Raw genomic sequence first — 288,358 nt, forward strand, 5'->3', positions numbered from 1 at the left:
GACTGTGAGGGACCCACCCATTGAGGAGAATAAACTGAAATGGCATACTCAAAGTTTAAAGAGTTAGTGTTTGATGAAAAAGTCTTCATTGCCTATTTGCTGTGATACTGTTGGTGAATCATCGGAGACTGGTACAGATAGAAACAGGATCCGATGAAAACAGTTACCCACAAAATGATATGGCTCTGCATGATGGCTCCCGGAAGAGGCCTCCGTTCTCTTATCATATTTCTCCATTTTCATTACCCTCTGTTAGCAAAGCCTTCAAACGCCCCCACTCTTCAATGTTTTATTAAAACCCGTTCAATCAGTAGGACCAAATCAGATGCTTCCTCTTCCGGTCAGAATCAGTACCTTATCTCCCCACAATCCTACGGCTTATCTCTCTATTTCACTCTGCCTGGGGTTACAGTTAGCAGTTCCACACAGTGTGGAAAACCTTTTTTTTAGCCATGTCGTGGCATGTGGATGTTCCCGGGCCAGGGATAGAACCTGCGCCACAGCAGGAATCCAAGCTGCTGCAGTGAAAACCCTGGATGCTTAACCTGCTGCATCCCAGGAAAACTCCTGGGTGGAAAACTAACTTTCTTTCTTTCTTTCTTTTTTTTTTTTTTTTTTTTTTTTGTCTTTCTAGGGCCACACTAGTGGCATACGGAAGTTCCCAGGCTAGGGGTTGAATCAGAGCCTTAGCTGCCAGCCAGCCTACACCACAGCCACAGCAACCCCAGATTTGAGCTGCATCTGTGACCTGCACCACAGCTCACAGCAATGCTGGATACTAACCCACCGATCGAGAGGCCAGGGATCAAACCTTGCATGCTAGTTGGGTTTGTTACTGCTGAGCCACGATGGGAACTCCTAAATCCTACGACATTCTAAATCCACTGATGAAATGTACATATGTGCTTGCCAACACAGTTTGCCAAGGGCGAGGACAGAGCTGATAGTCAGGAGGGCTTCCATTTACTATTCACACACTAGATCAGGGGTTGGCAAACTACATCCCTTGGGTCCAACCTAGTACTTCTTTCAGTTAATAAAATTTTATTGAAACATAGCCATGCCCATTTGTTTAAAAATTGTCTATGGCTGCTTTCGTGCTGCAAGAGTTGAATATTTGTGACAAAGACCATACGGTCCACAGAGCCTAAAATCTTTCCTATTTGGCCTTTTACGGAAAAAACTTCTAGACCCTTGAATTTGATGTGTTTCTTCATCTGGGATTTGTAACTCCGAAAGGATCTCTAGACAGACTTCTGGAAATCCACCAGAACTTTTAATTGTTGTGTTTCATGTCTACGACCTTCTGGAGTTAAAACGAACCTGTGTGTGCCCTGTGTCTTCCACGAGGCTCCTCCAGAAGCTGATCACAGGGCTTTGTGTTTTCGAGTCTGCATTTAGATTTGGGTTTGCTCTTTCCACGGGAAGGTGGAAAGGCTTCACGGCAGGATGGACACTTTAAGAGTGTCCAGGGCTGTTCTGACCACTTTGCTTAGGATGTGGAGGTGTCTGCCCATGAGTCAGGTAAACTCAGAACCAGAGAAAATACACAAGCTTTCTCTACCTGCCAGACTCATCCTGGCATAGACCAAAACACTTTTCCTGCCCCAAGGGAAAAGGAGGGGAGTTAATTTTGCTATAGGGAAGAGTAAGTAGGGCCTACATAAAACTTTGCCCGGGGTAGATTTTTCTTCGTTACTTGACCAATTCCTGTTCTGGGTATTCTGAAGGGATCAGTAGGTTTCCAAGGACCTCGCCTTTTGCCCGAGGGAACCGGGGTTACTCCATCTGGATAGAGTGATTGTGTCTCTTTGCCCCCAGGCTAGAAATGTGCCTCTTGCAGGAGGTATGAAGTTGGACTTGGGTATCCAATTAAAATGGGGTTCTTGAGCCATTTAGGCGTTCTTGGGGGTCTCTGGCATGAATCCAATCAGATTCATAAAGAGAGACAGGGAGATAAAGGCAGATAGACTTTTAAAAGTGTATGGCCTGTGATTGGTTTGGGGGGGAAATTTCAAAGCAAGAAAGCAGAACTAGGTGTAAAGACCTTGAAAGTGTGGCAAGGCAATCAGAACCCTGATTTCCCCAAAGTAAAAGACTTCTGTGCTATCGAAAACCAAGTAGGACTCACTTTCAGTCTTGGCTAGTTACGGTAATATTTACAATTGCAAACGTGAACCATACTTTGGGAAAGAGTTATATAGTAGGAGACATAAAGATAAAACATATAGAAAAAGAATGTATACATGTATATGTGACTGGGTCACCTTGCTGTTCAGTAGAAAATCGACAGAACACTGTAAACCAGCTATGATGGAAAAAATAAAAATCAGTAAAAAAAAGTTAATACATATATCTAGACTCAGTTTTCTTACCCCTAGGCATTTTTCTTGAGGAAATAATGCACAGAGACCAAAGAATGTATAAACAAAAATGTTCACTGCTGCATTGTCTTTAAGATAAAAAATAAACATTTGTGTAAAAAATAGGAGACTATTCAGTCAATTACGCTATACCAATACCATAAAACAATTCAAATGATTAATTATGAAGAACATGTAGAAATATGGAGAAATCTTCTATAGTTCAGTAAAGATAACAGTGAACACACTAGAATGTTCACTATTATTGTGGGTATGTAAGTATTACATGCAAGAGGTAATATCAAAGAATGAAAAGTGTGATACTAAGGGTAATATTTAAAGTAGTTTTTTTAATGATGTTTTTTCAAAAAAGAACGAGGATAGTCATTAATTACAAAGCCAAAAGCTTGGATAGGGGCAAACATTAAAGAAACACCATAGTTTAATTTTGACATAGGTTTGATATGCTGAGAGAAAATAAAATCACTTTGTTCAAAATATCATAAGGATTCTGAAAAGAATCTATAGGAGTTCCTGTGGTGGCACAGTGGAAATGAATCTGACTAGGAACCATGAGGTTGCAGGTTCGATCCCTGGCCTTGCTCAGTGGGTTAAGGATCCAGCATTGCTGTGAGCTGTGGTGAAGTTCTCAGGCATGCTTTGGATCTGATGTTGCTGTGGCTGTGGCTGTGGCTGTGGCCGGCAGCTTCAGCTCTGATCTGACCCCTAGCCTGGGAACCTCCGTAGGCCACAGGTGCAGCCCTAAAACAACAAAAGACAAAAAAAAACAAAACAAAACAAAAAAAAAAAAACTAAGCACTAAGAGTCATGTGACTCTCCCGAGGGATCCAATGGGAACTGTCCACTTTGGTCTGCAAACATCCTTTGCTGCACGCACTAAATACTATTTCCATGTTTTGGAGGAGGTAATGGGCATAAAGAAGGGAAGTGAGTTGATGTGATCACAGAAATCAGTGGCATAGCTGGGACTGAATTCAGGTCTGACTCCAGGGCCAGTGCAGCTGTTGAACTGGAAACGCTTCAAGATTTTATGCCCAGAGAGACAGCCTCTCAGACTAGAAAACTCTTGGAATGAGTAGGTACTTGCTCATCAGACAGACCTGAGTTTGGATTCCCCTTTTTGCATCAGGCAGGATGCTTTTGATGAAAGGGAAATAGAATCTGACTCATACTGGTATAGACCCTTAGGAAATGTATTATCTCATGTAGCATGGAGTCCAGAGGTTGGACTGGCTGCGGGGCTGATGGGGGGGTTCATGGCACAGTGACACCAGGCAGGAGCCCTGCTATCTTTCCCTTTTGCCTCTCTGCCATCCTTGAGTGATCTTTGGTGGGAAAGGATGCATCGCATCCTTGTCTGAAGAAGAAGAGAGAGCTCCCCTGCCTGGGATGCTGTCTCAGCAGACGGAAGCTCTCCTCAGAGGACCTCTGGCAAAAAAGTGCCCCAGGATTACTCCAGAACTAGTTCCTGCGTGGGGACCAAGTTGGCTTGATTGTTTCATGCCACTGCCGAGGCGTGGACCTCAGGGAGTCAACCACACGGTTCACTGCACTGGCCTCTTAGTTACCTAACTTGTTTGCATTTCCGTTGCTCTGCGAGAGGGTGGAGTTTAGGATTTAATGGGATGAGGGTTGCCTGTGCCTCCATCAGCGAGGACATTCCATTTTAGTTGAGTTTGCTGGTTTGGGGAGGGAGGGGATGGTGCGTACTGGTACTGGTTGTGTAAGCCTGAGCTGGGAGATATGCAGTGTCCCCCAGCCCCGTCCCCACCCCCGATTTCTCCCCTCCCCCCCCCCCCGCCCCCGCCAACTTTTAGGGCTACACCCATGACATATGGAAGTTCCCAGACTAGGAGTCCAATCAGAACTGTAGCTGCTGGCGTACATCCCAGCCACAGCAACACCAGACCTGAGCTGCATCTATGACCTACACCACAGCTCACGGCAACGCTGGATCTTTAACCCACTGAGCCCACTGGGCGAGGCCAGGGATCAAATCTGCATCCTCATGGATACTAGTCAGATTCATTTCTGCTGAGCCACCATGAGAACACCCAATATGCAGTTTTAATAAGTGTACTGAATTCTTTTTCTTTGCCAGCCTTCTCTCCAGCAGCGGTAGAGTGATAGTTTGCTAAAGAATGAGAAGATTGAGGTGCTAATAGTCCTAAAAAAAAAATTATTTTCTCCTTTTTTCTTTTCTTCTTTTTTTTAAAATTTATTTTTATGGCCACATCTGTGGCACATGGAAGTCCCCAGATTAGGGGTTGAATCCGAGCTGCAGCTGTGGGCCTATGCCACAGCTGTGGCAACACTGTATCTGAGCTGCCTCTGTGACCTATGTGGCAGCTTAGGACAGTGCTGGATCCTTAACCCACTGAGTGAGGCTGAAACTGACAGCACTAACGGCCTGGACCTAGCCGGAACCCAGATTGGGACTTGCACACACGTGCTGGGACTCGAACCCAGCCTAAACCCAGACTGGGACTTGAACCCAAGGTTTTAAATTAGAATCACTCACCCTGCGTCTGGACTCACTGAGGTTCAGGTTCTTCATGTCTCCTCGTAGAAGGAATTCAGCCTGAGATGAAATGATGGGCAAGAAATAGATTTATTAGGATAGGACGCTTGTGAGAGATGCAAGTGGGCAGGCAAGGCGCCTCTGCCCCGAGGATCCAGTGGGCTACGGTTTTATCCTCCAAGGGGAGTGGGGGTTGAGGGTGGGAAAAGCCCGCCTCTTCCTTTCTGGGAGGAGCAGCCCCTCCTGGTATCTGGTGAGGTGTGTATTCAAATCAGCAGAAGGGTGGTCCTCAAACGCTCACCCTGGTCTGAATCTGAATGCAGGCCTCATCCCATTTCCCTCCCCTCAATGACCTGAGGCAATTCTTGTGCCTGCCTTGTTCTGATGGCTTTTTGGAGCAATTTATTTGCTTACAGTGATCTCCCAATATCCTCTAAGTTTCCTCTAAGTTTCCTTATCTTTGGCCCTTTATTGGGACTTCTAAAACTACCTGCCAAGGCCAAGGATCCAACCCACATCCTCATGGATACCATGTCGGTCCTTAACCTGCTGAGCCACAGTGGGAACTCCCTTCCTTTTTTTTTTTTTAAAGCAGCTTTATTGACATGTAAAAATTGTATATATTTAAGACAATGGTTTTATATACTTATACATTGTAAAATGATCATCACAATCAAGATAGTTACCATGTATCACCACTACTTTTTGTGTGTGTGCGTGTGCGTGCTCTTTCCTGCCTGAGCTTCTGTGTTGAGAATATTTAATTTAAGACCTATCCTCTCAGCAAATTTCAAATATATGATATGGTATTGTCAGCCGTCCTCACTTGCTGTATATTAGATCTCCATAATTTACTAGTCTTGCATAACTGAATGTTCTCCTCTTATTTTGTCCGGGGCTTTAATCTCTCTTCTCTATTGAATTTCTACAGTTGATGAGAAACATGCATAAACTCAGAGTTTTAAGATGTTATGAAGCTCCATTATTTAAACAGTGGAGATCAGATTTCATAGAAAATGCACAATTTTCAAGATCCAGGCTAAACTGTAATTTCTGCTGCTGCCCCCACCTCCCCACATCTCCAGTCTTTGTTGCCCGTGTTTCTCTTAGGGTATTTCAGTTTATCCTTTAACAACAGAATTCCTTTTTTCTTTTTCTTTTTCTTTTTTTCTTTTTTTGTCTTTTTAGGGCTGCACTAGAGGCATATGGAAGTTCCCAGGCTAGGGGTCACATCAGAGCTACAGCTGCCGGCCTACACCACAGCCACAGCAATACCTGATTCCTTAACCCACTGAGCAAGGCCAGGGATCAAACCCGCATCCTCATGGATGCTAGTCAGATTCATTTCCACTAAGCCACGACAGGAACTCCCTTTAACAGTAGAATTTCTTTTTTTCTTTTTTTGTCTTTTTGTCTTTCTTAGGGTCATGCCCGCGGCACATGGAGATTCCCAGGCTGCGGGTCTAATTGGAGCTGTAGCCGCCAGCCTACACCAGAGCCACAGCAACGTGGGATCCGAGCCGTGTCTGTGAACTGCACCACAGCTCACGGCAACACTGGATCCTTAACCCACTGAGGGAAGCCAGGGATCAACCTGCAACCTCATGGTTACTACTAGTCGTTAACCACTGAGCTACGATGGGAACTCCAAAGGGATTTCTATCTCTGCATTGTTACTCCATTTTTATTCATGCTGAATGAGAAGACAATGAAGTTTTTACAAATTGCAAATTTCGGACCTAAATATTTGTGGCTCTTCCCTCGCTGGTCCCTACCTGCAAAAGCAGAGAGCATCCACTTTCTGGGTTAAATGTTCCTGGTTGGCTGAAACCCCTAGAGAAGCATCAGGCCTGGTTCATATACTGGTATAGGCTGAGCTGCTCTCACCTGGTCCATCTGCCCCCGCCCCTACCCGCATCTTTGGTGACCTGCCTGTGACAGAGAGAATGACCCCAGGAGATCAACGCAGGAGCTATGAGAAAACTGATTAGCTGTGCTTGTTTGTGCGAATACCAATAATTCCCTCTTTCTGTCCTTCCTTCCTCCCTTCCTGCCTCCCCCTCTCCCCATGTCACATGGCTTGAGTCCCTGAATGGAAGTTGTAGTTCCTGTCAAATCAATCAGTGGGATTTTACAGGATTCAGAGGCATGTTTCTTGATCTGAGTGAATGAGTGTCAGCCCCGCTTTGAAGCACAAGTCCTGGGTATGGTTTAAAATTTTGCATTAAAAACTGTAAAATCCATGGGTTAAAGGCAATCAAGTTCAGCCTATAAGAATGTGGCTGTAGAGTCGTCTCTTGTTCCCGTGAATGTTATTTACTACAAAATAACTATATAAAACTTAATAAATATTTTAAAAGAAATATTACTCAGGATTCTTTCACCCAGACACTACAGCCTTTATTTTATTTATTTAAAAAATATTTTTAAAATGTTCTGTCAATTTCTTCTGCAGAAAGAAGACAAAGAGTTTGGGTTAGCAGATGCAAACAAGTCCATTTCGAATGGAGAAGCAATGGGGTCCTACTATACACATCAGAGAGCTATATCTGATCTCTTGGGAGACCATACTGGAAGATAATACGAGAAAAAGAATGTATATATAGGAGGTCCCATGGTGGCGCAGCAGAAACAATACCACTAGTATCTATGAGGATGTGGGTTCAATCCCTGGCCTTGCTCAGTGGGCCAGGGACCTGGTGTTGCTGTGAGCTGTGGTGCAGGTTGCAGACATAGCTTGGGTCCCGCTTGCTCTGGCTGTGGTGTAGGCCTGCAGCTGCAGCCCCAACTTGACCCCTAGCCTGGGAACTTCCATATGCCATGGATGTTGCCATAAAAAGATTAAAAAGAAAAAAATCAGGCTTCTTTTATTATACAAAAAGGGGAGAGGGTGTGGCTGGTTGTTGCAAATGTCTTTTTTTGGCTTTTTAGGGCCACTCCTGCAGCATATGGAGGTTCCCAGGCTAGGGGTTGAATTGGAGCTACAGCTGCCAGCCTACACCACAGCTCACAGCAATGCCAGATCCTTAACCCACTGAGCGAGGCCAGGGATCGAACCTGCATCCTGATGGATCCTAGTTGGGTTTGTAACTGCTGAGCCAGGAAGGGAACTCCCACGGATTTCTTTGTTCTTATAGCTGTCCACCTAGTCTGGTCACAAGGTTCCTATGAACCTCCAAGAAAAATGTTATTCTCTGTTCTGCAACTTTTAATGGCAAAGCGTAATACCTATAAAGGTCAGAGCCTTGAGAAGGGACTATTCTGTATATTTCAGGCTACAGGCCACAGTCTTTTACAAAAGATGCAGAGCCAGCATGACTACGCACAGGCCACAGAGCACAAAGGTTAGAGCTAAAGGAATAGATGCAATACCCTGTGAGGTTTGCTCTTCTCTGTTACAAATGTGTTAATGTCCATTGAGTGATGCAAGATAGATGGCTTTGCTCATGACTGTTAAATGTGTTCTGCTAGTTAAATGGGTGTAACTTGGTTCAACATTATTGTTGTACTTTCTAATGATCTGATTTGTGCCCAGGTTGAACATTGCAAATATATTTCGAAGTCCAGATTTCTTTTAAAATGATGTCTCTGTTCATATCATTTGCTGGGTTTCTTTTAGGAGGTCCTTTAGGGCTTTAGAGTTGAGAGGTTTTTGTTGTTGCTGTTTGTTTGTCTTTTTGCCATTTCTTGGGCCGCTCCCTCGGCAGATGGAGGTTCCCAGGCTAGGGGTCCAATTGGAGCTGCAGCTGCCAGCCTACGTCAGAGCCACAGCAACTGGGATCTGAGCCTTGTCTGCAACCTACACCACAGGTCATGGCAACGCTGGATCCTTAATCCACTGAGCAAGGCCAGGGATCGAACCCGCAACCTCATGGTTCCTACTCGGATTCGTTAACCACTAAGCCACGATGGGAACTTTAGGAGTTGAGAGTTTGAATTTCAGCTTTACAACTTCCTAGCTGTGTGACCTCAGGCAAGTTACTAAACCTCTCTGATCTCTATTTCCTCATCTGTAAAATGGACATAACAACATGTCTGTCACAGAGTTGTTAGAGAATGAACCAGGCTAGCACATGTGAAGAAGTACGGAGCACACACATTAAAATCATTTCCTGAGTTTTTAGTCACACCCTAGCGTTTTGGTTTGTTGGGTTTTTTTTATCCCAGCTGGAGCTTCCCACTGCTCTGAAGATAAGCCTTGCTAGGCTTCTCAGCAGTCTGAGTGCCTCTCTTGTCTCTGTGTTCAGTCTTCCAACTCACTCTTCACAGGAAGTGTCCGAATGTGTCCTGCTGTTCAGAATTCTACCCATGCCTTCCTACAAGCAGCTCCCCCTCGCCAACTTTCTTCATCCATCAAAGTCTTATTCATTCTTTAAAGCCTCCAGAAGTTTCTCTGACCCTTCAGTCTAACTTTACCCCTCTTCCTTCCATAGATCTCTGCGCCTGTCCCATCATAGCATTTATGACACTTTTATGTTGCTGATTTTCTTGCAACGTTTCCCCTGTGGACTCTAAGCCTCTACTCTAAGCAAAACCAATTTTTATTTGATGTCACAGCCTCACTTGTGGTACCATGCTTGGCGTGTGGAAGGCTCTCAGCAAATATTTGTTGAATGAATGAATCAATACCTACATTACTCATCAGGTATGGATGCAAATGTCTCAAAAAGGAAAGGAAATCACTTTCCCAGGACAAATATTTGGCATCACCAGGACTGGCTGGCTTTAGGGCAGCCTTATGGGAGAAAGGGTTTCATCTTCCAAAGGACTGCACTGGATGCATAAATCATGGAATTACAAAATATATGTACTCTCACTAACCTGCAGTCAATGGCCAGTCATGGTTCTGAATGATTCCTTAAAGCCACAAAGGCTAGAGAATCCCTGTAGGCTATTTATCGTGTTCAATAGTGTATGATACATACTCTGAAGGCAAACCCTAAAGAAGAATTCCCAAATTAGGTTGGGCAGTGGCTGTGTCAAAGGAAGTGATTAACAGCCCAGGATGAGGGCTTTCAAAGTGACAACATCTCTTTGGATGATTAAATTCGGATCTAACTGTCTCAAAAATAGAAACGGGTACCTGTTTTGACGCATCAGTTGAGTACTCTAAAAATACACACATAAGGGGTATAGGAAGTAGAGTTGAGTTGGCAAACCTTGGGGTCTGTAAAACCCGAGTTAAGGTCTTGAAAGAAATGGATAAGTGGAGAGTAAGCTTTCTTAGCAAGAGAAAACACAAGTAAGAAATACGGCGTGGAAAGCAAGAGGGCACACTTCTGGCTGGAGCAGAGGAAGTTAGGAAAGCAGGTAGGACAGATGGCTTCTGGGGAGCAGGAAGGCGACCTTAAGGATTCCTCAGTGGTGCCTCTGAGCAGCCGTATCAGGAAAGCCAGAGGCTTACGGTCATAGGAGATTCTCCCTAGAAGCCAAGGCTAAGGGCGTGATTTGGATGCATGTGATTTACTGAAGATACATTCTCAGGAAAAATACCCTGGCGAGTGAGGAAGCAGGGGAGGAGAGACGGGGTGAACCCAGCCCGAGATAACCTCAGCCTACCCTCTGGGGCAGGAGGTACAGCACTGTCCCCATGCCGAGGCCAGGGGGCTGGACTTTTGTGCCCCTCTGAGCCCCCCTGAGAGGCAGGGTGTGGCTGGGTCTGATGGGCTGCTTGGGTCAGCCAAAGCCGAACCTCAGAGGTGGAGAACAGCTTGGTGCCATGAGCAACCACAGCCTGTGCTGCCCTATCCACAAAGGGGGTCCGGGGGAGAGCTCCCATCCTGTCCATTACATCCCTCGAGGCAGCCAGTGAGTCCTCTGCCTCTCCAGCTCCACATGCCTGAACCATCCCCCTTTGAAAGATTTAGCAGCATGCCGCTCCTCCGTGAAGCTGTGGTCTCTCCAGTGTAGGAGAGTAATTTTCTCTTCACCCACCCAAAATGCTTCATCGGCCCCTCTTTCCACCTAATGGGGGTCACTTCACCCATGGATTTGTGTTCCTATTTCCCCTACTAGGCTGTCAGCCTCCCCAAGTCAGGAGTCACGTCTCATCCAGCTCTGTATTATATTGACCCCAGCACGGTGGCCGGCACCTGAGGTTCCCAAGAAAAGTGTGGAAAACGAGGGTCCAGAGAATGCCGTTGCTGCTCAGGCTGGGAAAGAACTTCAGCTGAAAATCCATTATTTTCTGCATTGGCTGCACGATGCTCTTGGTTTATCATCAGACCATAGCTCTGCAAAGTCCTTTGTAATCCCACCCCTTCCTCCCAAACATTAATATATCTTTTTAAATATCTTTTTGCCTGTGTGCTTTTAGCATGACCGGCACGGTAGTGAAATGACAGTAACTTTGGAATCACAACCTTCGGTGTTTTGAAGGGTGCTTTCGGAGACAGCTTGGGGCTCACCAGTGTTCAAGTTCACAGACACAAATTGGGTCCATGAACTGAGTAGGGACACGCTGTGAGGCTATAACATCTGCTCCACTGTGACCTGTGGCCAGGCTGTGATTCTGAGCCTGCCTTTGGATTTTCTTTGAAGACGCCTCACTAGGACGTTCTGCTGATCACTCATCAGCAGAGCATAGCGGTGAGATGCTGGGGAAGTTGCTCCGTGGAGCCTTCTTACTTTTGTCCTCCAAGCCTGCTGGTGTTGCCTCTGTGCTCACACCACAAGACAACATGGAAGAGGGGGCCTGGGGGTCCCAAGGCAGCACAGGGGTCAGTCAAGGTTGCCTGCATGTTTCAGCTCGTTGGGTGTTTGGACTGAGGGTGGAGAACAGTGTGAGCATGAGGGCAGCCTTTTCTGTGCATGTTCTTTTGGAGGAAGCATCCAAGATGGTGTGTGTTTCATAACATCAAGCAACGTGATACATCCTGGGCAGGGTGGATTCATGGTTTAGGGTGTGTTTTTTAATCAAGCCCAATCTCCTTAAAAATGTTACTGGCAGAGATGGGGAACAGGTATTCAGTGGAGCCTCTGTTGCTAAGCGTGATAGCCCTGAGCTTTTCATAACCCACACTATCCAAAGACTGAACATATTACCTATGTAAATGAAAGGGTAAAAACTAATCCAGAAAAAGAAGAAGAAGAAGAAGAAGAAGAAGAAGAAGAAGAAGAAGAAAAGCAATGAATTCAGCCTTGTTTTCTAGACTCAGGGACCTGCATGCAGTCAGGTTGTTTCCGTGAACAAAACTCCTCACTGGCCAGAGACATCATTAACCCCAGACAATTAGGGTGCCCATTTGGGATGAGTGCTCTTTGTGGTCATGGGAATAATTAACTCTGGAAATGCTGACCAGGTCATGGTTAAGGCCCTTTCTAAATTATTGGTGCCAGGCTCTTCCCAAGCATCACTTCCTGTGTTTCCCAGACCCTTTAGTCCAGCTACTGCCAGATGCAATCAACCAATGGCCAGCGGGACCCAGCTGATGCCACCCAGACGTGATGGAAGCAGGCAGCACCCTAGAGGGTGACAACTTCTTGTCCTTCTTAGGGGCCTCTACTTCTTTCTATTTTCAATCTGGATATGAAAAAAATGTTTTGTTTTGTTTTTTCTTTTGGGGAGGCATATGGAGGTCCCCAGGCTAGGGGTCGAATGGGAATTGCAGCTGTCAGCCTATGCCACAGCCATAGCCACTGCAACGCCAGATCCAGGCAGCATCTTTGACCTATACCACAGCCTGCAGCAACACTGAGGGAGGCCAGGGATTGAACCCACATCCTCACAGATACTAGTCAGGTTCTTAACCCACTGAGCCACAATGGGAACTCCTGGATAAGAACATTTTAAATGACTCCATTTACTGAGATTTAGAAAGTTGGCTCCATCTACATGTCTTGATTGGCACTTGTTAATTTCGCCTGCCTTGGCTCCATTGGATTCCCCTAGACATATGATCCTGATGAATAAAACATCCATGGGCCAAATGCTTTAGTGTGACAACTTGATGAGAACGTTACTGGAGAATGGCTTAAGGTACAGAGCAGGTCCTAGAGTTGCATCTCTCCCAGAGGAAGACTGGGGAGCAGCTGTGCCATAGCAGACCCCATCCATCTGGGGGCTCCAAGCTTTCCTTCAAATGCTGAGTCTGCCACTAACAACATCCTGGGTCAGGCAGTGGCTTCATCACAGTTGCTTGCTCGCTTTTCTTTCTTTTCTTTCTTTCTTCCTTTTCTTTCTTTCGTTCGTTCATTCGTTCTTTCATTCTTTCTTTTTATCTTTCTTTCTTCCCTTCCTTCCTTCTTTTTTTATTTATTTTAAAAACACTTTATTATATTTAATTTTCTTTTTTTTTTAATTGAAGTACACTCGATTTACAGTGTTGCGTTAGATATGCTCATTTTTTTTGTTTGTTTTTGCTTTTTAGGGCCATACCTGGCCTACACCACAGCCACAGCAATGCCAGATCCTTAACCCACTGAGTGAGGCCAGGGATCGAATCTGCAACCTTGTGGTTCCTAGTTGGATTCATTTCCACTGCACCACAAAGGGAACTTCTATTTTTGATTAACAATGTTCTGTCAATTTCTGCTGTACAGCCAAGTGACCCAGTTATACATATATATATATATATATATATATATATATATATTACATTCTTTTTCTCATATTATCTTCTATCACGTTCCATCACAAGTGATTGGATAGAGTTCCATGTGCTATACAGCAGGACCTCCTTGCTCATCCACTCCAAATGCAATAATAGTTTGCATCAGTTTCTTTTTGAAATGGTGTGCTATGTAGTATTACTGTTCATGATTGTACTGGCTCTCTCGGGTGGAGCATTTTGCATCCTTGTCCCATGGTGCCAGGCGTGGCCATGTGATTTTGGGCACCCATCCATCCAATGGAAGAGTATGCTGCCCTGCCCTATTGACGTCAGGCTTGGCTACGACGGGATTTGCTGTGGCTGGCCAAAGTGAGTACGAGTAACTGAGTCACTATCGTATGGACGCCTAAGGGCTGTGGTGTGGTCTGCCTCTTTCTCTCTCTGTTACTGGGGCTGGAAATGAAGAAGACGTAGAGATGGGCTGTAGCTGATCCCTAGTGCATGCGTGACTCTGACATGGGTGAGATTTAAACCTGTGTTGCAGTGAATATTGAGATTTCCAGGTTGTATATTATTGCAGCAGGACCTCACTTAAGCTGATTAATACAACTGAGGAGAGTCTGATCTCTTGGATGGGCTTTTTGTGAGAATCAGAGAGATGTGTGTGTACTTGGAAGGTTCTGGATAGAAGAGTGACGAAGGTGTGAAGGGCATGGAGCCCATCCTCCAAAGAGCTAAGAGTTAGTAGAAGAGACAGAGATTTTGAAAAAAGTATGTTGGGGTTACCATGTGGCTCAGAAGGTTAGGAACCCAACAGAGCATCAGTGAGGATGGGGGTTTGATCCCTGGCCTCGCTCAGTGGGTTAAGGATCTGGCATCACCACAAGCTGCAGTGTAGGTCGCAGATGAGGCTTGGATCCCGTGTTGCTGTGGCTGTGGTGTAGGCTGGTAGCTGCAGCTCTGATTCAACCTCTAGCCTGGGAACCTCCATATGCTGTGAGTTCGGCCCTAAAAAGGAAGAAAGGAAAAGGTTAAAAAAAAGAGAAAAAAGTATGTTAATAACAACGTATAGGAGAACTGTGGCATTTGTAAGGGATTCAGCCTGGCCTGTCACAAATTCCCCAATTCAACAAAACCTCCTAACAGAAGATTTTCCTCAGAAAATGTTTGCGGAACAGGGAGCTGAGAGCAGCAAAACTGCATCGTGATGTGAATGCTGGGTGGCTGTTTGAGATTGCTCACTAGGTGAGTAATTCATTTTTTGCCCCATAGATCAAAGCGCTTTATTCCAACCCAAATTTCATGAAAACATTTGTCAGCTGCATGGGGTTGTTTGCAAGGAGTCAAAACCATGAAAGGAAATAATCCAAGAACCAAGTATATGGGGGGTGTAACTTGATGCCCAATACGGTTTATCCCTTGGTAAAAGGCTGGTCTAGAGTTAGAGAATGGAGCTACCTAGTAAAGTCCACGATGTATTTTGTTATAATCAGGGGTGGTTTCGTTGTCAGACAGAGAAACCTGCTCCAGCCAGATGAGAGAAGGAGGGTCTTGGAAGGAAGCAAGGGGGTGTCTCCCAGGCCCCGTAAAACCTGCATCCTTTATCTCCATTCCTCACTGAGAATCTCCACCTTCCTCTGTTGCAACCCCGGGCTTCCTCATGGCATCTTGCCAGTGTTCAGGTCCCTCTCTATGTAATTATGATGGTTAATTTTATAATTTTAAAACAATGGTTTAGGAGTTTCCTGGTGGCCCAGCAGTTAAGGATCCAGCATTGTTCCTGCCGCAGCGCAGGTTCTATCCTAGCCCAGGAACTTCTGTATGCTACAGGCACAGCCAGAAGAAAAAGGTTTGATTTTATGAAATGGACTGGCACTCAGATGTTGGGTGTTTCTGTGAGGGTAGTTTTGGAGGACATTAACGTTTTTTTTTTATAATGATTTTTATTTTTTCCATTACAGCTGCTTTACAGTGTTCTGTCAATTTTCTGCTGTACAGCAAGGTGACCCCATGACACATACATGTATATATTCTTTACATTGACGTTTTTAAAAATTTATTTTTTGAATATTTTAATACTTTAATATTTATTTTTTAAATTGATTTTATTGGAGTAAAGGTGACTTACAATATTGTATTAGATTCAGGTGTACAGCAAAGTGGATCAGCTATACATATAAATATATCCATTCTTTTTTTTCCCACATAGGTTATTACAAACTACTGAGTAGATTTTCCTGTGCCACACAGCAGGTTCTTGTTCATCATCTATTTTCTACGGTTGCATGTATATATTATTCCCACCTTCCCAATGCTTCCCTCTCCCCCACAGTTTCACTTATGGAAGCCATAAGATTGGTCTTGAAATCTGTGAGTTTGTTTCTGTTTTTTAAATAAGTTCTCGTGTTTCGAGTTTTATTAGATTCCACATATAAGTGATATCATATGACATTTGTCTTTGTCTGACTGACTTCACTCAGATTCACATTTAAACTGGTAGCTTGAGTAGAGGCTCCCCCTGCCCCCGTGTGGGTGGGCCTCATCCAATCAGTTGAAGGCCAGAATGAACCAAAAAACGTTGCGCCTCCCCAGAGTAAGAGAGAATTCCTCCTACCTGATAGCCCTCTGATTGGGACACTGGGGCTTCCTGGGTATCAGGCCTGCCAGATTTAGCCTGGGACTAACCCATCAGCTTTCCTGCGTCTCTAGTTTGCCTCCTCACGCTGCAGATCTTGGGACTTGCTGGCCTCCATAACTGCATGAGCCAATCCCCTACAATAAATCTCTTTTGGAGTCCCTGTCGTGGCACAGTGGAAATGAATCTGACTAGTATCCATGAGGATGCGGGTTTAATCCCTGACCTTGCTCAGTGGATTAAGGATTGGGTGTTGCCATGACCTGTGGTGTAGGTCGCAGACATGGCAGCTGTAGCTCCAATTGGATGCTAGCCAGGGAACTCCCATGTAACCTGGGTGTGGCCCTAAAAAGCAAGACAAAACAAAACAAAAAAAACACCTCTTTCTATACCCATCTCTCCACTGGTTCTGCCTCCCTGGGGCACTCTGCCTAATACAGTGACGGTTCAGTTGCAGGCTCATGGATAATTTAATCCGCCATTCTAGGTGCCAGATCCAGTCTTGGGGAAGGGCACCTCTGACTTACTCTCAGCAGTTACCTCCTCCCCCAATCCACTCAGCTCTGGATGTAGGCTGTGTGGGTCATGGGACCAGTCCTTCGGAGTAGAGACACAGCAGCTTCTGGAGGTGCTGCTGTTCTTGAATGAATAACAGGTCTCTCTGTTTTCCTCTTCTGCAAATGCAACTAACCTCATCTCTGAAGCCTCAGGAGAGGTTTTTATGCCATGATGAGGCCATCCTGGGGTTGACATCTCTCAGTGTTCCACTGCCCAGGAGCCTGGCAGGCTCATGGCTCCCCCTTCCCCAGCCTCGCTTCCCAATAAGAAAAGGAAAAAAGGCACAGCCATGCTTGGAGCTTGTGATGGCAAATGTACTTTTGTCACTTTGGGGACAAGCCCATTGACCCTTCTAGAGCACTGGACCAGGAGATGCAGATGAGGTTTATGATGGGCTCTGCTGTCTACCAGCTGTGTAGCCTGCTAGCTCCCCTCACGCGGCCTCAGTCGACACCTCTGTAGAATGAGTTAACACCCGTCACTAGAGATACAACAAGGTGCTGTTGTAAACCCCCTTGACAGTTTCATCCTGATGGCCAACGTTCAAGCTGTTTAAGAATGCCAGAATAGGAGTTCCCATCGTGGTGCCATGGAAACGAATCCGACTAGGAACCATGAGGTTGTGGGTTCGATCCCTGACCTCGCTCAGTGGGTTAAGGATCCGGCGTTGCCTCGAGCTGTGGGGTAGGTCGCAGACATGGTTTGGATCCAGCCTTACTGTGGCTGTGGTGTAGGCCAGCGGCTACAACTCTGATTCAACCTCTAGCCTGGGAAGCTCCATATGCAGGTTCCCAGGCTAGGGGAGGGTGTGGTCCTCAAAAGACGGAGGGTGTGGCCCCAAAAAGACAGAGACCAAAAAAAAAAAAGAATGCTAGGATATCTGAGGTAGAAGTTCTTTGAAAAAAACACTCAGCCCAACCCCTTAACTGTAAAGAGTATGAAACCGGGGCTCAAAGAGATGTTATGATTACTGTAAACATAAATAACGATCGTCACAATTCTATGGCTGGTTCTGGTCCCACCTTTCCACCCTCCACGAGGCATTTGTTTTCTTAGCTGGGAGGGTCAGGACCTCCAAGCTGCCTCCCCTCTGTCCCCCTTTAAGGACTTTTCTTTGTTTTCTCTGGGGCTGCACACTGGACCCCCTCGGAGGTTAGGTGTGTGATCTTCTTTCCTCATCGGAAAACCTGGGCTGGCCGGTGGACGTGCCAAAGGCGGGCATCCAAACTTCTGTGGCAAGAAGAGTCAAAAGCTATAGATCTGAGCGAGGATTAAGTCACCTGGCAGGAAAGAAATGCACAGCACAGAGGCATGCGGCCCCCGTGGCCAGGTTTCCCGGGATGGGGTTGTGCAGCTTGGCAGAGCCGAGCCTGGGGTGCCCAGCGAAGAGCTTTTGATCTAACGCCATCATGGTTTTTGAACTCCAAGCGCAACGCCTTTAATCACTCTTGGCTCCGATTTCCCAGGTTAATTTCCTGACATCTAAGGAGCTTTGTTTAGCGTATGTAACTTCCTGCCTTTTATGTCAGAGCCTGTGAACTGACGGAATCGGGGAATGAGCCAAGATAACCTGGGGGTGGGGGCGAGCATTTGAGACTCCCTTCCTAGTTTTATTTTCCTTTAGTCACACACTCACCCTGAGTCACTGCTATCCCCCTGATATTAACACAATAGGACGCTCTTATGTAAGACGGCAGGAGGGTAGGGAGGGGCCCCGGAGGGAACGTAGAAGAGGTCATCGCCCCTGGAGTGAAGAGCTGGGGAGGTTTTATTCCAGTTCTGACTTTGCACTCATGTCCTGGAGCCTATGGGGCGCCGTCACCGAGGGCTCTGGTCCTGGATCCTGAGTCCCTAATCCCCGTTCTTGCTACCCTCCTCGCTCCACCATTCAAAGGACCCTGGTAGAGTTCTCTTGGGCTGCAGTGGGTTAAGGATCCCAAGGTGTCACTGCAGCAGCTTGGGCTGCTGCTGTGGCAAGGGTTCAATTCCTGGCTAGGGAACCTCCACATGCTTCAGGCGAAGCCAAAACAAAAACAAAAATAAAAGACCCTGGTGACCCTAGACCAATAAGACACAGCTAGTGACTCCCCAGCCCTGCTGGCCTGTATACCCCTCTCTTCCCAGACTTTCCAAATGGTAACCTCTTCCCAACTCTGCCTTTGCATGCCCGTTGCTTTTTAGTTTTTTTTAGGGCCACATGTTTAAATAATTTATTTTTATTTATTTATTTATTTATTTTCCTTTTAAGGGCCACACCTGCAACACGTGGAAGTTCCCAGGCTAGGGGCTGAATCAGAGCTGCAGCTGCCAGCCTGCACCATAGCCATGGCAGCGCCAGATCTGAGCCACATCTTCAACCTACACCACAGCTCACGGCAAGGCCAGATCCTTAACCCACTGAGCGAGGCCAGGGATCCAACCTGCATCCTCATGGCTGCTAGTCTGGTTCGTAACCTGCTGAGCTACAGCGGGAATTTCTCTAAATAATTTCTTGGTGACGACAGGGTTTCCTCATATCTCCCAAGCTAATGAATTGAGGCCTGGCTAAGTAATGCGAATCATGTTTTGCTCATTTGTTTGTTTACCTCTGGGTTCCCAGACTTAACCACTTGGCACTTGCAGTGTGGGTGTCTGAGACAATCACAGAGCCTCACCACAGCCTCTGGGGAGAGACGAGTGTGGCAACATCTGCCACAATCATAAACACTTATTAGGCTCCTATCCGCTCAGGAGACCATATACTCTAAGTCCAAGAGGCCCATCCCAGCTGTCCAGAAGCTTCTAGAAACCCTGGAACTTGCCCAGAGAAAGGACAAACAAACAACAGAGCAAACTCTGATACAACGGTGCTGTCAGTGCAATGATGGGAATGCAGGGGTTCCCACAGTGGCTCAGCAGTAATGAACCCGACTGCTATCCATGAGGCTGTGGGTTCGATCCCTGGGTTAAGGATATGGTGTTGCTGAAAGCTGTGGTGTAGGTCACAGATGCAGCTTGGATCAGGTGCTGCTGTGGCTGTGGTGTAGGCTGGCAGCTGCAGCTCTGATTCATTCAACCACTACCCTGGAAACCTCCATATGCCGCAGGTACAGCCCTAAAAAGGAAATATAAATAAATAAATAAAAATTATTTAGAGACTTGGACGGGAAAGGCCCTTGGAGGGCATGACCTATCAGCCCGCTGATGGCTGGGTCCACGTGGGCTCTTTTGCTTTTTGATCCTATCACCCAAGGTCATCCTTGACATCCAGCAGGGGCTCCTCAATGATGGTTGAACCAGTGACTGAAACGCCTCGCACCCCGACATCTCAGAGGCGCAAACGAGCTCCTCAGAGGCCGTGACGGAACCAGGAGGATGAAAACCTGGTCTTCCGCCTCCCACGCTAGTGCCGCTTGACTGGACTGACTCGTTTGTGTTGTGTGTCTGGGGGGGCCACCCAAGCTGGGTCTGAGGGTCCTCCTGTCTCAGGACACTTCTCAGAAGCCTCCAGCTTGGTGAGGAGAGCCCAGCAGGGCCCCAGCGGGAGATCCGCTGCCGTCTTTGGAAGCCCTTGCTGGGAATCTGAGGGGGAGAGTTTTTGAGTCTTGAAAAATCCAGGGAGATTTGGTCAGAGACAAAGGCTCTCCAAGACGGTGCCCTCCAGCCAAGGCTCCCCCTCAGCTCTGCCTCCAGAGGAAGTTGTTGAGGGGACACTGTGACGTGTGGTCTGAGGGAGGAGGGGGGCAGGGCTCCCCATCAGGAAGATTTCCCGTAAAAATCTACCCTCCCGCCAGTTACAAACAAACAATGACATTCTGAGTCAGAAACAAAACACCTCCAAAGAAAATAATTTCAGTGTTGAGAATTTCCCATAGCCTCTCTTTCTGTGTTTCTCTTCACCTTTGCCGGTTTGTCTCTCTCTCTCCCTCTCTCTCTTACACACACACACACACATACACACACACACAGAGTCATGCACTTTCGTTCACCTTTCCTCCAGTTTTTATCACCAGCAACATGTACACTCTGCTCGGCGGCACAGAGAAGCGCTGGGCGCCTGTAGACAATACCGGCATTAACCTTATGCTGACTCGTGCTCCGAAGGGCTGATGTGGCATCATCCGGAGCCTCACGGGGGGCACTGAGGAAAGGCAGAGGAGCCCCTGGGATCCCCAGTGGGATGAGGCAGCTGGTGCAGATGGGACAATGGTCTCACTGGAGTCTGGGAATGTTCATCACAGAGGCAGCAAGTCACGTGAGAACAACACTTAACGACAGGTGGCTGCTCAGGGGCTTAGCGCCCATCTCCTGTCCTGCAGTCCTTTGATGAGCTCTTGGGGTTCTAGAACCAGGTGAGCTTGGATTGTAGGCTCCAGTAGGAGGGAGGAGGAGGGAGGACCAAAATAGCAGGAGAATGAGGATGAGAGAAGGGAGAAAGTGGCAGTTTTCTATGGCCATGCTTCTGGAGATTTGCCAGTTGACTGGAATCCACTTCTAGAACCTTCTTCCTTTTTTTTTTTATCTTTTTTATGGCCACACCCATGGCATATGGATATGCCCAGGCTAGGGGTCAAATCGGAGCTGTTGGCTACTCCACAACTCATGGCAACGCCGGATCCTTAACCCATTGAGCGAGGCCAGGGATCGAACCTGCATCTTCATGGATGCTAGTTAGATTTGTTTCTGCTGAGCCATGAAGGGAAATCCCAATTCTAGAACCTTATTAAGCAGGACACTTTCATGTCCTGAAGTCAGGGTTTCCTAATGGGAGAAGAAAGACTGCACCAAGGCTAGGTAGCTAGGTAATGCCCTGATTTCTAATGTAACAGGTTTTTTTTTTTTTTTTTCCTTCATTCCTTCCTATTTCCTCTGCCACCTCGCTACCTCCCTAGGGTGTTCATAGGAGTAATGAGCACATGTGTCATTGCTGTGAGCTCCATAAAAGGAAAGTGCTATATACACACAGTATTTTTATGTGTGCACATAAAATATGTCTTCTCTGGATAGAACGTTCTTATTCATGGAGCCAAATGAAATAGGTTTATTTGCAATAGCGGCAATCCCAGAGGACCTGAGCAGTGCAAAAAGCTTGTGTTTGGGGAAATATCAGTCAATATTAGAAACCGTTTTTAGCATTAATTTCTTCCCCTCTTCTATGGAGTCTTAGTTTCTGCCTCCTTCTCTTTGTTTGACTTGAATGAGGCTCCACGCCCATGGTCACACATAAGCTTTTCTGTATAGATCTTAATATAGCTTCAGGGTGTGCTGGCTCATTGGGGGAGGCATAGTCCTAATTTGTAGTTTTTTCGGGATGTAAATTTTCAGAATGTAAGTACTTCTCCCCTTGGCCAATTTCAAGCTACAGACGTGGCTGATGTTGAGGGAAGGTGGACAGAGATGCACCCAGGGAGGACACCTTTTTATGATGTAAAATAGATGCAGGAGTTCCCATTGTGGTTCAGTGGTAAATGAACCTGACTAGTATCATCAAGACTCGGGTTCGATCCCTCGCCTGGCTCAGTGGGCTAAGGAACCAGTATTGCCATGAGCTGTGGTGTAGGTCACAGACACGGCTCAGATCCTACGTTGCTATGCCTGTGGTGTAGGCTGGCAGCTACAGCTCTGATTCAACCCTTAACCTGGGAACCTCCATATGCCTCAGGTGCAGCCTTTAAAAGACAAAAGACAATCAATCAATCAAACAGATTCAGATAAAACAAATGTAAATCACCTCAAAAGCACAAATAATAGAAAAATGGAGTGAAGTAAATAGGAAGTGGACAGCTTTAAGGATTTATTACACTTTTTGTTTTCCTTCTTTTAGGGCCCCACCTGTGGTATATGGAAGTTCCTGGGCTAGGGGTTGAATCGGAGCTGTAGCCACAGGCCTAGGCCACAGCCATAGCAACACTGGATCTGAGCCACATCTTCAACCTACACTGCAGCTTTCAGCAATGCTGGATCCTTAACCCACCACACAAGGCCAGGGATGGAACCTACATCCTCATGGATCCTAGTCAGGTTCTTAGCCTATTTAGCCACAACAGAAATTCCATATTACAATTGTTTTTAAGATCATTTACTTGTAAGTAATTTTACTTTACTTTTTATTTTTTTGCTTTTTGCTTTTCAGGGACACACCTGAGGCATATGGAGGTTCCCAGGCTAGGGGTTGAACTGGAGCTGCAGCCGCCAGCCTACACCACAGCCACCGCAATGCCAGCTGTGACCTACACCACAGCTCACGGCAATGCCAGATCCCTGAGCCACTGAGCGAGGCCAGGGATCGAACCCGCATCCTCATGGATACCAGTCGGATTTGCTTCTGCTGCACCACAACAGGAACTCTGTTGTATGTTATTATGATTTGACTTTTTTTTTTTCTTGAAGAGAAAACCAGTAAGGGCAAAAAATACTCAACAATCATCTTTTACTATGATTCAACCCCAACTGAAGTAATATTCTGTGAATCATCATCAAGGGAAGAAAATAACTCCAACACTCACACAAGAGATGGGCTCCCTCCTTCTGGAAGAAAATCCTTCCCCTTTAGCCCAGAGCTTTGTGCATCTTCTTGAAAGACTGGACTCGTCCTCAGCCATCATAGAGTCCACACCATGCCCAGTGCCGGGGGCGCACGTGGTCTGGGAAGTGGTTTCACCTGGCTTTTATTTGACATGTTTCCTACACCTCACCCCACCTTGATAAGGCTCAACTAAGAATACTCAGACGAAGGACTTAAAGAGGTCACTTTCCCTCTAAATATTGACCTTTATAATTTTACTCAACACTGGGAGTCCACACAGGGAAATGTGAACATGAGACATGCTGTCCTGTTCGAATTTCTACTCTCAGAACACTTTCATTAACACCCATATGTGATTCGATTTCTAATGATGGCTGCATTCACTGCTGGTTTGCAAAATTTCAGACAATGGAGCCCTTACGTCTCCCACACTGAGATGAGCTGGCTCGGGCTCACCACCGTGCTGGGGCGTGGAGTGTGGAACTCCGTGTGATCTTGACTCTGAAACCTCTGGAGCCTCTGGCTCCCTTTGCAAAAAATCTGTTAGGTGTTTCCACCCGGATGTCACACCTTAAGGGTAAAAGGAAAGGACTCGGAAAATAAATGCTTTTTTTTTTTTAGGGCCACACTGGCAGCATATGGAGATTCCCAGGCTAGGGGTCTAATCGGAGCTACAGCAACGCCAGATCTGAGCCATGTCTGTGACCTACACCACAGCTCACAGCAATACCGGATCCTTAACCCACTGAGTGAGGGATTGAACCTGTAACCTTATGGTTCCTAGTCGGATTTGTTTCCGCTGAGCCAGACAGAAATTCCTTTTTTTTTTTTTTTTTTTTTGGGCCATGCCCAAAATTCCTGTGCCTCCCTTAACACAGTACAGCGGGGCTTGGAAATCCAACTGACTTGGGTGTGAATCATGGCCTTGCCGCCTTCAAGGGCATGCTTCTTAAATCTCTGAGTTTCACTTTCGCCAGATTGTAGAATGGGAATAGGAACTCTGATCACAGATAGATATATAAAAATGTTTTTAGCTCAATGCTTGACTTAATAAAAGTCAGATTCCTACTTTGTTTTCACTAGTCTCCTTAATTGATCTTGTTTCCCACTCCTCCCCAGCCAACATAACTCAGACACTCTGCTAAAGAGATCATTCCTCAAAGTTAAGCCTCTGTTCAGAAATCTTTTTTTTTTTTAATTTTGTACTTATTTATTTATTTTTTGTTTTTTTAGGGCTGCACCTGTGGCATATGGAGCTTCCCAGGCTAGGGGTCAAATTGGAGCTGCAGCACCATCCTACACCACAGCCACAGCAACACGGGATCTGAGCCACGTCTGCAACCTACACCACAGCTCATAGCAACACTGGATCCTTAACCCACTGAGCGAGGTCAAGGATCAAACTCACATCCTCATGGAGATTATGTCAGGTCCTTAACCTGCTGAGCCAAAACAGAAGCTCCCTATTCAGAAATTTTTTTAATTTTTTTTTTTACTCAAATGAATTTATCATATCTGTAGTTGTATAATGATCATAACAATCCGATTTCACAGGATTTCCATCCCATAACCCAAGCACATCCCCCCACCCCCCAAACTGTCTCCTCCAGAGGCCATAGGTTTTTCAGTGTCTGTGAGTCAGCATCTGTTCCGCAAAGAAGTTCCGTCTGTCCTTTTTTCAGATGTCAGTGAAAGCATTTGATGTTGGTGTCTCATTGTATGGCTGACTTCACTTAGCATGATAATTTCTAGGTCCATCCATGTTGCTAAGAATGCCGGTATTTCATTCCATTTAATGGCTGAGTAGTATTCCATTGTGTATATGTACCACGTCTTCTTGATCCACTCTTCTGTCGATGGACATTTAGGTTGTTTCCATGTCTTGGCTATTGAAAATAGTGCTGCAATGAACATCGGAGTACATGTGTCTTTGCGAGTTGTGGTTTTCTCTGGATAGATGCCCAGAAGTGGAATTGCTGGATCAAATGGTGGTTCTATGTTTAATTTTCTGAGGAATCTCCATACTGCTTTCCACAGTGGTTGCACCAATTTACAATCCCACCAACAGTGTAATAGGGTTCCTTTTTCTCCACACCCTCTCCCTCTTATTGTTTGTAGTCGTTAACCTGCTGAGCCAAAACGGGAGCTCTCTGTTTAGAAATTTTGAATGGCTCCCTGTTAGCTCCTCTGCCCCCCTACTCAAGGATCTCACCCCACTGGCCCTTTCCTGCCTCACCTTCCCCAGGAAAGTGGACCATCTCTCCCAGGTCTGCAAGTCCACTGTGTGCTTTCACTGCTGGACAGCCCTCCCTGCTCCTCCCTCAATCCACAGCTCGCAGCCTGCAGGAAGCCTGTCTCTTCAGGAAGCCTGATGGACGTCCTCTCTTCCCAGCCTCCCTCGTCCTCAGCCTCCTCATCTCTAGTTTAAACCTTCCGCACTCTCCTCCCTGAAATTTAGTCACTGACATTCACATTTCACGTCCTCAGACTGCAGCCTCCTGGGTGACAGTGACGTCTCTTTACCTACAGCCAAGGCTGTCCCCGGGATGTGGTTGGTTGGGGTGGCTAGTTACACAGGGTGACAATCAGCCTTATAGGTCAGAGCTGCCGTTTTCTGGAGCTGCTCAGGTGGGAGGGAGCAGGGAGTGGCTGAGGAACTCTGAGGTCCCCTGGCCACTCTGGTAACACCCCTTCCCCACTTCCGCCCTCCCCAGCTGCCCAGTGCAAACACCGCACCTCGTTGCACCTCCGTTCCTCCTGGGCCTTGAGGGTGATGATGTTGGGCCTGAAGTCTCATCCCAGAAGCTTTCTTGGTGCCTTGCAAATCCCCAACACTCAGTAAGCATGGACACGGTGAGGGGGACCAAGGCCCTGCCTGCCAAGCATGTGGTTTTCACTGCCGGTTACCCCTTGGGGCAATTAATAAAGGCTTCGCGCCTGGCTGTCCCCTCCATTTCCACCACCATTAACTTATTTCGGGCTTTCATTTTCTCTTGGTTGGTCCACAGCATGAGCCTCTGACCCTCCCTCTCACATCCTATTTTACTTGCTACCTCCTATGTCTTTCTAAAATCTGATCAATTGTACCCATGCTTAAAACCCTCTGTCATCTCACCCAAAGAATTAAGTCCAGACCCTCTAGTCAGGCACACAGACCTTCACATCTGATCCCAATCTATCCAATCAGCCTCATACCGTCCCTGTCTTCTCTCACTTAACCCTCACCCCAAATACACCACCCTCCGGGGGGCGAAGGCGGGGGTGGGGGGGGCCTCCGGGGCCTCTATGTTTTGCATCTTCTGTTCTCTCCGCCTGGAATGCCTTTCTTTTCCTTTCTCACTTGGACATTCCAACTCACCTGTTAAGGTACAGACTCAGAAGGCACACTTTACTGCCTCTGACAAAATTAACGATTCCTTCTTTTTGTTCCCACGGCCAGTGGCGGTGCAAACCTTATTCAGCACTTGGCTGCATTATTTTAATTGTTTGTTTTCCTGTCCGCCCTCATTTGGCTGCGGCTTAGTCATCGCGATATTCGGAGGAGGGAGGAGCTCTGAAGATGTTTGTGAAATTAACGAGCGCATTTCCTGTCTCATGTTATGCATGCTCTCCCTTACACTTCTCTGCCAGAGATGCGCAGAGAGACCGAGTGGAGAGACACTGGTGCTCACAAGCATCTCAGAAGCTCTATTGCATGCCCAGAAAAAGCTTCCTCCCAGGACCCACGTGGCAAAGCGCCTTGACGCGCGCCCGGCAGAAAGGTGACAAGTCCACCCTTCACCCTCAGAGAGGCTGTGTTTGGAAAACCCGTGTTGATTTTAACTTGAGTATTAGTCACCCATTAAAAAGCTGCCAGAAGTCTCTCTGGGGCTGGCCCACATGGCAAATCGTGTGCAGATTGTTTTCTAAGCTGTGCTTTGTTAAAAGAGCAATTCCCAGTTTGCCTCAGGTGTAGAGTTTAGGTTCATGGTTGACTGGATATTTTAGGAAAACATGAGCAAACATTCCAATCCCTGTGTTCCCTGCCTGACACTATGTGAGGCTGAGGTTGTTTGTTCACATGGCTGAGATTTTTCAGAGAGCAGATTGCTGATAATGGCCATTCCGTCTCCTGGCCCTCTCCCAAAAGAACCATATTTACGCTCTCGGTGGATGTGAATGTCCACAAAACATCACTCTCCAGGGTAAGCCTGGGGGTAGTGTTGAGGATCTTTGGAGTCTGATAAAGCCAGAACCTCGGGCCCACATTGGAGATGAAGCCACGCTTGACCTTTGTCTGACAGATCTAGCCAGATTGAAAGGACGAATGAATGAAGGAAGGAAGGAATCCTTCCTTATAACTTGAAAAGAGAACTTGAAAACCCAGCAATCTTATGTTATGTTATTTCTCCCTCTCATCAACCTTCCTCTGCTCTCCCCTTAGAGGTCCACCACCTTGCTTTTGACCCCTGACTTGATGAAGTCGCTCATGGACCTTTTACCTGGCCAGATTAACCTTTGGTGACCCTCAGTGACCATTGTCCAGGACCGGAGGCTGAATGACTCTCTGATGAAGTCTGGCCAAAACAGAAGGGTTTGGAAACAAACATTGGAAGAAAGAGTCAAGAAACGATGGTGGAATATAAAAGGCCTTCATTCCCTTCCTTCCAGAAAATGATGTCTAGGTTGGCTGTCACTCTTCATCAGTCGGGCATGTGGGCTAGAGGGGGTGCTGACAGGAGGGACTGGGTGCTGGGGAGACCCTGGGGAAGCAGCGAGGTGGTGAAATGGGGGGAGGGTTTGGCAGAGTTTCAGAGCTCTTGTTAGAGCTCTGGCAACGGTGAAGAAAATAAATCACAATCATGGAAAGGAGCTGCTCCAACTCCATGTCATCAAGTCGATGGCCAGAGGGGCTTCTGAGAATGAGGGCAATGCTGCCCTGTGTCTACCTGGGCAGGTATCGGGAACCCCTGCTTGTTAGACCCTTTGGGAATTAAAGAGGGTATGTTAAGCTAACACATGTTCTTAGAAGTGCACCTCTGATTACCTCCCATGAATCAATTATCCATTATTACAGAGAGTAGTGAAAATGTCATAAGAATAAATAGCTGTGGTTTGAGGTGGGCTCAGAGGGAGGGCAGCTTCCACCTGTCACCTCAGCCGGTCACTGGAGTCCAGCTTCTTTTCATGGCTTCTTAAAGAGTTGAGGAGCTCATGTCATTCTGAGAGGTTCGTCTCCCTGATCCCAGCAGAGGAACAGACAGGTTCTCTTAACTGGCTCATCCCTGGGATGGAGGCGGAGGTTCTCAGAAGGCTCATGGGCCAAATCCAATGCCCACGAAATGGAGTAACTCCTCATCCCCCTTGACCCTCACTGGGTCCTTCTGAGAATGGATAGGGCGTTGTTCATTCATTCCTTCATTCATTCATCCATTCTCCATTTACTGGGCAGCATGGGCCAAGTTCTATGTTAGGGATTAAGAAGGTAATAAGACAGACCCTGGCTTTGAGATGCTCAGAGCCCAGTCAAGGAGACAGATAGGAATATCAGCCATGACTCCACAGTGTGCAAACATCAGACTTGAGGTGTGCACGGACACTATGAGAACACATGACAGGTGCTGGACTCAACCTTGGAAAGAAGTTCAGGCAGGCTTGAGTTGATCTTGAGGGATGAATAGGAGAAGCCAAATTATAAGGTGGCAGAGGGGGTGGGGTTTGGATGACAGGAAGTGGGAATAGCATTTATAAAGAGACAGAGGCATGAAAAAATACAGTGACCAGGAAGCAGCAGGAAGTTCCGGCTGACTGGAGTGAAATGGGTAGGATTCTAGCAGGAAATGAAGTTGGAGAAATAGAATGGGTCATATTATCAATGACTTTGGGTATGATACTGATATTTTTTACTGAAGTAACAAGGAGCAATTGAATACTTTTTCTTTTAAAATCAAGTATATATAAAATATACTCAAGTATATTTAAAACACAATAAAATACACCCATTTCATTTTCCCCCAATTTTATTGTGATATAATTGACACAGCACTGTAAATGTTTAAGGTATATAACATAATGATTTGAGTTACACATGTTGTCACAAATGGCAAGATCTCATTCTTTTTGATGGCTGAGTAATTTTCCATTCTATGTATAACACATCTTCTTTATTCATTCATCTATTGATGGGCATTGGCTTAACATGTGATCTTGCCTGGAGCATGGGCCATGTACATTTGGAAGAAGATATACTTTTGGATAGACTATTATATGAGTCCGTATTCTATCTTTATGCTTTTTGCTGCCAAGTGACATTCTGACCGACCAAGGATTAGACCAGACAACAACAGGGTGTATATTACTAGCTAATTTTCACAGATCAAGAAAGAGAATCTCAGATAGCTTATATGACTTGGTTAACAAAATGGAAAATGTACAGTAGTGTTTTGAACCTGTGTCCCTCATCCTTTCCTAGTCGAGGGGCTCCTTATTTTTTTTTTTTAATTTATTTTTTCTTTTGCTATTTCTTGGGCCGCTCCCACGGCATATGGAGGTTCCCAGGCTAGGGGTCGAATCAGAGCTGTAGCCGCCGGCCTACAGCAAACCGCGGGATCTGAGCCGCATCTGCAACTTACACCACAGCTCACGGCAATGCCAGATCCTTAACCCACTGAGCAAGGGCAGGGACTGAACCTGCAACCTCATGGTTCCTAGTCGGATTCGTTAACCTCTGCGCCACGACGGGAACTCCTATTCTTCTATTCACACTTGGGATAACTCAGAACTTTATTTTGGAGAATGCCTACTCTGTCCTGTCGACTCTTTTAGCGTTACGGTTAAAACAATGAAAAAGCATCTGTTCTGCTTCCACAGAGCAGATGGGCTCGTGACCTTCCCACATTCCCTCCACTCTGTCCCAAGAAAATCTCAAGTGAACAGACTGAACTATAAAAGGAAAGAGAGAAAAAGTGTTAAAGTCATATAATGGGTCACAGCTTAGATACTGATTTTTAAAAATCTTTTTTTAATTGACATACAGTTGATTTACAATGTTGTAGTTTCAAGAGTACAGCAAAATGATTCAGTTTTACATACACATATGCATATATATATGTATTCTTTTTCAGATTCTTTTCCCTTACAGGTTATTACAAAAAATTGAATATAGTTCCCTGTGCTATACAGCAGGGCTACACAGTAGGGATTAACACAGGGAACTATATCCCAAACTCTTAATTTATCTCCTTCACCCCAGTATTTTGTAACTGTAAGTTTGTTTTTTTAAGTCTGGGGGTCCATCTCTGTTTTGTAAATAAGTTCATTTATATCATTTTTTAGATTCCACCTGTAAGTGATATTTTATGATATTTGTCTTCATCTGACTTACTTCACTTAATATGATAATCTCTAGGTTCATCCTTGTTGCTGCAAATGGTGTTATTTCATTCTTTTTTTTATGACTAATACTCTATTGTGTATATCTACCACATCTTCTTCTTCTTTTTCCCCTTTTTTCGCTTTTTAGGGCCACACCTGTGGCATATGGAAGTTCCAGGTGAGGGGGTGGCATCAGAGCTGCAGCTGCCAGCCTATGCCACAAGTCACAGCAATGCTGGATCCAAGCCACATTTTCAACCTATGCCACAGCTTGTGGCAATGCTAGACACTCAACCCATTGAACGAGGCCAGGGATCCAACCCACATCCTCATGGATGCTAGTCGGGTTCATTCCACTGAGCTATAATGGAAACTCTCTACCACATCTTCTGTATCCAGTCCCGTGTGATGGACGTGTAGCCTGCTTCCATGTCGTCTTGGCTATTGTCAATAGTGCTGTTATGAAACATGCGTCTTTTTGATTTAGACTTTTCTCTGGATATAAGCCCAGGAGTGGGATTAAGGGATCTTATGGCAACTCTTTTTAGTTTTTTAAGGCACCTCCATACTGTTTTCCATGATGGCTGCATCGGGTTACATGCCCGCCAACAGAGGAGGGTCCCCTCTTTTGCACACCCTCTCCTGCATTTACCCTTTGTAGAGTTCTCAAGGATGGCCATTCTGACTGGCGTGAAGTGATGCTGGATACCGCTTTTTGACCCAGCTTCCAGGGCCGAGTGGGGAGGTGTGAGGGAATTGCATCTTCGGTTGTGCTGTTCCTTGGTTGGGTCAGTCGCGTGGGAGGAGGTCTGACATTAAGAAACCCATCTCAGCGGGGATAGCTATTCAGCGTGAGCTTAAGAAGGAGAGAGTATGCAGAAGTCCTCAGCGGGGAGAATGACAGGTTGGAGCAATAACGGGGGAGGCTGACGGAGGCATCTGAATTGAGTGCATTTTATTGTGAATGACTCACATTTCTTGAGTGCTTTCTGCGTGGTTGGCAAGAGGTGCTGGAAGAAAGTAGAGGGAAAAAAGCTCTGGGGGCTGGAGATCAAGACGTTCCAAGAAACGTCTGGCACATACTAATGCAGGTGAGGCGGGAGGCGGAGCGTGGGTGGCGTTTCATCTGCGCATGCTCCAGATTGTTACTTCCTTTCCTCTCCCTCGGGGCCCCTTTTCTATATCCTCTCCTCACTGCCTGCACCCCCTGGGCCTCCAGACACAAAGCTGGCCCTGTTGTGTGAGTCCAGCCCCCTGCACACCTGCACACCTACTTTGGGATCAAACCACAAATGTCTGCAGATGTCAGCCAGGTTGGCCTAATGAGTGAAGAAGGATGCTGTGAGGAACCAGTGGTAGGGGCTGCAGAGAACTGGACCGTTTCTTGTCCATGTCCACAGAGGCAATTGATGCTAGGGATGCTAATGAAATAGGACATCACAAGATGGTCCCAGGTTCCAGGAGTGTGGGAAAACCAATTTTCTTTTTTTTTTCTTTCTTTCTTTCTTTTTTTTTTTTTTGTCTTTTTTCTATTTCTTGGGCCGCTCCCGCGGCATATGGAGGTTCCCAGGCTAGGGGTCCAATCGGAGCTGTAGCCACCGGCCTATGCCAGAGCCACAGCAACGCGGGATCCGAGCCGCGTCTGCAACTTACACCACAGCTCACGGCAACGCCGGATCATTAACCCACTGAGCAAGGGCAGGGATCGAACCTGCAACCTCATGGTTCCTAGTCGGATTCGTTAACCACTGCGTCACGACAGGAACTCCCCGGAAAACCAATTTTCATCCGAAATTTTATTATGTTTACATACTGGAAATTCAGTTAATTTTTGTTACAGTTTATATTGGCCAAAATAAAACAAGAGCTTGGACTGGATTACTGGTGGAGGGTGGGGGTCTCTCGTCTCTGCTTCTGTTCTAGGCAATGCCACTTTCCTTTTTCTTTCTTTCTCTAAGCCTGCCTCTGAATCCTGGAGGTGACTGCTCAACTAGTTAATTTCCAAGGGGGATAATAATGGCTTACTAGCAATCAATATGCCTTTGTCTTCAAAGGCATGACCTGGAGGTACTGGAACTGATGGAGAAAATTAAGGCTTCACGGGAGACCCAAGTGATCCCTGGATGGGCTGGCCCTTTTTGTCCCAACTCTCATCAAACCATTTGGGTAGCCTCTGGGCTCTGACCATGTCTAAGCTCAACTCATTCTTCAAGGGTTCGGGGGACACTCAAGGATTATTCATGAATAGGTTCACTTGGGTCTGGGATTTGGAATGAAGGATGGCTCTGGGCCTGGTACCTATGGAAAGACAAGGGCAACTTACCTGGAACCCCTCTCGGTGCAGCTTTGGTTTAGCACCAAGGCCCTACCTGCACTGTCCAATATGGTAGCCACTAGTCACATATGCTATTGACAATTAAATTAATAAAATACAATAAAATGAAATAATCTAGGTCCTCAGTTGTACTTGCCAGACTTCATGTGCTCAGTAGTCACTTTTGCTGGCAGCTTGCCCTGTCAGACACTGCAGATATGGAAGATTTGCATCATTACAGAAAGGACTCTGGGACAGAACTTACAAGTTAAGTTCTGCTTCAAGTCTCCACATGGTCCAGGGTGTGTGGAGGAGTGAGACGTCAGAAGGAGGCATGGGGGCCCTTTCTACCAAGGTCCTTCCTGGACTTTTCCTTTTACATTTAACACCTAGATGATGTCTTTCATTCGTGGATGTAGACACATTCCCTCATGTTCCAATGAAGACCAACCTGACCTGGGGGTCTAGTGGTCCTGCACAAGGTCTTCTGGGGATGCGATGCCCCAGAAGGCACCCCAGAAGAAAGAGAAGAGAAGGAAAATAGAAATTAATCAGAGCAATTGATAGTTTCCCCAAGGCAGAGTTCTTCAAAATGTGTTACATGAAACACTAGTCCTATGAGCTGCCCTGTTTTGAAAGGATTCTGGCCCAAAGACTTCATGGATGCTGCATATTCTGTCAGACATGTGGAGCTTCATAATGCAGAGTGGCATAGTAAAGCTTGCAAAAGAAACCCTTCTCTTTCTCTTTCTTCCTTCCTCCCTCCCTCCCTTTCTTTCTTCCTTTCTTTCCTTCCTCCCTCCCTCTCTTTCTTTCTTTTCCTTTTTTTTTTTTTTTTTTTTTTTTTTGCTTTTTAGGGCTGCACCTGTGGCAAATGGAAATTCCCAGGCTAGGGGGCCAGTTGGAGCTGCAGCTACTAGCCACAGCAATGCAAGACCCAAGCTGTATCTGCAACCTACACCACAGCTCACAGCAATGCCAGATCCCTGACCCACTGAGTGAGGTCAGGGATTGAACCCGTATCCTCATGGATACAAGATGAATTCGTTTCCACTGTGCCACCAATAGGAACTCCCAAGAAATCCTTTTTGTTTGATTCAGTGCTTCTAAAATTGACTGGGATGGGGAACCCCATCTCTCCACTGCCTGCGCCCATCACATCTCTTAATATCTCAGGAGAACACTTAGCTTGGAAGGAAGATGAAGATGCAGGGGAAGACTGAGTCCATTGCCTAAAAGAAACTGTGAGTCTTTTTTCCACCATCTGTTGCTCAAGTTTGTAAATCCCAGACTCCATTTAGTAAACCACCAGTGTATCAGGAAGCTCACAAGATGTTATTTAGAGCATGAAAAAGTGCATTTACTTTGACTAGAAGAGCCCCTCCTGCCATATGCAATGTTTAGCAGGAAGAAAAGAGCCATAGGACTATCATTACTGAGTCCTGCTCTTTGAGTCACTTCCTCCGAGAATTCTTGCTGACTCTTCACTAGAGGGTGGTTTCCTCCATTGTCTATTCCCACGAGACCTGCTCTTTCCTTCAGAGCACTCATCTCTTTTGTAATCAGGCATCCATTAGCATTGGTTTATGGCTTCTAAAAACAGCAGGAGGAGTTCCCACTGTGGCTTAGCTGTAACAAACCCAACTAGTATCCATAATGATGCAGGTTTGATTCCTGGCCTTTCTCAGTGGGCCAGGAATCTGGCATTGCTATGAGCTGTGATGTAGGTCACAGACGTGGCCAGGATGTGGCGTTGCCCTGGCTGTAGTGTAGGCTGGCAGCTGCAGCTCTGATTCGTCCTCTCTTCTGGGAACTTCCATATGCCTCAGGTGTGGGCGTGAAAAGAAAAAAAAAACAACAAAAAAAAACCAGCAAGAGAACAGGGACTGGCATATAATGGGTGTTCAATAAGTTTTTGTCATGATTGTTTCTTAAATCCATTAGCGGTCATAATAAATCCACATCCCTTGAACTGCATTAAATCAGACACTCCTTTGCTCCAGGCAAAATTCAGTATTCACTTTTTAGGGCTATAAAAATGAGAACCCACAGACTTGGTGGCTTAAAAAAATAGAAAATGATCCTCTCACAGTTCAGGAGGCCAGAAGTCTGAAGTCAAGGTGGGCTCCTTCTGGAGGCTCTGAGGGAGAAGCTGATCCATGTCCCTCTCCTAGCTTCTGGTGGCTTCTGGCCATCCTTGGTCTTCCCTGACTTACAGCTGCATCACGCCAGTCTCTGCCTCCATCTTCATGTTGTCCTTTCATCTCTGTGAGTCTGATCCGTGATGCCGGTAGGAAATTTTGGAATCCTTTAGACATAACAAAAGCCTAAATAAAACCTATGGTTACACCACCCTGTCCCACTTTCCTGCCAACGATTATACACTCAGCCCACATTCTCCAGCCTTTTCTCATAAACCTTCAGCATCTTCTAAAAGCTGGGGGCTCACACATCTTGCATCATGAATTCTCTCAACACGCATTTGTTGGACATCCATAAAGGGTGGTAAGGTGTCCCCGGACGGGGAAGACAGAGAGCCATTTCTGATGGCAAAACCATAAAGGATAAAATCCGGTCCAGGTGAGGAACGGAGAGTATTTTCCTTCTCTCTTTTGTGTTTTTCATCTTCCTTGTATCCACAAGCCACAGAATTCACAAACCGTGCATTCATTCACCTTGTCCTCAGCTACAAAAGTGCCAGGTTGCTTTGGCTGGAGCTGTAGACAAGCCACTTGCTGTGGAAGAGGTAGTTGGGTTGTGGGCAGAAAACTGGGATGGTTAACAAAAGGAGAACCAGGATTTCTACCTTTGCTCTGGGAAATTGCCTCTCGAATGAACCCTACGAGGACTCTAAAATTTTGGACAAGTGCTGTCCTTGAAAGGTGAGGCTGAATGCAAACTTGATGCTTGGGAACTTTGATTCTGAACTTAGACTTTGCTTCCCGGGGGATAGGTTGATAGCAGAAGTTTTTATCTGGCCAACAGCTACTTTGTACAGGACGTGAGGTTCTTGTAAGGGGACCAGATGCCTTGGTGGTCTAAGATCTCTGGAAAATGGAACTGGAAAAAGTCCTGCCCCTACTTTTCACAAACAGTAGGGTTCATGGATTACTTTAGGAATCAGGTGCATATGTGGATGGAGCTGGGGGTGTGTCCTAGCTTTGAATGATGAAGCAGAGAACTATTTGGAGCCACGCTCGCCTGTTGGGCTAAGGGTCCCCATGAAGGTCCTCCTGCCTGTGACTCTCTTATATGGATATAGCTTCATCTTCCCCCCTCAAAATCCAAAACAGACACAGCTGCAGAATAACACCACCAGGCAGACATACTGGGGAAGTATTACGTCCTCTTAGAATCACGAGTGACTTGAGAAGAGGAACTGAAGGCATAAGGACTTTTCCATCAATATACCAAGAAGAAGAAGGAGGGTAGGGGCAGGATTTGGTCCTTTCTTGGTTATAAGGAAGGAGAGATGTGGTATGTCTGAAATAATCCATTTTCCCCCATCTGCTGCCTTCATAAAAAGCAAAATTTTCACCCACAGGTAAGGAAAAGCTTGAGGAAGAGCCATGAAATGTAAGACAGTATCTTGATGAATGTCAAAAACATGCTCCACATGGAGAAGAAATATTCCCGATTTTTGTGAGGAAAGAGGAAGGGGCAATGCGGTAATGTTAATATCCATGACTGCAGAGGTAGGAAATAGCTTTTGAAAATTTACATTTCAAACGGATAGTGATGATACTGATATTGAGTCACTTGGACAGAAAAAAAACTCTGGATGAATTTCAAAATTTTGTTTTCTGATATTCATGTCCTTTCCTTTTAGGAAGCAAAATTTATGAACTTTAGAAGTGAATTCAAAGGATATACTACGTGATATGCTGGAAATATTCCCTAGCAAATACGTGAGACCCTAATAAAGATGAGTCTGACGTATTTCCGTGGGAAAGACATCTTGTCTTTTTTTTCCTTTCAAATCAGGCATATGAAATGCATGTCATTAATCTTGATACATTGAAGGGCACTCAGCTCACATATTTTCTTTAGCAAAAGGGCACAATATACTTTTCTCTTCTAGTGTCTGCTTGCTTTGAGAAATCTTTTTGTCCTTCTCGCACACCTAAGAAGCACATCTCCAACGGACATAAATTTCCAAACTACATTCTCAGCCAGGTGAATTACAAAATGGATCATTCAATCCTTCCAACCAAGAAGAGGAATTGTCATTGGAAAATTCTATTCTCAAGGCTAGAATGTGCAGTAGAGGGCTGGGAAGGGGGGGTGGGCTTCTGTTGGACAAATGATGGCAGCTTTGCCAGCCTTCTGCTCGCTGGTTGATGAAACCCTCCCATCTGAGATAATACACCTTTGACCAGGTGTGCTGGTTGCCGTTTCCAGCCTCCTTCTGTACTTCCGGATGCAGCCCTGTCATGTGTGCTCTGAGATGCCAGCACCATGGGCAGTGCCCTCTCCTCAGAAGCCTGAGCCGCAGCTCCCAGGGCCCCGTCTCCAAGCTTCTAGGGTCTGAGGACGCAGCCTCCTCTCATTCCTCCTGCCCTAGATGTGTTCCTTAGCTATTAGCTAGGGTCACTAGCTCTGGCTACCTTAGGGATCCCCATTTGCCCTTTCAGTTCCTCAGTCCCTGTTTTATCATTTCTCCATCTTAAATTCCCTCCATGAAAAACCACTGGTAAAGTTTCTGTTTTCCGCCTGTCCCTGGGGCATATGGCACTCTGCGTGGGTTTCTTGTTTTGCTGTGTATATAAGAAACAGGTAGTACAGCCGATCGAGCACTGAATTGAAACCAGAAAGACTGAGTTTTGTATCTTGGCTCCTTTACTTTCCAGCTGAGAAATCTTGGCCAAAATGCTTGGCTTCTTTGAGAGTCCAATTTTCTTATTTGTGAAATGGGATTAATAGTGTTTATCTTGTAGGGTTATGTGTCATTTGCATGAGATAATGTCTAAAAAGTGCCTGGCACTTAACAGATGTTCAGGGACGTTGGCTAGCATTTTTTGTGTGTTAGAAATATATTTTTGCACCTGTATATCTCTTGTAGGTTTCTTTGCTTTTTACTGTCGAGCGTAAGAGATCCTCTGGGCAAGTCTGAACTCTCTTACTTCAGTTTCCTTGGTTCATTTAGAGTGTTTGTTTTACATGAGAAGTCTGTAGCTCTGTTGTACTAATTAGCATGACCCCAGCTGACTTAAGAATGAGGAAGTGAGAGTAGTGAGTGTGAAGAAAGTTGGCTTTAAATTGCACAATGAATTAGGATAAAAAGCAAGCCCCTCATTGGGCAGTACCATGGGGATGCTTTTGATAGTCTGGTGCTCCCCAGGGCTCCTCAGCACTCCTCGCACGTGGACATGCTCCTAACTTTTAGAAGCACATCCAGTAAGAAGCTGTGACCTCCCTGTGGGTGGTGGCATGTCAATTAAAAATTGAATGAATATAATCTGACACAGACTGTTTGCCTAAGACTTAATCAAAACTCATTCGAAGCCACTCCCATGTTTAGAAACTCCTTCAAGGTCAAAGAACTTGGTCTGCAAGCCACCACACATTCTCTGAGCACCTGCTGTAGGTGAGGTAGCATTCTGTAGGTGTTGCCAGAATGAAAGGGATATGAAAACGGTGATCTTAGCTGGTGTGGGGTTTCCAGGAAAATGAGGAGACCAAACTGAGAGGTCCAAGCTGCATGTGTGAGTCCTCTAGATTCTAGAATTTTCTGGAACTCTCAGAAAGATTCCTGAACTGGCAAATGCATGGCCTGGGGCATAGGAACCACCACTCAAAAGAATTTTTCAGAGTCTAGTAGAAATTATCAATACCCTTTTCTTCCCACCCACCTCCAGGTCACGTCAGTGCCCTGCTACTGCTGCTAGTCCCATCACCTAAACTCACAGAAGGATCCATCCACCCACTTGGCTCCCAATTAATTCCCCTTCTCCACCATCGGTCTATCACCCTACTCTCCCAGGACCCTGCTTTCTTTATGTGAGAACATTCCATCCTTTAGCCGCACAAACCACGTACAGCCCCAGACACGGGGCTACGCCTGTGGACACAAAAGCAGGCGAACCATGGATCCTGCCCTCAGGGAGTTTATAGACTCAGTAGGAGAGACAGAGAGGTGAACACAATGTCTATTAAATGCAAAATGATTTGGGGGTCTGGGATGATGAAACTCAAAGAGGACATGGGCCTTCGAACAAAGACATGAGGGGAAAAATTTTCACAGTTCCCCCTGTGGCACAGCAGGTTAGGATCCACCATTGTCTCTGTGGTGGCGCAGGTTCAGTCCCCAGCGTGGTGCAGTGGGTTAAGGATCTGGCATTGCTGCAAGCTGTGGCTGACCCCTGCTGCCTTGGGACCCCCAGGCCCCCTCTTCCATGTTGTCTTGTGGTGTGAGTGCAGAGGCAACACCAGCAGGCTTTGAGGACAAAAGTAAAAAGGCTCCACGGAGCAACTTCCCCAGCATCTCACCACTATGATCAGCAGAACGTCCTAGGGAGACGTCTCCAAAGAAAATTCAAAGGCATAGGCCAGCAGCTGTAGCTCTGATTCGATCCCTGGCCGGGGAACTTCCATATGCCATGGGTGCAGCCAAAATTAAAATTTCATAGATACTACAAAATGGGTAGCAGTGCCATGCTATTAATTGCAGGGAATGTGAATTTGGAGTGTGAGGAAAAGTGGATTACAGGCATTGTGACAGAATAGAGGATGGGCAGATACAATGGTGAAGTCTCAAAATACAGATGCAGGTTCTAGCCTCAGAGGATTGAGAAGGAGAGAGGCCAGGCTGGTAGCAAAGGGGCTGGTTTGGCAGAGAAAGAAGGAGAAAGGGTCCTTGAGGGTTTTTTTTTTTTTTTTTTTAAGGGTTCTTTTTTTTTCTTTCTTTTTAGGGCTGCACCCATAGCATATGGAGGTTCCCAGGCTAGGGGTAGAATTGGAGCTGAGGTCGCCAGCCTACACCACAGCTATAGCAACGCCAGATCCTTAACCCACTGAGTGAGGCTAGGGATCGAACCTGCCTCTTCATGGATACTAGTCAGATTCATTTCTGCTGAGCCATGATGGGAACTCTGCTTTTTAAGGGTTCTTGTTTAACTACCTTTGTTTCACACCTCCCAGCCAGATCCCTGATATTTTGATCAGGTATATCATGCTGCCTCCTCTACTGTCTGTTTACCACAGGCTCATCCACTGTCATGCCACGATTCTTGGAACAGTGCCCCATTTGGAGAACGTGTTCAGAAGAAGCAACCAGGCCTCATATTTCTCTTATCAACTGGGATTCTGATGAAAAAAATCAACTATGCTCTTCCCCACCTTCTATCCCAGGAAACAAGTCCTAAAAACATCCGCTGGGCATCTCTTGCAAGCTGGTTTCATGCTAGTCTCAATGCGGAGGGGAGGAACGTGTACTTTTTACAAAACATGTACTATTTTCCAAGCACCATGCTAGATGCTTGGAGGGAAAAAAATATAAATGGTAGAGTCCTTCCCATGAAGAGCTTGCAATTTTTGTTGGGGCACCAGACTTATTACTTGGGTTTTCAAATAAAACAGTCACGGCCAAGGGAGAGATATGCAGAGGATGCTTTAGGGGTTTAGAGGGAGCGGCGCTGAGCCTGATCTGGAGCTTCTGGGAAGGCTTCAAAAAGTGATGGAGAGACTAAGTTAGGGGTTGAAAGGTGAGTCAAGAGTAGTTAGGTCAAAAAAAGATGGACCCAAATTCCAGGCTGAAGAAAGAGCATGAGCAACAGTGCAGAAACCTGAAACCACAGAATGTATGTCAGAAGCCACAAATGCATTAGCACCATTAGAGCGTAAAGTGCGAGACTGGGAGGGGTGGAAGAAGAAACAGAAGGGGAGAAGCTGGTTCACAGGGGACCCAGTGGGCCAAGCAAAGAGCTTAAGCCCATTCTGTCACTTTGGGAAGCCATAGAGTGTTTTGTTTGTTTGTTTGTTTGTTTGTTGTTTTTTGCTTTTTAGGGCCACACTTGTGGCACTTGGAGGTGCCCGGGCTAGGGGTCGAATCGGAGCTACAGCTGCTGGCCTATGCCACAGCCACAGCAACGCCAGGTCCAAGCTGTGTCTGCTACCTACACCACAGCTCACGGCAATGCCAGATCCTTAACCCCTTGAGCGAGGCCAAGGATTGAACCCCCATCCTCGTGGATACTAGTTGAGTTCATAACCCACTGAGCCATATGGGAACCCCTCATAGAATGGTTTTACATGGAGGGTGACGTGCTTAGATGTTTCACTGCAGAGTAGCGGGTGGATCCGGGCTGGGGCAGGGGGTGTCAAGACATGCAGAGACTCAGTTAGGAGTCTTGTTCAATAGTCCAGGCAAGAGACTGGAGACTGTTTTTTGAGCTCCTGAGTGAGGGTCACCTGGCCCGGGCAGGGGCGCTTTCCTGAGCAAGTGCACATCAACCTGGCTCCAGCACCCTGAGAACGAAGCAGCCTTGGAGCACCTGCAGAGCTCTGCAGCCTGGATGTGACCAGGGTCAGAGGCCCAGAGCAGACACGGGGACAGTGGCTTGCAACAGCTTATCAGGGACTCACAGGAGCCTGGCAAGAGGCTAAGAAGGGGTGTTGGGGGCCAGGCAGAGAGCAGCAGCACCCTTGAAGCTGATGCATCTGTAAAATGGGTGAGGCTCCACTGGGGTTCCAGAAACTTGGGGTTCCAGAAAATTGAGATTGGTGTCCTTCTGAGTGGAGGCTTCTGTTTTGTTGCTACTCTTTCTGACTCCACAGTGGGGTAGAAGCCCAGTTGTCAAGTGAATGTTGGGGCTTTTACCATCTGCAGAGGAGAATTGAATGAGAAATTGGAAGAAACGACTAAGATTTTAGTTTTCCTGAGAGAAAGAGGGACCACTGTGTGGGGGGGTGGGGGTGGAGAAGGGCTGGAAATGTATCAGAATCAGATATCTTTAGGTGAATTTATTTTTAGTAGGATTTTTATCATGAGAGGTCCAGGACAAAACAGGAAAGGCGCACTTGTATTTCCTTCTAGAAGAGAGATTTCCTGTTCCTGAGATTTCCATTCATGGTTTTGAGAAACGTGGGAGGCAAAGAGCACGACCTTCTGGGCCCACCCTGGAGACACCAGATCATCTGTCTGCCTTCCTTCCCCCCAACACCCCGACTTTGTCCCGAGACTGCTGTGCGAGTTCCTTGCTTTGCATGTATGTAGAGAAATAAAAAAGTTCCCAAGCTCGTTTGGAAACCAAGAGGAGGGAATACTTGCTGTTTAGGGGAGCTGGTCCCCTCTAGGAACACCAGAGATTGGTCTCTGGATTGCAGAACCATTTGATCTTGAAGCAACCCTTTGATTCTAGATATAATTCAGGCCTGGGGGGAGTGTAGCTGTTGGTTTGTGTAATCACGTGCTCATTCCTAAGACCAAAGCCTGCCTTGTGGCCATTCAAATGACGAACAAAGCGTTTCAAAGCAGGAAATTATTTTTTGTTAAGTGTGTTTATTTATTTATTTATTTATTTATTTTTGTCTTTTTGTCTTTTTCTAGGGCCACACCCATGGCATATGGAGGTTCCCAGGCTAGGGGTCCAACTGGAGCTGTAGCCAGCGGCCTACACCACAGCCACAGCAATGCCAGATCCTTCACCCACTGAGCAAGGCCAGGGATCGAACCCGCAACCTCATGGTTCCTAGTCAGATTCGTTAACCACTGAGTCACGGCGGGAATTCCTAAGTGTGTTTATTTATTTATTTTGGCCAGTGCCCATGGCATGCAGAAGTTTCAGGGATCGAACCCATAGCAGTAACTCAAGCCACAGCAGTGACAAGGCTGAGTCCTTAACCTCTAGGCTCCCAGGGAACTCCACATTTATTTGTTTTTAAATAAAGCAACGATGACTTCGACTTGTAAAGCTTGTTACTATATTTTTAAGTTTTACTGAAGCATGGTTGATTTACAAGTCTGTGACCATTTCTGCTGTACAACAAAGTGGCTTTGTCATCCATATACACATGTCCATTCTCTTTCAGATTCTTTTGCCACCATGTCGATTATCACAGACTATTGAGTAGAGTTCCCTGTGCTAGACAGCAGGTCCTTGTTGGCCAGTCATTCCATAAACCTCAGTGTGCATATGCCAGTCCCAGCCTCCCACCTGTCTCCTTTGGTCGCCAAAGTTTGTGAGTCTGCTTCTTCTTCTGTTCTGCAAATAAGTTCATTGGTATTCCCCCCCCGCCTTTTTTTTAGATTCCACATATAGGTGATATCACATGATGTTTGTCTTTCACCAGTGTGACTAACTTCACTTAGTCTGATCGTTTCTGGGTCATCCATGTTGCTGCAAATGGTATGATTTTAGTTACCAAATACTTTCACAAGTCATGTGTGGCCTTCAGGTCAGCTTCACAGTGCAGGTAAAAGGAGGGAGCAGCCCGTCCTGGGACCTCTGTCAGGGCTCTCAGCCCAGCACTCAATTCTCTGTCCTCTCAGCACGTGGGTACCATCTAGGATATTTGCTAAGAGAGCCAACTCCTTCCTCCCTTCAGCCTCCTGTGAGCTCTTTCTTCCACCTGCTACCAGGTCTGCATGGAGAGAAGACTGCTCTGCATCGGGGAAAAGCCGGGGTCTCCTTGAGCAGCTGCTGACCGAGAGAGAGGAAGATGCCTCTGATGTTTTCCCCTTTAGCGAAAACATGAATCCTCATGTGAGGTGGAGACAAGCCCTCACCCTGTCTGCTCATGAGACCACTAGGGAGGAATACATATGCCCCATGAGAATCATCTTCTTCCACCAGTAGAACACAGATTCCTGTTAAGATGAGCTTCTGCATGGCCCCCGAGTCTGAGATGATGGATTTCAGAAGGTCAGCAGGCTGCAGACACTACCTGCCAGATTTTGTGGGGTGTGTGTGTGTGTGTCCACTCAGGCAGCTATTAAGGCGGAGCCCTCTAAGTGATCCTCCCTAAGTCACAGTGCATTTCATGGGTCACTCACAGGAAAGATGCCACAATGGGATGGCACATCCTCCTACAAGTTCAGCTAACTTTGGGGTGACTTGCTCATTTATAGGAGCAGTAACTTCCACTGAAGCCTTTGTGAAATCTCTGCCATGGGAGGCTGGTGAGAAGGGACCATGGCTCCATGGTGGGGTCCTTCTGTGCTCACACCAGGCTCTTTCCACACTGACGGGAAGCCCGTGGCGGGTCGCCAAGAATGACACTTTAGGACCCACCCCAGCTAATCCATCTCCTCTAGGAACTGAATCAAATATCATCGTCTATGCACATGTTTACACGTTCCTGCAGGAGGTTCTGGAGGCCAGCCCATTATAATCTGTCATCCACGAGGTTTTGTGTCCGTGCCTGGAGGCAGAAAGCAGATGAAATTGTACACTGGAGGGAAAAAAAGCACCAAATCTCAGAGGCGAGCTCTCCTGAGGCTTAAAAGGAGATTGGGAAATCTAAACAATTCAGAGGTTAGCCTGGTAGAAGCAAAAGAACCAGGCAATGTAGTAAAAAAAGAAAACAAGTTATATCCTTGTTTGTGGTGGTACTATTCGCAGCAGCCAAAAAGTAGAGGCAACTCAACTGCCTACCCACGGATGAATGGCCAAACAAAATATACGTATATAATATATAATAGAACACACTATATAATATATAATAAAACACATTATATATACTATAATACACAATATAGAATGTAATAGATAATATTCATATGTATATGAATATTATTCAACCATGAAAAGGAAGGCTATTCTGACATGTACTACAATGCGGACGAACCTTGAAGACACTGTGCGAAGTGAAACGAGCCTGTCACAAAAGGACAGATGCTGGGTGAGCCCACTTGGATGCGGCACCTCGAGCAGTCAGACTCACAGAAAGAGCCGGGGTTGCCTGAGGCTGGGACACGGGAAGTTGTGGTTTGATGGGTACAGGGTTTAAGTTTTGCAAGACGAGCTGCTGGAGAGCGACTGCACAGCCATGTGAAGATCCTGGACACTTCTGAAGGGCAGACTTAAAAATGTTGAAGACGGTCAATTTTGTTACGTGTTATCTTACCACAAATAAACAACCACAGACAAAAATAAGATAAGCCAGTGGTTGTGTAACAAAAGGGCTTATTGTTGACTGGGTGCTTGAACTTCCTGGAGACGCAGCCACGTGTGGCTGGCGAGGGAGTGGGGTCACCGGAGGTGATCCGGGCTGGGAAGGAAGCTGCCCTAGGGAGGATTTGGTGAGGAAGGAGTTGGAACATTCTCCGCCTTCTGCCTTCCTGGGAGTTCGCCCATCCACGACTTCTGGAGGAAAACTCAGCGTGAAAACAGCCATCTCTGATCTCTGATCTGTTTTACTCTAGACACGGACCCTGTCCTGGGCAGGGAACTGCTGTCTCCTCAAGATTCCTGGAGACGGGGGTGGGTTTGCCTTTTCTTGGACCCACACGGTGATCAGACTGGTCGGACAGATGGGGAAATGCCGCCCGGGTTGGTGGTTTGGATCTAACAGAATGTTTCTCAAACCAGAATTCATGGGTTCTCTATGCAAATTTTACAACTTATAGTAGTGTATGCTATAAATATGATTTCAATTTATACATTTAATTTAAGAGGTGGAGCATCTGATGATCAACTTGTCACTAGTACGCTGGTGGAATGCCAGCACCCACATTTATGACTGGAATCACTCCACTGAAGGGCGAGTGACATCTTGAAGCTTTGCATGAATGGAGATGAAGCACCAGACTGGTCTGAGGAAAGGGGTGGGAGAATTGAGTCCTCCTGAGGCACAGGGTAGCACAGGACCCCACACTCAAAAGTGCCAGCATCGTTCCTCTTCGTGCTGTGAATTATTTCCAGCAGAACATTAGTGGTGTTATTAATGTGATGTGGTTACTTTTAATATTATCGACCTTTGAGGTTTGGTTTCCATTTAATTTCTTCAGTTACCTCTGAGCTATGAGCATCAAGAGTTTATATCTGTGCTTATGTTGGTTTATTTATTTAATTGTCTTTTTAGGGCCGCACCTGTGGTATATGGAGGTTCCCAGGCTAGGGATCCAATCGGAATTGTAGCAGCTGGTCTATGCCACAGCCACAGCCACGCAGGATCTCGGCTGCATCTGGGACCCACACCGCAGCTCATGGCAACGCCAGATCCTTAACCTACTGAGCGAGGCCAGGAATCGAACCTGCATCCTTGTGGATACTACTCAGATTCATTCCCACTGAGCCACAACGGAAACTCCAGTATATTTAAATCGCAGTATAAAAAGGTTGGTTCATTCACGGGGTCCAAGACACCTTCTCTTTAGAAACGCCTACAGCTCCTGGTGCTAGAAGCCCCTTATTTGGGGGGGGGGTGTCCACAGGCTCCAGCTGTCTTTGATCAGACCTCGAGGGAGAGCTTGCTCAGGATTTTATGAGACCAACACAATGACTTACTGAGGATGGCTGAGCTTATGTTTGGTTCTACCCATTATCTCCAACATCAGTACATAAAACCCTACAATATAAATAACAGCTTCTGGTTCATGTCCGTGAAGAATCCGGTGCTCTGCCTGCCTGGCCTTTTCTCTTAGGTTCTGCTGACCGTCTTCTATGTTTCATACCCTTTTCTTGTCCTTTCTTGTCAATAGCCAGAGTTGGCTGCTGCTTTTGTTTAGGATGTTCGTTTTACGTATAAAAACTTCAAGACTTGACACGCGTGCAAGCTCAGATTTCACCCTAAACACTATTCTCATCTAGCAGTTTCTATGGAGTTTGGTTTTCCTTGGACACACTCTGCAAACCGCTGTTCTCTTGCTGTGCTTGTTCCCCCAAGACTTGCTTTGCCTTCCGCCTGTTTTCACGGCTTGCCTCGCCTCTCTCTACCAGATGCTCTGCCTCCCCTTGGCTCTCTCCCTTGAGATACTGACCTTGTCTGAAGCGGGGTGGGGGGTGGAGGTGTCTCTGGACTGGAAGTCACTTCCAGGGCAGGAGCCAAGTAGAAAAGAGATTCCCACTTGGGGTAGGACTTGGGCACCCAGACGCTGTCTTCGAGAAACCATTCATGCTTCTGCTATCAACAGGAGTTAGTGAGCCCTGCTTAACTTTCCAGAGCCTGCATCCTGGAGGCCTCCATGCTATTCTCTCACTTGGCCAACATTTCCCAGTTACCTCCCCTAGGACAGCCACTGTTCCAGGTTTTGTCTCCACCAAGAGGAATCAACAGTACTTGTCCTCCTCAAGCTTGTGGTCCCACTGGGGATGCCACACGCCTCTAAATGGGTGGCAGGGCCCTGTGACTAATGGCCTCGCCATCTAATACAAATGCCACATGAGCCCTCCAGAGACAGGGAGGAGAGGCCCCCATACTCCCAGGGGAGACAGCCTGAGGGCGTGACCCAGAAGATCCCCCTTGAAGGATGAATGCGTTTCCTTTGGTGGGTGATGGGGGTGGGTAGGCATTCAAGGCAGAGCAGAGGCTGTGCAAAAGCTCTAAGGAGTAGAACTTCATGGAGTTTTTGAGTGGAAGGGTCAACAAACTGTTGGAGGTGGCGGGAGTGCATGTTTTGGTGTGTGCATGTGTGCAGTGGGAGGGAGAGGGTGGTGGATGCTCTCGCAGTGGAAGGATGCAAGGTGCAGATGCGGAAGGGGCTTGGCTGGAGGCCAAGCACAGGCAACTGGGTAGCGTTCCTATTCTCTTCCACACTGAGGACGTGCCACAGTGTAACCACTCAAGCCTGGGGCTGCTGACTTTTCCCTCCCTCCCTTCTTCCCTCCTACCTTCCTCGTTTCTTTTCTTTTAGCAGCTTTATAATACACATACTACACAATTCACCTGTGAAAAGCATACAGCTCAGGGGTTTTTAGAACATTCACAGAGTTTCATAACCATCACCACAATTCATTTTCGCTTCTTTCCATCCCTCCAAGAAGAAAACTCAATCCCTTTAGCTGAGGCCCTCCTACCCCCCTCCCCTTCACCTCAGCCCTAATTAATCAATAACCTACTTTCTCTTTCAAAAGATTTGCCTACCCCGGACATTTCACATAGATGGAATTGTACAACATGTGGCCTTTTGTGACTGGCTTCTTTCACTCAGCATGTTTATTTTCCTTAGTGGGGGCAGAAGGGGCAGCAATTCGATTTTCCCTAAACTTGCAAAGGGGCAGTGAGATCACAGGAGAGAAAAAGAAAACAGTGATGGAGGATTTGGAGACTCTCAAAGGGCAAAGCTAAAAGGCATAAAGTTTCATTTAAGACATTTCTTGGAGTTTCTACTGTGACACAGTGGGTTAACAATCTGACTGCAGTGGCCCAGTTCTCTGCAGAGGTACAGGTTCAATCCCTGGCTTGGTGCAGTGAGTTAAAGGATCCGGAGTTGCTGTGGCTACACCACACCTGTGGCTTGGATTCAATCCCTGGCCCAGGAACTTCCATGTGCCATGGGTGCAGCCTTTAGAGAAAAAAAGAGAGAGAGAGAGAGACATTTCTTTCTGGGGCCATGGCTCCCTGGTAAACATTTCTCTTACAAAGTCTTCTTGTTTTGAGTGATGGGTAGCGTATTGGAAACCCACAGCTTACAGGTTATGTCTTTGTGACAGGTTGGTAGAGATAATCCCTCTCTTCCCCACTGCTGCAGTGCCATCGCCTCCATGAAAACACGGCCCAAGGTGGCATCAATGCTCCTTGCTTCAATGAGCCTTCTGCCTGATATTGGGTGGACATAAAATTGCTTCTTCTCCAGGACAACTTGATGAACTGGTAAGTGGCATACACTGTACCCAGCACAGTTTTCCCAAGTGTGGTAAAATTCACATTTGCAAATTCAACAAGACAGCCCTTGTCCGTTTCATGTGTTGCTGTGCAGAACTGCCGAGTGCTATAAAAGGTCTGGTTTCTCTCTCCGTGAGCCTGGCTGGCATGTTCTCAAAGACCACATCAGTCAGCGAGAACAGCCCTGGGTCCTTTCCACGCAGCTGCGTCAGGGTTTTATAAACCCTGAGGTGGAATCTCATAAAGCCTGCTGCCATTCTGAGTTGCAGCCTAGTTGATTCTCCCTCTTTTTGTCTGTGTGAAGACTTGATTTTAAATCCGTTTGGAAAATGCCATGGTTAGCCTGAATCATCTTAAGTTTCAGCGTTAAAATAGAACAGAATATGCAGTAGTTGACACACACTATTGTAGTTAATCTACTTGTCACTGAATATTATATGACTTTAAGGACTGCGTTAATTGATAGTTTTATAAGGTACATAGATGCCAGCAAGCTCCCTCCAGCCTGCTCTCTTCTTGGGCGATGTGCGTCATTATTATACCGAATAGTACATTTTAAGAGCCTGTTGTGTGTAACTCTTCTTCCTCTTTCTGTTTCTGTGTATTTCTCTTTCTCTTTCACTCCTACTTTTATTTACCAAAATATGATTTCAAATATTTCCCTAATATCTCCATTGGGATGATCTGGGCACACAACTTGTGGTTGTCCTTGGATAGTTTTAAAGGTGTGCTCGGTGTGAATGGGAAGGGGGAGAGGCAGGTGGGTAGCAGCAGGGGGAAGGAATACACAGTGCTCTCAAGAATCCCAGTCTAGTGACGTGAAGCGTCTACCTGAGGTTAAAGACCAACTGGCCCCATCATAGCAGCTGTGACCCCGGATCTGATCTGGGAGTTGACGTCTTCTAAGGGCTCATTTGGCATGTGAGCCTGGATCTCCAAAGCCCCGCACTTAACCTCAGCTATCAATGAGCTTACCGCCTCCAAGTGGCCTGGTGTGCCAGCCAAGAACAGGCGTTATAGTCCGTGGACATGGGATGGAGTTTGGGGCTCAGCTATTTAATGGCTGTGTCATGTTGGGCAAGTTGTTCCATAGCTCTGATCTTCTGCTTACTTCTTTTTTTGTGAAAGAGGTACCTCACATCAATAACCATGGAGGTTGTTGTGAAGAAGAAATACGTCTTGAACATTATAGGTTTGGGGGATTTCAGAGTCAAGACTTGTCTCTGCCCCTTGACAGATGTGACCATTTGAGAATACCTGACCAGCAATTTAGCTGGAAGAGTTGCTTTATCCACTTGGGTTCACAAATCAGTTCTTTCACTGATTTCATTTTCTCAGTTAACCGAGCTGGGGAGGGGTCCAGGAAAGCAAAGCCCCCAAGGATGAAAAGGAGGAGCCAGAAGAAGGTGAAGCAAAGAGCAGAGAATGGCACACGGTGGGCAAAGACTGGGGGTACTGGGGCTCCTGTGGATATTTTCGCGTATATGGAGTGTCCAGTGTGAGGGGAAGTAGAGAGATAATTATGGAGTTGTGGCTTGAACACAAGCTTCCTGTGCCCAGGAGTCTTCTCCTTGCCTCCCTGATGGAGATTCATCCTTCTGACTTTGAGACCGTGGATGCTGTCATCACCAAAGATAGGATGGGCCAGGACATACTTGACCTTCAGAGTTAGAACTTGAAATACAATTTCCATAGAAGCAACATTTTATCATGGTTCTATGTAGTTAGGATAGTGTTAAAAATAATACCTTCGGGCAGCTTTTAATGTTTGGTCCTAGGGGGCTCTCTTTACACTGTTTCCATGGTTCCACCCCTCTGGCTGTTTAACACCTGGCCCACTTGCTCACGTGGATGCTACCTCCCTTGATCCCTTGGAGGCACTGGACCTGGGAACCGCATCGCTGGGCAGCCAAGGTGAGAGATGCCCATCATCATTTCCATCTGATTCATCCTCAGCTTGGGTTTGTCCGTACCCAGTGTCAAGCATGAGCGCTGAGATGGTGTCTGGAGGTGCCCTCTCCCTTTCCGCCCAGGGCTACTTTTCCTTTTCCTCCAGTCTCCCTCCCTACCTCTCCTCGTGCCCTGTCAGCATTTTTTGTGACCTAGCTCAATTCAGTTCAGTTCAGCAGACACACACAGGGCCTTGACCACGTGCCTGCCACTTCGGCTGCAGAGGTTAACAAAGCACCATGATTACCTTCAAGGGGTTCAGTCTCACAGGAGGGGGTGGAGGACCGCAAGCAGAGAGGCCAGCTCAGCGTGCTGGGGGCGGGGCCTGCGGGGGCGGAGTCTTCGGGGGCGGAGTCTACGGAGAAGGAACGCGCGCGCCATCTTGGAGATGAGGATGGGGCCGGAAGGACCACGGAAATTGGACAAAGGCAGGTGCCTTACAGCAAAAGATCAACTATAGCTTCCTGAACTTGGGATATTGCAGGGTTGGGCCAAAGGCTGGGGGCAGAGCGGGGAGGGAGCAGAGAGCAGCGAGAGGTGAGGCTGAAGAGGCCAGCTTTCCTTTCCTGTCTCTCCCCAGAGGCTGAGAGCTGTACTTAGCATCTCTTGGGAGCCCTGCAGTGGGCACTGACTCCTGCCCTAGGGGAAGCCTGTATTTTTCAAAAGTTTCCTTAGAGATGAGTCCCCGGAGAGGGGCTGAGCCTGCCCTGGCAGAAAAAGCAGATTAAAAGCAGGCCAAACCCAAAATAGCTCTTGGGGGTTGACCAGATGGAAACGGATTGCTGGTCTGTGTGGGTGTAACTCTGGGGAGGCCAGTAAGAGGGTGAGAAAAAGGGAGTGAGTCCCTTCTAGGGAGTGGGGGAGAAATTGGTGGTGCCTGGGTCCCAGCTCAGCAAATATTACCAAAGAATAATTTCCCCCCAAAGCCAAATCTTTAACAAGACTTCAACCTACAAAGGATTTTTGAGTGCCATAAGAAAAATATTACTTTCTTAATAGGTGAGGACCCAAAAGATTACTGGCCCTCATGTTTGAAATTAATATCAGAGTATGACTGATTCACGAATCAGTCATACTCTGATATTAATATTAATTCGTTTTAGTACACCTAATATTAATATTAATTAGTTTTAGCACATCTGAACCTAATACAACATTGTGAGTCAACTATACTGCAATAAAATTAAATTTTAAAACATATATTAATATCAAGCAGTAATGATCTGGAGGCAGTTTTCTATTTTATGTCATGTAATGTTATTTTATTTTATTTTGCTTTTTAGGGCCACACCCACGGCATATGGAAGTTCCCAGGCTGGGGTGGAATTGGAGCTGCAGCTGCTGGCCTACACCACAGCCACAGCAATGCTGGATTTGAGCCGCATCTGTTATCTACACCACAGCTCACGGCAATGCTGAATCTTAACCCACTGAGCGAGGCCAGGGATCAAACCCGTTGATCAAGCCATCACCTCCCTCATGGATCCTAATCACATTTGTTACCACTGAGCCACTACGGGAACTCCTAGAGGCAGCTTTCTAATCTTTATTCCTGGGCTGAGAATGGTGTAGCCATTCTCCTCTAGTCCCATTTGGCAAAAAGAAACGGGGCTGCTCTGGGACCTTGTCTGCATTTGTCTCTGGTCCTTACATGGGAGGGCACCTGCTGAAGAAGACTCAGGGTCAGGTGCTGTGTAAACATGTAACATCCATGCTGTCTTGCTTTTCTCCTCTGCTCACTGGTTGTTTTGGGAACTCGGTTCAGGGAAAGGATGCTGCCAGCCTTTCAAATTGCTGTGGGCTGCCCAGCATCCCAGAGGGCACCCAGATGCAGGCACGTCTGATTTCCTGCTCTCAAAGCTGCAGGAAGCAGCAGCCATGGGGTTGAGCACACACCTCAGCCTCGTGAGGAAGGCGGGCCTTGGGGAGGAGATTTAGATTTAGAGTAAACAGGAGAGAGGGTTTCATAAGCTTCTGGAAACGCCTGTCATCCGCTACTAAATTTGGCCTTTTCTTTTCCTTTTGCCCAGGATACAATGGCAAGCGTGGCACGAATTCCGGGACGGGTTTAGATAAACAACTTGGTGGTGGAGGATTTTTTTTTACCTGTTACAGGACCAAGGAATGTCAAGAGTTATAAGCACGACTCAGGACGATTTCAGCTGAAGTGTCAGGAGTAGAAAAAATCAGCAATCTAGCTGATCGCTCTCTCTTTCTCTATTTTTTTTTTCCTTTTCTACCCTTGTAATTTTCATTACTGTCAATAAACTGCTGGAGGTAAAACTGTTTTTGTCCTTTCAGCTTTTATGTTGTGTGCAAGCTGCTTCTCTTGTTTGGGTGAGAATACCATAGAGCGTGTCAGCATCACCCTGCCCTCCTCCTGGGCAGGTAGAATGCATCTCCTCAGCTTGAACATGCAGAGACCCATGCCAGCCTCTCTACGGCACCAGTTGCCTGAAGTGGACTATTGGTTCCTGGGTCCATCTCCCCTGCTGGTCCTGGAACCCCCCTGTGGACCATCTCTCATCAACGTTTGTATTCTCAACGTGAGCACAGAGTCAACCCACATTTGATGCTGTGTGGCCATCCCGATTCTGGGGGCTGAGGCTTTCGGCTGCCAGGTGACCAAAGAATAGAGCCAGAATGGAATCTAATACCCAGCACAATGAACATCTCCTCAGAAAAGAAAATCATGGACTTGGAGAAGAGACTTGTGGCTGCCTGATGGGAGGGGGAGGGAGTGGGAGGGATCGGGAGCTTGGGCTTATCAGACACAACTTAGAATAGATTTACAAGGAGATCCTGCTGAATAGCATTGAGAACTATGTCTAGATACTCATGTTGCAACAGAAGAAAGGCTGGGGGAAAAAATGTAATTGTAATGTATACATGTAAGGATAACCTGACCCCCTGCTGTACAGTGGGGGAAAAAAAATATATATATATAAAAAAAAAAAAAAAAAAAGAATAGAGCCAGAGGCTGATGGAAAGACAGTCAAGAGGTTGACGGAGAGGCAAAGGATTTGAAGACCAAAGGTGCTTTTGTTTACTGGCTGTTTCTGTCACCTTGGGCAAATCACTGATTTGCCCTTTTGTAAGCCAGGAAGTGATCCTTCGGTTTTCCTTCTAGGTTTTGGGGGAGAGGTTTAAATGAGGTAATAGATGGGGACCTGCTTTTCCAACTGGGATGCGTTCTCTGCTGGAGAAGCGCATCATCGGGGGAAGAAGCATCCGTACGTAGCTAGGAGCTGAGACAGCCATGCTTCTGGGCAGTTCCCTTACATTCAGTCTGGGTGACCTGGGGCGAGACATCACTCAGCCTCCGGCAGATTCCTTGTCAGTTAGGAAACTGTCCTGCGAACCGGAGCCCTGATACTATTAGATGACGTGGGATGAGCTCGTCCAGGGCTTCCTCTGCTTGAGGTCCCTGCCGTCCTCCTTCCTGCCCTCCTCTCCCCACCACCGACTCTGGACATGCATTCGTGCCTATGTGTGATGTTGGGAGCAGGAGGCAAGCGCCCCTCTGACTCAAGTGCTGGCAGAGTGACCCCTGTCCTTGTTATGCAGTGACCCAGAGGGGCTAGACATTCTTGGCGGTCTGCTATAAGGATGGGGTTGACAGAGGCTGCGCTGCTGAGATTGCACATCTGGGAGAGATGCAGCCAGGTGTACAGACAGACACATACATTTCTGGTGTATCTGCCCTCAGACTGGACGTCGGTGATATCTGTCATCCTTTAACGAACAAGATTGGCTTTTCCCACCAGCCAAACCATATAAGCCATTGGTGTTCTTACCTGTGCACTGCAAGCAAAGCCTGTAAAGCATGATTAGGAAACCCTTAATCACCAGGACCCTCAATTCTCCAGAATTACGTCGCTGCGTTTAGTATTCATGAGAACGATTAGCAAGTGCCACCCAGAGCTGGTGTGTCAGGATAATGTATGAAGATATTAATTTGTGCTTTGTTGGTGTAAGGATGGAAGAATGCAGTTAAGTGAGACATTCTTGTTGTATTTATTTTGCCTCATCCTCCTTGTTCTGAGGAAGCAGGCAGGTTTTTTAGGGTCACTTGATTGTGAATTCCCGGGGCCGGAGAGAGAGGTGGAAGCTGAGAGGGAGGAGGGGCCGTCCCGAGACTGGGGAGCTGGTGGAGATTGGGGGTCTGCTGCATCAGGCACCCTCACCCCTTCTCTGTCTACACCGCAGAACAGCAATGAGATCTTGGACAGAAATGGTTGTGCAGCATTCCCAGGGGGACTAAAGCCCAGGAATTGGGGCTTCCGGCCCCAGCAACAATTGCCTTCCTCTGCCCTAGCCCAGTGGAGGAGATATCAGACACCAGGACTGTTCACTTCTTCGTCTGACCCTAGTAGGTCAGGAGGCCCCAGCAGGTGCTGAGATTACATTTGGAAATTATTGCTCAGAATTGTATTGAAGGAAAACAAATAAACATGATATTTCTTAGGAAGCTGAGTATGTTTACAAACTTACCCTTGGCTCCTTGGTCGGCAGGATTTATTTCAGAAATGTAATTTCCAGGGGTCACTCTGAGGTCAAGTGATATCCAGTCCAGTTTCCAGCATCTTCAGGACCGTAGGGGCTTGCAGAGCTGGAGGTGGAGCAAGAGGAAAGCTGATGGCCAAGCTGCAGAGCTCAGGGTGGAGGGATGTGGCGAAGACTGATTCACTGGAGACACGGTGGAAGTGTTCTTCACTGCCCCCCACCCCACAGGGAAGCCCTGAAACCCTGAGAGGTTGTGAAACTGGAAAACCAGGTAACTAGGTACTGTGCAAAGCATGTTACCTACATCAACTCACTTAACCCCCATAACAGCCTTGGGAGGTGGGTACTACTCTCCCATATTACAGATACAGAAACTGAGGTCAGAGATGGTCATGATCACCTAGCTAGTGAGGGGGTAAAGCAGGGAGTGAACCAAGGTCTCCGGCTTCAGAGTTTAGGCTCTTAGCAACCACACTCTTCTGCCAGTCGACCTTGACTCATAACTGACCAGATGGGATGTTGTTACTGGACAGTGCTCATGGGCACTCAGCATGCTTATCCAAGCAAGACGCTAAGTCATCAAGGGAAGGTCAAATGTGCATATCTTGGTGGTTATTAAGTAATAAAATATTTTATGGAGTTCCTTGGTGGCTCAGTGGGATCTGGTGTTGTCACTGCTATGGCTCAGGTTACAGCTGTGGCGCAGGTTCAATCCATCTTGGCCTGGGAACTTTTGCATGCCACGGGCACAGAAAAAAGACAGAAGGAAGGAAGGAGAGAGAGAAAGAAAGAAAGAAAGAAAGAAAAGAAAGAAAGAAAGATAAAAGGAAAGAAAAAAGAAAAAAGGAAAGAGAGAGGAAGGGAGGAAGGAAGGAAGAAGAAAGGAAGGGAAAGAAGAAAGGAAGAAATGAAAGGCAATCTCGAGGTACTAAGGAGAAAAGGGTTGTCAGATATCAGATGACTCATTCAATGCTTTGCTCCTTGCTGAGACCTAGTGTTACTGAGGCAGACAAACCAGTGGCAGCTCTCCTGGGAGAGGCGAGGGCAGTGGGGGGCAAAGGGGTGGCCACAAAGCAGGAAGCTTCCAGTCACTGATTGCCAAGGGGGAGGTGGGAGGAAGTGGGATGGTCAGGGAGTTTGGGGTAGATGCAAACTATTCCAGTAGATGCAAACTATTCCATTTAGAATGGATAAGCCATGAGGTCCTGCTGTACAGCACAGGGAACTCTATCCAATCTCTTGGAGAGACCATGAAGGAAGATAATATGAGAAAAAGAATATATATATATTCTCATATATATATATATATGAGACTGGGTCACTGTGCTGTACAGCCGAAATTGACACGGCACTGTAAATCAACTATACGCTAAAATAAATTTTTTAAAAAAAGAAAGAATTAAATCCCGTATAGAGTATAAAAGTATCCATCTTTATACGCCCTCCTCAGTCATAGAGCCATGGGTTGACAGCAACACCCGAAATGTCATCTTCAAGTGCAGAAAGCAGTGTTACGTAGAAAGCCCCCTAATATTAAGTTCTTTTTAAAAAAGTATTATTGTTGGAAGTTCCCTTGTGGCACCGTGGGTTAAGGATCCAGCATTGCTACAATTGGTTCACAGGTTCCATCCCTGGCCCGGGAACTTCCACCTGCCATGGGAGTGGCCAAAAGAAGAAGAAGAAAAAAAAAAAAAGCTACTATTGCTACATCCTCCAAACCCTCACCTGTGATGACCTTTTGGGTGTTTACCTAGAAACAAAGACGAAGCTCTATTTACATCCGCCCAGGAGTTCCCCGGGGTAGTAACAATGCGCTCCAAATCCCCAGTCAAATTTCGTTTAAAAGAAATGGTCCGGGTGAAGCCATCCACTGGGTGCTCACTCCACAGGCTCTGCCAGATTTCACCATTCCTGCCAGAGGCAAACATTCCGTGTGGGGGCTTTCACCCCGAGGTCCTCATGGCCCTCCTAGTTCCGTGTTTCCCCCCAAAAAGCCCCACGTACCAGCCCAGGTTTAGTTAGTTACAGAGCAGCACAGGAAGAGTCTGGCCTCATCCACTTCAAGGTTGCCTCAGTTACTGAAAGTTATTGGTTGAAGAAAAATCCGGATTAACCAAAATGCGTGCAGAAAAGAATTGTTTGGTATTGCTGAAATGAAACAAGTAACAGTTGTCCGGAAAGCTCTGTTTGTTTCCAAACTTGTAAAAATTTGTCCTAAAAATGAATAAAAATACCATGCATGCAGGGGAATGCAGGGCCTGTGACGTTCCCTTTCATACTCCTCCATGGCCAGGAGGAGCCCATTGTGGCACCAGGTCTGCAGTTTCGGTCCAGAACCAGCCAATGCAGTTCTGAGCCCACTGGCCTTGTGTGGAGGGAGGTTCTAGGGGACGGAAGACATAGTGTCTTTTTTTTTTTTTTTTTTTTTTTTTTTTAGGGCTGCATTCATGGCATATGGAGGTTCCCAGGCTAGGAGTTGAATCAGAGCTGCAGCAGCCCAGCCTACCCCACAGCCACAGCAACACCCAGATCCGAGCCATGTTGGTGACCTACACCACAGCTCATGGCAACGCCAGATCCTTAACCCACAGAGCGAGGCCAGGGATTGAACCCTCTTCCTTCATTTCCACCGAGCCACAGTGGGAACTCCCATAGTGCCATCTTGCTTCCTCTTCTTCCTGGGGATGGGAATCATCCTCATATCATACTCTTCCTTCCTTCATGCTCTTCTGGCCAGCTCACAAAGCGTTTGGTTCTCTGTATGTTAAAAGGAAAAACAAATAGGAGTTCCCTGGTGGCTTAATGGTTAAAGACTCAGGGTCATCACTGCTGTGGCTCAGGCCACTGTCGTGTCTTGGGTTCAGTCCCTGGCCTGGGCATTTCTGCATGCCTTGGGTACAGCCAAAAAAAAAAAAAAAGTCTGGGCTCAGAAAGCAGGAAATAAAATTAGGCTGGCAAAAAATTAAAATGTTGAAAAAACAAAACTAAATGAAAAGTTTGAGAGTCCTGTTAAAACCTTTTTTCCTTAAACAGGCTTATAACATTCATCACCCTTATAGGGAAATGCAGTTTGAAATTCACAGCAGAAGCAATGGTGTCTTTTCTCCAGTTGGCAAAGCCCCTTCCTGGGCTGTATGTCTCAAGAGCATGATCCAGTTTTAATGGCAGATGAGCCGCGGAGTGGAGTCAGGGGCAGCAAAGAGTCACTGGGAAAATACAGTGGGTGAGAGTTCAAAGCATCCTTGGACACATGGGCTGAGAGTGGGAGTCCCACCCTTAAGCAGCCCCCGCCTTCCACGGGCATTGCTCTGAACGGCATTTCATGCGATAGGCACAAACCACTTTATTCCTTATAGTGCATTCTGATTTCTGGGGCTGTCTTTTTGTTTTCTCTTTTTAGGGCCATACTCTCGGCACATGGAAGTTCCCAGGCTAGGGGTCAAATTGGAGCTACAACTGCCAGCCTACACCACTGCCAGAGCAATGTGGGATGTGAGCCATGTCTGCAACCTACACCACAGCTCATGGCAACGCCGGATCCTTAACCCACTGAGCGAGGCCAGGGATCGAACCCAAATCCTCATGGATGCTAGTCAGGTTTGTTACCACCAAGCCACAATGGGAACTCCATCTGTGGCTGTCTCGAAGCTCAAACTAAAGTCCCTCCTCTGGGAACCCCACCTGTGTGTACGGAAGGCCTCTGTGCTGGGCTCTGCTGTCACACCACATGGTCTCTGTCCTGCTGCCCTTGGGCAATTTGGCCCCATGTGCCGAAGCAGCAGCCCCTGGGGTGTCACCATCTGTCAGACCAGCAAACTACAAAAGCTTCTCCAGTGGGCATCTCTCAACTTTCCTAGGATTTTGACTGTCACCCAATGCAAGCACTCTCTCAAAACGTAGGCAGCTGGGAGCTTGCTTTCAGGGAGTCTGGATGACAAGTGGGCCTCAAGGACAGTGCTTGGCCGTGGCTTGGGGCTATGACCTGCTCCTCTGTCTGACTTTGGGTCTCCTACCGCACATCTTAGGGGGAGGATCTAACGATGACCTTGCTCTTCCTAAGCGTCTCATCATTATGGCTCGAGGATTCAAATGTTCTGTGCTCTGTCTTGCCTCCGTGCCTTTGTGGATTTTCTTCCATCTTAGGATGCTTGCTCCTCATAGTCCTCGACTCAATATAACATTCACTGAACTAGGGGGGCACGTCTCTGGGTACCAAACTGGTCTGGGTCCCACTTGTCCTTTAGGTCTCTGCCTGGCATTCAACTCCATCTCTTGGGAAGCTACTGGATTATTCCCTCTCCGCTCTAGATCCTTTCTCCCCTTCCTCCCAGCCCTGAATTAGGGGCGCCTCCTCTGCGCCCTTAGAACCTGTCGGGCTCTCCCTTCACGGCACTGTTCATGGACTAAAATTGGTCTCAGTCAGCACCCCACCCCGTTTCAGTCCTCGAACGGGCAAAGACGGTGCCTTGTTCATCTCTGCGTTCAGCACCCAGAACACTGCCCTCAAGCAGAAGGCCCTTTATATCATTTACGACAGGGATGGATAAATAAATGATCGGTTTTAATGTGTTTTCAAAATCACAATCCTGGTGAAGCCTAGACTAGGAAGATATTCCTGGAACTGGGAAAACAAACCAGGGCCATTTAGTGTGATTTTAATTGTAACCTGACCTTGAGGCTCTAGGCTGAGTAAACAGAAGATGAAAGGCATAATATCGGATTTAAGAAATGGTCATTTTCTCAACGTTGAAAGTTAAAAAAAAAAAAATCCCATGCAGTTTTGCCCACAGAGAGGAAAAAAAAGAAAGAAAGAAATGCTGCCACGAGAGAGCTGTGAATTTTATCTTGTCTCCGGGGCAACAAAGTGAATCATTTCTGAGAGAGAAGGAGAGAAATTGAGAGAGTCTCGCAGAATGAATTCTCTCTTCTAACCGAAAGCCACACGTTCCCAACACAGAAGGACAGGAATCAAAATCAAAATCAAAGGAGATAGGTGGTTTCCTGATTCATAACGTCCCCTTGGAGGCTGAGAAGGAGACGATGAAGCAGGGGACATTTTATGAGTGTTCAGTTCTTTCGAGACGCAGCAGGGTGGTCTCTCTGACGGTTACGGCAGGGAAGAAACAGCGAGTCAGAACTGTGAGGATAAGCCAACTCCAAGGCCAGCTGTCAAAGGCCATCAGCGCCGGGAGGTGTGTGAAGGACACGGGGATGGGGTTCCCTGAAAAGGGCTGCAGCGGAAGAGAGCTGCTCCGAAGGACCGGCCCTCGCCTCTCCTTTGCTCTGCTCCCTGGAGTTGCTCATTTCTTCTCCATCAGGAACACAATTTCACGTCTGTCTCCGGCGTGGTTGGCGCCTCCTGACTCTGGCTTTCTGTGAGTCGGTCCGTTGTCATGGAGACCACCATTTAGACAATGCATCTGAACAGGGCCTTGTTAAGTGGGCGTCCAGGACCCACAGCAGGATCCACTTTGGTGCAGGAAGGCCCCCAGTCAAGAGCACTGCCATGTCACTGCTCGGGTGGCACCCGTGGTGGGTTGTTGCCAGGCTTCCCAGAGCCTTCTAGGGCCATCCCTTCATCCTTCCATCTCTTCAGAATACATTTGTTTATTGCACCATATGGGACCTTGATGTGTGACTGCAACAGAGACGTCCTGACTCCTCGGATTGTCAGGACCCTCCTGTAGGACTGGATTCTGCATTCAGTCACCACATGCCCAGCTGTCCACCGTGGTCGTGTCCACTGCAAGCATTTCATGTTTATCTGTGGACAAAGAACTGCTTCTTCCTCACTGTCTATGGAATCAGGTGTGAGATCTGAGGGCGTGGGACCTCTGCACAGGTCCATCTCCAGTCGTGCTTGTAGCCTGCGGTCAGAGAGCCAGCACCCCAAGTCCTGGTGAGGAGGGGAACCCCCAGGTGCAAGACTAGAGCCAAGGACAGGTCTAAGGGCCACTGGGGACAGAGCCTGAGGGGCCAGTGCATTCTATTCTATGTAAGTGACACAAAGCCATTCTGAAGGCCTCTCCCTGAAAACCATGTGACATAAAGCCATATACCAGGCTCTGGGGGCAAGGGGTCACATTTGACACAGACAATAACATCTAATAGGACATTGGGAGGAAACACAAGCTTCAAGCCGGTGTCTGTGTTCTCCGTTTGGGAAACACCAACAGCTTGGGGTCACTTAGCACCCCCAAATGAGACTGGAGGCAAAGCATGTGTTGGAAGCTGCCGAAGGTCTTGTTCTACTGGTGTTCAGAACACCAGCACATCATCAAGAAAAGTTAAACGCATATGTATATACACACACGTATACACACATATTTTTTTAAGGAGGTGACACATGCAGTGTATTTCAGGAAGATTTTCTACCAAATTGATGAAATAAGGAAAAAAACATCAGTTTCATGGAAATTTAGGTTAGGTGAACTACTTCTATGTGTATTCTATAGAGATAGAACCACTTTCTAGACAAGACTGGTGGAATGAAGAGTTCTTATATATGGATTTCACAGAAACATGGCCAGTGTGGGAGGGATATTTGTGGGTTTTTTTTTCCACTTTTTATTTTTATTGATTTATTTTCACTTTTTAGGGCTGCAATAGCGGCATATGGAAGTTCCCAGGCTAGGGGTCAAATTGGAGCTATAGCTGCCGGCCTATACCACAGCCACAGCAATGCCATCCCCATCGCACTGAGTGAGGCCAGGGATCGAACCTGTATCCTCACGGATACTAGTCAGATTCATTCCACTGCACTAGGACAGGAACTCCCTCACTTTTCAGATTATAGTTGATTTACAATGTTGTGTCAATGTCTGCTGTACAGCAAAGTGACCCAGCTATACATATACATATATGTATATACACATCCTTTTTCTCACATTATCCTCTGTCATGTTCCATCCCCAGAGACTGAACACAGTTCCCTTTTCTGTACAGCACAACCTCATTGCTTATCCATTTGAAACGTAAGAGTTTGCATCTAACCCCAAACTCCAGTCCATCCCATTCCCTCCCCCCTACCCCTTGGCAACCACAAGTCTATTCTCCATGTCTGTGAGTCTGTTTCTTTTCTGTAGATTGTTTTTTTGTGCCATAGTTTAGACTTCACATATAAGTGATATCATATGGTATTTGTCTTTCTCTTTCTGACTTACTTCACTTAGTACGAGAATCTCTAGTTCCATCCATCTTGCTGTAAATGGCATTATTTTGTTTGTTTTATGGCTGAGTAGTATTCCATTGTGTATGTATACCACATTTTCTTAATCCATTCATCTGTTGATGGACATTCAGGATGTTTCTATGTCTTGGCTATTGTGAATAGTGCTGCTCTGAAAATATGCGCGTATGTACCTTTTTGAATAGTGGCTGGTCTGGATATATGCCCAGGAGTGGAGTTGCTGGATCATATGGTAGTTATATATTTAGTTTTCTGAGGAAGCTCCATACTGTTTTCCATAGTGGTTGTACCAATTTACATTCCCACCAACAGTGTAGGAGGGTACCCTTTTCTCCACACCCTCTCCAGCATTTGTTATTTGTAGACTTATTAATTATAGCCATTCTGACCAGTGTGAGGTGGTACCTCATTGTAGTTTTGAGGGAGAGATATTTGTGACCATATATTATGGTGGCTCTAAAGTAATGATCAGCCTTGGAACCCCTTCTGCAATGGAATCTTATGTAGGAGCCTGACCTGCATGTGGATACCTTCCCTCTGCCAGCATGTGGGGAGAAGGCGAGCTGTATGAACTGCTGATTTCAGACGCAGATGGTGTCTTAGTCTGCTCAGCAGCCATAACAAATTACCTGAGAGCGAGGGGCTTAAACAGCAGACACTTACCCTCTCACAGTTTTGGAGGCTAGGAATTCCAAGAGCAAGGTGCCAGCATGGTTGGTTTCTGGTCCTGGATTATAGATGGCTATCTTCTGGCTGTGTCATCACATGGAAGGGAGAGAGACAGAGAAATCTCTGGGGTCTCTTCATACAAGGGCACTAATCCCATCATGACGGCCCCACTCTTACGACCCCATCTAACCCCAATTACCTCCCAAAGGTCTTATGTGCAAATACTATCACACTGGTGGGTAGGGCTTCATCATATGGATTTTCGGTGGGACGCAATTCAGCCCATAGCAGGTGTGAAAGCAGGGGTCCAGGGAAGTCCTGCGATGGGAGCACTTATCCCCAGTTAACAATTGTCCAATCGAGGGCTCCTTGCCTTCTACCTAAACTTCCAGAGCCAATGCCCGGCATCTCAATGTCCCCAGAACCTCCTGCTCTTTTATGGGCCGGGTAGGTTTATGGAAGGATTTCTGGAGGCTGCCTTTTCCCAAGCTCATTAAGGGAAATGCTAACAACTATACCAGAAAAAGCTACGATACAGAGAACCCTGACTAACTGTTCTAAGTTTATATATGGTACCTCATTGAATCCGCAAACAACCTAATCTAAGGCATTCTTGTCTCTTCTTTATTTCACAGCCAGAGTACAGAGACACTACATGATTATGTAGGGGGCACAGCTGGGAATCGAACCCAGGTGGCTTGGCTCCAGAATCTGTGCCCTTAATTGGCACCACCCTTGGGTATAGAATAGACAATACCGTCATCAGGAGATGGGCAAAAGTCACTGTCCCCTGGGCTGAGTGTGCTGGAATACATTAACTGTCCCCTGGTCAGTGCTAGAGTGGCATGTGAGGCTGACTTTGAGAAAAGCCTTAAGTGTAATTGACATATGGGTGTTTACCAAGTTGAGAACCAGGCGTACACTTGAATTTTCTGCTTCTTCCAAAGTCAAATAATGTAGCAAACAGACTTATTCTAGTCATAGCCCCAGTTTCTTGTTTTTAGATGGATGTACGCCAAGGGTTTCTTGACCTAGGATCATAGGCTCAAGGGACTAGGCAAGGACTGTTAAGCCACCTGAGCCCTTGGGACAGGACCACATGGAGAAAGATGCCACTTTTTTTCTTTTTAGGATTGGCACCTGCTGTGTATGGAATTTCCCAGGCCAGGTGTCAAATCAGAGCTGCAGCTGCCGGTCTACACCACAGTCACAGCAACACAGTACCTGAGCCACATCTGCGACCTATACCACAGCTCACGGCAACATCGGATCCTTAACCCACTGAGTAAGGCCAGAGATCAAACCCATATCCACATCCTCATGAATACTAGTCAGATTCATTACCACTGAGCCACAACAGGAACTCTGAGAAGAACAGCATTTGAGTGTTAAATGTAACCTCTAGTCTATCCCCAAGGGGGACAATCTCCCCTTCTTCTTCCGGGGGACATTCAGTAGTCACCAAGGATGTTCATTGTGCTGGGTATCTCAGCCTAGACTTATGATCCCGTGCAGCTGAAATTTACATCTGGATTTGATTGATGTCAAGCTCTCCTAGGTCTTATTATCAGCTGTTGCTTCTGGTTGGATGGTTCACATTATGTCACTGTGGCAGATTTGGGAGTTATATTGACAAGGGATTCAATCTTGGCTTGACACTGGGTTACTCCGGACAAATGACTTCACCTTCCCAAATTCCAGTACAATAACTGCATTGCAGATTGTTGTCTGGATTAATTTAAGGTGTCTGCCTTCAGACGGGGCTCAACAAGGTAAGCTTGGGTGGTACAGGCTGTACATTTTTATTTAACAAAATTCTTCTGCTAGTATTTAATTGATGTCATAATTCTTCAGTGGGTTCTTTGTTTGCCTTTGACTTTGAATCTTGTTATAACTAAGATACTTTCATGCAAAAGGGTAAAGAAGCAGAAGTTAAGCCAAGGAAGTAGCAAAGCTGGGGTTTAAGGATAGTCATGGAAATGGAAGGATCACCCACGGGCAGAAAAGATATCACAATGATTAAAAAAGAAAAAAAGAGAATATCCTGGGGGAAAATTGAGCTGAATTTCATTTCCTTGTTTCAAGTCTTGGAAGGCTTTTAAAGTTATTATTTTATGTCATGTTCTCTGATGTGAGCACAGCAAAGAATCACTGTCTCCTAGAAAGATTCAAGCAAGGGAAATTAGGGAATTAGAAAATCAAGACAACAGCCAAAAACCAGCCACCAGAACAAGAACAAGAAGAGAGAAGCATCCTCACAAACTCAGAATAATATATCAGACCAGATCCTGCTTGAGGTCAAGATTCGATTAACAGACCTGCCACAGATGACAAAATTGGTTATCAGGAGACGGGTGGTTTAAGAGTTAAAAATTAAGCATTTTACTCTTCTTCCCTGCAGATCTTAGTTTTCAAAGATGATTTTCTTGCTAACTCTTTAGTAACAGGGAGCAGCTGATGGTTATACTGTTTCTCTCCTGTGGGAACATGTACTCTGCTGGCAGAGAGACACAGGGAAAAAAAAAAGCCATGCAAGTGGATTGATGACGGATGGTGATTGGCCACAAAAGAAGGTTGGGACGTTACCTGTGGAGATGAAACACACAGATTTAATTTAATATTGATTTCAGTTTCAGGAGGAAAAATTGCCCTTGCAGCTGAGCGTGCTGTCATGCAGGCATCTCTGTTTTCTCATTCTGACCAACGCTCTCCTCACTTCCCAGCTGCCTCCCTGGCGCACGTGTCTTACACTGAGGGCGTTTTGAAGGACTGTTCATTCATTCTAAGGCGATGGACAGGGGCATATTAAGTGCATTCCATCAAAAGCACCTCTGTACAGTGACCAGGAAATAGATGAATTTCCTGAATAAGATGTTTTCCTTTCTGACACCAGCAGCATCTTCTCCATAAACCGAGAGCCTGTTCTTACAAAGGATTTTAGGAAACAAACAATCACGCTGGCTTTGCCTCCTCTGCACAAAGGGATTTTTTAAAATCACCAATGTTGGGATCAAACACTGGGCTCACTATTTCTGCTGCGTGTTTTCCTTTCAAGCCATGAAGAGGATGACATCATTCAGTGCCAGAGCTGCCTCACGTGGCATCTTCCTGTATCTCTGTGAGCATGAACACTCGCCCATTCATCCCCTCACTGCCCGATCACCCCCAAACAATGTGACTGACACATAAATTGTGCCAGGCAAGGGACAGGTGGGTTAGTTGAGCTTGGGGCCCTGCCAGCTCTCCCATCATGTAATAAGAAAGCTCTCAAATAAACACCGTATGATTTAATTGGACCTGAGCTAGGAGATATGGTTTTACAGAAACTAATTATGGCAGGCAGCCTGGCATATTAGTGCAGTAAATCTCAATCATGTCAAGCCCTAGAGCGGCTGCTGTGTTGGCTTATTTTCTCTCTGTGCCTCTTCTTTTGCTTCCTAGTTTCTTCCACTCATTCTCTTTCCATCTATTTTTACCGCTCTCTCTTTTTTCTGGCATGTTTACACCTTGAATAGGGGGTTCGGCACTGGTACCCTGCTTCAGATCAATGAACGTATATGGTTCTCTGTGGGTATATGGGTGCATACACGTGCCTGTGTTTGGGTCTTTCTGCTGCAATGGACATGCCAATTCAGGATAGAGAGGGAGGAGGGTGGGAGGAGAGAGTAGTGGATAAAAAATTACTCAAACTTCTGGTCTTCAAATGGGTCTGTCATGGGTGATTTGGGAGGGGGCGTGGTTATGAAAAGCAGAAGCGCTAAGCTATGTAAAGACTAGCCTTGACAACATCATGCATAATGAGGTGAAGGCCACGGTCACGAGAGGACAGATGGAGGAGTTTTAATTCTGATCAGGTGGAACTTTAGCTTCTTTCCCTCAAGGCTGCCTTCTGTTTTGAATCAGGAACAGAATGCTTGATTAAATATTATGAGCGAACGAACTCATATTTATTATTTACTTAAGAAGAAGTCTGGAGCTGGTCTCAGAGTTTGTTCAGCTACCTGGTTATCCTCCCATGCTTTTTCCATCCTTCTTTGTCATCCTCAGTGTTAATGGCTTTTTGTTTGCCTGCCTCATGGTCCTAAGATGGCTGCTGCAGTTCCAGATATCACAGGAGCATCCCAAGCTTAAAGGGAGTGGCAGGGGCAAATGACATTCCTCTTTATTAGTCTCTAGAAAAAAAGTTTTTCCTATAGCACCCAAAAAAGTGTTTCCTATATCCACATGGTCTGAACTGGGTGGCTAGCTATAAAGAAGGGCAGGAATGTGAGCAAAGGAGAACAAAAGGGCCATGATTCACCTCCTTGGGATGGATGCATCATCACTCCATTAAAACTGAGATTCTGGGAGGGAGGGGAAGGAGCCTGAAATGGCAACAGGGTTGGCCAATGTATGATGTCTGCCATGCTTTCCTCTAGTATATTTGAGAAAAAAGGTTATTTGTCTTACATTAGTTACTGAGCTGCCTCCCTGCAACCCCAGCAAAGGCTCCTCGGGTGAGTGCCCTTCTCTGCCATTTGCTTTGCTGCTGGTCACCAGGGGAATTCTTCAACTGCAGTCCTCTTGAAACAATTGCTTTTTTTTTTTTTTTAGGGTAGCTCCTGCAGCACATGGAGGTTCCCAGGCTAGGGGTCTAATCAGAGCTACAGCTGCCGGCCTACACCACAGCCAGAGCAACGCGGGATCCAAGTTGTGTCTGTGACCAGGGGTCGAACCTGAAACCTCATGGTTCCTAATCAGATTCATTCCTCCTGTGCCACGACGGGAACTCCAATATTGCCTTCTTTACACCGGCCTCCATATAGGATTTCAGATCAGAGCTGGGTTCAAATATTATCCCAAGGGTACCACTCACTGGCTTTGTGGCCTCTGACAAGTGACTTAACCTCCTTACTCAGTAAAAATGCACATGATAACTTGTTTATCTCACTGAGTAACTATGAGGATTAAATTAGGACTGTAAAGTACTTAGCACTTTGCTGGATCCAGAGGGTGCTCAAAAAATTGTTGTTTTTCTCTTTTCTCCACATTTAAAAAACAATGAAAGCAGACATTTATTAGTGCTTCCTAGATGCCCGGCACAGCTCTGTGTGCTTCATACAAATCGACTCGTTTAAGCCTTATGACGACAACTCAGTGGAGTCTGTACCAGCATCATGTGCATTAACAGCTAAAGGAATGATTGAGAAAAGTAAGTTTGTCTAAGATTCCAGAGACGGTGAGAGGGGGGATTAAGATCGAATCCAGGCTGTTGGTCTAGAGCCTGGGAACTAACCACCATGTGCTATTTCTCTGCTCACAATGCGCCCTCCCTGGAAATGGGTTGATGATCAGCTAGGACCAAAGCTTCCCCTTAGGCAACAGACATTCAACAAGAGGCGCCCGGAATAAGCACAGTTGTGTGGTTGTGGAGAATGGTGGGCTTCTCGGAGGGGCAGGGGCTGTGTCCTGTTTGAAAAGGGGGCACAGAAGGAGAACAGGGTCCCGTGAGGGAGTGGGGGGCAGTCAAGCTCAGCACATACACCTCCAGCTACACACACAGAAGGGTTTCCGTTCACTGCCGTTTGCTTGGCCCATCTCAGTGTGCATTTACACAAGCAGTCAGCTGCCCTTAGAGAAGAGGGGTGCCGTCTCTTGCCTCCAACGGTTAGATTATTTTGCAGGTGAAAAGCTCAGTATTAGAACCCAGCATCAGGATATCATTTCCACAGTCTCCCTGGGCATAGCTTTTCTAATAGAAAGAAGACAGAGCCTTATTTTCTGGGAGGAAATGGCCACCTTTCCTTCGGCTTCTGAAGAGCCTACTCAATGGCATTGAACAATGATAACCCATGGACAGGCTGCAGCATCCAAATGCTAGGAGTCCTGTGAAGCTCGGGAGCCAAAGCACCTTTTGGTTTGAGATGCCAGCAAACCAAGGGAGAGAAAAGATCAAAATGGAAGCCCGAATTCCTGCTCAGCTGTCAGTCCTAAGCTTAAGGAATTTGAACTTGATTCTTGAATGGTAATATTTCTTCCCTAAGGGACCCACGAACCCAAACATCAGTGCCTGCATTAATACACACTCTGTTTAAAGAAACAGATGAATCACAAACCATGCTGGGAAGGTGTTTGATGAGGACATAGTGTTTTTCATTTAATAAAAAAAAAGGTGATTGCATCAGAGTCCATGAGGTTGGCTGGAGGGTGGTGGGTGGGGGACACGGAGGTGTTTAAACATCTGTGCTCTGAGGAGGTAAGTTCCTGTGCACATCCCCTGACCCGTTTTGTTGTGTTTTCTATTGCCTTTGGATTTTGTTTGCCTGTTTGAATAAAGGATGAGCATTCACTGTAATGGGCCAGAAAGTTTAGATAGCAGAATGGCAGAGGTCTGACTTAAAACCAGTTCTCTGCATGGCATGTGATGAATTGCATGTGAATTTTTGACATGCCAGCCTGCTTACTTAGGCCTCTCTGAGCAGGGCTGAGCTCTAGATAATGAGAGGTTTTCCATTTTACAAGTGGTTTCCTGGTACATTATCTCTCAGGACTTCAGTCACCTTGGCCGGAAGTAGGATAAGGGAGACTTTAAAGAGGAAGCCTGGGCTCAAAGCAGCTAAAGGACTTGTCCTGGGGGAAGGACTCGCACGTCTCATCTTGGGGAACAAATCTCACCACACCATCTGGCCCTTCCCCTAGAGGCTGGGAATTCTCCCCAAGCCTCCCTAAGATGCGGACCCTTGCATTCCCAGCGCATCTGAAAGGTGCCGCCCAACACGCGGATGGAGATGGGGGTGATTTGGGTCCCCAGCTTGCTGCCTCTGCAGGGTCCGACTTGCAGATGGGTTTCAGCAGGGCTTTGGGAACATGGTGGCTTATCAGGAGGGCAGGCGTGTGCCCATATTCTAAACCATCATGATCTGAACACTTGGAAAGGTTTCCCAGGCCAGGTCTCACAAATGAAAAAACAAACAAACAAGCAAAAAAGACCCCAATGAGAATCGAATTCTGTACCCATTTCCAACGAGTGGGACTTCCATCCTACACCAGGCAATTCTCAGACACCAGCTGGGTGTCCTACAGTCAGACTGGGTCCTGGCACTCTCTGTCTGGAGAGAGTGTCAGATTCCACAGGCTAAGGAATCAATCAGCTTAGAGAACTCTTGCCCCCACCCCCACTTCCAGTTGCCAGGCCAGGTTGTCACCAGCTATAGACTGAAGGTTCTAATGGCCCCTCCTTGAGTTCAATTAATTTGCTAGAATGACTTGCAGAACTCAGAAAAAACAGTTGCTTAGAGATCTCGGGTTTGTTATAAAGGGATAATTCAGGAATGGTCAGATGGAAGAGATTCCTAGGACAAGGCACCTGGGAGGGGTATAGAGGCTTCTGTGTGCTCTCTGAACACCCCACATGTTCATCAGCCTGGAAGCTCTTGGAACCCCGTTCTTTTGGTTTTTATGGAGACTTCATTACAGAAGCATGGTTGACTAAATCATTCACCATTGGGGACTGAATACAATTGTCAGCCCCTCTTCTCTCCCCAGAGGTCTGGGGGTGGCACAGAGAGTTCCAACCTCCTAACCACGTGGGTTGGTTTCCCTGGCAACCAGCCTCCCATCCTTAGGTGACCTAGGGGCTTTCCAAAAGTCAACTCATTTACATGACAAAAGACAACTGTGGCTCTATTCACTTAGGGAATTCTGAGGGTTTTTAGTAACTCTGTGCCAGACACAGGACAAAATAACACATTTTATATTATACATCACAGTATCACAGAGACTCAGAGAGGTGAACTGATGGACCGAGAGCCACATAGCCAGTGCAGAGCAAACACTGGGGCTCAGATGTCTCTATGGGTGCTGGGCCCACGGTGCTTCTCTCCGTCCCTCACTGCCCAGCATTTTGGCTTCTCTGCCGGCTGTAACTTGCAGGCAAAGAAGTGATTTAAAGGGGGCAGGAGGACATGTGCTGAGGAGCATGAGTCTAGGGTGGGTGAGACCCAAGTTTGGATTCCGCCTCAGCTGTAAGGTGACTGCATCTTCAAGGGGTGTGTTTGAGGCAGGAAGGAGGGGGAGATGGCAGGGTCGTGCTGGCAGAGAATGTTCCTTCTGCTCACCGGGGGAAAATTGCTCCTGGGGCCGCATTCAGGACTCTTCTCCTTCCTTCTCTGGGCTGAATGGGCTGGTCTGGCTCTGTCTGGCTGCACAGAAAAGGGAACGCTGAGTCGGGGCCTCTGCAGTAGGAGGCGGTGAGGGAGCGGGGCTCCTGGGGGTTTGGGACACCGTTGTGGGCTCAGCCTCAGGTGTAACCCGGGAGCAGGTTCCTACTCATTTTATTTATGTCTTTATATTTTTAGCTGCACCAGCCACATAGGGAAAGGTCCTGGGCCAGGGATGGAACCCGAGCCACAGCAGTGACAATGCTGGATCCTTCACCCACTCGGCCACCTAAGGAACTCCTCCTATCTTATTTTTAAGAACCAGGTGGAATTGGTTCAAGTCTTCATTTGTTGGCACTCCCAAGGTTGTCTCCAGGTCGTCGTCACGTTAGAAGGAGGTGTGTATCCTCGTGGTCACCTCTGGCTGGCAGCTCCACGTCAGTGGCAGGACCACTGCCTCTGGGCACTGCCCGCATTTCCCTCCCAGGGGACCCAGATACGGATCTCAGCGATGCTGTAGTCTTTCCCCGGATCGCTCCAGGCTCCAGGTGTGTGCATTTTATTCAGAAGTGAGTTTACAGTTTAGGGTTGGGTTGGGTCCGCTGACATCAAAACCAAGGAAAATTCTGTGGAAGAAAGCGAACTGGTTGCACCATTGTTCCTACAGCTGTTTAGCCAAAAGAATTCTTTTCATTGCATTTTCCCCTTTGGGGCAGGCCGGGTCTGTTTTCTAAAGACCTGTCCGTGCTATTGTTTCTGCCATGCTGGGTTCCCAGAGCAGGGTGGGTGTTTGATAAATTACTTAAATAAAAGCAGGGAGGACAATTCTGAATGGGGAAGCAGCCACTCAAACAGCAGAGAACTTTTGCAAGAGTTTGGGGAATTGGAAGTCCAATAACCTCTTTCGGTTAATGAGGGTTTAAAGGCATTTTCTTCTTGAATCTTTCACTTTCTCATGGTAAAAATGTTCTTACTGTCATCGTGGTGGAAGGAATAGGTTTCGCTTTGAAACTGGTCACCTCCCGCGGTGTGGTGGGACTTTGATGATCAAAAAAATATTTGTATACCTAGTTTAAAATATTTTCCTGTAACTTATGTTCTCTCTTCCCACTAGTTCTACTAATGTAGAAACTAGTGCACTACATTCTGAGGTTGCCTTGGAGAAAGAAACTCCAGGATCTGGAGCCATAAACAAGGACAGGAAATGTTTTTTTCTTTTCTGCTGGGGAATGTCTCTGGGCCTCAAATAGGCTCTTGTATTTACCAAGGCTCATTTTCCTTCTGTGAAGAGTGGAATTACCGTTATAATCCCATGGATGCCTCAATGTCCTGAAGACTTTCTGATGGGCAGTAGTCAGCCAGCTTGTGTAGGAAACACAGCTGGGCTGCTACGGCTTCAGGAAGTCTGAGCTGTGATTTGGGGGGGGGGTGCAGAGAGCAGATCTGGCACAGATAGAATTTCACTGCTGACCAAATATAGACAATGGCTTTCTAGGACCAGCATGGAGAGAAGCCACCTGTGTCAGGCCACTGTAGTTGATGGATCAGATGACATAATAGCTGTGTCAGCGCTTCACTTAGGGCTTTGATAGATTTCCACCGCTATTGGTGGGGTGGGGTGGGGTGGGGGAGACAAGGATGGGGGATGATGGCTGGGAGAAAGTTAAGTATTTTCGCCTGTGCTAATGTTTCCTTCCTCTGAGCTGTAATGCAGGATCCTTCTCAGAGGAATCAGAAGTGGAAGCAATTGTTTAAATTTGATAGCTCATCAGCCTACAGGAGAATGCAGAGAGTGACATAAAAAAAAAAAAATCACGTCGGGTCACAAGGAGAGTGGGAAAAATCCATTCAGGAAGTTCATTACCATGTGTGAAAATTCGAACTGATTTCTACCAAGTGGCTTTCCATATGATCTTCTAGAAGGGTTTCCATATGATCTTCTAGAAGGGTGGGTGAAGCAGCCACTCTACCTAAACAAACTCCGCAGAAGTTTTCATCAGTGGGTGATGAGAAACTGAGATTTGCATGAAGTTCTTTTAAAAGGAAGAACAGTCACCACACCCCAGTTTCATGTTATAGATGAAGAAATTGAGCTTAAAGAAGATGTTTAGACAGTGGAACAAGAGTTGAGAGAATCATTTACATCGAGTTATACCTTTTTTTTTTTTTCTTTTTGGGCTGCCCCGTGGCATAGAGAGTTCCCAGCTAGGGATAAGATCTGAGCCAAAGTTGCAACCTACACTGCAGCTGTGGCAATGCCAGATCCTTAACCTGCTGTGCCAGGGCCTGGGATCAAACCTGGGTCCTAGCACTGCAGAGACACAGCTGATCTCATTGTGTCACAGTGGGAACTCCTGGAGTTAAGTCTGGACCATTGTCTCCATGACGGCTTTCCTGCCTCTGGGGCTGGGGGTGAGGGTGGTGTTGAGGGTGGGTGACACACCAGGGTGACATTTCATTGGTGGGTCACTGGGTGGTCAAGACCAGACTATCACAGCAGAATAACCATCATTCTAGCTTTCCGGAAGAATTCCTCTTCATTGCGTTCCAACCACAGAGAACCAGTGACCCTTCTCCAAACATGGCCATTTCTTGGCTATTTTTGTACCTTTGCACTTTCACTCTGTCTAGAATTCCCTTCCTGGTTTTCCCTTCTGAGTAAGTCCCTACTCACTCTTCATGCAATGTCTCAGCCACTTTCCCTGCCCAGCTCCGATCACCCTGAATGCCGTCCACACCTGGACAGGTACCTCCGTCTCTCCCTGTCACGTGTGTACAGCTGGAGGACAGTGACCCTGGCCTTTTCATTTCTGTAGACTTAACACCTCACCCGTGCCCAGCATTTAAGATGTGGCTTTTAACTGATTAATTATTGGATTGATCTCGTTATTCTCAAAGCTGGAAATGGATCAGTGGCATAACATCTCCCGCAGAAACCCATATTAATTTGCTCTTTTTTTTTTTTTTTTTTTTTTTGTCTTCTGTCTTTTTAGGGCCGCACCCATGGCATATGGAGGTTCCCAGGCTAGGGATCCAATCAGAACTACAGCTGCTGGCCTACACCACAGCCACAGCCACGTCAGATCCGAGCTGCATCTGCAACCTATACCACAGCTCACACCAGATCCTTAACCCACTGAGCAAGGCCAGGGATCGAACCTGCAACCTCATGGTTCCTAGTCGGATTCGTTTCTGCTGCACCACAAAGGGAACGCCTTAATTCACTCTTGCTATGCCTGAGCTCTTGAGGGAGTTGCTGGGAGCGTCCGGAAACAACCCCAGCTGCCTCCGAGTGTATACAGAAGGAGCGCCGAGCACCAGCATTTTATATCCAGAGTCCACTCAGTGCTCTCAGCGTGGGTCAGGCCCGTTCCCTCCGCCCACCCACTGTCTCACTTCATCTTCACACCAGCGCTGCAAAGGAGCTGTTGCTCTCATTACTTTACATCTGAGGAAACCGAGGCCAGGAGAGGTTATGCATGTGGCTCAAGGTCACAGAGGTCCCCACATCTGCCATTTTGACCTTGTGGGCTGAAGGCTAAGGGTGATGGCCCTGACCACTGAGTTGTAGTTACTTTTTTTTTTTTTTTTTTTTTTTTTGCGGAGGAGGAGGGTGCTGCTGTGTCCACAGCATTCAGAAATTCCTGGGCCAGGGACCGAACCTGCGCCATGGCAGTAACCCAGGGCAGAGCAGTGAAAACACTGGATCCTTAACCCACAGAGCCACCTATTGCTTCTACCACACTGCCTCACAGCCCGTGTTCAAGGGTGCAAGGATGACAGGGAGTGGAAAGGGCCGGGAAAGGGTGGCTTGGCCTGGGCTGAACATTTTTTTTTACCTCCAGGCTTAGAGTCAGACTCCTCCGTGGGTCAGGTCTGGGGGCATGAACTGGTCCTTGGGTTATCAGGTAACCTGTTTGGCCTCCCAGAACCAGGATATCAGCCATGTCTACAGCCAGCCATACATGGCATTATTGAAGAGCAAGGATGATGGGACACACACACACACACACACACACACACACACACACACATGAGCACATCCCTCCAAACAACGGCTTGGTGAAGACCAGCCACAGAGGCTCCAGAGTCGCTCCCAGTCAGGATCAAGTGGAAAGGTCCTGCGTGGGGCCTGGCGAGAGGCAGCGCGGCTGATTCCAAAACAGTCCCGGTAAGAACAAGCCCCAGGGAGTCCAATGCTCAGCTCCTGCCCTGTGTTTGCTCAGAGTTCTGGGCAGGAGCTTGGAGTGGGAGGGGAGAGGCTTTCAGCTGCTGTACGCCAGCCCCGGGCAATGCTCAGAGTCTGGGATTTGTCCGGGTTTTGCAATCCTGGAGGGCTTTGCTGCCTGCTGCAGACCCACGAGCTGCCAGGAAGCCCCAGAAGATGCTTGAGAAGAAAGAGGTGATAAACAGGCTCTGCACCCTTTTACCCACTGGCTCCATCCCAAACCAAAATGAGAAGTGAGTTGCCAGGGCGAGAGTGTGTGTGTGTGTGTGTGTGTGTGTGTGTGTGTGTGTGTGTGTGGTCTCAAGCTGTTGGAAAAGAAAAGCCCTGTTTTCGATGGGACTGTACCGTTTAGACCATTTAGAGTTACGGTCAAGTGAATACAGCAAAGTTAATCTCTGTAAGTTAGTTTCCCCAAACAGCTGGCCTGAGAAGCTGTAAAATCATAGCACCTCAGATTTTCTCACATGCTAGCATTCCTGGGAGCAAAGTAGGGTGTTTGTTTAGCTTGAGAATGTGTTTTCGGAGCAGGGAAGCTTTTCATCATCATTATCATCCTCACCTCATGTCATCAAGCTCCTCATCCTTTATTAAGGACAGTTGATAAACAAGCAATCTGCTGGAAGCTTCCAGATATTATCTGTCATTTTAATATCAACACTGCCTCGTTGCCATCCTTGACCTCATTTTACAGAGGACACAATTGATGCTCAGACTCTGTAAGTAATTTGTTCAAGATCACACTGCTGGTATTTACACCGAAGTCTTTCAGATGCCCAAATCCACGCTATTTCTACTGTACTCAGTGTGCAAATATTTATTAGGACTAATACAATGTCTCAAGCCAGATCAATATTCAGCAGCAGGATATGGGAATGAAGGCATTATCAATATATCTTTTTTTTAAATTTTCATTTTTTTGTCTTTTTAGGGCCACACCCACGGCATGTGGAGGTTCCCAGGCTAGGGGTCCAGCTAGAGCTGTAGCCTTGGTCTATACCACAGCCACAGCAACGTCAGATCCAAACTGCATCTGTGACCTACACCACAGCTCCCAGCAATGCCCGATCCTTAACCCACTAAGCAGGGCCAGGGATTGAACCTGCATCCTCATGGATGCTAGTCTGGTTCATTTCCACTGAGCCATGATGGGAACGCCTGTATTGGGTTTTTATAGAGAACTTCGGGTGGGTGTGCTCTTACCCAAGCCAGAGATCCAGGAGCCAGGGGCTGGATTCCATTTCTGGTTCTCAATTACTTTTTCTGTTCTTCTCTTTGATGAAATAAATATGATGCTACTTGCCTTTACCCCAATTTTGTAAGACTTGGTGGATTCACGTCTGCAAGTTACTCTGATATCTTAGTCACAAAGTATTCACACATTTTGCTGGTTGTTTCGCTTGTTTTTTTCCTTTTCTTTCTTCCTTTTCTTTTCTTTTTTTGATCTTTTGTCTTTTTAGAGCCGCACCCGTTGCATATGGAGGTTCCTAGGTTAGGTAGGGGTCTAATCGGAGCTGTTGCTGCCAGCCTGCGCCAGAGCCCAGCAATGCCAGATCCGAGCCATGTCTGCGATCTACACCACAGCTCACAGCAACACCAGATCCTTAACCCACTGGAAGAGGCTGGGGATTGAACCCGCAACCTCATGGTTTCTAGTCGGATTTGTTTCCGCTGTGCCACGAGAGGAACTCCTATTTTCTCTTTTTCCTTATTTATTTATTTATTTATTTATTTATTTATTTATTTTGTCTTTTTGCTATTTCTTTGGGCCACTTCCGTGGCATATGGAGGTTTCCAGGCTAGGGGTCTAATCGGAGCTGTAGCCGCTGGCCTACGCCAGAGCCACAGCAACGCGGGATCCGAGCTGCATCTGCAACCTACACCACAGCTCACGGCAACGCCGGATCGTTAACCCACTGAGCAGGGGCAGGGATGGAACCAGCAACCTCATGGTTCCTAGTCGGATTCGTTAACCGCTGCGCCACGACGGGAACTCCCTTTTTTTGCTTTTTTTTTTTAAGCTTCCTGTTGCATATGGAAGTTCCCAGGTGAGGGGTCGAATTGACTGAGCTGCAGCTGCCAGCCTACAGATCCGAGCCACATCTGCAACCTACACCAGGTCCTTAACCCACTAAGCGAGGCCAGGGATCAAACCTGCATCCTCATGGATACTAGTCGGGTTTGTAACCCTATGAGCCACAACAGGAACTCCTTAATTGAATATTTTAATTGAAGTATAGTTGTGTTAGTTTCAGGTGTAGTTGTTTGTTTAGATTCAAGTCAGACCACAATTACCTCACTTTTGTTTGAGCTGAAGTTTTTGGAGGGGGTAGTGAGAAGGCCAGATCTCTGACCTTAGGACATTGGCACTGTCAGCTCACCATCTGGAAAGCTCTTGGAGGCCTTCCTCCCATGAAGGGCTTGTTTCTAGGGAACCATCAGTGTCTAGGAGGTGGCATGTCCTAGTTTTGAAGGAAGAGGATCAACCCAAGAAAAATGTCCAAATATAACTCGCTCTTTCAGTATCACAGCTGAGTCTGGATTTTTTCTTTCTTTTTCTGTCTTTTTAGGGCTGTACCCATGCCAGATGGAAATTCCCAACTAGGGATCAAATTGGAACTGTAGCTGCTGGCCTGTACACAGCCACAGCAACGAGGGATCTGAGCCGCATCTGCAACCTACACCACAGCTCACAGCAACGCCCAATCCTTAACCCACTGAGCGAGGTCAGGGATCCAACCCACAACCTCATGGGTCCTAGTTGGGCTGATTACCACAGAGCCACAAGGGGAACTCCATAGCTAAGTCTGAATGCAAAATTCCACTTCATATAACATAATGGGAATAAAACCGAGCACCTTACATACAACTGACATTTTAACAAAATATATCAAGTCAAATAAAAACCAAACACTGACAACACCAAATCCTTTCAGGACTTTTCTGGTAGCATCATGTGACTCAAACAAATTTTTAGAAACTCTGTTAAATTGCTGAATGTCTGACCATTCTCTGGGAGGACCTAGGCAAAAGTTGACAGGAAGACCTAGGCTCAAAACTTTGTAACATTAATCAGCACTGTTTTCATGAGGTTTATAATCAATCATTCTCATAACAATTCCACATCTTTTTATTTTTTATTTTGTCTTTTTAGGGCCGCACCCGTGGCACATGGAGGTTCCCAGGCTAGGGCTCGAGTTGGAGCTGCAGCTGCCACAGCCACGGTGATGCCGTATCCTTAACCCACTGAGTGGAGCCAGGGATGGAACCCTCATCCTCATGGATACCAGTCTGGTTCATTAACCACTGAGCCACTTCGGGAGCTCCCCCGTATCTTTTTAAAATGAAGACTCTAGGGCACAGAGGAGGCAAGTAACTCAAACCAACTCATTCAATAAATACTTATTTGTTCAATACATTTGTTCGATAACTATCTCTTGGCTACGAAGTCTGGCTAACTATTCTAGGTATTGGAGGTGGAGCAGCAAACAAACGCATAGATTCCTGTGCCCAGGGGAGCTGGCTTTGAGTCAGAGGAAACACCCAAACCACAAATCTCCTGTTTAGCGAGACATCCTTACCTTCTGCAGCTCCAGGTGTGAAAAGTCACACCTCTAGGGCGGTGGTGGGGTCTTTGTGATGGGGGTTTGTTTCAGTCAATTGATTTTACACTGTGAGTTCCAGAGGAACAGCCATTGGCCGCTCTCTTGTTTCCCCTCCAACAGGAATGTCCGAGAGGGTGTTTGAGAAATACTGCCTCTTTTTTTAAGATTATGAAACTATTGGTCCCTTGCTAATTAAGACTTTTCCCAATAGAGCGAAAGTCCCAAGTCTGAATCAGAGTGACAGAGGCGGACTCAGAAGGGACCAATGTCGGAAGCTGAGCTCTCAGCCTGGATGCCTTGGTTCAGTCCTATGCGTTCTGCAGGTTGTTTCTCCCTGGATTTGTGCTGATTTGGTTTGAGCTGCACGCAGCGAAGGATGGGAAGCATGGGGATGCTCTCTCTAAGCATCTGGAGATGACTCTGCCTTTGATGTCAGCTCCCCAGGCTTGCTTCCCTCTTCCTGTGCCCAGCTCCTCAAAGAACGAGCTTATGTTCATGCTTGTCAAATGTTGATGGGGTAAGTGAAAAGGTCCCAAGCCCAAGAGGCATGGTAGCTAGTTTGGGGTCTTAGACACTAAGGCCAGGGGTGTCCTGTCCCTGGGCCTCCCTATCTTCCTCCATAAAATGAGAAATCAAGTCCCCCGTAAGCAGACAGCTGTGGAGGCTTTCTACTCGAGGAATTCCCATTCACAACAATAGATGCAAACAGCCTCTAGCTTCCACTGTTCATCTGCCTCCTGGTGAATCCTATGGAAAACCCCAAGGCAATCACCTCTGACTTTCCACAGAATGCTGAGGGGCTGAAGGTTCAAGGTCAGGAAAGGGGAGGTTTTTATTAGCAGTAGTTTTTATTATCTATCAGTTACTGAACCCTTAGAATGTTTTGGACGTTGTGCTAAGTACTTTATAGATATTCTTTATTTTTTTTCTTTTTAGGGCCACACCTGCGGCATATGGAAGTTCTCAGGCTAGGGGAGGAATTGGAGCTGCAGCTGCCAGCCTATGCCACAGCCATAGCAACATGGGATCCGAGCCACATCTGCAACTTATGCCACAACTTATGGCAGTGCTGGATCCTTAACCCACTGAGTGAGACCAGGAATTAAACCTGCATCCTCATGGATACTAATCAGGTTCTCAGCATGCTGAGCCACAAGTGGGAGCTCCATAGATTATTCTTCCCTGTTATTTCTATTATCCTTGCAAAAACACTCTAATTTGATCCTTTTATTTTCCTCATTTTGTAAACAAGAAAACCAAGGCTCAGAAAGATTAATTAACTTCAGCAGGTTTAGCAGATAGTAAGTGATGGAGGCACAGCACATGTGTGTGTGTGCGCGCGCATGTGTGCATGTGCACGCATGTGTATTTGTGCAGGTGTGTTCAGGTGCTGACATCTTGGTGTAAGAGTATCTCTTTTTCCTTTCATTAGTCTCAATTCTGCAGGAAGGTCTGTATGTCCCCCAGAGGATATGAGACTCTGGCAAAGATCCATGGCTGAAACAAAGCCCCTTCCGGTCTGACCTGCTGTCTGAGTCTGCTCAGGCTGCTATGACAAAATACCACGGATGGGGTGGCTTATCAACAACCAGCGTCTATGGCTCTCAGTTCTGGAGGATGGCAGTCTGAGATCAGGGTGCCAGCCGGGCAGCTTCCTGGGAGGTCTCCCTTCTAGGTCACAGACTTCTCATTGCATTCTCATGAGGTGGATGGGGCTTGGGAGTGCTGTGGGTTCTTAGAAGAAACCTGATCCTATTTATGACAGCTCCACCCTCGTGACCTAAGCACCTCTCAAAGGCTGCACCTTCTAATACCATTACCCTCAAGGCTTAGGATTTCAAAATATGGATTTTGAGGGGGGACCGATTCAGAATATTGCCCTACATAAGCCAAGCTGAGCCAAAGTATGAGAGTAACTAGATGCTTTATACGAAGGAAGGGCAAGCTAGAATCCTAACTGACTGACTTCTACCAGCACGAAGAAGCACCTTGGTGGTCAGAGGCATCAAAATGAGTCCCTAAGGGGAAACTGGGGTTGTTGAAACCTCTGAAAGCCTTTGGAGCCATTAACTCTGGTTGCTAAAATGCCTTTCCATAAATAAGCCAGTTTCACTCAACTCTTTAGTCTCAAGGTTGTATCCATTTTCGCCTCAGAGAAGAGAGTACATCAGGTGTCTACGAGTCTTTGATTTCAAATGAATTTGTCTTGCTTCCTGTTAGTACTAACAAAGCTGCCATTGATGGAAACCCAGAGCATTAAAACCCAGAGCACATCTCTTGGCCTGGGGAAATCAGTCAGATGACGATTGCCTTAAGAAACGGGCTCTGTGTTGGGACACACAGGCCAGGCTCCTTAGAGCACACCCAGGATGTCATTACAAACTACCCACCCCATCTCCTGTAGGCTCCTCTGCACAACTCACACGCACAAAATTGCCTCTGCTGGAGGATCTCTTGCCCTTTTTGGAGGTTTAGGTTCTTCTGCCAGCATTCAGTAGATGTTCTGTGCAAATCGTTCTACATGTAGATATGTTTTTTTGACGTGTTTGTGGGATAAGGTGAGCGTGATGTCTCATTCCTCTGCCACCTTGCTCCTTCTCGCCTCTGCTGGTGGGACGTCCTTCCCCAGGCAATGGGTTTGCTATGCTCTTTTCACAGATGAAACACCCTAGGCCAAAGCACTGATGTCTGGTGGCAGGGGACACCTCAGTAAAGAGCACTCAGTAACCTTAGTGGAGCTGCACAGGCTATATTTTGTTGGGCGTGGGCCCAAGGCTGCACGTCAGCCCACTCGCTAATCATAATACCCGCATCCAGTGCCATTGGAGAGGCCCTCCAGGTCTATCCACTAATTGAAATCATTATGCACATGGGTTTTTAACATGCTGTTATTTACTCCTGCTGCTGGGTGTGCAAAACAACTGTGGTCTCATGTTTGCCTTGCCTTTGTTTCCCTGAGCCAAATGCAAGCCCCAATCAGCCTCTCGTGGATCTGAGTTTGAGGACAACTGAGAGCTTGCCTTCCCATTTCACAGATGAGGAGATGGAGGCCCAGAGACCTTGAGCACCCGGCCAAGGTCCCAGCGACATAATCTTAGACTCAATACTAGAATCCAGCTATCACGACTCTTGGTCTTGGGATCTTTTCACTCCTTGCAGGCAACATCTGACACATGTGACAAGCACTCAAGCCAGTTCTTTGAGGAACTGAGAATTTGGAGACGAAAGGGAGTCTTGCCCTGAGGAGCCTGTGGCTGCAGGAAGCACTGGGTCCTAGCATCAAAGGGAGAGAGAGACACGTCTGCGAGCTCAGAGAGACTGTCCCCACGGTTCTCATCCTCCATTGAATGGCAGTTCCAACCAAATCAGCACAAATCCGGAATTCACTAAATAAAACCACCGGAAAACAAGGTCGAAGCGACCCAGGCCAAAAGAACCCATAAAACAAGCGCCTTCCTATCCATCCTGAGAGGCGAGCTGCAGAGTGGCCCCAAGTGACAACGGGGGACTCGCGGCTGGGCCTCATCCCCCACTCCAGCACCGCCTGGGATGAATCACACGACAGAGAACAACGGGGCTATTTCTTAAGAGTCATTTGTCAAGTTGACATCCGCGCCTCGAGTTATTTAGGGCTTTCTAAAGACGCTTCTTTCCCTCCCCGCCGCAGGAAGCACCTGCATGGCTGTCGAGCTGTGGGTTTGCTCAATGGCACTTTGATATCTCTTCAGGTCATCAATTACCCTGGTGTCCCCTCCCTGCAGGCACGGACTTTGGCCGGGACGAAGATAGGCAGGCTTAGAGAGGAGGATGGAGAGGAGGATGAAGTCGAAGAGGACGGCAAGCTCCTCCCTGCCCCGGGATCTGAGTCCAGACACCGTCTGGAGGTAGGCTTCTTGCTCATTTCTGTGGGAAATCCTCCAGGCAAGGACCATCTGAGTCCTTGGCTGGCTGGACTTGGAACTTAACTGTGTGGCTCCCATGAGACATCCTTCCCCAAGCAGAGTGATGCTCCCTGTCAACTACTTAGAGAAAAAGCAGGCCCGTCAGAGGAGTGAGACTTGAGCAAAATTCAGGTAAATGACTTCAGGGAGAGGGGAAATTGGAGAGGTATCAGAGGAGAAAAGGATCCATAATGAGAAGACTTGGTGAACGGACTTCTGAAAGCAGTTAGGGGAATTAGAGTTGTTGAGTCTAGGGAAGGCAAGGGTGAACTAAGAACCAGCTCTGATTACAGGGAAGATAATTGTGCAGAGATTAGTGGTCATTTCCACAGCAAGTTCAATGTGGGTTAGTGAGGCTGAGAGCGCTGCTGGAGGATTCTGTGCAGTGTGGGCCAGCCTGTCTGGTCTGTTGCATTGTTTTTATTCACAAGGTGGTGGGTCTCCTTCCGTTGGGATGTGCGTGAATGAAAACGACATCCTCCCAGCTGGGATGGTTTAGGGAGAGTCCTGATGGCACGTGGGTCTCTTTCCTTCAGTCCACACTGCCTGACAGCCCAGCTTGGCCTTGTGTCTGACTCAGTTTGGCAGACTCTTGGGTGATAACCAGACAGTCCCTCCCTGCCTCCTCCAACCCACTTTGCATACCGAGGTCCTGCTTATTTTCCTTATTTCATCTTGGGTTACAGCCGTGTCCTGCTCAAAAAAGGTTGCTACTTCATTAATTAATTAATTCATTCATTCAACAAACAGTGAGCATCTGTTATGTTGAGTCCCTATTATGTGCCTGATACTGTACTAAGATTTGTGCATATGTAGGGTTTCAAGAAAGTCACTCAGACTTCATGTCCTTGTCCCAGAATTTTTCAAGGCCTGGTTGTAACCTGCCATTCTGACTTGACACCCACTAGGAAACCTTCCCCGTCGACCAGCCAAGCCTGCTCACCATGGTGGTTCCCTCTCAGCCTTGCCACTTGCCATTACTGATGCACAGAATGTCCTTATCCAAAGCCCACCTCTCCTCCGAAGCTAAGACAAGTCTCCCCCCTGTTAGGTAGACTTCTGGGAACTACTTGGGTGTTGAGAATTGCAGCACCTCGGCCCCCATGCTGCTTACCGAGAACGACATATTTTCTGCCTGAGGGCAGACTGCAAACCAGGCAGCTTCTACGACCCACTGTGGAGATGACCCCAGAGAGCTGTGACCGCGCGGACCTTCTCTCCATATCCGAAGCTCTGCTGTGAGCAGGGAAGGTGGTGGTGGTGGGGGGTGTCCAGATGTGGGCAGATGCTTCCAGAGCATCGTAACACCATTAGGAAAAGGGCAAGTATATTGAATCTCTGCACTTGAAGGAAGAAAGGCTTTTGAGGTCGTTTAATAAAACCAGCTCATCTTCCAGATGTGGAAACTGGGGACCAGAGAAACTGATTTACCCAAAGCCACAAGGGGAAGTCAGAGCAGAGTCAAAATTAACCTGTCTCTACACTGCCCAGTATTTGGAATCCTAAAGAACCTACCATTTCAAGACACACACGGAAGAAATAGGAAATGCCTTTGTATCTTATGGCGGTAACAAAGAACTATACATTTAGTAGCTTAGACAACACGAGTTTATTATCTTTCAGTTCTGTAAGGCAACATAGGTCTAATGGGCTAAATTCCAAGTGTTTGTAGGACTTCAATTTTTTTTTTTTTTTGAAGGCTCCCAAAGGAGAATCTGTTTTCTTGCCTTTTCCAGTTTCTGCAGCTGCCTGCATTGCTTGGCTCATGGCCCCTTCCTCCATCTTCCAAGCCAGCCATGGTGCATGGAGTCCTTGCCCTGCATCACTCTCACCTCCTCTTCTGCCTCCTTCTTCTACTATTAAGGACCTTCTTCTACTATGGTTATAGTGGGGCCACTGGGATAATCTTCCTATCTTAAGACCAGCTAAAGAGCAACCGTAAAGCCTCTTAGCCTTATTCACATGTTCCCTGGATTATGAGGTGAACGAACATCTCTGGGAGGAGAGGATCATTATTCTGCCTACCCCAGGGAGTAGAGAAATGGGAGCAAAGGCCAACTCCTTCTCTTGCTTTCTTAATTTCTCTAATTCTCTGTGGCCAGAAAAATTAGTTTAAGAGATCCTAGATCTCTGAATTCAACCTCAAGCTTCTCTTCTGAGCCATGATCTGGTTAATTTGGTCAAGACACAAAGGAAAGGAAAAATGCCAAAATTTATAGAAAAGAAGCCTCCCAAATGTTGGATAAAATGGGATGCGGCCAATGGAGGACCTCACTAGTTTCTAAGGGCCTGAGAACTTCCAGGGTTCAAGGGTGCGGGCTTAATTTGCCAGAGGAGGGAGTTTACAAGAGAGATCTAGATGGAATCCCTGACTTCAAGGCCTACTGGTCATTAAAATCAGTAAGCCAGAGGAGGAAAAGGGAAGGAACGTCCTTCTGGTCAATTTTAGGATGGAATCAACCAATTTCAGGTCTGGACGGTTTCTCAGACTCCTGGCCTCTCAAGGGTTGAAATAAAAGGCCTTAGGAGGTTCTGTGTTTGAATTCACGCCTAATGTAAGGTCCACTGTAAGACCTTTGACGGTCCACTGTCCCCTGCTTTGTGAAGCCCTGGCCAGAGGTAGGAAATTGGCTAGATTCCCGTTGGTATCCTCTAGTTCTTGAAATCTATGATTTTCCATGAATCCCAATTTTACCACTAGTTATCCCTTCTGAACGTTTCTCTGCCAGGATGGTAGGATGTAGACCGTTGGTCTATTTTCATATGGAGAGTTTGAGACCTCAGACTACATGCAGTATTTACCCTTCACTTATGGGACTGTGAGGATAAGGAGGAAGAGCCCAGGGTGGTCATCTTACCAGCATCAACCAGAAGCACCCTTCCCCACCCCTCTTGGTAAGAGACCCTGTCTTCTGTTCACATGGACACATGACCCAGGAGAGCCAATCATATGCTTCATCACTGCGGCTGGGCCAATCAGGAGCATTCTTCAGAGATTGTTCTCCAGTCCCTGGGGGACCTGGGAGAGGAAACTCCCTTCTGCTCAGATCTGTGAGCTGTGAGGAGGTGGGTTTTGCCCAGGGCCACGTCCCCACTCCTGGAGGAGCTGGTCTGGGAAAATGGCATCAGGCATGAGTGAAAAGGAGAGAGTGAGTATCCTGAGGGTGTATTTAGGTCTCTCAATCCAACCGTACTTTTCTATGGTTGGGTTATGTGAACAAATACATTTCTTTATTTCTTTCATTTTTGCTTTCTTTCACTTATTTACTGTTTAATGGCTGCATCCATGGCATAGGAAAGTCCCCAGGCTGGGGACTGAACCCCAGACACAGCGGTGACCTACTGTGCCAGATTCTTTAACCCACTGTGCTGCTGGGCTGGGGATCGAACCCGCATCTCTGCAGTGACTCAAGCCACTGCGCCACTGGATTCTTAACCCACTGCGCCATGGTGGGAACTCCTAAATTTCTTTTTGAGGCTTAAACTAGCTCAAGATGTGGTTCTTCCATCTGCAACCCATGAGTCCTAAATAATTTAGGATGTTTCTCATTTTTCCTGTTTTCTAGAGACTCTGAAAAGTAAACTAAAGATCAGAAACTATTAGTCTCAGAGCCCAACCTGTCCATAATGGTCTGGGGAAGAATCAGTAGGAAGAAAGAGTGGATGGTCATGCAGGTTGAGAAATGAAGGTTCTTGTGTGAAGCCCAGTGAGATGGGATCCACGAGTGATTCCTGGGGTCCCATTCTCTCTGCCCCTTTTGGACCTCAGCTTGGCTGGAGTAAATCATGGCCCCAATCTCACATCCATTCTGGCCAAGCTCCAGGTCCCAAAGGGCCAAAGGGAGTGTTTTTCTACTTTGTGGACATGGTGCTGTTTGTTTGGTGTAAGTCAGAGGTATAGAGAGTACTCAATAGATTCCCTGATAACCCCAAGGCGAAGGGGTGGGAAGCGAGAAGAATAGAAGGTGAGGAGAGAGAAGCATGACTCCACTAATGAGATGCGGACTGAATCTCTCCTAGGAGTGTAAGGTTGTGCCAGTTTCAACTTGTCATGACAAAGCACCAAGCAGAAACCTTATTGTGAAGACAGACGCTGAGAGTTAGGTGTGTCTGTTGGAAGAAAAACGCACACCCAGGTGGGAACGGCAAGCTGCAAAGTAAATGGACAATTACTCACGAAGGCTGTTAAGGAAGGAACAAGGATGAATGGGCCCACATTTAAACTCGATGTTAAGTTAAAACATATGGGAGTTTTGTTTTTTTGTTTTTTAATATTCATTTAAAGCGTGGAACTGTCTATTCAAAGAGGCTGTGGTGTCTTTCTCCGAGGGAGGCTGTAGAGAGAATAGTTTAGACTGCCTTGTGGCTGCTTCACAGGCTTGATTACAGGTCTGCAGCTTGGCCCATCACATCTGCTTTTCAGTATCACCGTGGGGGAGGGCAGTTGGTCCCTTTGGACTCTTAAACGTAATCTGTCTAAGACTTTTGCATTTTTTCTCCTGGCAGAGTTAGTTTCTCATGTTTGTTTTGTGAAGAAAGGGCTTTATATATATTATGTCTATCCATATAATTTTTTTTTCCACAGTAAACAGTTGAACAAAATGTACACAATGTTGTCCAAACTTCTTAAGTGTTCCCAGATTTGGAGATAGTGTTTATTTATGCAGCTTTCGGAAAGTCCGAATGGATCGGAAAGGTCAGAAGTTACCTCAACTTTTGACTCTGCTCTGCAGATCACACATGCTCTGTGCATTGTTTTATCTTCAAAACGGGAAAACGAGGAACCATTCTTTGGCCCTATCTTGCTCCCAGGGCTTTTCCCCTCCTGCAGACGGTGCCACCACCCGCGAGCTTGAAAACACCGCAGGAAACCATCCCGGTATTGTGAGCGGACTAATCGCCCCATACCACTCGCTTTTCCTTCCTGGACTGCGTCACGGGCTGTAGCCCTGTGGTTCCCACATTGTTTCTGTCATCATCCCAAGGAGTATAACTCTTGATGCTGAGCTTGGGCAGGACAGCCTGTCTCAGCGTGAGCTCTTATGTAAGTGGCTGTGGGGAGAGCTGGCAATAAACAAACATTTTTCCAGCCATTGTTTTCCCTGCAGTCTTGAAACAATCTCCCCCCCCTCCCCCCGGGCTGCTGCTGCTCTCCTGCTCCAGGAGGGCAGATTCCCAGCTTAGAAATGTCTTGCACTGAATTTCTGGATTCTAAAACCAGAACAAAGTGAGCCACAGTGTTCAAAGAAATTATTGAGCACGGGGATGTTTAGATGGGTTTCTCTGCAAGGGGATCTGAGATAGCATTTCAGGAAGCTTGTCCACTCATCTGTGCTGCTGGTAAGTTACATGGTCCTCCAGGGCCACGGATGGGGAAGCAGCAGATGATGGGAACTAGCCTGGGAATGGAGAAGTGATTTCACGGCTACCAAGTCCTGACTTCCAGTGTCTAAGTCAGACTCACTGCATGAAAAGAGTCCATACACGTGAGAGACATGGGTCTATCTGCAGAATCCATCCTCCCTTGGGCCACTCCATCTTAGAAACTCAAAGAAGGGACAAGGTACAATAGCTGCCTTAAAACACTCTGCCTCAGGAGTTCCCATCGTGGCTCAGCGGTAATGAACCTGACTCGTTTCCATGAGGACAAGGGTTCGATCCCTGACCTTGCTCAATGGGTTAAGGATCTGGCGTTGCCAAGAGTTGTGGTGTAGTTTGCAGATGTGACTCGGGTCCTGCATTGCTGTGGCTGTGGTGTAGGCCAGCAGCTGCAGCTCAAATTCGACCCCTAGCCTGGGAATTCCATATGCCATAGGTACAGCCCTAAAAAGACAAAAACGGAACAAAACAAAACAAAAACAAAACAACCCACTCTGCCTCTAACTCCCAGTACTGAATTTAGTGGGAATCCCAGCCAAGGAGGCAGTTCCTGGGAGTCTCTTCTAGGGATTCTCAGACAGGCTCCTGGTTCACCTGGGGGGTGGGAGGGGCATGCCTGGGTCTCCTGCAGTTGGACATGACATCACCGGTGAGGCTACCTGCCTTTAGCTGCTTGTCTGGAGCAGTCATTCTCCCCGACCTCCTATCCCCTGCAATAGTCTCTGCTGGGAGGCCCCGCCAGAACGATTGTGCTTCCCAGCCGTGCCAGCTGCTCTGGGGGCACTCCCTGTGTTTAGAGCCAGGCTGATGTCTCTGTCTATGAGTAGCTCACACCATCTCACAATGAATTACCAAGTCCATTTGTCACCTGGTGTTGGGGGGTGGGTGTCAGGGATGGGAGGCACACCCAGAGTCTCTTTCAGTTTTCCTTGAGTCTGCTGAGACCTGGGAGAGAACCTGTTCCCTGCAGCCTAGACATGCTACACACTTGAGAAGCCTCCCCTCCGCGCATTGTCAAGGCTGGGTCTGTGGCTCTATTCATCCCACCTCGATCACCATTGTCTCCATAACATCCACAGGACGAGGACAGGCTACTTGGAAAGGAAGTGGCTTACCCAAAGCCACTGGGCTCATCCTTGGTCACAGGGATGACCTAGATGGGCTAAGATGGGCTACAGAATTTTGCAGGGCCCAGTGCAAGATTAAAATGTGGAGTCCTTGGAGTTCCTGTCATGGCGCAGTGGTTAACGAATCTGACTGGGAACCATAAGGCTGTGGGTTCGGTCCCTGCCCTTGCTCATTGGGTTAACGATCAGGTGTTGCTGTGAGCTGTGGTGTAGGTTGCATACGTGGCTCGGATCCCGAGTTGCTGTGGCTCTGGCATAGGTCGGGGGCTACAGCTCCAATTATTAGACCCTAGCCTGGGAACCTCCATGTGCCATGGGAAGTGGCCCTAGAAAAGGCAAAAAGACAAAAAAAAAAATAAATAAATAAATAAATTAATTAAATAAATTAAAAAAAATAAAATGTGGAGTCCTTTTTACAAAAATTATTAAGAATTCAAGACGGTAACAGCCAAGGATTAAAACAGGCACGGCCCTATACAACTACACAGGTCCTGTACTCACAGAGGATACAAATACGCTGTTTAGCTTTAATTTGAAATCGCGAGTCTTATGAGTAGAGTAGCTGGAAGAGGTAAGTACTTGGAAGGCTATGTAAGAAAGTCTATGGCATTTTTAAGAAAGAAAGCGAGGGAGGGAGGAAGAAACAAAGAAAAAGAAAGCCTGTGACAGAGAGGCACCAGCCGGTACTCTAAGTGGAAAGCCTCTTGAAGACGCTAGAGTAACAGGCACCACCCTAAATACTTCCATATGTTAAATCATTTGACAAACATATATACATACATACAATTTACATCCATTACATCATGAATCCTCACAACAACAATACCAAGCAGGTATTATTTCCCCCTGATTTACAAAGGAGGAAACGGAGGCACAACAGAATGTAAGAAAACACGGAGAGTTTGGTTCTCAGTTTTCAAATACAGAATGTTTTTCAAATCTACCTGGAGCCTGCCAGACCTGGAAGGGCCGAATCATTCTGAACGTGTGGATAATTGATTTTGATGCTGCAAAACACACTGATTCCTCTACAGTAAGAGGTGCTACCATTCCAGTAACTGAACTCTTCGGTTTCACGATCCAGGGCACCCCTTGGGTATTAAGGTCTCTGGGGTGACTGAAGTCAGAAACAGAAGGTTTCTCAGTGAGCTCGGAATCAAAGCAAAGCTAATTGCAAACTCTCAGGAGAGATGTGGACCAGACTATCGCAAAATCCAGGAAATCACTCTCCTTGCACTCAGTGCACTGCCTCCTGGTGGGTGGGGTGTCCCCGTCTGCTGAGCACAGGGTCTCTGTCACAGGCATGGAGTCACTCCCATCACTTCATGCCAGGCCAGTTACATTACAATCGAGGGGCTGGTCCCTTTCTTTACATTGTTGCATTCGGGTCTGGGATTTGATCCCAAACATCATGATCTCAGCAGTAGCTCATTTACAAACCAACTCTCTGAGGATGCCCAATCCACAGAAGGCCTGTTGATTTCTACCAGTTTCCATTTCCAAGGGAAAACTGATAATATGCTGGCCTCTATACGCTGCCTAAACTTAGCATTGAAGTAGCTCCGAAGAGAAGCAGAATGCTTTTTTTTTTTTTTTTTTTTTTTTGTCCACCCACGGCATGTGGAGGTTTCCAGGCTAGGGGTCTAATCAGAGCTCTAGCTGCCAGCCTACGCCACGGCTTCAGCAACAGCTGGATCCTTAACCCATTGAGCAAGGCCAGGGATTGAACCCGCAACCTCATGGTTCCTAGTCGGATTCGTTTTCGCTGCGCCATGACAGGAACTCCGAGAAGCAGAATGTTAACTGTTAACGTGTTAAAAGGTGGTAATGTTTGTTCCATCACGAGTGTAGGATCAAGATGCTAGGCTGGCCCCTTGAAGATAAATTAACTCCCTAAAAGCTCCTACCTGGGTGGCATTAAATAATTAAACAGCAAAACTACTCTTGGACAGGTTTCAAGTGGGACTGAGGAAGCAGTTGTAAAGTACATGAATTTTGCATCATCAGGGAATGAGTCTTTGTTTTGTCTTGTTTGTTTGTCAACCTCCACTTGCGAGCTGTCTTCTCCCTGCCAAAAGTCAGGATGATTCATAAAACCATCTTCTGATGTACAGAGAAACCGCTGGAGGTGATTGTGAAGGGCCGCTTCTGGGAGCCAATTTAGAGCAGCATGATTGGATTAGAACGATGATGATAATGATAATAATGGTGATGATGATAGCTACCACTGAAAACATTTGTCCTAGTAGATGGCAAGAATTGGGCTAACTGAATGAAAACAATTATTTTCTGTTTGAGGTTTCTGTATGAGATTATTTCATCTTAGGGAAAGAAAATGGATTTGGGGCCAGCAGTTGCAGTAGAGACCAAGGTGATGATTCTAAAATTCTGAACTAAAAGAATTAAGAATGGGCGGCTCTTGGAATCTTGTCTTAGATGGAAGGGATGGTGCCAGGCAGACCAGTAGAGGCTGGATGCTGGTGGGGCATGTGGGGAAGGACCAGAGACCATAACCAGCCAAGGGATGAAGATGGAAGAGGGTCCTGAAAGGACCCTGGGGCAGAAAAAGAACCAGGGCAGCTATTTCTCAGGGACAGGTCCACCCAGCCTAAGTTCTCTTGAGGTCTGCTTCTGAGAAAGGTTTGAAAAGACCACCAGAACCATCTAGTCTTTAGTTAGGTGTGACGACTAATTGTAACGGATTATACATGTATTCACTTATGCTCGGGTTGACTGCGTGTAGATTGGCAGGTGTCATTCCATGCTGTGGATTTTGCCCTTCCTTCTCCACCTCTCTGCTGCATTAGAAACTCCTTCCCCAGGAGTGAGGAGCAGAAGCCAGTGACCAGCATATACTCACTTAGCCTTTGCCTTCTCTCCAGAAGGTGGTTTAATCATATCCATTTGCAAAGGAGGGAATGGTGGCTTGGAGGTATTCAGTCATTTTCACAGCTAGGTACTTTCCAGGTGAGGGGTTCAGATCTGGGTCTCAGATCTCTCTGGCTCTTTCCCGTCCAGTGGGGAATCACGTAAACAGCAATCCTCAGGCAGGAGCAGTCCACCAGGCTTATTCCTGTCTTCAGGGTGCCTCCTGCTGCTCGGTCTACAGCTGCCCCCTGGGGCCTAATCTCCGGTCTCCTTTAGCTCATTGCTTTGCCTCCTCAGGTGTGCTAACCAAGAAAAGCAAAAACATGACTGATTTTCTTATCTTTTTTCTTCTTTTTTCTTTTTTTCGCTTTTTAGGGCCACATCCACAGCACATGGGGGTCAAATCGAAGCTGCAGCTGCACAGTCACAGCAATGCAGGTTCCAAGTAGCATCTGCAAACTACACCATAGCTCATGGCAACGCCGGATCCTCAACCCACTAAGTGAGGCCAGGGATGGAACCCGCATCCTCATAGATAGTAGTCGGATTCGTTTCCACTGCGTCACAATGGGGAACTCCTTCTTACCTACTTTTTTAACATTCAAATCAGCTCTTCGAAAGCAAAGGCAAGACAATAATAGTATTAGTAGCTTACAGTTAAAGCGAGGAATCAAACAGCACTTCTATAGCATCTATTATGTGGCAGGTACTGTTACTGGTATGTTCTTTGAATTGTATGTCGTCGTGAAGCCATGTGTGTTGGAGGGGGCAGGGCAAAGGATGCCAGAATCTTTCTTCTCTCCTGCTCCTGACTTTGAACTTCTCAGAATTAATTTTAGCAGGGCCAGACCTAAGTGGAATCTGACTCTTACTTGTGGCTTCAAAAATAGTCCCACTCTAAAGGCTGCCTTTTTGGCAAAGGGAGGAGCCAGACAGGACACAGGGGTGTGAGGCCTGACCTCTCCGGGGGTGTTTCTCAGAATCTGTGCTTCCTCCTCTCCTTCCTCTTTTTTTCTTTTTGATGAATGCCCCATGTGCTAATAACCTTGAACGCCAAAACCCTCCCCTCCTCTGGCTCCAGGGCACCAGTTCCCTGGGATCCTAGTACACTCTGCCTTCCTGCTCCACCTCCTGGGGCCCACAGAGCCCTGAGAGACACACGTGTGCCGTCAGGGGGAGAATTTGGCCCCCAGGGTCCAAAGACACTCAAAACCAAGCTCTGCACAGTAATTCCCCTCATAAATCTTGGCTTTAACTACAAATTATTTAGACTATCCAGTTTCACTTCCTTCTCCTGACCCATCAGATTCAAAGGATTTCAGACTTAAGGGAAACATGGGGTCTGAATTAAGCCAAGTCATTAACTTGATCATCTTTAAGTCTCTTGTTTCACCGGGGAAGCCCTGGAGGGGGGAGATGTGGGGGCAGGGGTACAAGGATATCTACATATAGAAAGGATTTTCAAAGTCAAACTTGCTCTATTTTGTAACATTGAAGATGGTATGGCTAGCCCACCTGACTGTGACACAATTGCCCTTAGTACCTGTACCCAGTGGTACACCTCCAGAAATTTGAAACAGGAAATAAACAAGATTCCAGGGGCTCAGGCAAGACCATAATGACAGCCTAGGAGAGCAGCTACAGCCCCTTTCTGTGATGAGGCCTCTGTCCCTCCCCTGGGGTCGAGGATGCTATTTGATCCGTACAGCTTTTCTTCTCCCCACTGCAAGTACCTGCTTGCCAGCTTCCCCAGTGCAGCACACAAACAATAAACGACAAAGGACACTGGCAGCAGCTTTCAAGGCAGGCCTGAGGCAGGGATTTCCCAGAATTTGTTATGAGAGGCAACCTGTGTTTCCCATCAGGTTGGGAGGGGCCAGGAACCAGGTGGAACGGCCATGAGTCAGGCCTAGAGAATGTCAGTTTCAACACCCACTCTGCAAGAGCCTGTTTCATTATATCTGCTACCTGCAAGGAAAAGGTCACCCACTCTAGTAAATGATTAATTGCTGGCTGCTTCACATATTATTTCAACTCTAATTCTTTGACATTTCTGGTTAATTTTTGTAGGAAAACCAGGACGTGCTTCATTTCGTTTTATGGGCTGGTAACCGCAGTCGATGGTCAGTTGGTGAGCTGGTTCCATTCGATGGATCCTTTGCAAACACCTGTGTGTCGGATTGAGGGTGGAAGTGGGGGGCATGGGCCTCAATTTGTAGTTCAAATTCTGGTCTAAGTTGTCTCATCCAAGTTGAAGGTTCACAGAATGGCTGGAAACCAGTTGAACAAGCACGGTGGTCTGAGCAGGGCAAGAAGAATAGATGATGCAGGTGTCTAGAGAGAATTCAAGCCACACGGGGATCATACTTGGGGCCCTCCGGCTCCCAAATCCCTGTCCTCAGCCCTTGGGAGGATGGACCTAGGAAGATTGGGGGTCCCTTTTGGGACCTGTCAGCACTCTCTGTGAGAAGACACCGTGGTCAAAGGTCACGTTGAGCCCCCATCCGCTTGCTGGCTGGCCTGGTCTGGGCGATGGCAAAGGGGCAAGAAGAGAGCCGTGGAATTGGATCTCTCACTCCTCCTCACATTTACTTCCCTCAAAAGCATAACTGCCAAGCGTCTAACTTATTGGAGAGTATTTTTAGGAGGGATGAAGGGGGTGGGGAACTGGCAGACAGAGGGAGGGTCAGTTATATTCTCAGCATGGCCTCACCTCTTTTCCTACCTTTTTTCAATGTGGGACTCACTTGATGTCTGTTGTGAGCTCTGGAATAAGCAGAACCACACCCTCTGGACCTGTACCTCAGAGCCCACCTGATTTCCTGAAGCTTGGTGACTGTGGGGGCCTCACTTAAGAAAGCTGCATGTTTTAGAGTTCCCATCGTGGCACAGCAGAAATGAATTGGATGAGGAATCGGGAGGTTGCAGGTTCGATCCCTGGCCTTGCTCAGTGGGTTAAGGATATGGCGTTGCCTGAGCTGTGGTGCAGGTCGCAGACACGGCTTGAATCGGGCATGGCTGTGGCTGTGATGTAGGCCAGCAGCTGTAGCTCCGATTGGACCCCTAGCCTGGGAACCTCCATATGTTGCGGGCCTAAGAAGCAAAAAATAGATAAATAAATGAAAGTTGCATGTTTTTTTTCAGAATTAGGACAGAAAGAAGAATAAACGACAAGTTTAAAAATCCTGACGAATAGGACAAACATTCAGAAAAATCCCGTACTGCTGCTAGGAACGAATGCCCGGCACACCGCTACGATACTGTGTTTCCCACATTTTTTTGGCTACATACTCTTGGATCCTCTTTTCGCACGACAATACTTTTGTAGAAGAACAACAGAGGGATAAGTCAGTGTTTCCTCTATCAGGGTTGATCAAAAACACTTTTGAAATTTTTAAATTAAATAGTTGGAATGTATAAACTGTCGACTCACAGAGGGACACATGGGCTATTTATAGGTACATCTAGAAGTTTATGCTCTACAGACACAGGGACAGCTTCCTTTTTGATGAGGCGTCCGTGAGAATTGAAATATCTGCTTACAGTTTTACGTGTTTGAGGATTGGAGGTTTTCCCACAGACCAGCTTCTGCCTCCAAGATCTCAAACCTCAGGGATCCTTCGTTTTCCACATGGTCCCAGGCCACACGCTGCATGGCGCCTCTGTATCGTGGTATCACACATGGCTGTGTGCCTTTGGAGCACCCTGATGGAGGAGCTGGCACCGTAGGTTCTGGGAGTATTTCTAGAAGAAAATTCCTTCTCCGCAATAAATAGCAATAGCTTAACCATTATACACCGAGGTGACTGTGAATTGTATAAACATAGCCCATTAAACCCAAACCAAATGTATCTCCAGCTCACCTTCACCTCAGCCAAATGCCCACACATCACGGCCACCCCAACCCAACCCACACAAGAGAGAGTTGGTGAAGGGGGAGCCGGAGCATAAGAGATAGTGTTAACTGACTGAAGTTAAAATGTTTTACTTTGGCAATTTTTATGGAACTCCTGTGACTGTGGGTCCTGTGGTTTCATTAACATCGCAGTCAGTCTGCTTCTGCTTGTGGGCATTTTAAAGCCAAGTTCAGTGCTCAATAGATAGCTCTTAACTGAAGAAAAGGAGAAATTAATCTGGAAAAGAAAGTGAAGAGTGATGAAAGAGGACATCAACGGTGAGGCTGCTGGCAGCCATGCATGTCCCCAGCAGCATCTCAGCCTGACACGGGTCCGGGGAAGCAGCCAGGTGGCCGGTCTGGAATGGTCCAAAACCTTCAAGGGATGCTCTAGGTGGGGGATCTGGTTTTTGGAGCATGACTTTTTCCAAATGCACAGAATAGTCTCAGCTGTTAGTGAAGGTGAGAATATAGCTTGAATATGCCAGAGAAAAAGGGAATAAAGGTAAGGAAGGAAGTGGGGAGGGAAGGACAAAAAAAAAAAAAAAAAAAAAAAGACAAAAGATTTTCCTCCTGGAGTTCGCATCATGACTCAGCAGTAAGGAATCCGACTAGTATGCAGGAGGATGTTGGTTCAATACCTGGCCTTGCTCAGTGGGCTAAGGATCTGGCATTGCCATGAACTGCGGTGTAGGTCACAGATGTGGCTTGGATCCCTCATTGCTGTGGCTGTGGTGTAGGTTGGCAGCCGCAGCTCCAATTGGATCCCTAGCCTGGGAAATTACATATGTCACAGGTGGGGTCCTAAAAAAAAAAAAAAAAAAAAATTTTCCTCCCAAATCTTCTGACTCGCCCTAGCAATGGCAGTTCTGTGTGTAGCTTGGAAGGAGAGCCTATCAGAGAGGTTACTTGTGGGTGCAAAAAGTTTCTGAAGAGACCCACCAATGAAAATGGTCTGCTGGCCCTGGAGAGAATAATTTGCTAAATCTGAGGATTTCCTTGTCTGTGTTTCTAAAAACCTTTGCGGTTAACTCCTTTTTTTTTTTTTTTTTCTGGATAAGAAAACTGCTTTCTGGGGGAAGGAATGTGATCTGTGAGACCCATTTGTCAAACTAATGAAATCCATCGCAGAGCTGGAGCAAAACCTCATATTCTCCATCTCCTACTCTCCTAGGGCTCTGGTATTCTCCTGTTCATTCATTGGTTCAATGACTGTACATTGACTATATGCTGATAGTTGCTACATGCTGGGTACTCTTCTAGAACTGGGGATACAGTGGAGAGCAAGACTGGTAAAGCCTCTGCCCTCCTGGAGCTTCTATTCCAGTTGGGGGAAAATGCAAATATAAGTCAATGAACAATCTATATCAGCTCCTGTAGTAATAAGTCCTGGAGGAAATGAAGCAGGAGGATGAGATACGGGTTTAGAGAGCAGAGTGCATGTCGGGGAGAGAAGGGCAGTTTCAGGGAGATGCTCACTTTTGAAGAGATGACACCTGAGGCTGGAATGGTGAGAAGGAGACAGGTATGCATGTGTCTGTGAAGAGGGCTCTAAAGAGAAAGAGAACACCAATCATGAAGACCCCAAGACTAAGAGGAGCTGGCACCTTAGAGGCACAGAGGGTATCTTAGTGTGTCTGTTGTGAAGAGCTGGAGAAAGGCAGCTGATGATATTAGAGGGGAATTAGATGGTGAAGGGTTTTGTAGCCTATAGCGGGGATCATAGATGTGGATAAATAGCCGATCCATTCAGACAGACAGACTCCCACTTTACAATCCATCCCATGAGCCTAGAAGGGAATGTAGAAAATGCCTCTGGCAGCTGTAAAGGCCACCAAACCAGGGCTCAGAACAGGCTCAGGGAACAATGAGAGTGAAGACAGGGGTCTGAAGACCCCAGAGGAACAATGGTGGGGGAGCAAATGGGTTTCCTGTGACCCTCACTAGGGCATGGTTCAAGGTACCCAAGGGAGTGAGCTGGCACCAGATGTGCAGAAATAATCTTCTTCATAGGTTAAAAAAAAAACCGCTTCAGGTACATAGGCTATATGGGATTAGAGAGGCAGCAGAGAGGGCAATTAAAAGATCTTTATGGAGTTCCCACCGTGGCTCAGCTGTTAAGGAACCCAACTATATCCATGAGGACACAGGTTCGCTCCCTGGCCTTGCTCAGTGGGTTAAGGATCTGGTGTTGCCACGAGCTGTGGTGTAGGTCACAGACGCAATTCGGATGTGGTGTTTTGGTGGCTGTGGTGTAGGCCAACAGCTATAGCTCTGATTGGACCCCTAGCCTGGGAACCTCCATATGCTGCAGGTGCGACCCTAAAAAGACAAAAAAAAAAAAAAAAAAAAAGATTTTTGTGGTAGTTCAGGCCTATGGCAAGGTTACTGAGTCCAAGTTTGTCTGGTCGCTGCACAACAGGCTAATAAAAGGATGAATCGTTGGGGCAAGGAATGCAAACTTTGTTGGGAAAGCCAGAGACCAAGAAGATGGTGAACTAGTGTTCCCAAAGAACCATCCCTCCTGAATTAGAATTCCGGCTTCTTTTATACTAAAAGGGGAAGGGGTGTGGCTGGTGGTTGCAAATTTCTTGGTGTCAGAATCCTTTGTTCTTGCAACTGTACACTAGGTCTGGCCACAATGTTCCTATAAACCTCCAACAAGACAAATATTATTCTCTGCCTGCAACATTTTATCTCTGTATGAATGCGAAAGTATTATACCTTCAAGGTCAGAGTCTAGAGAATGAGCTGTCTGTGTATTTCAGGCTACAGGCAACATTCTTTTTTATCAAAGGTGCAGGGCAGCCTGACTAAGCACAGGCAGCTGAGTAAAAGGGTTAGAACTGAAGGAAGAGATTCCATATAGAATCAGGTTTGTTCTTTTTTGTCACAGTAATAGTTGTAGGCACAGATCTTGGAGGTAGAGCTGAGATTTGTTAAACAACTGGATGAGGATATAGGACACTGAGGAGGAGAAGGAGGAGGAGGAGGAGGGTGTCATCAATTGCTGAAAAAGGAAAGATGAAAGAGAGAATTTTAGTGGGAAAATATGGCTGTATGTGTCGGTGATACCTAATGATACACTGACTGGGACACTGAACAGAAAACCTAGAGCCCAAGGAGAAGGTAGGGGCTGGATTTATATGTTATCGGTTGTATTAGCTCCTACTGATTCTTCAACAATGTTATGAGAAGCCAGGCAAACTATATTTCAAATCTTGCCAGTGCCACCTGTGACAAGTTGACAGTTGTTCATCAAAAATGAGCAAAGAAGAGTTGTTGTTGGAAACAACTGCCCACCAGGACTCATTTCTTTGTCCCTCTCACATTTGGGTGACTAGTGTTCCCAGATCAAGGCATTTATAGAGTAGTTGTACCTTGTTGATTTTTTCCCTTCCCTGTTTAGCTGGTTGGATGCAGAAGGTAATGTTTCTCTTGGGTAGTATTTCTCAACTTTGGCACTACTGACACTTTGGGCCAGGAAATTCTTTGTTGTAGGATTTGTCCTGTGCATTGTAGGATGTTTAGCAGTATTCCTGGCCTCTACCTACTAGATACCAGTAGTATGCCCTCCGTAGTGACAACCAAAAATATCTCCATGGGAGTTCCTGTCATGGCAAGGCAGAAATGAATGTGACTAGGAACCATGAAGCTGCAGATTTGATCCCTGATCTCGCTCAGTGTTTAAGGATCTGGCGTTGCTGTGACTGTGGTGTAGTCTGGCAGTGGTAGCTCTGATTAGACCCCTAGCCTGGGAATCTCTATATGCCATGGGTGCAGCCCTTAAAAGCAAAAAAAAAAGAAAGAAAGCAACAACAACAAAAAAGAAAATCTCCATGGGTGAAAGACCTGAATAGACATTTCTTCAAAGAAGATATAGAGATGGCCAACGAGCACATGAAAAAATGCTCAACTTCAGTAATTATTAGAGAAATGCAAATCAAAACTATGATGAGGTACCTCACACCTGTCAGAATGGCCATCATTAACAAATCAACAAATAACAAATGCTAGAGAGGGTGTGGATAAAGGGGTACCCTCCTATACTGTTCCTGGGAATGTAAATTGGTACAACCACTATGGAAAATAGCATGAAGGTACCTCAGAAAACTACACATAGAACTACCATATGATCCAACAATCCCACTCTTGAGCCTATATCCAGACAAAACTTTCCTTGAAAAAGATAAATGCACCCATATGTTCACTGCAGCACTATTCATAATAGCCAAGACATGGAAGCAACCATGATGAATGGATTAAGATGTGGTACATATATGCAATGGAATACTACTCAGCCATAAAAAAGAACAAAACAATGCCATTTGCAGCAACATGGATGACTCTAGAGACCCTCATACTAAGTGAAGTAAATGAGAAAGTGAAAGACAAATACCATATGATATCACTTATATCTGGAATCTAATATACAGCACAAATGAACCTTTCAACAGAAAAGAAACTCATGGACTTGGAGAACAGTCTTATGGTTGCCAAGGGCAGAGGAGTGGGATGGATGGGGAGTCTGGGGTTAACAGATTCAAACTATTGCATTTGGAGTGGATAAGCAATGAGATCCTGCTGTATAGCACAAGGAACTATATCTAGTCACTTATGATGGTACATGATGGAGCATAATGTGAGAAAAAGAATGTATATATATGTGTGAATGGGTCGCTTTGCTGTACAGTAGAAATTCACAGAACACTGTAAACCAACTATAATGGAAAAAATAAAAATCATTAAAAAATAAATTAATGGAAGGCACATTCTCTGAGAAGCATTTAAACTATATCTCACAAGTCCCACTTTAGGAGAAATTGATGCTAGAATAAAAAAGGTTTTATCCTGTAGTTTTATGCAAATAAAAACACATAAAGACTGGCTAGAAAAAAAAATATCTCCAGACACCGCCAAATGTCTTCCAGGGGTCAAAATCACTGCTGGTGGCAAACCACTATCCTTGGGAATTAGGAAGCCACAAAATGAAAGAGGCCTGAGTCCCTGAATCTCTGCCTGGAGAGCAGCCATCACCTGCTGACCAGGAAAACCCACACTGTGCTGTCGCATGAGTAATAGATAAAGGTTTATTGGGGTAAGTCACTGATGTATAGGTAGGGGCTTCTTTGTTATAGCAGCTGTTACTCTAATCAGTCCAGCCCTATAATAATGCCATAAGCAAAATCAAAAACAACCAAAACCCACAACCTTTTTGTCTCTTCAATGCCATTAATGAGCTGTGTGACTACATAAATCATTCATCGTTTCTGAGCCTTAGTTTTTTTTTTTCTTTTTTTAATCTTTTAAAATAAGGTAATGTTGGACTCGACATGAACCTTCCAGACATTTGAGAATGCAAGTCACAGGCAAAACTACATCATGGTCCAGGACACACATAAGAGTTTCACAGAGCATTATTTATCATTACCATGAGCAAAGAACTTAATAATGTAGTTGAGATACTGCACCATCATTAAAGTGATGGCTATAAAAAGTTTGTAAGAAAATGGGGGGAAAAAAAGAAAATGGGAATATGATGGTTTAATTGTGCTGAAAAGTAAGAAGTTTTAACTGAGCTCTTTCCCATGGCAGTTACCCAGGGCACTATGCATAAAAACCCATTTTTTTGGCATAGAAATGTTTTTCTAATAGAAAGGAAATCTAATACTACATTTCAAATCCAAAGAAAACCCAGATTTTGGCCTCCGCCGTGCTTCTGACAGACTATATAATCTATAAAAGCGGTGTGAGGAAAATATGTTGCTTCCACCAGAAATTCTGGTGGGAGAGAGGCTGACATTATTTATAGCACTTTCCAAGAACCAGTCCTATATAAACACAAGGTGCTATTCTCTCTGACTCTCATAACTAGAGAGAAAAAATATTATGAAAACTTTGGCTGAAAAAAATGAGACTTTGAATCCCAAATAATTGCTGCCATAGACATTCGATAGAGCACGGAAGTCAAACTCAAAGGGTCACAACCTGTTTTCCTGTCTCAAACCCTTTTCCTTGATTGAAACTATTCTGCCTTAAATCTACAGGCTACAGCTGCGGTGGAAGTGAAGGAACAAGTCTCTGTTGACATGTCTGCCTTTCTGGAGCCTCCAATGGAAAGTTTTATGAAAAGTAAGATAGAAGAGAGTTCATGAGAAGGTAGAAGTGCAGTCTGGAAGGCTCCGATTTAGAGGGCCTCACAGTTCCTTGTTTTGCAACACAGTCTGCTGGGCTTATTCATTACTTTGCCACTTGGTTCCAGAAGTTGGTCAACTGTTTTGGTATCTCTGAGGAGTTATCTTTTGTTGCTCATAGCAGATACATCCTAGGAGAGCAATTTCTTGGACTTCAATTACCTGTGAAGTCTCTTTTGGAAAGGTTAAAACAAGTATCAAGGGCACCATTTTCTTGCTTTTTCTACCCAGATACCCTAGTGTTTCATGCTTCCATGGATAAGAAGAGAAATCATGGAAGGTGAAAAATGGAGATTTTATTTTTTTTATTTTTTAATAACCCAGGGCTTCCTTCCTTCCTTCCTTCCTTTCTGTCTTTTTGTCTTTTTGCCTTTTCTAGGGCTGCTCCCGCGGCATATGGAGGGTCCCAGGCTAGGGGTCAAATCAGAGCTGTAGCCAGAGCCACAGAAAAGCGGGATCTGAGCCTTGTCTGCGACCTACACCACAGCTCACGGCAACGCTGGATCCTTAACCCACTGAGCAAGGGCAGGGATCGAACCCGCAACCTCAGGATTCCTCGTCGGATTCGTTAACCACTGCACCACGACGGAAACTCTGGCTTTATTTTTTTAATTTCGTTTTTACTCAAGTATAGTTGATTACAGTGCTGTGTCCATTTCTGCTGTACAGCACAGTGACCCAGACATACATACATACATATACTTTCTTTTTTCTTATACTATCTTCCAAAAGAGGGAGATTTTAAATAGATTCAAGTCAAAGGATGGAGTTGGATACCAATGGAGAGTATGTATGGTAAAATATTTCCGGTTTCAGAAAGATCATAGAATGGAACATTATCACTATCGACCATCCTAAAAACTCTCTCACCTGGAAATTCTTGGCACACTTGTTGATAATAATAATCACAAAGCTTGTAATGAAAATGACTGTAGTTAACATTTAGCATTTTTGTAACTAAGGGCTGGATATGGTACCAAGCACTTTATGTGTATTATTTTACTTAGTTCTCACAGTAATCTAAGAGGTAAATTCCATTATTATACCAATTTTGCTTAAGGAGGGCTTGTAACTTGCCCAAATACAAAAGCTAACAATTGATACTTGGAGGATTTGAATTTGAGGCAGTTAGAATTCAAAGTTCATGCTCTTAGCCATTACGCTATATTGCCTTCTTGATGCCCGTAAGATATCCCCAGTGAAAGCAGCTATGAATTCCAGAGTAGGTTTCATGAGTAATCAGTGTTAAAGCACCGCTCATGGTGATGGCATCCTTATCAGTTGACACCATCGTCTTTCTTTTTCTTTTTTTTTTTTTTTGGTCTTTTTGTCTTTTTAGGGTGACACCCATGGCATACGGAGGTTCCCAGGCTAGGCATCTAATTGGAGCTCTGCTGCCAGCCTACACCAGCTCACGGCAATGCTGGATCCTTAACCCACTGAGTGAGGCCAGGGACCAAACCCGCAACCCCATGGTTCCTAGTTGGATTCGTTTCCACTGCACCGCGGCGGGAACTCCACCATCATCTTTCTTTAAGAGATAATGTTGTCTCTAAAATCCTAATGTACTAGATCTAAGGCACTCTGGAAAAAAAAAAAAACACAACTTTTTTTTTTTTTTTTTTTTTTTTTTTTTTTTTGCTTCTTTCAAATTTACCTAAGTGACCAGCTACAATCCCTCTTTCTTCTGGAAATAAATCCATGTTCCATGACCATCTGCCACTTGGCTATGTGACCCAGGCAAGTGACAGCAATTGGTCCAGACTTGGGCAGGTGATTCAGCTGGGCCAATCAGAGTCTTTCCTTGAGACTTTTCCAACTGGAGGTGATAAGAAGACTCTTTTTTACATAAGCCAATGTATTATCTTTGGGGCGGGGGGCGTGGGGGTGGGGGGTGTCTTATTTCATGTTGAGTTTCTGAAAGAGTCCTGATGAATATAACTATCCCACGCTCTTTTTAATTTTTGTTTTACTGTAGGCCCCAGGATACTTTAGCTGTAGGAGAATTTGGTTTTGTACAAATAAAAACCAAGAAGTTCATTTAAATGAAAAATGAGATAAAGATGGGGAATGGGTACAAATAGGCATATGCCCTGAGGGTAAGTGTTCACGGACAAGGGAAGTTACAATATTTCTTCTCAAAATATTTGTTTAAATATGGTCAGAAATTTTCAAGGAGGAGATGCTAGGAAAGATGTTGCCCTGCCTAAATGCAAGAGAGGCCTGAGGATTTCTGGACCTAATCGCTACTGTTTTATGCCAAGTTTGAAGATTCATCATACTTTAGGCTTTATAAAATATTTCTCCTCTGGGTGCTTTGGTTGCATAAATTTTCTATATTTGGTAGGCATGTTTTTCCAGTGGGACCTTTCTCCATTGTGTACATCTCTCCCCCACCCCCAGGGACATATAAGAAAAAAATTCAGCTTGTTTTTCTATCTAAACAGAGGTTGGTGCTAAGCACAAAAATCTAGCTATGAGTAAATTATGCTCTGATCTTGAAGGATAAAATAAACACAAAGTGATGCAGAGCTGGGTTTTGCCAGAGCCAAATGGAACATGACGTCCAGAAGTTTCCAATTGAGTTCCAAAATTAGAATAAATCTTGGCAAAATGCATACTCATGTCCCATCAGGAATTTTATCACTTGAACTCAGTGCTGGCTACTCCATGTCTTACTCATTCCAGTAGCTCCCAGGAGGCCTGAGGACCTGACTCTATGTGTTCCTGGAGCTGCCCTGGGCCTGCCGGTTTTAACTTTGCCTCAGTTAGGATGGAAGTAGGGCATCAAAAACCCAATCAGTGATGTAAGCCTTGAACACCCACTTTCAGCCCCATTTCTTCTAGGAAGTCCAGCTGCTGCAGCTGAATGTATCACTGAGTAGTCATCCTTCTTGGTTTCGCAGTGTTGCCCTCTCAGAAGCTCCTGGTGGTAAGTGCTGGATCTAAGCCTTTGGGCTGGGCAGGGAGCTCTGGGTCTCTACAAAAGTCTCAATGGATTATACATTCTGTGAGAGGTAGTTTATTTCTAGATTAGTGGTCTTCTTGGGTTTGTAGTCTGTTTCAAGGGTGAGAGTATGATAGTTCCTATCGGGAAGTCCTTTTTTAAAATTATAGTGGATTTACAATGTTACATTAATTTCTGCTGTACAGCAAAGTGACTTAGCTGTACACATGTATCCATTACAGTTTCTCCCAGGAGACTGGATGTAGTTCCCCTTGCTGTACAGTGGGACCTCACTGTCTATCCTTTCTAAATGTAAACTACCCAAAACATCCCTCTCCCTCCTCTCTCATCCTTGGCAACCACAAATCTGTTCTCTAAGTCTGTGAGTCTATTAGGAAGTTCTTAATTATTTATTTTATTTTATTTTTATTTTTTGTCTTTTTGCCTTTTCTAGGGCCGCTCCTGTGGCATATGGAGGTTCCCAGGCTAGGGGTTGAATCGGAGCTGTAGCCGCCGGCCTTTGCCACAGCCACAGCAACGTGGGATCCGAGCTGCATCTGTGACCTTCACCACAGCTCATGGCAATGCCAGATCCTTAACCCACTGAGCAAGGGCAGGGACCGAACCCGCAACCTCATGGTTCCTGGTCGGATCTGTTAACCACTGAGCCGGGACAGGAACTCCTGAAAGTTCTTAATTAAAGACAGCCATGTGGTTGCCTATTAGTGTCAGGCAAGTTTTGATACTTGCCAAGTTACCTTGCAGGGGCCAGGACGCCAAACTGCATCACCAAAATGGACTTGAGGTGCCTCATTCTTTTGTGTAGGGGGCCCCTCAGCAAAAGACTTCATCTTATCTCCTACTACTCATGAATTAGGATGCAGCAGAAGAGGACAAATCAGTGTCCTCTTAGCCCCTGAACAGGCGATGTTCATTGTCACCTCAAGATTTCACTCATTCCAGTTGCCCTCTTAGAATGCTTCCTTCCACTCCACTCTACAAACGCCGTTCATTCCCCAAGCCCATCTCAAGTCTTCTTACATCCTGTGTGACGCATTCCTGCTAACAATTTCTGCCCACTTCAGTTGCTTGCCTTTCTTTGCTTATTGCCCACGTCATACAATTACTACTTCCTTAGTATTCAGGTTCTTATTTTTCTTCAACTGTGTCCCACAATTGTATCAAAGCGTTTTGAAGTCGGGGCACATATTTCTGACATTCTTTCTTATATCTCTTGCAACTCAAAAGATAGGGAGTTGAGATTTCCTCAAAGTTGTAAATCTAACAAAAGATGAGCAAAATCTTTAGACTAAAAACATTACTGAGATAAATTAAAGAAGACCTAAATAATGAAGGTATAGACCATGCTCCTGGATTGGAAGCTTCGCTATTATAATACAGAAGAATACATGTACATATGCTTTTTAGGGCTACACCGGCAGCATATGCAAGTTTCCAGGCTAGGTGTCGAATTAGAGCTACAGCTGCCGGCCTCCACCACAGCTCATGGCAATGCCAGATTCCCAACCCACTGAGCGAGGCCAGAGATGGAACCTGCGTCCTCACGGATACTAGTCAGATTCATTTCTGCTGCACCGCAACAGGAACTCTAGAAGAATATTTTCATGAGCATGAGAAAGGCGAAGATTTCATAAATAGTGTTTATGAGTTTTACAATGTACTAAACATAAAATTGATGTTAGATGACACTGGAAATGAGAACTTGGGTTTATCGAAATGTATCATTAAAGGAGGGAAAAATGAAGCCATGGTTGGAATAAAATATTAGCAAATTATATATCTGACAAAGAATTTGTATCCAAAATATATAAAGAATGTCCTGAAATTAATAAGAAAAAAATTGACGTCTCGATAGAAAAATGTAAAAAGACTTAGAGAGGTAATTTGCAAAAGAAGAAAGCCAAATAAATAGCTAATAAACATGAAAACTAGAAACATGAAACATCATTAATCATCAGGAAAATACAAATTAAAAACACCAGCTTAAAAAGCACAGCAACCATAGTGGCTGAAATGAAAAGGACATTCAATACTAAACTTTGGAGAGGATTCGGACTATTTGGAACACTTGAAACCCTGTTATTATACAATGGTAGGGTATGGTTGATAAAACCACTTTTCCCCAACTCTATTTAGTAGGATCTACCTAATCTGAGCATATATATATATATATATATGTATAGTACATGAACCAGCACTTCATCTAGGTATATATGAGTACATATACTCATCAAAAGACATGTAGGAAGAAGATTCTTAACAATCACTGTACATAATCACCAAAAAGTAGAAACAACCCAAATGTTCATCAGCAGAAGAACGGGCAGATAAATGTGGCATATCCATATAATGAAATTGTTTCAGCAACCAGAATGAGCAACCTGTTGCTACATTCAATCATCTGTATGAATCCCACAGACAGGTTATTGAGCAGACATCAGACACAAGGAGTGTATCTTATACTTTCATTTCGTTTAAGTTCTAAAAGATATGGAACTTATCTATGGGAACCAGGAGGGCTTTCAGGATGCAATAACATTCTATTTCTTCATCTGGATGGTAGTTACAAGGGTTTGTTCTTTTTTTGCCAATTCACTGAGCTGGACACTTATGATTAGGGCATTTTTTCCTATGTGTAAGAAGTATTTCTGTTTAAAAGTAGCCGGTTTTGTTCTAGGAGGATGAACTGACAATCATTAGGGATTTTTACCCCCTCCTCATACGCTTACGAGTGGAAAATGAGGAAAGTTTGACTGAACAGACAGACCCATAAATCTGATTTTAAACCTCATCTTGACCTTGAAAAGGCTAAAACCCTGGTTTGAGCTACTCAGCTTCTCCTGCTTCAACAAATTTACTCATAAAACCATTTTATAGATGTTGCTTTGCTTTCAAAAAGGAAAGCATTTTTATTAATAACACTCATGTCCTCATTATCTCCCCATCGTAGCTCATCTTCTGGCTTAGAACTGCCCAAGTCTCTCTTATGACCGTGATCTTGTTGAATCTTGCATTATAATTATGTGTATTCTTATCTTCTTCCACCATCCCTACCTCCTCAGGGCAAAGTAGCCCTGTGCTGCTCATTTCAATACACAGAAGAGGCTTGAGGCTGGATTTCCAAAAAAAAATATTTAATTTAATTGGATTACCTTGCAAGGCTCAAGGTTACAGGCTAATTGGGTGGTTCTGGTTACACTGGTTATGCTTCCAATTCTCATTGTGAATTGGGTAAAAGGTCACCATTCCCCCTGGAACCTAGCCAGGTGCCAAGACATCTCTGCTCAAGTCTTCAAGACCATAGGGTGTTCTGGGGCACACAGATTGGCTTAGGATATTCTGACCAGAACATTCTTGAATGTTGGAAGCAAACTGGAAAACACATTCTCCTGTTTTTGTGTATATTCTAGCAATTATACTAAAGTAAGAGAACTTTGGATTTGGACTTTAGAAGTCCCCAATTTAAAATGTTTTTACTTCAGCACTTTGGAATTGGTAGTGGTGGGGGGAGGGCCACTTAGCACCTGTTTCCTTATCTCCCTTCAAAAGGACACTGATGCCACCCCACAGGAATACTGGGCAGATGTATTCATGCACACATGCATTCAGCTTTCAACATTCAGCATTAATGTAAAACACTCCATGGAGTTCCCTCTGTGGCACAGAGGGTTAAGGATCCAGAGCTGCTGCAGCTGTGATGTAGGTTGCAGCTGCAACTTGAACTTGATCCTTGGCCTGGGAACTTCCATATGCCATGGGTATGGCCAAAAAAAAAAAAAAAAAAAAAAAAAACACTCTATGTGTCAACCTTCAGCTCTGGGCACTCACAAAATGTTTGCCGTCCAGTCAGTAAGAAAGGTGTGACCAAATCAGTTGAGTGTTTCTCAACCAATTTTTTCATTATTGGATTCCACCAAGCCTACTTAGACATTTTTTTCTAACGCCTCTCACCAAGAAAGTTTTTTTTTTGTCTTTTTTTTTTTGCCATTTCTTGGGCCGCTCCCGCAGCATATGGAGGTTCCCAGGCTAGGGGTCTAATTGGAGCTGCAGCCACCAGCCTACACCAGAGCCACAGCAACGCTGGATCCGATCCGCCTCTGTGACCTACACCACAGCTCACGGCAACGCCGGATCCTTAACCCACTGAGCAAGGCCAGGGATCGAACCTGCAACCTCATGGTTCCTAGTCAGATTCATTAACCACTGCGCCACGACAGGAACTCCCACCAAGAAATTTTAATACCACAGATACACTGTATGTGTGTGTGTGTGTGTATGAATTGTATGTATAGCTGTGCTTTTAATAAAAAGAATAAGATTTTCCCAATCCCCTCCTCCAAGAACTACTGCTCACCCCCTTGGGGGAATATTCTCTCCATCGACAATGAACAAGGAGTTACAGGGGAGTGTGGTGGCTGAAGTAGGAGGCAGGGGTACAAGCTAGGGAGCTCCTCCGCCTGGCCACCCGTGGATGGGGGAACCACATGTGACAGGTGTTAGCAGGGACGACTTCAGGGGGCAAGGGAGGAGCTAGGGATCACAAAGAACGAAGTAGGATGGCCTGGCAGCCACAGAGAAGAGCAGCTTTTGTCACAGGGGATGGGAGGCAGTGTGCCCACTCTGGGAGGGTACAGGTGGGGAGGCGAGGGGCAGGGAGGCCAGGGGCAGGGAGGCAGAGCCTTGAAAGCTGAGCCCAAGAGCAGACCTTACCCCAAGACACGGGGACACAAGAAGTCTTTAAGAAGGGGAATAACTTGATCAGATTTATACATGTACAAGTTCACTCCAGCTTCTGTGTGGATGAGGCAGGGAAACCAGTTAGAGACCATCAGAGAATCTGAAAGCCAGGAATCGGAGGGACTTGAATTTGAATGAGAACGGTTGCCCGTGAGGATGAGAGAGGAGGGAAGGAGATTCTGGTGACAGGATTAAGAGAGGCAGTTTCTGTGACGGCACCTGGCAGGCTGTCGGTAACCGATAAAAGGGCTTATCACTCAACTCATTTTTTGGGACCATGTGGCGGCTTGACATTGTAGACGCTTCCCAGAGGCCTGGGCGCCTGACTGCCTACATCTCTCAGTGCCCTGAGGTTTGATATCCATGAAATCAATGTTTTCCTTTGAGGTGAAACTAGGCAGAGTAAACCCAGCCAGGGGCTGCAAGGGGAACACTCGGGCTGGCTGCTGATCATGGAGCTGAAAACGACTCCACAGATGATGCTGAAGTATCATGACAGGACTGCACGGGCCGCGGGCCTTCTTAGACCACAGGCTTTACGTACCGACTTCAAATGCTCCCTTGCCTCTCAGCTCCTGCGGATCTGAATCCAGACTCCATCAGATACTGCCTGTACCACCTCTGCTGTCTGCTCTGCTCTCTTCTGAGCATCACCTGATCTGCTACCAAGACCCCGGAGAGACGAGCACACCCTCATGCTTGTTTCTAGTTCATAACAAAGTAGGCTAATCAAGATTAGCCAACAAAAGGAGATCCGTTATGAACCTGACTAGTATCTATGAGGACGCGGGTTTGATCCCTGGTCCTGCTCAGTGGATTAAGGATTTGGCACTGCTGTGAGCTGTGGTGTAGGTCGCAGATGTGTTCAGATCTGGCGTTGCTGTGGCTGTGGTGTAGGCCGGAAGCTATAGCTCGGATTCAATTCCCAGCCTGGTATAGGTGTGCCCCCCCCCAAAAAAAAGACAACAGAAAGCTACTCATTTCCTATCTGTTAGTCGCTTTGAGGATTATGGAGGAAGTAAAAGAAGGTGGCAGTGATATAACATTTGGGAAAAATGAGCATTAAAGTGTGAATGGCTTTTCTATCAAGTGCAGAAGTGGGGGGTCCATGGTTTTTCAGCTTTGAAGGACAGTGTGCCATTCCTGGAAGCCAGGCAAGGATTCAGGGGGGTGGCTGCTGTTGGTACCACTGCTTGTCACCAAAGAACTACACAAGACCTTAGGGTGGACAGGGAGGTGTCTGTCCACCGCCCAGGACCCCCTGATCTAGGCCCAAATCCACCCCTTTCATCTTTTTTTTTTTTTTTTTTTTGTCTTTTTAGGGCCACATCCACAGCATACGGAGGTTCCTAGGCTAGGGGTCGAATGGGACACAACCACAGCAACGCCCAGAACCAAGCCTAGTCTGCAGCCTATACCACAGCTCACACCAACGCCGGATCCTTAACCCACTGAGTGAGGCCAGGGATTGAACCTTTGTCCTCATGGATACCAGTTGGGTTTGTTATCTCTGAGCCACAGTGGGAACACTCATCCCTTCATCTTCATGCAGAGCACACTTGCAGCCTTTGATAAGATGGTCCTGAAGGAAAGATGAAGGCTCTTTGTCCATCTGACTCAAATCCATCCACTGGGGGCCACCTCCTCAGTGCTCATCTTTATCACTACACACCCCTTAGAGGCCCCTCCAGAAGCCAGTCCTAATGGCAGCAGAAATCAGGTCTCCCTCCCAACCATTCCTTAAATATCCTCTCTCTTTGGCTTCCCCAGCCTCAGCTTCATCTTGCTCTTTCCCACACAGGCTCTCTGCTCTGCTGAACATCAGCTGGACTGACAAGTGGGTCTCGGCGTTTACATTGGCTCTGACGAGACTGCCTTTAGAACACTGCCCTCCATGATCTGCAGTGAAACCTGGGCAAAAGGCCCTGGCCCTATGCCTGCCCACAGTCTAGGAAGTGGATTCAGTGGGGCCTACAGAACCTGCCAGATTCTACTTATTGGTAAGGAGAAGGTGGAAGCAATAGGGCTGAGGAAGCCCGAGCTGACGATGATTAGGAGCTTGGTAGGGAGCCCTCCAATGCCCTCAAGAGTCCAGAGCTTCTGACCTGGCACAAGCTCTATCCCAGGCAAGGGACAGAACTAACTATTGAAAGGGTGTGGCCAAAGAGGGCTGACTCATGCATTTTGGTGTCTGGAGGGAGGTCGTTGGTGGGGTGTTGCAGTGCCTGACATTGTCCCTGTCTAAAAATTAACTGAATTGGGAGCTTTGGGAATATGTTAAATAAACACAGAGAATGCAAACCGGGCCGTGGAGACCAGTGCACTGTGACAAACTCTGGATTGAGGGCAACTTTGAGGGGCTGAGCGGCGATGTAAACTTCAGGGGAAAAATGAGAAATGCGAATGAGCAGTGTGACTGGATTTTTCTATTAACTGCAGGGTGCAAGAGAGAGGAGATGTGGCATACTGTTGTGACTGGAGTGCCTGCAGGGTTTTTAACGACCAGCGAGGTCAAGGGAATATAGAAAAAGATCCAGCCCCTTACATTTCATATACTCCAAACCGAGCATGTCAAATTCATCCCTCTCTTTCTATCTTATTATTACTATTATTATTTTGCTTTTTATGGCTGCACATGCAGCATATGGAAGTTCTCAGGCTAGGGGTTGAATCGGAGCTACAGCTGCAGGCCTACACCACAGCCACAGCAGCGCCAAATCCAGCCTTATCTGCTACCTATACCACAGGTCACGACCATGCCAGATCCTTAACCCACGGAATGAGGCCAGGGATTGAACCTGCATCCTCGTGGATACTAGTCCGGTTAGTTACTGCAGAGCCACAGTAGGAACTCCCATTCCTCTCTTTACGGTCCCAATTTCTACTGATCCGAGGTATTAGCCTCCTAGAATTATTTATAACATGGTTTGAATTATTTAATATGTGACTGTAGTTGGTAGCCAATCATTTAGTATGCATATATTTGGTACATAATCCCATATTATGTTTTGCAGAATCATTTGATTATTGATTTATTCTTTACATATACATTATGCATATATTTGGTACATAATCCCATAATATGTTTTGCAGAATCATTTGATTATTGATTTATTCTTTTCATATACATTAATTAAGCAAATAGCAAATACTGTGCTCTCTGCCTCGTGCTGGAAATACAGTGGTAAAAGAGACAGACAGAGTCCTTGCCATCTTAGAGCTTGTTCTATAAGGGGAGATAAACATAAAATGGACAAAAACAATTATTCAAAATTATAATTGTCATTAGCTCTATGACAGTACAAGTTTCTAAATAGCACATAGAGGGGAGATAGGCCTGGTTTGGGGAAAGGGATTCAGGGACTGTCTCTGGAGGAAGTGAATTTTGAGTTCATTAAAGATCGTACAGTTATTCTGTCCAATGTGGTAGCCACCAGCCACACATGGGTATTTAAATTTAAAAAAAAGGTAAAATTAAAAGTTCAGTTCCTCAGGGGCACTAGCTACATTCCAGAGCTCATGGCCACCTTCAGCAAGGGGCTACCACACTATAAAACCCAGACATAGAATGTTTCCATTGTTGCAGAAAGTTCTATTGAGTAGCACTGTCCTATAGGATTTAACTAGCTGGGGAGGAACCCAGGGGAGGGGAAAGGAAATACCTTGAGCCCCCAAAATATACTTCAGAACTTAGAAGAACTTAATTATAATCTATGAGAAATAATGTTTTAGAATATTCCATGGATGGTGATATTGGATGATGGGTTTTGCTCAAGGATCAGAGATGGGAAATGTTCTCTCCTCCTATTTTCTGACTCAGTCTTGGACAGAGAGTATCCAGCCCATTGTTCTGGGCTTTTTCCCACCTGGACCCCCTGTTCTGGACCCTTGGCTTGATTCCCCGGCACATGAAATAGTTATGACCAAGATAAAAGAGAACAATACTGTGCTTCAATTGTTCCGCAAACTGCAAAATGAGTGACATAAAACAAGACAACGGACAATGCATTTCAAATCGTTTCTTTTCACTTTACACACTCCCCTGAGTGAAACTGGTCATCCCCTGATTTCACGTATGATCCGGGTACCAATGGTTCCCAAGTCTTCATTTGTAGCCCCAGGCTCTCTGCTGTGCTTCAGAGCACCACGTGTAAATTCCACTCATAACCCCTCATAGAGCATCCCACAGATACGACAGACTCATCCCACCAGCGCCCCACCCAAACTGCACCTCCTTAGTTCCTGACTTCAACGAAGGCAACATTTCCAAACCAGAAGCCAGAAGCCTGGGCTTCTGTACCAAAATCCCACCAGCCACCAAATCTGGTGATTCTGCCTCCCAAATAACCTCTGGAATGTGTTGACTTGCCCGCCTTTCCTTTGGCACCATCCTAGTTTATCTTTCACTGCTGGAGTTATGTAACCATTTCCTAAGCGTTCTCCTTGGTCCAGTCATGGCTGCCTCCAAACCAAGCCCCATGCCACAGCCGTAGCAATGTTTTTGAAATCTGATCACATCCTTCTATTTCTTAAAACCATTCAGGGCCTCCCTGAATTGTTACCTTGGTCCAAATGACTTTCCTTTCCTTTTTTTCTTTTTATGGACACAACTATAGCATAAGGAAGTTCCTAGGCCAGCGATTGAATGAAGATGAGTCACAGCTGCAGCAATGCTGGATCCTTTAACCCGCTGAGCGAGGCTGGGGATTGAACCCACAGCTTCACGGTGACCTGAACAGCTGTGGTCACATACTTAACCCTCTGCGCCACGGTGGGAACTCTCAAGTGACTTTCTATAGTTACAAGGCTCATCCTGATTTGGCCCTGATTCCTCCTGCAGCTGCTTCTCTTACACTTTCTCCTTGTATAGTCTTCTGCAAAGACACTTAGCTTCATCTAATGCCAGGAATCCAGCAGGTTTCACCTTGTATTAGGACCTCTGCACATGCTTTTTCCACAACCACTTTCACTGCAATCCCCCCCCCCCCCCGCTTCTTTCTCTCTTTTCCTGGCTTATTCAGATTAATTTTTTTTTCAAGGAGACTCATCCCAATTTTCCAGTGTGGGGTTAAATACCCTCTGAGGGGGTTAAATGATGGCTCTGCCAAAAGATATGTCCATATCCTAATTCCCAGGACATATGAATGTTATGCCTTCAAAAAAAAGGAGGGGGGGGGGTCTTTGCAGGTGTAATAAAGGATCTTGAGATGAGATCAACCTGGATAATCCAAATAGACTTACATACAATGACAAATATCTTTAGAAGAGACGTAGAGCAAAGAGGGAAAGGCCACGTGAGGAAGGAGGCAAAGGTTGGAAGGATATGGCCACAAGCTGAGGAAAGCAGGGAGCTGCCAGAAGCTGGGAGAGGCCAGAAAGGATTCTTCCCTAGAGTCTTCAGAGGAGGCCTGGCCCTGCCTTGATATCAGACACCGAGCCTCCAGCACTGTGGGAAAAGAAACTTCTGTTGCTATAAACCACCAAGTTTGTGGCAATGAGTTACAGTAGCCACAGGAAACGAATGCATCCTCCCCTTAATTCTTCCGCGAGGGCTCTTATCACAATGCTTCAAAGACAGCTTTTTCCTGGCTCGTCTTCCTGACGTGCAAGGTTTCATGAAGGCAGGGCTGTGAGTACGTTTACAATTGTATCCTCAGTGCTGGCTCAGTACTTGGTGCAGATGAAGCAATCGGTAATCATTTGCTATATGTTGAGAGCCACACGGGAAGTCCGGTAGTCATTTGCTATGTGAAAGAAGTGCTCTTGGCTGCTATGGCAAGACAAACTTGCGGAGGAGATGGGCTTGAGCTGATCTGATAAAATGGGTGGGATATGGGTAACACCCAGAAAGGGAGTGATTCTTCCCTGCAACAGGGACTACACTCGTGGGGGCCTGGAGATGACCATGGGAGTAATTCATGGGCTCCTAGACACTTGACCGCATGCTGGGCTTCCTAAAATAAAGCTGGGAGCACTTAGGTGAACTAAGAGAAACTTCTCCTGAAAGACAGAGCTTCCTCAGTAAGTGTGCCCAGCATCTTTGTGTGCTGCAAAAGGGTTGCTGTTTGCCATGACATCTGTTCCCCCCCAAAGTGGCTGGCCAGCATGTGGGGCTTCGGAACACCCATATATTATTAGGTTCTTTGTGTACAATGGATTTAAAAAGACCGGGAAATACTGCGAAAGCTTCTTGAACTGAAACATGAATAGGACCAGCTACACAATCTGCAGGCCCCAGTATAAAATAAAAACGCAGGCTTCTGATTCAAAAATCAGGAAGAATTTCAAGACGGCCAGAGCAGAGTATTCAACCAAGTGTAGGGCTCTTCTAAATGTGGGGTCCTGTGTAATTAACTGCATGAAGCTGACTCTGATCACAAAAGAAAGACTTACTGAAACTGGATATGAATTTGTTGTGTGAAGTGGGCAGAAGTGGGTAGGGGGTAGGTCAGGGGCACCAGGTGAGGGGCTATTGCAATAACCTAGGAAGGCGGAGGTGAGGTGACCCTGGCAAGAGGTGGCACTCATAGGAGTGCTAAGGGAAGAAAAAGGCAAATCTGTGGGATGGGAGATGATGTGAGCTCAGAGGGATGCTTCAGGGTCTTTCCAGACTTCTCAGAGCAAGGACAGGCATCAGAGAGCTGTGGAGGAGTCTGGAACCCCCGTGTGACATTGACATTGGGCCCGGGGCCATCGCAGGCAGGCATGACTGGAGCTCAACAGAGACCAGAGTGCATGGGGATACTTACTGCACAAAGGAACCACATCCAGCTGTCAGGCTGTCGCCTAGCAACTGGCCAGCTGTAGAGAGGGAAGGAGATGGGGAAGCAGACACAACCTCAAATGCTTCCAGGTGCCAGAATGTGTGAGGATGAGGAGTGGTGGGGACCATTCTGAACTCATAACTGTCCCCAGGTGACAGCCACCGTGTGGCTTCAGCTGTGCACAGTTACGTGGGAACACAGGGTCAGAACGGCCAGAGCGGCGGATTTTTAAAGAGAAGCCAGAGATCCAGGGTTGCGAAATCTCCCAATTTTTTAAGTGTTGACAACTAAGTTAAATATTTTTCTGTAAATACTGTAAGCCAAACTAAACACACCCATAGGCCAGATCTGGCTCCGGGGACTCAGCTCGCAGCCTCTGTACAGGACACAGTGGGGAAGAGCTGGGGCAGGGCCTCTAATCCAGCCACTGTCACTTGACCAGTGGAGCCTTTCTAAGTCTCAATTTTCTGTATAATGGGGACAGTCTGAGGACCTACCTCTTGGGGTAGTAGTGAGGAATAAATGCTCTCTTTTAGGTAAAGCACAGATGACAGTAACCGGTACGTAAAATTAAGGACGTGTTGGCTGTTCTGTGCTGTGCACTTAAAAAAAATTTTTTTAAATGAGTTTTATTTCTTCCTTTCCAATTTCTTTCTTTCTTTGGCTAATACCATGGCCATGGGAAGTTCCTGGGCCAGGGACTGAACCCAAGCCACAGCAGCAACCTGAGCCACTGCACTGCCAACACTGGATCCTTAACTCACAAGGGAACTCCTGTGCTGTGCACTTTAGATATTCTGTTTTATTTTATGCTCACAACCATGCTGTCAAGTAGGCTTTATTACAGCAAACCCATTGCCCAGAGGTGGGGTGGGAAGAAAGGCTCAGAGATATGAAATCACTTGCCTCAACTCACACAGGCCGAGTCTGAACAAGCCTTCAAATGTTATTTCTGCCTCCAAAGGTATTGCTTTTTAAACAGTCTCTCTTACCCTGTACTAACTCTTGTATTTTATTTTCTAGAAAGAATGTTGTAGCCAATGGTACTTTTCAAAGAAAATTGTAATAACAAAATGAACTCCAAAAGGGAAAAAAGGGTCTCTTTTCCCCACCCTGGCACTTCCCCTGAAACACACACACACACATACACACAGACATATACACACATGTTTAAAACAAAAATGATGAAAGCTGCCAGAATATTCCCCCACCCGACCCCAACCCAATGGACTCTTAAATAACACTATTTGGGGGAAAGACATCATTCTTTGTGCTTTCTAATTCCTCAGGACAACCACTGCAATCCTATTTTCTTTGGAAAATTTTTTATTTTATACAATTTTACTTTATTTGCTTTTTAGGGCTGTACCCACAGCATATGGAGGTTTCCAGGGTAGGGGCTGAATCGCAGCTGTAGCCGGTGGCCTACACCAGACCCACAGCAACGCAGGATCCGAGCTGCATCTGGGACCTGCATCACAGCTCACAGCATCGCCGGATCCTTAACCCACTGAGCAAGGCCAGGGATCGAACCCGCCATCTCAGGGTTACTAGTGGGATATGTTTCCACTGCGCCACGACGGGAACTCCTATTTTATACCATTTTAAAGGTTACTTTCTATTTACCGTTATTACAAAATACCGGCTCTATTCCCCGTGGCGCACAATGTGTGCTTGAGCCTGTCTCCCACCCAACAGCTAGTATCTCCCACCCCCCTCACCCTGTCCTGCCTGCCGCCACTGGTAAAACCACTAGTCTGTTCTCTGCACTGGTGAGTCTGCTTCTTTGATGTTATATTCACTCATTTGTTGTATTCTTTAGATTCCACATATAAGGGACTTCATACAGACTGCAATCCTCTTCTGCCTCGGAGGTAAAGGAGTTGACAGTGTAACAGATGAGGGGCCTGTGTTCAGGCCCTAAGGCAAGAGATGAACAGGTAGGGGCCTGGTGCTGTTATGGAGCAGACCAGCTCCCCTGGGTCCACTCAGCAGTAGTGACAGGTGTCAGCACCAAGCCTAGGGCCCCTAGGGCCTCTGTGCCCTGGAAGGCAATTAGGCATTTGCTCAGGGGCCTATGCGTCATGAATGTCCTCTGGTCCTGCAAACTGATCCCTTCCCCTCAGGCCTTTACACTCTGGAGCTCTCTACCCAGAATCTTCCAGCAACCAGCATTTCTTTTCTCACAACAGGAAAAGGCCAGAAGAAAAGATGTGCTTTGTTTGTAGGTCTGAAAGTAGTAGGCATTTTTACTTGTTCCTGGAGCAAACTCTGGGGCATCCGGGTTGGGAGTGGAATTGGGGGTGGGGTGGGGGGAGGCCCCAGCTGGGCGAGTCGGAGCGAAGCAGCTCATAGCCAACAGCTTTGTTTGATTCTTTTGACGATGGCCAAGCCAGTAGGGCTGAGAGCACGATGTTCTCAATAACAGTCTCGACAATAACAGGATTTGTTTCCCTTCCAAGGCTGAAAATGGCATCTCAGCCTGCAAAGGGGAGCTTTCTTCTGAACCTGCGGGGTGGGAGGGCTGGATTCGTCCTCCAGACGAGGAAATGAAGGCGTTAAGCAGAGAGGACTCAGATCGGAATGTCATCTGGCCATGACACTTGCCTAAACAATACACATTTTATTTTGTTTTGGAGCAATGTCTCTTCGGTCTTTTCACGGGTAGGATTTCCGACTGAGATGCTCCTCTTTCCCAAGCACCAGATGGAAACTGAATATTGCCTCGCCTCAAGGGGTACAATACCTGCGTTATTTCTGTAATTCTGTAATTCACAGCAACGAAGTCCTGAAGCTTGACCCAAGCCCGCTGGCATTTTTAGGCCCTGGGCTTCGTGCTTCTCTGGATTCTTTCAGAGAATTGGGAGGATATAAAGTACGCCTCTGTGCTTTCTCAACAGGCAAAACTGAAAGCTAATAAGCATTTATGCCATTAAGAAAAATAATGGTTGCACTCAGCTAGCAGTTAATCATGATTGTAGGCGGCTGCCAATATCTTGAGCGGCATGAAGGCCACAGATAGAAATAAATGATGGTTTCAACGCTTTCCCCATCAGTGAGATGCATGGACTGCGCTCGGCTCTGGCCAAAGCCTTGCTCTGGCGCTGCAGGGAAACAATGAGTCACCAGAGATGCGATCCCTGCCCCCACTGAAATGACAGGAAGGCAGGAGCAGGGCGCCCACCCACGGGCACGCGCACGCACACACCCGCAGTAGAAAGCACAGTCTCGAAGGTGTGCACAGATGTGCAAGTTCATTTCTAAATCGATGGCTTGGATTCAGATTGCATTTGCTGCTATAAATTATACCCCGAGGGCTGAGTAAGTCCTTGGGCTGGCACACCACAGCCCCTTTGCTGCTTCTGACAACTGCAGGATGTGTCCACCTTTGGCATGTTGTTTCTACGGACTAATGTATAGATCCCCACGGTCCTGAGAGTAAATTCCAGGAGCTTCGGGTCACCACCTTGCTGGAGGGAATGTCCCCTCCTCTCTCCTCTTACTGGGAGTCTGTTTTCTTAATGGTTCCCGTGGGGATGGAGAGGATGGCACCCGACCACTGGTGGAGTAGTGAGTGGTAGGGGGCTTGGGTGAAGGTGGCAAAGTGGGGAGGCCTCTGGGGCACTTGGGGAGCAGTTCATCTTTAGGAAAGAGATTAAATTGTAGCTGCGGCACGAATGCATCATGGGACCTCAGGCAACACCATTTTGATGAGTCCCTCAGCTGGCAGGGACTTTTCTTTTTTGTCTTTTTAGGGCTGCACCAGTGGCATATGGAACTTCCCAGATGAGGGGTCGAATCAGAGCTACAGTTGCCGGCTTACACCATAGCCACGGCCATGCCAGATCCGAGCTGCATCTGCGACCTACACCATAGCTCACGGCAACGCAGGATCCTTAACCCACTGATCTAGGCCAGGGATCGAACCCGCATCCTCATAGATTCTAGTTGGGTTCGTTACCGTTGAGCCACCTCCAGGGAGGTTTGCATCTCAGTTTTTATATCTGGAAAATGGGAATAACAATGGCAATAAATGGTGCTCCTCTTCTGGGGCTGTTGTGAGGATAAGGGGGTCTGAGAAAGCCCCTAACACGCTGCACTGACGCAGGGTCGGCAGCAGTAAACAAATGAACTGGGATCTGTTAGAGGAAGAGACAGCAGGTACAGGAGTATAAACAAGTACGAATACACTGAATGCAAGCTCTTTACATACAGGCTGAGAAATAGGTGCGGGGTTATCTGGAGATGGGGTAATTTGTGGGCTGGCAGATAAAACTCTCCAGGGAGACTCCAGGAAACCTCCTGACGGATGCTTCTCTCCAGGACATATCTCTTAGCATGGTCAGGCTTTTGGGATTCTTCACAGTAGTGTGAGTTTCATCAGGGCTTCTGTGTGGGGCTCTTGGCTCTGCTTCTCTTCCTGCTGATAAGAAGGAGCTCAGCCCCACGCATGTAGGGTTACAAGATTTGGCAAGTAAGACCGCAGAACGCTCAGTTAAATAAATTTTAAATAAACAGCAAACAATTGTTTAGTATGAGTATGTCCTATGCAATATTTGGGATGTACTTATACTTAAAAAAAATTGTTTACCTGAGATTGAAATTGAGCTGAGTGTCTTCTATTGTCTTTGGAGACCCTACCCCTGGTAGGGAACCTTACCCTTGGTAAGAGAGCAAGGGTAGAACACAGCAGGATACTCCCCACTGACAGCCTGGGGAAGAGAAATTAACTACAGGGAGTTCCTGTGGCTCAGTGGTAATGAATCTGACTAGTATCCATGAGGAGGCAGGTTCGATCCCTGGCCTCGCTCAGTGGGTTAAGGATCCTGCATTGCTGTGGCTGTGGTGTAGGCTGGCAGCTGTAGCTCCGATTCGACCCCTAGCCTAGGAACTTTCATATGCTGCAATTGCAGCCGTAAAAAGCAAGAAAGAAAGAGAGAGAGAGATAGAGAAAGAGAGAAAGAGGAAGGAAGGAAGGAAGGAAGGAAGGAAGGAATTAACTACACCCTGGGTGGCTGGATTGATTGAGGAAAAATCACCAGGGCAGTGCTGAGGGTGATGAAGGATTTCTATTGTCAATATTAGTGCCTCCTCAGTTCTCCCCTTTGTTCTTCCTATTTGTTTTGTTTTGTTTTGTTTTGTTTTGTTTTTTGGCTGAGCCCGAGGTATGTGGAAGTTCCCCGGCCAGAGATGGAACTTGTGCCACAGCATCCACCCAGGCCACAGCAGTGAAAACACGGGATCCTTAGCCCACTGCACCAGCAGGGAACTACCAGCTCTCTCCTTTGGATCTGGGACTCTTCTTGCATGAACACCAAGATTAATGGCCCTAGACTGGTAGCTTTGGAAATTCAGTCCCCATGCAGCCTACTCTAGATAAGGATCTGAAAGAATTACATGTGATCATAGGCCAGGGATTTCTCTAGATTCCAATCAGTCCTCCACCTCAGAGTCCAGCTTTATTGCACCAGATCCACTGCTCCTCCAACACCTATCATCACTTTTATGCTTTCCTGATGGACCCAGGGACCTTTCATTGGTCCTGTGCTCTGAGGAGACGAAGCTTAGTAAATTCCTAAGAATTTACTAGTAAATTCCGAAGACAACAACATGGCTTGGAGAGAGAGATCCGAAGAAGCAAAGAGAATCTTGTTAATATAAAAATAATGGTATTGCTGATAGAATTCTGGAGGGAGGTGATGGTAGAGGAATGTAAAAGCACTAATTGCTTAATCTTATGTAGTGGGAAGTAAACCAGTGCTGTTGAAAGCTGGTGGAACAAGATCCAAGTATGTGATTTATAGTTATACATGTAACCAACAGCAAAACTTATAAAATAAAACCAACCAAACTCAAAGACAAGGGAAGTCGTGTAAGAAAGCCAAGGAAGGAGTTCCCGCTGTGGCTCAGTGGTTAATGAATCTGACTAGAAACCATGGGGTTTCGGATTCGATCCCTGGCCTCGCTCAGTGGGTTAAGGACTGGCATTGCCGTGAGCTGTGGTGTAGGTCACAGACATGGCTCGGATCTGGTGTTGCTGCAGCTCTGGTGTAGGCCGACAGCTGCAGCTCCGATTCAACCCCTAGCCTGGGAACCTGCATTTGCTGCAGGTGCAGCCCTAGAAAAGACAAAAAGACAGAAAAAAAAAAAGCCAAAGAAATGAAGAAGTATTTGCCCTTTTTTAGAGTGGGAAGTGTAAAAACAAAAACAAAAACAAAAAAAACTGATACAAGTTTTTAAATAAAGACATTTAAGTGTTTCAGTTAGCTCTAGATAGGTACTAATGAGGTAACAAATAATGCCTACATATTAAAGCGATGGTTTGCTATTTTGCTTCTATCTCACAGCTGTGACTGCCAGCCTCCAAGACAGCATCCAACAATCCTGGGCTCTTGGCGTGCTCAGCCTTGTGTCGTCCCCTCCCACATGGTCCCGAGAATTGGGCTATGTGACCAATAAAATATTAAAGAAATGATGACATATAACTTCTGAAATGAGGTTATAAAAGACACTGTGGCTTCCTTGGTGGGCACATGGCACGTGTTCACTCTCTCAGATCACTGGCTTCAAAGGAAACCTGTTGCCATGTTGAGCAGCCCTAGGAGAGGCCCCCGTGGTAAAGAATGGAGCCAGGCCGTCTCCAAATAGCCAAGCTAGTGAGACCTCTTGGAAGCAGAGAGTCTTCAGATTATCACACTCCAAATCGACTGCCTGGCCGTGGCCTCATGAGACCCTGAGCTGGAGTCTCTCTACTAGTCTGCTCCCAGGTTCCTGACCCTCTGAAATTTTGTGGGACAGTAACATGTTTATCTAATGAAAACTTTAAAAATATATTTATTTGGTAAATATCTGTATCATAAGCTGCTGCTAAATTATGGGAGAGTTTATTATGCAGCAATAGACAACTAACACAGTGACTGTGGGTTTGCTGAGATTCTGTGCCACAAAACTTCTCCTTATGAGATCAGGAGGAATGAGCAGCCCTTGGGACATCTGTTCTTGTGGCAGAGAAGAAAAGCCAGAGGGGAGTGGAAACTCACAAGGGCATCGAACCATCTGCTTAGAACTGGCACAGGAGACTGCTGCTCACCTTTCATTGGTCAAAGCAGGACATGGTTGAGTCTGTTTATGGGGCAGATAGGTATATTCTTTCCGCAGGAAGGTACTGTAGGAGTCCTCAAAGGGTTAAGAACCTGACATAGTCTCACGAGGATGCAGGTTCGATCCCTAACCTCACTCAGTGGATTAAGTATCCAGCATTGCCATAAGCTGTCGCAGATGCAGCTCAGATCCAGTGTTGCTGGTGGCTGTGGCATAGGCCTGCAGCTGCAGTTCGGATTCAGCCCCTAGCCTGGGAACCTCCATGTTACAGGTGTGGCCTTAAAAAAAAAAAAAAAAAAAAAAAAGGCATTGTAATAGGCAGGGATAACTTTCTGCAAAAGAGGGCATCAAAAAATCAATAACTGGGAATTATAATGCGTTTAGTTCCAAGAAGCATAACGTATTTGGTGACATACGACTAAAATATCTCATTGGATGTTCAGAACATTGATAAATTGGTGCTTCTAAGGAAGAGACTTGGGTGTCTGAAGAGTAAGGACAAGAGGGAGGTTTCTCACTCTATGTCTTTTGAATATTTTAAATGAGATCTAAGTAAATATAGTGCCCATTAAGAATATTTACCTGAAATGAGAATTTAAAGTGAGGGGTGTGAGCCTTCTATTTTGAATTATGTTATTACTAGAGAGACACTTGGGGAACCAATAGTTATTTCTGGAGAGTGGATCGAGGGAAAGGCCGGAGGGGTGAGACACTTAGATATTTTGTTTAGGTCCTGTTATGTATTTATTTTTAAAAAGATGAAAATAAGGAGTTCCCGTTGTGGCTCAATGGTACTGAACCTGAATAGTATCCATGAAGATGTGGGTTCGACCTCTGGGCTCACTCAGTGGGTTAAGGATCTGGTGTTGCTGTGAGCTGTGGTGTAGGTCACAGACACAGCTAGGATCCTGCATCGCTGTGGCTGTGGTATAGGCTGGCAGCTGCAGCTCCCATTCGACCCCTAGCCTGGGAACCTCCATATGCCACCGGTGTGGCCCTCAAATTAAAAAAAAAAAATCGATCTATCAATAAAACAGATTTCTGCTTCCAAGAAGATGGAAGATGTGCTTTTCCCCATTTCTTCATCTAAAACCCTAGATATTCTACTTAAAACCAACATTCAATTAATACTGAAAGATGGAGAGAAGGCAGGCCAGCTGGACACATAGAGAGCTAAGAAGTGACATGGTCATTGGTTTCCTGAGTTCTCTTTTTGCCTCTTACAGCCCAGACTTGAACTAAAGAAGCCAGTGACGGAAGACATAGTCACATACTGAGTTATGAGGAGTCGTTCTGGCTCATACATGATCTGGCCTGAACTTTATGTTGGCTAGAACAACCTGTCTTTTGGTCTGTCAAACACGCTTTGTACACTTGCTTTAACCATTAAAGGAAAGAATGCATTGAAAGATCAAGATGGGGTGACCGTGGCTCGAACATTCAAAGTGGAGCCAGGAGGCCACTGTCGATGCGGTTTCAGACACATTCCTGCATCACTGAGAACTTGAATTTTCTGCACTGTATCAAACTCAAAGGACACCACCTCGAGATATTGTTCTTAAAACGATATCTGCTGGAAGCTGCCAGCAGCAACCTTAGGGTCTCAAGCTCTCTTTGTGAAACTATGCAACCATTTCAGGTCCCAGCCAATTCTTACTGTTTAACAGCATCCTTACTGTTTGCAGTTCCAATTCTAATTCTTGATAAATAACTCACGTAACTAACAGTAACCTTGTGGGTTTTGCCTATGTAAGCTGCCCTCGTTTGGAGTACAGGGGAACACGATTCAAGTGCTTCTTGAATCTGTGTCTCCCAGGCTATATGTCTCAATTTGGCTCTAATGAAACTCTCTTCTATTCCCATTATAGATTGTTTATTGTTATTTCTGTTGACACCAGCAACACAGAAAATACAATAGGAGCAGACCAAAAAAAAAAAAAAAAAAAAAAAAAGGGAAAGCTCCAAGAAAATCCTGTTTTCTCCAGCCAAAGAAAGAGGAAAGGGACCGTCCAGAAAGACAGAAAATGTTTAGACAGTAACCATTCTTTCAGCCAAACACCACAGAAAATGTGTGGTCCCGCTCCCACCCTGCCAGTGAGGACGCAGTGGAGAACCTATACCTCTGTCTTGCGAGGCTGTATCAAGGCGCTCTCAAACACCCTAATGGGGCACAGTCAGAGCCAGCCAAGGAGGGAGCCTTGCCCTCCCCCTTCACTGGCCTGTAAAAATCCCCTATTTCCCCCCCCGCCCCCGCCCCAAGACAGTGGTGATTACATATGGGGAGCCAGGTCATCCACCCTCACCCAACAGTAACAAGACTCGCCCTTCCCGAGGCATCAGAAGAGGCTGCATGGGGAACCTGGCAGTAGCAAGGTGGTCCCTGCTGTCCCCCCACCCCACCTCTTGCCAGATCAGTATCAGAAAAGCCACTGCCAAACAGGAGGTTTAAATAAGATGCAGAGTCTTAGAACATATTTTGATATACAGCTTTCTATCAATTTCCTGTGGCTGTTGCAACAAATGACCACAAACCGTGTGGCTTCCTCTGAAGGCCAGAAGTTGGGCAGAAAGGTGCTGGCAGGGCAGCTCTCCCTCTGCAGGCTTTGGGGAGAATCTGCTCTTTGCCTCGTCCAGCCAATGGTGGTGGTCGGCATTCTTTGACTTGTGGTTCCTTCACTCCAATCTCTTCCTCTGTGTTTACCTTGTGTAGATAGACATATCTATATATGGCCTCTTTAAGGACACTTGGCATTAAATTTAAGTCCCATCTGGATAATACAGGATGGTCGCATCTCAGGATACTTAATTCCATCACCTCTGCCAAGACCCTTTCCCCAAATAAGGACACACTGACTCATTCCAGGGTCATGACTCATGCATGTATCTTCTGAAGACACACCATTCAATCCATTTTAAGGTTTAGCTCAATTCTATCACAATCTCAGCAAGATGTTCCATAAAGACAAGATTATTCTAAAATATGGAAAGGAAAAGAATTTATTTATTTTTAAAAAATTGTAATTAAAGTATAGTCGATTAAAAATATTCTGTTCATGGAGTTCCCGTCGTGGCTCAGTGGTTAACGAATCCGACTAGGAACCATGAGGTTGTGAGTTTGATCCCTGACCTTGCTCAGTGGGTTAAGGATCCGGCGTTGCCGTGAGCTGTGGTGTAGGTCACAGAAGCGGCTCGGATCCCGCATGGCGGTGGCTCTGGTGTAGGCCGGCAGCTACAGCTCCGATTGGACCCCAAGCCTGGGAACCTCCATATGCCACGGGAGCGGCCCAAGAAATGGCAAAAGACAAAAAAAAAAAAAAAAAAAAAAAATTCTGTTCATTTCTGCTGTACAGCAAAGTGACCCAGGTATACATATATATATTCTTTTTCTCATATTATCTTCCACTGTGGTCTATTACAAGTGATTGACCATAGTTCCCTGTGCTATACAGCGGGAAGGAAAAGAATTTAGAAGAGCTAAAACAATTTTGAAAAATAAGAATGAAATGAAAGAATTCAGTACACTGGGTTTGAAGGCATTGGATGACTGCGGTAATCAAGACTGTGTGATGCTGGTGGGAGAACAGACACATAGATGAACAGAACACAGCGGAGAGCCTCAAAATAGACTCACAAAAATGTGCCCTACTGGTTTTACAAAAAGCCCCTCTCCCTCAAAAAAAAGAAAAGAACGAAAAGAAAAGAATGGTCATTCTGGAGCAACTGGACATCCATAGGCAAATCTATGAAAAGCCAACCTAAGTCTCACATTTCATAGAGAACTGGAGTTCCTGCTGTGGCGTAGTACATTAAGAATCTGACTGCAGTGGCTTGGGTTGCTGCAGATGTGGGGGTTCAATCCTTGGCCTGGTGCAGTGGGTTAAATGATCCGGCATTGCCACAGCTATAGCATAGGTTGCAGCTGTGGCTCAGATTCAGTTCCTTGCCTGGAAACTTCCATATGCCAGGGGTGCGGCCATAAAAAGACAGACAGACAGAAAGAAAATTAACTCAAAATGATCATGAATACATAAAATGTACAATTATAAAACTCCTAGAAAAAATCATAGGAGAGTATTTTCAGGATCCAGGGCAGAGTTATTCGTCTTGACACCAGCAAGTATAATCTATAAAAGGAAAAATTGATAAATTAAAAACTGAAAAATTGAAATATTAAAAATTCGTCTGTGAAAGACTCTCTTAAGAGGAAGACAAGGCAAGATACATATGGGGAGAAAATATTTACAAACCACATAGCTGACAAAGGACAAATAGCTGGAATATACAAAGAATGTTCAAAAAAAAGAGTGAAAAAAACCAAACAATCCAGTTAGAAAGTGGGCAAAAGATACAAAGAGACATTTCACCAAGAAGAATATACAAATATCAATAAACATATGAAAAAATGTTCAACCTCGTTAGCTGTAAGGGAAATGAAAATTGTAACCACAAGATATTTCTACCCACCTATCAGAATAGCTAAAATAAAATAGTGACCACAGCAAATAACGGCAAGGATGTCGAGACACTGGATGATTCATACATTGCTGGTGGGAATGTAAAATGGTTCGGCCATGTAAAAAAGCTTGGAAATTTCTTAAAAACCTAAACATGCGACGATCATTACACACCAATTGCATCCCTAGGCATTTATCCGAGAGCAATGAAGACTTCTGTGTACACAAAAGCCTGCATAGAAATGTTTAGAGCAGCTTATTTGTAAAAGCTAAAAATAGGAAACAATCCAGATGTATTTCAGCGGGTGACGGTTAAACAAACCGTGATACAGCCGTCCTTTGGAACACCGCTCAACAATAGAAAAGAACCGACTGCGGATCCGCACGATAACCTGGACGAACTCCCCAGAGAATTAGGCGGAATGAAAAAAGCCCATCCTCAAAGGTGACATACTGCATGATTCCATTTATGCACCAAATTTAAAAAGACACAATCACAGGAATGGAGAACAGATTAGCAGTGGCCGGGATTTGTGGGGAAGGTGAGAGGCATGTGGATGTGGCTAGAAAAGGGCCACATGAGGGGTCCTTGGGATAATGGAAACGTTCCGTATATTGACTGAACTGATGCTGATGGCCTGACTGTGAGGTTGTCTTATTGATGTGTAAGATGATACCATCAGAGGAAACTGGGTAAGGGGCAAAAGGGATCTCTCTCTCTTGGAGTTCCTGTCGTGGCGCAGCAGAAACAAATCCGACTAGGAACCATGAGGTTTCAGGTTCGATCCTGCCCTGATCAGTGGGTTAAGGATCCGGTGTTGCCATGAACTGTGGTGCAGGTCCAAGACGCAGCTCGGATCTGGCATTGCTGTGGCTGTGGTGTAGGCCGGAGGCTACAGCTCCAACTAGACCCCTAGCCTGAGAACCTCCATATGCTGCGGAGGTGGCCCTAAAAAGACAAAAAACAAAAAAAATAAAAGGGGCTCTCTCTCTCTCTGTTATTTCTTAGGATTGTATGTGAATCTACAATTGTTTCAAAAAGTTTAATAAAAGAACCACTTCAATTTAAAAAACCCTGAAACAAGCCCAAATAAACTATGTGTATGTATTACTTTCATAATTAAAAATTAAAATAGGAGTTCCGTGCGCAGTGGTTAGCGATCCGACTAGACATGAGTTGCAGGTTCGTCCCTCTTGCTCAGTGGTAACGATCCGGCGTGCGTGAGCTGTGGTGTAGTGCAGACGCGCTCGATCCGATGCTGTGGCTGCGTAGGCGCTACAGCTCAATGACCCTACCTGTGAACTCATATGCCGGAGCGACCAAAGAAAAGCAAAAAAAAAAAAAAAATAAAAAAAATAAATAAAAATAAAAATAAAAATAAACAACCTCCTGAGAAATACATATTCGATATAAATTACAAGGAGTTACTATTATTATTGTCACATGAGCTTTATATAATCATGAAGAACAGACAAAAAAATAAAAATAAGCCAAAGCTACAAACAAGTGCCTCTCAAACTACGAAAACAAATGGCCAGTAAGTTGTGAGACATGAGTGCCACTTGCTCCCCTTCAGGTTAGCACCGCTTTCTACTCTGAAAACAGTCTCGATTGTACAGTAAGTTATATGATCATCTCACTGATAAACTGCTAAAAAGATGCTCACCTGCACAAAGAGTGAAAGAAAAGTGAAAAACCAAGTTAATGATTTCCCCTATGAGCTTGTTAAAGAATAAAATTTGCTCATTCTCACTGCAGGCAGAGGTGTGGAAAGGGTGTATCTTATGTTCTGTTGATGATCGTACAAATTGGTTCAAGATTTCTGGATGGTAATTGATCAATATGGACTAAAAACCTTTAAAAGTATAGCCTTAAATTGGTTCTTGGGAAAGACCAGTAACATTGACAAATCTTTAGCTATACGGCCAAGAAAAAAACCGAGAAGGCTCAGATTCCTAAAATCAGGAACAGAAGAGGATACATGACGACGGATTCACAAAATAAAAAGGATTGTAAGGGAATACTATGAATTTCTCTATGCCAACCCATTAGATAATACCATTAGACATACCAAGGGACCGGGCACCTTCGCTCCTAGCTATAGACTGAAGAGAACTGAAACAGAAATGGAAACAACCCAAAAGTCCATCTAGCTGATGATCAGATAATCAAAATGTGGTATATACACATAATGGAATATTATTCAGCCATAAAAAGGAGTGAAATACTGGTACATTCTACAACAAGGATGTTTAATGGTTTTAACACACTATTTTCAGTGAAAGATGCCAGACACAAAGGGCCACATATTGTGTGATTTTACTTATATGAACTCTCTGGAAAAGGTAAATCCATAGGGACAGAAGGAACACTAGTAGTTTCAAGGGGTTGGAGGTAGGAGTTCTAGAGTTCCCATTGTAGATTAGCATGTTAAGAACCCCACTAGTATCCATGAGGATGAGGGTTCGATCCCTGGCCTCGCTCAGTGGGTTAAGGATCCCATATTGCCACAATTGCGGTGTAGGTGGCAGATGTGGCTTGGATCTGGCATTGCTATGGCTATGGTGTGGGCTGGCAGCTGTAGCTCTGATTCGACCCCCAGCCTGGGAACTTCCATATGCTGTGGGTGCAACCCCCCAAAAAAAGAAGAAGAAGAAGAAAGTGACTGCTAAAGGTACACTGTTTCTTTGGGGGTGACTAAAATGTTCTGGAATTAAATAGTGGTGGTTGTTGCATAAATCTCTGAATACACTAAACAGCAGTGAACTGAACACTTTGAAAGGATGAATTTTATGGAATTTGAATTATATCTCAAAAAATTTAAATAAAAATGTATTAAGCCGGAAAAAAGTATATTCTTAGATAGCAATTTCATATCTAGAAAATTACAACAGAATACAAAGATGATATTCAAGAATTTTCATTGAAATCTTGTATATACATTGAGGACAATCCAAATAGCAAATGTCATTAATAGAGAAATAATGGTACATGTATACATGTACTTGCAATGGAATATTATATATGTATATACATACATATGTCTAAAGATAGTAAAATCAGCATATCTTGGTAAGTGGATTACCTGTTAATGCTTATTTTCTCCTTTATACATTTCAAGTATTTTCAAAAGTCACATACTATTTTTAGAATCATAGTACAGCAAATCTCTTTTAAAAGGATCCTGGGAAAATGATACCTAGAAGGTCAAGATAGCATCAAGGAGACTAAAGCAAGAAGAATGTCACTTAGCAAAGTGGCCTGCACCGGATGTGGGAACTGACTCTAGCATCTAAGACTATCACTAGGGCTGGGCCTACCTAGCAGCCTGAAATATATGGTCATCCTTGCTGTTCTGTTTTTAGAGTGGCTCCTTCACAATTGGAACATATGAAATAGGTACTTTATAAACTAGAAAATTCCATCAAAATGTTGGCTATCACTCTCATCACAACCAGCCCCTTGGCACTGCTGAGATGGGCTTTGAGGGCAGTTCTGGAATGCCAAGGAGCCAGCTGGATCCTTGGGGTCTGTGAATAGAGCACGCTGGTTCTCAGCTCGCATTCAGCCCTCTGGTCAGCCTTTGGCTCTGTGCTGAGATGTCACATGGTGTGTTGGCTCATTGCAAAGGTTCAGGCATGGTGAGACAGGGGTTCAAATTCTGACAGACCCATCATCACCTTAGGAAAGCTGAGGAAATTGCAGTAATTCCTCTACCTGTTTCCTCTACATAGAAGGGAAGGAAATAATAATTCTCACGTCACAGGAGCGTTCTGAGGGCATATGGAATTGGGGCGTGTGAAATCGCTGTGTAGACGTAATGTCCTGCAAAGCTCAGCGGTGCGCCTTGGAGAGGAGGTGTTGATACTAGAAATGCATCTGTTCTGCAGAGTGAACCCAGAGTGGCCACCTGCAGTCGGGTTTCCTAAACTCTTTAATCTTTTTTTTTTCCCCAAATCTATAAAACAAAATTATAATAACTTCCTTACAGTGTCTTTTAATGAGAACTCAGTGAGACAGTGAGCAGGGAGGTTATCGAGCATCTGCTACGTGTCAAGGACAGATCAGGTGTTTCTAAAAATTGTGCATAACAAGTTTATTTTTAAAAGGCATGTAGACAATAAACAATGTAAACATTCCATTCAATCTTAACTCTGCCAAGGATCCTCTGTCCTAGACTTGTTCCATTAAGTTCTAGTCTCTAAACATCTCAAATTCAATAATCGTCATCTTCATGAGTGTTGGTTACTTCTGTTAAATGGAACAGTTGTTTTCTGGTTTTTGGCTTACATTTTTGAGGATTTCTATTAAACCTTGTCCTGATACCGTCCCACTTAGCTGTCCATACTGTACTATCTGTATCAGGTAGTCCTCTCCTGCTTTAGTTTCTCAGGCTTTGCAAGTGCTAAGTTACTTAACCAGGCCCAGGCTGACTGATCCAGAACTTGGGCTGAGATACTGTTTCTCATTTCTGCTCCCCTGTGCTTTGCTTCTTCTTTTGCTGCATCGCCAGGATCTCTGTGCTTCCTCTGCAGCTCGGCCAGCTTCAGCTTCCTCAGTGCCTCAAGCACCCCCTTGCCATGGTGTGACCTTGGGGGTGAGCAGTCACGGCCCTGCTCCAGACCACACCAAGGTAATTTTTTGATATGATGGTAAATAAATGTAAGGCCTGTTTTCCCCCAAATTACCCTTGGATATTAGGACGTTGTCTTATGTTCAGGTTCTTACAGTGTTTCCTATATTATGGGATGTTCTTGCAGGTATTTTATTTTTGAACAGCAAAGGACCATTTGAGAAATACACACTGACTTAGATCAAAATGACCCAATGGATGCTGGTTTTGAACACAGAGGTCATCTGACGTAATCCATGAAACCAGGAAGCGACATTCCAGGATGGTTAACTAGCTCATAACATGCCCGATCTTGAGTCAGCATCTGCAGAAGGGTTATCACATTCACCGTATCTTTGGTGAAGTCATTTCTCTGGTGCAGTGAAGCGCGTCAAGACAGGTGATTGGTTCAGATTATTGTACAGGCTCCACTCTCCCCCCTGCCTTTGGATGAGCAGGACATAAAAAAGTGGCTGATGTAGGCCTGCCATCAGTTCCTTGGTCCCCTGTCCTCTCCTTCCCAGAGGACCCTGTTGCCTGACCTGATCCGGAAGTGCCCAGTGGTCTCCAAAGGTCACCAGGTTTCCCCCCACCCACCGCCCCCCCAGGGCCAGCCCTTCATACACGATGCTCGCTTGGCCGCTGGAGCCCTGGCGGGTCTCCTCCCAAACTACTGAGTGAGAGGAATGTCTGTTTTTGTACTTGCTTGCCAATGCATGTCTATTTATCTGGTGGGGTTTGGTCCAACATTTTTGAGGTTGTGGGAGAGGGGATTTATAATTCCCTATGTGCCTCTAACCGTAAGAGATTACCAATAGTTACCGAACCGATGTTTTCCGAATGGCAAGACTTACTTAAGTCAGAAGGCAATGTCACTGTCTCTCTCCCTGAGACCGTAAATTCCTTTAAGGTAGGGACCCATGCCCTTTGGAGGAGCCTCTTTCACATGCCTCGTGTAGTGCTTTGTGCAAAAGTAACATAGGCAGCAGATACGTTCATTTGGAATAAAGCTTCCTATGTTCAAATCCTGGCTCTTGCATCCATTGAGAAACTTTGGGGAATTACTTCAACTCACTAGGCCTCAGTTTCCTCTTCTGAAAAATGGAAATGGTGACAGTGGAATCCACTTTGTAGGGCTCTTGTGCAGATTAAAGCAATAGAAATGAAGTATTCAGAACAGGGCTTGATTTTCAATAAGCATGGGCTCTTCTGAGTAAGTAGATGGAAAATGTTGGTTATGTGAATGAAGAGTAGTAGCACAGGGTTCCGATAATTGCACAAGAGCTCTGTCCAGGCCAGCTACCATCATGTAGTCAGTTGCCATAAATCTGCTACCGGTTCCAAGAAATACATCCATCAACAAATCCACCTGCAATGCACATGAAACCACCCCTGGCAGGGCTGGAGGCGGGCTGCACAGCCAGCTCCTGCATCTCCCCTTCCTGCTTCTTGGCCTAAGCCAGCAGAACACTTTCAGAGTGGGCCACCGGGCTCCAGTTCCAGCTCATCTGTCATGGGTCCTGTTTTTTTCCCACACTAAGTGACCTCCCCCCAGGAGGCTGATTCGGGCGATTGGTAGATCTCCTTCTTGGTTCCATTCCATCTCATGATTTCACGCGTCTCCTTTCCCCTAATGATGCTAAGTGGTTCCCAGAGGGTGAACTGGAATGAGAACAGGGTGCTTGTCAACACTTGGAAAATAATGGCTTTTCCCATCAGAGTTGGGTTTGGCAACTGCTCTGTGGTCGGGCGAACATGTGTAGTGCTTGTACTATTTGCAGCATCACATGAGTTTCCACACACGTGCCCAGAGGCACCGGCACTCACTCCAAAGGGGATCTATGTGGGGTGGTGCACGCACCCCATGTTCACATACATGTGTTCACAAGGCCTCCCCTTCCCTGCTCAGATTCCTAACTTATCCTAAAATGACCCTGCCTCGGCAGAGGCGGGGGCAGGTTGCGGGGGGGGAGGCGATCCACAGCCATCTTCTCATCGGGTTTGCTGTATCTTTGTTTTGAATCCTGGGGCCCTTATGTTCACATTTGTTCCCAGCCTCTCTGCCCGCTGGACTCCCGTTCCTGCCTCCTCCACCTGGGAGGGCGCCCCACACCTGTATAAGGCCCAGGTGTGTGAGCGTGTGCTGGGCCCACGGGGATGACTTGCTCGACATGTAACATCACGGGCCCTTCATGTCCAATCAGGAGGAATCCAGGATGTTCTGCCGCCCTGACTCTCCTCTCCACCGGCCCCGGGCGTGAGGGTGAGGACCGGCTGAGACTCCACCTCCCCAGGGCTGACTGCCTCATCTTGGTTGTAATTTCTCTCAGGAGACCGTGCCCCTGGAGCCCCAAAGCCTTTAGGGTCTGTTGCTGCTCCCATTCTTGAGACAGTCCAATTTATTAGGTGAACCCATGGGTTCGGCTAACCACGAACACACCTCGGAGCCGACGTGGCTTGTCCCGTGTGCCAAGAGAGCAAGCGTGCCTGTGGGGTCTGTCAGGAGGAGGAAGGCCTCTCCTCCTTATCTGGGAGGGTGATGACATGGCCCTACCTCTGCCACACAAAGGAGGCTATTTATAGTTATCGTCTATGGACACTTAGGTGTGTCTCTATAAATAGAACTTTCCAGAAAAACCTTCCAAGCCAATTTTCTTATCTGTCCCCTAAATAATGTTGACTGACAGGGAGAGGCAAAGCTATATTAGCTCTTCCCCAGAAAGTAGAAGGCATGGCTGATCTTCGACGGGTGAGATGTTAATGAGTTTGTGTAGGTGCACTCCCGGCCAGGGAGGAATGAGAGGTAAACACTGTCTAAGAGACGTGAACTCTCTCACCCGGCACCTATGTTTTTCCTCCACTAATTATGCCCTGGCTGCGGCAGAGAGAGCAGATAATGCAGGTAAAACATGCCTGTGTTCTGGTTGTCAAGGAGATGGGGGATCTGCTTGCTTTGGTCTGTGCACAGGCAAATTTAGCAAGGCCCAGCATCTAGATTTCTGGACTTTTACCAAATCTCTGCATCCTTGCTTCAGAGCTTCGTTGAGTTCAGTGATTTTAGCATGTTCTTTTCTTTCCATGGTTCTCTTCTCTCCACCACCCCCTCTACCTGTGAAACTGCTGACATAAAATGAAACCCTCTGTGGCAAAGGAGCTTTGCCAGGCACCCAGACTGGGTGTCGGCGAGCCCCTGGAATGGCAGAGCCGGGCGAGGTGACCATCCACAGCCCAACTCCTGGCGTCCACTCCTCAGGACTGTGAGGGGAGCAGCGACTTCCTCAACCCACTGACTGGCTGGTTCAAAGGACAGGTGACAAGCAAAAAAGTGATTTTAGAAGGATGGCGTCAAAGGGGTTTGGAGCCAGAGAGGAACATGCAGGATCTGAGAGCAGGAAAGCTGAACCACAGAAGCTGTTGATATGTTTCTATGTCAACCGGGTCTCTCCGATGCTGGAAGGCTAGGGTCTGCCTGGCAGGAAGCTGCGGAAGCTTGTGGGACCCACCAGGCCAGGGTGAACCTTGCTGGCTGCGCTGCTTTTCCTGGGATCATCTCTGGGGGAGCCTGTTTCCCCTTGGTTGACTGGTAAATCATTACAGAGCCATGACTGGAGTATGTGCGAACGTTCCCCTGGTTCATTAGCCTTGGACACAAATGAGACTGTCAAACCTTGGGATCAAATTTTGTTTGCTCAGCTGTGCTCCCCGGGGGCTTCTTTCACAGTCCTAGCTCCTCGCGCATCTCTGAGAGCTCCGAGGCCCTGTCTTACATGCTCCACGGTCAGCCGAGCTGTATGGAAATAGCAGCCTGTCATCCGTGAGCTGCCATTTGAGGGGGGTCCCCCCTCCGCCAAAGCTGGCGGAAGTTTAGTCGGGGTCAGGGTTGAGGCACATCGGACCTTTTGGCTTCAGGGCACACCCCCTACCACCAGAGGGGAGCGCTGGGGGGAGTCCTTTCCCTCGCACTGCGCTTCGTCTCTGGGACTTCCTCTCCCCGAGGAGGCAGCCACCCTTCCTGCAGTCTGTCTTCTTCTAGCCTTGCCTCTCCCATTCCAGTTCACCAGCTGAGGAAGCCAAGTTCAAAGAACTTTTTTTTTTTTTTTTTTTTTTGCAGATGACTGGAGCAAAAAGTACAGATAAACGTAGAAGAATGTGATGGCAGGCGTGCAGACGAGGGCCTGGGGGACCAAATGAAGGGGCAGGCATAGCAAGTGCTGGGGAGAGGCAAGCGGGGCTGGCGAGAATGCTGAGAGGTGGGATCACGGCAGACGTGGGGGGACACACACGTGCTTCCACAGCAACCGGGCTTTCCTCCGACGGCCTCCCACAATTACGGGGCCTTGTAATTGCTCTTTCAGCCGTCTCTCCACTAATCTACGTGCTTCAGAGACTGACGCTTTAATCTCTGTATTCCCAGAACCCAGCTCAGTTCCTGATACATAACAGGTGTTCAAAACACAGAAGACTGGCTCGGGCAGAGACAGGGAGGCCCAACAGGCACACTGTGGGCCGGGGGCAGTGAGCACAACTGCTGGGTTTAAAATGGTGGCTCTGTTGTAAATCAACCAAACTTCAATAAAAGAAAGTGTAATTTAATTTTAAAAATGATGGATACGTGTAGGGAAGTGATAGAGAGTCAGCCTTGAGTACCTTGGTTTCACTTAACAATGAGTCAGAAGCTGAAATCAATCCTTGAGTGTGGCTCCAACCCCAGGGCTGGAGGATTGATTTGCAGAAGGTGCGCGTAGAATGGCTGAGGTGGGGGAGAGGAGGAGGCGCGGGCTGAGGGCCTCGTGCAGAAGGTGTTGTAGGCAGTGGGCATGAGAAGTGGGGGGAAGGGGGCAGAGCAAAGCGGGAGGCTGGATGAGCAGGAATCAGGCTGGATTCACCCGGGTGCTCCACTGACCGTCCGTTCATAAGCTCGTGTAGGCTTGATTCACTGGGCTGCGCCAGTGCCCTTGCTAAGTGCTCCTCTCTGTCCACTGCCAGGTGACAGCTGCAGGTCTCACCGCAGTCAGAGGGTGGCCGTGTGGACCCTGGCTTCAGTCCACTGCCAGGTGACAGCTGCAGGTCTCACCACAGTCAGAGGGTGGCCGTGTGGACCCTGGCTTCAGTTCCCACTGGTTCATGGCTCCATTCTGCCTCCGTGGTTCCCGGCGATTTATTTAACGTCTCTAAACCTCACTCTCCTCCTCTGTGAAGTGGGGAATCACGACCGAGCTCATAGGGTAACTGTGAGGGCTGCGTGAGATGGTGCACGGAGCTAACAAAGGCTGGCTAGCAGATGATACCTGAATATTTCTTAAGCACCTGCCTATGTGTTCAGCATCGTGATAGTAGGAGACTGAGATAGATAAGACCCCATCTCATCCTCTAGCATCCCAAAGACAACTTTGGGAGGAAAGGAAATTTGTAAACTGTGCTGCTTCACAGAATATGGTAACCGTGTGGACAGAAGGATGATGTCGGGGCATGGAAACCAGACAAAGGGATTAACACGGCCTGGGGAGCCAAGAGAGATGCCATAGAGAAAGTGGAAATTTAACCGGGGTTCAAAAAGGAGAAATTTGGAAGATGAGTGGAGGGAGGAAGAAAAAGAACTTCAGACAAAAGGAACAAACATACAAAAGCACAAAGGGCAAAGACACACTTCCTTTTCAGGGTTACTGCAGGATGGACCGAGGCACCTACATGCCCAGTGTCAGGGCGGCGAGGTCAGGGCAAGCATTCAGCACGTCAGCAAACGCTAGCTTCCTCCCTGGCCTCTGATTCCCAGCTGGATCTTCTCTAGACAGCTTGCTGCTCAAACCAAGAACACAGAGGAACGTCTCAGAAAAGAGAGGGGAAAGAAGGCAGGGGTTCTAAGACCAAGGCTTTTATGATCGGGGTTAATGAGTAAGTGGAGAGCGTAAAACAAGTGTCTGCCAAGGATGCCAACAGAGGTCACTCAGGGTAAAAGAAGCAGAAACAACCGGGTTCATGTCACATGAGCCCAGGGATGAAAAGTCTCAAGAATGAGTGGCCGGTTATGTCGTATGTAATAAGAGGTCAAAAAAGGGAAGAACACACCAGGGCTGCTTCCAGTGGCCTTCAGCATCCTCCTCGGAGGTTTCCATGGCAACCGCTTCAGCCACTGTCAAGGACTGGGTCTCCAGTGTCTGCCCACAGCTCCGGAAACGTGTCCTCTTCCTCTGGAGTCCCCATTGCCTTCTGCGAGCCCCCACCCTGCCACGTCCCAGGAGATCCCAGCGAGGTAGGAGCAAGATCGATCCACTCTCCCAGGACAGCCTCACCCACCCGAATCTTCTGATGATTACGGCGTCCACACAGGAGAGCCCCACTGTCATGAAGGGCAGTGGCTTTGCCAACCCAGAGTCAGCCTCGAGGAGGAATTTCGTAAAATGGAGACCAAGACAAACAAAGTCTCCCTGTGTTACTTTTGCAGCTGGGATTGGTCTGCAAACTACCTGTCGGCGCAGTTCTCCCTGGAGATGACCTTAAAGGACTCAGACCTCAAATATTTAATGACAAACAAATATGGTTGTCAAGATAAAGCCCTGTGATACTGGGTCACTTGCAAATTCACTGTTAAGTAATGAGGCCACATTAAACTCTGACAGAAGTCCACCTATTACAGTTCCTATTACAAAACTCAGGTTGCTGACGGTTCCTAAAAACTACAGATTAGTAGCCCTGCCCTTGCTTGAATCTTATGTCAGCACATCAGGGTATGGTCTCCCTTTGCTTTATTCATAGCTGAAACCCTGTAGAGGGGAATAAAATAGCACTTTCTCCTGCAAGTAGGGTAATACAATGGAGAAGACCAATAAACATACTAGGAGAGTTCCTTTTTTTCTTGCCTCTTCTTTGCCTCATATTTTCTAAAACTTAGATTGTGAATCAAATCTGAAGAACTACTCTAAGATAGCAAGGTAAACAGCCAAGTTAATCTTTAAATCACTTTTGGTTGATTGGTACATTCAAACTTTGAACAAAATGGACTTCAATAAAGATAAAAGACAGAAGGGGCTCTTAATCTAATTTTGGTGGAGAAACAGACCAAAAGCAAGAGGTTAGGGAGGAAGTATTTTGTAAGGAAAAACAAGCCATTATCAGGGGTTGGTAAACAGAGCAGGGAGAGCCGAAAACTGCTTGTGAAAGAGAAGCTCTTCCTCAGGGACTGGGCTCTGTGCTCACTGTGGTTCCCATTCCGCTGCGCCTTCCTCTCTCCACGTCGGGCACCAGCTCGCCACAGGGCACCAAACGCTCATCTAGCATCTGCTAATTGCTAAGTGGTGTACTTAGCACGAGGCGTATAGAAAGCAGCACGATAGACTAAAACCCTCTTTCTCGTCATCTACCTCAGAGATGACTCTGACTTGGCACTGGGTGAGGGGCCCCATCACAGGCACATATAACACCCCCACTGTCTCTTTCACCTGCTCTTGTGTTTCCTTGGTGAGTAACTGTCTCCCTACAAACTACAAGCCCTGAGAGGGCAGTGACTCTTAGAGAGTTGATCCCATCTGTATCTGGAGCATCTAATACAGCGCATGACATAGACAGCAGGTCTTCCATAAATTATGAATGAATGAATGAGAAAGTAATGGAAGGACAAATGCCATCCCTGGGCCACTGAAATGACTAATTCCTCCTTCTTCTAGAATAGCGACGGAAGGATGCCATTCTAATACCAGCTCACTCTCCCCTCCCTTCTCTCCTTTCTTTCTCCTCTCCTCTTACTGCCAGGTGATGCTTGACTCCTTCTCCCTCCAACCAGCCCCTCAAATATTAAAATGACAACATCGTCAACCACCACAAAATGCACTCTTTGAGTGTCTGCATCCTGGAGGAGGTGGTGGTGCCGATGCAGGCTGTATGGACACAGCTCACGTCCTCTGTGGTGCTGTACGGGGTTTTTATGTAATAGGAACATGACGCTTGGCATGTTGTCAGTTTGAAAAGAGAAGCCATGCCTTTTTGTGGCTTTGAATTCAGACCAATTTTTCTTCATCTTTGAAGATGAAGAGCCCTATAAGCAAAGCAAGTCAAAATGAGCCTGCATGCTTCAAGCCCTATGCGTGGCAGGAAGAATGCTGCGCCCGTGATGTTGTTTAGAGAGACTTGGTAATTGCTGCACTGGAGAGCCGACATTTGCAGAACTCAATTGTGTGGCGTCCGACTGAGTAAGTTAGCAAAATAAAGACAGATGGCAATGGATTAACTCCAACACGCCCACCAGATGATGGCAGCCAACATGGAGCACTGCGGAGCGCTCTAAAAAAGCGCTTTCTGGGAGATGGGAGAGTTCCCCAAGCACCACCATTAGACGCCACCTAGTGACTCCCTGAAACATTGCATCGTGTGTAGACTGAGGAAACAGCCTAAGGGGCCTGTGCCACACATAGATTGACCTCGTTTAACAGGAAAAGAGGGAGAGAGAGATACCAGATCGTGGACGCCTTGTGAATTTATAGTAGCTCAATGTTCAGTTCACTGAGAAACAATGGTTGAATTCTGTATTCTGCCTCTTATGTTTAGGGGGAAAAAGAGATAAAGAACACAAATTCTGTAAGACAGGCAACCATCTTTCATCCAGAAATAAATGATCCAGAGACAGATAAAAGATTAGGAAAGGGAGTTCCTGTTGTGGCTCAGCAGAAACAAATCTGACTAGTATCCATGAGGACGCAGGTTTGATCCCCGGCCTCACTCAGTGGCTTGAGGATCTGGTGTTGCCGTGAGCTGTGGTGTAGGTCGCAGATGCAGGCTCCGATCCTGCATTGCTATGGCTCTGGCGTAGGCTGGTGGCTATAGCTCGGATCAACCCCTAGCCTGGGAACCTCCATATGCTGCATGTGTGGCCCTGAAAAGACAAAAAAAAAAAAAAAATATTAAGGACAATTTATGCACTGGGATCCTGGCTTTATAAAGTTAAAACCTAGGATATGAATCATTCATTTCAAGTACCAGCTCCAACTGACTAGCAGAAGCTCTCGGGCAGTGGGTTGTGAAGTGGGCTCCAGGCTCCTGGTTGGGACCTTGTGGTCCTTGAGGTTGTCTGCCTTTAGCTGCGGGTGAGGAGCCTGGCAGTGCCTGGGTCTGCATTAGACAACTGTGTATCAGGCTATCAAATCTCCTGATTTGTTTGAGAACCTGTACTCTTGACTGTCTGAGGGCAGAAGCTGAAATGTGCAGAGAACACACAGAAAAGGTGATGGCTTTCCATGTAAAGGAGAGATGGAGAAGTAATCTGAGCAGTTTTGTCAGGTTCTGCCAAACCCGGGTTTCATTATATTTCTCCCTCCACCGTGGAAGGTGGTGTTTGGTTGGCAGTTTATACCCTGGCATATATAATTTAGGGCTTATAGTCATTGAATATGTGCCAAGAACTTGGTGCCGAGACACAGATTATTTCTAACTATAGATTTATTTCACAATGAAGGTCTAGACAATTTCATTACAGGCAGACCTCAGAGATACTGCAGGTTCAGTTCCAGACAACCGCAATAAAGCAAAGAAAGCAAGTCACATGAACTTTTTGGTTTCCTAGTGCCTATTAAAGTCATGTCTACACTATAGAGTAGTCTGTTAAGTGCGCAAGAGCATTATGTTTCAGAAACAATGTACGTTTCTTTCTTTCTTTCTCTCTTTCTTTCTTTCTTTCTTTTTTTTTTTTTTGCTTTTTAGGGCTGCACTCACAGCACATGGAAGTTCCCAGGCTAGGGGCTGAGTCGGAGCTACAGCTGCTGGCCTACACCACAGCTCACAACTACTCGGGATCCGAGCTGCGTCTGTGACCTATACCACAGCTCATGGCAATGCTGGATCCCTGACCCACTGAGCAAGGTAAGGAATCGAACCCACATCCTCATGGATACTAGTCAGATTTGTTTCCACTGCCACAACGGGAACTCCTAGATAGATAGATAGATAGATATCTTAATTTAAAAATACTTTATGGCTTAAAAATGGTAACTATATCTGAGCCTTCAGGGGAAGTGGTAAGGTCAGAGCTCTCTCATCACAGATCACCATAACAAAAGTAAAATGATGAAAAAGTTTGAAAAAGCGTGAGAATTACCAAAAATGTGACACAGAGAAAGAAAGTAAACAAATGCTGTTAGAAAATGGCACCAATAAACTTATTTGATGCAGGGTTGCCACAAACCTGGAATTTAGAAAATGTAACATCTGTGAAGTGTATTAAAATGACGTACTTTATTCACGGCCACTTGTGGCCAACCCACCTGAAGTGTGTGGACAGGTACCCCAAAGCTGCTGGTGAACACCTCTTGTGTGCCAGGCACTATTCCAGGGGTTCAAGGACACAGATGAAAACGAACCACTGTTTGTGCAGAGGAAGTTCATGTTTTAGCGAAGAGGCAGACATGCATAGATAAACCCCAAATATTATGAAATTATGAGGTCATGGCTGAGGACAGTGGGAGCTCTGCAGAGAAGGTAACGTTTCAGCAGGGTCTTGAAGGATGAAGCGGAGTTGCACAGGCGGAAGATGATAGATCTTTGTTTACTAGGCAAGGGCACGTGGAAAGGCCACGTGCAACTGGGGAATAATGAGGTCCAGGCTGATCAAAAAATAGGGGAACAAGAAGCCATTGCCAATAAAACTACAAAGGCTTTTGTGTCTCCTCTGCTTTGACATGAGTTTCATGTTTGGACTTTATTCTGTAGCCCAGTGGTCCCCAATATTCACTCTTAAGGATGCCCCTTTTTCTACTTTCTTTCCAGTGGATCATTGTTCTTATAGATTTCCTTTTGATCACCCCCAATCCTGTCATTATTAAGAAGTAATTTGTTTCCCATTTCAAAAAGTCATCCAACCTCCATAACTTCCAACAGATAAGCAAGAGATAAAGCACATTATTAAACTGAGTTGATAAAATACCATTCAGGAGAAAAGGCCCTCTCCTAGTCAATGAGCTATATCATGGGATGTATTGGTCAGATACAGAACCTTAGCTGATGCCTTAAACGAAACCCTCCCAGATCTCAGTGGTTTAAGGCATGGAGGTTTATTCTTGCTCAAGTGAGGTCCAGTGCCTTTAAAAGTTATGTCCACACTATACAGCAGCCCCCACTTTGCGTTGCAGCAAAGCCACTGAGAAAGCATCTTCCAAGGTCCCTGCATCAGGGAAAGAGAGCACGGAGAAGGTACCTCAGCATGGAAGTAACTGTCACTTTTGTTCAAATTTCATTGGACAAAACTAGTCACGTGCCTGAGCCTAAACACGGGGGAAAGTAGACTATGTGGGGATGCATTCGGATGTTTGTCCGTCATTAATGGCCTCTGCCATGTGGCATAAATGTGTAACTTTGCTCCTGGGTCCTAGGAGGTCAGAGGAGCCTCCAGTTGAGAACCACAACTATAAGAATAGGAAGCAGTGAATGATCGGATTGGCTTCTTTCTCAGAAAGATGACACGGGGAGTTCAGAGAATGGACTCTTGTGAGTAGATGGGAGGCAGGAAGACCAGTTTAGGAGGATGAGGGCCTGGCCCAAAGCAAGGGATGGAGCAAGGGAATGGATTCTAAAAATAGTCGAGGGGTAAAACCCCTCTGTGGTGGGGACCAGATACGATGCCTAAGGGAGTCCGAGGTGTCAGTGTTGGTTTTCAGGCTACCAGCCTGGGTGAGTCAGAGGCACTGTGACAGCCACAGCATGAGTCAGAGCGGAAGCCGGGGCCAGGCAGAGGCGGGATCCCCTTCTCCATGGGTGCAGGTATAATGGGCGCCAGTCATCCCTTTTTTTCCTGCTGACCTAGTCATTTGCTCTAACCCTTCCCCACCCAAGATAACACCAGGTTTGACTCATGGCCTGTGGAAACTCAAAAGCCAAGGCCCCAGCAAGAGGGCAGGTGTGGCTGCAAGTTTCTGCCTCCAACCCAGGGATTAGAGTTTTCCTAGCTCTACCAGTCCATGCTTGGCTTCTCTGTTAAGTGTTTGGGCCAAACAGCACTTAAAATCGCCACTGCTGTCATCACCCAGTGCTCCTTCTTCTCTTCTACTCACTTTCCTTCATCGGGTGGTTTCCCATCTGGATGCTTCCCAGGTGTTCCTTCTGACCTTGTCGATTTGCATCAAGCATTACAGCCACCTCCTCATCGCTTTGTGGATAATTGTAATCAAACGTATCTGCGCAGTTCATGTTCAGGAACTCAGTCTGTCCTGTCTCTTATGGGGCAGTGACCTCACGGGGGAGGGGGTGGGGTGGGAGAGTTCACCTTCCCTGTTGCTGTGAATTAAGCAGAAAGCAGCAAATCCCACCCCTTTCAATAAAGAGGCTATACTCTTTAATCAAGGTGGCCCTCTCTGGACATCAGAACCTTGAATACAAACATCAATGACATCCTCCTGTCTGAAGCATCAACCTCTTAGCAGATTCTACTAGAATATGGTCTCTTTGAACTTTATAAAGAGAATTGAAACAATCACTTGAGAAGAACAGAAACCACATTTAGGGGAAAAAATAAAACTATGCTCCGTGTACTCCAGGTCTACTCTGTTTACTCAATACGATGAACGACTAATGAGTAAGTGGCCATTGAAATGGGCTTGGGCATCAGGGGAAGCTTGGTACGCAGGTCCTAATTCACTACATGTTACAGAGCCTCACTGTTCTCATCTGCAAACAAGGGGTCGTAACAGACCCCTTCTGGCTGTGCTGTTCTAAGCTTGGGCCCATGCGGAGAACGGAGAGGAGGCCTCGCACACTAACAGCCACTCAATAAAGTGTAGCCAACACATGATTGTTACTTGGTTCCCTTCCTTTGACATATATTGCAACCTAGAAGGTTTCTGCCTTTTTTTCTTACCAAGGTCCCCTCCCTCCACCTTTTATCCCCCTGATGTTGTATCATTCACTGATCCTTATCCATACTTCACAGAGAAACTCGCCAGACTCATCACTGCTTAGTTCCAATATTAACTGTAAAGAGCTGCCAGCATCTCGTTTGCTCAACGGTTGAACCTAAAAGGACAGAGTCTGTATCAACTGCTTTTACGTGGAGCATCTGAGCTATTTATGTTTCCATTTGCTGCTCTGAGAAAACCATGCAAAGACCCTTGGACTTGCTTCCAATTCTCCAAGAGCTGCCTGGGAACACTGTCTTGGAGGAGAGGAAGCAGAGCCAGCACCGATGCTCCTCCTGCCAGAAGTTCAATAAGTCGCCCTGCCTTTCATGGGAAAGAGGCATCTTTTCAGCTTAAAATGATTACACTGCTCAGAGATGAATTACTTTGGGATATGACCTTTGTCTGACCATTAATTATCCATGCTAGCTGCAGAAGCTGGGGTTAAAAACTGCACTATGGGCTTGCTGTTGGTTTTCTAGTCAAGCATTTCTTAACATTATATGCGTGGTGACAGCAAGTACAAGGCCATGTGCACTGTGGGAAGTACTTAAGTTTCTGTTTGACATGTCTCACGCCTTCCTGATGCAGTTGGAGAGTTCAGAGCTGCTCCACACAACCTTTTGAGGAAAAGATTTGTAGGAATATACACAAACAAACACGTTAAATGGCACACTTCCATCTCGGCCTGCACACAGTGTCAGGGCATCCTTAGGGTTTCAGAGTGTTTGGGTTTCCTTTTGGGTGTCTGGGTTTGACCAGAGCATGGAGGTCATCAAGCTGAAAGACGAGGGAGGAAGATACATCTTAGGAGAGGTCGAGTGGCTGGAGAGAGTGAAAGAGTGCTCGGTGGAGGAGGAAAGGAGTGGGAAGCATGCTGTTCTGGGAAGGACTGTGCTCCTCCCCAAATTCATATATTGATGTCCTAACCCCTGAGAAGGTGACTGCATTTGGAGATGGGGTCTTTAAACAGCCGATGGAGGTAAAATGAGGTCATTAGAGTGGGCCCTAATCCAATATGACTGGTGTCTTTATAAGAAGAGGAAATCAGAACACAGACGCACATAGAAGGAAGATAGTGTGAAGACACAGGGAGAAGAAGACGGCCTTCTACCAACCCAGATGAGAGGCCTCCAAAGAAGCCAACTCAGCTGACACCCTGGTCTCAGACTTCTAGCTTCCAGATCTGTGAGAAGATAAATTTCTGTGGTTTTAGTCACCTAATCGGTGGTACTTGCACCTCAGGAAACAGATAGACTTGCTTTACTGGTAACAGAGCAGCAAGGGAATATTTCACAAGTAAGGAAGTTTAGGAAAGATAGATAAGTGACTACGCATCTACGTATGTTGGTGTTTTATATACATTTGAAGGCACCCCATCCTCCTACTTCTTCTTCTTCTTCTTTTTTTTTTTTTTCCTTTTTAGAGCTGCACCTGCGGCATATGGGAGTTCCTGGGCTAGGGGTGGAATCGGAGCTGTGGCTGCCGGCCTACACCACATCCACAGCAACTGGGGATCTGAGTCCCATCTGCGATTTATGCCACAGCTTGCGGTACTGTTGGATCCTTAACCCATGAGCGAGGCCAGGGATCAAACCCACATCCTCATGGATACTAATCAGGTTCTTAATCTGCTGAGCCACAAGGGGAACTCCACCAATACCTCCTACTTCTGAAATGCTTGTTCAAGTTGACATTCTTCTTGGGGTCCACCTCATTCAGAATCGTACTCAAACATCCTTCATTTATTTTATTTTTGTTTATTTTTTATTTTTCTTAGGGCCACACCTGAGGCATATGGAAGTTCCCAGGCTAGGGCTCGAATCAGACCTATAGCTGCCAGCCTCTGCCACAGCCACAGCAACGCCAGATCCAAGCAAGCCACGTCTGCGACTTAACACCACAGTTCACGGCAACACCAGATCCTTAACCCACTGAGCAGGGCCAGGGATTGAACCCAAGTCCTCTTGGATACTAGTTGGGTTCGTACCACTCAAGCACAACGGGAACGCCTGAAACTCCTTCTTTTAAAGAGAAGAGATGTTAACTGGATAATTCTCAAACTCTTCCATTTGGGTATTCCTACAAGCAAATAAGAAATTGTAGATGCAGCAGTGAATTAGCCTGTCCAGGGAGCCTGGAGTAACCTCTTTTTTTTTTTTTTTTTTAAAGTCTGGTTTATTGAGATGTAATTTACATAAAGTAAAATTCACCCTTTAAAATTGTACAGTTAATTAAATTTTTACAAATATATACAGTCATGATAGAGACCATTTTCATCTTCTCCATACTTCACTGTATTCCTCTGCAATTTCCTTCCTTCACTTTCAGCCCCTGGCAAGCGCTGGGATGAATCTTATCCCTATAATCTCGCCTTGTTAAGAATGTCATAGAAATGGATTCACATGTCTGGCTTCTTCATTATTTTGAGGTCTATTGTTTAGATTCTCGAATTTATCTGAATTTTACGTTCAGTGCTGATGTATATGACATAGGTGCACACATGCCTAATGTATACATTTAAAATGCCGATGAATATATCCATGTTCGTTTTTAATATTGGGAAACATTTAAACCTCCTTACCCAGTTAAGTTACTTAAATGGGACCTAGTAATAATCAGATAAAATTATTTTTAGCCATGAAGATGCCCCATTTCCTAATTTTAAGACCACAAGTAATTAGAAAGATGGTGGGTGATGAGAGACCTCCAAGAAAGGTCAAAGAGATATTCATTAAATACCGAAAAATATGCAACAGGGAGTAGTGAACTACAGCCTCCTTCCCTTCTGCCGGAGTTTTAAAATCAGAAATTTTTTCTTAGGGTTTGACATCAGCTTACGTATGTAAAATAAATGGAAGAATTTAGTAAGAAAGATATCCAAACAGGTGACATGATAATCTCGACAGTGACGTATCACTGAAACTAGGTAAACATCCCCGAGTTTACCACGGCAGGGATGGTGGTTGAGGCTGTAGGGCCTCTCCCATGTAGCCGGTACCCACCAAACCAGTTCCTCATAGCTGGAGGCCGTACTGGTTGATTATTTCCCTGGGCCCATTTGTGGGACATGTTTGATATCTGTCTTTGGATTGCTGATTAGCAATAGTTCTTGTGCAAAAGCAATTCTTTTGGGTTTTTTGTTTTTGTTTTTGTTTCTTGTCTTTTTAGGGCCACACCTGTGGCATATGGAGATTCCCAGGCTAGGGGTCAAATCGGAGCTGCAGCTGCAGTCCTACACCACAGCTCACAGCAATGTCAGATCCTTAACCCACTGAGCGAGGCCAGGGATGGAACCCGCAACCTCATTGTTCCTCGTCAGATTCGGATTCGTTAACAGCTGAGCCACGAGAAGAACTCCAAAAGCAGTTCTTTTTATGCAAGGTCTAGACTTTGGAGGAGTTGGACACAGAGAAAGAGGGGAAGAAGAGGCACCGTCAACTGGACAGTGCACTTTCTGGGCTGTCCCTCCACACGCCTCAGACTGAATTCCTTAAGATCCTGCTCAAATATCACCTCTTCTGTGCCTCCATCATGACCCACTCCCCAGTCCAAGGCAGAATGAGTTATGCTCTCCTTGGACCTCTTACAACACCTTACATAAGAGATATCACCGTTCATGAAAATTCATTTTTTAGGTACATGTGTCCCCTGCCCTGTCTTATCTCTGTATCCACAGATCCTGGCATTAAGCAAATAATGATGGCCCAGCGAGTATCTGTTAATATACATTTAGTTGGCCCTTACCATCCATGATATGCCACATGTCACAGACTCAGCTCAATCGGACTTTGAAGAACCAAGAACTGGCCTGTGCGGGTGAAGAGCTAGTCTCCATCTTAATTTGTGTATCAGGCTTCATGTTTCCACCATTCTGCCAAACTTTTGACCCAGATTCCGTCTCTGAGTCTGTTTGCCTGGTCCAAGTGCAAACATAATTCCTGCTCTGACCCAGATCCACTGCCCCTACTGGTTCCAGCTCACCAGGGTCTCCTGCTTTGGCCTCATCTATGAAACCTGATGTGTGACCAAGGCAACCCTGGTGAAGAGCCAGGTGGGGCAAGCTGGCCCTGCAAGGTCCCAGGGTGACATCTGACTCTCCTGGCTGTCTGCAAGGCAACTGGGTGGGCCAACAGAATAAGCTTTCACGGGCTCAGGTATCTAATGTACTGCCAACAGTGGCTCCTGAGGTAGGAAGCAGGTGCAAACATGACCAGAGTGGAGCCCAGGAAGGGGACTAGGTGGTCTGGATGTCTTGCTTGCCCCTCTGGCTCTCAATGTCACAGGAAAGAAATATCAATGAGACTGGGACATGGGTGCAGGGAAAAGGAAAAGCACAAAGGAGATATATGTAGGTTCTATTTAGAACCAATGAGAGCCCTATTACCCCTTCTAGTGGGTTGAATAGGCGGCCCCAACAGATATGTCCTCATCCCGATCACTGTGAATGTGAATCTATTTGGAAAAACTGTCCTTGCAGATATAATTAAGGATCTCAAGATGAGATTTTCTAGAATTTAGAGTAAGCCCTAAATCCAGTGACAGGGGTCATGAATGGAGACAGGCAGACAAAGATTTGTGACAGAGACACACAAAGGGAGGAAGCCATGTGAAGACAAATATAGAGGCTAGAGTGATGCTGCCACAAGCCAAGGGATGCCCGGAGCCGCCAAGAAGCTGGAAGAGACAAGGAACTCTCCCCTAGAGCTTTCAGAGAAGGTGGCCCTGCCCATACCTTGGTTTCAACTTCTGATTCCAGAGCTGTGAGAAGATAAATTTCTGTTGTGTGAAGCCACCAAGTTTGCGGTGTGTCAGTCCAAGAAAATTAATACACCTTCCTTCACTCATTTATCAGAGAAAGGGGAATGCACTGGAGTGTTTGGGTCTATGAGGAAGGTTTGCAGAGCATTAGGGAAAGAAGACAAAGTATGAGGGAAGAGGCTGGCTCAGAACCACACAGAAATAGCTCCTTTTCTCCCCTAATCATCAGTAGAGACCAAAAGTATCCACAAGAAGAAGGTTTCTATTATCCAATTAAATTCAGCCTCAGAAAGTATCCTCCACTTGCAGGATAAGTAATAGAAAATAATAATAATAATAATAATAATGATTATAATAATAATAATTACTGGGAATAGGCCATATGTCAGGTGCTATGCCAAGTATCCTACATATAGTTATTTTTTTCTTTTTCTTTCTTCTTTTTATTTTCCCTTTTCGGTTGCACCCCGTGGCATATGGAAGTTACCAGGCCAGGGATAGAATATGAGCTGGAGATGCGACCTACAGCAAGGCTGAATCCTTAAGCCACGAGGCCAGGCTGGGGATTGAATCGGCGCCTCCGCAGAGACAAGCTGGATCGTTAACTCACTGTGCCACAGGGGGAACGCCTACCCATTTTTTCCTGATGAGAAAAATCGAGGCTCAGGATGATTAGGCAAAACTTTATATTGGACTTATGTACGCCAAGTCCTGTTCTAAGAATTTTACAATTATGAACTCACTCTATCTCTGTGAAGGAGAAATTATTATTGCAGATGAGACAGCCAAGGCACAGAGAGGTGACATGACATGTCTAACGTCACACAGTGAGGAAGTGGAGGAGCTAGAATTCAAATCCAGGAAATCTTGTCCCAAAGATTTGTCCCTTATCCAAAGCTACTCCAGAGCTCTAGGTAAAAGAATAGAGATATTTAATGCAGATATGCCTGACCCCAATCCCATGTTTATTCCATAAGCTGCCTCTTGAAAAACAAGAGGTGGAATCACAAACAATCGTTCCGCCCACATGACTGTCCCTGTCTGCCCTCTCAGTTACAGGCACGAAGGGTCATCAGCCAGGAAGGAACCCTCCCCACTGCTGACACTGTTCTGAGCACGACAGCCAGTGTAGATGGATGCTCAGACCTACGTCCTGGCAGAGACCAGCACTGGCTCTGTGGGCCAGTCTCTGGGAGACTGCGAGAGAGCCCCAGCCACCTCTGTCCCTTCCCCCTCTCCCGTGCCGTCCCGTCCGTGTTTACCCAGTTGTGTCACTGCAGTTTTTATTGTTTCAACAAATATTTATCAGGCATTTATTGTAGGCTCTGCAATGTGGCAGATGGCAGAGGTAAAGGCCCAGGCCCAGGCGAGGCATGCGTGGTCTCCAACTCAGAATGATAGGGGCCACCGAGAAAGAATAATAATTACAGCCAGTGTTTTTAGAGTGCTTGTTACGTGCCGGCCATTGTATAATCCTTCCACCACAGGCTGTTCTAGGAGAACACAGGAGGGCCATCTACCCCACCTTGGGAGGTCAAGGAAGGCTTCCTGGAAGAGTCCTGATGGACACCTGGGAGATGAGTTGGAGTGAGCGAGGTAAAGAAAGGGAGCCAGCGAGAACGGTCTTCCAGGCAGAAGCCCGAAGCTGAGAAGGCAGGCAGTAGATGCAGAGAAAGGGAAAGCAGCTCAGTGTAGCTGGGGCAGAGCAGGAGGTGGAGAAGCAGTGGATGCAAAGGGAGAAGTATGTCTGCAAGTAAACATCATCGTGGCCTTGGAAGTCACGATAAAGGATTATTGGTCCAGCCGGACTGGAGCCCTCCTTATCAGTGCCTGTCGGCTGGGACACTCAACATCTTCCCGCTTTTGCTGAATTTCTTATCCCCTGTCCACTTCTTGGAGTCTTGCTTCTAGGTGAATGGACAACCCAGAACTACAGTCCTCCTGCCCATCTGACGGCAGGTACCGCTACTGCCCCAAACTCCTTAGATACTGAAACTTGCCTTAACGGTGCTCAAGTTCACCACCCTCTGTAGACGCCTCCAAATTGGTGAATGGACAGCACCAGCCCTGGAAAGCCCAGCCACAGAAGAGCTACCCCCCAGCCCTAGACGATCTGCCACTTGATCCCCACTTTCTGGTGCTTTAGCGAATTCCTAAATGCTTCAGGAAGATGTCTACCCTCCGAAGGTAAGAAGAGATTCAACAGAACTACCATATGATCCAGTCATCTCACTCTTAGGCATATATCCAGATGAAAGTTTCATTCAAAAAGATACATGCAGGAGGTCCCGTAGTGGCGCAGTGGTTAACGAATCCGACTAGGAACCATGAGGTTGCGGGTTCGGTCCCTGCCCTTGCTCAGTGGGTTAACGATCCGGCGTTGCCGTGAGCTGTGGTGTAGGTTGCAGACGCGGCTCGGATCCCGCGTTGCTGTGGCTCTGGCGGAGGCCGGTGGCTACAGCTCCGATTCAACCCCTAGCCTGGGAACCTCCATATGCCGCGGGAGCGGCCCAAGAAATAGCAACAACAACAACAACAAAAGACAAAAAGACAAAAAGACAAAAGACAAAAAAAAAAAAAAAGATACATGCACCCTATGTTCATTGCAGCACTATTCACAATAGCCAAGACATGGAAACAACCTAAATGTCCATCAAAAAATGAAAGGACTAACAAGATGCAGTACATATACACAATGGAATACTACTCAGCCATAAAAAGAATGAAATAATGCCATCTGCAGCAACTGGATGTAACTAGAGATTTTCAAAATAAGCGAAGACAAATACCATATGATATCACTTTTATGTGGAATCTACATATGGCACAAGTGAACCTATCTACAAAACAGGAGCGGACTCAGACATAGAGAACAGATTTATGGTTACCAAGCAGGAGGGGTAGGGTGGGATGGACAGGGAGTTGGGGGTTAGTAGATGCAAACTATTCCATTTAGAATGGATAAGCAATGAGGTCCTACTGTATAGCACAGGGAACTATATCCAGTCTCTTGGGAGAGACTAAGACGGAAGAGAATATGAAAAGGGATATGTACATATATGTATGACTGGGTCACTTTGCTGTACAGCAGAAACTGGGACAACATTGTAAATCAAGCATACTTTAATTAAACAAAAAAGGAGAAATGCAGAGCTCTCTTTGGGGAAGACTACACAGCTGGTCAGTGAGGGGACCCCACCTCCTGGCTCTATATCTGGGGTTTGGGTCAAAGGCAAGTACTTTGGAGACATGTAGCCTGTGTCTGAACACGGGTCGTACTGCTAAGCAGTAGCTGGGCAATCTTGGGGTAAATAACTTACCTTTCCTAAGCTTTGGTTTTCCCAACTGTCAAAAGGAGTAATATAGTGAAAATGAGACAATGTATGTAAAGAATTTAGCACACGGCCGGGCATTTAGTAAAGATGCACATCATGAAGATATAGTGACCGTTGCGAGGCAACACTAGATCCATACCCGCCTGCCCACCCAGGTCTAAGGAACTCATTTTCCTGGCTGCTAATGGCTCCGTAAGCCAAAGGAAGCTTCCTTGCTCAAGGCTGCACCCCTTTTCCAGGGCAGCCTACATTCAATGATGGGTTGGTGTGAGAATACAAGCTCTGGCTTCCTTTGGCCCAGAAAGGTCATGAGTAGAGTGCCCCTTCATCTTCAGGGTCTCTCCTGAGATCAGCTTCGATTTTTGTTGCCACTGCAGTGGATCTCAGCTTCTTCCAGTCGTGTCTCCTCTGCTGTCCCACAGGGGCTAGTCCCTAGTCCAGACCCAGATAAATTTCCTGCATGCACATCTCAAAGTCTCAGAGGACCCCAGCTATAACGACGATAAGGCAGGTGGTGCAGTGATCACACCTCACTGCCTTTAAAGATCAAGTCTGCGCTGATATTGACAAGAATATGCAGCTGATGGCAAATTAATTGATATTTATCGCCTCTTCTCAAATAAGTTATTTCTTTGCTTAGCTTAAAGTTTCCATTAGAAAGAAAATACACAAAGTTGAATTTCACAAGTGTGCGTGATTTACAAAAGTGTGATAGTTCTTTAGTAAGGACCCAACTTCAGGCTCCTTGAATCAATGTCAGACATTGATTAGTCTCAGTAAGTCACTAGTCTGGGTTAAGCAATGTTTACCTTTTGTGTTAGAACTGCAAACTGAACAACCACTAACTCATGAATTCAGTTATAACTGTTGTTACCTATTTCCCCCCCCCCACGAAGTCTAAATCATAGATATCGTAAACTCTATCATTAGGTTTAGAGAGAGTGTAGCATCATTTGGGCAAACCAATATTCTGATAAATAGAGTTACCACATTTCCACACTCTTTAGTAATTTTTAATGAATTAGAAATTAGTAAAACATTTTTAACACTGAAAGTCTGTCGCACATACTTTTTGTTGTTGTTGTTGTCTTTGGCTTTGCCCTCGGCATGCAACATACGAGTTCCAGGGCCAGGGACTGAATCCATGCCACAGCTATAACCAGAGCCACAGCAGTGACTACACCAGATCCTTAACTTGCTGAGCCACTAGGGAACTCCTGTTGCACATAGTTTAATTTTTTGGTAATTTCAAAGGCACTTGGTGTTTGAATGACTAGCAGGGAATTATAAATGTGCAGAGGTAACAATTACTACAGAATGACAGATAAAGCCTGTTTAATCTAACTGTATATATGATTATGATATGCATGAATACCCATATTTGCATACATTTATCTTGTTGAATATAACTTTTGCTAGAAAAATTAGTAATTGGAGTAAAGCTGCGCATGGGCACAGCAGAGAACTCATGGATTCGAACGGGATTAGACAGATGGATTGCTTTTTAAAACAAGATAAAATTTACATACACTGTACATTAGGTGTATGATTCAATGAATATTGAAAATGGGAATATACTCAAGCAACGAACAAGATATGAAACATGTCCAAAGGGGATTATGTGGGAAGGTCTTTGGATTTTTCATTTTCCCCGGTAGCAGCATGCTTGGATTCTAGGAGAGCTTGTCAGCTGCTGCATTCTGGTGCCTCCTTCACTCCTTTTCTCATCTCCATTGCTTCTTGCAGCTTCCATTGGCATCCACTACATCTTTCCTCTGCTGGTCCTTTGTTGCACACAGTTTTCACCAGATTGCAGGGGGCTGCCTTCCTTTTCCCAGGCAGGGGCTGTTTCTATCTCTCCCTTCCCAGTAGTCTGTTGGTGGCTTGCTAATTTCAAAGGATCTTTATACGCAATAGGCACACACGGTGATCAGATTCCTCCACTCCTTCCAGGAGCTTTCCAAAGCTTCGCCCATAAAGCTTCCCCATACAGTCGTGGGGAATGAGTAGGGAGCAAGTCCCATATGCTTTGTTTTTATAGATGGAGACTTGAAGTAAAGTGAAGTTAAATGGCTTCCTGGCTAGCGGGTCTGACACTAACTCAGAATTAGAGAACTCAGTCCAGGCCGTGTTTGGTTTTGGTTTTGGTTTTCTCCTCCAGGAGGAAGGAGAGTGTGGTGGAATTCCCTAGGCTGGTATGTCTTGAAGCCTTTCAGTTTTTCTCACCTCTACTTGAGAGGTGACTCCACAGTCCAAGTGTGAGGAAACAGTGACCTAGGAGACACAGCAGTAGGAAGAGACACAGGGAACTGCGGCTTCAGGTCTCGGCAATGTTTTTAGAGATTAGGAGCCAGCAAGAGAGAGCAAAGGGTCAAAGATGGGCGCACACACACACAAACAGTCAAAACTAGTTCTTCGCACTTCTTGTAGTTTTGCGTGCGCTTCCTGTGTTTTATCTTCAGCAGCTTAATAGTTTCACTTAAAAATACAGGAAAAAAAAATTTTTTTTTCTTTTTAGGGCCACACCCTAAAAAGAAAAGCATAGGAAAGTTCCCGGACTAGGGGTTGAATTGGTGCCGCAGCTGCTGGCCCACACCAGTCTCGGCAACACTGGTCTCAGCCGCATCTGCAGCCTACACTGCAGCTTGTGGCAACGCTGGATCCCTAACCCACTGAGCAAGGCCAGGGATCAAATCTGCAGCCTCGTGGACACTATGTCAGGTTCTTAACCTTCTGAGCTGCAATGGGAACTCCCAGGCAAACATTTTTAATTTGACTTTTTTTCAGTATAAAAAGATGCTGGTGAAGAAGTTACAAAGAAGACAGTACATTTTCTGGGATATCCCCCTTCTCCACGCCAAACACTCCTCCCTCCAAATGTTGTTCTTTATGTTAACTGATTAGCTTTGTTGAAATGGCCGCATTTAGGTATTAAGGGGAATATATATTTAGAGGCTTAGGAAATTACGCCAAAGGATTTTTCCGTGCTTTGGGCAATGGGTGGTGTAGCCACCCAGTGCGTTAAATTTTGCAAAAGGAACTGTGTGGCTGGCTTCGCCCCTGCCCTACCTCTCCAAACAGAGTCAGGAGACGGAAATGGTACCACTCTCCCACCGTTCTTATTGGCTGGCTTGCAGTTCACCTCATAGCCTTGGCGTAATGACTGTGCTGTGGGATTTGACAGTTGCAACATCTAATCTGCCTCCCAGGCGCTGCTCACTTCCAGGGAGTTCCACTGGCCCTCCCTCAGACTGATGTAAGAACTAGCCACAACTTTAATTATGAGTCTTCTGGAAAGAACCAGGGAGACCGTCTCCCATACCATGACTCCGTCTGCTCTGCGATGAATGAACAAGCCAGCTCTTAGGGCTAACTCCCCAAACAGGCGTCAAACCCAAAGCGTGAGTGAAATAACTACATGGCTTACACAGCACAGCCGGGGCGTGCCGCTCCTGTTTTGCTTCTTAGCCTTTTACACTCATCTCCAGCCTGAGTAAAACTTTCTCTGGTACCTTCTTCTGACTCACGAGAGCATCAGCCTAATCCCTGCAACAATGAAGTGGTCTGTTTAGCTGTACGTGGGGAAGAGGCATCGTCAAGGTTGCTTAGCAGCAGACACTGGTTTATTAAAAACAACTGTCTGCGAGGAAATCACCCCCTCATTTTCCTGTGGATTCGTGTCTTCTGGTTGATTGACTTGCTCGCCGAAATGCTCAAAAGATTTTCTCCTTATTATGTGCTGGGGGCGGGGGAGGGGGCTGAAGAGCAAAATGGCTGGGAAAGATTTGATATTAGAAAGAGGATGGGACATCTTGAAGCAACTAGGGGGCCCATGTTTCTTCTGTCCAGAAACCTCTGGCTGCAAAGTCGGGGGACTTGGTGCAGCTGTGTGTTCTCTGCCCTGGTGTCAGTTTCCTGTGAGCTCTGGAAGGACAACGGGGAAGCTCCAAGAGGGAGAAGGGACAGGGGTCGAGCTGGGGATGAGGGCCGTCAACGCAGGAAAGGATGCAGATTGAGTGATTACCCAGTGACCTGAGGCACCCGGGTGTCAAACCCATTTTGTTGAACTGTCTAGACTAACCATTATGCTCTTGGGACTGGGAAGGTACGGAAAATAGCCAAGTTACCCGCATAAGTGGGGATGGGAGGAGAATCACGGACATTTATGGAATGACTATGACGGGCTGGCCACTGTTTAAAGCATTTTTTTGGTACATAAAAATAATTGCTGTTTGGAGTTCCCATCGTGGCTCAGTGGTAACGAACCCGACTAGTATCCATGAAGACACAGGTTCGATCCCTGGCCTCACTCAGTGGGTTAAGGATCCGGCGTTGCCATGAACTGTGGCGTAGGTCGCAGACACGGCTTGGATCCAGTGCTGCTGTGTTGTTGTGGCTGTGGTGTAGGCTGGCACCTGCAGTTCCGGTTCCACCCCTAGCCTGGGAACTTCTACATGCCATGGGTGTGGCCTTAAAAGACAACACATAAATAAAGTTCACCTAACCCAGACTGAGAACCACTTTAAAAAAAAAAATTACTGTTAGTTTAACATTGTCTTTAAAGGTGAGAAACCAAACCTTTGAGAGGTTAAGTTTATGAATTTGGTTATCTGTAAGTAGGAGGGATGAGATTTGAACCCTGGCAACCAACACTCTATCGACTGCACTACCTAGGCCCTCAGTTAATTCTCAGATAATTGTGACCAGGGGAGGAACTGTGGCCCTCAGCTATCAGATCTTCCCATTTTTCAAGAAAGCCAGTTTATTTGAACTTTTTTTTTTTTTTTTTTTACTTTTCTAGGGCCGCACCCACGGCATATGGAGGTTCCCAGGCTAGGGGTCGAATTGGAGCTATATCCACCAGCCTACATCAGAGCCACAGAAACCCCAGATCCGAGCTGTGTCTGCGACCTACACCACAGCTCACGGCAACACCAGATCCTTAACCCACGGAGCGAGGCCAGGGATTGAACCTCCAACCTCATGGTTCCTAGTCGGATTCGTTTCTGCTGTGCCACAAGAGGAATTCCTATTTGAATTTGCTAATGAGAAATTTCTGAAGTTTTTAATCGTTGGCAATATCTTTCTTTCCTTTTTTTTTTTTTTTTTTTTTTTTTTTTTTTTTTTTGTCACACCGAGGCATGCAGAAATTCCCAGGCCAAGGACTGAGCTCACACCACAGCAGTGACCCAAGCCACAGCAGTGATAACGCTGGATCCTTAACCCTTTGTACCAACAGGGAACTCCAATATCTATCTTTTTTCAAAAACGTTTTTGTAAGACTCATTTCAGGTCAGCAACTGAATGTAAACTGAATGTGATCTAGAATTACTTCCTACCCAAAGTCATGAGGTCATGGCTCAACCTGCAGCCCTGTGTACATGCTGGGGAAACCTGGACCAAAGAAGCAGAAATGTAAACAGGAAGCCACACCCATCCCACTGCAGGAAAGGCCCTTTGAGGAAGCTTTGAAACATTGGGTCATCAGAAGGAGTTTGTCCACCTAGGCTTTGGTAGTTTCATCGGAAACTCAGAGGAAATGTGGATTTCAGATTTGCAATGGAGTACAGTCTAGACCTGTGTGTTTCGGCCGGAGTGCTGTGATCCTACAGTTCAAAGAGGTCGATAGGTCACAAGGGAGCTGAGATACTGACCCACTTAGCTCTCAGGGGACTGAAGAGTGTCTGTGGTGCAGAGGTCCCTTGGTTGGTCACCTCTGGCCAGAATGAGTTCTCTCCCTTATTATTTCAAATATTATAATTAAAAAATATATGTTCCATGTAGTTAAAACAGTTGGGAAGTACTATTATGGTCTGTTTTTTATATAATGTATATTCTCCTAACTTACCATCAAATATTTTTCTTTCTTTCTTTCTTTTCTTAATGGCCTCACTCACAGCATATAGAAGTTTCCAGGCTAGGGATCAAATCAAAGCTGCTGGCCTATGCCACAGCCACAGCAATGCCAGATCTGAGTGGCATCTAAGACCTACATCATAGCTCACGGCAATGTGGGATCCTTAACCCACTGAGCGAGGCCAGGGATTGAACCTGCATCCTAGTGGATACTGGTCAGATTTGTTTCCGCTGAGCCACAACTGGAACTCCGAGTTTTTCTTTTTAATGAATGGGATCTCATCTTTACATGAATCCTATAATGAAACGTTGCTCTTCTGTTCACCCAGTCGGTAGGACATCCTCCTCCTCAATCTCCCCCTCCTCATTCTTCATGGATCTTTTTATTAAAAACAAGTCATTTCCTTCCATTCATTCATTCATTCTAGTTCTCTTCCCGACTGCCCGTCTCACATAGCATTTTGGCATTATTTGCTATCAATTCACTCTACAATGATTTGTTATTTGTTTGGAAAGGTTCCTGGGAAAAGGGTGTGGGGACTGCTAGGACACTCAATTTGTCTTCGTCTTCCTGGCACACTCTCCATGTTCACATTGAAAGTCCCAGGGAGCCTCGGTCCCGGGTGAGCTAGGATGGTTGGACCACCAGGCCTTGCTCACAGGTAGAGCTGTTGTCACAGACTCTTCTTCATATGGGAGAAGAGAGGGGAGGGTTTCACACAAAATAACCTCCATTTTTCACTGCTTAGGTATCAGGGCATCTGCTGAGAGGAAGGTGAGCAGATGGTGGAGGACTCATCACTCAAGGAATCCCAGTTGCCTCCATATCATGTGCTTCTAAAGCAACTCTTCCAAAACGACACAACTTATATCAGGTGCATCTACGCTTTGCATGGATGTAATCTGTCACTTCCTGAATATAAATTAATACGATGAACTGAAAAAGTGAGATGATTATATATTTATTTTTCCTGAAATAAGAGGCAAGTGCAAAACACATAATCTATTAAGATGAGGCACCATCTAGACCATGAGAGGTACCCACTCCTGCCCTTCTTTAATAGCCACTTGCCCTCAGCTGGCTACCGTGCTCCTGCTCCCTGCCCTCCGCATCCTAAAGAACACACCTGGCTTAGGTAACAGTTACTCACCCAAAAACAGTGGAAATGTCACGATTGTGGAGGGAGGAAAGTATTTAATTTACTGTGTCGCCCCCCCCCCCCCAAAGACCCACTGGACAGGAGGCACTGTCTGGCTGTGAGAGAAGCCAAAGACAGGGGAGTCAAACAATATGTGACTTTGAATAAGCACTTAACCTTTCTGTGCCCTGACACCTCCCTCTGCAAAATGAAGGAGTGGACCACATGAGCCCCCAGCATCCCTCATCCATTCTAGAATTCGGACACTTTTTTATTTTTCTGTCTTTTTAGGGCCACACCCACAGTATATGGATGTTCCCAGGCTAGGGGTTGAATTGGAGCTGCAGCTGCAGGCCTATGCCACGGCCACAGCAACGCGGGATCCGAGCCGCATCTGCAACCTACACCAAAGCTCATGGCAACGCCGGATCCTTAAGCCATTGAGTGAGACCAGGGATCATACCCATATCCTCAGGGATACTAACCAGGTTTGTTTCCACTGAGCCACGATGGGAATGCCCTAGAATTCTAACACTTTTTGAAGGATTATAAGGGAAGAGGAGCACCACACACACACACACACACACACGTTAGAAGTCTTTGGTATGAAAAGCCAAGGGGATAAGCCAAGGTTCTCTGCAAAAATATGACTAGGATGGAATTAGGCCCTTGGACGCTGAGAACCAGGCAGCACCATCAAAATTTTTGACAAATGAAGTCTCACTATCACAACAGAAGCAAGCTTCTTGTTATGAACTTACACAGTTTAGAAAAGATTTGCACATAGAACAATAGCTTGCAGAGCTTGCATATTGAGAAGCATCTGAACACAGCAGTGTTGCATTTGATCCTCACATAGTCTTGAGAGGCAGGCACCAGCGTTTCTATTCTCCCCACTTTACAGATGAGAAAACAGATTTTGTAAGTTGTTAAGGCCACAGAGCTATTTTGGACTCTGTTCCCATGAACTTCTGCAACCTCTACAGAGAATGGGTGTTGTGGGGTCTTATCACCTAGCGGCCACCTCAGAAATAAGGGCCCCTGGCTCACACGGTACCCTCGCAAGGTGGAGCAGAGGCCAGTGGTGTGAGTGCATGGTTGTCCTCTCTGGAGAGGGCTCCTCTTAGGGTCACCAAGTAGATGTCACTGAAGATTCATGGGTAGGCTGACCGGTCTGTGTGCACACCCTCTGCTGGGGCTATGTCCTGGTGGTCACATCTCCAATCTGGTCATTGCTGGAGTCCCTCTTCCTAAACGTTCCAGGACCATGGTGTTGGGGCTCTGGGAGGCTGTGGGGCTGAAATGACCTAGGAGTCTGCAAGGACTCCTGCTTCTCTGCTGTGTGCTGCCGAGTGGAGCGGGGTCCTGCTCTGCTGTTTAGATTGTTTTGTCCATTACAGATTATTATTTCAGTAGTCAATCTGTAATATATTCTTGTACATGTGAATTTAATTAAAAACCTTTTTTTCTTGCTGATATGGACATGGTTTTACTACTATGCAGTCAGGCCAGACACAGGTATCGGAAGATAGATTTCTGAATTGTGGGCCAATTTCCCTGATTTTTCACACCCAGGGCCCTGCGATGGGATGGAGATTTATGACTTTGATGTGCTGTCTTCAACCAGTCTCCGGTCCCTGGGGAGTATGCAGAAGCAACTGATCCCAGGAGGCAAGGGTGTGCCCTGCAACCTCACCAGGATCCTCACAGGACTCAGAGGACTCCTTGAGTTTCGGTACTCAGAGGAAGATGTCAGTGTCACTCCAGCTTTGCTTCATCACCTCATGACTTGAGAGGGTTGGTGACAGGACGAAATCTTCCATACCGTGGTCCATTTCTGATGTATCTGGCCTGTGGGGCCTCCAAGGGCAAGATGTGTCCCCAAAGGACTGAGGCCAGAAACTCATGTGCTATTTCGTCCCATAGCTTCTCTGTTTAGCAACACTGCACCTTTGGTGCTGATGCTGCTTAAAGAATAACAGAAGGTTCAGGAGCACTGGCAATTGTTACCAAGGGCACGTGCCATCCCCTCTGCCGTCCTCATATGTGATGGCCACACCACTTGCACTTGGGGTGGTAAAAGCCTGTGCCCTCTAATCACCTCCCAGGTGCTTGCCCCAGCTGTTGACTCAAATTTAAACATCCAGTCCAGGGAAGAGTTTCCGTCGTGGCTCAGTGGTTAACGAATACGACTAGGAACAATGAGGTTGTGGGTTCGATCCCTGGCCTCGCTCAGTGGGTTGAGGATCCATTGTTGCCGTGAGCTGTGGTGTAGGTTGCAGACGCGGCTCAGATCTTGGGTTGCTGTGGCTGTGGCATAGGCCGGAGGCTATAGCTCCGATTGGACACCTAGCCTGGGAACCTCCATATGCTGTGGGTGCGGCCCTAGAAAAGTCAAAAAAAAAAAAAACAAAAAAAAAAAACACAAAAAGAAAATTAAACAAACATCCAGTCCAGGGAACATGGCCTCTTTGGTACACGTTATAATCAGGCAATCATGGTTCTCTTCAGAGTCGGGGTTCACCCCATTACGGTGGAGAGCCTGGGGAGCAGTGATGAGGGGATGGCAGCATCCATCTGTCTGTATATCCATCCATACCTCCTCCATTCAGCCTTCTGTCGCTCAGTCACTGAGTGCCCACTGCATGCCACATGCCAAGCTGGGTGCTGTGCATTCTGAGGTGAACACAGAAGACTGGGTCACAAGGAGCCGCTTCTGTTTCAAGAGAGCAGCTCAAGGAACTTCACCTGCTATTTAGTGTTCCACATGTGTTCCTTACTGCCAAGAGTCCATAGGTGTTTGGGGACCTCCTTTAGTTCTGGAAGCTTTGGGTCCTCTCTGCCGTGGAGCCTGGCCCTCAAAAAGCCACTGTCAGCACTTTCCAGATGATTACTACGCATGGGGAGGGGCCCGGCCTGGGGCCCCCTGAAGACTGTGTCATCCCCGGCTCCAGCCACAGAAGGAGGGAAGCTGAGCTGTGAGCAATGTTGCTAGGCTGTGGCTATTTATTTTTATAAGTGAGCCTTGTGCTTAATTTAGAAATCTGCTTTTGCTTTTTCTTTCTTTTTTTTCCAGCATCATCTGGCTGTCTGGCACCATCAAAGAACTGCCTTTCTGACCCCACAAGAGCTCATGGGTGGATGGGGGCAGGAAGGAGCTTGGGGAGCGGACTGATGCCAGCCAGGCTGCCTCACGGGGAGGTGGAAACACGTGGCCATGCCATCAGCATCCTGTTCGGCTTTTGGACAAGTTTCATCTGTGACACCTACGTAGCCCTCGCTTGGAACAACAGGATTAAATGTGGCCCTGGTGCTAGCTCCTCTTCTGATTACTCACACCCCAGGATACAGCAGAACAGAAGGCAAGGCCATGCAAAAGAGGACTAAAGACAGGTGCCAGAAGCAGGTGACATCCAGACTCTTGGTCTTTGGATGTGGCTATTTCAATCGAGCCACGTTTCTGCAGCTATTTTGACATGAGGATATTTTGATTTGGCCTAAAAATTCGGCCGATAAAGGTTTCGTTTTTCAGCACAGGGAATATAGCCAGAATTTAGAACAACTTTAAATGGGAGTGTAATCTGTAAAAATATCGAATCACTATGTTGTACACCTGTAACTAAAATAACACTGTAAGTCAACTATAATAAAAAACAATTTTAAATCAATGATGAGTACGAAGGGCATTTTATACTTCCTGAGTTTTACCCTAGCCTCAAGCTGCACCCTATTGCCAACCCAACTTCTAGGCATCCAGGTGTGTGGATCAGGAACAGGTAAGGGAAAGGTGTGGGAGAGGTTCAAAATGGGAAAGACATCTGGGATCAGGTGGCCGTCGAGGATGGAGGAAGTGTCGGGAATAAGGGGCCTCTCGGGGCTGGGGGGAAGGCCAGGAAGAGAGGAGGGTTGCGAGGCTTCCAAAGTCAATGGAAGGGTCAAGCTGGTCGAGACTGGGTTGGAGCGGGAGTCAGAGATGGGAGTGAGGGGCGGGGAATTGGTTATCAACATAAAATCCAGGGGGCCTGCATCTCTGGCTCGCCTGTGCTGAAGCGGGGTCACGACAGCGGCATGAATTCGTGGGCGTTGGACGCAGGACAGCGCAGACGGCTCCTCCACAGGTCGTGTCTGACTCACAGAGGTCTTGCAGGTCACTCGAGGGCTTGTTTGAACCTCGGTCTCTCCGTAGACGGTGCAGAGGATCCTGTCTGCCCTCCTTCTTGCCTCACCTGTGTTCTCCCTCCGGGCGACGGGACGAGGAAGGAGCCAGCCGCTCATACAGCACCTTGGGGCACTGGGAGGAGGTGCCTGCGTAGCTGGGGGGCACTGTTGGTGTGAGTGCTCCGTGAGTCAAGGGTTTCTGAGTCGGGCAAGTGTCGCCGTCTCTGCCTGGTGATTCACCTGGACACAGAGATGCCTTCAGCTGGAATGCACGGCGTTGGCGATGAATCTGGTCTGGCTGTGGCACAGAACCTCATCTTTACCCAAATGCTGGCAACATGAGGAGGCCTGTGCAGAGGGGCACGAGGGGATTCGAAGGGAAGAGAGTAGAAAGGACTCTGGCATTTCTGCCTGCCCCCTGGAGCTCTGCTGTACAAAGAAGGACGGTCCAATCATCGATGTCCCTGTGCCGGGGAAGACATTCTTCCAAATTCTTCTGCCGTTTGTCAGACTTGCCAGAGTCCCCAGAGGCGGTTCCGGTGTGACAGGAGGTGGGGGGAAGGGAGCACTTTCTCCGCCAGGCTTCACCGCTTTCTATGTTGATCTTCTGCCTCCCGGTGGTGAGGCCTTGCAGATTTGGGAACGGAGGGTCCTTCCAGAATGGGTACAAGGAGGCAGCAGGGCCTAGGGCCTCAGCTTCCATGGGGCTGGACTGAGAGCCTTCTCTGAGCCCTGGGGCAGAAGAGAAGGACAGGAAGGGCTCCCGTGTCCCCGCAGCTCACTGACCCAGTGCCCTGGAGGCGTGCCGGCCACCCCCATCCCTGCTCTACAAGCCACAGCGCCATCTCCCTGGTACCGGGTTTATCTGCCTTCCTGACACCCACTCCTCTTGCTTCGTGCTTTCTCACCCGGCGCCTGCCTGCAGATTTCCTATGGCTTCCTTTCTCAGACATTGCGTTCGATTCCCTCCTCACATTTACTCCCAAGTGCCAAGAACAATTCTGTTCGGGCAGGAGGATATTATTTGGCTTAAAAGAGAGAAGGCGCGGTGGCTTCTCCGCAGAGCATCCTTTGGGCTTATGTGGGGACTTGTTCTGGGAACTGTTTAGAGTCTCCCTCTGGTCTCCCTGCAGCCCCACCCCCAACGTCACCTCTCTGTCGCTCTGCTCTCATTGCTTTTAACTGGAGGACGATACGAGCTTCTCTTTCGGAGCCCAGGTGGAAGGGCTCGGCACCTCCGCCCCCCCACCACTACTCCTCAAGGACCCTGGCTGTGTCCACTCGGCGCAGTACGATGTGTGTTGTCACCACTGCTACAGACCCGAGCCTTGTCCCAGGACCTGTGTGACCTCTTCTTGGCCCTTTAGCTGGGGAACCCATCCCCTGTGGCAGCCCTTCCGAAGCAATCCTGGCTTTAACTGGAAGGGTCAGGGCCAACCAACGCTTGCTCTCTGATGTCATCGAGTTGACTTGAGACACATGCTAAGCACAGTAGCTGGCACAGCTGGCATTGTTCTCGCTGGTCCCTACTCATGGTTTGGGGAGGCTGTATTGCCCCATCTATCACTTTGTATAGTGATTCGGGAATTTGCTGTCAGACACAGAACGCAACTTAGAGGCCAGAGGGGCTGAGCCCCACCCAGGCAGCAGGCAAGCCGGCCAGGCCTGTCCCCAGAGGGGAGGGTGCTGCTGGGAGAGGCCGAGTCCTGGACCTGGTCCTGCCTGGACCTCCTGTGAACAAAAGGCTTCGTTCCCTCTAGACCAGGGGACATTCTGCCCTCCAGGAAGAGAGTGCTGCCTTTCGGGGTGGCGGGGGGATGGAGGCTTTGAGAGGCCAGCCAGTAAGACCCCTAAAGCAATTAATCAGTCCAGTCCCTGAGCACCAAGCCTCCTGAAATTGGAAGGTGCTTCCAGGGACACGAATTGGCTCCTTCAAGTCCCACCACAACTCCTGGAGGTAAGCAGAGAAGGTGTTATTACTCTGATCTCACCAATGGGGAAACCAAGTTCCAGAAAGTTTAGTTAACTTCCTTAGAGTCCATTAAGTAAATTACTCATGGACTTGAGTCAAGAAACCTCAAATTCCTGACCTCAGCTCCAGTTTATTCCATTACCCCACGCTGTACTTCAGCAGGGCTTAAGCTACACATGAAACGCAAGCCCTAGCCCTTCCAGTTGGGCAGGAGTTAGAACTGGCACAGGTCTCCACCAGCATGGCTGGGGCCCCGGAGGCTGTGAACAGTTTCCACTTGGCTGTATGGTGAGGTGAGGCCGGTGGCTCAGCCAAGCTGAGATCATTTGGGGGCTTGCTGATTATGTGGCTGTAGTGAGGGGGATGCAACTGAGAGGGAGAGAGACGGAGCAATGATTCGAGTGTGTGTGTGCACTTGGTGTATACACACACGCAAACACACACACACACACACACACACACGAGCCTGGGTTTACAGGTGAGGAACAGCCATTACTACTGTCAGCCGTGATGGCTGCTGCTGATGAGTCGAGCAGACACCCTGGAGGTCAACTGCAGCTTCTGGATGTGCTGTGGCTTCTTACCTCAAGCTTCCTCATCCTTCCCTGAAGGCTCCCTTTGGCCACAGGAATTTTCCGAGCCCCTGTGTGGGGCAGCCCAGAAGAGCCCCAGAGCTAGTGGCGCCTAGAACACTGATTAAAATCAATGAAGGATGAAGTGGGGGAAAAACATTCTGGGTTCCTTACCCAACGATAAGACAATGTGAGGTGTTTTCTATGGGATCTCTGGGAGGACCGCAGGGGAAGGGAACCCCAATGCTCCCAGCAGCAATCTGCTCATAATGTCCCCCCTTTCGACTTTCCCCTCTGCTTCCCAATCCCTTACTGCATTTCTTGGTCTCATCTCCCCCATAAGCTCTGTGCAGCCAGATTCCTGTTTCTGGCACCAAAACTAAGACAATGGCCTCCTAACAACTCCTGCCTCCCAGGAGCGCCGCCTTGTACGTGTGGGCTTTCAGCATAGCTAAGTCGCCGCCGAGAGTGGCACATGTGGATTTCCTGGTTGGACACTGTATCTTTTTGGCCATTGGACAGGAAGCCTGTGGCTCTGGTACAAATAGTGATGGCGTTCTATGGGTTGGAAGAACCACTTTTTCCACATCCAGGAGAGCCCCTGCATCACGGCTGCATGGGTAAGAAATAGAGAACTGAGCTCAGTGTCTTTAAAGATGATGCCAAAGTAAGCCTGGGGTTTTCTTGCTGCTTTATCTTCTGTTTTGTCAATGACGTGGTCTCTGAGCAGGTGCGGCCTCAGTACTCCCGCACTTCCTCTAGAGCCCGGTGAACGCTGCCATAAATGCTCACTTTCCTCGGGCAGGCATGCATCTCTAAATTCCTCTTGGTGTGGCAGCAGCAGTGGAATCTCAGGGGCCTGGCGGGGGGAGGGGGGTGAGAGCCAGGACTCCCCAGGGTGGGAGCACTGTCCCATCAGTCCTCCTGGGTTCCAGCAGGCAGCGGATTCCACTTGCAACCACGCAGACACATGAAAGCAAACGTGCGCTTCTAACATTTCGTAACCCGCCTCCCACAAAACAGAAGGCGCTCTTTCCCTTGCGTTATTCCCTGCCTTGTTCTTGACATTTTTTTAATGTGCTGAGTCTACAGCCGACTTTGCATTCCCAACACCTCCCACTTGAATTGGCTCCTGGTCCCTCCAGGCCTGAGGATCCCAGTCACGTGCTACACCCCAGCGAACACTCTCTGCTCCCTTTCTGAGCAGGCTACCCTCCCCCTCACCTTGACATTTAAGGCCTGCTGCTTTTTTTTTTTTTTTTTTTTTTCCCCACTCTTCTCCTCCAAGAAAGCAGGGCCAGTCAGGATTTGCTGTACCCTTGGCAGGGTTTGGGGGGAGCTGATGCTGAGGTAAGGGGGCTTTTCTGTGTGCGCTGGGTGAAAAGCAAGCATTGGCCTTTGTGCTCCTGCTGCCTGGCTTTACCACAGTGTGAAACTAAGCAGAAAGCCCAGGCTCCATTTCCAGGCCCTTGTCCCACCTGCAGAAAGCTGAGTGTATCTTCCGAGTTCTTTTGCTTAAACCAGACAAAGGGATGCCGTCCCTCTCCTGGGGTTCTTCCCGGTTTGTAGCCCGGGCTGAGCTGCCAGCTGAGCTCATTCACCGCAGGGGGGTCTGGTGTGGAGCAGTGGCATCAACAGCTTAGGGAGCACAGAGCCTGGACCGGGTCTATCCATCCTCCCCACCCCAACCTCCCCGGGCCACACTCAGGAATTCAGGTTTAATCCAGCCTGGCAACAAGAGAAGTAATCCTTTTTGTGCCAGGCGTCAGATGCTAGGCAATGCGGAGGGTATGTATATATGGGATGCTAAGGTCATCAGATATAGGCTCCAAGGTGCATCGCACAACACGGGAAGTAAAGCCAATATTCTTTCAGAACTGGAAATGGAAAGTAACCTTTAGAAATACATTAAAATTTTTTTAGAATTTAAAAAAGAGGGAAAGAGGAGAGGAAGGGGCAGAGAGCAAATGGGAGAGAGAAAGACAGGAAAGGAGGAAAATGAGTCCACGAAATAATAGTAACACAGAGGCATGGCTGAGCGCCACCTACAAGCTTTTGAGTGGCGCCCATGCCATCTGTCACCCATCTCAGTTTCAAAGCGGCATCAGGAGCTGGTGAACACATGTGCTCGCTCCAGAGAAAACACACAGCTTAGATTTTAGAATCACGTTGCCTCCTATGGTCCCCTGGAGTGGAAATGAGCACGAACCCGCTCTCAACCACCAGAGGTCTTGACCAAAGGACTTTAAAATGCTTCCAAAAAAAAAAAAAAATTCAATCACTTGAGTAAATATACGACGGTATTTTTTTCTCCAACTCACTGCAAGACTTGAACACACACTCTCTGCATGAGCTCCAAGGTTAATTTAAGACCACTTAGAAGATTCTTAAAGGAAGAGACCACGACGGTTGCGTTGAGCCTAATGCCTGACACTAGGAGGTGCTCGACGGATATTTGCAATTGAATTATGGAATGAATGAATATGAGAGAGACACGGAGAAGAATATTTTAACAAGATGATACTGGAAGATTCAACATGGGTTCCTTTTCAACATATTTCATGGCTTTCCTTCTGGGCCTCAAGGATGCAAAGATGAGTGAGTGCTCCCCGTGTGGACTCACCAGTTGGCTGGGATCGTGTGCACACACTGGAGTGAAGAGATGGACAGGGCGCAGAGGTGGAGATGGTCAACATTGCCCAGGAGATTCCAGGGAGATGTCTACACGTGCAGGCTCCGAAGCTACCCAGGAAGTCACACCAGGCAGGCCAGGCTCTGGAAGAGGGCACATGGGGACAAAGGCATGAGAGAGCCTGTTGCGTCAGAGAGCAGCCATACCTGCCCGTGTGTGTGTGTGTGTGTGTGTGTGTGTGTGTGTGAAGGGTGGGGGTTTAGGGAAGGCAGGGACAAAGAGAGAGCCCTGAATGTCTCTGACAGCTTCCAGCTTTTGCTGGCCACCACAGGTTTCAGAGTGTCTCCTATATGGCCAACTCCTGGCAACAGTAGTTTCACTTACTCAGATCTTTCTGGGAAGCTGGAATACCAAGTACCAGGGGTGGCTTGGTCCCTGGGGAGAGTGTGGGTGTGTCTCCATGCCTCCTTAGGGCCTCCGAGCTGATGGGACAGAGGTACGATCCTTGATCTTCTAAGCGCTTCATGGTGCTTATATGGTTCCTGGTCTGTGTTCCTCTCTGCTGTGAGCTACCTTAGGGCAAAATCTCCCTGAGCAGACTGACATAACAGAGCCTTACTGGAAGGACGGAAGGAAGGAAGGATGGATGGATGGATGGATGGACAGGTGGATGTTCAGTGTCCTGTAAGTGACCACTCTTCCCTAAGGGGACAAAACTCACATTTAGCATGATTACTTGTTTATTATTAACCTTTAAGTCTCCCGTGGGCACAGAGTCCAGACAAAACCAGTCTGAAGCCCCCAAAGAGCTGAGCAAGAAGCCAGATCAGGGCTTATCAGAAGAGGTGCCACCCAAGGCCTGGGAAGAAGAGGGGAGCCTGTGCCATCCCTCAGGCTCTCAGGGCCCCAGCAGGGCCAGCCACAAGGGGCCCAGCTCTGGGACACTGCGAGCACTTCTGCTACAGACTGCCCCGGAAGCCGAAGGATTTGAAAGCCCAAAGCCGAGCAGATAAAAGGCAATCATGTTCCCACAGCCTGGCCCCCTGCCACCCTCAGGCTCCCTGGGGATGCACTTGTGGCATTTGAATGTTTCCCTCACAAAGGCCTAGAGAGAGGAAAACAGCCACTGCTTCTGCTGGTCTCCTTCTGACACTTCTCCCCTTCCGACTGTCCACAATCAGCACCCTCTCATTGCTTCGATCATGCGATCTACAGTGATGATAACAAGCTTTTGTCTGTCATTGTGTGTTCAGGACATTGAATTGAGCAGAATTATGTCTCGGATTGGGCACGATTCTATTCTGAAGTGCAAGACCAGTGCACGCATGCACGCGTGCACACGCACACACACATACACACACACACACAGGCTTCTCCCTTGGCCCAAGAGCTGCACCTGACTTCTAGGAAGTCACAGATCAGTCCCTGCCCAAACGGGGCCCAGAAGCAAGGTCCTCATGTACCTTGAGGCCCTGAGCTGGCAGTGGATGGGGAATAACTGCAGGGAAGCAGTGAGTGGACGCAGGCCCCCACCCCACAGACCAGTGGATTTCCCTGGTATCCAGCCCAGCCTAGGACCCTGGGTGTCCTTATCTCTTTTTTCAAAGCACAGAATGGCAGGAAAATGGGACGAAGTGTCGACCTAATTAAATAGTACTTATCGGCCATCCCAGTCATTGCCTGCTGTTTGACACTTTACAGTCTTTGAGAGCTCAGTTCCTGCAACGTGAGTAGAGATTCTGCACAGAAGGGACCATGAACACATGCAGTAGATGGAAATGCGAGGCAGGGGTGCAAGCCTGACAGGGCAATGAGCGCTGATTCTCACGTGGAGAAAGTGTGGGAGAAACAGCTGGGCGGAGATCTAAGTGGCTTAACTGATCAATTTCTTTGTCCAGCACCTCATACTGAGGACATAATAAGTAGCATGTATCAAGTGAGGCACTGAGAGTTTAAAGAAAAGAAGAACCCACTGGCCCTGGCTTTGAGGAGTTCACATAGGAGAGAGTCACAGTCTGAATATACTATATAAAGAATGAGAGGGCAGTGGTACCTAGCGAGTAGAACGTACTGGGGAAGCTTTAAGGATGGATGGACTCAGCCTGAGGAGATGGGACCCAGATTCCAATGGGCCTGGAAGGGCTGGTGAGCTTCTGAAAGGTTTGCTTGAGGGCATTTTAGGCCTGGAAGCCAGAAGAGCAAGGAGCAGTTAAAGGAATGTGAAATAGTTCTTTGCGACCAAAGAACGCGTGGAACGAGGCAGAGTGAGGGCTGTGGCTGCAGAGACGCCGGGGCTAGTTTGGGAAGCTTCTGAGTGTCCTGTGAAGGATGTGGGCTTTGACATCAAAGACTTTTTAAATTTAATTTAATATATATATATTTTTTTTTAAGGGGGAAGAGGACATGAAGAGACTCACTCTGAGCAGTGTAGAGGGGGGAGGCAGGAAGCAGAGGCAAGTGAGGCAGTGACAGAATCAGTGGGGCTGGAGGAACAGCTTTCAGAGATGCAGGAGAGACGGGGTCTCTTTCATTCTCATGTTCTTTTTTTTTTTTCCCTCTTTTCAGAGCCTTTGAGGCATTACTCCACACAGATCTTTTATAATCTCTCTCAATCTGCTTATTCTGGAAGCCTTTCCCCACATTTTTCTTGGGCCCCAAGATCTGACCTCTCTTTCTGCAAAGTCAGGGTATACAAGGTGTTCTGTCCTTGGCTGGGGACCAGAGACCCCAGGGTACGCAATCGGGTCAGTGGAAGTTTCACATCACGGGTTGGCCTCAACTCGAAGTCTTTCCTTTATGATCTGAGTAACTAATGTATGTTTTCTCTTTTCACGTTGATAAAGTCTCCCCTGAAGCTACAGTTATCTGTGTGAGCACCTGGATCTTTCTCTACTTTCTCTGTCAAGGGTATTCGTAATCCAGGGGTTAGGTCTCAGCTGGCCTATGAACACACATGTATTAGCCACCTGCTACCTGCTGTTTATACTTCACATCACAATTCCAGGGTATATTCAAGGAAGGTTGAGGCTGTGGAGGAAGGTTCAGGCCAGGTGTCCATAGCAATAAGAAGCTGCTACCGGGTGCTGAACTGGGTCAACCTCAAGCTAACAGTGAACACCTGTCCTCTGAAGTACTTCCCATTTGCAGTTACTCCAAAGTAAGTCTGATGACTCAACAGCTCAGACACCATACACACAAACGTCTACCTCCAGGGTAATTGTCATGGCTGTTTCCAGATCATTTCTGTGAAAAGTGATAAATGCAAGTCCTCTCTCTAGATGGCCTTGAAAAGAGCTCTGCTCTGAACCTGGACTTCTCCGGACTTTCTCCACCAACGGTATGAATAATCCAGGGGTCAAGAGTCAGCCAACCTGTGCTCAGAGATTTATTGGATGCCTGCTGTTTATACCACACAGTTACTCCAGATTGTGTTCAAGGAAGAGTCTAGACTCTGAGTCTCAGCAAAAGTCCCTTAGAATCCCTCCCACTGCCAACAATGCTTTTGGCTGGCTTGAGGCCGACCTTCCCATGTGCTGTTGTGAAAACTAATCTCTCTTAAAATGCCTGGGAAGCTTGATGCACATCAGTCATCTGGAGTCCACTCTCTACCAACCGACTCGGAAACAAAAGAAGGGCTAGTCTCCGCATGCTTTTCAGATCATAAATCTCCAACTATGCTGAGGAAGCAGCCTCTCGCTTGGAGATGGTAAATCGATTTGCCTAAAACCCAGCCAATCTTCTTAACATTTCTCTCAGTCTGTTTCCCATCCCCAAAGGTAACATATTCTGGAAGAAAAAACAAAAGGAAAATAAATGGATTGATTCAGCACCTCTTCTAACAGATTCTCTGTTAAGAACCATATGGGAACTATAGGGTCACAAAAAACCTGAAGACTTTGCCTCTGACTTTGAGACGTTCACATTCTTCCTGGGGACATACAGAGCTGGATGAATACCTTTAGAAGCTCTAACATGAAAAGATATGGTCTCTTCCACCCACTTATAGGTCAAAAAAAAAAAAAAAGTAGTGTAAAACATAAGAGTTTACATGTGTACAAAAATTTGGGATTTTCTGATTGCAAAATTCTAGACAAGTTAGTTGAAATCAAAATGAACTTTTCTCATTTTTTTTTTTGCTCTTGTTTTATTGCTTCTTTAAGCATGAGCTTCATCTACCAACTAGTAATCTAGATGGGGGCCGTAACTACACACACCACAAGACTATACACACCAGACAACATTACAAGAAAAAAGGAGGTAGTGGGTTCCTGCGTCATTCAGGGTTCTCAAAAGAAAAAGAAATCATAGACTGTATATGCGTCTACATATACACAGAGACAGAGACAAACACACACGACATAAACACACACACACACACACACACACACAGAATTATTTCAGGAAATTGGCTTAAGTGATTATGGGGGCAGCTGGCAAGTCTGAAATCTATAAGGCAGGCCAGCGGCAGGCTGGGAATTCAGACAGGGACGGATGCTACATTCCACAGATGGAATTTTTTCTTTCTTCGGGAAACTTCAGTTTTGCCTTAAAGGCCTTTCAATTGATTGGATGAAAGCCCGCAGATTACCAAAAATAATGTTTACTTAGAATCAATTTCGGTAAATGTTAATTATGTCTACAAAATACCTCCACAGTGACACCTAGATTAGGGTTTGACTGAGTAACCTGTCCAAGCTGACACACCAAATGGCCCATCACAGTCCCTACAAAGGACATAACCATAAGCAGGGTGAGGGATCAGAAAAAGGAATCCTAGGATGTGAGGACTCCAAGTTCAATCTCTTCCATGCACAGGGAAGGGGCCTACAGTGTTTGGTTTGTGCATAATATTGAAAACGTATTTTCTCAACCTAGTAGTGTGATTTACATGAGGAATTCAAAGGGATTATTAGAGAGGCCTGGGTCTAGATTCTTTCTCGATTAAGGCCTGATGGAGCAGAATGTACACAATAGGTGTCCAAAAATATTTTTTAGTTGGATCACATGGGTATTGGAACTGGGCCTGAGGCTTAGTCCTACCCTTTGAGAGCTGGGTCCAGGATTATCAGTTCACCGATAGGGCCCTAGGGCCTAGCCCACCATGGCACACAATTGATGCTCAAAAGCATTGGTGGAATTCATGAATTGAATGAATACATGGAATTTAGGCCAGTTGGATGTGCAATATCCTGACTGTATCCATAAAAATGTAGACACAGAAAGGAAATATTCTAAACACGAAATATGGTGCTTTATGAACTTCCTCATCAGTCCGACAGAAATGGTGGTATATTACCTACCTAATAGCTACATCCCAAGGCTTACATGAGCATCTACATACGTACATTCATATTTAGCACAGTACTTGGTGTGTAGTAGGTGCTCAATAAATGGTAGTGATTACTATAATCGACATTATTTCATACCATCCAACTCTAGTAGATGCTGTTGGTGTCATGCTACTTTTTCCAGCCACAGCACCTATCCCCCAGCTCTGGGTGCTGAGCACCAATAACTCACAGCTGCCCCCTTCTTCAGAGAACTACCCTCCACTAAAACAAGAGCTGTATTCACTAGGCAGAGATGGCTCCCTGCGCTCAAGGGAGAGATTGTAGCCAATGACTGACCTATATATATAGAGAGAGACCAAAGCTCTCTCTCTCTCACATCTTGGCCTTTCTCCTGCCCTACTCTGTTCCTCTCCCTCTCCCCTGACAGCGTGTCCTCACTAAAAAGACAAGAGCCCTTGTCTCAGGTCCCACTTCCAGAAAGCCCAACTTAAGACATATACATTTACGGGGGGGGGGAGCTCCCTTCCTTGCCTGAGCAACCATGAGTCATTTCACTCATGTGATTCTGCTATTCAGATTCCCAGATGAGTCTCTCCACATGCTGTTCCTCGCCAGAAGAGGAAAATGGCCTTACTCCTGCAGCTGGCACCTGGCTCATCCACATCAGACCTCTCTAGCCTGGTGCACTGAGTCATCTTTATCTTACATTTTGCCTAATTCTTCCTGGCCAAGTCTACTCAATTAGCCTAGCCTGTTCTTTAAACAAATCATCACAACTTCAATCACCAAAGCTTGAAATATGTTCGATCATCCACCCATCCAATGTGGAGCATTGTCCATGTAGTGGTGTTAGGTGCTGGGCGTGTCGCTACAAACACAGACAGGAAGTCGCTGGAGGGAGGAATGGACAAATAGGCAACTGCAATGGAGTCTGTGATCCAGGCTCTAAAACAATGCTACCAGGACACAGAGAAGAGGCTCTTAAACCAGGCTGGAGGTTCAAAACAGCTTGGTCTTCATTGTGATTGACCTAAACAGAAATAGAGTGGATATCCTGTAGCACACTGCAAACCAGAGCAGTTATTTCAGAGAATAAGGTAGAAGGATGTGCAGTTTTAAGCACAAAGAATGGTTGCCTAGTGATGGACAGAATAAAGAAATATAAATGCAAAGGACTCTGCTGTGCTATGTTATTACTGCTCTAGCTTTTATCCCACCCAAATGCTTCCTTCCCGGGGGCCCAAAGAAAGGGCAGCTGAATTGATGTTTTCGCTTGGGGACTGGCTAGATTAATGGCAATCAAAACCAAGTTCTCCCACCGCCTGATGGCATGGCTGGTCTCCCACAGACACAGTCAGGACGCAGAAGTCTCACTGCACGGCTGCCTTACTGCTGCTTATTGCACCCGAGCCATTCATCAGTCTACTCCTGCAGGACATGTGGAGGTTACAGCCTAACTATGAGGCTGGGAATGTTAATTGTTCGTGCTGATATTAGTGTGGCTGGTGCTAATGGGAAAATAATTACTACTCTGTGCCTTTACGGTCATTTTCATTGCCCTCTGGTGGTTACGTAGTTATTTGGCTATGGATGGCAATGGCATAACATACAGTGGCTATTATCGCTTCGGGGGTACATCTGGGTGGGCGAGGGTTAGATAGGGGGTGCTCGAGAGCTGGGACTTAATAAATAAATACTCCATTTTCAAGACTTTTTCATCTTTGCAGAGTTCTCTTTGCAAAATCTCTATGTAAAATCCTAAAAATGCCTAAAATCTTAAAATTTGATGATTTAACAACCCCAACATCTTATTCATAAGTCAGCTCTGTTGGTGATTATGTGCTGGAGTCTGAACCACAAGGAGTGTCTGTGTTATCTCTGGATGCCTCCTATGGCCTGGCTTCCTGAGTTATAAGCTTTAGGGTCCATCTAGATTCCTCCATCGCTCTGTTTCTCCTCTGCCCACCTCTGGTCATGCTCAAAGCCCATTACATGTATCTTTTGAGTATCCCACTTTTTTGCCCTGGTCCCGATCATGGCTCTGGTAAGGGGGCTGGGCATTTATCACTTCCCGGACTATTGACTGACAACCGCCACCTTCCTGGTTGCCCACCTCCGGTCTCAACTATTCCAATCCACCCATCATGTTGATTCCCTGTTCAAAATTCTCCTCACTGACTACAGGATAAAGTAAAAAGGTCTTTCCAAGATGCTTCAAGGTCTAATTCCTGCCCACCTTGTTAACTGGACCCCATCTTAGGTTTCCTTTTTCCTTCCCAGCGGCCCTGTGTATGACTCAAGACTTGCTCTGTGCCAAGGACATCACGCCTTCTCCTAGGCTGCTCCTGCTTCCTGGCATGCCTGCATCCTTCAGGGGCTACTTCATCTGAGAGCCCTCCCAGCCTTGTCCAGGCAAACACAACCATACCTTCCCCATGGCCTGCAGTTTCCACCTCCAGCACAGAGAGGAACTGTACTGTAATGGTGTCTTGGCTCAACCTTCTCATCATACAACTGGGAGACTCTAGAGGTTCATGAGATTCTTCTCTCCTTAATTTCTAGTACCTGGCATGGTGTCAGGCACGTGGCCATTTTCTAACAGATGCTGAACAAAGGAATTAAGTGGTTTTCCTCCTCATGTGCTAGGATCTTCTGGATTTAAACGACAAATCAATTACTCTTTAGAAGGATCATATGAGGTGTTTTTATCAAGTTATAGCCACATGGTCACACCTATCAGATGGCCAGCCTCCCCTCTTCCCAGTCCTCACATATGCTGTTTGTTCTGCTTGGAACACTCTTCCTTCCTCATCATGATTTCAACCCAAATGTGTATTCCTTAAACATGCTTATATTGAGCATCCTTCCAACCCCCATCAGACTAGGCTAGTTCCCCGTTACATGTTCCCATGGCACCTGAATGTTCTTTTCCCATTTTATTTAGCCCAATTATTGTTAGAAAATATGTGTTTAATAACTGTTATATCTATTAAGCTTTCAGCTCTTTGAAGGCAGGGGCTCTATTTGTCTATTCACCACTGTGTCCCTGGGTATATCATCTTGCCTAGAGGGAGTATATAATAAATACTCAAAATAAGGAATTGAAAAAGCTTCTAAGTCAAAACATTCTTTTGACATCTACTTTTATGCACAGATTAAAAAGGGTTACATAACAAAGTCTCTTGCCAGAGATAGGCTGAAGTGCATGTTTTCTTGTATAACATTTCAAGTAACACATTGAAATGTCATTAATTTGGACTAAGAAGAACGGGGAAGAAGACGGGTTCTTCTGAATACATGGTCAATTTCAATTTCAGGCTTTTTTTCCAGGTCAGTTTAGTTTAACATCTCCTGAGCACCTACCTTTGTGTTAACAGCACTGCCCTAGACACAACACTGAGTATATGAACATGAATATGGCACAGTCTTTAACTTTGAGATGCTTAAAGCCCTTTAAGAAACGCCTTTCTATAGACTTCATAAATCCTAATTCACTCTAAACACAACTTGGGTTTGTACGTTTTTGTTTTTTAGGGCCACACCCACCACATATGGAAGTTCCCAGGCTAGGAGTCGAATTGGAGCTGCAGCTGCCAGCCTATGCCACAGCCATATTAGATCCGAGCCACATCTGTGACCTACACCACAGCTTGTGGCAACACCAGATCCTTAACTTGCTGAAGGAGGCCAGGGATCAAACCACATCCTTAGAGAGACAGTACTGAATTCTTAACTCGCTGAGCCACAACGGGAACTCCGCAACTTGTTTTTTAAAATCATGTGGTCAATTCTCCCCAGTTCTGTCTAGAATGTTCTTTCTTGTCTTAATGGTCTGGCTAAATATTATTTATTATTTATCTCTCCCACATCAAAATCTTTGATTAAGATCACACCACCCTTCGTCCAGAATCCACACTGCTCCTTCTCTGTACTGCACTTCTGTTCTCCTGGGACTGGTCCCCATACCACCCTCCACTGCATAATCCTCATGCCTTTGCTCCTGTCTCTGTGTGCTATGGAGCAGGAACCATCATTTCATTCGGTCTCTAACAAAGTGACTGACATATAGCAGATGCTCGATGATTTTGGTCATTGTTACAATGAATGAATAACTGAATAAAACTCATGTTTTTAACTAGAACGAGTGCAAGGCTCCTTTGAATGGATTGTTTACAATTAATGACACTCACGCCTACAAAGACCTAGACAAAATTCCTCAGTGTTTTCCCCCTGTAATCAAGCAAGTTAAACAGCCCCCGGTGTATCTTATTAATCTCAGGATTCTGTAAGATTCAATCACATGAAATTACCCTCTGTACATCAAAAATAGGTATCGGTACTTTACATGGTTCCACCTCATACTTAGCAAATTTGCTCATTAATGATAGTGCAAGGTGAACATCAAAGTCTACATTGAAATGTTTCAGATTCCCAAAGAGAGGACTGTTTTTTCTTATCTCCTTCTGGGTCTGGTCCCTGGCTTATGTCTCCAAAGCTCTTCAGGAGTGTCTGCTAAAATGACTGCTTTTTCCATCCTCCCTGAGATCATAAATGTTTGGAACTCGGTGCAAAAACAATCTTTTTGAGGATCTTTATGAAGGTTAGCATTTACAGCCAATTAGCAAAAGCCCAACACAAAGTTGATGTACACCAAATGTCTCGAATGAATACTCAGCAGAGAGTAGACTTTACTCATCACATGAAGAGAATCACCAGGTGGTTGGGATGGAGGGGCTTAAGGGATAATGGTCTGAAGCCCCTTCCTTTCTGGAATGAGAGTCACACTTTTTGCTTCTTTGTCCCTGGCCTTTATTTCCATTGCCCTGCTCCTGTCCCAAGTGGCCAACTCCCCCAGAACCAAGCTTTCCTCTGACCTGTCTAATGTGCAGCCTCTGCTTGAGACTTGATTGCTCATACCACACTCTACTCCATTTCCCAAGGCTGGTGTCACTGGCTCCCAGCCTCTTGCCTCTTCTTCTTTTTAAGTCTATTTGTTCATCACTAGCATCTCATAACCAATATACTCTCCCAGAATTACCCAAGATTTCCCTCCTTGATGGAGGCTGTATTTTCTTTTCTTTTCTCGTCTTTTTAGGGCCATGCCTGTGGCATATGGAAGCTCCCAGGCTAGGGGTCAAATCAGAGTTGCAGCTGCCAGCTACATCACAGCCACAGCCATAGCAATGCCAGATCCGAGCCGAATCTGTGACCTACACCACAGCTTATGGCAACACAGGATCCTTAACCTACTGAGCGAAGCCAGGGATTGAACCCTCATCCTCATATTTACTAGTTGGATTCGTTACCGTTGAGTCACAACAGGAACTCTGGAGGCTGCATTTTCTATGGTTACTCAAAATATCATCTTGGGATGTTGATGGAGCACTTGGGATTTAGCCCCCAGCACTATCCCTATTCACTCCTCACACTTCATATTTCCCAGGCTTACCTGGAAAGATGGAGGAAGAGAAGGCAGAAGAGGGGTGGAGCCCAAGAACCCAGGTGTTATTCTTGGGCAAGAGTCAGGGCTGCTCTGGACAAACAGAATCTGTGTATGGAAGTATGCTGTGGTAGTTCAAGGCCACCAGAGGTATACAGGCCAAAGTCACTTTAGCAGGAACTCTGACCTGGCTCCCAGGGAGACCTGCTTCCAGCTTTCCCCGGTAGGTATTATCCCTTTGTGTCTGCCAGGCACATAAATCCCTGCTCCCATCTCACAGCATTTAACTGTCAGAGTCCTTGGTCCCAGGTCTACCAGTTCCCATTTCCTTCCTCATCTTTCTTTTTCCTTCTTCTGTGACCCCGCTGAATGAGACACACTGGGTTTGCAGTCACCACAGTACACCTTGTGATTGTGAGGTCACTGGACAATATTATCACCTTCTCAGAAAGCCTTCAAAACGATCACGAGGAAGTGAGGCACTCCTCTCCTGGCAGGTATTTGTGTGGTCAGATAAGATGACCGCTACGTTCCATTCCAATCATGTCATTCAGCCATTCTTCCATGGTGGGCACATCTGTGAAATCACTGAGGGATGTGACAGTCCAGGGCACTCAGCTAAAACGCAATTCCAAACATAGCAGCCACACGTGGGTTTCTAATAATCAGTCTGCACACAGTCTGTCCACAATTCAGGGCTTAGGCTCCTCTGACTGCATTTTTTTTTCTCCTGCCCTTTGGGAGTTGTAAAAGTCAAAGGCATCCTGTAGAAAGTAACAAAACTATTCATTATCAAAGAAAGTGCTTGTACATAGTACAAATATTAATGTGTGTAGCTCCATGAGCTAGATTGCCTGGATGTAAATCTTAGTTCCAACATTCTTTAGCTCATTAAACATGGAAATGATATTTAACTTCGCTGTGCCTCAATGTCCTCATCTAAAAACAGGAATTATAATAGGATAAACGTCACAGGTCGTCGTCAAGATTAAATACCTTAAAGCATTTTAAAGCACTTAGAACAATGCCTGGCAAAAAAAACTAACCCCAAAATATATTAACAGTACCAGTAATAGTAGCGATAATGTTTAGCATTTGCCTTAGGGGAATATGTTTTCCTGCAGTTGTATCCTACGTAAGAACTCACTGAAACCCTCGAATATGTCCCTGGACCATCTTGAGCTCTCTGGACTTCCGAGAGTCACAGCTTTGCAGAAAGAGTCCCAGACTATAAATCAAAGACTTGGGGTTTTTAAGCTCACGTCCGTACCATTAACAGCCTCATATCGGGGGCCTTTTCTGCTACTATGTATTCACACCAGTTCCGCAAGGTGACTATTGTTTTCCTCATTTTGCAGACGAAAAAATACATTCAGACCGGTTTAACGACGGAGCTAATGCTATGGAGCGGAGGCAGGTCCCGGAACCACTGCTAAAATCCTGTTTTAAAAAACCAGCACGTGGTTCTAAGGAAAGTCACTCAAACCTCTTACTTTTCTGCGCCTGTAAAACTGGAATGTCCCTCCCAGGTCCATCTCACAGAGACTCCAAAGAGCAAATACTCATGCAGCCTGCACTGGAGCCCTCACTCCAAGCACAAATCGAGGCATTCAGAAGAAAAAGCTGAGAGCTGCAGACGGGGAGGAGACTCAACATCCCGCGGGCAGATGCTCGGCTGAGTGGCAGGAGCACTGGCCAATAGGGAGGCGGCAGGAGACGGCAGGGGCGGGGTTATCCCCCGCCCGCGCTAGGCCTTGTGGGAGAGTTGAGCAGCTTCCCGCCTCGCCACGCCCCACGCCAGGAGAGGTTCTGGTGAAGCTACCGTGAGGCCTGATTCCTGTGAGACTTTGTCACGTCCCAAAGCGCTCGCCACGGACACCGAGAGGCCTGGCCTTACTGTAAAGAGCTTGGCGAAACCTCTTTGGTTAGAACAGCAGGCTCCTGCTGGTTATGGCGACGTACCTCAAGTGGCCTCGGCGCGCACTGGCTCCGGAATCCGGGCGACGGGCAGTTATTTTTTTCCTCTCTCGTTCCTGAATGTTCCAGGGACAAGGACCAAGGGGGCCGGGAGAAGGAGCAGGGGGACTGCTTTCCTACCAGAAACACATTTGCAATCATCCTAGAAGAAGAAAATCGGACATGGTGGGGTTCCAGGAGAGAATGACACCTTGGTTCTCACATGTGGAGGTGAACACTCACTTTGCCTCTTAGGCTGCCACCGCCATGCCACCTCTCACGGTGCCTTGTCACCATAGCTCTGTCTGGTGTCCTGTTCTAAGGTTTGGCCATTTCTGTCAGGTCCAGTGCAGACCGTAGCGATTGCTGCTAAATCAGGACGTTCGCCCGCGTTAAACTCTTAGGGGATTTCCCACTGTCCTCACGATAAAGGCCTAACCTGAATTTGGCTTTCGAGTTAATGGAGGTCTGGCCTCTGATTACTGCCCCAGCGCCCTTTCTAGACACCTTCCACTCCCTTTCCTCAGTTCATGAGATGAGTACATGGATGAATCAGTTATTTCTAGAATTATCAATAGTGTTATTAGAATGGAAAAAGCCCTCTGTGATCTGAACAGGAATGCTCAGTAATAGCCTCAGGTGGGAAGTCAGCTCTGCCCGGAGTCCAGGACCCTGGAGGTCTAGTTCTTGCTCAGCTGCTGATTTTATTTAATAACCTGCCACCTGTTGCTTCCAGTCTCTGTTCCTTCATTTATCAAATAGAGCCAGTAAAGTAGTTTGTTATATTTTTACCTTTTCAGGATACTTCAGAGGTAAATCTAATGGTACATGGAGAAGCACTACAAATTCAAAGTGTTACTAATATATGCCCCTTACATGAAGATGTACACAATTAGTTACCTTAAAAATGGGCCAGACGTTTCTGTTGTGGCTCAGCAGAAACGAATCTGAGTAGTATCCATGAGGAAGCAGGTTCCATCCCTGGCCTTGCTCGGGGGGTTAAGGATCAGGCGTTGCTGTGAACTGTGGTGTAGTTCACAGATACAGCTTGGATCTGGCATTGCTGTGGCTGTGGTGTAGGCCAGAGGCTACAGCTCCAATTCACCCCCTGCCTGGGAAACTCCATATGCCGTGAGTGTACCCCCCAACAAAAAAAAGTTAAAAAAACTGTAAAAAGGGGGGGGCATGAGCACTGTGCTTTATATACAGTATGTAATACCCAGAGGTTTCTCTTTGTATCTGGCATAGACTTAAAGCACACTACAGGTGCCTTTTCCTATGGCTGGATCTGAGGAGCCCACCTATTTGTAAGCCTTACCCACTTCTGTTCACCTGTTATTGTACATTTTAGCAGAAGGGCCTAGAGAGGTGAGATAGAAGGTCCTGCCTGGATGAACTAAAAATGGCTCTGTGTTAAGGAAACTTTAAAAAGCAATCCTTGTTTTGTGCCACATACAGTGATTGCCCTCAAAGGAACTAGAATAGCATGAAAAATAGAATGTGGGGTCATGGGCTGCTGTAAGTCCGTGCTCACACTTTGCTCTTAATTACCTCATTTTGCTGCCTTTAATGACCTTTCCTAACCTGGGTTTTCTCTCTTCTTCCCCCAACCTCCCAATGTACATGTACTTTTCACTTCGCTAACTTTTGGAAAATACCCTGCGTATTGAATGAAGACTGAGGAAACAAAATGATGGATGGATAGGTGTTTGGACACCACGGACATGAAGTCAGAAGATCTGAGTTGTTGTTTGGATCAGTACAACCACCTTGCAAATCAAGTAAGTAGAATAGCAATTTTTGTTTGTTTGTTTTTTAGGGCTGCACCCATGGCATATGGAGGTTCCCAGTCTAGGGGGTTGAATCAGAGCCATCACTACCAGCCTATGCCACAGCAACTTGGGATCCAAGCCACTTCTGTGACCTACACCACAGCTCACGGCAATGCTGGATCCTTAATCCAGTGAGCGAGGCCGGGGGTCAGGGATCTAACCCACAACCTCATGGTTACTAGTCATATTTGTTTCCACTGTGCCACAATGGGAACTCTGAATAGCAATTATTGATCCCATTTTACATATTTTACAAATTGAAGTTCAGAAAGTTAAGTGACTTGGTCGAAGGCATACTGTTACAAAGTGATAGAACTGGCCCGTAGCTCTTAGGCTAGTTTTCTTCCCACAGCATCGCAATTCTTAAAGGCAAGAAAGACTTAATTTTCATGTTTTAGGATGAGAAGAAGTCTTTATAGAAGAGAACATTTATATGCCCATGTCCTTCGACACCTCCTCCTCCCCTAAGCAAAGGATGTCAAAGGCAGGCCAGTACCAGGCTTATTTATTTTAGGGCAGCACCAGCAGCATAGGGAGGTTCCCAGGCTAGGGGTGCACTTGGAGCTGTAGCTGCCGGCCTACGCCAGAGCCACAGCAATGTGGGATCCAAGTCGTGTTTTCGACCTACATCACAGCTCATGGCAACTCCAGATTCTTAACCCACTGAGCGAGTCCAGGGATCGAACCCTCATCCTCATGGATGCTAGTTGGGTTCGTTAACCACTGAGCCATGACGAGAACTCCACCCAGGCTAATTTTAAAGACAGCTCTTAGGAGCATGGTAAAGAAGAATTAGCCATCATGAGATATCGGACCATTTTTGCACAGCCTTCTAGTGGAAGATTCAGTATAATTCTTTGCTTATGAAAGGAGCCTGTTTCCATGGCAAAGGAAAGAGAGAGAAGCAGTAAAGCATGTTTTCTCAGAATTGTTTCTCCAGATACACCGAACAGTTCAAAGGCCAAGGGCCATTCAGTGATGAGAAGGGTGGCCATGGGTGAGCTCTGAGAAGTAGAACAATTCTTTAGGTCTCATCCAAGCGACAAGATCATTGAGAAACTTGGGTGTAAAAATGCTTCATTGAGCTCATGAGCCTACCCTATCTCACTTGCTCTGGCTCACATGTTTCCATAGAGACTAAATCTAGGATTTTACTTCCTAGGTTTCAAACCCTAGTACTACCCCTAAGTCATGGGTATTTCTTAACCTCTTTGTCTAGTCTCATCTGTAAATGGGGATAATGATAATTAACACCTCCCTTGTAGGTTGTGAGAATTAAATGAATTAGTTTATGCTAATATCCTGGGTCACAGGTCACGGTCTGGCACAGTATAAATGCTATTGTCTGTCATCATTATGGCTGCCTCTTAATGATTTAAAGAAGTTATTTTCAGTTGGGTCACAAAAGGGAGGAAAGGAAAAAGGGAGGAAAGAGTGGCTAGATCCCTGGGGCACTTTTACACTTTCTGGCCGCCTTCTCCATTTCCCATCCCTAACCTTCTAGAAACTCAGACTCATTTGGTCTGGGGTAAGACATAGGCTACGTATTTTGAAAAGGCAGATCTAAAATTCTTGCTTTCATCCTTCCCCTCAACTTAAAACCCCACCAGAACCCCAACTTTAAGGGATTTCTCTGAAGGGTAAAAGGTATTTTTACTTGATGAGGTTTACCAGTGTAGCATAAGCTGGGGCAGGGTGTGTACGCATTATTATTATAAAGTCTATCCCCCTAGTTAGATTGAAACCAACCCAATTTAGAATTCAAATGTCTTTGCTTTATGGATAAACTGATGCACCTTCCTCAGACTTACAGATTATAGTAACATGATGATGCTCTTTCTATAGACACTAAGCCCTATTAATTTAAAGTTTGATCATATAATATTTTGTTTGTTATATTGCAACTGACTTTTTTTCACTTAATCTATGTGGACATCCTTCCAGGTTCATTCCTATAGATCTAACTCATTCTTTTTAATAGCTGTATAACATTTCATAATATATTATTTTCCATGCTTTCTTCAGCCATTTACTACCACAAGAAATGCAGATTGTCTGCATCTAGATTTTTACCACTGAGCAGCAAACACCTTTGCACATATATCCTTACATATGAGGGCAGTTTTTTCTTTCCTCTTAGGATAGGATCATGACAGTGTACTGATTGATCACAAAGTATGTACATTGGTAATTGTGGACGATTCTGCCAACAAGGCTGAAACCCTTCACCACTGGCCCCCCCACAAGCTTCTTCTGAGCCTATTATGTGTAGTGTGGAAAGGAGGCAGGCTGACCTAGAATACTTTCAAGTAGATGCAGCTATATTTCAAGATTGAGATTCATGGTTTATGAAGTGTTTTGGATCTTATGGGGCAGCTGAAACCTCATTAGATAGCACACCACCTGCCCTTTTCAGAATATAACTGTGTCCATGATGTGGCCGAGCGTACCGCCCTCCCCTTGATCAGCCACAAGCATCAGTCTGCCTTCCATCCTTGCTTCTAGTTTTGTCTGTTTTTTTTTGTTTGTTTGTTTTTCCTTTTTAGGGCTGCACCACCTGTGGCATATGGAAGTTGCCAGGCTAGGGTCGAATTGGGGCTGTAGCTGCTGGCCTATGCCACAGCCACAGCAACACAGAATCCAAGCTGTGTCTGCGACCTGCATCGCAGCTCACAGCAATGCAGGAGCCTTAACCCTCTGAGCGAGGCCAGGGATCAAACCTGCATCCTCATGGATACTAGTTGGGTTTATTACTGCTGAGCCACGACGGGAACTCCTAGTTTTGTATGGTACCTGCAAATACCATCAGAGAGAGGGGTTGGGCCGGAGTAGGTGCCAGAAAAGTGCAGGGGCAGGTGAAAAGAATTGTGGGAATGGGAACCCACATAAACTCAACCCAGAGCCCACAGGAGATGTGTCAGGTGGCAAGATAGAATCTATTTCTTTATTTTCATGCTCTCTTTCTGCTCAGAAACATGCTATGTGGAATAGCTGCTGACTTCTCTAAGACCCTCCTGTAATCTCCTGCAAATCCAGTGGACTCTGTGTTGTCACACTTCATCAGCTGTGTTATAATTCCCCATAACTGGCACACAATTGATGACCTATCCGTGAAAATCTGGCCTCAAATAAATGGCTTCAGAGGGCTTAATGATAAATCAGAGGCATTTTGAATGGATTCCGAAAGTATTCTAAGTCAGGACAAATCCTCCCTGGAATCCAATTTGGCTGCTTCATTACCAGGTCTTTCTCCTGCATGCAGAAAGATGATAAACAACGTGGTAAAGATGTAGATGAGATTGGCTTTTGTGACCCAGAGTTTCTGATGAAAAGAGAAGTACATGTTGTTAAAATGGGAAAAAACGCACGCAACCAGCTGGCAGCAGATTATTACAAGCTTAATTTTGAACAAGAATCGTTTGTGATGGTTTTACCTAAGAGACAAAGACCTGGCTGCTCTTGCATTTGATAGTGGTTTAATTAACCTTCGTGCACAGAGCTGGTACACCTATTGGAACTAAAAAGCACTGAAAAAATTGAAAGTTGCTGTCTATTTCCTACAGACCAGACCAAGATTCTGCAGAGATAGCTAGAGCAGTGATGAGGGCAAATGTTTCCAGGCCAGGCTCTGAGGAATGAGTTCCAGCGAATGACTTAACTTTACTGTGTCTCAGTTTCTTCATTTGGAAAATGGGCTAAAAGTAGCTTGTACCCCCTTTTTTAAGTGGCATTTCTAAGAAGAGCCAACAAATAACCAAATTGAAAGGGTGTATGGGCAAAGAGTGAAAGTTTAACTAGGAAATCTAGCTCGGAAAAATAATTGAGAACTGCTGGAGTTTGGCTGTCATTTTTAGTTAATACATTTCCATATAAGGTGTTGAAATTGACAGAATAGTATGGATGTTGTTTCTGTTCATGGCCTTTGCAGTCAGACCTGGGTTTAAATCCTTGCTCTGCCACTTCACAGCTTTGTGGCCTCAGTTCCTTCATTTACCTTGTGGGGAATAAATGCCACTCAGTGCATACCCCAGACCTGTCAGGGTGCGGTGCACAGCAGCCATGATGATGAATATTGTGCTCAAACTGTTGACTGCTATGTATTCACCCTTGTATTAGTTTCCTATTGCTGCTGTAACAAATGATCACAACTTTGATGGCTTAAAACGATAGAAATTTATTCTCTCGCAGTTTGGAAGGCCAGAAATCTGAAATTCGGGTGTCAGTAATGCCACACTCCCTGCACAGGCCGTGGAGGAGAATAGTTCTTTGCCTCTTCTAGCTTCTGGAGTCTGCCAGCATTCGTGGTGTTCCTTGGCTTCTGGCTCTATCACTCTAATCTCTGCCTTTATCTTCACCTCCTTCTCTGCGAATCTCTTGTTTTTTGGGTTTTTTGTTGTTGTTGTTGTTTTTTTTTGTCTTTTTTTGCCATTTCTTGGGCTGTTCCCATGGCACATGGAGGTTTCCAGGCTAGGGGTCTAATCGGAGCTGTAGCCACTGGCCTACGCCAGAGCCACAGCAACACAGGATCCAAGCTGTGTCTGCGACCTATACCACAGCTCACGGCAATGCCAGATCCTTAACCCACTGAGCAAGGCCAGGAATGGAACCCGCAACCTCATGGTTCCTAGTTGGATTCATTAACCACTGAGCCATGACGGGGAACTCTTCTGCAAATCTCTTGTAAAGACACTTTTGATGGTGTTTAGAACCCATCCAGATAATTCAGGATAATCTCATTTCAAAATCCTTAATTTAGTCACACCCGTTAAAACTACCATATGAAATAACGTGCACAGGTTCCAAGGAGTAAGACTGGTATCTTTGGGAACACCAAAGTGCAGCCCACTCTAATCTCTTACCATGTGTCAAGCCACCCTGGGTTTCTAGGAATGTCTCTCATTTCTTGTTCAGGAAGAAAGGAAATTGAAAGTGAAGCAACCACAACTTTGTTTAATCAGATTGCTGAGAAACATAGGGAGTATTTGTCAACAAGGTAAGGGTTTTGTCTCTGTGTTCCTGTGTCATCATATCTAACATAAGCGGTGATCCTTCATAGGCAATGTGCCTTAGAGGTGGAAACCCTAGATGCTGGACCCAGGTGGCTTGGGTCAGCTCCCAGCTGTACCATGTGTATTAGCTGTAACTTTGGGAAATTATGCCTGTTTCCTTGTCTACAAAATGAGTACAGTTAGGGAACCGACCTGAAAGGGTGCTTGTGAGGACTGAAAGGGGCCCAGCTCGCAGTAAATATTATGTGTTAGCTGTTATCATGCATTTCTGTGCCCATGGAGGGACAAAAGATTTTGGACCAGGTAGAACACTTGCTAAAGCTCTGAGGTTAGAAATCCCCACTATCTGCTTTTTTTTTTTTTCCTTCCAGTTTCATTACTTGCATCTCAGGGCATTATGCAGAGAACCTTCTGGCTGATTAGGAATCACAGTTATCAGACCCTCTTTAATTGAGGTTGCCTATATAATTATGCACACTAAGAATGTGTGCTACATGAGTAGATGTCAGAAAGGCCAGATTCAATTTTCAGTGGGTGCCGAAACTTAGAGAATATGGGGCCCTTTCTTGATAAAAAGGAACGCAAAAACCACAAATGCAAAACTAGGTACAAAAGTGAGTATTTACTTACAATGAGAAGATAAAGCACAATAAATCACTGCTTTGAGCTGGTTATGGAAGACAAATGAAATTCAGGTTCCAGGCCTTGCATATGGCAATGGTCTGAGTGCTTAAGAGCAGCAGCTTCAGCAGTGGTCTTGGCACAGTGGACAGCTCGATAAACAGCCCTCTCTTAGACCAGGAGTCAATAAAGTTAAATCCAGTTAAATCCGTTAATAAATGAGATTTATTTTATGTAAGCTAAAGGCAATTTGCTTTCTTTTTTTAAGACTTCACAGAAAAAAATTTACATGTATGCCTGAATCAACATTCCTGTTTGAGATTAGGAAATTCAGTTCTGTGTTTCCTTTTACATTCTTAGTCTTCATCCAGAAAAGGATTCTTGGAGTTCCCGTCGTGGCGCAGCGGAAACGAATCCAACTAGGAACCACGAGGTTGTGGGTTCAATCCCTGGCCTTGCTCAGTGAGTTAAGGATCCGGTGTTGCCATGAGCTGTGGTGTAGGTTGAAAATGAGGCTCAGATCTGGCATGACTGTGGCTCTGGCATAGGCTGGTGGCTACAGCTCTAATTAGACCCCTAGCCTGGGAACCTCCATGTGCCGAGGGTGCAGCCCTGAAAAGACAAAAAGGCAAAAAAAAAAAAAAAAAAAAAAAAAAAAAAGAAAAAAAGAAAAGTATTCTTCTTCAGATTCCAGGTCTTATCTGGATGGAGAAGGGAGCCTGGAAATGTGGGCCTGGGGCATGCCAAGATGACAGTACCATCTCAAGCAACATACTTTGCTTTGATATTCTCTCTCATTTCTCTCAGCACTTGAGCTTTCAGGCACTGTGTGGCTGGGAGAGAAAGCATGTGTTTAAAAACATGTGTTGTGACTCCTGACCTACTAGGTTTCTCAGTATTGTCTGGGCAACTTGAGAAGGGCTAAGTGTATTCTGGAAAGTATTGCCCTGCCTTGGAAACCATTAGAAGAAAGACAAAGTCTGTCTATATCACCTTTCCATTTATTTTTCTCTCTGATATTCTCACCTATCCCCTGCCCCTATTCCAGATTCCTACTCAGATACCAAGTAAAGAAGCCACTCAATCATTGGAATCTCTGAAAATACTCAAAAGCATGAATAGCTAATGATGACAGCTATTGGGTACTGTGACAGGAAATGGAAAGCTCAGTGTGGGGAGCTGTGGGATGATAACCTTCCAGCACTTGCCAAATGACTCAAATGCCATGCCAGCCCACTCTTTTTACTCACAGGCCATGGCTGCTCTTGGAGATACGCTGACCCCTGTACCAGGAAGTTCAGCCAGGCCAATTCTTCCAGGCTCAGTGACAGTGACATGCCCACACCAGCCTGTCCACACCTCTTCCTCAGCCAGAAGCCACAGGACATGGAGGAGTATTGCGGATTCCAGTGTGGGTCGTCATAGAACAAATGCTTCCTGAAGTCCAGGGTTCCTATAAATGTCACAGGATGAGCCGAAGGTGAGAAAAAACTCGTGTCGCCTCCTTGATGCTCAATGATACTTGATTCTGCTGAGTGACTCAGAGCTCCATCTTATTAATAAATACCTGTGGTGGCCAATTGTCATTCAACAAACACTTCTTAACACATGCCAGGCACTTGACAGGTAAAAGATACAAAGAAGACGGTCAGGAGTTCCCGTTAGTCTCGGTAGTTAAGGAACCCAACTAGTGTCCGTGAGGACGCAGGTTCAATCCCTAGCCTCACTCAGTGGGTTAAGGATCCGGCATTGCCATGAGCTGTGGTGTAGGTCACAGACTCAGCTTGGATCTGGCATTGCTGTGGCTGTGGCATAGGCTGGCAGCTGCAGCTCCCATTCGACCCCTAGTCTGGGAACCTCCATATGCTGTGGATGCGGGCCTAAAAAGACAAAAAGACAAGAACAAAACAAAACAAAAATAAACAAAAAATAAGTTCACACATATACTTATAAAAACATATGGGTATAACAGAAATGATATAGTGTAATGAGATGATTGCTATAATAGAACATAAATGGAACTTTAAGGAAGTCAAGAAATAGGAAAATAGGAATGATTAATTTGCTTGTGTGTGTTTGTTTAGGGGGATCTCATCCAAACCGGGGAATGTGATTGTGATTATTTTTCATATGTAAACCAAGTATCCAAGTGTCTCCTGCCAGTACAGCCCTTTCTCAGTAGGGACTAGCTTCCTTCCTGCCTTCCCATGAGGGTCACCTTCTTCTAGTGTATTTTGAGTGAAAGGGAGTCGTCTCACAATCCTTCACAAGGTGGGGTGGCCCAAGTTCCAGCCTTCTCTCTACTGTGGTTTGTTCTTAGTGGCCCCTCACAGCTTCTGCAGTGGCTGAACTATCCCTCCTTACCCTGACACTGGTCAGCATCTCTGTTCTCCAAATCAAAGCCGCCCCATGTGACAGAATTATGGAGTGCTTGGAGGTCACAAGATAAAGAAGAGAATCTATGTTAAAATAGAAAATCAGGAGTTCCCATTATGGCTCAGCGGAAATGAATCTGACTAGTATCCATGAGGATGCAGGTTTGATCCCTGGCCTCATTCAGTGGGTTAAGAATCTGGCATTGCCGTGAGCAATGGTGTAGGTCGCAGATGTGGCTCGGGTCTGGTGTTGCTGTGGCTGTGCTACAGCTCTGATTCAAACCCTGGCCTGGGAACCTCCATATGCCGCAGGGGCTGCCGTAAAAAGACAAAGTAAATAAATAAATAAAACTAAAATAAAATAGAAAATCAAATGCCACTCTTCTATAAAATTCTGTAACCATTCTTGCCCCCAAGAAATTTATTATGGCCCTTATTGAGTCTCAAGGCCTGCTACTTTCTATGGACTCTCCCATCTCTCTCCAGAGACCACTGCTTGTTCCTGGGAGACTCAGACACTGTTGGTGTCACTTTGCTTCCATGAGGAAACTCAGATTTCTGGTTACTTATTAAGCAGAAATTCAGTGCTTCTATGTCCTGACCTCTCTAGGTCAGTCCAAGTCACTCTCTGGGTAACTTTCATGATTCGTGGATCAAGGCCACACCTTGATTCTTTTTCCTTTGAGGAACCCCCCCCCCCGCCCCCAAATCAGAACAGCAGCAATTTTTGTTGCTCATTTGTTGTTATTAAAGCATTTGATTTTCATGCTCTTGAATATGAGAGATGGGATAAAATGAAATCTTGTAGACCGGAGTCTCAGATGGAGCCCCCTCGTCCAAGGAGGTGGGAAGAGTTGGTGGCCAGGGGAGGCAGGTCCCAGAAAGGGATGGTACCTTGGCTTGAAGTTTTGTCTATCTGTCAGGGGTGTGTCCTAGACGGGTTCCTTGAATCCTTCTACTCTTAAGCACAATGGATTTGATGTTTTCTCTTGTCCTTCAAACTTGTGATGTGAAGCCATGAAAGGATCAAAAAGTTGGTAAACTGACAGCGGCCTCCAGCTTTGGTGTGAATGGCAGTACAGATAAACCTATGTCCCTCTCATACTGACTTCATCTGTTTGCCAACACAGGCTGGCCAGGTAACCTACTCACAATGCCTCAAGTAACTCAATAAGAATTAATGAAGAGAAAAAAAGAAAAACTTTCTCGGGTTTCAGTGACTTAAGCAATGTAAGAAATTAAGTTAAGGAACCCAACTAGCATCCATGAGGATGGGGTTCCATCCCTGGCCTCACTGAGTGGGTTAAGGATCCAGCGTTGTAGCGAACTATGGTGTAGGCCACAGACATGGCTCAGATCCAACATTGCTGTGGCCCGGGCGTAAGTTGGCAGCTACAATTCCAATTCAACCCCTAGCCTGGGAACCTTCATGTGCTGCAGGTGCGGCCCCCCCAAAACAGACAAAAATAAATAAACAAATAAATAAATTAAATAAAAATAAGTGTTCCTAAATTAGATCATCTAGGAGCTTGGTCTTCTTGAAGGGTTTCTAGGGATTTTTTTTCTTCTACTATTGAGTGATTGTTCTAGCTCATTCCAAAGGCTATGAATTTGGCCCCAGAAACTGCTGCCATTTGGGCTCCACAGCTATGCCTACGGGTCTGTCCCATTACTTTCATCATCACCTTGTGGCCGATCTTTGTGAAGCTTTGTTGCTTTATTCTCCAGCACTCAGGGAAGGCCTCTCCTCTGAGGCAGCTCTAGGGTCTGAGAGAGTAAGCTGCCTGCCTGTAAGCATTACCACACTGCTCAAGGGCAGGAACCACACGGGACTGGTTGCGTGGGTAGGAATGTTTAAGGTAGTACTTGGCATCTGGGCTATAGTTTGCCATCTGGGATAGAAAGATAAAATAGGGCAGCTCTGGGCAGAAAGGGGGCACACATCCATGGAGACTCACGATGTGTCCAACACAGCCTGCAAAGTAAAAAGGGCAGGGAGATATTGGGAGAAAGAATGCTGTTGCTCAGGAGCTTTAAGAATCCAGAGGTAATCCCACAGTGGAAAAATGAGAGCAAAGAAAGAAGCCTAAGCTGGCAAGAGGCAATGAACCCAAAGACAGGTGGGCCACAACTTCCACCTCTGATCAACCAGCCCTGCCTTTGTTTCTCACCCGTCTCCTCCTTCCCTGGACTTCTGTCACATGCTCCATCTTCATTGTATCTTGACACTATATCGTACTCTGTCTCACGCTATTTACTAACTGTGGATTCATGTACATACATTATCTCTTTCCAACTTGAATATAAACTCCTGGAGAGCAAAACCATGGTTGACAACTGGCAAAAGTTATGAATGAAGCTAATTTTTACAACTCTAATATTTACTGTAAGAGTAACAATACAATTGAATCATTGTATTGTGCATGGAAGTAAATTAAATAATTATTGTAAAGAAGCACACTGACACTATTAAAAAGCATTCCCTACCTGATTTCTTGGTCCAAAAATTATTTTAAGGTTTTTAATAATAAAAATGTTAAACATACTTTAAAGTAGAGAAAATAGTTTAACCCCTGTATAATCATCAGAGTCCAGAATTTTCAAGTTTTCACCTCTCTCATTTCATTCATTCCCTTTTTTACCTAGAATAATTTAAAAATTTTAATCACAAATCTCAAATACATTACTCACCCGAGTACTTAAGTATACAGCTCTAAAAAATGGACATTTTCTTTTATAACCATGTGTATTCATTGATCTGAGTAGCATTAACCTAAAATTAACAATAATTCCTGGATATCATCTAAACTTCCCTGATTGTTTCCAAAGAGCAAACATAGCTTTTAAAGGGCTTGTTTATCAGTCTGTCACAGGGAGTCATGCTGGAAACTAACAAGAGAAGGCAGTGATTAAATTCAAGGTCAATTCTTGTCTGGCCATACTAGCAAAGTCTGAGAATCATAGTCACAAGTTTAAAGCTAGCTACTCTCTGACAGCAAGGACTGGCCTGGACTCCAGCTTTCTGGAGAGAGGCTGTTGGGTTCTAGACGCTAATGCTTTTTGAGGGATTTGAGCATGTGTCTAGATGAAGGCCATCTTTGGGGCATTGAAGTGGGAATAGATTTCAGGGGGTTGTGATGGAATTAAGAGGGGAAAATGGAATACATCTTAAATTTTTAATAGAAATTTTTAACATTTAATGGAAATTTAAAATTTCTTTCACCTATAAATACGGACAGCAAACTCAGAATTATTAGTATTTGTGACTTTGTCACCAATAGAAATAAAAATATTTTTATATCATATTACAGTTGTTGCACATATCTTCAAATTTTGTGAATACTCATTATTATTTTGAAATTATGTTATTTTCCCACCTCCAGATCCTGTTATATGTCAATAAGGAAGCACATACATTACTACATCACAAGTTTGCTTTGTTTGTTTCTTTGACTATTTAGATAACTGCATTTTTATGTGTTCATTTTCCTTTGTAGTTCTGTATATTTTATTTTACACATTTAAAAGCAATACTCTGATGGAGTTTCCGCCATGGCTCAGCAGTAATGAACCCAGCTATTACCCATGAGGACACAGGTTCAACCCCTGGTCTCCCTCTGTGGGTTAAGGATATGGTGTTACCATGAGCTGTGGTGTAGGTTGCAGATGCAGCTCGGATCTGGCATTGCTGTGGCTATGGCAGGGACTGGCAGCTGTAGCTCCAGTTCAGAACTTCCATATGCCATGGGTGTGGCCCTAAAACAAACAAACAAAAACAAAACAAAACAGTATTCTGAGAGCCCATAGACTTCACCAGACAGCCAAAGAAATCATGGTACAGAGAGAAAGAATCCTGGAAATAGCATGTTTGGAGACATCCAGGAAGCTGAGATGCTGTGAGTGATATTAGGGGAGAAAAGAGAATTACTCCTTAACAAGTTCTTCATATTTTTGGGCTCTGAACATAATAGCTGGAGATGAGAACTCAGCCTTTACAAAGAGCCTGGAAGTCGCCTCAAGAGACATGCAAAGACACATCTCCAAAGCAACATTCCTCCTAATGTTGGCATATGAGTCACAAGCTTTGGCCAGCTCTTCTGAAAGGATGCTCAAAGTCTCCAGAGGCAGAGTACTATAAAAATCTAAGGTATTAATAGAATTCCTCCCACCTTGAGGCTGTGGTTCCTCCCACGATCCTCACTGCAACATATTGGGCACCTTCCAGGCTGACTGTGGGGTGGGGGGATGCTGGAGATAGCTCTCTACACAGTCTGAAGTTGATATCGATTTGCTGTCATGAACAGAATGAGAGTGGTGTGGATTGATTTGCCTAAACTCCCTTTTCTGGTAAATGGAGCCATGCCATTTGCCACCTACCTCACAGAGTTTTAAGTTGATCAGCACAGTGTATATATTAAATCCTAGAAGCATCACATTATTATATCATGAAAAAGTTTCCAAGCTTTGCTAATGGCAGAGGGTAAAAATAACCAGCTGTTGCTGGAATCACATAGACTCTTACTTGTTATCTGAAAATTCATCATTCTGATTTCTTTCTCACTGGTTAGTGACTTATTAGCATTATGCAGTGAATTTCATACAACTGCCTTGTAAAATAACCATAACTTTAAGTTTTCCAAGTAAGGGAAAAGATCTTTTACAGTTATTTTTGCTTCCTATAACCATGACAATTTATCAGCCCTTGAATTTCACATTCACACGTGGTGTGGCTTTTGGCAAAAGTATGCTAACAACAATCAAACATTAAAAGTGGCTGGCAACCATTCACATTAGCTCCAAACTGGAAATGACTCAAAATGTCCTTCAATAGGAGAGTGAATTAAGTGATTTGTGATATATTTCTATAAGGGCGTACTATACAGTAGTAAGGATGAATGAACTATTGCTACTGGCAAAAATCTGGATCAGTCTCAAATATAAGGTTGAGAGAAAGAAGCTAGACAGAAAAGAGTGCACTCTGAATGATTTCATTTACCCAGAGTTCACAAATGGCCAAAGCAAGCCTGGAGTATTAGAAATCAGAGCAGTGGTTGTCTATGGATGGCAAGCAGTGACTTGAAGAGGTTCCTGGAGTGCTAAGTACTAATTCTGTTTCTTGACTTAGATATTGGCTACTTGGATGCATTCATTTTGTGAAATTTTTTTGAGCTGTACACTCATAATTTGTGCACTTTTATCTCTGTGTTTTCTACTTCACAAAAAAATTCAGAATTAAAAAAAGAGACAAAATGTTTTTTTTTAACACACCCTCTCCAGAATATATTCCTTTTTAAAGTGGTGATATTTAAAAATAATGTTAAGAAATCTGATATTCTTACAGACTTAAGGTGAGGGCATGGAAGAAGGTATTCCATGCAAATGGAAATCAAAAGAAAGCTGGAGTAGCAATATTCATACCAGACAAAATAGACCTTAAAATAAAGAATAATACAAGAGACAAAGAAGGACACTCCCTAATGATCGAGGCAACAATTCAAGAAGAATGTAGTTCCCATCATGGCTCAGTGGAAACGAATCTGACTAGTATCCATGAGGATGAAGATTCGATCTCTGGCCTTGATCAGTGGGTTAAGGATCCGGTGTTGCTGTGAGCTGTGGTGTAGGTTGCAGATGTGGCTCTGATCTGGCATTGCTGTGGCTGTGGCATAGGCTGACAGCTTCAGCTCCAATTTGACCCCTAGTCTGGCAACCTCCATATGCCACAGGTGCAGCCCTAAAAAGACAAAAAAAAAGAAGAAGAAGAAGACATAACAATTGTAAATATATATACACCCAGCATAGGAGCACCACATTATATAAGGCAACTACTAAGAGCCAGAAAAGGAGAAATCAATAGTAATATAATAATAGTGGGGGACTTAAATGGTCCACTTACATCTATGGACAGATAATCTAAACAGAAAATCAATAAAGAAACACAGGCCTGGGGAGTTCCTGTTGTGGCACGGCAGAAATGAATCTGACAAGGAACCATAAGGTTGTGGGTTCAGTCCCTGGCCCTGGGTTAAGGTTCTGGCATTGCTATGAGCTGTGGTGTAGGTTACAGACTTGGTTTGGATCCTGCATTGCCGTGGCTGTTTCATAGGCCGGCAGCTGTAGCTCCGATTCGACTCCTAGGCTGGGAACCTTTGTACGCCATGAGTGCAGCCCTAAAAAAAAGGCAAAAAAAAAAAAAGGAAGAAGAAGAAGAAGAAGAAACACAGGCCTGAATTGACACATTAGACCAGATAGACTTAATTGATATTTATTGAACATTCCACCCAAAAGCAGCAGAATATACTTTTTTTTTCAAGTTCACATGGAATGTACTCTAGGGTAAATCATGTCTTGGGCCATAAATCAAACTTCAGTAGATTTAAAAAAATTGAAAGCGTATCAAGCAATAGGGGCTGGGATCTGCTCTTGCTCTCCTTCCCATGTGTTGCATGCAGCAGGAAGAGGGAAAACTTCTTGTAATTGGTCAGCCTAGAGTCTATTGAGAGGATCATATGGTTTTTATTCTTCAGTTTGTTAATGTGGTGTATCACATTGATGGATTTGCAGATATTGAAGAACCCTTGCATCCCTGGGATAAATCCCAGTTGATCATGATGTACAATCCTTTTAATGTGCTGTTGGATGTGGTTTGCTAGTATTTTGTTGAGGATTTTTGCATCGATGTTCATCAGTGATATTGGCCTGTAGTTTTCTTTTTTTGTGGAGTCTTTGTCTGGTTTTAGTACCAGGGTAATGGTGGCCTCATAGAATGAGTTTGGGAGTATCCCTTCCTCTGCAATTTTTTGAAATAGTTTCAGAAGGAGAGGTGTTAGCTTTTCTCTAAATGTTTGATAGAATTCGCCTGTGAAGCCATCTGGTCCTGGACTTTTGTTTGTTGGAAGTTTTTTAATCACAGTTTCAATTTCAGTTCTTGTGATGGGTCCATTCATCTTTTCTATTTCATCTTGGTTTAGACTTGGAAGATTGTACTTTTCTAAGAATTTGTCCATTTTTTCTAGGTTTTCTATTTTATTGGCATATAGTTGCATATAGTAGTCGCTTATGATCCTTTGTATTTCTGTGATGTCTGTTATTACTTCTCCTTTTTCATTTCTAATTTTATTGATTTGAGTCCTCTCTCTTTTTTTCTTGATAAGTCTGGCTAGGGGTTTATCAATTTTGTTGATCTTTTCAAAGAACCAGCTTTTCGTTTCATTGACCTTTTTTATGGTTTTCTTTGTTTCTATTTCATTGATTTCTGCTCTGATCCTTATGATTTCTTTCCTTCTACTAACTTTAGGTCTTGTCTGTTCTTCTCTCTCCAGCTGCTTTAGATGTAAAGTTAGCTTGTTTATTTGGGCTTTTTCTTGTATCCTGAGGTGGGCTTGTATTGCTATAAACTTTCCTCTTAGAACGGCTTTTGCTGCATCCCATAGGTTTTGCAGTGTCGTATCTTCATTGTCATTTGCTGCTAGGTATTTTTTAATTTCCTCTTTCATGTCTTCAGTGATCCATTGGTTGTTTAGTAACATGTTGTTGAGTCTCCACGTGTTTGTGTTTTTTGCATTTTTTTTTCCTTGTTGTTGATTTCCAGTCATATAGTGTTGTGGTCAGAAAAGATGCTTGATATGATTTCAATTTTCTTAAAGTTACCAAGGTTGGATTTGTAGCCCAGGATATGATCAATCTTAGAGAATGTTCCATGTGCACTTGAGAAGAATGTATATTCTGTTGCTTTGGGGTGGAATGTCCTATAAATATCTATTAAGTCCATCTGGTTTAATGCATCATTCAGGGCCTGTTTTTTCTTTATTGATTTTCTGTCTGGTTGATCTGTCCAGTGCTGTAAACAGGGTGTTAAAGTTCCCCACTATTATTGTGTTATTGTCGATTTCTCCTTTTAAGGTTGTTAGCAGTTGCCTTATATATTGTGGTGAACCTATGTTGGGTACATAGATATTTAAAATTGTTATATCTTCTTCTTGGATTGATCCTTTGATCATTATGTAATGTCCTTCTTTGTCCCTTAAAATATTCTTCATTTTAAAGTCTATTTTGTCTGATATGAGTATTGCTACTCCAGCTTTCTTTTGATCCCTGTTTGCGTGAAATATTTTCTTCCATCCTCTCACTTTCAATTTGTATGTGTCCCTACTGTGAAGTGGGTCTCTTGAAGGCAGCATCTATATGGGTCTTGTTTTTGTATCCATTCAGCCAGTCTATGTCTTTTGGTTGGGGCGTTTAGTCCATGAACATTTAAGGTAATTATTGATATGTATGTTCTTATTGCCATTTTATTAATTGCTTTGGATTTGTTTTTGTTGCTCTTTTTTCTTTCCTTCTTCTCTTGTTCTTTTCTGCCTATAGAAGTTCCTTTAGTATTTGCTGTAAGGCTGGTTTAGTGTTGCTGAATTCTCTCAGCTTTTGCTTATCTGAGAAGGTTTTGATTTCTCCTTCAAATCTGAATGAGAGCCTTGCTGGGTAGAGTAATCTTGGTTGGAGGTTTTTTTTTCCTTTCATCACGTTAAGTATATCATGCCACTCCCTTCTGGCCTGCAGAGTTTCTGTTGAAAAATCTGCAGATAACCTTATTGGGGTTCCTGTGTATGTTATTTGTTTCTTTTCCCTAGCTGCTTTCAAGATTTTCTCTTTGTCTTTAATTTTGGTCATTTTGATTAATATGTGTCTTGGGGTGTTCCTTCTTGGGTTTATTTTATATGGTACTGGTTGTGCTTCCTGGATTTGAGTGAGTGATTCCTTCCCCATGTTAGGGAAGTTTTCGACTATTATCTCTTGGAATATTTTTTTCTGTCTCCTTCTCTCTCTCTTCTCCTTCTGGCACCCCTATAATATGGATGTCAGTGCATTTAACATTGTCCAAGAGTTCTCGGAGACTCTCTTCATTTGTTTTCAGTCTTTTTTCTCTTTTCTGTTCTGCATCCGTAATTTCTACTAATCTATCCTCTACCTCACGTATTTGTTCTTCTGCCTCCTGTATTCTGCTGTTAGCTGCTTCTAGTGAATTTTTTATTTCAGTTATTGTATTTTGCATGTCTTCTTGTTTAAGTTTTATATCTTGTATCTCTTTGGTTAGTGTTTCCTGTAAGTTATCCATCTTTGCCTCCAGTTTATTTCCAATGTCTTGTATCATCTTCAGCATCAACAGTCTAAAGTCTTTTTCCTGGAGGCTCTTTTTGTGTCCTCCTCTTTTTCTTCTGGAGTAGGATATCTTTTTTAAGGTTTCCAGTCCATTTGGGTGAAGAGTGCTCAGTCTTTAGTTGTGAATTTTGTTGTTTTTAGGAGAGAAGTTGAGCTCCAGTCCTTCTATTCCGCCATCTTAATTTCGTCCCTAGAATCAGGCTAGACCAATAAGTTTTAAAGAGATTAAACTGCCGTTGATAACCTCCACTCTCAGAAAACTATAGGCTTAAATGATTTTTCAGGTGAGTTTTACCAAACTCTTAAGGAACAGTAAATTTCCATCTGTATTATAAGTTACTCTGCAAGAGACAAAAGCAAAAGCTGCCAAGCTCATTTCATAATATTGGTATAATAAGGTGAAAACAGTATATATAAAAAGGAAATTTGGAGTTCCTGTCATGGTGCAGTGGTTAACGAATCTGACTAGGAACCATGAGGTTGCAGGTTCGATCCCTGGCCTTGCTCAGTAGGTTAAGGACGCGGCGTTGCTGTGAGCTGTAGTGTAGGTTGTAGACGTGGCTCAGATCCCATGTTGCTATGACTCTGGCATAGGACAGTGACTATAGCTCTGATTAGACCCCTAGCCTGGGAACCTCCATATGCCGCAGGAGCAGCCATAGAAAAAGCAAAAAGACAAAAAAAAAAAAAAAAGGAAATTCTACCCTCTTTTAAAAAATTTATTCCAGCAGTATGTTTTAAAATAATACAACTAGATTAATGAACGGTTCATCACTAGGAATTCTGCCACAAATTTTAGAAAATTAGTAGATTACAATTTTAAAATCTCATGATATTTAGTTGATAACAGAAAAAGCATTTAACAAATTCTTATTTATGATAAAAACTCTTAGAAAACCAAGAGTAGAAAAGAATTTCTTTAATTCTCTTGAATGATGGTTATATTCCAAAACCCTCAGGAAATATTATACTTATTGGAGAAACTTTAAGTGCATTTCTATTAAGACTGGAAATAAGACAAACATTCTTATGGTTGGAAACCACTGTATATTACAACTAATACTATAATATTAAAAACCCTGGCCAACCCTGAAGGAAAGAAAGAGAAATAAGAGATTTGGAAAGAAAGAAACAAACTATTGGTTTTTGCAGGGTGAAACTTATTTACTCTGAATAACCAATAGAATCAACAGGTAAGCTCTAAGAACATGATGGATATTGATCAACTTATAAAGGCATTTCTAAGAGCAAACGAGTAGAAAATGTATTGAAAAGCAAGATACTATTCACATAATAACAACTAAAAATTGTCTGGTAATTAAATTAAACAAGAATGCATAAGGCCTTCTTGAGAAAACTTAAACTTGTAATATAGAACATAGAAAAAAAAACTTGAGTGATAAAGAGACATTCCATATTTTTGGATGAGAAGACTTAGTACTGTAAAAATATCAACTCTCCCCACAGTCATCTAGTAAATACAATGTAATCTCACTGAAAGTATAGTTAGGTCTTTGGGATCCATGATAAATATGTTCTAAAATGTGTCTGCTGTTAAGGCAGTACAGGACCTCTTAAGCAAAAACTTCAAAAAAACCATATGGTATAAAATTGATTATTGAAAAGATCAAAGTTAAGGTTTTCTGTTATATAATAAAGAGCACATGGATAAAGTTAGAGACATATTTCATAATAGGTGAAGAGCCTTTAAAGTGTTTCCAGAGTTTGCACTGTGGCTCTGTGGGTTAAGAACCCAATATAGTGTCCCTAAGGATGCAGGTTTGATTTTTGGACTCTCTCAGTGTGTTGAGGATCTGGAGTTGCTGCAAACTGTGGCATAGGTCAGATCTGGTGTGGCTGTGGCGTAGGCCTGCTGCTGCAGCTCCAATTTGATCCCTGGCCCAGGAAATTCCCTGTATCTCAGTGTGGCCATAAAAAGAAAAAAATATTTCAAATGGATGAACAGTTATCTCCTTTTTTTGTCTTTTTAGGGCTGCACCTGCGGCATGTGGAGTTTCCCAGGCTAGGGGTCGAATCAGAGCTGTAGCCGCCAGCCTACGCACACAGTCAGGGCAACTCCAGATCTGAGCCATCTCTGCAACCTACAGCACAGCTTACGGCAACAGCAGATCCTCAACCCACTGAGTGAGGCCAGGGATCGAACCTGAAACCCCATGCTTCCTAGTCGAGGACAAAGGATTCTTATCTAGAACACTGAGGACAAAACAAACAAGAAATCGAATCATACAAATCAACAAGAAAAAGACAGTAACTTCAGTAGAAAAAGATTAAGCATCTTGTTCAAAATTGCATAGCTTGCTAGAAGTAAAGCTTGTATTTAAATTCAGGTTTTCTGACACCAAAATAAATGATCTTCCAGTATGGAATGATGTCTCTTAAGCATTCCTTACCTCACTTTAAAAAATATGCCCAAGAATGTTGAAATTTGGTAACTTGAAAAAAGTATGGATATCTTCTCATCAGTTCCTAACTATAGCTTAAAAGTTTTAATGATCTGAAAAAAAATCAGTCAAATAAGTATAAAATTATATCTCACTGTTTTTGTTTTTCATTTTTGGCCACCCCATGGCATAAGGTTTCAGTAGAAAAATGAACAAAGTATGTTAACCTTTCAGTGAATGGAAATAGTAATTACCTTTCAGGAATGTGATTAGGATTAAATAAAATCATATAGATCAAGGGGTTTTGTTGTTGTCGTTTGTCTTTTTAGGACCTCACCCATGGCATATGGAGAGTCCCAGGCTAGGGGTCCAATCAGAGCTACGGCTGCCAGCCTATGCCACAGCCACAGCAATGCAGGATCCAAGCCGTGTCTGCAACCTACACCACAGCCATGGCAATGCCAGATCCTTAGCCCACTGTGCAAGGCCAGAGATCGGACCCGCATCCTCATGGATCCTAGTTGGGTTCGTTAACTACTGAACCATGACGGTAACTCCGATTAAGTTTTAAACACAGGTATATCATAAAGGCTATTTGTTACTACTGTTACTATTATTGTTATTATATCATAACACCATAGGCCCTCACCTTGCATTCTTCTCTTATTAATTCTAAATTTCACAGAGAATCACATCAGCGCTCTCCAATAGGAATATAATGCAAGTCACAAATGTTTCTTAAAAAATTTTAGTGGCGGTATTAAAGTAAAAAGAAACAAGTCAAAGTGATTTTAATAATAGATTTTATTTAACACAATAACATATACAAAATATAATTTATGTGACCAATATAAAAGTTATCAGTAAGCTATTTTACATTCTTTTTTTGTTGTTTCAAAATCTGGTGGGTATATTATACTTAGAACACATCTCAATTCAGAGGAGCCTCATTAAGTGCTTACTAATCATATGTGGCTAGTGGCTACTGCATTAAACCCCACAGACCTAGATACAGTGTTTTAAATCCTGCATTATTTAAACATTCTCTTTAAAAATCAAGTTCCGGAGTTCCCGTCGTGGCGCAGTGGTTAACGAATCCGACTAGGAACCATGAGGTTGCAGGTTCAGTCCCTGCCCTTGCTCAGTGGGTTAACGATCCGGCGTTGCCATGAGCTGTGGTGTAGGTTGCAGACGCGGCTCGGATCACGCGTTGCTGTGGCTCTGGTGTAGGCCGGTGGCGACAGCTCCGACTAGACCCCTAGCCTGGGAACCTCCATATGCCGCGGGAGCGGCCCAAGAAATAGCAACAACAACAACAACAACAAAAAGACAAAAAAAGACAAAAAAAATAAATAAATAAAATCAAGTTCCCCTGTATCATTCTCAGATAATAAGAGTGTGCCTAAGAAACAACGCAGCATTTACTCCCTACTCGGTCATTGGAAATGGAAGTTTTTTGGGGATGGTCATTAGGTCTTTAGTGCTTCTGGCAAGGTCTTTGCAAATGTTCCCTCCTTTCTCTCCAATGGGAGTGGGGGTGGGCTGAATGGGGCTGTGAAAAGATCTCTTGAACCTAGAGTCACCTTTAGGGATTATGGGTTTTCTGACTCTTCTCCTCAGAGTCCAGAATATGAATTCTTAAACAAATCTTATTCCCTCCCAGACCTGGAAGATCCAAACCACATCAGCCATTAAACAAATGGGAAGGAAGGAGGCAACTTTTTCCATCTTGGCCTCACTCATTCCAATGCAATCAAGCAGATCGTTTGTTCTTTTTGGAATTGATTTGGAATGAAACAGAGAGGAAAGAAACACGTATTGCATAAGCTTATAGTAACCACAAATTGGGAAGACAAGTATTAATAATACTTGAAACCAATGAAAAATTATGAAATTACTACCTTTCTCTGCAAAATCTAATAGACTGTCCTGCTTTGGGTAGGAGTGACAAGGTGACTTCCCTCAAATCCATTTAAAATCTGTTATTTTCTAGGGTTTTTTGTTGTTGTTGTCATTGTTTTTGTCTTTTGTCTTTTTAGGACTACACCTACGGCATATGGAGGTTCCCAGGCTAGGGGTCGAATCAGAGCTGTAGCTGCCAGCCTACACCACAGCCACAGCAACAGCAACTCTGGCTCCTTAACCCACTGAGCAAGGCCCGGATCAAACCCATGTCATCATGGATACTAGTCGGGTTCATTAACCACTGAGCCACGACAGGAACTCCTGTTTTCTAGTTTTTGAAATAATTTTGTAGAGAACGTGTGTGTGTGTGTGTGTGTGTGTGTGTGTGTGTGTGTGTGTGTGGTATAAACAAACACTGTGAACTTTACCATCTTTACCACTTTTAAATGCACTGTTTAGTAGTGTTGGGTATATTTACATTGTTATGAAATAGATTTCCAGAACTTTTTCATCTTATAAATCTGAAACTCTGTACACATTAAACAACAACTTCCCCGCCCCAGCCCCTAGTAACCACCATTCTACTTTCTAAGAGTTTGACCACTTCATATACCTCATGTAAATGGAATCAAACAGTATTTTATCTTCTTGTGACTGGGTTATTTCATTTAGCATAATGTCCTCAAAGTTCATTCATATTGTGAGAATATTTTTATAATAATATTTAAGTTTATTCTCCCAGATTCATGATTTTTAAAAACATAATTTTTTCACAGCACTTTTACTGAGTAGCACCTATATGCTGCATGCCACATGCGTGAAGCCTATTTTCCTGTTGAGCTAGAAGGCTAGAATCTTCAGCCTTAGGTTAGCATAGCTGTGGTTGGGACTTTTTAATACTGACTCCAGTATGCTCGAAAGAGTAGGCCAGGGAATATACAGCCTTATGTCTAATTTAAATTCTACCCATGCTCCTCAACCAAGCACTTTATTACTCCATGTTTCTCACTCTCCTAGGTGATGATTCAAGTCTACAAACTATGGGGAATATAGGTAAAAGACATCATAGAATATGTGTGCGCCTTGAATGAAGCAGAGATCAATTTATAAGCTCAGTATTTCATGCTCAGTGCTTTGGGTGGGACACAGGCTGGTGATGGAGAGGCTGGCCCATAGCAAAGCATCCCACATCACCAGACTCTGTCCCTACCCTCTGTCTTTCCCATTCGCAACACTTTTGACTTTTCCAGAGCAGCAGAGTATTCAGCCCTGCTGTGTTTATCGGAGGTCAAAGAGAAAAGGCATAGAGCTCCAATGTGTGATTCCCAGCCTAAAAGGAAACAAGTGTCTTCAGATAAACAACACTTGAGATTTTTTTTTTTTTTTTTTTAATGAAGGCATTGAACTGACCTTCTTTTGAAATGGGCTAGACAGGGTAAACAGGAGAGAGCTTGTTTTCCCTTCATCCTGGAAAAATAACATTTCTCCCTTTCCAGCTCAGTACAGTTGACTGAATTGGAAAGGAATCTATTTTCTCTGGAAAGATTTATTTGCCCAACAGTCATGTTTTTGTATATGTGTGTGTGTTGGCAAGAGGCGATAGAGTTTCCAGAACAAGGGTCGTCTTGTTCACAGTTTAAAGGGGCCCAGAAGTTGACTAAGGAATTTAATGTTAGGGAAAGCTTTTGCAGCTTTCATTAATGCCATGTACAGATTCCAAAGCATCTCAAGTTGGCCTGGACGTTAGAACAGGGAGGAGAGTGTGCTGGGGCTGTGACTCTGTGCTACCACCCCACTCATCAGCTCCACTTTCTTTTTTTTTTTTTTTTTTTTTTGTCTTTTGTCTTTTGTCTTTTTTTGTGGAGGTTCCCAGGCTAGGGTTCTAATCGGAGCTGTAGCTGCCAGCCTGCACCATAGCCATAGCAACGTCAGATCTGAACTGCATCTGTGACCTATGCCATAGCTCACGGCAACGCCGTATCCTTAACCCACTGAGCAAGACCAGGGATTGAACCGGCAACCTCATGGTTCCTAGTTGGATTCGTTTCCGCTGCACCACAATGGGAACTCCTCCATTTTCTTTACCTCAGTGTCAAGATACATGATAGTCAGTGTCTGTTGGGAAGCATCTGTGTTTCTATTTTTAAAATAGTGAAATTGTTTACAAAAAAGTTAAGCAAGTTTTGAACAAAGCCATGTGGAAAAGCTAAGAGTAGCATTACCTCTCGCTCACAACCAGACTTCTTTTCCTGCCTGGGCATACATGTTTTGGACCAAGGAAAATGTAAATTCCTCTCTGGCCAAATGAGAGAGAAGACTTAAATGGCCCCTGTCTCTGGGCTCCTCCTCTACTTGGCTTCACTAAGGACTGGCATCACCCGGCAAAGCTTAAAGAAAATCCTTTCTACTTGATGGGGAATTATTTTTCACCACTTTTAATTTTCTTATATTGTGTGTAGGCATTAATAAGATATAAAATAAAATTGGATACTTGCAGATATTTTCTTGAGAACTTCTCTTTAAAGATAAATAACCTACTTCTTGTGAATTCAAAAAAAGTTGAATATATATATATAATGTACATAGTACATATAATTAACCATATGTTTTATATATATATACATATATTTTCCCCCCTTCTTCTAACATCAGAACTGCAGTGTATCTTAAGCTGGAGATTCTTTCCCCTGAGTTTTTTCTCTCCAAATCCCCGCTTGCTGAACTCAACTGACAGCTCAGCTGGATTTTGCACAAGTGACTTTTCAGTCAGCTGGTCTTTTCCTTGCCAGGTGTGCTTGGCCAAGGTAAAGGAAAGGAAAGGTGTTTTTTAGCTCAGATGTTAAAACTTTTACCATATTTTCCATCGCCCAGCGTCTGTTTTCAAGGAAGCATGGATGTTCAGAAAACAGAGAAGGCTGAGATTTCGCCTTTTGTAGATGTTGGCTCCTAGCCTCTGAGTGCATTTAATTTAGCAGACAGAAGTCCACGTAATGAAATGAGGGGAAAACACTTTTTCTTTGATGGCAAAATGGTCTCCAGGAGGAGAAGCTGGATGATGGTATTAACGGTGAAGTGTTTCTGGAAGGCTTTGCAGAAGCCAGGCACCCTCCTTCAGAGCCCAGTCAGTCCACACTCCCAGGGGCTGACTTTCCCAGGGCTGAACAGCTTTCCACTTGGGCAGTGTATACCTTCTCAAGACATCTTTGACTTTTGGGTCCTAAAGTTCATATGCTTGGCATAATTGGAAATTTTACTAATTCCTTTTGCGTTTTTTTCTTATCCTGGTTTGAAGATAGTTGGGACTAAATCTGGGTGAAATGAGGTTCCACCTCACTCTAAAGTAACCCAGCACAGCAGCTTTAGAAGAATCAGAAAAGACTCCAAAAGTTTTCCACAGCAGGGCCCAGGCTTTTCTTCTCGGTCTCTTCTCCAAATATCTACCCCACGCTTGGTATTAAATAAATATTAATTGGAAAGGCTGACCTTGAGGTAAAAGACATGGGTGAAGAAAGAGAAAAATGGCAGCTTGCTGCCCATGAGCAAAGGATAAAGCAGGGGTGATGGTCCAGTAAACCTGGACCTGATTCTCAGTCTCCAGCTTATTCTTATAGGGCTCTCAGCCAACTGAAACTTCCAGGCCTTTCTCTGCCATGATCCCTTCTCTGATTCACTCCCTAGACTCTGCCCATTCGTCCTTCCGTCAGCACCCTCCTTTCCCACCCCATGGTGCTGAGAGCCCTCCAAGGTGACTGCTTCTCTTGCCTCACTTCCTGCCTCTTCCCTTCCAGCCAATGGCCTCAGGAGTTAAGGAAAATTAAAAACAGCTTCTTCACCAAGAAGCAGGCAATCTTGGACAGACTGTTATATCAGACTAGATGAATCCCACACTCCAGGGTTCTGCACAAAAGACAGAAGAAGGAGGTTTAAGGTGGATGTTAGCATTTGTCACCTGCATGTCAAGGTTGGTGGTTCACAGAGATGCATTCTTCACTCAGGTTATGGACAAACTTAATGGAACAGAATGGGATGAAAATAGACTAACTGGGCAGCTGGCTTCAGAATTTTTCCTGCTTTGATGAGCTGTTCTGATGTGAAGAGATGAGCAGGAAAGTTTGGCCCCAGGTAAGTTATGGAAAGAAAAGATAGAACAGGTAGAGAGTTGAATTGCTCTGTATAAAAAAATGAAAGTAAAATACTTCTTGCTAGAGGGGTAGGAGGAAGGGGAGAATGTTAAACAACCTGGTAGTTAATGGAAAAAATTTATATCAATTTTAATTTTTTTATTTGTTTGCGTGGGTATGATGTAAACCCCTCTATGATATAAGTCTTCAGTAAAAGGGCATAACGTCCTTGTAAATTACAATAAAATGTATACAAAGACCGTGTGTATGTGTGTGTGTGTGTGTGTGTGTGTGTGTGTGTGAGAGAGAGAGAGAGAGAGAGAGAGAATCAAGAGACAATTCTGGATTTTCTACATCCAGATCCACTTATTAGAGAAAGCCCACAGGGGACAATGAGGTGATTGATACACAGAGTCAATGGGAGGAACTAGAACTTGACTAGTGATATCAAAAGCCACATCTTCCTTATGCATCCGGAATCCAGGAGGCAGAAGGGGTGCAAAGGCCTCAAATGGGAATGTGAAGCAATTCATCACTCAAACAGCAGGTTTTATTTTTCTCTGATGTCTGGGTAAAATTAAGAGCACATTTAGCAAGTAGGAGGAGGCGGCTGGGCAGCCATTTACTGGCTTGATTTGGGTCTACTAGTGTTACCTGGGAAAAGAGACCAAATCGAAAGAAATTTTAAATTTTTATCCAGCATTTTGACTCTATTAAAAGAGATCCTTGGAGTTCCTGTTGTGGCTCAGTGGATTAAGAACCCAACTAGTGACCATGAGGATGTGGATTCAATTCCTGGCCTCTCTCAGTGGGTTAAGGATCCAGTGCAGGCAGGCAGCTGCAGCTCCGATTTGACCCCTGGCCTGGGAACTTCCATATGCCTCAGATGCAGCCCTAAAAAGAAAAAGAAAAAAAAAAAGAGATCTTAACCTTCCACCATGAAAATATATGGGTCACAGATATATGAAATCATCCAAAAATGTTTTAAGTCACAAACCCAAATGTAGGAAGGGTCATAGAGCCTATTAATACAACCTATGGTGCCAATGAGTTGGACTTGACCACACTTACTTGTAAGTGACCACATGCAAGTTCCTTGACCTCCCTGTGCCTTAGTTTCTGCTTCTGTAAAATGGGGATAATTGTGGTGCCTAACTTGAAGGTTCTTGAGAATGTTAAGTGAGTTAGTGTGCAGAAAGCACCTGGAAGAGTTCTGGCATATTCAGAACCTGAGTTATTATCATCTGGCCTTATCACAGGATGCTGGGAATGAAATTATGCTAGGAAACTTATATTCTTATCTCAATCCTCTCAACAATTAATTTTCATAACAATGAGACGTTATTAAAACTCCTGTTTCCTAGGAGTTCCTGTCCTGACTCAGTGGGTTATGAACCCAACTATGAGGATGCAGGTTTGATCCCTGGCCTCGCTCAGTGGGTTAAGGATCTGGTGTTGCCATGAGCTATGGCATATGCCTTAGACCCAGTTTGGATCTTAGACCCAGTTTGGATCCTGCGTTGCTGTGGCTGTGGTATACTCCAGCAGCGACAGTTCTGATTTGCCCTCTAGCCTGAGAACTTCCATATGCCGCATGTGTGGCTCTAAAAAGCAAAACAAAACAACACAAAACAAAAACTATTTCCTCAGCTGAAGACTTGAGAGTAAGGAAGAGAAGTAAATTTTCTAAGATCATACAACTAGTCAGAAGCAGATGTCTTTGTGGGTCATTTGTTATGCAAATTTTCATAGCAATATTATAATACTTGATTATAGCTCACACAGGGAATAGTGTAATTTCTTACACAGTCTTTATAGAAATGGAAAACCAAATAGGAAATAGCTATGTTAAATGCATCAGGCTAGCCACACACCATTTCAAATGGGAAAGTGTGAAATGAAGCCATTACAGTTAATCTCTGAGCAGGAAGTCCACGGGATCAGTAATGGGGTTGAGTTAGCATGTCTGCAGAAGTCTTCATTTCTCAATTTCTGATCTGCAGTTTCTTGAATTTTTTAAAACAATAATAAGAGTAGATTTAGCTAACATTTCAAATATTAAATATATTCATATTAGTTGAAAGAGAAACATGATTTTCCTCAAAGCTATGTCTAAAATAAAAGAACCTTTTTCTCGATTTGGGTGAGGCTGGTTCACATCCCTTGTGGGTGAGAGCTGATGTTGTCCCAGCTCTGGAGGTGGGGTGAAGCTCGGAGAGAATAGAATCCTTGTCTGCTGAGCACCTCCTATCGTCAGTGCCTTGCACGCATCTCCCTTCCAGTCCTCACCATCATCTTCTGAGGGTGGTCCTCTGATCTTCTTTTTAGAGGAAACTGAAACACAGGGGACTTATTTCTTACTTATTCACTAAACATAAATGCTCTGACAATATTCAGAGAAATTCACAGGCTCTAATCTCTTAAACCAGTACTTTTCTCTTTTCGCTTTTCTCCTGTGAAATAAATGGTGTGTTTTGTTCTAGTGAATGCCACACTCCCACAGCTATACTCAGGGCTGTGATAAATTTGCTACATCTACACTCCTTTCTTTTCCATTTCAGAAGCCCTATCAGAATGCGAGTGAATACCCTGATGATTAGAATCGTAACTTTGAATCCATACTCATCTATATAAAATAGTACATCATTTGCTAACTCCAGCACTTCCACCACGATGGGTGATAAACTATATGCACAATACCAAAGAACTGATACTATGATGAGTTTAAAATCTAAATGAAGCAGGCATGGTGGGTATATTTGTCAACACATTTCCAAAGGAACAATTCGTCTGCACTTTCCTTTCTTTTTCATCCTTGTTTTATGTATGTGTGTGTATGTGTGTATCTTTTCTGTGTTCTACTTCCATCAATAGAACCAACCTACCTAGAGTTATCCAGACTTAGTACCTTGGGACCATTTTCATGCTCCCTTCACACTTTGCTGTTTCTCTCACATCTCTTCCCTTTCTCCATCCTTAGTTCAGGTAGTCGTTATCTTATTTCTGAGCCTTTATCTGTTTACTTGTTTCCCTGCCTCTTTTTTCTTTCCTCTATCATCTTTTTATGTCATCCTGCCAGATGAATCTCCCTAAAATGCAGTTTAAATCCTTTTAAATCATTTTATTGTATCAAAACTCTAAATTGTTTCCCAGATCCAGTGCAAACTTCTCCCCCTTTGCCCCTAATAAACTTTGCCATATGATCTAACAAGTTTTTCAGTCTTACCTTCTGCCCTCTATGCCCCACACCCCAGCCAAAGTATAATAGATAACTGGTGCCCGTGTTTCTCTTTGCTCATCCAGTCCTTACTTTGTTAAAATGCTATCTATCCTTCTAGGTCCTATTCATCCATCTTTAAAAAGTCTCTCTTGAGTCTCTAAATCCAATGTAATCATTCTTCCTTTAAACTCTTCTGTTATAAAATGAGCAGTCATATATATATATATGCTATTTTAGGGCCACACCGGTGATATATTCACGTTCCCAGGCCAGGGGTTGAATTGGAGCTACAGCTGTCAGGCTACACCACAGCCACAGCCATGTGGGATCTGAGCCTTATCTGCAACCTACACCGCAGCTCACAGCAATGCCAGATCCTTAACCACTGAGCGAGGCCAAGGATCAAACCCTCATCCTCATGGGTCCTAGTTGGATTCCTTAACCGCTGAGCCACGAAGGGAGCTCCATACATTTATGTATGTTATTGTCTCTGTTTCTCTGAACTCTTATTCCCCTCCATCCCCAACCACACACACACACACACACACACACACAAATTGTCATTTCCTTGGCAGTTGGGACTTTGTATCCCCGGTATGATCTTGCTCATGAAGTGGCAATCATGTTATTGTTACTGTTATTGTTAAGAAGAAAAAGAAGAGTTCCCATCGTGGCTCAGTGGTCAGTGAATCCGACTAGGAACCATGAGGTTACGGGTTCGATCCCTGGTCTTGTTCAGTGGGTTAAGGATCCGGTGTTGCCGTGAGCTGTGGTGTAGGTTGCAGAGTCGGCTCGGATCCTACGGTGCTGTGGCTCTGGCGTAGGCTGGCCACTGTGGCTTCGATTAGACCCCTAGCCTGGGAAACTCCATATGCCGTGGGAGCGGCCCTAGAAAAAGCAAAAAAAAAAAAAAAAAAAAAAAAAGAAAGAATGGGAGAGAGAGGAAGAGGAGAAGGGGGAGGGGTAAGAGAAAAAGATGGTAGAAGATGGGAGAGAGTTCCTTTGTCCCTATAGTCATCACGATTGGACACCTCTGATTACTGGGAAGTTTTTCCCTATACTTGGCTGCTTCTGAGTCCCCTAATTCTTAGCAGCTTCTCCAAGTTTAGAGGCCCTGCTCTCCTGGTTAATGAAAGTATCTTTCTCCACTCCCCTCTAAGCTCTAATATATGGAGGGGGGCATATAGGGTTCCAGAGAGATTTATTGAATTTATTATCACTATGGATAGCAAACCCCTGGGGATCAGAGGCAGAAAGTTTTGTTCTTCCATTTACACAAGAATGTTTCTAAATCTCATGATTAAATCTAATATGTGAAGATTACCATCCTGTTTCCTATAAGTCTTCTTTGGAAAGATTTATTTACTTTGGAAACTAAGAGTGGAGAGACAGGTAAAGATTCTTAGCACACATTGAAGGAGATGGGTTTAAAAGGGATATATTTAGAAAGAGGAGTCATTCAGGATTTTTTTTTTTTTACATGACAGGGATGGGGAATGTTCTGTGAGTCGGACTGACTGTCTCAGTCCTTGGCAGCATTCCTATATAACTGGCAGAGAAATAGATAGAACTTTGGTCTCATAGGTTCATTATGTGAATGAAACTTCATTGTAGGTAGCAGCTAAACAATGCATGATCTGATTTGACACTTGGGCCAGCCAAGTCCACCAGTGTCTTCCCTTCCATCTCTGCTGCCGTTACCCTCATTGTCTCTTTCCTGGACCACACAATGACCTCCAGCCAGGATGCTTGTCTCCAGCTGCTCCTCTCTTCAAACCATACCACACAACCCAAAGAGGGTGATCTTGCTAGAAAAGCAGCTCTACGCATGTCCCTGGCCCAGCAGTCCTGTTCTTTAAGATTTAGCCTTAAACTTTGATGCCCCCCTTACCTCATCCATGGAGGTGTTCCTAAGCTCCAATTAGGGTTGACCACCCTCACTTTTTAACTTATATTTCAGATATGGATTTCAATCATAGTATTTATGACATTTTACTTCTTTACATCTCTCTCCTACCTCTAAAATTGTAATTTACCTTTGCATCCTCAATACCTACAATAGAGCCTAGCACCCAGTGAGTGTCTAGTATCTTGTCTGAAGAACGAATTTGGGCGTACCTCATCTTATTGTGCTTTGCAGATGTTTCATTTTTTACAAATTGAAGATTTGTGGCAACCCTGCATGAAGTAAGTCTATTGGCACCATTTTTCCAATGGCATTTACTCACTTCATGTCTCTGTGTCACATTTTGGTAATTCTTGCAGTATTTTGAAATTTTCATTATATTAATTATGGTGATGTGTTATCCATGATCTTCGATGTTACTATTGCAAAAAGATTATGACTTTCTGAAGCCTCAGCTGATGGCTAGTGTTTTTCACAATAAAATTTTTTTTTTTTTTTTGTCTTTTGTCTTTTGTCTTTTGTTGTTGTTGTTGTTGCTATTTCTTGGGCCGCTCCCGCGGCATATGGAGGTTCCCAGGCTAGGGGTCGAATCGGAGCTGTAGCCACTGGCCTACGCCAGAGCCACAGCAACGCGGGATCCGAGCCGCGTCTGCAACCTACACCACAGCTCATGGCAACGCCGGATCGTTAACCCACTGAGCAAGGGCAGGGACCGAACCCGCAACCTCATGGTTCCTAGTCGGATTTGTTAACCACTGCGCCACGACGGGAACTCCCACAATAAAATATTTTTAATTGAAGTATGTGCATTGTTTTTGGAGATATGATGCTAGTGCACATTTTACTGTAGTGTAAACGTAACTTTTATATGCACTGGAAAACCATTCATGAGACTCACTTTATTGAGATATTTGCTTTATTGGGGTCATCTAGAAACACCCAATACCTCCAAGGTCTGCCTGCATGGGATAAAATCCAGTCTCCTTAGTAGAACATGTCAGGCCTTCCATAATCTTGGCCTGCCTGTCTCTCCAGTATGCCTTTTCAAGGCTCCTATTCTTTAGCAAATCACAAAGCAAAACTTTCTGCTAACAGACATTTAGTTGGGGAAATTCTTCTACTGTCCAGTCTGTCGCTTCCACCTGGATGGCCCTTTTTGCTTTCTCTGCTTGTCGAAATTCTGCTCCTTTTTCAGGAGAGTCCAGTTATCTCTTCTCCATGCAGCCTCCCCCATCCTAGTAACACCCAGTTGATCTGTCTTTGTAAACATCTATCAGACACTTATTTCCTGACTTCATTCAATTTTGTTTCCACAATATCCTTTAGAATGGAGATTTGGCCAAATGGATGTTAAGAAAACTATGTGGCATGGAAATAATATAGCTACATACCCACCGACTTGACTGAGTACACAGCCCTGCCCAGGGTACATGCATCTTGCTACTGAACAAGTGCTAGAAAATGGTACATCATAGGCACTAAGGGCACCGTTAGAGCATGATCAGGCCAAGGTCTTTTCCTCTCCCAGTTTTCTCTGGAGGAGTTGTGAGCTGGCTGCAGAGCCTCGAGCTTCCCATCCTGTGTTCCCACAGCAATGGATTTCAGGTATATGAGGAGAGATTTCCCTCATTCCTCAGGGTAACTGGGCCAGGCTCAGAACCACCCAAGCTGCTAGGCCAGTGGTCTGGCTTTTAGCCCAGTGTGCCTCACAGACATTGTATGTGGGCTCTATTAGGAACACGATTGGGGGGCATCGACTTTAGTCAAATCAGGGCAAAACCAGGAACATGTGGGTACATGCACACTGCAGTGGGAAGTGGCTCTGTTTGGGTTTGACATGCTGTCTATGGGCACAAGAGGAAAAGCAGGAACCTGCAGTCAGAAGCTACATCCCAAATCCACCCCTTACAGCTGTGTGACTCCGAGCAAATCATTTGAACTTTCTAGGCTTCTGTTTCCTAAGGGGATTATTTTTCCTTCAAGGATTTTGTTTTTTTTAAGTTGGCTTTATTTGGAGTTAGGGGAACCACGCTTTTAGGTTTCCAGCCCTTTGCCCCATATGGTCAGGGAAGCTCCCTTTGGTCTGTTCTACACACTGAGGGAGCAGATAGGCCCCTCCAGGAGAAAGAATTCCACAGCTGCACAGCATCTGAAAGCCACTGGACTAGGTGTTGCCCACGCGCCCTGTCAATGTTCACATCCTCAGAGTCTATGGAAACCTATTTCCTATTGCTCTGTTGAAAGTAAGTAAAATTAATACACTTCAGGTCACAACTTTTTTATTCTTAAATAGATTATTTTGCTGGCTAGTCACTTTCTATCATTTAGTTTTCTGAGAAAGTAGAGCCTCTGGACGAGGTCAAAGCTTTAATGACCTGGGTGTTAAACCTACCAAGTTGAAGGCCAAAACTATGACTCCTGGAAGAGGAATGTGAACATCTTTTATCGGCATCAGATGCCACAGATTTCCTCTTCAGGTGGCTTTATGTTCTCCCTCCTCATTAAAAAATTACAGGATTGTAAGCTAATTTTAGAAAATCACAATCTGTATGTCTTGTGCTGTTCATTTATCAATTCAACAAAGAATTGCTTATGGTAACCATACCACTGTTTACTCCCCAGTTAGATCATATTAGGTGATTGCTACTAACTATTGTTATTATTATTTTTTGCCAGACCCACGGCATATGGAAGTTCCCAGGCCAGGGATCAAATCTGAACCACAGCTGTGACCTATGCCACAGCTGCAGCAACAGCAGATCCTTAACCCACTGTGTCACAGTGGGAACTCCTCTATTAATTATTTCCAATGTTCCCTTTTACGTTGCATTTTGAGTGCCTTTCCTCTGCAGCAGTCTGCCCCTTCTGGGCTGGGTTGATATAGATTTAAAAATGTCTCTCTCTGCTCGTTCAGAAAAGAGAACTGGGTCAAAACTACCTTCTAAAATCTCTGTTTCTGAACCTGGCAAATAGTCAGTAAAGGGTAGTGAGCCTGAATGAATTACCAGATTCAGAATCAAACCCTCCAGCTAAGCCCTGATTCCTTCTGAGCTATGAACTTTTAGATGATTCTAAATTCATGCTTTCTCCTCTATGTTTTTGTGGCTTGTAACAGTTTGGTTTTCTAGGTCTGGATATTTTCATAGGTGTGGACATTCTCCCAGATCTTGACACAACAGAATTCTTCGTGCTGAGTCAGAACCAGTCCTCAAGGTGAGAATCCACTTGTTGAATGAAGATACCTTTTAGGTACAAGGCGTCTCCACCCTTTAGAAGCATGATTTATTCATTCATTTACACACACTGGCTTCTGTCTCCATTCACAGAGTTGGAAAAAGGAGTCTTGATTATGTACAGACATCGTAAGATTGATCGGCCCCTGCAAGGCCTCCTCCTTGTCACAGGAAGGACTCAGACTCACTCTGCACTGTACAGACGCACACTTTCACCACTGGGCACACCTCCTCCATTTATAGCCCGAGAATTGACCTCCCTTATTCTGCCCTAGTAATGCTTCTTTCTTCACTTAAAAGTATGACTGAGTTTCTGAGACCTTCTCTCTATTAATGCTGTATCATGTCATGGTCAGGTAAGGTCCTGTTTAAACAGAAGCTTGTTCAAAGCCTTCACTGACCCCCACTATGGAAATAAGCTCTTCCTCCTTTTAGCTTCTGACATTTCTTTGTAACTTTTCTATGCGTATTCATCACTTTTTAAAGTGATAAAAGATTTCTAAATCCCAGTTAGGCTGGGACCATGTGAGATGATTGAGGCATTTGCCTCAGATGCAAAATTTAAGGGGACTGCAGTAACAAAGTCACAATGAATAGCATTGTAATGTAACAGTTTAAAAAATAAAGATTAGTACAAAAAAATCCACTATGAGCAAAATAGCAGATTTTTCAGTAAGGACAGGATCAATATTTTTCCTTTATTCTCACGCCCCCCCCCCCTTTTTTCAGATTTTTCCTTTTGCCTCAGGCTCTAGTATAGCCCAGTAACTGATTCTGTCTTTATTGGAAATTTTTATATTTTATCATTTATTTTTGGGATTAATTTTTTAAAATATTGTATTAATGTGTTAGTTAACTTGATTCCTGAGTTTTTTGGTGTCACTAAATGCTTTGCTTCAGGCCAGTGCCTCACTTGCGTTTCCCTGGGTCCTGGCTCTTATCACCATGGCAACTAGCACAGGCCTTTGCCCATTGATATGCACTCAATTAATATTTTATGAGTGAATGAATGAGTTCTAGGAGAAACATGTTAGGTGCTTTTTCCTTTTCTTTTTTCCTAAAGGCAAAATGACACCCTACCCACAATCCAGCATCTACCACAGGCAATGACACAGGTTAAGTTGTAGCGGTCTCAAGTGAGGTCACCTATAGTGCCAGTCAGCACTGACCCTACTAGTTAACATAACTGATCCTGGGCCTCTTTCACTGTCACAGAGCATCCTCTTCTAGTCTTGCTTTATTTCATAAACAAACGGTTCTCAAGAGGCTGAATAGCTACAGAGGTATAGACTTATCTTTCACTTTCTTCTAGTAAATTGTAAACCACTAACAACAAAAATAACCTTTTTTGGAAGTCTAGAATACTGGGGGGCAAGGGTTCTGTTTGTGGGTTTCTGCAGGAACTTTGATGGTGCCGTGGAGAGGAAGAAGGCATAGGGCTGGAAGGCCAAACATGTTGGGGTGGCATTACCCTCCCAGCTACTACCCAACTGGACAAAGTAAAATGTTGTTTCATTACAATAGTACAGACATGTAGGAGAGATTCCCATTTCTTGGGGGAAAAGATCTTGCAGGTGTTGAGTCTGAGTCTCACACATGCTCTGAAGTGGATTCCTCAGTGTATTCATCAACGTCTATCTTTAAAAGACAAAAAATGGCCATTCACAAAATCCTCTGACAAAATCATCTCTAGGAAGTTGAACCTGTAATAACAAAATTATTTCTATACCCTGGTAGATGGCCCATGATAATGTTTTGGACTTAGTTACAGGAATTCTGTTCAGCAAACAGTGCTGTTAAAAGTGTTTTCTCTGGGTTCTGTCCACATAACAGTCACTGTCCCAAAGTGAGGAAAATAGATTTTGTTCTGTAATAGTTATGAAGATTTACACCTTTTGTCTTGTCCTGGAATGATCAGTAACCTCTTATCTATCCTCACTCTTTCTAATCTGAAGTAGTCCAACTATAAAAAAGTTAGCTAAAATAATTTTTTAAGAAAGAAAAACACACCACAACCAAACAAGAACAATCTACCCTCCAAATCTGGGATCCAGAAGAAAGAAACTGTTTCTTAGCAACTACTTCTTTGTTTCACAGACGGTCTTCAAATCACTTATTTTTCCCTTGCGTTCTTTGCTGTTTCATTGTAACGGGACTGAAAGTTCGGTTCCAGTATACCTCCAGAAATCTGGCGATGTGACACCCAGCAATATGCTCGTTTTAACAAATTATCTTACAGGGAGAATGTTTAGACACTTCCTGGAATGTTAAGGAGCCTCACTAACACGTTAGGTTAAGATTCCACTTTTCATGAAGGCCTACTGTGTGCTAGCTACCATGCTAGGTGGCTTTCCTGCTGTTTCGTTGAACACTTTACAGAATGTGGTGAGAGAACAACTATTGTCAGCCTCACATTGAAGAAATATAAAACAAAGACTCGCAGAGAGTGTGCTGTGCCCGGGGTCACAAGCCTAGTAAGGAGCAAGGCTGAGGCTTGGCCCAAGTCTCTTGCTTGTATTGCCTACAGCTGCCTGGTCATCGTCACAGTGGGAAATTCTCCCCTGCTCCTGCTCCAAGGAATGCCAAGGAAATGTTTATCCAGCCCATTTGTCATGTGGTTAGTTTCCAAGGTGAAAAGAAATCAACGCTAAGAGGTTTCAGACATTATTTCATCCTTCTTGAAGAGACAAGCACCATCTGACCAGCTCTTTATTTTATTTTATTCTTTTTGTCTTTTGTCCTTTTAGGGCCGCACGTGCGGCATATGGAGGTTCCCAGGCTAGGGGTCTAATTGGAGCTGCAGCTGCCAGCCTATGCCAGAGACACAGCTATGTGGGATCTGAGCCGTGTCTTTGACCTACACCACAGCTCACGGCAACACCAGATCCTCATCTCACTGAGCAAAGCCAGGGATGGAACCCGCAACCTCATGGTTCCTAGTCGGATGTGTTAACCACTGAGCCACGACAGGAACTCCCTGACTAGCTCTTTAGACCCTGTATGTACTTTCCATATTTTTTCAGGGAAACTTCTCCGTTTTCAAAAAAGTCACCCCATCTTCCAAAAAGGCTTACAAGGAGTAAGTTTTAAATGACCTTGAAATAATTGGTTAGGTGGTTGTGTATGAGAAAGAGAATAATTTGATTCTATGAAACAGAAAATGCATCAAATTTATATGCCTAAATTTGGGGGGGTTATATGTGGGCATAGCCGTGTGTGCGCCGGGGGTGGGGAATGTGTGTGACGGAAATTGAACGGTGCTGAAAAAAAAGCATCACTCAGGACCATATTTTTTGATTAGCAAACAATCCAGTATTATGACTACAACTCTCGTGGATAAAATGACTCAAAATTGGTACCAGGAAGTAAGATAAAGTAAATAGCACAGCACAATGGTTAAGCTCATAGGCTCTTAAAATCGGTTGCATGAATTTATGTCCCAGTTCCACAACTTAATGGTTATGTGACATTTGATAGATCACTTAAAAACAAATAAGCAAACCCTGTGTGTTCAGTATTCCCATCTATACAGTAGACACAGTATGAGTTTTTAAGTACACATAAGGATGTTGTAAGATTAAATGAGAAAGTACCTATAAATCATCCAATGCTTTGTAAAAATGTATTATTACCAAAAGGAGGATATAGTGAACATTTTTGAGCTCCTTGTAGTAAAATAATCTATTTCTCAGGTTCAAGAAATTGGAAGGAGTTAATCACAACGAGAATTGTTACCAGGCTTAGGGACAGAGAAAATGATTTTATTAGGGGAAGTCAATATGACCCCGATAACAAGGCTTACAAAGCACGAGGAAGAGGACACCTAACCAATAAATAGTAATAATCACAAAACTGGGCAGCTGAGCCCACAGAGCATCTACATTCCTTTGATAATTAGTAGGCAAATATCCCTGCTCAGTGGTGGTGGATCTGCACCAACCGCACAAGAGGCGCCAGCAAAACTAGGAAAAAACTAGCAGATGCCCCTTGTAGGAAATTTAATTAAAGCGGAAAGGCCTGTAATAATGTCCCCATTGTGCTCTTGACTTAAATTGGAAAGGCAAAGCATTGTGCAAATTCCCCAGACCAGGAGGCTGGCGTGGAAATGGCCAGACGCGGTGGGCCTCCCTGGATCCTGCCAAGAGGACTTCTGGCTCCATCAATTGATAGTCGCTTCCCCAGAGTCACAGCGCCTTCAAATCAGTGCAGTTCTGGATGGGTCACAAAACGGGTGGGAAGCCACAGAGTTCCGGCCCTTTAAATATAGTTAAATATTACACCCTCGGTAATGAAACACCTTTATATCTCCTGGTGGCCTCATTTCCTTAGTCACTGTTAATACACTAAACTCCACAGAAATAATTGAGGGAGGTGAGAAATGAAGCTTCACCATTTTCTGTTCCAAGTGTTAGCAGTTGATGTATCCCTTTAAAGGGGATGGAATAGCTATTGCGCATCCTCAGCCATATTTTCTTGCAAATATGGGAGACTCTAAATTCTGGAAGGTAGTAGGGAGCTCCTCGGGGGGACAGTAGAATGGGTGCCTGTTCTGGAAGAGCAGCGTCTGGTTTTCAGTGTGGCCTCAGCATACCAGTCCTGTGGCACCGCGCAAGTGACTTCGTTCCCTATGCTTCTCGGTTTCCAAGTCCACAACATGGGAGTAATAATAGTGCCTGCCTCATTATAGGGACTAAATAATTGTCAGCTATTATGCCAATTCTCCTCAGTAATTAACATGGTCTCACTTATTGAGAGTCTAGCAAAGAATTCTTTGAAGACACTTAGAATGACCAATTAAATGCATATTTCATAAAGATAAGATAACTAACATTATTTTGGATCTATACTCAGAAATGGGATTGCTGGATCATATGGTAGTTCCACTTTTAATTTTTCTGAGGAACCTCTGCACTCCTTTCCATAGTGGTGGCACCACTTTACTTCCCACTAGAAATGCACCAGGGTCTCAATTTGTCCACATTCTTGACAACAATTTTTTTTTTTTATAATAGCTATTCCAGCTGGTAGGGGGAGATATATATCATTGTGATCTGGGGGGTTTGTACGTCAATTGTATTTCAACAAACCTGTTAAAAAGTCTAACATCGTACCTTACATGTTATAAGGGTCTCACACAGTGTGGGTAGCTATTGGTTCTTTGATTGCCATGTAAAAAGATAACATGGGTTGCTTCTTCTCTGAATGGTATTCTGCTCCTTCAGCAGCTCCACTGCTTTGATCTCTCCCCGGCAGACCTGCAGAAGGGATCACAAAGATCTGCCTCAGACAAGTCCTTGCAGGGTTTGTGGAAATGCATATCCCCGCCAAATGCTAGGAATAGCAGGGGAGGAGGCCCTGACAAGAGTGGGGACAGGGTCTCTCCTTCTTGGAACTTAGATTCTGGTTGACAGTTGGTAGCAGCAAAGTCTGAGGAGTATTAGGATCAGAAACTCAGAGTGCGAGGGAGGGAGTCGTGTCAGGAACTTACAGGAGGGGAAAGGAAAGGCTTCCCTAAGGAAATGAAGTTTCAGCTAAAAAAGGGAGGATTCTAGTCATTAGCTGCACTTGAGGATGTGCTCCAGGCAAGTGCAAGATTATGTGGTTCCATTTCCTGGAAGAGAAAGAATTGGTAGCAAGAAGAGATGGAAAGGTGGATGACGGCCAGAGGCTGATGTAGGCTTGGAGGTCGTATCAAAAGGTAGGGCTTGATCCTGAGAATGATGGGGAAATTGCTGGAGGGTTTCAAGTCAGGAAGGGAAATGATCCCATCTGAGGGTAGGAAGCATCATTCTGACTGCTCTGTGAGGCAAGAGGGGACATGGGATCCTGGTTTGGAGGCAAAAAGCATGTGCGGATTTGAGGGAAATTGGAATAATAGGCTTAGAACCAAAGCTAGCCCCACCCCAGCCACCCAGATAGAGATGGGACAGGTAGAAACCTTACCCATCAGCCTGCCCTTCTGCTAACAACACCCAGAATATATTTAGTTTGGAGAAAGAAGGAAACTGGTATCGAAAGTGGCAGGCAGAGGCGGCTACGTCTGGACAGATCTCAAACTTGGAACCATCATGTTTCCAAAAAAAAAGAAAAAAAGAATGAAGCTGGGGGTTGTCTATCTTCTTTGCTAATCTACTTGACCCATTGCTTCAGCTAATGAAGGGCTGCTGGTCTGCCTTTCACCCTAATTATGCTTATCACCCAGGGCCCCATAGATGCCAGGAATAACTCAACACCAGTCCCTCTAGCCAAACAATCAGCAAACAAAGATAAGTTTAAAGAGTGTCAAGCCCAACTTTATGACTCCCTCATAGGCACCAAGGGCATTGTCTCAATAGCCTAAGCCACCAGACAGGATGGCCCAGGGCTGCTTGTTATTTGACCTTTAGGGACCAACTGTGACTCATCGGTTTACTGCAGAGCAAAGGTTACTTGGGATGCAAAAGTGGACAGCTGCCTGCTCTCCGCACCTGGAAATGAGGGCACTGGGCTCTTCAGCTGGAGATGTTTCCTTGGGCACAGACCCAGACTGAATGAAGCGAGCCAGGTGAGAAGTCACGCCATGGGACGTGCGGCAGCACACGTGCACATGTTAAAGCACAGGGTCTTCGCAGCTGACTGGCTGATTCAAGTCTCTTCCCTTGTCTCGTTGAGCAGCCTGGAGGTTAGCCCTGTTATTTACACTTTGGATATAACCAGACTTTTCTTGGCCAAAGTGAGATTAAGGGCAGGAATAATAGAATATTAATAATAGCAATATCGGTATCATTTATTAATGGCCTATAATATTCGGGTTATATACTTCATCTCTAATCTAGTGACTCACCACCTGGATGCACATGTGAATCACTTGGGGAGCTTTAAAATACTGATTCCCAGGCCCCCTCTCCAAAGGCTCAGTGATTTCATTGCTTCTGATGGCCCAGACATTTTCAGGCTCCCCAGGGAATTCTAATTGTGCACCAGGATTGAGAACTAAAGCTTTAATTATCATGACAACCTGCCATGCAGGGATTTTTAGCTTCATTTGATAGATGAGGGGGAAAAAATAGGGCCCAGAGAGAAAAAGTAACTTGCCTAAGTACAAGATCAGCCACTCCAACCTTCAGTCCGTCTGGCCACCACTGCTCCCTCACAGCTGCTTCCCATTCTGTTTAGTGAATCCAGGGTCAAGGGCACACAGGAAGAGCACAGGGAGGCCAGGAAAAGAAAGCCCAGGGCAATAGCACCGCAAGGGAACCCGGAACTCTGTAGCGGGGGCTCCACCTGGCTCACCCTGAGCTAGTGTGCAGCCTGTCAGTGAAGATTCACAAAGGAGAGGAGCCGAGTGGGCATATAACCCACCCGCCTTCTTGGTGGCAGCAGCTCCTGGCCTCTGTTCAAGCCCCAGGAATGGCACACAGGGGACAACTGGCAGAAAGTTGAATAGGGCACGGCCGGCAGACAGCTCTACACACACCCATTTACCCTTTGCCTCGTCTTGTGGCTGCTGGAGTGGAGCTTCCTTCCCCAGCGCCGCCTTCTCACCCTGTGCTGGGTCACCTCAGGGCTGACAGGTTCCCTCCACCTCTGACCTGGGCTTCTGAAGCATGGGCACCAAGTCACAGAGGTCACTCTGGTTGAGACACTCTTGAGTGGAAAGGTGGCATCCTCTGATTCTTGTTTCCCTCCTGTGGGCACCCTCCACCTAACTGCCTGAAATAAATGCAGTTGGGTAGGATTCCGAAGCCACACTCTTCTTCCTTCCTGCTGTGAAGACAAGGGTTAAATATTTGAGAAATAAAAGAAGGCAGAGGTGGCTACAACTGGAGTTCATCGGACCTTTCTCAAACGTGGGACCATCATGTTTCTGGAAAAAAAGAATGATGCATGGACACAAGCCATGAACTCAGCTCCTTTGTGTTCCCCCCTTCCATGGCTGCTACCTCTCTCAAGGTATTTCTGATATCATCGCCGGGAGTGCCTGGGACAGGATCACCCTCTGAGGGGTGAAGAAAGGTGGGGAGAAGTTTCTGGAATCTGGGATGGGAGGTGTCTGACCTTCTCGATATTTCAAATCCAGACAACTCCTACTTTTGTTCTCCCCACAAAGCCTCAGACTGGCCACCTCCATTCATGTGTTTATTCAACAGTTATTAAGGGTTGAAAGCACTGGGGATTCTTAGAGGAAGAAGACCCGCCCTTGACCTTGAGCAGCTCGCAGTTCAGCAGGGGAGAAGTCACAGAAAGCAAGGGTAATGACAGGGGAAGCACCGGTGCGGTTTGGTGGGAACACAGGGAGCGGCCCTGGGCCCAGCCTGGGGTGGGGTGGGTGGAGCCTGGAGGGGCAGCTTCTCATTTGGCCAAGTCCTGACTGCCAGGCAGGCTTTACTGCTGGAAAGGGGGGTGCTGGTGCTCCCAGGGAAGCGGGCAGATTAGCAGAGGAGCAGATTCCATCCCCTGCCTCAATAAAGGATGTTCCTTGTCGGCAAGCTGCCTGGGCTTAGCTGCAGAAACTTCACTCTCTAGGTTTCAGACATTTGAATTTTCTGTTTGGGCCAGTGGCCTGGGTCCAAAGTGAGACTGAATTCTTCACTCAGGGTTTTTGTTTTTTGTTTTTTTTTCCCCCAACAGAAACACGCAGTGTAGAAGGCCTGCCAGCCACACCAGAGAGCCTCTCCCAAGAAGGCTCGGGCTGGGTGGAGGCAGCTTTGCAGGAAGAGGAGTTAGGTTTTGGACCAAAAAGCACGGCTCAGATGAAGTTAACAATACACGAAACACAGGCACTGCCTAGAAGAATCTTTTCCCCCCTTGATGGCATTCTGTTTCATAATATCGAATGTCACAACAGGGCGTAGCAGGGCAGACAAATAGATCCTTGGAGGGGTGTTCCTGGATCCTAGTCCCAGCTCTACCAACTAGGATTGTGGATGACCTCCTGCAGGTCTCTGAGCTTCAGCAATTTTATGAAAAACAGGGCTGAGAATGTCCCCCCGTCCACTCTGGGGGGGAGAATTAGGTGACATGGCAGCAGAAGGGGTCTTGGGCTTGGCACAGAATGGGACTCAGTCTGTGGTCTCTGTGACTCCGACACTCCTGATGTGACCCCCTCCTCTTCCCAGTCTCCCTCACCACACAGCCCCCTTTCAAGTCTCTGGCCCAGGTTGCCCAGACAATTGCTCTCAGAAATTTCCACTGCATTCCAAAAGTGGGTGATTTGCTTTTTGATCCTTTTCTGCCCCTTGAGATACTGCAGCATATCCTTCCTTAAGCTCTTCAATTGAATGTTCCTGGAATGTTCATGGCTGCACTGCCGTTCAGTCAGTTTATACGGAGGACAGGGTGGGGAGGGCTGGACTTGGGTTCCAGGCGCTAGGGTGAAGTGGGCCCAGCTCCATCTCCGTCTCCCCCTCCCCCGAGAGAGCCACACCAGGTCCCTTTACTTCTCCATGACCATGACTTTCACTTTGCCCGTTTTGGAACAATATGCTCACCAATGTTAAGGAGCACTTGTTCCTGCCAGTGCTGAGTCTGTCTGCTCTATGAGACACATCGCAGTGGTGGTCATAGTGAGGCCCTTCGCTTCCTGAGGGAAGTCACACCAGTTTTGATGTTATGTTTTATTATTTATGAGTAATTATATTATATTACAATCTCTCTTTGATGGTAGGTGGCAGAGGAGGGTCTGCTAATTCATTCCCTTACAGTGTTTCAAAAATAAGCTCTCAGAATTAAGTTCATGTTACAGTCTTCTACTTTTAAATAGATTTTAAAATGAAAAAAGTATATGTTAACACCTATAGTCTGTCATATAGGGGTGAGGGGGGAAAATCCAAAACAAGAGGCCACAGAAATATTTTAGAAGACAGTGCTTGAACATAAATCCTTCCTTTCTCTTCCTACCGTTGCACTGGAGGCGAGGCCTTGTCAGCTCACCCCGGGACTGTTGTAGGAGCTTCATATTTGTTCCGCAGCCACCAGCCTCTTTCCCCGAAGTCTGTGCTGCCCAAGTACCTCAGTCATTATGTTACAGGCCAGCTCGTTTCCCAAGAGCTCCCCAGAGACTGCGGGATAAAGTCCATCCTCCTCAACCAGACATTCAAGGTGCTTTACTACCAGGCTCCTCCTGACTTTCCAGGGACCCCAATCCTTCCCCTCCTTGACGTGGGTACCAATCTCACCCATGTCCTCTGACTGCTGGAAGCTCAGTCTCCACCGAGAGATGCTTGTGGTCATCCAGCGTGTGGAGCCATCCTTCTGTGCTCCATTGCTCTTTGCCCTTTGGAGATAGATGTGATATCCCTGGGCAAAATGGTGCCCCTGAGCCCCACTGTCCCTTTGGCTTTTTCCTGGCAGCATCACTATCCCTCAACTTCTCTGCTCTGGTTATTTCATGATCCTCTTTCTTCACAAACCCAGGAAGAACTTAATATCCCTGAGACATTGCTCTCTGCTACAAGCTAGGTCCAAGCGCAATTTTATGTAGTTTTGTAGTTTTGTCTCTTCTATTATTCACCTGTACTCTAAACACACCTGAAGAGGTCAGGAGAGAGAGGGAGAGAGAGTAATGATGTTTACTGTGTATTTACTGCCGTATCAGACATCAACATATTTGGATACATTTAAATTTACATAAAACTTATCTGGAGATATTTTGATCCATTCTTTCCAAAGAGGGAACTGAGGCTCCTAAGAGGTTAAAGACTTTTTCAAGGACAGTTTGAGGTCAGATATGGTACCAAAGACTTGTGGGATGGAGCTTGTGAAGGCAGGCTTCACAGACCGTGATCTGGTAGGCAGGAGGGGAGAGCACTGTGAGTGTGGACAGCATCACAAAGGTTCCAGACTCATGCTGACCGTGTGATCATTTACAGCTTTTCAAGATTACACCTGATTTCCTTTAAGAAGGCAATATTAAAGTTGATTGCCTGGTTTTGAGCACGCAAACACTGAAATGCACTGGAAGGGCCAAAGTTCAGGGATAAGTGAACTCTACTGCAGCATGTTAAGAACAGGATAAATGCTGCCAAAGAGGCAGAGGTGTTTTTTTGTTTTTTGTTTTTTGTTTTTTTAATTTTTAAATTTTAATTGCAGGTCAAAAGAGGACTCAACACAGGATGGCTGAAATTGGGCAAACACACAATCCCAGGTAGTTTCACAGAACAGAATGAAAATGAATGAGCTGATGTGGGTTTATTGATAATAACAAATGTATTGGTGTTGGGGGGGGAGGTAGGAATTCTGTACTTTCTGCTCAGTTTTGCTTGGAACCTAAAACTACTCTGAAAAATAAAGCCTGATAAATAAAATAAAATTATAACTTTTGAAATGAATGGGCCCAGATCCCAAAGCTGTTCGCTGCAGCATGAAGGGAGGGGAGGCTGTGCCCTCTTTTTGGTGTGTTGGAGCACAGACACCTTGCTCAGCTGTTGTGAGTTTCACAGTCTTTGATTTTTTTCTACTTCACTCCCTAATGAAATGCTTATGAGCACTGAAGGCCTCAAAAGGCAAGACATGGAATATGAAAAAGGAGGAAGAGAGTGAAGACATGGAGTCAAAGGATGCTTAAATAACCTGAATTTTGAAAAATAAGACCCTGGCTGCACATACAGATTTCAAAAGCATAATGACTAAGTGTCCAAGAAGAGGAGTTTTATGTAACATTTAATAAATGATAACTGTGGAAAGGTTCCTCATTTTTCTAGTTTTCTTTTATTTCTTCTTTAAATCAGGCATAATAATACCTGCTTCCCATAATTATGGTGAGGATTAAATGACATAATGTAGCTAAAATTCTTAGTCCAAAATCCTGCATTAATTCATTGAAAAGAGTTGTTGAGGACCTAATGTGAGGTAGACACCAAGGTGATCAGAACAGATGTGATTCCTCCGGGCTCGCTGTGTTTACAGTCTAGAGGTGGAAGTCAAAAAGGAAATATAAAAATAATTAATTGAAAATTGCAGATAAAACTCAGACTGCTGTGAGAACCAGGCCTCTGAGTAAGTGATCAATAAATAGTAGTTATTTAAAGATACATTACTTTGTAATTAGGACAGATTCTTTTTTTTTTTTTTTTTCAGACAAACCCTTCCACTAAGAATAGTTGGGGAAAACTGGATAAAATATTTTCTTTAAAAAAATCTATTTGAAGGAATATGAGGGCTACCAAGGCAGTAAGGGCATGAGTAGACAAGATTCCAGAGAGAAGATAAACACAAAGAGGCAAGATAAACATTCAGCTCTACTTTCTCCTGGAAGCATTTGCGAGATCACAAGTGACTGAAGATAGTTTTCAGCAACCTCACAGGATAAAATTGGAGTTCATGGCCTGTTAACGAGGAAGGGCACTGAGGAACACTGGCAGCTCTCAGTTGAGAGCTCTAAAGGGCAGCACTCTAAGAGTAAAGGCAAAGTAGGTACAGACCAGCTCTCACAAAAATTATAAGTAGCTTCACTATAGGTTGGATTATGGTAGTTGCCTATCTTAACCACCTAGAATTTATTTTCTATGAAGAAAGATAGCTTCACTCAGAGCTTTGGATTATCTCTATAATTTTTATCGAATAATGTCCAGAATTCAATTTAAAAAAATATGGTGTGCCAGGAGACAAGGCAGTGGCCAAAAATCATTTGAAGACAAAGAAACAGATCCATAGTGGATACAGATACTATACAAACACTGGAGTTATCAGACACACACTTTAAATACCATTAACCATATTAAAGAAAATTGATGACTGGATGAATTTCAGCAGACAGCTCGCATCTCCAAAAAGAATAAGAAGGAAATTAGAGAACCAAAAATGCACAAATAAAATTAAAAGTTCAGGAGTTCCCATCGTGGCTCAGTGGCTAACAAATCCAACTAGGAACCATGAGGTTGTGGGTTCGATCCCTGGCCTTGCTCAGTGGGTTAAGGATTCAACGTTGCCGTGAGCTATGGTGTAGGTTGCAGACGTGGCTTGGATTTGGCATTGCTGTGGCTCTGGCATAGGCCAGCAGCTACAGCTCCGATTCAACCCCTAACTTGGGAACCTCCATATGCCATGGCAGCGGCCCAAGAAAATGGCAAAAAGACAAAATAAAAAAAAAAATTCAATAAATGCATTAGAACACATTAGACACAGTTGAAGAGAGAAATAACGAACCAACATGTAGCTCAGCAGAAGATATCCAAACTGAACTACAAAGAGAAAACGGGATGTGAAACAGAGAAAAAGAAGATAAGAAATATATGGGACGTTATAAATTATAATATATAAATATAAAATTGTGGTGCTAGAAAAAGAGAAAGAGAATGGGCAGAAGCAATATTTGAAGAGAGTTTTCTAAAACTGTTGAAGTCTCAAGCCACAGATGGAAGTAGCTCTATGAATCACATGACGGACAAATCCAAGTAGACCATGGCAAAGCACACCATAGCAAAACTGTCAAAAACTGAAGACAAAGATAAAAATGTTAAAAGCAGCTTTGGGGGAAAAAAAAAAGATGCATTGTCTTCAAGAAAAATAAGACTGACAGCTGAATTCTTAAGAAAATTTGTGAAAACCAAAGACATTAGGGTTAGGGTTAGGGTTAGGTGTAAAATACCCCTTCCAAACTAGGATTATAAAAATTGCCCTTCAGTATTGAAGATAAAATTTATTAATTTTCAATTTACTTGTACTTTGTATCTTTTCATTATAAAATAAAACACAGATACAGAAACTACCCAAAACAAAGGTATGGTTGTATAAATTATTTTGAGGCTGTAACCATTACAACCACCATAAAGAAAACTTTGCCGCCGGCTCAGAAACCTCTCCTTGTGTGATATCCCAGTACCCTTTTACCATACTTTTACTGTAATCTCTTTCTTGTGTTTATAGTTTTTATTATCCAAATATGCCTCCCTAGACACTCTAGTCTAGCCTGGCCACTAAAAACATGCTTTGTGTGGCACAAAAGTCTCTCTTAATCTAGTGGAGCTCCTCCATTCCTTTCCTCTTAGAGACTTTAATCTATTGAAGATCCTGGTCTATTTGACCTTTAGAATTTCCCAAAGTCTGTACTTGGTTAATTTCACAATTATGGTGCAGTTCAGTAAGTCCCTCTCTTCTCTGTGTTTTTTGAAAATTTTTAGCTAAATCCAGAGACTTGAACATAGTATTTTCTAGAAGAATTTGTCACCGACACCTGCAGGAAAGGAAATATACATGGGAGGTCTTCAGGCAGAAGATAAGTGATGCTAAGTGACACTAAACAGTTATAGGATAGAATAAATGATAAGGAAAAGATGTATATGTGTGGGTATGTAAATCTACATAAATACTGAGTGTATAAAATAATATGAATAATGTCATTAGGGGTTTAAACATATAAAGAAATAACATGTAACAGAATTGATAGTTTAGTTTTCCTTCCAAAGTTATTAGTAAGGTTGTTTTAGGAAGTTTAGGTTTCAAAAGAACAAAGTTTCGATGAACTTTTAATAATTTTCAAGTATTTATAGATCTTCCAAGTAAATTTTAAATTTGTTTAGTGTTATTTTTGTAGCTAGCTAACTTTTTCTGGCCTTTTAGAAATATGTGCCAGGCATCGTGCTGTATGTCCTATTTACACATTGTCTCATTTAGTTCTCTAAATAACCATATAAAGTTGATGCCAGAGTTATTACCCTGCCCTCTCCCCAGCGCACACACATACACATTTTACAGAGAGAAACATGACACTTGGAAAAGATAAATAATCAGCCCCCTGTCACACATTTCACAAGTAGCAGAAATGAAAAGATACGTCATGCTGTTTTATAGCCAGGATAAAGGGATGTGGGCAAAAGCAAAATTACGTTCACTGCATAAACAGACAGAGTTAGTATGTACTCTGTGTACTCTGGGATACTTTTGAAAGATATGCAGTTTTTCATTCCATTCTTTGGTTCAACAGCATAAATAAGTTAAGGAAATAGTGAATATGTCGAAAGTGTTAGAGTTGAGGTGAAATGTAAAGAATAGGCAGTAACATGGTTATGAATTGAGTTGGGATACATTTTCTTGCCAATTCCATAAGACTTGAAGGAGTTCTTTTTTTTCAAATAAAGAAAGCATATTTCTCACTGAAACTCATAGAAAAAACTATAGAGAATTAAAATGTGTGACAATGATAGCATGAGAATCAGAAAAAAGATAGTAAGTAAAGTATTCAAAGTTTCTTTTATTTGGTCTTGAAAATGTTAATTTATAGTCTACTTTAACAAATCCAGGATTCATGTTCTGAAAGAATGCCAGAAGATTATATCACTGCCAACATGTGAAAATATGGAGTAATAAAACTGACTTGATTGACTCAAAAGACAGCAAGGAGAAAAAAAATAAGAAAAGTAGGATGGATGAGATAAACTGGAAGAAAATAGTAAGATGGTAAATCTAAACCCAAGTGTTTCAGAAATTATGTTAAATGTAAACATTCTTAAAATGTACATTGTTAGACTGTATTAAAAGCTGTCAAGACCCAATAGCACAATACTTATAAGAAAAGCATCTTAAATACAAGGATACAGAAAGAAAAAAACTAAAAGAATGACAAAAGATATACCATATAAACCATAACCAAAAAGAAGCTGGCATATTTATATTAGTAACAAAAAAAGTAAATTTTAAGACAGAAACAGACCCTGTTAAAGTCCACTAGGATGATAAAATCATCTTAAATTTATAGTGTTTAATAATGTAGCTTCAGAATATATGAAGAAAAAGTGATAGAATTAAAGGAGAAATAGGTAAATCTACAGTTACAGTGGAAGCATATTTCTCACTGAAACTCATAGAACAAAAAATATAGTAATGAGAAAAATCAGACAGACTCTGCCTATATTGAGCTTGCATTAGAGTAAAGGAGACATAATAATCAAGCACACGGATTAATGTAAAATTGCAAGTTAGCTGAGCACTCTGAGGGAAGGAAGACAGTTTTATGACAATGAACATGACCCAGGCTGAGGGACTCAGGAAAGGTTTTTCTGAGAAAGTGACACTTGATCTCAGACCTGAGAGAGTTCAGATCTGAAAGACAGACAATAAAGTTAATTAAGAGAGTGGGAGTAGAAGCAAAGAACAAAGAGCACTGGACATTCAGCTTCATGGCATCTGCCAAGATCCTGCTATAGAAGGAAGCATGTGAGTCTGAGGACCGGGAAGAAGGTCAGAGTGACCAAAGCAGGGCGTGTAAAGGAAGGTAGCGCAGAAGTCAGTTGGAGAGGAAGTCAGAGACAGATGAGAGTCTTGTAGGCTGTGTTAAGGATCTTAGGATTTAATCAGAGAGCAATAGAAAGGCAATCGAATGTTAAAGCAGGGTCTGGAGAAAAGGGAACCCTCCTACACTGTTGGTAAGAATGTAAATTGGTGCAGCCACTATGGAAAGCAGTATGGAGTTTCCTTAACAAAACTAAAAATAGAACTACCATATGATCCAGCAACCCCACTCCTGGCCATACATTCAGAAAAGATGAAAACTCTAATTTGAAAAGATATATGCACCCTGCACCCTAATGTTCAAAGCAGCACTATTTACAATAACCATAAGTTAAGTGTCCATAAACATGAATGGATTAGAAAGTGTGCTGTATATGTATAGCACACTGTATATTTATACAATGGGATATTAGTCAACCATAAAAAAGAATGAAATAATGCCATTTGCAGCAGCATGGATGAACCTAGAGATTATCATACAAAGTGAAGTAAGTAAGAGATAAATATCATATGATGTTGCTCATATGTGGAATCTAAAAAAATGATATAATGAACTTATTTACAAAACAGAAATAGACACACAGATGTAGAAAATAAATTTATGGTTACCAAATGGGAAAGGTGGGAGAGGGATAAATTAGGAATTTGGGATTAACAGATACACACAAGTATATATAAAATAGATAACCAATAAGGACCTACTGTATAGCACAAGGAACTATTCTCAATATCTTGTAATAACTAACCTATAATGGAAAAGAATATGAAAAGGAAAAAATGTGTATATATAACTGAATCACTTTCCTGTACACCTGAAACATTGTAAATCAATTATAGTTCAATAAGAAACAAACAGCAAAAGAGTATTAAAGCAGGTTTATATTGTTATTGGATTTGTGTTTGCAAAAGATCATTCTAGTGGTGGCATGACAACAGATTGTAGAAGGTAGAGTGAGAGGAAGCTAAACAGCTTAGCAGTTTTTAGCGGAGGAGGGATGGTAGTGGAGACAGTGGAGATGGAGAAGAGTTGGATTCAAGAGGCACTGAAGAAGTTAAAATCAACAGGACTTGGAGAAGGATTCTATCTGGTGACTAAGGGCAAGGGAGACATCAAGGATGTCTTCTCAGGTGCTTCCTTGTGCAAATGGGTCTGACAGTGATGCCATTCTCTGAGTCAAGAAGCTCAGAAAGAAGGCCAGGTTTTGAAGGGAAGATTATAAATTCAGCTTTGGACATATTGAGATTGAGGATGTATTTTTTTTTGAGGATATTTCTATTAGAGATTGTTCTATAGAATGTCATTTCAAGATTCCTAATTGATTATTCATTGTAGCATTTGGTTTGTTTTATTTATTTTTCTTACCCCCTCCAGTTTAACACTTCAGAAATGCAATCACAGCCTCAGACTGTGACTGTTTATCACGTCACTGCATCCAAATATTGATGCTTGCCTAATTTGAACCTACCCCGGGGAGGAATGCAAACAAAAGAGAAGATGGAAAATTTGTGGAGATTCTCCAGGAGTGCCTGCCCAATGTCGGACACTGACCTCAGTTAGAGTCCAAATGTGTCAGGGAATTTTCCTGGCTCTGGCTTTCAAAGGCCCTCTACTGTGACAGGATTGCTTTTCTTGAAGATGCTGCACAAGGATAAGTAAGCCAAGTTTAGAATTGGCTCTCAGTACACAGGGCCATTTCAGAGAAACACTAATGAGCTTTCCCCTCATTGAAAATTAAATCTGTCATGGATATGAATCAGGTGTCGTTTGAAAGAGATGCCAGTCCACTCTTCCAAAGCAATTTCCTGTTAGCACTCTAGGATGGGAGATGCCATTTCCCCTGCTCCAGGGTGGATGAGATCCTGTTGGCAAGTTGTCTTGAAATCCTTTCCATGAGAAAGAACACAGTAAAGACAGCCTATACAAAGTCAACTCACATCCAGAAAAAGGGAATGTGTAGTCATGACTCTCTCTCTGCATTGACCAGTAAACTTATGAAGATGTATTGGGCCTTTTTTCAACATATTTTTTTCTTTCTTCTTCCCATATATATCCTTTAGTTCTGTTGGGGCTTAACCTAAAAAAGAAATTGGATATCTATCTATGATATTTGATAAGAAATTTGATTATGGTATCTTATTGGAATGAGGTTCGTAGACTCTATGAGGTTTACATATGTGTTCATCTTTAAGACAGCTTAAACTTTAAGCTTTTGTCCCAAACCATTATTATGAGTTTGCCTACAACTTCAACAGTTGGTAAATCATAGAGAAGATTCGATTCCTTACTTGGAATAGAATCTTGAATTTTGTAACTATATGAAGAAGGAGGAGCCAGGCAATTATAGCTTTTTCACAAGCTGTGAACATAACTCAGTGGTCAAAGAAAGAGAGATGGTAGATGTTCAGAAACTTGTTCTTTCATGTGAATTTCTATATTTCTGATCTGTTTGAAGAACATCTTAAGAATTTACAAAATAAAAGCCTATATACATGTAGCCTAGAACTGGATCAAAGAACCATAACTTTGCTTAATACCAATGCTATCTAACAGAAAACCAACACAAAATTTTGAAATGGGGAAGCTCTTAAGCCATCAGGTAATCTGGGGCTCTCTGGAAGACCTGTGATTTGAGGTCCTGGTTTTAATCCTCCTCACCTCCCATTACCCATAGGGAAACAAATCCCACAGGGAAAGTGACCTGGTAAAAGTCACATGATTTGTATCTCAGAATTCATCTTCTTATGAACTTTATTCAAAGAAAAGAACCAAGAGCTTGAGCTAATCTTTATTCTAACAGATCGATTTGGCATATTAAAAAGAGAAAGTCTCAAATGATAGCACTGGGAAAAACTTTCCTACATGGTGTTCCTCTCCATGGGTTCTGGGTTATGGATGTGCTTAGGCCATTTTATTTCCATTTAGGATGCCTGCAGACTTTGTAATTAGGAGGAAGCCACCAGGTTCTTGTGGCTGAGTCAAATTGAGGGAAATGAGAGGCGGGAAACATCTCAGCACGTATCTGACCTTGCTCCTTGCTTTGGACCTCTTCTGCACACTGGCTGTGAAGCTCCTGAGCTGATAAACAAGGATCTTGGACAAGAGTGTTTTGCTTTCACATTTTCCAGCTTCGTGTTTGTTTCCCTTGCTCTAAGAGAGCATTTGCTTACTCCCCATGTGGCCCCCAGTCACATATTGAGAAATATGGGCCAAATCTGCCTTTTAATAATTTATCATGTTGCTTGTTCTTAAATTTGATGGATGAAACAAATGACCCAGAGTTTGTGATTAATGGAACACCATCTCCACTCCAACCCCAACTCATTAACCAGTGACTTTGCTTGTGCCTGTCACATTAACAAATATGCCAGAGGCATTAAGTTAAATCCATAGCTAAGCTGGTGATCTTAGTTGAAATACTCTGATCCATTCTGAACAAGCACTTGGTAGAATAGCTTTGGTTTTCCTATCTGTAAAATGAATATAATGTTGGTGACATTGGTGTTAAAAGTAAAATAACTTTAAGAAAATTGCTGAAGGCTGTGACATATTGACTCAAGTGTGTTATCATTTTGTAATGGAGAGCTTTACTTACCAAAAAGAAGAACTGTAAGTTGCTCATGGCATTGTTGGTAATTTATTATTAATGATTTCTAAAAATTCCAGCATTGTAGGAAGCTTCAAGCATCATTACTTAGCATTACGATTTGCTTTCATGTTAATAGACAGCTATTTTTCACTGTCACTTTCACACATAGCAAGAGAACATAGATGAACAATTTTAACAAATATGAACAGTTGGAGATGTAGTCCAGGCTTTGTCACTTGTTTGAATGGTAAAATTCAGCTTTACCAGAAACAAGAATTTCCTGGAAACAGACGGTAACCTATGCACTACCTCCATACCAGCACCCTTGTTATGTCACACCCATTCAAAAGCAGAGATCAGGAAAGACTGAATTTTGTTAGCAAGTTTCTGCTTAAAGAGTTAAGAAATACCTGTCATCATTTTTTTTTGCTTTTTCAGAGTTGAGCAAAAAAAAAAAAAAAAAAAAAATCATGGTATAATTTCAGGCAGTGGAGAAACTTCTGTTTCAATTCGACTTTTCTATGTTCTTTATAGATTAGATGAAAGAAGCCTGTTTGTTGTCACCAAAGAGATCTTCTCCTTCTAGAAGGCTATTTAAAATGTCTCATAGAGTGTTCTCTGGTTTGTAGACATCTCTTGGAGGTAAGGACTTTCTGCCTGCCTACAGCCTGGAATAATCTAAATAAAGCCCAATTAGCAAATTAGAGGGGCAAAACATGCTAAACTCTAATATTACAAATGGAAGCAATTCCTTTCTTTCCAAATCCCAAGTCCCAACTCTGCATTTCCAGCTTGTAATTTGTCTCTCTTCAAAACGTATTTTCCCTGGGGATGGCTGTATCTGAAGGTGCTAACAGTCAGCAGGGACAAGGATATCAGGGGTCTTGTTCTGTCTCCTCTTCTCTTTCTTGCCTGCCCTGTGATTAGTTGGTGCTGTAAGAACAGATTTACAAGTTGAAGGGCACATTTCCAAGGGGTTGAAGAATGCCAAGACAATAGCTGTCTGCAAATGTGATGCATTTGGCAGATGTTAAAGGTGGAGGAAAGAAATATTTAGCATGTTTACACTCATTATTAATAGCTTACAACTAAACAATTGCATGCTTTGTTTTGACCTCATTCAGTTTTCCTTTATGCAGTCCAAGCATGTGCAATAAATACTTTCTCATCCACTTACAGGTGGCAGTGTGTTTTTCCCAATCAACAGAGTCCTTGGTTGGGTGCTAATAGCAGCAACAAGGACCTCAGGGATCTTGTCCTCTCCTTTTTATTTTCCATGCCTGCCCTTTGTTGTTTGACTTTAGGTAATTTGATTTCGAATAACAGCTCTAGATGGATCATATTTTCCATCCATTAATCAATGCTAATCCAAAGAAGAATGGGACATAGACAAGGAATGGCTTTTTCCTTTCTTACAGAACAAGTTTGTGTTTATTCTTGGAATCTGTTCTAGACAAATTAAAGGACAAAAGAGACTGCACTATCCATTAACATCACTGCAGACTGGCTGTAAAACTCAGTTTTTTCCCAGTCAGGAAATGGATATTGTGCTATCTCTGATCTGTATTATGGGCTAGTGAAGTATTTCCTAAAAGGCATTTCATGGAAGAGAAGCCTCTGGAGATGCTTCAGAGAAAGGATTCTGGAGCTCAGTAAGACTAGGGAGTATTTCATGCAAGATTTCCCCCTTTGAGATTCAAAATGCATAATAGAATTTAACAGCTCTGACAACTCCTTCTATCAGAAAATGAAACAAATAAAACTATTATACTTTGTATAACCCAGCACTTATAAATTCATTTGATTACAGATCATATTTTAACTCATATTTTGGAATAATACCTATTAATATCTGAAAGCCAGAAGTGAAGCAGGTGATCTCAATTATAATTTGAGAGCATATCAGTACTTTTATTTAAAAGATAACATTTCCAACTCAAGGTCTACAACAGATTTGTAATAAATCACAAATTATCATCATATCCTGCTATATCCCGTTAATAATTTCTACTTTTTTTTTTTTTGGCTTTTTACTATTTCTTGGGCCGCTCCCATGGCATATGGAGGTTCCCAGGCTAGGGGTTGAATCAGAGCTGCAGCCACCAGCCTATGCCAGAGCCACAGCAATGCTGGATCTGAGCCGCGTCTGCAACCTACACCAGAGTTCCCGGCAAGCGGGACCGTTAACCCACTGAGCAAGGGCAGGGACCGAACCCGCAACCTCATGGTTCCTAGTCGGATTCATTAACCACTGCGCCACGATGGGAGCTCCAATAATTTCTACTTCTAAATGAAGATTCATTAAGGTCTTATGATTGTCAGGCAGTGTACCCAATTTTTATATGCTTTATTTAATCTATTCCTTTAAATGTTTGGTTATTTTAAAATAAATATTGGAAGAATATATTCTTATTACAAAAAGTCAAAAAGCACAAATAAAATTCTTTAATTTTAGTATGTAAACATCTAAATCTTTTCCTGTGCATTTACATTAAAAATGGGTCCTTGTAGGGGGTTCCTGCTCTGGCACAGTGGATTAATGATCTGGCTTGTCTTTGTGGTTGTTGCTGGTTTGATCCCTTGCCTGGAGCAATAGGTTGAGAATCGGGTGTTGCGAAAGCTATGGTATAGGTCACACATGTGGCTCAGATTTGATACCTGGCCCAGGAACTTCCATAGGCCATGGGTGCAGCTCAAAAAGAAGAAAAAAAAAAGGTGGGTGTCCTTGCAAACCATGTACATTTCTCATTATTTAACAACTGCCTTTTTTCATTTTACAGTATATGCTAGAGCTATTTCTATGTCAGTATATGTGAATCAACCACCTTCCTTTTAATGGCTTCATGATGTTTATAGTATATATATATATTTTTTTTCTTTTTTGGCCATCCCACAACATATAGAGTTCCCAGGCTAGGGATACAATTTTTTATTTGTAGATATTCAGCTCATTTTAGAAGTTTTCACCAATATAAATAACTATTTTTATTTATGTTTCTGGTAATAGGGCAGATAGGTAACCATGATTGCAATAACCAGAATGCTGGAGGAAACATAGATTATATCAACTGGGTGCACAAAGAAGGAATTCTCAGAACTCAAAAACAAAGAGGAAGCAGAGACCCTATAGAACAAGGTATTGATAAAGTTGTCTTTCCTCCTGAGGTTTTCTGTTGAACCCAGGAAAATTCGAGATATTGCTTGGTGAGATGTAGGTGCCAGAAAGTTAAACATACTATCCATACAAGGAACTGAACCCAATAGAAAACACTCAGCATAAAGCTGGCATCCAAAGGACTATACCTTCATGTAACAATAAACAGGAAGTAAAACCACCATCCAAAAGAGACAATAAAGAAACTTACCTGGCTCAGTCTGGGTGCTGGGTAGAGGATGAGAGTAATCTCTCCTGAGAATTCAAACAACAAGCCTGACTTCAGATGGGTTTGCAATCTAGTTCCTGTGATGTCTTTGTGCTTAAAACATCAAGTAAAGAATATAAAATGGACCTAGGTTAGTGTTTCCCTTGGGTGTAATATGTAAGTAAAACAAACCCAAGTCTTCTTAGAGGACTTTCAACTCAGGCCTCAAAGAATTCCCATGATAATGTGATAAGAAAAATGATCAGCCTACAGTTAAAATTCACAAAACTCTTAAGGAATCATGAGTGAAAACCAGCAGAAAGAATAAACAGGAGAGTCAGACTTGCAAAGACTTAATATATCAAAATTATCAGACGCTAAATGTAAACTATATTTGCTGTTTTGAGAATTAAAGGAAGAGCTTGAGGATATAAATGAGAATTAGAAATTTTAAAAGAAGAACCAAATATATTTGTAAAAGAATCACTAGAGAGAATTTCCAGAATTCTAGAAGTAATAAATGTACAAATTGAAAATAATAAGGCGATGTTAGTAGCAGATGAAATAGACACAGCTAAAGAGAAAATTAGCTGTGGAATTGGAAGGTATAGCTAAAGAAGTTATACAGTCCAAATAGATCAAGAGATAGAAAACATGAATGAAATCTTAAAGAGGATAGTGTAGGAATATCTGACATATGTTAAAGTTTCAGAGGGCAGTAATCACAATAATGGGAAAAAGGCAATATTTGAAGGATGATGGTTGAGAATTTTCCCTAATTGTTGAAAAACTAGTACTCCTTTTCCAAAAGGTCAATGAGTTCACAAGTATGATAAAGAAGAGGAATTTATAACTAAATATATAAATACAAAATAGAGACATTTAAGGAATAGCCAGCAAGAAGACACTACCAAAAAAAAAAAAAAAGCATTTATCATTGTGGCTAACTTCTCAAAAACAACATCAACAATAATTTCTTCAATGTTGAAAGAATTTAAATGTCAGTTTATAAGAAATCATCTGTCTAAGAAAACATCTTTCAAGATTAATATGAAATAAAGATATTTTCTATCCTTTTGCTTAGCCATCCTTATTAACGTACTCTTTGCCTTGTCACAGATTGGTTGCTTCACCTCTGAGGATTGCGTCTTCATTCTGGGTAGGAAAAGGGGAAACAGCAAGGACAAAAAACCATGACAGCTGCCTCTGTTCATTTGTTCCTGGAAATCCCATACACACATCCACTTATATTGGCCCAAACTCCATCACGTAGCCTCATGTATCTGCAAGGTAGCCTGAGACACATTGCCTCCCCAGCAAAAATTTAGTTTCTGTTTTCAAAAAGGAGGAGTAAGGTAGATATTAAAGAAGCCACTAATTAATAATTTCTACCACAATCAAGAATGAAATATGGTTTATGTCCTCAAAGAATTCACAGTCTGGTGAGAAAGATGAATCTATAGAACAGTTAAATGTGGAATTCCAGACACTGATTTCTATAGTTCTTTCTATAAATTAAATTTACTACTATCATTTAGGGTCTTTTATTATTTCATCGTTCCATTAGCAAACCAACCAACTGACTTTAGTAAGCATCCTCTTATACTGGGAATTATATTAGGTCAGGGATACAGAGAAATATCAAGTGTGGTTCCTACTCTGTAAATGTTTATGAACTAATGGAAGATATGAGGCAGAAAAAAAATACACTAGTGCAGGAAATTGTCACAACATAAATAGGGGGAAAGGAATGGAAGAGGGTATTATGGGTTGAATTGTATCCCCCCAAATATGAATTTTGGTGAAGTATTAACCCTAAGTACCTCAGAATGTGACTTGATTTGGAGATAGGGTCCTCACAGAGGTAATGAAGTTGAAGTGAGGTCATTAGGGTGGCCCTAATCCAATAAGACTTGTATCTTTATATGCAGAAGAAATTTGGACACAGACATGCATGAAGGGAAGGCAGTGTGAAGAGACAGGAAAAGGACAGCTGTTTAGAAACTGAAGTGAGCGGTCTGGGACAGATCCATCGCTTATAACCCACAAAGGGAACCAACACTGCCAACACCTTAATTTTGAACTTCTAGCCTCCAGAACTGTGAGACAATCAAGTTATATTGTTTAAGCCTCCCAGTCTGTGGTACTTGGTCATGGCAGGCCTAGCAAACTGATCCAGAGGGAGTGGTAAAATTTCCTTGAGGCAGAGGGAGTAAAGGTGCTTTATAAAAGCCTTCATAGACTATATAAAGGTTGAGCCATAGGCTGAGGAGACATATGCCAGGTAGAGTTAGAGAAGGAGGAGCAATAGGAATTCCCATCCAAAAGGATGTTATGAGCAGAGATTCAAAAGTGTGACAAAGCATGGCATGATTGAGAAAGTACTAGAGCAGTAACGTAGGTTTTGAGGAAAGACATCATGAGAGAGAAGACTGGAGTGGTTGGATGCTCAGATTAAGAAGGACCTTGATTTCATTTTTTTTAAAGCATCTCTTTGCAAAATAAATATGAAGTAGAGAAATCTTTGTAGCTAGTTTTGTATTGGATAGAGTCTGTTTCTGATTTCTTTGATGTCATTTAAATGAGCCTTCTTCGTCAGTTGAAAATGATGCTCAGGTGAAATTGGCCCCTTCTAATCTCCAGTGCATTCTGTATAGTACCCAGTACACTTCCAGACACATTGTGTTGAACACATAGCTACTGATGGAAATAGGAAACTATACACTCAGTCTGGAATGAAGCTATATAGCTTGACTCTCTTTTATGAAATCAAGATCTTAGTCCTTCTAATACAAATGTCTTCTTTTGATTCCTTTGAGACCGTTTAAGAGTGTTGGCTCAAAGATATGAAATCACTTAATGTAGATGATTATTTTGTCTGAGGATGTGTTGATACATAACTGCTACAATTATGTCTCTTCAAATAATTGTGATATTCTTGTACCTTTCTAATTTGAAATTTCTGTTCTGGTTACATATTTCATTACTCAATTTAATTAAGTCAAGCACAGGCAGGAAATACTGGAGGAGCAGCAGCAGATATATGCCTTTCATGTTCAAAACCAGAGAATAGAAAACTCCTGCGTGTTTCAAAATAGAAACTTTTTCAATTAAACTAATTCCCTTCTGTTCAATAAAATCCATCTAAAGCAAATTTGATGACAGTACTTCCTAACTGTAATAAATGAATATAAATAAGCAATCTAATTTTCAGTGCCTGCAACATGAAATATAATCAACCTAACATAACTTTCATTACAATATTTGTCATATCTTGAAGCAGGGTTATCAAAGTGGCCTTTCATTGCTGAGTTTTGTTATTCCTGCATTCTAAACCAATAATCCATTTTCTATGGAGAAATTAAATTTTAAAAACAAACAAATGATATATTAAAAATACTTGGTGCTAAAATACAGGATGTAGCAGGCTACATAGGAGAAGTCTAAATAGCATAACAATTGGATTCCATTTGAAGAATCTGTTATCCATTCATTGGGAGGCTTGGATAAATTCTTCATCGTCAGAGTACTTCTGTTTTTTCATGCATAAAATAAATATAGGATAAATAGATGTCCACTTAGCCAAATAAAGCACATAGAAATTAAAGAAGTAATATTCTAATAGGCCTTGCTTAATTGTGCAATAGAAATATTATGGAAAAAAATGAGCATTTTTGCTTGAAAAGATTGGAGCAATTTACAGTTAGTATTAGAAGGTGATACTAAGAGCTTAACAGAAAGAGAGTATTAACACCAACTTTGCTTATGCAAGATTATTTTTTTATTCAATGTATTTCTGGAAAAGGATAGAGAGCCAAGTAAATAAAAGTTCTTTAGAAGAATGATGATGTTAACTGGATATGAAAATTGCTATCACTGATTCTGAGCACTCTTGCTGCTTTGGGGACTGAGTTGGAAGAATTGTCATTCATACCAAGAACGTCATACTGATTCTCACAACAGATTGGAATCAGTAACAGATTTATAATAGACAATGACAACTATAGGGAGTTTCTTGTGGGTTTTTTTTTTTTAATTTAAATGTAAGGAGAATTTACAGTTTTGATTTTTGTTTGTTAACTAAAGTTCTTTTTGTTATAAAATAGTTACAGGCCACCCCGAATTCTACCCACCTTTCTTATTATCTCATGCTTACGTAAGAAAGGATGAACAATTAGGGTGATCAGTCAGGAGGAGGAACAGTCTTAGGACCCAAAGAGCAGAAATAATTCCTTGGGTCTCCAGGGTCCCTCATTAGCAGCACAGGCTACTGCCCCATATGTTTGCATTACTCTTCCCTGATATCAGTCCCTTTCTCCCACAAATTAGAAAGTGCTACACCTTTTTTTTTTTTAATGTGTTCAAAAATCCACTGACACTCTTGGTCTGAAAGATTTTTAACAAATTAGAAAATGGTCTCCAATTTCTATAATGGTACAGATAGGCTTTTTTAACAATAGGTTGTCTCTATCATTTTCATGGCCTCATGATCACGTCCCAAAACAAGGGGGCATTTTCAAAAACTTTTTTTTTTTCAAATTCTCTCTCTAGGACATACTTCTTTGAAAAGCAATTAATTTCTCCCTCTTCATCGTGTTCATGTTTTTGAAATACCAATGAGCTTACTCTCAGCTGCTTGTCATGGTGGAAATGGCAAGCAAGTTTGGATCATTCATCTCTTTGTAGAAGAAAGTAATTCATCCTAAAATTTAACAGCTCTTTTAAGTATCTTGCCATGAGATAACTAGGGAACTTCTGAATAGTACAAAAGAATTTTATAGTCATAGGTACAGCACATGTCAACTGCAAAACGTCAGAATGTACTGCAAATGAGCTAACATGGAAGATGCTAATCTTAACAGCTCTATATCGTGAAACCCTGCTGACTGTGGGTTACACAAACCAAACCTCTGACCCTTGAACCAAGTTAGAAAACCATGTAAATGGTGAGTTTTATTTTTTAAGATAAAAAATACATAAAAGTTTGTTAAACTCACTTCTGGGATGCTGGCATTCTACTCCAGAGGCAGTTGCACCGAGCAGCTGTTGACTTCAAGGTGTGAGGGAAATGCACCTTGGAAGGAGAATTGTGTTTACAAGTGTCCAGTGGTTTCTGCACAGCCTCAGGATGTGCAGTACTTGTAGCACATGTGACTTGAGATACATTCCTCATGGCAGCATAGTGTGATTCATAGGGTCTTAGTTCATTTCTTAGGTATGTTTAAATCTAAATCATAACTGGGAGTTCTCTGGTTGCTCATTGGGTTAAGGATCTGGCGTTATCACCTCTATGGCACAAGTTCGATCCGACTTGAGAAATTTCATATGCTGCAGGCATGGTCAAAAAAAAAAAAATCTAATTCTCTATTATTTAATCCATGATATAAGTTAAATACTATGATATTTTGGTGACATAATAAATCAAGTAAATCTGATGAGCTAGGCTTAGAAACTACCCAATACCAGAATTATCCTGATTTTCACAAAAATGTAACTTAGCTCCTTCTGCTTTTCCCTCCTGGCTCTGCTTCAGCCACACAGACCCCCTTGTTGAACCTTGACTCAGGGGGCACACTAGGGCCTTAGATCCTCTGCACCAGCTCCCCCTCTTTCTGGACTGCACTCACTCAAATATCCATCCCAGCAGCTGCCTCCCACATCTGCTTCCTATCTCTTTTCAAGTGTTAGCTTCTCAGGGAGGCCTATTCTCCTCATCTTGATTTACATGGCGACACCCCCCCCCCATTCCCAGAGAGCCATACCCACTCTCCTTCTATTTCCCATGGCATTTATCAGCTTCTAATATCCTCTCTATATTAGTTTTTTTATTATGTTTGTTACTCTCTGCCTTTGTTTTGCTTACCAATGCATCTAGTGTCTAGAATGACACCTGGTACATAGCAGGCAATAGGTAGATATTTATGAAATGAATGAGTGAGTGAAGGTTGAAATCTTGTCCTGATGGAACTGGGGCGGGGAATGGAGAGGGCGTCCCTCACAGACCTTGACATCATCTCTCTCCTCCATTCCTGCATATACCCAGGACACTGTTGGCAGTTTGGGCTGGATAAAGCTGTTGCATAGTGTCAAGCATACTGCCCACTGAAAGAATTCATTTCCTCCTGAAAGCCCTTATCTGCTCTGCATTTCAAATTCATATTCTTCCTACCAGCATACTTTTAATTTTATCTCTAGTAATAATAATAATGAAAAATATTGGAAAGCATTTACCCACTACCTACTCTGGTGTCCCTGACAAAGCCTCACTCCCTTGAAGCTGGTTGGATGTGGGATGTGCATAGTCTCTTTTCACCAGCCCAAAATACATTTGCAAATTTCTAAATCATTATCCTTGGTAAATTAGATCTTGACTGAATACAAGATGTAAATTACAACAGAAAAACAGGTCACTTTGGTTTTGTGAGTTGTTTAGTGTCTATTAACAATTTCTTTTTTTTCTTTAGAAGTATTAAAGTTAAAGACATGAAGGAAAGAAGAGGAAAGTATAAGAGGTAATAGGAGAGACCTTCTTTCTCTTTGTATCAAGATTTTAGCTCTTGGTGTTTGAATCTAGTGCCTCCAATACAAAGTCAATTAATGTCCTAAAACATTGGTCAAGGGTCTTCTGGCTCATAATTCAGATTTTAGATATGCAGTCCATGGAAGTTTAATTTTTGATCGATATATCTAGTATCATTAGATTGACACTGCATATATCTTAGACTAAATTGCGAACTTACACACTTTCATTTATAGCAAAAGTGAAATGTATTAATTTTGACTTTGCTCATTTGTAGTGTTTTTTAATTCTATGAGGAGCTAGAATTTACCTAATGATTACTTACATAGAAATAATTTACTAATTTAAAATGCAAGTCAGAATTCAAGTAAATATTTAAAACATTTGTGTAAAAATTATTTTCAAATACGCTTTTGAAATTTTTTTCAAAATTTAAAATAATTAAATTTTTGAAAATTAAATTTTCAAAATTTAAAATATTTGCGTAAAAATTATTTTGGAATAGTCTTTGGAATTAGTAATTTATATTTCCATCTATAGGAGAAAAAAAGAATGTCTTATCTTGCAGTTCCCATTGTGGCTCAGTTGGTTAAGAACCTGACTAGTGTCCATCAGGATGCGGGTTTTATCCCTGGCCTGGCTCAGTGGTTTAAGGATCTGGTGTTGCCGCAAGCTGCAGCATAGGTCACAAATGTGATGTGGCTCAGATGTGGCATTGCTGTGGCTATGGTGTAGTCCAGGAGCTGCAGCTCTGATTCAACCCCTAGCCTGGGAACTTCTATATGCCACTGGCGTGGCCCTAAAAAAGAAAAGAAAAAAAAAGAATCTGAATATAGAAAGGATGTTTTAACAGATAATATTTGAAGGAATTAAATAATTCATGTGCTTAGAAAATTAACTATTTAGTAAAGAAGCTTCCCAAAGAGGATCTTACTTGAAAATACTTCGTTAACCTCGTTTTACTATTATCTGAATCTGAAAGTGATAAAAATGCTTATCTTTAAACATAACCCTGAATTCAAAGCAGCATGCTTAGCTACCTAAAATGTTCATAACCTCTAGCTTAATAATTACACTTTTGGCATTCAACTCTGGGAATGTATCAATAAAAACTTAATGTAATTTAAAATAGCACATTTCATGTAACTTAAAATGACAAACTGTGGGAGATAGTTATGTAGCCAGCAAGAGCTGTTGATAAAACATTACACGGATATTAAAGGTGATAAAGCATTTTATAACATGAAAAAAATCCTATAGTACCAAATTTTAGAAGTTCTATTCTTAAATCACATAAAGTATAAATGCAACCAGGCCAAATGCATTTTGTGTAGAAAAATTATTGGAAAGAAATATTACTCAGTGTTATCTATGATTGTGTTGTGGGTGCTATAGTTATGAGATTTCTTTTCTTCTCATATTTTCCCCTAAATTCTTCTATTATAGTGTATTTTCCAAATTTACCATCATCTCTTGCCTGGACCATTGCAACAGGCCCTAACCGATCTCCCCACTTTCACAATTGCATGTCTCTTTCATTATCTATATATTAGCCAGACAAAGCCTAATTAAGCTGGATCTTTTAAAAGATAAATTGGCTCTGTATTTTAAATAAAATTTAAAATCTTTAGTGAGTTGGCAGTAATTTCATCTGCTACATAGTCCCTATATTTATTTGGTACAAATTTAAAGGCATTTCCCATTTATTCCTGGGGGGAAAAAACTTACACCTTATTTATGCTCTTCAGTTCACTAAATTCCACCTAAATCACTGCCTGTGAGTCATATTTCACAGTCCCAGCTTACCCAACTTGATAATTTCATCAACTTTTACCAATAGAACATATTTCACTTTCCACCCATATAAATATAGGTACAAATAAGACAAATCGCCTAAAAATGCTGCTAGTAATATCCACTGAAGTAAGGGAATATGGGAATAAATGATTGACAAGATGAAGTCACATATTGAGCAGTTTTTCCCTTTATTAATTATATAGGAAGAGAGTACTTTATGTGGAGAAACTCCTAATTATTTAAAAGCGATTGAATCAATCTCTCTAGGGAAGGAGAACTGTGTGCATTAACATTTATTGAGTTCCTGTCCATGGTAGATAATTAATATTTGTTAATCTCACTTAAGTCTGGAAGTGCTAGTAAATACCTGACCCAAGGAAAACAAAGATTGCCAAATAGCAGTCTGAAATAAAGCTGAATCTTCTGCTTAGTTCCAGTTCAGTGGGTCTCCTTGGGTAGAAATTAAAGGCCTAAATCAGTATCATCTAATTAGAAAAATAATGCAGGCCACACAGATAATTTTAAATTTCTAGTAGCTACATTAAAAAAGTGAAAATGGGGAATTCCCACTGTGGTGCAGGAGAAACAAATCCAGCTAGTATCCATGAGGATGAGGGATCAATCCCTGGCCTCACTCAGTGGGTCAGGGATCTTGTTGCCATGAGCTGTGGTATAGGCTGAAGACACAGCTAGGATCCCACATTGCTATGGCTGTGGCGTAGGCCAGCAGCTGCAACTCCCATTTGACCCCTAGCCTGGGAGTCTCCATGTGCTGTGGCTGCAGCAGTAAAAAGCCAAAACAAACAAAGAAAAAAGTGAAAATGAAACAAGCAAAATTAATGTTAATAATATATTTGAATTAACCCATTATGTGTAAAATATCATTATTTTAGTATATAACCAATATACAAATTATTGAGATATTTTCCTCTTTTTTGGTACTAAGTCTTCCTATTCCACTGTGTGTCTTATACTTAGAACCATCTCAGTTTGAACTGGCCCATTTCAGGTGTTCAAGAGCCATCGATGGCCAGTCGCCACTACATCTGACAGCACAGAGCTCTAACAAGGCAGAGAAGAGAACAATGAATTTCAGTTCTCTAGATGGCTCATAAGGCAACTTGTATATGTTTCTCTGGAATTAGCTGTCTTTAGTTTTTGAGACATTAAAATTGGGAAGCCTGGATTCAAACAGTCTGGAATGGATTATCCAAGATACCAGCCAGCCAAAGGTCAAATCAGTGTGGATGTACTTGGTCAAACAGTTGAAACTTGGCAAGGTTTCTTTCCGCCATCCAAACAAGTCTGTAGTCCACCACAGATAAGAACAGTAGTTTCTTCAATTGTGTTATAAGCAACCCACTTTGATCTTCAGTTAGGATGACCACAGAACTGATTATTCAAACAGGGATACTTTTGAGAGAGAAAGGAGGGGTTTTTTGTTTTTGTTTTTGTTTTTGTCTTTTTGCTATTTCTTGGGCCACTCCCGCGGCCCGGCCTACGCAAGAGCCGCAGCAACGCAGGATCCGAGCTGCGTCTGCAACCTACACCACAGCTCACGGCAACGCTGGATCGTTAACCCACTGAGCAAGGGCAGAGATCGAACCTGCATCCTCATGGATGCTAGTCAGATTCGTTTCCATCACGCCATGACAGGAACTCTGAAAGGAGGTATTCTTAGTAATTACCCTGGGGCAACAGGCTTAATATGAGACTGTCCCTGCTAGAAAGTCAGGACACATGGTCACTCTACCTTTAGTCAGCATTCCCAAAAGAACTTGGATTACCGCCCATAGGCACATCTATCTCCAGGATGTATGTAAGTCAATGAAGAGGAGCCAATTCCCACAGGAGCCCTAAACTCCTCCTATAGAATGTAGGTCTCATCTGAAGAGCCAGCATCATAAAGGGTCTTTTGCTCCCATGTCTAATAACATTACTTTGATGCAATTTGAAAGCTTCCTGTTTTGCAATTTTCCACTCTGGGTCATGCTTAAATTGGAGGTTTAATGAGAAATGGCTGTTGTCAGCTAAATGGAGCTTCTTCTTGGCAAGGCCTTTCAAGAAAACTAGAAGACCAGTAAACAAAGCTGTGTATTTGTGTGGTCAGGAGATGTCTTTTTTTTTGGGGGGGGGGAACCTTCCCTTTTAAAATTTCTTTTGATCCTGTATATAAAAAGAAGTAGAAAAACAGCAGCGACAGCCCAGGGAAATGTTTCATGGGAAGTAACAGATGGCTCAAAGCCACCTTCACTTCTGTGTGAGAGGGAGAGTGCCTGTAGGCCTGGAAAATTGAAGGTTTGAAAACTAATTTTGTTTGACTCTTTAATCCATTTCAAACATAGGCTCCAAAATGGAAGATTAAAGGATTTCACTTTTGCTGCTGAGGACATTCAGCTTAGAAAGGTGAAAGATAACAGAAGTAGGATGACTTCGGGATAGAACAATAGGAGGTTGAGCAGGAGGAACTTGCCTTTACCAGACCCAAGGTAATTGGATAAAATTCTCAAATTAGGATTTTGCTGTTATTGTTTCTGTTGTTCATGTTAAGACTGGAATATTTTACAATACTGGAAGACTCTGAGTTACCCTACCAGTTTTTATTATACATAGAAACTACAGATCAAATTATTCAGAACAAAAAGTCATAAAGTAAGATTTGGAGGTTGGGTAACATGAGCATTCCAGCAAAGGTGATGAAAAGCACAAAGAACTCAAGCCCATTAATTCCTTCATTCATCCAGTATTTATTGAGCACCTACTATGTGGCAGGCAGTGTTCTATTTCAGGTTCTGGGATCAGCTGTGCACAATGTAATATATGTCACAACAGTAAGATGTTGACAATAAAGAAACAAACAAATAAGATGATTTCAGAGAAATCTGAGAATGTGAAGAAATCTGAAATGGGGGAAAGAATAAGTAGGATGGAATAAAGATACTTTAAATAATGTAGTCAGTGGAGACTTCCCTGAGGAGGTGGTATTTAACCTGAAATGTGAAGTGGTAAACAGGAGCCTTCCAGGTGGCAGGAATAGGGTATGCAGAGATTGTTTGACCTACTATGTGCCAGGCATTATTTCAGGTACTAGGAATACAGTGGGAACAAATGAGGCAAAATTCTTGCCCTCTTAGAGCTCATATTTTAGTCGGGGGTGGAAAAATGAATAAGAGCTAAATAGAAAAACTTAGCTGGGAAGTGCTAGATATAAAAATTAATCAGAGAAGGTGATAGACCATGGCTCAGGGAAGGCTTCATTGGGAAGGTGACATTGAACAAGGGCCTGGGAGGCGAGGGAATAAGTCAGGCAAATTTATGGCAGAAGACAAGAGCTCTAGACTAGGGTTCCAGTGCAAAGGCCTGAGGCAAGAATATGTGTAGCTTATTTGAGTAACAGCAAGGAGGCCAGTGTGGCCAGAGTTTATCCAGGAAAAGAACAAGAGCAATGGACACTTACTAGTTAATATTAGAAGGTGATGGGTGCCTCAAAGGTGAAGAGTCTATCCCAGAAACATACCTCCTACTCAGAGAAGCTCTTTTTCTGATAGTGGACAGCCTATGTCTAGCTCCAGCAGATAAAGCTCACCAGGTAATGATCTTTTGCTTTTGGATTTTTCCTCTTCTACCTCAAATTCCACAGTTCTTCCCAGATATTGTAAATACCAGAATTTAAATGTATTCACAAGCAGTTTGCTTCTACATTTTCTCGCTTGGCTCATTTATTTGTAAGGAAAGATTACTGGCCAATGCTGTAAGACTCCAGGATTTCATCAATTATTACTGTGTTGTTTAATCTCCAGTTTTTTTTAGGGGAACTTCCAGTTATCTATTTGTTGGTTTCTACTTTAATTCGTTGTGGGCAGAGAACATACTTTGTACGACAAACTATTTTACACATGAGGAGATTTGTTTTATGAGACTCGTGGTCTCAGTGATTGTTCTGTATACACTTGAATATGTTTTCTGTTGTTGGTTGGAGCTTCTTCAGATGTCAGTTCTATCACTTGGATGATGGTGTTGTTCAATCTTACCTATTTTCAAAGATTTTCTATCAGGTTTTTTCTATAATCAGTGTGAGAAATAAGTTGAAATATTCAACTGATATAATTGTGAGTATGTTTACTTCTCTTTTGACTTCTACTGGCTCTTTCCTTATATATTTGAAACTATTACGCAGACATACACATTGATAATTTATATGTTCTCTTGATCAGTATGTTAATCATTATGATATACACTATTTTATTCCTGATAATATTCTTTGAAATGAATTTTATCCAATGTTGATATAATTGGGGTTTTCTTTCTTGTCCAATTTAACAAGCTCTGCCTTTCAATTAGAGCATTTAAACAATTTAAATTTAATGTAATTTTTTACATGGTTGGGTTTGAATCTGCCATCTTGATATTTGATTTCTCATTTTCAATTGCTTCTTTGTTTTCATTTACTCTTTTCCTATTATCTTTTGCAGTGAATACTTTTTATGACTCCATGTTATCTCCACTATTGCCTTGTTAACTATATCTCCTTTTTCTTTTTTCTAACTTTTTAGCAGTTGTCCTTGGGGTTACAACACTCATTTATAAATTATCACTGTCTAGCTTTAAATCAGAGTACTACCTGTGTATAGCATAAAAAAACCTTACAACGAAGTACTTTTCCTTCCTGACATTTGTCTTATTGTTGTGATGCTTTTTTCTTCTACGTATTATAAACATCACAATACACTGCTATTATTAGTAGTGATAATTAATAATTGCTATTAATATTCACTTCTCTTAAATAGACTAAAAATGAAAAAATATATTTTATATTTACCTGCATATTATCCATTTCTGATACTCTTCATTCTTTAATGTAGATTGAAATTTTTAAAATAATATTTTTCTTAAACTTTTCTTTGTTAGAGTGTAGATCTGCTGGCAATTAATTCTCTCAACTTTTCCTTATTAAAAAAGTGTCTATTTCCCATTTATTCTGAAAGATATTTTTCCTGGGTGTAGAATTCTAATTAGATAGATTTTTTTTTCCTTTTGGAGTTTTACTCCCTTGTCTACTGGCTTACATAGATACTGAAAAGAAGCCTGCTATAATTCTTCAATTTGTTCTTCTGTATTTAATTTGTCATTTTCCTCTTTTAGCGTGTAAAATTTCTTTTTATTATTGATATTCTTAAATTTAATTACAGTATGCCTTTGTGTGATTTTGTTATATTTATCTGATAGTCATCAAGCTTCTTTGTTTTTATCAAATTGTTTCTTTATTTCTCATCACTCATAATTTTTAAATAGTCAAGTATTTTATTATTTAACTCAGTGACTTGTTATTTACCATTTAGAGATTATAATATGCACAGTAAACTGATTATTGTCTATAATAAAATCAGTAATTTTTTTGTCTATTTTTTTTTTTTTTTTTAAGGGCTGCACTTGCAGCATATGGAAGTTCCTAGGCCAGGGGTCAAATCAGAGTTACAGCTGCCAGCCTACACCACAGCCACAGTAACTTGGGATCCGAGCTGCATCTGAGACCTACACTATAGCTCACAGCATGCCGGATCCTTAACCCAGTGAGCGAGGCCAGGGGTTGAACCTGCATCCTTGTGGTTACTAGTCAGGTTCATTACCACTGAGCCACAATGGAAACTCCTCAAATTAGTATTTTTAACACTTCCCAGGCAATGCAAAGACTTAACTTTGTGCAAATATTTAATTTCATTTACCTTTACTGCCTTCAGTGTTGTCGTTGTCATATATTTTAGTTCTGCATATGTTTTAAACCCCAGAAGATATTATCCTTATGTTATTATTTTATTATGTTATTGCTTTGGAAAGTCAACATATTTACTCATGTATTTACCTTTTCCAGTATTCTTCCCATTTTTACATATTTTTTATGTTTCACATTTAAAATAATTCTTCTACTTCCTAAAGAATTATATTAAATAATATTAATTTGTAGTTTTACTGGTACTTAATGGTATAAGATTTCAAAATCTTCACTGAAGAATATTTTCACTCAATAAATAATTTTACGTTGATGTTATTTTATTTTAGAATTTTATAAATGTGACCCCCCATTGTCTTTTGACTCCTGTTATTTCTGTTGAGAAGTAGTCAATGTATAATTGTTACTTTGAAAGTAATGAATCTTTTTTCCAGCTGTTTTTAAATAGCTTTTGTTTTTGTTTTTAGTTTACAGCAATTTGACTGTATTGTGTCTGGGGTGGGTTTTTTCCTTTTTGTATTTAATCTTTTTTGGTGTCTCAGAGCTTCTTGAGTGTGGGTTGTTATGTTTCATTAGGTTTTGGAAATTATCAGTCATTAGCTCTTCAGATATTACTCCTGTTCTATTTCTATTTCTATAAATCCAATCACAAGTATTAGGTCTTTTTAAAAAAACTGTTATTTCATATACCCTTATAGTCTTTCTGTATTTTTTCATCCTCTTTTCTTTCTGTGGTTCAATTTGAATTTTCCTTCACTTACCCATCTTCTATTCGCTATTCCTCTCTTCTGCTCTAATTTTATGTTAAACTCATTTATTGAGTTTTTAATCTACAATACTGTATTTTTCATTTGTAAAATTTCTATTGGATTCCTTTATTTAAGGAAACTAGTTTCCTGTTCTCATTTCCTATCATCTATTTTCTCAAAAATATTGACTACAGTTAATTTTAGGTTCTTTTTTTTTTTTTAACCAATAACTGGGTTGCCTGTGCATCCATTTCTATTATTTTCTTTCTGTCCCTTGATTTTCAGTCTTTTGGTCCTGTCTCCAGGCATACCAGTAATTTTCAATTGAATAATGGGTATTGCTTATGAAAAATTATAGAGTTATTGTCATATAATCTACTTCCATAAAAGATTTATTTTTTATTTCTGGCAGGCAGAAAAACGCCCATGTAACCTTGATCAAATGGGGGATTGGGAGAAATCAGGTTGAATCAGGTCCCCTGTTTTTGCGAGGACTTGCCTAGTTCTAGTTTGTATTTCTTCATGGGTTTCAACTGAAATAATAGAATGTTTACCATCATCACTTCTCATTTTATTTTTATTTTATTTATTTATTTTTGGCTTTTTAGGGCCTTACCTGCTACATAAGGAGGTTTCCAGGCTAGGGGTCGAATCAGAGCTACAGCTGCCAGCCTACGTCACAGCCAGCAATGTAGGATCCGAGCCACATTTGCCACCTACTGCACAGCTCACAGCATCACCAGATCCTTAACCCATTGAGCAAGGCCAGGGATCGAACCCGAAACCTCATGGTTCCTTGTCAGATTCAGATTCGTTTCTGCTGCGCCACGGTCGGAACTGGTCACCTCTCATTCTTGATTGGGATTTGAATTCCAATTTGTGTCCTCCAAGTACCGTGATACCAACAAAAGCTTGCTAGGCTTTTAAACCTCTTTTTTGCATTGTTGTGCTTGTCTCCTAATCTTTTCATCCTGAACAGTTTAGCAATGGTAAAATGTCTCAAAGGGAAAAGCAGCAGAATGTCTCATTGTAGTTTCTTTCTTTCCAGACTCTTTGTCCCTAACTCCTTTCCTCCTTGATTGTTCTCTAATGACTTCAAGTTGCTACATTTTAGTATTTGTCCAACTTTCATTGATGTTATCAGAGAGGGAGTTGATTTGATAAAGTATTCTATGATTCTTAAAAATGTAGATGAATTAACTTCTATATCATTCTGATGAAAAGATTATTTAAATATCAAAGAAGCATTTTTATTTCTTCTGCCAGGTACAATAACAACCTGAAGTTAGGACACCAGTTCCTTAACAACCACATTTTTAATACGTGACTATACTGTAGTCATGCTGGAAATCAAGTGATAGGAGGAAAGAAATAAACTGTGAGATCATATCACCAGCAAGATGTTAGTTGAAACCAAAGGGACAGGCACTGGGAAACAAGTTCCACAATGTCAGTGTGGGTGTCTAAGAGGAAGAGAACCATTAATAGCTCACTTATTTTTAGAAAATATGTGGGCTATTATTTCATCCTAAAATATGATCATTTATCTAGTAGCACTGTGATCTTTAGTGTAATTTGATAAAAGGAGATGTGATTGAGAGGCAGGTGATAGTAATCATTTGCTGCTGAAGTTTTGAAAATAAGGTGTCAGAATTGAGTAGCCCTTTTTCCATAGCTATTGAAGAGTCACAGACACAGCAGTTATATGAGAGACAACACAACACGGTAGCATTGGTGGAACAGTGCTGTTCTGTGTGCAATTTAGAAGAGTGGTTCTGTGAAGTGAGTAAATAAGGGAATGAGTGGACAAACACAACCTCTAGACTCTTTACTTGAGGTATCAACCTACAGCAAACCACTAACTTGCCATTGCACAACAAAGATAGTAAACCGCTAGCAAGGGATGCTGTAATTCACCAAGCAGATGATACAAGAGTGTGTACGGAAGAAACAGAGGAAGAGTGGAGGAGTGAAAAGTGGTCTTGGAGTCGTAGTAACTAGGGTTCAAATTCCCAGGTTCTGTCACTTCTTAACCATATGATCTTAGTCACATTGCCAGAGTCTCTTCTTCTTCATTTGTAAAATGAGGATAATAATACCTACCTTGCAATGGTGTTGCACAGGTTAGAAATTTCCTAGCAAAATGATAGACATAAATAAGGTCTCAATAAATAATTGGTATTCTTGTTGTCTCTTTCTAAAAACCTCCAGGATAATAATGTATGTCTAGTTACTTGTTGTCCTGTAATCATTTACATGGTAGACAATTTGTCTTAGAGATTTTTTCAGAATGAACTTTCAATTTTTATATTAGAGGAGTCATGTGAAATCAGCAAAGGGTGTGAAAATGATTTCATTAAAAGAATTCTAACAATCATCCCAAGAGCTATTAGTAATTTCTCATAGGGAAATGAGACAATTAAACATTATAAGGCTGAGAAAAAAGGAAATCAAATGGAGTGTGGCCTTTATAATTATGATTTGTATTCCGTTTATTATTTGAATGCAGTGAGACTTCAATGTAGGCTTAGTTCTTTGTCGCCATGATTAGAAACACAAAATTAATTTGTGACACAATGACCTGGACACAGATCAGCAGGCTCTTTCTGATACCACAACTTTAATGATTATTCATAAAAAAGAACCTCTACTGTATTGACCTCACCACCACTGTCATTCACCTCCTTCATGACCTCATCTTATCTCACTGAGTCTAGAAGCCACAACTCATAATTAGAATCACTCTGTCCCCTACTTGATGTCCTTGTCACTCCCTTTCCATTTTGAAGGTCTAGCAAAATGCCAACTTTCTCACCATCACCCAATTTCTCTTTATAAAAAATTCAAGTTTTCTATGCTGGCTTTCCACACTCTTTCTACCCATTCACTCTTAACCCTACCCAGTCAGGCTGTTGTACACACTACGTCTCTCAAATTGTTTTTATTAAAGGCACCAAATCCAGTACATAGTCACTTCCACATCTTCATCTTACCTTGCGGCATTTGATGCAGGTGATAATTCCCTACATCAAAAGAAAGAAAAAAAACTTCTTTGGAGTTCCCATTGTGGTGCAGTGGGTTAAGAATCTGACTGCAATTGTTCAGGTCACTGTGGAGGTGTGGGTTCAATCCCTGGCCTGGTGCAGTGGGTTAAAGATTCTGATGTTGCTTCAGGTATGGCATAGGTCTCCGCTATGGCTCAGATTCAGTCCCTGGCCTGAGAATTTCCATATGCCGTGTGTGTGGCCAAATATTTTTTCTTTAATTTTAAAAGACTTTATTTCATAAAGCAGTTTTAGGTTCACAGAAAAGTTGCATAAAAGGTAGAGTTCCCATTTATTCACTCTCCTTTCTCCAGTTTCCCCTATTATTAACCCTTTGCATTAATGTGATACATTTGTTGCAATCGATGAACCAATATTAATATATTATTATTAACTAAAATCTGTACATTAGGGCTCAATCTTTATGTTGTACATGTCTGTGGATTTTGCAAACATTCAATGTCTTATATCTACCATTGCAGTGTCATGCCTCATAGTTTCATTGCCATAAAAATCCCCTGTGTTCCACCTACTCATCCCTCTCTTTTCCTTCCCAACCCCTGGAAACCACTAGAGTGTTTTAATTTTATGCGACTAGTTAACTAGACTCTTCCTAGGACAGACATGAGAAAGCCTACACTTAAGCTTTCTGCTACTCCTGACACACTGCCTTGATATTTAATGGTCTTGCTTTTCAAAGCTATTAAGGGACTGCAGCACATTTCTTGGGTTAAAAAAAGAAAAGAAAAGAAAAAAAAAACACGTCACCTAATAATGCTCTGTCTTGTACTCCTTGCAGAAAATTGCTTGGTTCCTAATTATCACCCAGCTGTGGTCTTTGAGGCTGTCGTCTGAAAGCTGTGATTAATGTGGGGGCTCGTTGGGAAATAGTTTCTCACACAGATTCATTTCCTCTTTCTAGGATTCTTCCCACTCCCACTCCCCCCCGCCCCCCCCCCGTCTTCATTTTCTAACAGGTCTGAGTTATTGAGATTTCTAAATCTGTTTCTATACAATGCCACTTTAAGAAAATGGCCACAAGCAAATTGATTTTTCCCATCAGTCATGGGGGAAAGCTGGGTTTGAAAGTTTCCTAAATGGCAGATGCTCTAATATTGGTCCTGGGGGTGGGGTAAGGAATGTGTAGAGCTACCGAGGGCTGGGTGTCTTTCTGCAGGGATGGGGTCAGCGGGACTGCTAGGCGGATGACTTGTCTTCCTTGGTACGGAGAGGCTCTCTATCCCATTTGCTCCCTGACTACCTGGGAAGGTGGCTGAAATGTGTCAGGAGGGAGTGAAGCCTTGTGGTCTTCAGCTTCACTCCTGGGGGATTGCTCCCTCCTGTATTTATATGACCACTGGTATTGGATCCTTTATTTCCTTGGCCTTCAACAATACTCTGCCCTTGGAGAAACTCACCAGTTACAAAATCACAGCTATTGCTAAATGTAGGGAAGTCTTCTTAGCTCTGGGGAAGAAAATGTATGTGAGAGGAAACTAATTGTGTTCATTGTATAAATCAGGGTCCTGAAATGGTCCCCGATGGCTTGTCATTTCCCAAGCACCCAGTTCGTTCACACATGTTTCCTATGTGCTCATCCCGATGTCAGTGTTACCTTTTCTTTCTTTTTCCCTCTTACCCTCTGTGATGTCTTCTCTGTGACCTCTGGGGTGAGTTAGTCACGAGTTCAATCTTCCCATAGTTCTCTATACATAATTTTAATGTAACACATTTTACTACTCTGCTACATGACAGGTTCTTTCTCTTTTTTTTTTTTTTTTATTTTCCCACTGTACAGCAAAGGGGTAAAGGCAAGAAGTTCTTCTAAAATTCCATAATTGGAATTCCCTGGTGGCTCATCAGGTTAAGGATCTGGCATTGTCATTTCTGTGGTACGGGTTCGATCCCTGGCCTGGGAACTTCCTCGTTCCATGGTCACAGCCAAATATATATAAAGTTTATATATATAAAGTTCCATAATCCATAGTTAAGTGCCCAAGAACCTGTTGATCTAAGCCTGAACTTAGATCTTTTAAACATAGCAGGAGTCCTGGCTGAGTGGGAGCTGTTGACCCCACGGTCAGCATATCTGGAGGAGTGGTGGGACCAGCCACTACAAGCTGTTTTCAAAAAGACTGAGAATCTCTGGGGAAAGAATTAGTACCACAGGACTGGTTCCTGGAAAGACTAATGCCTCCAGGCCTCTACACATGCTTTGCACATGTCCTGCCTGAAACTCTCCTCTCACCTCTTTACTCAACTTATTTCATTTATATATCAAAGCCAAGTTGAAGTATTAGTTCTTTAGGAAACCTTTGCTCTAGCCACCCAGACTGTCATCCCCTCTCCGTTCTTCCCTCCCAGATTTCTGCATCAATACCTACATCATGTTAGTGACCTGTTCAATGTCTATTCTATTTTCTTATAAATTTCACAAGGCCAAGACCATCTCTGTTTTGTTTCTAGCTTTGCCCCCAGAATCTGGCCCAATTCCAATGCACAGTAAAGACTCAAAAATATTGTTAAATAAACAGATGAGAGTATATCAATGCCTAGTCAGTGCTCCACTTCAGTAACTCATACACACATCAAACAGTATAAGTGGCAAACTTTCACTTTCCCCTCTGAAGTCTGTTCATCTTTCTCATCTTAGTAAATGTGGCAGCATTCATCCAGTTGCTCAAGCCAGAACCATGGTAGTTGATCTTGACTTGACTCTTCTCCTTTACCACACCTCTATATTGACTCTGCAATTTTTTTCCTATTCCAAAGTATATCTTCCATATTCTTATAACCGTCTTTAGTGTCATTGACCTTTAAGCCACCATCATCTCTCACTTGGTTGACTGCACCTTACCTCCTGACTGCTCTCCTTACTAGCTCTCTTGTTCCCCTCTAATTGCTAATTAGACTCTAACTTACTGTTAATTCCTCACATAGTCAAGATGATCTTTCCAACATGTAAAAGATTATTCCATTGCTCCACTTGTTAATGGCTACCCCAGTACAACCCACAAACCCAGACGCAGCCTGACTGCTCCTTACTGCTGCAGTCCCAGCTCTTGCTATTCTGCCTGTCTCTGTCTCTGTCCTAGCGGCACTCACTCCAGGTTTATCTTAGGTCTTCAACTATATCATGTTTCTTCCTTCCTTTTGGCCTTTGCTATTCCCTTTTCCTGGAAACATCTTAACTCAGCTCCTTAAAGGGTTGTTTTCTTCAGTCCTTTGGCTCTCAGTCTAAATGCCCTTTCCTGAATGAAGCCACCTCCTGATAGTCCACTTGTGTTCCTCATAACAACACCTTGGCACTTCTTGTAGATGATTGTCCACCTGTTAACTTGTTTGCTTATTGACTGTCAGTCTGCACACGAGAACCTAAGTTCCATGATGCTTTTTTAGTACATAACTGTACACCATGAGCCTGCTTTAGTGCTCAGTAAATAATAGATGTTCACTAAACATTTGTGGACTGAAAGACTAGGCAATGACTGAGCAAAGCTCAAGGACACCAGGGTGGAGGCAGAGTGGCAGGGTGGCTTTGGGTCAGTAGAGTATGTCACAACTAGCTGCAGCGGCCCAGACATTGGTTCCCTTGGTCACCGTGAGCCTCAGTGTGGACCTTGGGAACAATTGGCCTCTCTGGTGGGTGGTGAAGGCCAGGCTCTCCTGTCAGGCACAGCAGAGGCAAATGCAGCACCATGGAAGTCTGGGCACACTGGGTCCCATGACAGCCAAGAAGGTTAAAGTTGGTTGAACTCTCAGGAGATGCCATGGGGAAGAATTAGGGTCTTACTAAGACCCTCAAAGGAAGAATTTGAGAGGGCTGAAGATTCTACAGAGTGTGTGAGACTGGAGTTAGAAAAATGCCATTTTTTGAGAGTTGTGGACATGTGGGTTAACTGCCTAAGTCTCTTAAGCCTCCTCTCTCAATTGATAACTTATGCGGGGTTTGATGTCTATCTTCCAGACATTTAGAGTAGGCAATATTAATAATCACTTGCATCAATAGTGGTGGAAGATGGACTCAGGGAGTTAAACAAAAGCTCGGTCCCACTGGTGGTAGTGGTTGCAATTTTATGAAGTCACTTTGGAAGTACATTAAAAAGCAGACACAAAAGAACTTTGAGCCGTGTTCCAGCTGTTGTAGAAACCCTTCAGGTATTTATGTCAATGAGTACATTAACAGTCTTAATAGGTCACAGGTGGCTGCATTTTATTTTTTTAAAGCACTCTTACAAGGCGATCCAGTTTAAGTATACATTTGGGCCAAATCCTCCTCCTTTGTGGCTCTACAGGGACATGAATTCATTAGTGAAAAGGCATAGAGTTCTTTAAAAGGAAGAATTGTCTACCAGTTAGTGAATTGGCCTAAAATATTAGGAACTCCATATCCTGTTTCCACTCTGTTCAGTCTCAAATTATTTCCTTCAGTGGGGGCTGCTTTTCCTCAGGGCTGATATTTCTTGTTGTCCTCCCCACTGTGAGTTCTGGGCGAAGAAAATGAGATCACAGAAACCCAACATGGACTGGTCTTGCCCAGTATCCAGCCTCTCCAGGCGTCTTCTCCCTCCATAGCTGAGACTACTCAAGGCCAGTTTCAGGCTCATCCTTCCCAGGTTTAAACAGCAGCAAGATTTTGTGCAGAACACACTCTGCACAAAGTTACGTGTGCCTCCAGTCTAGCTCTGACCTTGCACACAGGCCCTTCTGTCTTAGCACTGAGAGCTAGTCTTCACCTGAGGGGCAGGTTCTAAGAATCCAGTTTCGCTCTTGTCCCTGGTGTCTGAGTTCCTGCATTGAAAATCATTGAAAAATGTTCTCTATTTTTAAAAGTTTTTCCTTCTTTAAAACATTTTATAGTGGTAAAATATACCTAACATAAAATCTACCATTTTAAACGTTTTCCAACACACAGTATGTTCACATTGTAAATTTATTCACACTGTCTTGCACCCATCACTGCTATCTGCCTCCAGAACTTTTTCATCCTCCCATGAAATTCTATACCCATGAAACACTAACTCCCTGACCCCCCAAGCCCCTGGTGACCCTTCTTCCATGTACTGGCCTTTGTTTCTTGCACAAGCCTTGCCTTGCCCTTGCCTGCACACCCCTTTGTTCCCAAGCCACAAGGACAAGACAGGGACTAGAGTCATTTTTGAACTTTGACATAGGAGGTGAAGCCCTGCTACCTGCTAACCATTTTTTCCTTTTTCTGCCTGTCTGGACTTCTGAGTGTCACTTCATGCCTCAGTCTTCGTGGCCTTCTTCTGCCTGTCTCTCATAACTTCCCCATCTCTTGCTTTGAGTTCCTACTGCACAAGACAGCCTTCCTGCTTACAGTGCCTCTCCCGCATACCTGTGGCTTATTTCCATACCCTCTGAGGCAGCATTCTCTCTGCTAGACCACACTTCTCAGCACCTGGAATCTCGAGTGGACCCTTCTCCCTGCTGCCCCATTCTAAGTCTTTGTTCCTCCAAAGATGCTCTTCCCCAGACTACCTGGCAGCCCCTGGAGGCAAGGGAACATTGCTCTTCAGTGCCTGGTCACATAGAGACAAAGCCACTGGCTCTCAGTCTCCCCAGGAGCATGTAGACTCCAATTCAGAGTTATGAGCAAAAGGCAATGAAAATTGACAGAGCAGCATGCGAGGAAAATAGTACCCTGGCAACACAGATGTGTTTTAATGGACCAGAGTGACCCAATGTGAAATCTCATTTGACGTATTGATTTAAAAGACTGACTTTAAAAGTCATCAGTTCCCTTTCCTGAGATCCTCCACCCCCCATGGAACACATGACTCTCCTCCCCAATAACCCCAACATGGAGAGACACGAAATACATCTCGTATCTGAACAGGTTAGATTGTGAAAACCTAAGCTGCCATCCTAAAGAAAAGCTTGCTCTTCTAATGTGTAGTATTATTATTCTCTTCTATCAAAGACTGATTCAGCTAAATAATTTTCTTCTATACCATTTTAATTATAAGTATTTTTAGAGGTCAGTGAAATATTACTGTGAAATTGAAAATAATGACCCAATTCCTCATCTCCCTCAATAGCAGTGATGCATATTCAGACTTTTCTCCTGAGAAGAGAGATGAGGTAGAATTAGATGTTCATAATAACTCTGTGAATTCTCAAGTACTTCATTTTTCAGTGAGTTTTTTAAAATAGTACAGAGGGCCTATTTAAAATAGCATTTGGTCATCTCTGACAGTCTAATGCTCTTTGTCATGTGTCACGCTCGGTCAAGACCAAGACCAAACAGGGACAGGGACCAGGATCTCAGCATAAGGCAAGTGAATGAGGAGTTTAGAGCTGAATTTTCAGCTGTAAGAGGAATAAGATCTGAGGATCTAATGTAAAAGATGGTGACTTATATTCTATACTGTATAATTGGCCTTTGCTCAGAGAGTAAAACTTAAGTGTTACCACCAAAAAAGAGAAATACCAAAACGTTTTTTAAAAGAAAGCTGAATTATAGTGTGGAAGCATAATCAAGCGAGGCAGAGTCACTGCTCACCAGCTGAGCTCAAATGAGTGACCTAAAGGTCTAATCAGACTCATACAAGAAGAGACAATGAAAGCCCTGGGGGGACAAGCTGAAAGAAGAAACTAAATGACTGGAATAGGGACTTGATGCTCGGAAGCACTTTGAGGTTTGTTTGTACCCCTGCCCACTTAGAAGGCCAAAGCCTACCTGTGGTGCACTCACTTGTTCAGGGTGCCTGGTGTTTTCTAACGTGTGCCAAAGAGCAGAACAAAGGCTTTCTCAGAACACACTTAGTTATGGTGGAGCATGATAATGTGAGAAAAAATAATGTATATATGTATGTGTGACTGGGTCACCGTGCTATACAGTAGAAAATTGACTGAACACTGTAAACCAGCTGTAATGGAAAAAAATAAAAATCATTAAAATTTAAAAAGACCACTTAGTTATAGAAAGGGTAGTAGATGTTCATTTGCAAGACCAGCATTTAAATTCCAATTGCACTACTTTTTAAAGGCATATTTGGTGCAAATCATTTACTATACCTGAATCTTTTTCTTCCTTTAAATAATGACAAAACTAATTTCATAAATGAGGCATCAAATGAGTTAAGGGGGCTTTGAGCATTGGAAAGCATTCTCCAGGTATTAAAGCTAGAGTTTCCTAAAAGAAATATCTTGCAGGCATCAAATGAGTTAAGGGGGCTTAGAGCATTGGAAAGCATTCTCCAGTTATTAAAGCTAGAGTTTCCTAAAAGAAATATCTTGCAGGCTCTTCAAAGAAAAATCCAGCCATTTGTTCCATAGGAGATGTCAGCTGCGTACAGAAAACAAAGTGGAGAGAGTTTGTATTTCCCTGTTCAAGTTCTGTTCAAGGGTTCCATGTCATGTTTTCTCAGCTGTTAATGATGGAAATTTCTGCCAAATATGTAATAATGATTATTCTAACTCTGAACCTTTCCTAACTGCCACTTAAGCTCTAAGCCAACACAGAGCCAAATGGAACACATTTTTCTGGAATTTATCTGTGTGATATCCCAGTTCATTTTATCCCAGACATTTCTGTATAGATCTTTCCTGATCTGTCTTGTAATATCCCAGAAAAGAGGATAATTTTCTTTTTCAAAAATAACCTTTATTTTTTTTGGACAATTTTAGATTTACCAAAAACTTGGGAAGATGGTTCAGATGGGTGCATATACCCCACATCCAGTTTCCTGTTAAGATATTCGTATGGTATATTTGCTGTAATTAATGGGCCAATGTTGAAACATTGTTTAGTTCTAATATGCATGTATGGTAGTTTCAGGATCCTTAGCCCATATTCCTCATGGAAACAACTTTACCAACTAGAGTACAGTGCTTATGTGCAGGTTCTTTTGCCTTCATGTCTTACAGGCCCCACTCGTTTCCCATATTCCTTAGGTCAGCACCTTTTCTCCCTACCTCCCTTGGTGAGGTTGTTTCATACACTGTGATGCAGTTACATTTCTTGTCAGAGTTTTCATTCCTTGCTGGTATCCCCTGACATTATAAATGACTTCTTTATTTGCTTTTTTCTTTCTTTTGCTTTTTAGGGCTGCACCCACGGCATGTAGAAGTTCCTGGGCTAGGGGTTGCATCAGAGCTACAGCTGCTGGCCTACACCTCAGCCAGAGCCACAGCAATGCCAGATCCGAGCCGCTTCTTCGACCTATACCACAGCTCACAGCAACGCTGGATCCTTAACTGACTGAGTGAGGCCAGGGGTTGAACCTGCAACCTCATGGTTACTGGTCAGATTCATTTCCGCTGAGCCACAACGGGAACTCAATAAATGATTTCTTAAAAATAATTTAAACTGAGTTTCACTCTTAGTGCTGTGAAGTTCAGTGGCTTTGGACAAAATGCATAGTGCTGTGTATCCACACTTCCAGTGTCATACAGAATAGTTTCACCACTTTGAAATATCCTTCGTGTTTCACATCTTCAACACTGCCCCCACCATGGCCTGAACTCTCAGCAACCACTGATTGTTTTACTATCTCTGTAACTTTGCCTCATCCAGGATGTTATATACATAGCTGGAATTGTATTGTACATAGATCTTACAGATGGGCTCATTTTACATAGCTGTATGCATTTAAGATGTGTTTATATCTTTTTGTGTCTTGATAATACACTTCCTATTATAGCTGAATAATATTCCATTGTATGATTGTACTATACTTTGTTTATCCATTTACCTCTTAAAGAGTATCTTGGCTGCTTCCACCTTCTAGCGATTCTGAAAAAAAATGCTATAAACATTTGGAAACAGTCCAGTTTCAGCACATTTGTATTGAACTATTTTTAGTTAATCCTTGCTCTCAACCTAGATCCAGGCAGCTTCGCCTTTTAGAAATTCTGTAAGGAGTTCCCACTGTAGCACAATGGGATTGCCAGTATCTCTGGAGCACGGGGAAACAGGTTCAATCCCAGCCCGGCACAGTGGGTTCAGGATCCAGCATTACTGCAGCTATGGTGCAGGTCATAACTGTTGCTGGGATCTGATCCCTGGCCCAGGAATTCCATGTGCCATGGAGCAGTCAAAAAAGAAAAAAAAAATTATTAAATATGTAATCATTTTAGGCTAATGCATCTGGCCTCTGTCATTTAGCATTTTGTTTATGAGGTTTGTCTATGTTGTTGCATGTATCACTAATCCGTTCCTTCTAATTGCTGTGTAATATTTCATTACAAGGATTTACCACATTTTGTTTTTGAATCTGTCAATTGAGGTACATTGCCACTTAGGGGCTATTATGAGTAATGCTCTTATGACCATTCACATACAAGTTTTGTGTAGCTGTATGTTCTCATTTCTCTTGGGTAAATATCTAGGAGTGGATTTTGCTGGTCTGTTTGATATATTTATATTTAACTTTGAAAAAAAACCCTATTGAACTATTTCCCAAAGTGGTTATACCATTTAACTTCTGTCAGTGTATGAGGGTTCCAGTTCCTCCACATCCTCACCAACACTTAGAATTTTTAGTCTTTTTTTCTTTCTGTCTTTTTTCTTTTTTTTTTTTTTTTTTTTTTTTGTCTTTTTAGGGCCGCACCCACAGCATATGGAGGTTCCCAGGCTAGGGATTGAATCGGAGCTGTAGCTGCCGACTTAGGCTTCAGCCACAGCACCATGGGATCTGAGCCACATCTGCGACCTACACCACAGCTCATAGCAACCCGAAATCCTTAATCCACTGAGTGAGGCTAGGGATTGAACCTGCCTCCTCATGGATACTAGTCAGATTCCTTTCCACTGAGCCATGATGGGAACTTCCTTAGTCTTTTTTAATTAAACCGCTCTAGTGGGCATGTAGTGGTATCTTATGGTTTTAAGTTGCATTCCTTGATGACTGGTGACATTGAGCATATTTTCATGTGTTTATTAGCCATTTGTATACCTTCTTTAGAGAAATATCTATTCAAATCATTTCTCATTTTGAATTTGGTTGTTTGTCTTGTTGAATTTTAAAAGTTATTTATTGATATGAAAGTTTTTATCAGGTATATTTTGAAAATATTTTCTCAGCCTCTTTTCATTTTCTTAGTAGTACCCTGTGAAGACCAAAGGTTGTGATTTTGCTGAAGTCCAGTTTATCAAAATTTTAATAGAAGTGCTTTTCATGTTATATCTAAAAATATTTACCAACCTAAGATCACAAAGATTTTTCTCCTGTGTTCTCTTCTAGATAATGTTAAAGTTTCAGCTCTTACATGCAAGTCTGCCATCAATTTAAAGCTAATTTTTTTTTCAAATAGATACCCAATTGTTTCAGCTCCATTTATTGAAAAGACTTTTTCCCTATCGAATTACTCTGGCATATTTGTTGGAAATAAATTGACCATATATATGTGGGCTTATTTCTTAACTCTTCTGCACCATTAATCTTTATATCTGTCATTATGCCGACATCACACTGCCCTGCCTACTATTACTACTGCTGGGCTCTGAAATCAGGCAGTGTAAGTCCTTCAACTCTGTTCCTCTTTCTCAAAACTGTTTTGACTATTCTATGTCCTTTGCACTTACATATACTTCCTAGGATCAACTAATTGAATCTAATAAAAAAGAGGCAGCTGGAATTTGACATTGTTTGGAATCTCTAGATTAACACGTGGAAAATTGATATCTTAATATCAAGTTTTACAATCCATGAACATGATATATTTTTCACTTATTTAGGTCTTCTTTAATTTCTTCCAGAAATATAATTTTAATGTAGAGTTCTTATTTTTTAATTATAAATTATTCCTTTGTTTTTTTATATTATTGTGAATGGAATTCTTTTATTAGTTACATTTTTAGATTATTTGTTGCTAGTATATAGGAATACATTGCTGTTTGTATATTTATCTAGTATCCTGTGACCTGGTTAAATTCTTATCATTAGTTCTGGGAGTCTTTCCCTTAGATTCCTTAGGGTTTTCTGTACACAACATCATCTGTATATAAAACATTTTACACCTTCCTTTCTAATCCATAAACAATAAGTTTTTTCCTTGACTCACTTGACTGGGTAGAGCCACCAATATACAGTGAATTTCCCCAGTCTGAGGGAGAGAGAATTTAGTCTTTCACACTAAGTATGATACCAGCTGCAGGTTTTTTTAGATGCTTTTTGTTAAAGTAAAGTTCTTTTTTCCTTCTTGTTTGTTGGGAGTTGTTTGTTTGTTTGTTTGTTTTAACGTGAATGAATTTTCTCCAGTTCTTTTCCTACATTTATTAAACTGTTTGTATGGGTTTTCCCCACTATCCTCTTAATATTGTGCATTACATCAATTGAGTTTTGAACTTCAGACTGCTCTTGCAAATCCCAGTTTTTCATCATTTATAATCCTTTTTTTATGTTGATGAATTTGATTTGTTGATGTTTTGCTAAGGATTCATATCTGTATTTGTGAGGGTTATTGTTCCATAGTTTTATTTATTTTCTTTTCTTATGATACCTGTCTTGCTTTGATATCAAGGTAGTACTGGCCTCATTAAACAGGTAGAAAAGTATTCCCTCCTCTGTTTTCTGAGTGTGTATAGAATTGGTATTATTTCTCCTTCAAAGAAATGACTTGATAGATTTTACCAGGAAAGAAATTTGGACCTCAGCTTTTCTGTGTGGAAAGAGTTTTAATTACTAATTCAGTTTCTTTACTTGATATAGATCTATCCAGATTTATTTCAAGTCAGTTTTAATAACTTGTGTCTTTCTAGAAATTTTTCCATTTCATTTAAATTGCCTAATATTTTAGAACAAAGTTATTCATAATATTCCCTTATAACTTTTTAATTTCTTCATGGTCTGTGTTAATGTGTCTCTTTTATTCCTGATTTTGGTATTTATGTATACTTCCTTCTTTCCTTGACCAAGCTAGTAAAGATTTATCAATTTTGTTGATGCTTTCAAAGAACCAAAATTTAGTGTAATTGAAATTCTCTCTCTCTCTTTTTTTTTTTTTTTTTTTTTTGCTGTTTTCTAATTTACTGATGCTTATTCAGATCATTATTATTTCTTTCTACTCCTTTGGGGTTTGATTTGCATTTCTTTACCTAGCTTCTTATGATGAAAACTTAGATTAGTGGTTCTAGCTTTTTTTCCTTTTTGGTATGAGTATTTATCTCTGTAATTTCCCTCTAAGCACTATTTTACCTGTATCTTATAAATTTTGACTTTTTTTCTCATTTTTAATTACTTATCAATATTTTCTAATTTCTCTTTTGACTCGAGTTATTTAAAATATGTGATTTAATTTTCAAATATTTTATGGTTTCTCAAATTCCTTTTGGGGATTGGATTTTAATCTAGTTTCATTGTAGTCAGAGAACTACTTTGTGTAATTTTAATCCTATTAAATGTATTATTATTTGTTTTATGGTTTTATCATAAGATTTATATAGGAAATTTTCCATATGCACTTGAAAAGAATGTGCAGTCTGCTCTTGGTGGTTGAATGCATTATATATATCAACCAGGCCAGTTTGACTGATACTGTTCAAATCTTTCGTATTGATCTTCTTTCTGGTGCTGTCAGTTATTGAGAGAGGAATTATTTAAATCTCCAGCTACAATTGTTGACTTGTGTATTGCTGCTATCATCTTGTCAGTTTTTGCGCCATACATTTTGGAACAAGCTCTGTTGTAAGGAGCATGTACATTTATTATTGTATATCTTCCTGTTATATGTTCCTGCTTCCCTTTTATCATTACTGAATGTCCCTCTTTTTCCCTAAAAATACTCTTTGTTTTAAAATCTATTTTTCTGATATTAGTGCAACCATTCCAGCATTCTTATGGTATCCTCTTTAGAGGACAGTATCTCTCTCTAAAAAATGTCTCTCATATCATAAACATGCTATAATTCACTTTCAATGTCTCCATTGTTAGATATTTTTGTTAAGCCTTGTTTTATAGATAGTTTCCCTCCAATAAGAAATTCATTTGGTTACCATTCCTCAAGAAAGAAGTGTTGCCAGTTCATTTCCATAGTTACCTGGACATTGTTTTTAACCTTGGGAAATTACAAATTAATGAAAATAAAAATCATTTTTAGGTGAACTGTACTATATGCTTTAAGTGTATCCAATCCTATGTGTCTATGCTGAGGGGCACTATTCCTTTGGGATATAAATCAGTATCCATTATCTATCGCTCCTTAAAACTTTCTAGGAAAATAATCAAAACTGATGTTGAAATTACAGAAAGAATTGGCAAATAGACTGATGGTTGTAAAATCCTTGTGTGAGTAACTATAGAATGATATAGGGAAGACAAAAGGAATTTTAATATGAATGAAAATTGCTATATAGATATAGGTACAGCCTCTCTCTTTTATGCCCAAATAGCAGTTACCTCTTCAGCACTTAGCAATAACCCACATAAGTGAATCCAGATTTTATGGTATCACCAAAGAATTCAGAAAATATTTGCCCTTTTGTATTCCATGCCAATAAAAAGAAACACAAAGAAAAGACTGAACTTAAAATTTAGCAGATTAGAAGTACTTGAGGAATTTTATAAATGTTATGAATAACTTTAGATGCATATAGTACTATTCCATTTTGATATTTTCCCAGAGGCCACCGTCTTTTTTTTTTTTTTTTTTTTTTATCCTTCAAAGTCATTTGATGTTGATCTTTTAGAAATCTTCCTTTCTCCTGAAAAGAAAACAAGCCGTCATGGAAACAGTAGCAAATGTAAAAAGTGTGGGCAATTACAGTTTCCCACGCTAGTTAGAGTTCTCAAGGTCTATCCTTATATTTTGTAGTGGTGGGAGTACTAGGGCAGAGGGCAAGGTTAAGGGAGTGTTCACACCAAGGAAAACATCGAGAAAAGAATTCTGTGTGTTTCAAGTTTCTGTATTTCACTGGGTTTGTGCTCTATGGCAAAAGACAAAGTAAGATTTGGAATCAGAGAGGAGACCATCACTGGGAAGACCAGAGCTTTTCTGGGATTCTTATGCAGGATGTAATATAACTTGTGTGCATATGTGTGTGCACACACTGCATTATTTTTAAACTGAAAAAGTCTCAAAGTGTTGAAAGTCTCGAGAGTTGGACTTGAGTAACCAGTAGTAATGCCTATTCTTCTCTACTCAATACCAAAGAATTCCTATTTACCCTGGAACCAGAAAAGTCTTTTTTCTCTTTCTCCCCCTGCCCCAATCCCCACACTATTTATGCACATGATTGTTTGGTTTTATTTTGTTGCTGGCCATCCCACATGGTTCACCTGGTAGGTATATGACCATGGCAGGTCAGGGGGAGAGACAGAGCTGGTGTTGGCTGTACAGCAATTACCTTCCTCTCCTTACTATCCTAGGGCCAAGTATCTAGTATGTAAGATGTGTTGGCCTTTCATTCTGATTTTCCAAACCCAGTCAGAAAATTTGAATGTAAATGCCTCTCCACTTTCGAGCTGTCTAGAGGGTTATCTAAGGGAGTCAGAAGTAAAATTGACCTTCCCAGAGATACTAAGCTCTCAATTCCTTACTTAATTCTCTTTAGAATAATAAAATATTAGATAAAAGATCTTATAGACCAGCATCTTATTTTTGCCAGTGAGAAAACTGGATGCCAGAGATGCTGAGAGGCTTTATTGAGTTTCATAGCAGGTTCCCACCCATCTGGGACTTGAATTTGCTTCTCTAGCCTGTCGGGCCAACATTCTTCCCACTCTGTTATGCCACCTCCCTGATAGATGCTAGCAGAAGAACATTCTCATGAAAAGGACCTTAAATTTGTACAATAGCTACTTAATTTTTTTTTCTTTAGGATCATGCAGCATCATGAGTTAGATTTTGTATATAAGTGATATTACTTATTACTAATGGACTCGTATCCTCATTTTAGACATCAGAAAACTAAGTTCCTGGGTTGTAGCAACTCCCACAGAGTCTCAGAAATACACCCAAGACAGTTCTTCAGAGGCAAGTGCTCAATACAGGCTTAAAAGAAGGGAGTGTGGCTCAGGCAAGAGAATTGGCTGCCCATTCATAACAAGCCCAAGGGTATGGCATCCTTTCTGATGATCCAAACCTCCAAATAAGCCAGGATCTACACTGCCAAAGGCCTCCCTAGGCAATGGTGCTGAAACTGCCTGACACTAACATCACACTTTGATCACTCAGTCAAATCAAAAGCATTTATTAGGCATCTGTGTGAGGCTCCCTTCAGGGCCTTTTTCTTTGTGTCTCTGGCATTCACACTTCCCTGCTTCTTTTCTGTGGCTCTTCACCCCTGCCCAAAAAACTGCCCAAGGCACATGCATCTCACTGTGGGTGTTATCCTCATCACAGCCAGAGCAGGATCCCTTTTTGGTTCCTTCCAAGATGTTATTCAAGGTCCAGGGCAGAACACTGGACATGGATCTGGCCTTTATTCAGTTGTAGAAGCTATGCATTCCCCCTGCTCTCACAGGATTCTGTGTGAGAAGCACCTAGCCAGTAGCTGGAGCTTATAGGGATGAAATTTCAGCATCTGTTTGCTTCTTTCGGAATGCAGAGTGAACATTTAGAAGGGTTTTTAGGAAAGCAATTCACAGCCAGTAATTGGAAGTGCTGAAGTGTTTTTGCAAGACCAGTGCCTCAGATTACAGGTTTATGATTTGCCTAAAAATAAATCATTTATTTTAGGCTTAGACTTTAGAAAGAAGAAAAATAAAGTCTTAGTTTGATTTTCCTCAAGTTTCCCATGACATTCTTTACATCAAGAAGGGAGAAGTGGGAAGGCAAGATGGAGTTTCTAGAGAGAAGGGGATCTAACATTGCTTCCCCTTGGATCATTTATGAGATTACATTTTCCTAGCCATGTACACTGTTTCCATTTTGTGACTCATTGAGACAACTTCCTATGTTTAAAATTACATTAATTTCTTTTTGCAGTGCTTAGGTCAAATATATATACTATGTGTATTATTGGAAATTCCATCTCACAGATCCAGCTCATAGTATGGATGTTGTATTTGTGTCCTCGTTACCATGGCGACTAGAAAAGGTTAATGCCAAAGCCTCAGAAAACAGAGTGTCTGTGCAATAAAATATCATAAATATGTGTGTGCTTCCTACAATGTTCTTCTCAAACATGGATGTAAAAAATCTTTAATCCACAGTCTCTAAAATTAATTTCCCATTTCTAGCATGCAGGTTATTGCCTCAAAATAATATTTTCAAAACAATCTCTTTCAATTCACTCCCTTTCTCTCTAAACTGTAATCTAATGGCCTTTTATCTCAAAAGACAAACTATGTAAACCATGAGAAAAGCTTTGGGGTTTTGATATGGATCAGAAACAGTAATAAGAATGAAAGTGAATGGAGTTGTTTTCTGACCGAAACACACTGTCTTTTTCAAATATCCCCTTTAAATCCATTTATACAGGAATAATAAAATATTTTTTCCAGTTTGTTTAAGAACTTGGTAAATAAACTTGGGCAACACTTGACAGTGCCAAGATGTTAAACATTTACCAGCTGTAAGAATGAAAACTCTTCTTTTTGTTGGCTGGTGGCCCTCAGGTCCTTGACTAAATAACCCTTTTGATTTCCTCACATACTTTATCCAGTAAGATGGATTTTAAGGGTTTATCCCCAAAAGTAACGCTAAATAGGAGTAGAGAATGTAATTCCTGTAAGGCCTGGAGCCATTGTAGTTGGGATAAAAGAGCCTTTTTCCTATCCACATGTCTTTCCTATTCTATTTCCAAAAGCAGAGGGATGATGGTGAAAAACAGCCACTGAGCCATTCCTCTGTTCCCATTGTCCATTTTATAAGGATACCAAAAAGAGGATTAATACGTCCCTTCCTCTGTGATCCCTGGCTTAACTTGTAGCCCTCCAACCTGAATTCTAAGGTTCACCTAAATTCTCCACAACTGCTTTCTTATTTCAGTATATTTCTATGTAGGAAGTGTAATAAAAATAAAATCATAGTAATTTATTTCAGGGTTTATTTCCTACCTTTGATACTATCTCATATTTAATATCTGAGAATGAAAACTAGCTCAAGCTCAATAACCTGACCCTTCTTCTGCCATCTGGCGGAGAAGTGGGGAAGCAGTGAAATTAAGTAATGAACAGAGTTTCTTCACCTGAATCCATAAATGCATCATCATCAGTCAGCAAGTGTTTATGGGGCTCTTATTGTTATTCATTATTTTTATTCAAACGGTATTAATCGATGGAGGTACTTGGTACCATTAAGCTCAATATACTTCAAACTAGACAAACTCAGTCCTTGCCCACCCCCGGCCCCCACGCCAAGGGCTATGAAATATATAATTAAAAGCTCCCCTACAGCTATTATTTTCAGCAATCACTGAAACACATAGGAGAAGGCAGAGATTCTTAAGATGTTGAGGTTGCCACCTAGCTCATTTTAGTAGTAACTTAACTTTGTAATGATATCCTTTCTTTTTTTTTTTTTTTTTTTTTTTTTTTGATCTTTTTTTTGTCTTTTCTAGGGCCGCACTCACGGCATATGGAGGTTCCCAGGCTAGGGGTCTAATCAGAGCTATAGCTGCCGGCCTACACCACAGCCACAGCAACGCAGGATCCGAGCTGCGTCTGCGACCTACACCACAGCCCATGGCAATGCCGGATCCTGAACCCACTGAGTGAGGCTAGGATTTAACCCGCAACCTCATGGTTCCTAGTTGGATTCATTAACCACTGAGCCACAACAGGAACTCCTGTAATGATATTCTGATCCTTTGATTCTCATGCTTTTCTGGACATTTTCTAAAAAAAGAGGAAAAAAAAAGAAAGAAGGGGAGAAAGGGGGGATGGCAGGTGATGGGTTGAGTGGAAAAACTCTCATGCCTTACAAAGCAAAAAATAAAGTTTTGGCATGATTTTTCAGTAAACCATTTAAGAGTGCCTAAAAAGGGGAAAAAATGAGGAAAAATAGACTGCCTGTGAACCATGTGCATTTTTATCCATTCCCAATGTACAGCTACGGAGGTAGAGATGTGATAGTAATCATACTAACTGCCACAGATTTTAGGGAAATGGCAACCTCCTCAAATTAGCTTGAACAAAATGATGCTGCAAGCCTGTTGAATTGGCCCACATATAGCCAAATCTGAATTTCCTTCTTCCTGCCAAAACCCACAGAGAATAGGCAGCCATAAATCATGTAGAGATGCCATGATTGTTCTTAAATGTCCTATACATTTCAAGCAACTGTGGCTCTTTATGTCATGGCTTCTGGAGGAAGCCACTCAAGACAGAAGGATCATGCTGTTTTATGTTGAAAGGGGATATTGGCTTGGTCTGTTACCATAGCTCTTTGGTTTTAAAGGACATTGAAATATAAGAAGGGCCCTTCATAGTGTTCCAGAGTCACTGCTATGGAAGAGAGGAAAAAGTAGTGCTGATGTAACCAACATACTCAACTCAAATGGCCCTAGCAGGGGATGCAGAGCCCAGTGATCTGCAACTCCTGTATCCTACCTCCTCCATTCAGCATCCCCTTGGACCAAACCTAGGATGAGCAGTCTGCCAGAAACAATCCTCATGCTTGTTATATAGGGGATGGAGACACCATTTTGAACATTTCTAATTCTACTCATCACTGGGTATATTTTAAATATATATGGATATGTGGTGCTTTTCTAAACAAAATAAGAATTTATCTTGTTCAAAAATAGGCTTTAAAAACATACCCTCTGGGGTTTTGTAGCTGCTTCTCTTCTCTGCCTCCCCTCCATGCATCCTGAACTGCTGCAGCAATCTGAAAAGTCAATGTAGTTTCACAGTTGACTCCTAGAAAATTTTCCCATACCAGAATCTCTACAAGAGGGCTCATGAGACCTTCTACTCACAAAGGGAGGCTCTGGAACCTGTAGAAGAGGAACTGGCATACAGACCAAATTCGTCAATGTAAAAAAAGGATTATAAGTGATGAAAAAGTGGGATCTGATCTGCAAGAGTAGTTTGAAGTTCAAAACTCAATCAATGTAATATACAATACTAAGAATATAATGGCAAAAAACATATAAACACTTCAATATATGTAGGAAAATAATTGGGAAAAATTCATTCATGCTATAGGTTCCTTACAAGTTATTTAAGTCTAAACTCATTTTTCATTGAAATTGTTTCTATAGTGTAAGTGCGGTGTATCTTGATGACAGAAAACTATCCCTAAACCTCCCTTATGACAAAGATGAAGGAGAAGAATGAGTTGAAATCAAACACATTTGGATTAATACACATTGAGAGATAGGTACCAAAAGAAGGATATTTCTGGAAGAAAGCTAAAATATTCCATCTTTTTTTTTTGCATTTCAGTTAAAACTTGGAAAATGTAGAAGGTATGTCTTCAAGTGTATCCAATAAATATTTAGTTGAGTGTGCTTTAGACACCAGGCCACGTGCCAGGATCCTGGGACATGGATGATGGAGAAAGCCTGACCTCTGGGGGCATAAAGTCATACTCATTGATTATGCTCTTGGTAGAAAGCCAGAAGACCTCAAGACTGGATGACATCATCACAAGCAAAAACCATGCAGACATTCATTGGACTAAACTTAGCAGTGAATTTCTGTGAAATTCTGAACAAAGGATCAAAAAAACCTAGCAATGCTGTTACAGAATGGGAAGACAGGGCTTCACAGCTGCTTCATAAAAAAGACTTCATGATATGAGATGATGAGATGACTGATACAGGATGACAATGCAATGCAGCTCCCCTAAAGCCAGTGCAATGTTAGGGAGTATCATACAGATATAAAGATCCAGAAAAAATTGGCAGCTACCCCCTTCCATTCTGTGCTGGTTCTACTGACATCAGAGTATTTTGCACTGACTGCTGCAGGATTAACTGAGCCACAGACAAACAAGAGGTCCATTGAAATGGTGATGGGCTAGAAACTAGAAACTCTTCACCAGTAGATGTTTATTGAGTGCCTACTTTGTTTCAGTCACTGATTTGGGTGCTGGGAATCAGTGATGAACAAAACACACACAGTGGCTATTTAATGAAAACAGAAGATAAACAAATAGTTGATAACTTTACATATTGATAAGTACTACTTTAAAAACCACCCAAACCATGAAGCACATTGGAAGGGGACTAGAGACAGTTTAGATTAGAAAGGGGAAGATAAAAGAGATATGCAAATGCATTATTAAAATATAAAAGAGATTTTCTGTAAAAGAGAGACTAAATATATTCTCTAAGGCTCTGATAGATAGAACTAGGGCCAGTGAGACATGAAGACAGAATCAACTCCAAATAAAATTAAACCTCTATAAATCTGGTCACTCCAAAGGAAAGAGAGCCTCCATCAGAAGAAGAAATGCTCTTCACTGATCCACTTGGCCAAAGCAGAAACTTCACAACCCCTGGCTGTGAGAGAGTTGGAGCACTCACAGCTGATGGGTCCGACCCCTGGGTTGCCCTAGTACTTTGGAGATTCCTCTTTACTGAGACCACTTCTCCAGTCCCTGAGTATCTTCACTAATGTCACTGAAACGGCCCCCTTGAGGCTCAACTCAGATTCTCATCATTTTACCCGGTTTCTTATTCAGGAAACATTCAATTGCGAGTGACAAAAAGCTAACTCGAACTTGCTTAAGCAAAAGGAATTTATTGGGGTGTGTGTAACTGGAAAGTCTACTGGTATACTTGTTTTAGCACAGCTGTGAATCTAGGTCCTAGATTCTAGGGGTTCAAACAATATCAATAAAGCTCTGCTTCCCCATCTCTTAGTGCATTTTCCTCTTAAGTATTGACTTAATGATCAGAAGGCCCTCTCTATGTAGGGGAAGAAATGACCTCTGGAAACCACTGGTTATATCTGTTCATCTTAAAGGAAGGAAGGGAGGGAGGGAGAGAAGAAGGGAGGAAGGAAAAAGGAAGGAAGGAAGGGAGGGAGGGAGGAAAGAAGGAAGGGAGGGAGGGAAGGAAAGAATCCTTTGTCCAGGAGTCCATACATGAAGTTTCATGACAGAAGTTTGATTGGCGCTGCTTGGATTATGTGCCCACCCCTGGACCAATCACAGCGAACCAGGGCTAGGATACTGTAATGGGCTGAGTCTGGGTTTTTTTTTTTTTTTTCGTTTTTTTTTTTTTTTTTTTTTAATTTTATTTTTTTTATTTATTTATTTATTTTTTTGTCTTTTGTCTTTTTGTCTGTTGTTGTTGTTGTTGCTGTTGTTGCTATTTCTTGGGCCGCTCCCACGGCATATGGAGGTTCCCAGGCTAGGGGTTGAATCGGAGCTGTAGCCACCAGCCTACGCCAGAGCCACAGCAACGCGGGATCCGAGCCGCGTCTGCAACCTACACCACAGCTCACGGCAACGCCGGATCGTTAACCCACTGAGCAAGGGCAGGGACCGAACCCGCGACCTCATGGTTCCTAGTCGGATTCGTTAACCACTGCGCCACGACGGGAACTCCTGAGTCTGGGTTTTATGTCCATTCCTGTGAGGGTGGGCCAGGAGTTGATAACAGGGCAATTCTCTTCCAAAAAGGAGATGCTAGATGGACAAAAAAGCAAAACAAAACACGAGATAAATGTCTTCTATAGTCACGCCTTTTCAATAACATCTTGATTGTCCCATGTTTTCTTCAGTTTATTCTTTTCTTTGCTAAATAACCTTCTTAAATAGCAATTATAATTTCCTGCCTTCCTTCCCTGAAATCTTAAGTATCTCCTATTCACCCACAAAATAAAGTCGAAACTCATTAGAATCTGGGCCCTACATATCTCTGTCTTATTTCTCCCCCAGATTACTCTCAAGGCCGTAGAGCTCCAGCTATTCTGAGTTGCCTGCAACTCCCCAAACATTCATGATCATCCCATGCCTTCAGTCTTTACTCACAGTGTCCCCTCCAACTCCCTCCCAGAGTCCGACTACTTTCTTTTCCAGAGGTAACACAAGCATCCTCCCCGCTCTCCCTCAGGTAGGGTTCGTCTACCAGGACCATGTGCACGCCTCTGTCTCTTTTGCTTGCATGTTTGCTTACACACCGCATCCCACTCGACAACCCGTGGGCTCCTTAGAGCAACTGTATTATTGAGTCTTATTCATCCTCATATTCCTGGTAATTGCCTGGCAGATAATGGTACCTAATACATGCTTTTAAGACAACAAAGGTGGTGGGGGACGGGGGGGAAAGGAATTGAAAAAAGAGAGAGAGGGAAGGAAAAGGACAGATTCCTCAGGGCCTGTTTTTTCCTCAGCAAATTTCCTCAACAAATTTTGGAAATTATATTCTGGGTAAAGGGTCCTGACTTTGTTGTCTAAATTGAAATATGAATCGTCATGTCGTGAGAATTTCAGGTTCAGTCGCAGCAGAAAGTACTTGCAAGGGACATGAGAAGAGGGGACAAAAGCTCTTCCTAGGGTCCTTCTTAGATGTGGACCAGTGTAGACCAGCCACTGAGCCCACCCACGCAAAGGGTGAGCCTGGCACAGGTGTGGAAGCGCCATCCTCAGGGATGCACTGGGGCCACCCCATTTCTGGCTCACTTATGACTGGGCAGTCATGTGGAGAAATGAAAGTGAACGAAGAATGTAACAGATGACCTAATTCTCTGCTGAAAGCATTTCCAATCATAAGTCTGAGTGTATTTTAATTATACCTGCACACAGGAGCCCTCATCCAGACATAACTGAAGTCCCGAGTGACTGTCACTGTGGCTGTAAAGATTTGTCTAAGCTTGTGGTTATCTCAAGGGCCCGACATCACACTGATCATTAAGCAACCGTGCGGAGGCGCAGCTGGGCGTTGCCATGGCAACTGGCACTGGGTTCGCCTGCAGAGCTTGGTAACAAGAGCATTTTATTATGGGTCATTAAGGGCAAAAGGCTTCATTTACATTATTTCCTGTAAAATCCTATTATTTCAGGTGGTATTACACTCCATCTCCATCTATGAAGCTCTTGTAGAAGAAATGGTAAATGTGGCTTACTAGGTAGAGAAACAATAACAAGCTTCAGGTAAACTAAACCGCAGTGTTTTGTTAGGTGAGAAAAGCATTTTGCTGTAGGGATGTGGGGCAAAGAGGCATCCAGTGTTCTCTGAAGTCTGAGAATTCTTATTCTGGAAAGAGAAGGGTTTTTCTTTTATTGTCTGGTCCCTGTGGCCTGAGTCATGCTTTAGATTATCATCAATACTGATGCTTGGCTCCTGTGATCTGCTAAAAAGTATCGATACATCTGGCTGTGTTGTTGTTGTTGTTGTTAAATTTTATTTTATTGTGGTGAGAACACTTAATGTGAGATCTACCCTCTTAACAAACGTTTAAGTGGACTATATTTGTATGTTTAAGTCCATACAGCATGTGGACTACAGGTACAATATTGTAAAGATCTCTAGAACTTATTCCTTTTAACTGAACTTTTAAGCCCATTGATTAATAACTCCCCATTTCCCCCGCTCCCCAACCCCTGGCAACCACTGTCCATTCCCGTATTCGATTCTATGAATTTGATTATTTTAGATACATTTTATAAGTGGAATCGTGCAGTATTTGTCTTTCTGTGATATGACCTGTTTCTTATCCTCACCAGCTGCTGCATCTTGAGTGTCTTATACCCCAGACTAACCTTTCTTTCCCAGCTGCACAGAATCCTGGAAAGGGTAGCTTCTATCCGCACTTAAACATTTAGAGCTCTAGAAACCAAGGAGCCCCTCTTTCATGTATCTGTATTCGAGAGTAGGGAAATTAGGTTTTCACACCTAGCCATCGTCTTTCCAGCATCGCAGGCTGACCTGGAGCTGATGGACAGTGATTGCCTCTGAGCTGTGACAGCACTAAGTCTACTTGGGGAACAGAGTTTAGAAGGTCATTCATTCACGCAAGCTCCATCTGCTGCTTCTAATTAAGGATATCAATTCTGCAGGGACAGAGCCACAAATGCCACAGAATATGCTTTTACTTCCAAATCCTTGTGACCTAACCAGGGTCCACATAGGCTTTTCTGAATGCTCACAAGTCCTCTCATTATCAAGAAGACTCTGGGGTCTTGCCCCTGGGATGACAGCTGAGAAGTAGTGATAAACAGCAAATGTTTTAATCTTTATGTTTTCTGAGTTAATTTAGCACAGTAAGGAATACGTGAAATGCTTTCCTGTTCAGAAAACCTCTTGCCTAAATGAGTGGAACAATGGGCATGTCATTGAATTAGTGCACGATTTCACTGGCATTTTCCACCACCCTCCAAGGACAGGAGTAATCGACTTCAGATGACCCAGGCGAAGCAGTGGCCAGCAAGTGGGTGATTATAAATGCTTTGCTTTATAAAGATGCTACAGAACTGCTAGATCATATTCAAAACAAACAAACAAACAAAAACTGTTCCTTCTCTTAATGTTCCCCAGAACTGTTAGAGCTAGGAAAAGTAGATTTTTTGTGTGTCAAATTCCAACCTTTTCATTATACAGTTAAAGTATCTCTCTTATAGACAGTGTAATTTCTTCATTTAGAATTGAGTGACACGAGGCAGAAAGATGATGAATTAAGACAATCTGGTGAATGTCCCAGGGTGTATTTCCTGGTGTGCCAGAGAGGTGAGTTGGGTACAGACTTCCTGGTGAGATATGAGCCAACAGACAGAACTTCCAACATGCTTTCAAGGCCAGAAGATACTGTTTAAGGGTTATTACCAAGAGATTATTTTGGTATTCGCTTTTCTTACTCCAGGAAAGGATCCTCTAGATTAGATTTGGAAAATGAGGCTTATTGCAGATATACAATATGGAGCATACAAACACATGCTATATGTAGAACACATGCTATATGTATAAGTTTTGAGCGGTGTTTTTGCATCTGCGGTTACTTTCTACTAAAAAAGTGGTGAGTATTTGATAATGTCAAACACCTCTTTCAAAGGATTTCAATTCAGGAGTTCCCACTGTGGCATGGTGGGTTAAGAATCTGACTGCAGTGGCTTGGGTTGCTGAGGAGTGTGGGTTTGATCCTCGGCCCATGACAGTGAGTTAAAGGATCTAGCATTGTCGCAGTTTCAGTGTAGGTCACAACTGTGACTTGGATTCAGTCCCTAGCCCAGGAACTTCCATATGCCATAAAATGGAAAAAAAGAAAAAAAGAAAAAAAAAAAAAAAGAAAGAAAGAAAGAAAGAAAAAAAAAAGAGTTTCAATTCAGGAAATGCCCTATTTGAGGCGGTGACTTTTCCCATGCCCTAAATCAATACGTATGCAACTAATAAGAGTTAAAAGAGGCAAAGCTGTGAGGGCGGGGGTTTCAAAGGAAACTCTCAGCAGTCAGTTAAAAGATGGGATTTATTTATTTATTTATTTATGTCTTTTTAGGAGCACACCTGCGGCATATGGAGGTTCCCAGGCTAGGGGTCGAATCAGAGCTGTTGCTTCCGGCTTACACCAGAGCCACAGCAACACCAGATCCAAGCCGTGTCTGTGACCTACACCACAGCTCCCAGCAACGCCGGATCCTTAACCCACTGAGCAAGGCCAGGGATCGAACCCAAAAACCTCACGGTTCCTAGTCAGATTCTTTCCGCTGCGCCACGACGGGAACTCCCTAAATGTCCTTTTCTATTGTATATTCCTGGCTTCCAAATAGTAATAGAATTATAGTGCCATGCTTTATCAAAAATAACAATGTACTTATAATAATTTGAGAAAAATGAACTAATTTGATTGACTTATCTATTACATGCTGAACTATTAAAAAGTAAAATTATTCAGCTCTGAATCAAAGGACTGAGCTGTCTGTGGACATGTCTCAAAGAAGATTCCTAACTTTCACATTAGTTCTTATTATTACTTCTGAAGAGGATCATTGTGACCCCTTTTCAGACCCAGGTCTGTCTCTTCTTAATCCCCAAAGAAATAACCACCTTATCCAGCCTTAAAAAGCTGACATACTTGTCATTTAGCATTGGATCTCTGAAAAAGCTAGAAGTGCTATTGAAAATGCAAGGTTTAGTTGTTTCAGTTTTTCAGTGTAGATAAAACAGTGATTTGATTTGATCTTTTGTTCCTTTTTTTATAAAGTAATATCCATTTTTGAGTGTAACTTTACACTAACTCTTAAACCCTCTTTGACATTTCTTTTTGCACTGCTTACTTCAAAACTCCTAATTCTACATCTATTGGTAATATATGTGTCTAAATGATATGTGACCTGAGAGACATTCCATTCTTTGATTGGATGAAATGGTTTCAAGTATCAACACAGTCCACTTCTGAGACATTTTATAGGCTCATTTGGAATCAGCAATAGTCGGACTTAAAGAGGCCGTTTAAGTCATAGCTATCTCTAGTGTTGATTAGCAAAGAGATATATAATTAGAATTTCGAGAGCGATCTTTGCAGAGCAACATTTTGCACTGTTCATATAGATCCTAAGTCTCAAGAATTTAAGGGCTTCACAAACATCATCTAGTGATTTTCTGCAGCATCTCAATAGGATAACAGCAGGCTGACATCCTGACTATAGAGCACAGATGGGGATGCTAAGCCATTGTAGTAAGCATTGTTTTTATATTGTTAATGCTTTAAGTCATATTCTTTTCTATTTCAATTTTAAGGACCTCAGGTGCACAGGACTGAGATTATCATACTCATTAGTCCAAGGTACATTATTAGTATCCACCTGAGGAAAGTCTTTGATTTGTTTTACTGCTTTCCTCTTCGTCTCCCATCTCCAATCCCCTCCCTGCTCTACTGGAAAAGTATGTAAAAGTTTAAGTTGTCCTTCCAGGTCCATCATAGGTGATAATAGTCACTTATGATCCAGCAATTTTCCCCTGAAAATAGACCCCAGACAAAAGCTTGTGTGCCTTCACAAGGAACAGTGCACCTGCCTGTTGATCACAGAGTTGCTCAGGAGAAGTAAAGAGATGGAAGCCACCTGTGTCCATTATAAAGTGAGCAGATAAACAAAATAAGCCTTATAGACATGGCAGGATACTATGTAACAGTTAGAACCAATGAAATAGATTCTCATACACTAACATGAAAAAAATGAATAGAACAGAATGAGCTAGAGCACAATGCCATTTATGTAAATTTTTTAAATGGTGCACATAAAATAACGCTAAGTATTTATCAGATACGCCTTTATCTCATTTATTAAGAGGAAAATCGATATAGTTTTTCAGAGAATGAGAGGCAAAAGGAAAAGACAAGGGTAAGAGGGACAAAGATATTCAATAAAGGGTTTATGGAACCAATTTACTAACTATATACTAACACAGTGCCAAGCTCTTTACACTCATTATCTTAGTCAAAATTATAACAACCTTAAGAGGTAGTTACTGTTATTGCTTCTATTAAAAGATGAAGCAAATGAGGCTCAGAAAGGCTAATTATCTCACCCAAACATTCAGTACAAGAAAGTAGCAGATCTAATTTAAAAGTGAAGGAAACGTGGCCCAAGAATCACCAGGCAGTTAGAAAATCACTCATGCCTGAGAGCTGTGCTTTTGGGAAACTTGAGATTCTTTTTTTTTTTTTTTTTTTTTTTTTTTTTTTTTTTTTTTTTTTTGTCTTTTGTCCTTTTAGGGCCACACCCATGACAAATGAAGGTTCCCAGGCTAGGGGTCTAATCAGAGCTGTTGCTACTGGCGTATGCCAGAGCCACAGCAACACCTGATCCAAGCCGCATCTGCAACCTACACCACAGCTCAGGGCAACGCTGGATCCTTAACCCACTGAGCAAGGCCAGGGACCGAACCCGCAACCTCATGGTTCCTAGTCGGATTCGTTTCTGCTGAGCCACGACGGGAACTCCAAACTCCTAACCCTAATGAAGTTCTTCATTAGGAATTTTTCCCATAGTCAGTTTTCTCTGTTAAGATCCTATACTCGGCTTTCAACTCTTACTTGTTTTTGTTTTTCAGATTCTAGAAAGTGAATATCAAAAGTAAAAGAAACAATCATATTAGACATTAATAGATGTATTCTGCTTCTCACAAATACACTTGCATCGCATTAATATATTAGTGTTTCATTGGCTTGGCTAGCATGAGTCAATATCTAAGAAACTCATAAGCCCAGATGCACTGTTAAAATTTATTTTCTTTTGGAGTTCCCATCATGGATCACTGGAAAAGAGTCTGGCTAGTATCCATGAGGATGCAGGTTCAATCCCTGTCTTCGCTTAGTGGGTTAGGGATCTGACGTTGTCATGAGCTGTGGTGTAGGTCTCAGATGCAGCTTGGATCCCACATTGCTGTGGCCAGCAGCTACAGCTCCAATTCGACCCCTATCCTGGAACCTCCATAAGCCGAAGGTGTGCCCCCTAAAAAAAGACAAAAAAATTTTATTTTCTTTAAAAAAAATTTTATTGCACTATAGTTTACTTACAATGTTTTAATTTCAGGTGTACAGCAAGGTGAATCAGTCATACATATACTATACATATATACATATCCATTATTTTTGTCTCATATGGATTATTACAGAATATTGAGTAGATTTCCTATACTATACAGTAGGTCTTTCTCAGTTATCTATTTTATATATAGCAGTGTGTATATGTTAATTCCATCCTCCTAATTAATTCCTCTTTCCCGCCATAGTTTCCCCTTTGGTAACCATAAGTTTTATTTTGAAATCTGTGAGTTTGTTTTTGTTTTATAAATATGTTCTTTTGTGTCATTTTTGTTAGATTCTACATGTAAATGATATTGTATGATATTTGTCTTTCTGTCTCTTCCTTACTTCACTTCACTTAGTATG

General features: G+C 44.0%; 1 protein-coding gene and 3 long non-coding RNA genes across 7 annotated transcripts; 3 read left to right on the top strand and 1 right to left on the bottom strand.

Annotated features, from left to right (window-relative positions):
• LOC102167197 lies at window positions 43,124-182,583 on the bottom strand. The gene is made up of 6 exons (XR_002336681.1): window positions 182,429-182,583; window positions 180,945-181,699; window positions 170,196-170,347; window positions 62,896-62,985; window positions 55,032-55,149; window positions 43,124-44,183 (listed from the first exon to the last, which is right to left on the bottom strand). It is a non-coding gene; the product is annotated as an uncharacterized LOC102167197 (long non-coding RNA).
• Window positions 74,729-88,481, top strand: LOC106504680. The gene is made up of 3 exons (XR_001298343.2): window positions 74,729-75,210; window positions 82,631-82,753; window positions 83,862-88,481. It is a non-coding gene; the product is annotated as an uncharacterized LOC106504680 (long non-coding RNA).
• On the top strand, window positions 104,188-123,989 carry LOC106504683. Its single transcript, XR_001298344.2, has 3 exons — window positions 104,188-105,205; window positions 111,780-111,978; window positions 123,090-123,989. It is a non-coding gene; the product is annotated as an uncharacterized LOC106504683 (long non-coding RNA).
• SMIM2 (small integral membrane protein 2) lies at window positions 156,611-167,013 on the top strand. Of its 4 annotated transcripts, XM_013980552.2 has the most exons (4): window positions 156,611-157,276; window positions 160,481-160,606; window positions 162,446-162,605; window positions 163,947-167,013. In XM_013980552.2, the coding sequence occupies exon 4, from the start codon at window positions 164,012-164,014 to the stop codon at window positions 164,255-164,257; it is 246 nt and encodes an 81-aa protein (XP_013836006.1). In that variant the 5' UTR covers window positions 156,611-157,276; window positions 160,481-160,606; window positions 162,446-162,605; window positions 163,947-164,011; the 3' UTR covers window positions 164,258-167,013. The 4 variants fall into 4 exon arrangements, with proteins under 4 accessions (XP_013836006.1, XP_013836008.1, XP_020921276.1 ...); XM_013980554.2 differs by lacking the exon at window positions 162,446-162,605; XM_021065617.1 differs by lacking the exon at window positions 160,481-160,606.

This window comes from Sus scrofa, chromosome 11 (assembly GCF_000003025.6).
Source record: "Sus scrofa isolate TJ Tabasco breed Duroc chromosome 11, Sscrofa11.1, whole genome shotgun sequence".
Lineage (NCBI taxonomy): Eukaryota > Metazoa > Chordata > Mammalia > Artiodactyla > Suidae > Sus > Sus scrofa.

What these genes read in the sequence shown, in the direction of transcription:
- SMIM2 (XM_013980552.2), top strand. Translation starts at nt 164,012, where the DNA reads ATGGGGGCAGGAAGGAGCTTGGGGAGCGGACTGATGCCAGCCAGGCTG.